The sequence below is a fragment of the Lissotriton vulgaris genome, chromosome 1_1 (genome assembly GCF_964263255.1).
Source record: "Lissotriton vulgaris chromosome 1_1, aLisVul1.2, whole genome shotgun sequence".
Taxonomy (NCBI): Eukaryota; Metazoa; Chordata; class Amphibia; order Caudata; family Salamandridae; genus Lissotriton; species Lissotriton vulgaris.
Window position 1 is genome coordinate 1458377748 of NC_141685.1, and position 279257 is coordinate 1458657004.

General features: G+C 45.2%; 1 protein-coding gene across 1 annotated transcript; it reads right to left on the bottom strand.

The window, feature by feature from the left end:
* Positions 1-3922: 3922 nt before the first annotated feature.
* Positions 3923-157098, bottom strand: LOC147750670 (uncharacterized). Its single transcript, XM_086930163.1, has 2 exons — positions 156025-157098; positions 3923-4060 (listed from the first exon to the last, which is right to left on the bottom strand). Exons 1-2 carry the CDS (start codon positions 157096-157098, stop codon positions 3923-3925), a joined length of 1212 nt encoding a protein of 403 aa, XP_086786289.1.
* Positions 157099-279257: the final 122159 nt, after the last annotated feature.

The window sequence follows — 279257 nt, forward strand, 5'->3', positions numbered from 1 at the left end:
CAAAAATCAATTGTAGTGGTGGCACTGCCAAGGTGCTTAAATGTAGGTTAAATGCCCTGTTGAGTTGCTGTCATGGAGAGACGTGAAGCCGGCCCCTGCCGGTACTGCGTCAGTAGCGAGGTGTGCATGCCTATTTTTTTAATAATGCAATCAAGGCTATGGTCTTATCTAGACTTGACTATGGCAGTGCTCCCTTGACCGTTGCAGCAAAATCATGCCTAACACCAATGAAGTTTCTGTATCGCTTTTGGCCACTACAGGTGTGGCAGGGTATACTCAGACATGAGTCCCTTGCTCACTGCACCACCAGGATTCAAGCAAGCCGGGCCGACGACGGCTGATATGCTAGAAACCGGTCCCCGGAAGCTTGTCTCCTCACCAGTGAAGAATTGGCTTGGTAGTTTGGCTTGCCCTGTTCCCATGAGGCACGGGGTCAGGCTAATTTGCATATAGCCAGGTTCTGAACTGGGGTGATGCAGAGAGCTAAAAAACGGTGATGGATTAAGCACTGATCTCTTGACTGGGTAAGAGTGGTCTGCTTAATTCAGACACTCTGTTCATCACCACCCCCTTTTTTGTATCGTTTTTGGCCACTACAGGTGTGGCAGGGTATACTCAGACATGAGTCCCATGCTCACTGCACCACCAGGATTCAAGCAAGCCGGGCCGACGACGGCTGAAATGCCATAAACCGGTCCCCGGAAGCTTGTCTCCTTACCAGTGAAGAATTGGCTTGGTAGTTTGGCTTGCCTTGTTCTCATGAGGCACGGGGTCAGGCTAATTTGCATATAGCCAGGTTCTGAACTGGGGTGATGCAGTGAGCTAAAAAACGGTGATGGATTAAGCCCTGATCTCTTGACTGAGTAAGAGGGGTCTGCTTAATTCAGACACTCTGTTCATCACCACCACCTTTTCTGTATCGTATTTGGCCACTACAGGTGTGGCAGGGTATACTCAAACATGAGTCCCTTGCTCACTGCACCACCAGGATTCAAGCAAGCCGGGCCGACGACGGCTGAAATGCCATAAACCGGTCCCCCGAAGCTTGTCTCCTTATCAGTGAAGAATTGGCTTGGTAGTTTGGCTTGCCCTGTTCCCATGAGGCACGGGGTCAGGCTAATTTGCATATAGCCAGGTTCTGAACTGGGGTGATGCAGTGAGCTAAAAAACTGTGATGGATTAAGCCCTGATCTCTTGACTGGGTAAGAGTGGTCTGCTTAATTCAGACACTCTGTTCATCACCACCCCCTTTTCTGTATCGTTTTTGGCCACTACAGGTGTGGCAGGGTATACTTAGACATGAGCCCCTTGCTCACTGAACCACCAGGATTCAAGCAAGCCGGGCCGACGACGGCTGAAATGCCAGAAACCGGTCCCCGGAAGCTTGTCTCCTTACCAGTGAAGAATTGGTTTGGTAGTTTGGCTTGCCCTGTTCCCATGAGGCATGGGGTCAGGCTAATTTGCATATAGCCAGGTTCTGAACTGGGGTGATGCAGTGAGCTAAAAAACGGTGATGGATTAAGCCCTGATCTCTTGACTGGGTAAGGGTGGTCTGCCTAATTCAGACACTCTGTTCATCACCACCCCCTTTTCTGTATCGTTTTTGGCCACTACAGGTGTGGCAGGGTATACTCAGACATGAGTCCCTTGCTCACTGACCACCAGGATTCAAGCAAGCCGGGCCAACGACGGCTGAAATGCCATAAACCGGTCCCCGGAAGCTTGTCTCCTTACCAGTGAAGAATTGGCTTGGTAGTTTGGCTTGCCCTGTTCCCATGAGGCACGGGGTCAGGCTAATTTGCATATAGCCAGGTTCTAAACTGGGGTGATGCAGTGAGCTAAAAAACGGTGATGGATTAAGCCCTGATCTCTTGACTGGGTAAGAGTGGTCTGCTTAATTCAGACACTCTGTTCATCACCACCCCCTTTTCTGTATCGTTTTTGGCCACTACAGGTGTGGCAGGGTATACTCAGACATGAGTCCCTTGCTCACTGCACCACCAGGATTCAAGCAAGCCGGGCCGATGACGGCTGAAATGCCAGAAACCGGCCCCCGGAAGCTTGTCTCCTTACCAGTGAAGAATTGGCTTGGTAGTTTGGCTTGCCCTGTTCCCATGAGGCACGGGGTCAGGTTAATTTGCATATAACCAGGTTCTGGACTGGGGTGATGCAGTGAGCTAAAAAACGGTGATAGATTAAGCCCTGATCTCTTGATTGGGTAAGAGTGGTCTGCTTAATTCAGACACTCTGTTCATCACCACCCCCTTTTCTGTATCGTTTTTGGCCACTACAGGTGTGGCAGGGTATACTCAGACATGAGTCCCTTCTTGCTCACTGCACCACCAGGATTCAAGCAAGCCGGGCCGATGACGGCTGAAATGCCAGAAACCGGCCCCCGGAAGCTTGTCTCCTTACCAGTGAAGAATTGGCTTGGTAGTTTGGCTTGCCCTATTCCCATGAGGCACGGGGTCAGGTTAATTTGCATATAGCCAGGTTCTGGACTGGGGTGATGCAGTGAGCTAAAAAACAGTGATGGATTAAGCCCTGATCTCTTGATTGGGTAAGAGTGGTCTGCTTAATTCAGACACTCTGTTCATCACCACCCCCTTTTCTGTAACACCAATGAAGGCCATCCTAAATGCAGCAGCTAGGCTAGTATCCGGAGCAAAGTGATTCAGACACATTACACCTGCTCTCGTCACTCTCAAGTGGCTCGCAATAGAAGCAAGGTGCTTCCCTCAAGGTAGACTGCACTACTCAAAGTCCTGCACTTCGGTACTCCAAACTACCTGGCCACAAACTCACTGTCTAGAGGCAACCACACCCTACTCAGTGCTGATTGGCAACTCCTGGAAGCTCAAAGAATGAAGAAACAAAAATCCTCCTTATTGGGCAGTACACCTAAAATTAGAATCTAACTACCGCCTACCTTCTTGGAGAGGAAAGTCAAATCTCTTCTCACTAAGGGCCATATGTATCAAGAAAACAATTTGCGATTCTGAATTAGCGATTATTACCGAATCGCTAATTCAGAATCGCAAATCGGGATGTAACAACGCAATCGCAAATTTTTAGCGATTCGGAGAAAATCGCTAAAAATTTGCGCAATGCAAATCGGCGATTCCTTAAACGTAAAAAATCTAAATTTAGCGAGTTCGAAACCAGTATTTCGCAAAATTGCGCGATCGCAGTCCGAAAATCGCTAAATTGCGATGTTCCCATGCGAAAAATCGCAATTTAGCGATTTTCTGGAAACATCCAATCGCAATCCTGATGCATAATGATGACATCACCATCCAGGAAGTGAGTGATTACCCAAGGTGCTTCCGGACAGAGACAGAGAGTGTGAGAGTGTTGTTTGGAAGTCAGGAGCAATGGCAGAAGGTGGAAACCAGGATGTCCCAGCAAGCCAGCAGGACCAGCAAGAAGGGGAAGCAGGCAGGAAGAGGAAACTAAATTTTTCAGAGGCTGAACTGGAGACCCTCATCACCGAAATGGTGCCACACCATGAGGCATTATTTGGGAGGAGTTCCCACAAGGTGCCAGAAGCCAGCAAAAGAAGGATTTCGGAGGGCATCCAAGCCAAAGTGAATGCCCTAGGCGTCCCGCACAGGACAGTGGAAATGTTTAGGAAGCGCTGGTAACACCTGAGACAACGCTCCAAGGAGAAGTTGGCTGCCAGGCTGGAGAAGTCCCAGGTCACCGGTGGGGGAACCTCCGACATCCCTGACTCTACACCACTAGAGGAGCTGGTAGAGGCCACACTGCCTCCACAGAGTGTTGCGGGCGTGTCAGTGCTCGACAGCTCAGCGCAACCAGCTGCAAGACCAGGTAAGAAGCATGCCTCCCCACCCTAAACCACCCCCAGCAACCCCCTGCAGCAACCTAGGGATGAGGGGAACCACATGGCAGGCTAGAGAAATTACACAGGCAGACACAGCAATGCATTATGGGAGTTGTAGTCACCATAGACTGCAATGTAGAAAGTAGCTACAGATTTTAACTTAATACAAATGTTCAGGTCAGGATAGGTGAATGACACAAGTAAAGTCAGGTAAGACTGTGAAAAATGTATTAGAACATCACATATAATGGAAAAAAATTAACGTATGCTGTTCTATCCACAGCACCTGCAAGTGGGAAGGCGACAGCAACTGCACCTGAAACAGGACCCCAAGCCTCTGGAGAAGGCAGACATGGCCATGAATCAGATGGGGAGGACAGTCCTTTCATCCGGCCACAGGGACAAAGTAGGAGGATCGATAGGCCACTCAGGATTATGGATTACGATGAGGATGAAAATGATAATGTGCAGTCTGATGCACCAGTACCCCAGCAGCAGGAGTCCAGACCATTGTCCATTGTCCAGACCATTGACCCCGCACGGCCATCAGCTCCAATGTCCAACAAGAGGAATCTGTGTTCGCAGGCCTGGAGATGCACATGCTGCAGGTTCACCGGTTGCAAGCGAAGCACATGAAGGCCATTCAGAGGGAGATCAGGGCAGGGAACAGAGAAATACGTGAGGAAATCAGGGGGGCTGTGCAGGAGCTGACTGCAGAGTTGAGAGCGGAACGCGCAGCCAGGCGCAAAGAAATGGCCCGCATGGACCACTACACGCGTGCTATTAATCGCCTGGCCTCCTCCACCAATATGCTGGCAAGGCGTGCCATAGAGACACAGCGTGAATTCTCCCATGGTATCCATGACATAGCCACTGTAGTGGTGCAGTCAACTGCCACCCTTGACGAGCTGCGTGCACTGCGCACTGCTGGAACCGGGGTGCTTACCCCCAGTGGGGAGGACTTACAGTCGGTGCGGAGCTCAAACACACCACCACCCACTGTTGAGAGGCGCCGTAGTGGCCGGAGCACCAGGTCTGCCACACTACAATAGGGACTGTATCGAAAAGCAAATACCACACAGGGGAGTTATGGGGCCAGCAACAGTGTAGCACTTGCTGCACTAATGACTGATTGAGTAGCACTGTGATGGAAACATGTGCTTTTGTTTTGGAGACTTCATCCATGTTTGTTTTGGATGTGTTACATTGTTGCAATTGGGTAGTAAACACGTTTGCAAAGCAAGAAGTTGTCAGTGTATCATTTTCACTCACCTAGAAGTAGTTTTGCATGATCTCATCACGCCTCTGTAGGCCAGCTGCAGCAGCAGCTATGCCAGCTTCCATGTGTATGGGTCCAGGTCCCTCCACGTCAGAGGATTCGGAGTCACTCAACTCCATAGGTGTCCCTTTCCTGGTTGCAATGTTGTGGAGCATGGCACAAGCTACAACAATTCTGCAGCACGTCTCAGGGCTGTATTTGAGGGCTCCTCCACTCTTGTGTATGCATCTGAATCTGCTCTTCAAAATCCCAAATGTTCTCTCGATGGTGCTTCTTGTGGAAATGTGTGCCCGGTTGTAGCACCGCTCCCCAGCAGTGGCAGGATGCAGGTAGGGTGTCTGGATGAAATCCCGGACTGCATAGGCACTGTCCCCTGTGGGTGGAAATGTGTAAAGGTCAGTCACTGTGATGCACATGCTGGCCATGTCAAATGTGGGCTGACAGTGTGTGCTGTTACCTAGTAGGTATCCCTCTCCAAATTCCCCTCTTGAGAGGCTACGGTATAGCCCACTGTGTCGGAATATGAAGGCGTCATGTGTGCTTCCAGGGTACTTTGCCACTATATCGGAGATAATGTTTTTGGCATCACACACCATCTGTAGGTTCAGTGAGTGGTAGCATTTCCTGTTCCGGAATACATACTGTAGAAAAAGGTAGGGCTAGGACCTTTCTCAAGTTTTGCCCGGCGCTAACCGCCCTTGTACCATTCAAAATTACCAAGCAATGAGGCAGGCGCCGGAGACCAGAAGGCAGGAAACAGAAGTTTATTCCGACGGAGCAGAACACATCAGATCAGACAACAAGGTATCGTCTCGAGGTGCTCTAACAGCCTCTCGGAGGCCTGGCCTCTTATACACTGGTTTATGGCATGTGACCTTCCTTTATTACAATCACAACTTTGTAAGGCAAGAAAAAGACATCCCCGTAATCCTCGTGTTAATCCCACCCCCATATACCTTCACAATGGAGGTCCTCAACCTGCTGATAAGAGAGAGGGTCATCACGCAGCTGAGTGTTTCGTCGAGTCTTAGGATGTGTGCGCCTGATCATATCACAGGGGGTGGGGAGGCCTGGATCAATAGAGGGTCCTTTGAAGGAGAGCGACCTCATACAATAAGGGCAGTAAATGATATCTCTCGGCTTAGGCAATGGCCTCGGACCTGTGTGGACAGTCGGACACGGGGTGAGGGGCCATCAATGGAGGGGTATTCATGCTGCGTGGACGATCCAGCGCAGAGGGGAGGTTTATCAACAGAGGGGCATTCATGGGAGGAGAGGAGGTGTTGGTCAGGCGCTGGCGTGACTCCCAAGGACAGGGTCATGCAGATGGGTCATGCTCATAAGGAGGAGGGAGGGGGAGCCAGGGTGCGCGGAGGATGCTTGCTGGGTCAGAGGGGCGCGCTGGCGATTGATCGTGGACAGGGAGACCATGATATCTAAAATGGCTGCCGTGCATGTAGTACATAGGTGACCTAAAATGGCTGCCGTGCACGTAGAGCATAGGTGACCTAAAATGGCTGCTGTGCACGTAGAGCATAGGTGGCAAGTTGGCGCAGATGATGTTCAGATCGCAAACTAAAATTCCACAGTACTCTATGTTTGAGGGGGGTGAAATGGCAACATGTGTTCCATCTATACATCCTATGACATGGGGAAATTGGGCTATGTTGTAAAATTCCTGCTTGGTCTGTGCTAGTTCCTGTGGGGTGCTGGGGAAGTGTATGTGATGTTGCATCCTATCTGTCATGGCATCGAGGAACACATGGAAAAAGCGCGACAGGGCACTTTGTGACACCCCTTCTTCAGAGTCTATGACCCCCTGGAAACTACCTGAGGCCAGCAGGTGTAGTGAACAGAGGACCTGGATGTGAGTGGGTATGGCTTGTGTCCTGCGGGTGGGGTGTTCTAGGTGGGGCCTGAGTTCCTCTATCAAATCAAGTATGCTGTCTTCCTCCAGTCTGTAATGGGTGTAGATATCCTCCTCAGTGCGTTGAAAGATGGTGGTGCGCAACCGGAATATCCTCTCCTGCCATCTCCTCCTCTGCGCCAGAGCTCTCACTCTTCGCCTCCTCACTATCATGTACAGGCCGGACATTGTGGTAGGGAGTGTTTTGCATTCTGGGCTTCAATTTATAGTTTGACCTGGTTACCACCTGCTCCCACTTGATGGTAATTGCGATTCCTTATTTTGCGATTTTGAGTATTTCGCTATTTGCGATTGTTTGATACATTCCATTGCGATTTCTAAATTGCGATTTCCACTTTAGCGATTTTCGCTAACAGGTTTCATCGCTAATTTGGAAATCGCTATTGTAATCGCTATTTAGCATTTTCGCTACGCTTGGGAATCGCTAATTTGCGATTCCTTATTTTGCGTGGGTTTTTAGCTTCATACAGTGCGATTAGCGATTTTTGAGTCGCAAACGCTACTTTTTACCGATTCGCAGCGGTTGCGACTCATTTTTGGCTTCATACATATGGCCCTAAGTAATTCCTGACAAACTACTCGATCCTCCTCATCTACCACCGGTCGAAATATGACATGGAATTCCCCGTTCTTGTGTTGGGTAAAATTGTTCTGTGTAACCTCATTAATGATACCTAGCTTGTCTTTGCACTGGCAGAATATGCCAAGTATATCTAGTTAAAATGAATTATAAACTTGTTGCTCTGTAAACACACAGCCTTGTCCTTCAGATTTGTAATTATCGTCTTGAATAGATATGTATGTGAAATTTGTACTGTACAAACGCTCTTCTTCGCGTTTTATAAAACCTCTGAATACACAAATGTAATATGTTATGTTATGTTATAAATGATTTTATAACGCGCTCTGTTACTAAGCTAGTATCCTGGCGTGGAGGGGGAAGTGGCAAGCAGAGTAGGGCCTCAGGAGAGAAAGGAAAGGGGGCAGGTAAATGGGCTTATTGAACAGATAGGTTTCAATATACTATTGAGACTTTTTTTCGGAAAAAGTTTTAAAAATGTGCATTTCTTTAAACAAGTTTTTACTTGAAATTATCTGTTTGACTGCCAGTCACCTTTGCATGAGAAATCAAGGGAAATGCGTGAGAATGGTAAATTAAAAAATATAGGACCGATCTTTGCATCCCACTTCACAACATACATTTTGTCAGCCGTTTATCACTCAGTGGCAAATTGCACTGGCCTAGAGTGTATGCAACTTAAAATTAGGGGTATCTCGACCAGGCCAGAGCATCTCATCACCCCGCAAGGAGCTGGAGGCTGAGACCCATGATCCTACAGCCAGCCCAAGTGTCACTGCTGCGGTAAGTAGGGGACTCGGGAGCAGACAGTGGGAAGACTGGGCTGTTACCGAGGCCCAATGAGAATATCACAGTACTGGTGAATCTGAAAACCTAACAGAGAGGCCTCCAAATGCTCGAAATTGGGACCACCCTATAACAGTCTTTTGAGACAAGAGGGTTGACGGGAATGCTGCAAATAAAGCAAACTTGGTCAGTGGATCAGAGCGAGAGAATATACAAAGCCCTCCCGGTCCCTTAAGGCGATTGCTTTTCCCACTCTGCCTACATCCCTGGTGGAATACAGGATATGCAGCACAGGATACAGGGTTCCCCACATACAGACGAATAGGGTGAGTGGTGGCTAATCAAAACAGCAGGCTCCTGTATACATCGGAACGACTAGGGCCCCACCCCCAAATTGCCTTACTAAGACGACACTTAGGAGACTACCACTGTTTGAAAACCCAGAGTCAGTACTGAAAACAAGGCTCGTTAAGACCATTGGAGTGGGGGTGTCAACCCCCCTACCCCCCACCCCTGTTGGTTGTTGTACATCAAAGAAAAAGCATACTGGCCATGACTGAGGCAGGAGGCCCAAACACAAGCAGAAGCAAGGGGGTTTGCAACCAGCCACAAGAGAACCCTCTCCAGTGCCTCAAGTGAAACACTGACTTGTGTGCATTGAGGAGGGAGGTCATGTCCTGCTGATTGAGAGTTAACCATAGCTGCCAAGGTTTCAGATTCCTATGTTTGACATTTTCATAATTTCAGTGTAATGATGAGTGACATTTCAATGACTATGAGTGACACTTTCTCATGAGCGAAATCAAGCAATGAAGTTGAGGGACATAGAAAAATATCAGAAATTACACTCATTTGAGCAACAAGAAACTCCAGGAACATCTTAAAACTGCTGCAAAGCACCAGAAATATTCTCTCTGTCCATGTGGGTCCCGACCCAACCGGAAGGATGTGTGAGGCCCCAACATGAACAAGTTACACACAGAGGCATCTCAGCTGGGTAAGTGCCACACTCTTAGTTGATTTGCGCACAGACAGGCTGCCGAGGACCATTTTGCATTATCCAGTCACCGGCTGAGGCCGGCGCAGTAATCTCTGATACAACATAGCGGACAGCTTATGATTATCAGAAACCTGCTTTAACCCCTTCCGTGCTCCCCAGTGCTGCAGTTGGCCAACGGCTGACGAAGCCCCGCCCACCTTTTAGAACGACCGCACAGCGGCAGAAAAACCGCTGCGGTTAACGTGATAATTTACCCCCAGCGGTTTTGAGAAATAAACCACAAACATAAAGGAACAGACAGAAACACACACCTGGTCACAGCTTTAACCACAGCTGTCAGACAGTTGCACAATAGCTATTCTCATTCTTTTAGCACTAAAGTCAGAAGGACAGTGACATTACGGACTATACTGTCCTGTTTTGAACATGCTGTAGATTACAGGCTGTTCATTAAGACATCACATGCCATTAACTGCGGACTACATCTATATACATTTGTAAAAGGTGGAGGGAGAGGGATGAGAAGGAAGAAGAGAAACAGGAGACGGGAGAAGAGAGAGAGGGAAGGAGGGAGACAATGGGAGTAGGGAGAGGGGTGAGAAGGGAGGAGGTAGACAAAAGGAGGAGAGAGATGAGAGAGGGAAAGTGATAGAAAAAGAAAGGGTATTGGTGATATTGTAGGAGGAAGAGAGATGGGCAAAAAGCTTAAATGGAAGTGGAAAAGCAAATATGAGGCACTTGACATGGCTATTGCAGAAAGTACATATAGCCAGAAGTGCGCTGGACAGCTTGGTTGATTTACAGAAAAGATCTCGGTTATGGGATGAAAAACTAATGTGCTCTGCTGTGAATAACTGTACTGTTGCCTGGAAGCTGGGCGAGCACCCTTCACCTTCTGATAAGTAGTGACTGTGGACCCCAAAATGTGGGTCATATAAAAAGTTTTCCATCTTTCCTGAAGGGACCCTGTCCCTATGGGCCCCACAGGTTCCACTGTGCATCCTAAACTATTTATGTAATTTCTGAGCTTCAGTAAGTTCTGTACATGAATGGCATCCACTGACTGCAGGCAGCTGCTGAACGCGCACTACCTGAAGTAAATCTTCAATCACACACAGTGTTTTGGCTGCATTTCACCACTTTCTCACTTACTTCTCTGCCAGTGATTCTTGCGGTCGCGGCAACTCTGCTCTGCGCAGTAAGCCCAGGCGGCAGGCCTCGATGCACCATGCAATTACTGTTTGCTGCCTGCCTACTCAGTCCTCCGAGCCAGGCCTGTTGGGTCCAGTGACTGTCCTGTCACTGCTGCTGCAACAGTCACTCCATTATGGCACTCTTTGCAATTTTAAATCACGGCGGGTGGCTGGGACTCAAATATTTACTGATGGTCTGACTGAGAAGCTGAGCCACACGGCGGCCGGTGGTGCCCACAGACAGCGCTGCTGCGCCATGACGTTTAGAAGCAAAGTAGCCCAGCCCCTCCCTCAAGTTAAATCATTGGCGCTTCGGGACTGCCACAGTAATGCGGTTGGCGATTACACGCAACGAAGGCACACAAAGTACAGAGGTCAGAGACAGTGCACTGCAGGGACTGTCACTGTGGCCTTCTGAGTTTGTTACTGACGGACGATTTTGCTAAAAATAAAATCGGCCCCCAGTAACAAAACCGGCCCCCTGTGACAAAACCGGCCCCCATTCCTTGCAGCCTACCGGGGGATTGCCCGGTGCCCGGCATCACCAATCCAGCCCTGGCTAACATTATTATTTAGGAAAAGAAAGAGCAGCACACCTGAAGCCATCTTGATTGAATCAAAGCTGTAAAGCCTTAAACAATTCCTTTAGAGACTAATGGGCATATTATCAAGAACAGTGTTAAATTTATCACCGGTTTAGCGGCAGAAAACTACAGCTAAAGTGGCAATAATGGGCTTGATAATATGCCCTGGAGAATTCCAATAGAAGCCCATGTTCACACCAGAACATGGACTTCTATTGGAATTCTCAAGGGCATATTATGAAGCCCATTTTCGTCGCTTTAACTGCAGTTTTCTGCCACTAAACCAGCGATACTTTTTAACGCCGTTCTTGATAATATGCCCCTAACAGAATGAAGGGGGGGGAGTCGTTCTGACCTTGAAAGTTTGTCTGGTCCTGTAGAAAGCAAAATGAGTGCACTTTTTCTATGAGTTCTCAAATATCTTCCTCATCCAACTCAAGTAAAACATCTGGCATGCAGATTGAAATATGCATTGTCAACACCAACAGCAACCTGTCAGTTAACTCCCTGGCGATCAACTGCAGCCTTGCCCTGGCCTTCTAATGAGCAACGTGAGGGCTAACTTTCTGTATTTATGAATAAAGTGTGGCCCATAAGAAGGCCACATTAATCAAAACTGTAAAACCGAAAGTATTTCCTTCAGAGGATACTGCAATAAATAAAAAAAGTGAAGGAGCTTGATAACAAAAAAGTCCCTCAAAATGGGTGCCTGTGAAACAGAACCCAAAGGTAGCTCACATTTTGGGCCTCATTATGATTGCGGTGAATACGCATACTCCGGGCCGGCGGAAGCCACCGCCGTCCCGGAGTATGCGGATTCACCGCTGAGCCACATAGAACACCCACCGCCAGATTAGGATGGCGGTGGGATTGCGGATGGACCAGCGGCGGACTGCAGGTCCGTCCGCCACTGATCCGCGGGGAGGGGAGGGCTATTTGGTGACGGTGTCTGCAAGACACCGTCAGCCAAATTAGGATTTGCACGGAGACATGCTTTTCCGCAGCGGCTTTTCCGCCGTGGAAAAGCATGTGGACTTTGGCTTTTGGGGGCCCGTTGCGGGCCCCCAGGGTGTCGGGGGTGGGGGGTGCACATGGGGGGTACCTATGGTACCCCCCAACATTTACATGCACAAAGCGGCAGGCACCGCGCGGTGCCTGCCTCTTTGTGCATGTAAATGTAATACATGCATTTTTAACATTGCGGCGGGTGCAGCTTGAAGCTGCACCCGCCGCAATGTTAAAAATAGAGGATGTGACCGCCACCCTGGCGGTCACATCCTAATCTGCATGGAGGGACCGCCGCTGCCCCTGCGGACGGTCCCTCCTTCTCTATGGTGGCGGACGGACTCAGGTCCGTCCGCCATCATAATCGGCCCCTTAGCCCAATGGTAGAAATGTTCAAACAGCTTAAACAACACATGCAACAAAAAATAAAGTGATCGATTGGTTAAAAACATCATAATAACAAATAATTTAAAAGCTCTTTGTCACTAATTGAGAAATATGCCCTCATTTCAGCTTTCTAGAACACTAACCATAATTCCTATAAGAAAAAGAATACCCTTATTCCATTCATTTCTAAAGGAAATGCTTAATGTTTTACAGTTTTGATTTCATCAAGATAATTGTGCCACATTCTTTCTGAAATGCAGAATGTTAGGCTCTAGTTACTTTTTGTAACATTGTATAGAGGGAGGGGGAGGATCACAGACTCAGATCACAGAGGGCCGAAAACCACTTTCTTTCTAATCAGCACAAGGGATCTGCGGAAAATCTGCAGATCGGCATTGCTGTTTAAAAATAAAATGTGGTGGCGTTCCGCCTTTGCTATAAACCCCCCTGGGTGAAGCAGGACTCGGGAGGGGCATAGATGTTTTCTCCTGGGGACAATATTTATATAAGAGGGAGAAGGGTTCAGGCCCTCATCTCCAAGCCTTACATAGGCTCTGAGTACCCCATCCTCCAGGCCAATAATTAATATTGATGGAAGGGGGCACGACCCATCTCCCCAAACCTTGGGCTGGCCCTGGGGACCCTCTACCCAGGGCCGATAAATCCAATAAGGGCAGATGGGCATACGGCCCCATCCACAAGGTGTTGATCTGTCCAGGGCACCCACAGATCCCGTGGCCTGATTTTGTTGCAGTGTCTCCTTTCCCCAGTATACTTTAGCTGCTTGCCACGAGAGGCAGGCATACCCAGCCCTCACTTTCCAGAGCAGGGAGAACAGAAATGCTCCTGTCCAGGCCGGAGAAGTAAAAAACGTTGCTCCAGCCTGGATAGGAACAACGTAATGGAGCTGGCTCCTGCCACTGACCAGTAATGTGTTCGTTGGCCAAGGAGCTGGCAGGGGGTGCAGGAATTTTGCTGCTCCCCACACAGACCCCAAAGAGGTAGATTTTGTTGGGGCCCTGGGTGGGAACCAGGTCACTCAGCAATAAAGTAAGTGGCCTGTTCCCTCCAGGCGTGCTGGCAGGAACCACAGGTCCCTGTGGCTCCCTTTGAGGCCCCCAACATGTTTGTGCATTTGGGGGCCCCGATTGGGCACAGAGACACCCACTTGAAAAAAAAGTGGCTGTCTTCCACCACAAAAATGGCTGGGGGAAAATAGTGTGGATGCCCCTGGTGGTCACAGGGACACTAACAAATTGAAAGAAATCTGTTAAAAAATGAATAATAAATTAACAGCAGGAGCCGCTCTTTTAGTATTCACTGCTAAGGCACAGAGGAGCCCCATAATGCACTATGGCAAGGACACCAGGAAACATTTTTTAAACGTTATGGGGTACTTCAGGGAAACAAGCAGCCCCGAACAACTTTAAAAGAAACACAGAAAGTCTCCTGGGTCATTGAATCCATGACCCCAGGAAAAATTACCATGTTTTAAAGCACCCCAAGCTGGAAATGTATGTTATTCAGTTGGAGTTCAGGGACAACTAGTGGTTGGTTGAATGGATGCACTTTGTGGACTGAAAAATATGAAAAATTACTTAACGATATGTTAATGTGTTCTTATAAAAGCTTTATTGCTAATATTTTAGCAGTCACTATTATTTAACATTGCAATGCACGTAATTGTTAAATATACATTTGTTATGATTATTGGTGATTTTTTGACAAACACAATAGGCCATATTTATTTGTGGTGATGTGCTGGCCCAATTGAAAAATGCCAATTGACACTGCCACTATTATTTAGGTATTTTGAGTCTTTGACAAGGTCAGTGGGTCTGACTTACCTAAAATGGCACCTTTTACATTGTTGAATAAGTGGGAAACATCCTTCAACTATTATTTTGGTATTTTGAGTCTTTAACAAAGCCAGTATGTCTGCCTTACTTAAAATGGCACCTTTTTTATGTTGTGCATAAGTAGGAAACATCTTTTAACCCGTAGTCTTAACAATGACTAACCTAAACAATGAAGTCAGTAGTACCCTGCATGTAATGTTCCCATGCATTAATTTACCCCTCCCGCAAGTCGTTACAAAGACTTGATGTACAGGACGCATTGTTGGACCGGTATTGGATTTTTATGTCCAAAACCTTCTCTACTGTTGCATAGCCTGGAGTTGGAATAGTAATTTATGCTATTCTAAAGTCCAACACCCCCTCAAGCAAGTAGTTGTAATGACTTGCGTGTTAAAGAAACCTGTGGTAACATCGCAGGTGGGGTGCTGACTGCATTATAAAGGTGTGCAGGGGGATGCCTGCGGGGGTTCCGTCACACAACCTTTAGAAGTTAGCCAGCCATGTGCAGCAGTGGAGGAGGGAGGTGTTGGTTGCTGGGCCTGGCCACTGTGGGCTCAACTCCACGTCATGCATGATGAATAAGACAGATTTTAATTGTAATGTTGTAAAGGACTATAGCTCCCAGCTGACATGATTTTGAAAGACAGAATTCCACCCAATAAAAGTTAGAACACTGGATCCCTATTTTTGCTAGGTGCCTTAGCTCAAAAAGACGATTAGAAATAAAGAGTAAATATTTTTTAAGGCTGAAGGGCCAAGTAGATGTGAGATATTGCTAATAATGCTAGCTATTCATTACCTACTGGCGGTCGCCAGTTGGTAGTTATAGTTAGAACCTAGTTTCCATAGGAATTTTTTTTTGATTTGCTAATAATTTTGGCGTCGTTTGACAAATCTTCCTGAAATTCTCCCCCAAAAAAGGTCTATTCAGGTCATCTCCTACCCTGAAAGATTGGGGATGATTCATGAAGCGGGGTTGAGAAAAAAGTTGTTTTCTGCATGGTAATTTCCATATGAAATTTTGGGACGAGCTACAGCTCGAACTGTTGAACGGAACAACCCCAAATTTGACAGAAATGTAGAGCTTGGTTCTGAAAGCAACCTTTATTTTAAATGGTGTTAATCCGTTCAGTAGTTCTTGAGAAATAAGAGTCAAAAAATAAATTTCCCATAGGAAACTTTGTGCAAGGCTACAGCCAAAACTACTGAATGGAAATACTCCAAATTTGGCATAAAGGTAGTGCTTGGATTAGAAAGCGACCTTTTTAAAAATGGGGTAAATCCATTCAGCAGTTGTTGAGAAATTAGAAAAATAAAAGTTTCAATATCTGGTCAGAACCTAAGTCCTGTGCGTGAACTTCACTGTGATTGACTGCCAGCACGCCAAACCTGGAAGTGTTGGCAGCCATCTTGTGGCTCGGAAGTACAGAGTCACCCAAAAATGGAGAAACAAAGGTATAAAATAGGAGATGGGGGCAGGGTAGGAACACCTTGACCCCCTAGGCCTGCTCAGGGGGTCCCAGAAGAACCCCCAGGGCCAAAAAAAGCATTTGCCGCAGAGGTCGCTGGTTACCGTGTTTATTTTAATGAGGCCCCTGGGTAGACTAGGTGTAGGGGGTATTTGTTAAAATAAATAATAGCTTGGGCTCGCTAAGGCACCCACAGTCTTGGGACTTCACTTATGTTGGGAGGGAGGTTCAGTAGGCTGTGGAAATAAGTCCCGGGGGTATTTGGTAAAAGAAAAAAAAGCATGTTCTGTTTCCTTAACTCCGAATAGTGGCTGCTCAATCCATGCACCAATATGCACACATAACAAACACATTTGTTCAGTATACCTAATGACCGTAACTATTTTGAAACCATAGTACACTTCATAACCCTTTTTTTAACTTTATTGAGACACACAGGAGGACATATTAGGTGGCATAATATACCGTTTTCAAAGACCAAACATGATTTAACACGCACTTTACGTATTCCCAATACTTTAAATACATACGGATTTAATCCGGCAGAAACCACATAGTTCACAGTCTTTTATTTTTTATTATTTATTTCTCAATACTCGAGCGTTGCTTAGCAACAGCTGCAACCCATTGTTAAAACTTCTGGAGCGTTATCCTTAGCGCTTCCGGTTCATGAGAGGAGTTCGCGGGAAGACACAAACATACCCGGTAAGCCCGTTTTTCGAGTGCTTAATCGCCTCAGTATTTAAACTAACAGCGTTCATATGTTTTTTGATCACAACTTGTTGAACAACCCAGAGTATTCTTTATACAGTTGTCAAAGATCGAAAAACAGTTCCGTAGAGCTAATTTAACTTTAACACAAAAACACAGACATGTACTGGAGAAGCCTGAGTCTTGAATCACATTCCTTTAATGTTTTTTAGTTTGTTTAGATTTTGGAGGACACACTGTTTAAATATTATGTTATGAGTTCAATGAATAACAACGCAGGTCGTTGACCAACACGTTTTACAATGATTTATTGTGTGCATGCAGTTTATGAAATTGACATTGAATGCTGCATTATTCTGTTTTGGTTTATAGAAATATCCCCTGGAAGAAGGCAGTTAACATGCTGAAATGCATTAGGAAAATCAAAATGTTAGCTGGGAAAGCTAAAAATGTTTGCTCATGAATGAATATGAACAAATATGAACTCCACATCCATGTGATGAAAACATGATGAAATAAAACGTTAAGTTTCAAACAATTAAATTAGTGCATGAACTTATTGAACCTTCCATAGAGGAGGATCGATTGGAGACCGGGGGACATACCCCAGATTTATGGGGTGCAACCATAAGAGTTATTTCAACACACTTGTGTCGGAGAGTGATACCTCGGAGCACCATACAACCACAAAAACGTTGGTGAATTGCGTAGTGCGCCCCCCCCAAACCCAAGGTCTCTTGAATTTAAACATATTTTAGGGCATGGATGGCATTGGATTGGGGTGATTTTTGTGTGTATTTCGATTTTTTTGGGTGTTGTTGGGGCTTTGTCCAGGGCCTGGCCATGTGGGTGGGGGCCATTTTGAGGCCTGGTCTAGGGCCTGGCCATGTGGGTAGGGGTTTAGGGGCCTTTTTGAAGGCAGGCAGTGTGCTTTGTGCCATAGGCCTGCACCCAGTCTGCCTTGCCTTCATATATTATTCCCAGTGGTACTCAGTGGTGCATAGACCAAGGCTTTCTGTGGGATCTCTTGAATTTAAACATCATTTAGGGCATGGATGGCATTGGATTGGGGTGATATTTGTATGTATTTTGATTTTTTGGGGTGTTGTTGGGCCTGGTACTGGGCCTGGCCATGTGGGTGGGGGGCATTTTGAGGCCTGGTCCAGGGCCTAGCCATGTGGGTGGGGGTCTACTCTAGGGGCCATTTCGAAGCCAGACAGTGTGCTTTGTGCCATAGGCCTGCACACCCAGTCTGCCTTGCTTTCATCCATTATGCCCAGGGGTACTCAGTGGTGCATGAAACAACTCTCTCTGTGTGGTCTCTCTTCTATAAATTTAAACAACCATTTTAGATTGGAATTGCAATTTTTTTATTTTGGGTCTTTCCATTTTTGGGTGTGTTGTGTTAATAATAATAAATGCCTAGTTGCAAATATTAATTGAAGCATGACATATGCAACATTTATTAAACTGATGTTCCTCTGGCTTCTTTGCATTTAGGTGCACAAAGACTGAGAACCAGGATTCATCCTCATCATCATCACTTGTTGTAGTGCCAGGAAGAAGTCCTGCTGCGGTGTGTGCACAACGTCACGTGATGTCACCCGTGGCCACAGACAACTCTGCAACTCGTGCAACTGCGTCCTGCTGTTCTGACATCTGAAGAAGACGGGCCCAAAGAAAGGTGGCCATAGCTCCTCTACCAAGAAAGTTGTCAGTGCCACTGCCAGTAAGAAGGAGCAGAAGAAGCAAGTGGCACCACTTACCAAGGAGACTGGTGTGCCGACAGACACTTTTTGGGGGGAAAAAACTACGCTTGCCACAGTGGGGACCAAGCTGGGAGCAGCACCTCCGCTTCATTGACCCAAGCCCATGACTGCCGTAGAGGCAGCCACTTTAATTGCTCTTTCACCATCGACCAGTGATGTTGGCGTTGACTCATCGCAAAGTATTGTCCAATCAAGGCATCGTGTAACTCATCTGACGAGTGTTCAACCACAGCCGCAAATACAACTACAGGTACAACAAGGAGAGGCGCAAGGAGAGGCGCAAGGAGAGGCGCAAGGAGAGGCGCAAGGAGAGGCTCAAAGAGAGGCGCAAGGAGAGGTGCATGGAGAGGTGCATGGAGAGGCACAAGGAGAGGCACAACTGCCCACAATGCTTGTTCCGCCAGAAGTAGGGGCACATCACAGATTTATCAAGGCGAAAACTTACAAACGCTCCTTCTCAGGGATGGCTCCCAGGATTTGGAACGCACTACCCCCAGAAACCAAACTTACCACATCTACTGCACTGTTCAAAAAGGAAGTAAAGGTGATCCTCATGGAAAAATTCACATGAGCCTCTCTGACATTCACGACCTATATAGATGCAAACAGACAATCTACATCGCATGTTGGCTCTCTCGGCCCGCACCTTTCTCTATATCTGAGTCAAGATTTAGCGCATCTTAGGATGCAGCTTTTGATCTACCTCTCTTGGCTGTTTTTATGCACACTTTATCCACACACGTCTGTATTTCTGTATTGTATACTGCCGTATTATGTTTTTATATCTCATTCTGCCTATTTATGCTATTGTATATTGTTTTTGTATAAATGTTTTCACTGCTTGTAAAGCGCTCTGATATCCGCAAGGATCTGGTTCGCGCTCTATAAAACTTTCACAATAAATAAATAAAAATAAACATCTGGAAATCGATATTCATGCTGAGGTATCAGCCAAGCAAGCCACTCCTCCTGATGATCCATTGTCTTCCAGATCCCCAGCAAGGAAAAGGTCAAGGAGGTCTAGTACAAGTTCTCCTTCAAGCCCGCTTCCTTCTGATGATCTAGATCTTGATTGGCACCCACCAATGCAGTCTGAGAGGAAGGCACGCCATGAGCCGACAAAGCTAGGTAAAAGGAAGGTTCCCGCAAGGCTTTCAGTTATGGGTGATGACGAAGAAGAAGTAGAAGTGGTGTATTCTGCTGCTGATGAACGGTCTGACGATGACGACCCAGTCATCACAGTCGTCTCTCTAGCCCCAGCGGGCATGCGGCAGACAGATATTTTTACCCTATCCCAAAACACAGGTAACTACTACACTAACACGACCTACAGCTTCCATATTTTCTCATCAGAAGGGCCGGCAGGGACCCCCATCCAGCTCGACCTCCATTTCCTCAAGTAGTGGTGCTGCAAGTGCACAACAGAGTCAAATTCCACCATGCCCATTCTCCACTTCATCTGGCATTGAAAGTAGCACCTCCACCACCACCAGAAATCTCAACTCCCCAGTTTGGGACTTCTTCAGTATTAGCAAAAAGGCGGCAAACCTAGTCATTCGTTCAATTTGTTACCAAGTAGTTAGTCTGGGTAAGCTTGGTACCAACTATGGTACTGGAGGCCTGAGAGGTCATCTCCAAAAACACCACATTATCCAGTGGGAGGCACACCTAAGTAACATCCGGAAAGCCAAAAGTACAAATCAAAATGTAGCCATTGATATTGCATCTGATGATGAGGAGCTGATTGTGCAGGGGGAGGTGAAGAACCAAGAGACATTTTTTTCTGGTAAACACAGTACCCCTGGCAGCAGTACTGCAGTGGTAGCGCCCACACCCTCCTCTACCCCAGCAACATCTAGGAGGCACAGTAAGAGTCTGGTAGAGACACCAATGCGAAAAAGTACATCAATGAGCCTAACTGGGTTAAAGAAGTCTGGATCCTCATCACATATGAAAATGGTCCAGACCACCATTAAAAGCATGTTTTGGTCGGAGGCGCCATTTGAACTTAACCACCCAACGGCACGTCTGTATAATGCAATGCTGGCTAAAATGTTAACACTGGACCTTCTCCCTTTTTCTTTTGTGGAAGGGGTGGGTTTTCTAGAATTTGTGGCAACAGTCTGCCCTAAATGGAAGGTTCCTAGCCGGTCCTATTTTGCCAGAGTTGCAGTTCCAGCACTACATTACGATGTGCTGGACGTGATTGGGGCAGCTTTTCAGAAGAGTGCTGTTCACACTATCCACCTGACAACAGACATGTGGACCAGTTGCCAAGCCGTTGATTACATGTGCATCACTGCACACTAGGTCTCTTTTGCCGGGGTTACAGAGAAGATAGCTGCAGGTGTTGACAGTGTCACAATTTTTCAAGCTACTCGGAAACATGCAACAGTAGCCATGTTTGCCATGGAGAAATCTCATACTGCAGTAAACATTTTGGTTGAGTTTAACAGTAAGGTCTTTGAATGGCTGCTGCTAAGAAAGCGCATGATTGGTTATGTTCCCACGGATAATGGCAGTAATATAGTTAAGGCCATGGCTGATGGTGGCTATTTCAGAGGGCTGTGTTTGGCGCACAGCATTAACATTATTGTTCAAGATTTTGTGAACAAAAGAAAACACAGTCAGCAAGTTACTGACCACCTGCCGAAGAATCTGCACACATTTCAGCCATTCTTTTAAGGCCCGGAAGCAGCTGAGGATCATTCAATGTGACCATAGAGTGCCAGTCAGAGGACTCATCCAGGAGGTGGCAACACGTTGGAACTCAACCTTCTACATGCTTGAGCGTCTGTTTGAGCAGTACTTGGTAATCAATGAGTATGTCTTTCACGCATGGGGTGCTTCTATGAAAGACATGAGGCTAGAAGTGGATGAATGAGACCTAGTTAAAAGCCTGACAGACATGCTTCGTCCTTTTGAGGAGTTCACGCGTGAAGTCAGCAGGGAGGAAGTTACTTTGGGCAAAGCTATCCCATTGTTGTGCATGCTAGAGTACCAACTGAAGGGGGTGTCTTTAACGTTCCGAGTTGATGCTTAAAAACAAGATGCATATCAGTTGGCGGAGAGCTTATTAAGCCACCTAGTTGACAATGCAAGGCTTAAAGCAATACATTCAGAACAACATTACATTTGTGCCACTATTCTGGATCTACGGTACAAAAAGGCACTGGCCAGCAATACATTCATGCCTTTTTATGAAGCAGATGTTTCCAAGTACAAACATTGGCTAGTTCTGTCAGCTACTCGGTTCGAAAAAGAGCGGCAGGAAATTGAAGGAACCACCACAAGTACTACTGAAGCAGCAGGCCATCCGGCGTCAAGGTCCACTACTGTGGCCAAAGGCAGTCACTTTCCCTCACAGCCGTTACCGACAGCAGCAACTGTATCATCATCATCACCTGCACCAGGCCCAGCCATAATATTGTCGGAAGCGGATTGGATAACTCATTATGGGTTTGCTCTTTCCAGTGTTGATGCAAAGGCAACAGATGGTACGCAAAGTGGAGCACCCATGGAGGACCTTGAGTGGGTGGTGCAGGCCTATCTGGATGACCCAACAGAGGTCTTCTTTGATCAGAACCCATTGGTGTATTGGTATGGGAAAAGGCCTCAATGGCCACTGATCACCAAGCTGGCTATAAATTATTTGGCTTGCCCACTTACCTGCGTGTCTTCTGAATGTGTTTTCAGTGCTGCTGGTGCTATTGTAACTTCAAAAAGGACCCGCCTCTTGCCCAAAAATGTGGAGAGCTTAACAATGATCAAGATGAATCAGCACTTCATACCACCTGATTACAAAATACGTGAATCCACGGAGGAAGAAGAGGACACCAACTTAGGTGAAGGAAGTTCTTCTCTGTTAGCTGACCTACTCCAGGTTCAATTCACAGAGTTTGAGGACGAGCTCTACTTCCCTGACACCTAGGCTTGAAATACTTACTTTTTTTTCATCCTTATTCACTTTTATTTCTGTGTGTCTTTCTTTGTTTTGCAACTTTTAGCACAACAAAACTCTAATCACAACAAATCCCTCAGCAGCACTGTGTTTGTCTTATTTCCATTTTGAGGGTGATGCTGTCTGCATTCCTGAAGTTCGCAAGTACACAACTCAGTCATGCTCCTCTATCCTCCTCCTCCAAACTCCCCCTATCCATTTGTTTCCCTCAAGGCAGATGGCCGGATTACGCAGAATCAAGAAACTGTCGCTATGCTGACTGTTACTTCTGAAATTGACACGAGAGGCTGCCCTGTGGCCCTTCACTTAAGAATAAGATGCTGACAAAAAGTGGAGCAGGTAATGAATAATGAGATGGCATGCAGTGGACAACACTGGCTGTCTGGCTCCGATGAAAGCAATTTCAGTTTGTTTGTTGTGCATGAAATTAATCCTATGTGTTCTGTTATTATTTGCTCTTTCACACACTAAATGTAACTCAAGTCTACTCTGTTTACCTTGGTTAATGCAAATTGAACTTCTACTGCAGGGGCCACTACGTTGAATTTTTTAATATGGAACATATCCTTGGACTCACTGTGTGTAGACTGTGACTGCATGAACAACATTCAGTTTGCCAACACCATGATGAAGATGAGTCATGATGACCAAAGTTACATAATATCTTTTCAGTCACTCACTGGGATGGATGGATCATCATCGTCAATTTACGGAAGAACTATGGCCATTTCGTGAGTGGCAAACAGGTAAACAAGTCAACAACAACCACAGCAGAAGTACATGTCTGTCTAGTTGTGGTATGGAGTGGTCGAGTCAGTGTAGTGTTATGCCAGAGTTCAGACAGCTGTTCATGTAAAATTGCGGCTATGTGGCTGGCTGTATAAAATTAGTTCTGCTTTGTCTGCCTGTGTCAAAGAGGTATGCTACATGGAGGTTGGTTCACTCAGTGCTGCCTGCCTTGACTGTCTGCATGGCACTGGCCTGCTGTGTGCTAATTATTATCCTGGAAACAGAGACTCAGATGAGGCACTTTAGAAATGATGCATGTATGTAATATTATACTTTCGCCTCGGAAAGTGAAAATTATTTTTGCACTACACACTATACCTTTTATTTTCCTCCGGGGTGTTTTACTATCCCTTTCTGTTTTTCCATCGACAATTACAGGCCGGCACTTACCCTGTGTGATGGGAAAAACATTAACTCAGGCTTAGCATAGCAATCCGCAATTCCGCATCCGCCAGGCAGGCAGTGAATAGTGTGGTCACCAAGATTGATCGACGGAGAGCCCAATGGAATGGAGGAGTACCGCGAATAAGAGGAATGGCTGGTTGCATGCAACTTCCCAATTTGACCAGGACAACTCCAACATACAGTTACAGTATCCACTGCACTTGTCCTTATCTTTTAAATAATGTTATTGTTGTGAACTTCTATGAGTGCGACTCTGTTCATTTGCTCTCTGCTTCAAATTCATCCCTACAGCTATTTAATAAGTTTCTTTGCTATTTTAAAAACTAATGTAATGTACTAATACGTGTTTATTCTCTCTGAGGGCAGATAGGCAAGTGAAATTGCATAATTAATGCAACCCTGTACTGTCTAATTGTTTAGCACAAGTAGTTGTAGTAAATACTACTTTTCAGTAACCTAACCATCACTTTAGCAAACAACTTCATGCATGCACTTCCTTTATGTCCCTTAAAAGATTTATGGATATCTTCATATCCAAAGATTTGTTTTTCTTCATTTGTTGTTTGTCCATGCTGTTTTTTTCTATCTCCAAAAAACTTTCCAGAAAACCCCCATTCCCATCCATTTTTCAAACCCTAACCCTCTTCCCCCGGGCTTTGTGGTTTTCATTGAGGTGTGACTATATAACACCAATAATTCCACACGCTTGCTGAGGAGGGTAAGGTCAAAAGCAAAAGAAAATCAATTTCAAGGCAGATCAAGAAATCCGAGGATATATTTCTATTGTGCTTGACACACAGCCATGAGTTTGTGCAAATCAATTCAGAATTTCATGTCCGACTCTGCCATCAAGTGGATTCATCAACAACAACATCCTTCTACATGTTACGAAAACTTACGCTGCTGTGTCCTTCAGTACTAGTTCTTGTAGTAGCCATAATCCACGCAACTACTAGTTAACATTTGAATGAATACTTTAGCATTGCTTAGGCTACAATTTATGACACTGTTCTTGTGTACTGTAGTATCGTACTGTTATAATGCTCCTCTCAGGCCACTCGATGTCTCATTTCCTTTTTTTTCATAAGCTGCTACTGCCAGTGTGTACCACTACTACCACCACAATGATGCAATTTCATCCATCCAGGATTCCACAGCGAAACTTAATCGCCATTTGCCATGCAGCCAGCCCTGTGCCTAGCCATATTCTCAAACACGAATCACAGGTAAGATAAGCATTTTGGGGAGGAAGAATAATGGAGTAGGAGGAGATGAGAGGCTTACGGTAGTACTAGTAAAGTAGTAGGACAATTGAATCCACTAATTCTGTCAGTGGCACTTTTGTGCATATTTGGGAGATTACTTAGACAATTTGAATCAAGCAGCCAGTTAAGTTTCAGGAAAACAAACATACACTTAACCCCCCCTGCCTCCCTCACAAAACATAAAAACATGTATGCTATGTTTAGGTAGAAAATAAATAATTATTTCGACCCTAACAAAAATAAACTATCTCGCAAGACCCGACCCACCCCCCTCCCTAACCCCAACCAATGTCCATGAAATGTCCCCAAAAGTCCAAAAACCCCAAAGCCCACTGCTCAATTAATTTAACTTTCACCCTGTCCTCCCCCTGACTACTACAAAAGGAAAATGAAGAAGATAATATGATCATCTATCCCTTCACAGGATATTTGCTTATATAAGGGATGACTTTAGGTGCTTTGTTTTATTGATTGAGTGAACACTGATAGGCCACACATGAATGACAGAGTTGAAAAAAAATTATTAACAGAGGTAGTGAGTGGTCCCCGTAATCGCCGGAGGAAGGCACTTGTGAGTTGTGACTTGACTTGATAATGTGAACTATACAATATAGATACACAATATATGCTGTGCTCGCAAACTACTGTTAGTCAAGGGAGTATTCTGAAAAATTACAACTTCTACTTTCCTCAGCTTTACTCCTCTGGCACAGACGTGCGGTGTTACATGCTGTTCAAAGTAAGACTCTTCATCCAGTGACCGTGTACTTCTGTCTACTCTACACACACCTATGCTATCTATGAGGAAGATACCATCCAGGCATCCATCTATTCAAAGTAAATGTCAATCATTCATCTTAATGTTTCAACTGGCCAAACCTTACTTTTTCTCACAGAAAAATACCCTTTTTATTTTATTTTGTAAACCGCCAGCCATGCATCCGTGCTTGACTTGCATTTGAATTTGAACCAAAGGATATATTGCGCACAGATACAGTTTCTGTTTCGCCCACCCAGGCAGTCCTCTTTTCTTTCTCCTTCCACCCATCCTTGCTTCAGCCTTCAACCGGGCATGCATCAGATTCCCAGCCACCTGTGCCTGCATTCAAAAACACGTATCATTCTTTGCCAGTCATTAATTTAACTTGCTCGTCCTTCCTTACACCCCTCTTTCCCTATCCGTTCATTCCATCCATCAAGTTCATCTCTGATCTGACTTGGCTTCTCGGTAAAACTTTCACAGCTGAGTTGAAGTCAAATTTAGAGGAGGCCATTGGTTACTCATCAACTGCCACCGCTAATGCTATTGCTAATGCGAAGCCAAGGGTGACGGTCTTCTACCTGGTTGACAATAACTTAGTTCTTAATTTGTATGTCTTCTTAACAGTAAAGTGTACTTGTACTGTACAACATATACACCCCTGCAGCAAGCCTACTCTGCAATCTCAATAAGTAAGGAATATAATAGCTTACCACTAGACTAGCTAGTCAGTAAGGAGTTCAACTTCTGTTATGACTGAGGTATGTGGAAACTAAAGTCTAACTGCGCCTATTATCACCAATGCCCTATCTCTTGTCCATAGTTCTGTATGTGCAGAATAGTCCCTGCAACAGTAGTAGTATGTCCTCCTATCCAATCAAAAAATAAACTAGTATCTTATTCTTGGTGGCTATTGACATTTTATTGTTGGGAATTGTCAAAGCATAAACATTAAGAAGACTTCAATAGACATTATGGACAACCCAGAGGACTGCATTCAGTGCCTAGAGCTATTGCTGAATAGGAGTTTTGTTTAACACCTTTTGCCAACTGTGCAAGCTCAGCTAGCTACACAGGCAGACTAATAAAATAGTAGTAGCACAGAGAGTCAAAGTAGAGGCAGGATAAACATTTAGAAACAGTCTACAAGAAGATCAAAGACGATTTAGGAAAAATAGAATTATGATGAATGCTTGGATTAAATAGGTGCTGTAAAAGTTAGGGAAGTATAATTATTAATATTAACAGGAAAACTTACTGGGGCCAGCAGAAGAGCCCTCGGCGGACCGATCCTGGTCTTCCTGCTCCGCCGGCGCCTCCACTGCCACCTCTGTCCTCTTTCCCCTGGGAGGAGCTGATGTACATGAAAGAAATACACAAACATGGATGATTGTTGTCAACGAAATCAAACATTTCAAAAGAACAATAACAAACTTTCGGGGAAAAAAACAACAATTGAACTAAATTTATTGACCTATCTGATGTGGTCAACCAGGATATTAGTATTGCTGGATTTGCAGACCGTCTACTTGGAAAGTTATGTTACTCACTAAACCAACTACAAAAAGGTTCTACTAGGACTGGCAGCACTCAGCAGCACATGAAGTGACAGACACAGTCCGTCATGATTGCAGACCACTAAAAAATGTCCTACTAAATAACAAGTCATAATAATATACTCAACCTATCAATCCACCACCACTGTCTCTTCTTAGTGGCAGGAGTACAAAGGAAGGACTGGACTTGACTCTCTAGTCTCTCTACCATTATGCAGTTCTTTAAAGTACACTCATACATAATCACTCAAGCCAATTAAGCACAAAATTGAAAACCAGTAAGCATAATAGCACCACCACTGACTGAGCAGGGGAGCACCTGCAATCACAGAAGCTTTTGAAAAATAATTTACCTGCAATGTAAGTAGCAGCATTCTTGCTCTTAGGAAAAAACTTATATTTGCAATATAACACAGAGCAGAAGAAAACAAAGTAGGTATTAAATAGGTACTAGTACTCACCAAGCCCAGGGATCTCGACGCCAAGCAGGTCGAGCAGGTCTTGTTCCCGGTCCAGGATATCGGACCACCGGTGCGTCACCTGGTTGTAGGTGCGCTGGACCCCAGACTCCCGATACATGGCCCGGCACACCTTACCCCATAGCTTGTGACGCTCCCGGGGGCCATACCTGGTACCGTGCCTGCCGCCTGCCGCAATGGTCTTGGGAAGGTGGCGCTGTACAAAGAAGTCCAGTGCGGCCACCTCCACCGTGCTAAAGATCTCCCTAGAACTTACTGACTCCCCCCTTAACCGCCCGCAAGGGAGCCGGCAACGGGGTGCAGGACTCTTTCCCCTGGACTTGCCGGCTCCCTTTGCCATGGTCCTGGGTCCTAGAAAGGAAAAATAGGAAAGAATAGGGGGAAAAAAGTAAAGAAAAGAAAGGAGAGAGCTAAAAAAAAAAGTAGTTATTAAAGTACCAAAAAGTTGAAAAAAACACAAATTATAGATGCAGAAAAATAGAGAGATAGATAATGAGTAAAAAAGATTTTAAAAAAGTGGATTACAAAGATTAAAGCTGGATAGAAAAAGCATTCCCAGAACCATAGCAATGAATGAAAAACAAGATGGCCGCGCCCATTGCAACCACGTGGGTAAGTTTGCACGATACTCCCCCGCTAGCACACAAAAACGGAAGCGAACACGCAATCGCAGCCCGCAAGTAGGAAATGCACAACGCGAGCAGGCAACTAGCGCCCGGAAACGGAAATACGCAACGCGAACAGTGAAAACAAGATGGCCACGCCCATGTACGACTGCATGAGTAACTTTACGGTAGCCACGCTGAAAAAAATCCTGAGAACACGCAAAAATAAAAAAACAGCAATCTCGCAAAATTTCACGATGTTGCGGACCGGGAGTACGCTTTCGTACTAATTTGTGTACCGCGAATTTGCAAAATTCACCCATACTTACTATTAACTTATAATGTGGTGTTTACTTTTCTGACCAGGAGGTGTGGTTGCGCAGCAAATATTTTAGTCTAGGTTTGAAACTGTTTTTATTTAGCAACAAATAAACTTTCTTCGGAAACTGACGCGGTATATATCAAAGGGGTGACAAATAAAAATGGAATTTAATAAAATATCAGTTAAGCGTGGCAACACCCTCCTTTTTTCTGCTATAGTTTGTAAAAGTGTTGCCCCATATTCTTGATAATATAAGAGGGCATCAGTTACTTTTAGATAAAGTAGAATAGAATTGCTACAACAAACACCCCCGCACTACATTATCTGAGGTCAGAAGAACAAGTAAAAAACAGTTAAGCACAACTGACTTCATATTAGATAGAAATGTATGCATTATCATTTTTTAAATTTCTATTTTGTAGAATTCTGGAACATTCTGTCATAGTGCTAAGAGGTCGCACACTGTTCCGCTAACAAATCACATACTCATTTAAGAATATATGGGATCGTACTGTTATAATATACCGTACTGGTCCTATATATTCTATAGGGAGAATGTGTATAGGAACTCTAACTGGGAAGAATAGAAATTAGAAAATAACATTCAGAAATATAGGGTTTATTAAATATTTAAAGTAACAAAGTATGTATGAAAGCTATATTTTTTTATACTGAAATTTCGTAAAATATGCTCACTGAAAACATATCTGATCAAGTACGTTATAATGTTTTGTAAGCTGTATTACAGATGGCACAGACAATTTTCCAATTCCTCTTATGTATCAATAGGACAGTCTATTACAATATAATGAATGACACCATTATTAAACAAAAAAGAAAAGGAAAATAAAGTTATCTGTAGAACAGAACATCCATAACGAATACTTTCGAGCTGTAATTATTTACTGAGCTTCTTTTCTCTGGGATGTCAAAAAGTTTAATCTTCGTGGCGACAGGTCATAAACTCCTCTGAGATCATTATACTGTGACCATTATAATATACTGGTTCACAGTATATGAACAAAAGGGGGGAACAGACTACAAACCAGAATCTGGTGACGTTGCTTATATATCTTTACTCTTTGCGCCAACGTGTGATGAACTCCTCTGAGATCACAATGACTGTTAATATTATAATATACATATTGACAGTATATTATCACCAGGGGAAAACAGATCAACAACTGGAAGGTGGTGACGTTTATTGTAAATGTTTGGGGTTTGCGCCGACGGGTCACCAACACCTCTGAGGTCAAGTACAGTGTCAATATTATAATACACATAGTCATAGTATATGAGCTCAAAGGAGCCAGAAAAGGAGCAATGTTTGCTGTTATCTCTGTTTCTGAAAACAAGTTGATGAAATTACGGAAAAAAAGGCAAAAACGTGGAATAACACTTTTTTCTACATATAAATGTTTAAATATTGACAAATAGCTACATATTATAAATATCTACTATGCCATAATCTAACAATTTACAACTGCAGAATATGTTTTGTTGACGCAAAACAAGAATCCAATGCTAAAAAAGGGAACCTGCATCAGAGAATGGGCACGGAGAAATAACTTGTGAAAACAAAACTAATCGCACAATGGGTGTGGTTTATATAGTTTTTGGTTATTGAGTAGTCTATGGAGGAAACTTGCGGCTCTGCCCATTTAGATGTCACGTTTTACAGTTTACATGTGCTCACGTTTTAACTGTTTAACTAGTGCACGTGTTGGAAAAAGTTACAAACTGTGAAGCTGTAACGGTTTTGATTTCCATTGTAACACGTAAAAGGTCCTTAATATCTACAAAAGTTGAGGAGTTTAAAAAGTGTTACCTTGTAAACTGTGTCATTTGCATTCTCATGATTAAAAACCTCTAAATAGAAGACATAAAAAAAATATTGTTCACAATAGAAGAAAAAAAACCTATGCTAATATTTGTTATCACTATGCTGTTAAATAAAAATAATGCCAGCATTTGTAAAGCGTAAAACTACCCCCGGAAAGGTGTACCGGCGCTGGAGAGCATTGGGAAGATTAAGCAAGGTGTTACCCACAGTGAGATAGTGGTGGGCTAAGATGCTGCTGGAGTCAGGAATTTAACTGTGAATGCTGTTGTTCGAAGTCAGGTGTTATAGGTGCTGCGTCATGCTTTTACCACACATGTTAATTATTGCTAATTAAGTTGAAAACATTGTTAAATTATAAGTAGGGCTCCTTGTTTTCCATTTTTACTGATATTTACAGATAAATACAGACAGAAAAGTATTTATTTTCCTCTCTGTATTTAGTTTAAAATATGGATAAAAACGGAAATTGGATTATTTTGGGAGCGGTTCTAAATGCTGTCAATGATGAGTACCAGGCCAATAGTTTCTCTAGTTCTAAAAGTAAAAGGCTTAAAACAATAAAAGCATTTTAGTAAATAGCCATACCCAGAGGTGCCCAACATGTGCATTCCAGTAGCGGTAAGCAGGGCTTTTACCACAGGGCACTTTTCAAGTCAGAGCACTACAAGGGCAGCCCAAGGTTCTGGAGACATGCCTTGTATTGTGAGGGGAGTGCTCAACACGTGCTAGTTTGAAGTGACTTGGGTGGAGCACCATGGCCAGTTCTGGGCAGTCATTAGTCTCAGGAGAACACTGGAGGACACAAAGCAGGGAGGCAGGCCAGCTCATCCAGGCAAGGTGCAAAAGTGATAGTTCCTACTGCCACTCAGCAATCAGCAGTCAGCAGGCCACCTCAGCAAAGCAGATTGCGGGGATGGTGCTTTCTCCTGGCAGTACATTAGTGTCTAGGTAGAACAGAGTCAGGCGAGCCACCAAGCAATTAGTAAGTAGCAAGGCAAGAAAAGAAAAGCAGTCCTTTAAGCAGTGCAGCAGTTCTTCTGAATGTAGGATTGTGCATCATCACTGAGATAGTGTGCATTCCTGTGCCCCAGTCATGAAAAGTGTTGCTGCTCTGCGACAAGACAGAGTTGCAACAGTTCTCATTACACCACCCCTTGCAACAGCATGGATGCGCGTTACTCACTATACAGTGCTCCATGATGCAATTAATGACAAATACATCAATAATCCAGTCGTATCTGTCTACACTAAAGTTACGCATTGCTGCAGTCGTGTCACAACCAGGAAGCAACTCCAGCAATGCATGGGGCCAGCCTATTCCTATGGCACTGCCCCACAATCATGCCTGCCATGAGGCAGGCGGAAGGTACTCGCGCAGTGCTATTCATGAGGGGTGCCCGAATGTTGGCGTTGTTGGAGATCCATTGGTGGGGCTGTGCGCTCGGGTGTCATCGTTGGAAGCATTGGTGGAGTGTCGTTGCGGAGGGAGTTGATGAGACGTTCTGCGGTGGCCTTGATCCAGCTGCAAGGGGGTGCGATGATGGCGCTGTTGTCCGGTGGGCAAGGTGAAGACATGATTCATCCAATGACGGTAGTGCCAGGAGAGTCCGGAGCCGTGTCTTTAGCGGAAGTTCCCACTGGCGTAGGCGAAGTGCTCAACCGTGTGACTTGCTTTGTGGCCTGTTGAGGTGCCTGGCTGCTTGCATCTGATGTCGGTGACCCTCCCCAGGAGAGGTGGTGTTGCGTGTTTATCTAGGTTCCTGATCGATACTGTGACCTTATGCCCCTATTCGGCTATAAATCTATTTATTCCCTATATTGGCATAACCGTTCAAGTGCGATTTTCTGAAAAGTCATCTCTGGCCTCACACGAACAGAGCCACATTCCAGCATGACTCTCTGCCACTTCCTTTGCGACCAATTAGTGCAATGACAGAGCAGTAGTCACTATCTGATATTCCTAGATAACACTCCGAGTTCTTCAACAAGATAAAAACTTAGCAAACCTGGAAATCCCCGCTTGCTATGTTTTGATTAGTAATGGAACTCTAATGAGCAACTGATAACTATCACTTCCTAGTAACATCTTTAATTGACGTCTTATGTCCAGCAAACTTGCGTCAAACCCGGCACCTGTCAGGTATAAATATTACCAACGTTGCCTTAAGCAATGCGAGCCTGTTGCCCGGTTAGGAGCTGTTGTGAGCTGCGAGCTACTGATGCTGGCTGCCTGCATGACCCTGTGTTGGTAAATCTAGCACTCTGTTGCTGCAGCCTGCTATCCTGTGGTGGTGAAGCTGCTGATTACCATTATCGCCGCTACAGCGCGAACTATGGTGCAGTACGCTTAAGGAGCTGAACAGACGTCCCTCTGCGAAGACATCCAGCAGATTCCAGCTGCCCGCGAACATTGTCCCCCATCCTTCCTCGACGCGCCACGGCGTTTCCGGTTTTGTGTTCTGGCACCTACCCTTTTTTTATTGTTTATTGACCAAGTGGTCAAATTTTTTAAGGATACCCCAACAGACGCCCCGATGCTTGCAGGTCAGCGTTTCCCGATGCTCATCTTCGCTGATGACACCCTTCTCCTTTCCCGGACACGCTCTGGTCTTCAGCGGGCATTGGATCGGTTTGGGGAGTTTTGTGCCATCAGCGACCTCAAGGTGAATGTCGGGAAAACCAAGTTCATGGTATTAACAAGGAATCGCCCTGTCCAGTGTACAGTTAATATGGGTGGTGTCAAACTGGACCAAGTGGAGAATATGGTGTATCTAGGGGTTACCCTAGACAGTCGTCTGGGATGGAAAGCACAAGTCGAAGCCCAACAACTAAAGCTTGCCCGCCTTACCGGCTGCCTATTAAGTGAACAAAAAAGATCTATCACTAAGCGGGTTTGTCCGGCCCTCAAGATCTATGATGCTAAAATCAACCCAGCAATTTTATATGGTGCAGATTTGTGGGGTTATATGGATCTTATGGTTCAAAATACAATGCAAATTCTTGCGTAACCTAGTGGGTTTGCCACAGTCAACCCCCTCTATCCCTCTCTGCTTGGATATGGGTTGCCCCCCGATTAATGAAATGGACAAATTTAGATTGGTTGCTTTTTGGAGGTGTTTGTGGACAACCCCTGAACTTACCCAATTTGCTAATGAGGTAGCCAAAGTTAGGTCACTCGGGGGTTCAGGTAAAATTAAATGGTTTAAAATGGTAAAATCTATCCTGACGGATATGGGGCTAGAGCAACTTTGGACATCCCCTTCTACCAGCACCTTTCCATCTAAATTAGCTTTTAAGGAACTGTACTGGGCCACGCTCCGTCAGAATAGAGTCAATGCCTCAAGCTCTACCAATCTTACGGGCAGGTTCCTGTCATTTAAGTTGGACTTGTCCCGTGAACTGTATTGGGACTCAATCTCCAAAACACTGGACAGGAAACTCTACCATCAGTTTCGGGTGGGTGCATTACCATTGAATATTTTCACTAATAGTTGGAAAAAGAGTACTGTGGACCATTGCAGATGGTGCCCAGGCCACAAGGAAACAATAGGACATTTCTTGTTTGCTTGCCCTAGATACCTAGCACCCAGAGCCAAATGGTTAAAGCCATTGTTTCAGCGTTTGCCCATAAGAAATCTGAAGAGGCTATTCATGTATTAACAACCAACACCTCTGAGTTCATTTCAGTGTGCCTGGCTAAATATCTGGGGTGGGCCTGGATACTGAGGTTGAAACCGTAATATAACTACTGCACTGACCATGATAATGCTCCCCTATGATGTACTGAGCTCTATCAAAACAGGCTGCTCATTTCTGCTTATGTTATCGAAAATTGTTTGGAATTTAATTGTAAACTTTTGTGCCTTTATTCCCGAGCTTAATCTTAGTAAGTTCTCCCAGGTTTGTCTTTTTTGTTATTTAATACTAGTTTTATGAATCTAAAGATTATGTATTTTTTAAAATAAGCTATGTATGTCAAATGTTTGTCAAATGTCTGTCTTTTATGATTTTTTTATGAATCGAAATAAAGACTTTAAAACCTGAAAACCTGACTGGGATATCGAGAGAGACCCCTGAAGGAGATACCAATCCTCCATCATTCTATTCAGAGGTATGGTGTTGACTAAACCCTTAGACGAGAATTCTTGAAACAAACCTTGGCAAAACCAACTTAACTTAAAGCTACTTACTTACTCCCCTTTCACGTGTTAGGCTTAGGTCAGGCACACTGGGGTAGGCTTAGTTAGAAGCACCAGTTGAGTATGTTAGCCTAATGTATATATGACTGTATATATGTTTTATTACTTTTAAACCATTGTATGGCTAAGAAACCATATCAATGCTTTTACAGTTCTATTTCGCAATACTTATCTTACTGTACGTACTTTTTATAATAACAATTATTGCAATTGTGGCAATACATTTCTCTTGTACGAGAAGAAAGACTGTTCAATAAATGTTAACCCTTTATTGATACACGCCCGTCTCTCTATTCTCTACATCTCGTGAAAGTAAACTGCACTAGACTGACTGAGTGAAATACATGTCTATTGTTTCACACGACCCTAGAGATTGACTCTTGATCTGAGGAGCAAAGTTGTCATGTTGCACGGTTGTTGGAAAACTGAATCCCTTCTTGTCTGTGGCAAGGAAGCTGATCACTCCCTATGCAGAGAAGAAAGTTTCCAGTGACCTCTGAGCTAGTTGGTAACACAACCCAATTAAGTTTAGCATAGTCAGTGGAGGCCTGGAATATAAGCAGTTCCACGTCGATACTACTGTTTATGTTATTCCAATGCGCAGGGCCTAGTGGGAAACTAGGAACTACACTACAGTGGTGCTCTGGTCACTTGGGTTGCCCAGGTGGAACTTGAGGTCACCAAGTTGGATGTCGTCTGTGGATGGGATGGGAGACCCTGGGGTGCAATAAGGTCTACAATGGAATTTAACCCCATGGCTGCTAGGCGTTTTCCCGTCCTGCGCTGGGTTTTATTGTTTTACATTATTTTATGACGAGCTGGCCTTGTCATCCGCGCACGGCAGGTAAGCGCCATGACGAGCCCAGCTCGTCATTAGCCTCGAAGGGGTTAAGAATGGGGGCCATGGCCCGGGGGGCCAACACATGAGGGTGCTGCAGAGGATGTTCTTGGGTCCGGTCCAGATCTTGGAGTTGCCGTAGTCCATGGTCACCCATGGGTCTTTAGAGTGTGTGGTCAGTCAGAGTGTGCTTCTGTAGATGATGACAATGCCTCCTCTCTGACAGTCGGGGTGCTCTTTGTGGGTGACACTGCAGCCGCCAGTGACGGTGGTGTCCGGAGCAGAGGTTGGTCCTGGCAGGCAAGGTGGCGTCCACAGTTGATGACGAGGAGGTTGCTGGTGTCATATCAGTGGAGTGTCCAAGAGGAATGATCATTGGTGCTGAGCGTGGTCCAGGGGCAGTCTGACCCAAACGGCATAGCCTAATGTTGCCTTTGGCTTGGGAGACGGCCATTACATCGCAGGTAGTACACATTAACAATGCAATTCTGACACCGCAGGTGCTGTTACATCGCATTTGAATACAATGCATTGTGAGGTCAGTAATGGTGTAATTTAAGTATTTTGGGTGGGTATGGATTTCAGATGTAAACATTTTAATTTCGGTTGTTTATTGGGGTAAATATGAAAAATGGGGTGTATTATGGGGTAAAATAAGAAAAATGGGGTGTGTATTAGTCTCAAATTAGATTTTTGGGGGTTTTGTGGGTGCTCAAAAAGGAATTCCAGGCATCACAGTTGGGTTTGTGGTGCAAAGGATAGTTTTGTGTTCATAAAGTCTCCGCTATGCAACACCTTCTCAACTGTTGCAATATGCCTAGTATTAGTATGCATTGGAATGGAATGCGATGTTATGGCATGTGTTGCAAGTACTATGTGCCTTTGGCACAATAGTGGTACGCCAGCTGTGCATGGGTGCACAGCAGCCACCATTGAGAATTGCGGGGGTGGACAGCTGTGAGGTGGTAAACACTGGATGGTGCATGGACACTGCGATGTGTATGTGAGCGGGTGTTGCAAAAAATATATTGAGGCAAGTCTTACCTCGAAGCCGTGTCCCATGTCTTCATAGCTTTTACTCTCCTGTGTCTGCTTCCAGGAAAATGAAGTAGGCAGCCAGGCTCCCTCCCCTAAGTCAATCACAACGCTGCAATGTGGCAGTGTGATTGGTAATTGGCAATGGGACAAGTCATGCAGCCAGGGGCCGGAGGGGTGGCCAGGTTCTCCATGCAGGCTGAAATGCAGCCTGCATTGCGAACAGGGAAGTGCGAATGACTGCTTTGGGCGTCATGAGTGGGCCGATCAAGCAGTATTTGTGCACTTGAGTGTGCATGCCAATCCGCCCATGCCCTGCTCCATGTTTGGAGCAGTCCTACCCACCCTACCACACTCTGAGGATACATGGCATGATCACATCAGTTAGCTATCCCTTGTTTTTCCCTTTTCATTCTGTATTTTTGTTTTCTCTGAGCCCGCACTTCCTGATTCCCGTGGCTGCTACCCCTGCGGCCCGAACCACTGTCATCTCATATTCCCGCATCCCAGTTGATCGTTCCTCCCCCCTCCCCAACTTAATGGCAACCACTGCGCAGTCGTGCAACAGACTCGCCCTGCTGGTGCGCTGAAGTCGCGCCTAAGGCAAGCCCAACTGTGTCCGTGCGTGTCCCGACCACGACCAGCGCCAGGTACCCTCAATTTCGAGCCGGCCACTGCTACAGCTGAGCCAACCTCCACGCACTCAACCACGGAAAAATCAGAGACTGACAACAGGCCTCGCCAAACAAAGCCCATGGCCTGTTCACCTACCTCCACTACCGCCAGATCTTAACCACCACCCCGGCCTCCAACACAGCTAACGCCAGCGTCGCAGCCAGTGAACTCCACACTTGGATCTCCTACTGCGCATACAAGCTCGCCCCGAAACGCAAGCCCGACAAACAGCACCCCGGGAAAGTCACTTGGTTCACCACTGATCTCCAAGAGGCAATATTCAACTGCAGATGCCTGGAGAAGAACTGAAGAAAAACCAAAATACCTGAAATCTACACCACCTAAAAGGACGCCATGACTGACTACCACAACTAAATCGTCAACAACTCCACCAACTCCAGGAAAGTCTTCAAGGTCATTTATGAATTCACCAACCCACACAGCAAAGCCACAGACATCACCCTGCCCCAACAACTCTGCAACGAGCGTGAAACCTAGTTCCACCTCAAGATCAAAAATACTTCCCAACAACTTTGCTGTCCATCCAACAGACACCACAGCCAGCCCTCGCCCACACAAAACACCAGCCAGCCCACCATCTCCTTCTGGACGCAGGCGTCATAGCCGAATACACTGCCTCTACTGTGGTATCGTGTTGGTGTTGTGCGCGTGTGTGTCTCGTGTTGTGTGCGTGTATGTGTTTGTATGCGCGTGTGTGCATGTGCTCGTGTGGAATGCGTGGAATGTATGCACGGGCGAATGCTGGGGTAGTCAGTTACTGGAAGGGAGGACGGAGGAAGTACTATCGTGTTGCTGTATCGCCATTACTTGAATACTAAATAAAGAACCATTGAAGAACCTACATTTCTACAGAATCCTTCTTACAATATCTACCATGGGAGGCATCCACTCAGGGGGCCCCACCGACCCCTGCCCCCTCACATCTAGCCAAGCACCGAAATCGCCCTAGTCGCCGCCACAGATAACACCCGCACCCTCCTGGACCAAGGCTACTCCTCAACCCTCATCATACTTGACCTTTCAGCGGCCTTCGACACTGTCTCCCACTGCGCACTAGTCGCCAGTCTACAAGAGGCCGGCATACAAGGAACAACCCTCGACTGGATCCATTAATTCCTCCCCGGAAGAGGCCAAAGGATCAGACTGACAACCTTCCTCTCCGATATGTAAATCACCTGCGGAGTCCCAAAGGGCTCATCTCTGAGCCCGACCCTCTTCAACATCTACATGGCAGCCTCAACGCCATTGTCCAACAACACAGCCTCAACATCGTATCCTATGCTGAGGACACCCAGCTGATCCTCTCCCTCAACAAAGACCCCACTACCGCAAGACTCTACTTCCAGAAAGGAATGCATGATGTCACAGTCTGGATGACCAACACCTGCCTGAAGCTTGAAGCTGAGAAGACAGAAGTCCTTGTCCTTGGAACCACCCCTTCAGCATGGGACAACACCTGTTGGCCTTTGCCCTCAGAAGCCCACCTACTCCCTCGGACCACACCAGAAACCTTGGCATGGTACTCAACCCATCCCTCACCATGTACAAACAGGTCTACGCCGTCACCTCCAGCTGCTTCAACACCCTCCGCATCCTCTGCAAGACCATCAAATGGATACTCGCAGAGTGAAGGAAGTCAGTCACCCATGCACTCATCACCAGCAGAATGGACTATGGAAATGCACTCTTCACCACCATTTACAAGCCCCTACTCCGCAAACTACTGACTTTACAGTACACCACCTCCAGACTCGTCCTCAGCATCCCCCAGCACTGACATATCAGCCAATGCCTACATAGACTCCACTGTCTCCCCATGGTGAAATGAGTCTCCTTCAAAATAATCACTCATGCCTACAAATCCCTGCACAACAACTTAATCAAATACCTCAAGGGCAGAATCAACTTCCACGTACACAGACGAGACATACAATCTTCCAACCTCAGACTATCAGAAACACTGCGCATCCACAGAGCCAGAGCAGGCGGGGGATCTTTTTCCCACATTGCATCCAATACCTGGAACGAGCTACCGGGAGACATCAGAGGTGCCCCTTCCCTGAACATCTTCAGGAAGACCTTCAAGACCTGGCTCTTCTCCTAGCAGATCTGTGCCCACCCCTCAGTGACCCGAGACCCTCACAGGTGAGTAGCATGCTTACAGTTCCCCTGAGTGACTGATTGATTGAGTTATCATCATGTGCTTATTGTTCCTCTTCTGCTCTGCTTGAGATGGTGCGGCAACACTCTTCCAACATAGCGGTGGAGCTGTAGGTGCGTCATCTACGTGTGATTGGCATGAGCGACTCCCCCCGGCCCTCCTGAACTACGCGTCTCACCTTCTCCTTACCTGGACATTGACCCTGTGGCATGGTCCACTGTACTTGCTCCAAATCTGTGACTCAGCCAGCAGGAGCCTGAGCCAGGTGTGCTTTCACTGGGCTGGGTACAGCAGTCACAGCTAAGTCTGCTGGTGGACCACCCGATGCCGTTGATGCAGCAGGGCTCCCTTAGATGTGTAATTGTAGCACTCAGAGCACACAAGTTTGGCGTAGCACAGGGACCTCACCCACCAGAGCCTCCAGCCACCCCAACATCATCCATCCTGTGATGCGGGGAGAGGGAACCCTCCATTGGTAATCCCCTCCGTACACCCCGGTGTAGTGGTGGATTATAGTATGTGGAGCAGACCTCACTACGTTGGTGCGCAGGATCACCTCTACCATTGACTGCACGAAGGTGCACAAGGCGGGCTTCTCACAAAGGTCAGATACGTGTCTCCATGCGACCTGCCAGACTTCACCACCAGGTACGGGCTATCAGCGCACATCAATGTCTCCCACCACGCCTCATCGACTCTACAGCTGTTCCTCATTCCACTCCAGGCCACAGACGCAGGTCCAGAGAGGGATCCAGGAACCAGACGCAGGTCCAGCGAGGGATCCAGGAACCAGAAGCAGGTCCAGCAAGGGATCCACAGACCAGACGCAGGTCCAGCAAGGGATCCAGGAATCAGACGCAGGTCCAGCGAGGGATCCAGGAACCAGACGCAGGACAAGGGAGGCATCCTGGTCAACCGGGATGTTAAGTAGCTTGAGGGGGTTGTTGATGTGTGCTGCCCTTGGCCCTGGCTGCTCAAATCTACATTTGTTCTTTTCTTTGTACATCTTGTATGTTGGAGGGGGACTCATAGGCTAAGTCCACACTTGCTGCTTAGCGTGTCTTTTTCTATTGCTAAAGGCTTTTTTCTGGATTCCGTCCACTATCGCCGGTTTCATTAATGCCATCACGCTAATGTTTGCAGCAGTTTTCCCTGAAGCTAACGCCTGTCAGCAACTCGTTGGTAATACGTCGCTAACAGGGCGCTAACTTGCAGGGTTCGACAGTGATAAAAAAACTATCGCTAACCTAGGTTAGCGATAGTTATTGCCATTTCTTGCTAATATGCCCCAACATGCGTGTAGCCATTACGATTGCCCTAACCCTGCTTCACTTTAGGAAAGAGCTGAAGACGCATCTCTTTAAGGGATAGTTAAAGACAAACAAAGTTCAACTTCTCCTTTATTTAATCATTGCTGTTCACCATATACAGTGACCCACTGTATTCTGGCTAGGTCTGTGCTCTACAACTACCACATGCACACATGTAAACATGCTTTTTGGTAAGTGACAAATAAATTGTATTTAATAAATAAACATTTTGAATCTGGGCTGTGTGATCGCAGATGCTCATTACTAGGTCTTTCGATGCATGCAGTGAGTTTGGTCACTGACGCTCAGAACAAGACTAATTTATGCATGGAGACTATGCAGCCACTTATTCTTTCCATTTATGAAGTATTTACTCCTCAAAGGCATACATTAGTGTAAGTCTCTCATACAGTGTCCTTTACACGAAGCATGAAAGTTAAAACACTCATTGACTGCAATCGAGGACTGATTAAATGTGTCACACAAGAAATTGGACTACTTAGCAGCCATGCAAATGGCACAACTTGATATTCCTACATTAAGCCCGATAATTGAAGCATCTGTCATTACAGCAATTGTAATCTAGACACACAAGTCAGACCCACTGGTTTTGCCAATTCCTGCTTATCCCATGACTGAAAGCTTCAAAGAAGACTTAAAAGAGAAAAAAGAATGCTTATGTTCAGTATTCTTTATCTTGAGTGCAAAAATTATTGCAAGCTTAATGTTTATTGTATTCTACCTACAAAAGTAGAAAAAAATCCTTGAACTTTGAACAAAAGATTTCTAAAACATGATCTGTAACTCGAAAAGGTGTTATTAAAACTCAATTTACACTGATATTTGTCCTATATTTGAAGTAGTAATGGAGGCAAAAAAATAAATGTGTGCTGACTCTACCAGTACAGAGTGTCCGAGTTCATTAGTTATAATCGAATATTTACCATTCAAGAGCATCAACACATCTGCTACTGTTGAATGAGTGCTCATTGATGGATTGGCCACCTGCCCATTTTATGTGACACTTCGGCTTAAGGGGTACTTCTTAATCATGCTGTCACAGCAGTACATGCTCTCAATCTCTTGCAGGACACCACTAACAAGGGGACGAGGCTCCGTATTCATAATACCGTGATTAGGAAGAATAGCTGAAAATGTAAATAAACAGAGTGGGCCAAATCCTCCATCCCCCTCTCCACTGAGAATGAAGCTGGTGAATAATAATGCAGGAGACAGGAGTAGAGGGTAACTTGTAAATGGAGGGTGCTTGAAAAGGAGGCCTTGATGCAAATATAATTGTGGCTTTACCGTAGATATATTAGAGTCAATTAATCTGGAATCTGCAAGTCAAGTTCAGCTCTTTCCTTTGACACTGCTCAGTGCTGGACTCACAATCCGCCTCAATCTGCTCTGCTATGAAGCCACTAAGTACATTTTAATAACGTGCTATTCATTGCAGAAACACTTATTTTAATAAATGGTTTATTTTTCAAAATGTAAAAATTCAACTGGAAGACTTTTTCATAAGAAATAACAGCTCTTCCATAAATAAAAATAAATTGAAAATATTGTTTTCAGCAATTTACTTCCCCATAATACCTACGAAATATAGAAAAAACATAGAGTTTTTTAGTGTCAGTACCACTGAAAAGGCTGGGGTGCTGATCAGTGGATGGCCATTTTTCAAAGCCAGAAGGGCGCAGTTGTTCTCTCCCCCATTCAGGGATAGTAAATCTATCAAGAAGTATCCCCTCCAGATCTTGGTTTAACAATGACCTCATCAATGAAAGGTGTTAAATTTACGCTCAGCTGAAAGATCCTGGAGACAGCAACCATCTGAATGCGATCTCTCGATCTTCCAGGCCGACCACCTTAAATATAAAAAACAAATCTTCAGAGAGAAATCCTGCTTTTTCTGACAACAATTGGATCAGTCAAAGAACAGGCCAAACAAATATTAAACATTATCAAGCAGCAATCATCATCTTTTCCTCAACACACAACCAACAATTCAACAAACAAATGTGAAAAATGTGCATGATTCTTCTCTCTTGAGCCTCTCACCTCCCTACCTTGCATCATAGATGTTCCTCGTGATATAGACACTCCGCCCAGACTACCTGTATGCCCCCCATGAACACAGCTACCCTAGCCCTTAATATATCCCTCCAAAACCAAATCCCTGTAACTGAAAAACATTGCAACCTGGTCTGAATTATACTCTGTCCATAAAGAAGATGTCAGCAAAATACTCGAAAAAATTTGAGACCTTCTTCCTGTGACTCTTGTAAACATGTTCAGCCACATCATCTCCCCCGTTTGGACATAAATCATCAATTCCTCCCAATCAAGTGAATTCATGCCAGCCCCCCTCAACCTCAGCCAAGTAAAGCTCGTCACCTAAAAAATAGACGCTGATCCAAATGACACGAATAACTTCAGACCCATAACTAACCTTCCTCTCCTTGCCAAGCCCATCGAAAAAAATATTTCTCAGTCAACTCAACACTTACATTGAAAAATACGACTTATATCATACATTTCAGTCCATTCTAAACATCGTAGATGATCTGCACAGACCACTCAACAATGGGTACAGATGCCTCCTAGTCCTCCCGGACCTATCATCTGATTTCGATACTATCAACCACAACATCCTGCTAAACACACTCTCAAAGAGAGAAGGCATCAAAAGAACTGTCCGGCAATGGCAAAGATGACGGTGGACTGTCGTTCCTGCACCTCTATACCAGTTTCATCTTCAGTGTTGATCCAGCGCAACAAACACAGACACCAGCTGTCCTATGGTGTCACTGTACTCCAGATCCTTAACAAATAATTAAATGGTATGCGCCGGATGAAAAGAGAGTCCAGCAAATGTCCGTATAATTTTCAAAAAGTTCTTTATTAATCAGATATGCCGAGAATCCCGGCATTATACTCGCAGAGCTGCGGCTCCTCAGGCCTTATTTTGGCCTTGGGTTACTTCCCTTCTTCACTCCAGAGTCACTGCCTGGAGCTTCTACTACGGTGTGTGTCAGCGCGATATTTACACAGATCCAACACACGCCTATATCATTAAAGAGCCTTTTAGGATGCTTTTTTATTGAGAATCCTTCTTTACCTTAATTTGATACAGATTACCAAGACTTCTTATCTCTCTACCCAGCCTTACTGGATGTTTTTCACTGAGAATTGGACCTTGATTACTATAGGGATAATATTGTTTCACATTTAGATTTATTACAATTCTACCTTTTGCATGAACCTCTTTCTGAGAATGGGACCCTGACAACTTTTTGAAGAACAAGTCAAGTCATTTTATTCCCACTCAGTGTAATTTGAATGCAAATTTTTTCACGAAGTCTGCAAATTTGTTACTTTTCCTTCAGAAGGGAGATTACCCTGAGAAGCCCTGATGAAGTTCTCCATGAGAACGAAACACGTTGGCTGATTCTTTGTCTTTGAATCAATCTACAAATCTGATTAATAAAGAACTTTTTGAAAATTCTACAGACATTTCCTGGACTCTTTTTTAATCCTGCGTACATCATTTAATTATTAACTGTCCTCCGATGGTTTGCCCCATTTCTAATCAAATTCAACAATAAAACCACTGAGGCATCTCCAGTCTCAGTAGGTGTCCCAAAAGGGTCAAACCTATCTCCGGCACAATTTAGATTCTAGTTGGAACCTCTTGCAATGATGATCTTGAACCAAGCTAGAATTGCCTACCACCTCTAAGCGGATGACACCCAATTCTACATAATAATCTCATCAGTCAGTGACATCCAACACCTAAACAACACTCTGCACATAGTTCCATCCTGGCTATTCAGAAACCACCTCGGACTCAACCCCAACAAAACAGGACTCCTCTTCATCCAAGCCAAAGCAAAACCTCTCCCCACAGCACAATGGCTCAATGACCTTACTGCACTAAACTGAAAACTGTGAATCTCTGACTCCGTTAAATCACTGGGAATCACACTTGATAGACACATAAGCATGAAGTAACATATCAACACCTCCGCAAAGAGTGCCCGCTATGCACTGAAGCACATAAAAAAGTCAAACCCTTGATACCCAGCAATGACCTAAGGGCTGTGGTGCAAGCCCTCGTCCTCCCCAAGTTGCCCTATGGCAACGCTACATTCATGGGCTCCCCAAAAGCATACGTAGCCCCTCTGAAAGCCACACTCCATGCGGCGGCCAGGCTACTATCAGGAGAGAGACACCAGGACCACATCACTCGCAAACAACTCAGTTGGCAAAAGCGATATATTCAAAACTGCTTGCATAACTCACAAGGCCCTACACATTTGATAAACCACTCTACCTCTCAAAATAACCGGACAAAAAGACTGCTCCAAATCTGGCACTCTGTGCCTCAAGACTTACGAGAATATCAATCCTTCCCCCACTTCAAGTTGAAATTGAAACTCCATCTCCTCAACAAATATCTAAAGCCTCATCCCTAAAGCTGGGCCACTCTGCCATCCTCTAAGTCAAGATCTAGGCCAGCACCATGATCCCTGGGAAATCTCTGTCCCACTCCCGCATTCCTCAAATGGGGCTCTTTCCTTGCTTCCCCTGAGCTACCTAGCCCTTCGAGTCGACAGAAGGCCAAAATCCAGTTTTCTTAATTGGCCCCATGTACGCTCACCTTTTTCCCCATGTGACACAGTGTAAATGTATCTATCCACTGCTAGAATGCTACTTATACATCTTTGAAGTTTATCTTCTTCAAAAATGTATCAGGTATTGATCCTAATGCCTCCTATTCTTTGTCTGCACTCTGTCATTGTGTCCGCGTGCCCTCCCCAATATTGCACTACTAACATTTGTGTTGTTAAAACAAGATGTATATCTGTAGGCTACCTCTAGAATCTATCCTTTCCATAGGACTATACACCCCAGCCCATGTTTGTTTGACCTTACACTGGCCTACTTTCTCGCAATGTAACCCTGTACCAATATAGCCATGCAATACTAGCAGGAATAATAGATGTGTGTTGTATCTACCTCAAAAATGTTTCAGATACTGATGCTAATGTTCTCCATACATGTCGTTCATGTACTGTCTCTACCTCAAAAACTGCGCCAGCTACTGATAACTGTTTCGGCATGTGTCTCGGTATGAACGGCTATTGTTTGGCTTCTATGTCCACCGAATCTGTAAACCTATAATTACTGCTAGGCAATGTTTGTGAAGCGCTCTGATGCCTTCAGGTCTAGTTCGCTCTATGTAAAACTCTATAAATACATAAATATACCAGACTGGTACATGCCCCCTTGATAAAAAAAATCATGGAGAGGGAAAGCAGATCAGCGCCAGCCTGAGGGGTGAAGGAGAAGCAGAAGCAAAGTGATCTGTGTAAAAAAGAAACATTGAAACCCCTCTCTGCTCGCCCTCCTCTTCATCAAGCTCTTAATTTCCGCCCCCAGAGCCCATCCCCTCACAGTGCTCAGTTCAAAATCCCCTCCCTTCCTGTAGGTGCAGAAAGAGAGATCCATCATTCTTCATTTTCTTGCTGGTAGAAGTCGTCTTGGAGGATACATGAAGGCCCAATCCTTCTATCTTTCCACTAGTATATCTAAACCTTTTTTTATTCTCAATAAAACTATCCACAAACCATGTGGTGTGGTTGATCAAATTGGTGTTATGTGAATATGATGGCAAATATATATTCCGTATTTCTTTTCCTTTTTAGCTTTTAATTGTCCATTTACTTTAATTCTGACAGATTTACAAACGTAAAACAGAAAAAACGTGTTTTGCCCACCAATACATTTTCAAGCTCTGACACTCTAGAGTCAGCATGAAGAGGTTAACAAGCCATTAAAGGTTTCATCTCAGAATAGTTCTGTACATCGTGACTGGTGACGAAGATTAGTAGTATTCAAAAAAAGTTGTAGATATGACACGGCAGCTTTGAAAGATGCATACAGCAGATACCAAGGTGCTGTGCTCAAGTTTTGGCGAGGTAAACCATTTGCTGATTTTTTCTGAGGGAGAAAAGCACACAATTTCTCTTAAAGGCTATTAGCCTCTTATCCCTGGATTAGAATATCTATAATTCAAGGGTTGCAAGCATTTGCATCGCTGAAAGATTAGTTGAAATATTCTTGCATTAATAAGAGATGTGGAGGGCAGTATGCATCCATATATACAATTTTGTACATTAGTGGTATTCCTATAGCACACACCTAACAAAAAGTGTTCAAAGGGTCAAAAACAAGCACAAAGGACTTTGGAGGGTGTTGGTTGTGATTCATGCTGTACCACATTGAGTGTGTCGATGAGTTACAGGAGTGTGTTTCTTGTTTGTGATCTTGGAAGTTGGTGTCGGCATGTCAGATGGATGATGTGGCAAGCAGATCTGAGAATTCATCAATGAATTCTTTTTTCTGCCCAGGAGGCCTGACGATGCTTTGTGGGATAAAAACCCTGACAAAAATATTGCATCATAAAAAAAATCACCCAAAAAATATCAAACATACAAATAAAGGCTTTATATACTTTCTATAAAAGTGCTACAATATAGAGAGCAAAAATATAGTAGACTAATTTATTGTCATTAAATATGTAAGTATGTTGAATTTGAAATATTAAACATTGAGTTAAATGTAAAACCAGTATTACCTTTCAAAATATTATGTAACAAACATCTAAATACATTTTATATCTTATAACATTAAATAAAAATAATGAATATAACAAGTATATACATAAAATGATTAAACAAAAATGAATTAGAGATTAAAACATACTAATAATATTGAATACTAATTAAATACACTATATAAGAAACAAAACTAAAAACATATACAATGGCATTATTAAAATAAAAATAAAAAAATGTAAAATGAGGTTCAACTATATTTTTGCAGGGAATGTGAAAGTCATGCACCCTGTAGAAGAAATTGAAATTGGAGGTCTGAGATGCACTGAGTGGGAATGAAAAGTCAGCATCTCCTTGGAATTGAGTGTTGTTTGCATACAGTGTAATACCAGTGAGAATCATGGATGGCAGAAAGGCTGCATCCCTTCTTTTGAACTCGGTCCGCACGAGGTAAACATCCTTTACAACGCAACTTTTAGCACGTAGTGCTTTTACATCGCAACTTTTACAACGCAAACCATTACAACGTATTGCGCTGGGGGGCGCTCTAGGATAGGGAATAGATTTCATTTACTATCCAACACCTTCCCTACTATCCACGGGGACTGGAGTTGGAATAGTAAATTAAACTATTCACTATCCAGCACCCCTCAACACTATGAGTTGCAAAGGCATGCGTTGTAAAACTTGCGATGTAATAGCATGCGTGGTAAAAGCATGCGTTGTGATGTCATACATCCCCGCACGGTGAATGCTATAACCTGTGCGAAGAAGGATATTTAGGATGTGCGAGGATTTGGGGACAAACAATTTACCAGGGATGAAGAGGACAATAAGCGTGTGATAGGTGATGTTGTCTGGGATGTGTGGAGTGCTGCAGAGAAGAGTGGATTGGGATGTGTGTTCCTACGTTGAGGGTGTGTGGTAGTTAGAGGGATGTGTATTAGCATAGGTCTATGTATTGTGCAAATTCTATGTGAATGCTAGAGTTGTCTAGATATAGGTGATGTGTGTGGACTGGTAGCATGGGCTGCTGGTAGAGGCACATGATTAGTAGCACAGGGGGGTTGACCCTAGTCCCTTCCTGTTCCTAACAGGCCCAACCAGGTAATGCCCTGATCTGTGCCCACCCTTTGATGTGAATATCTGGGCTATGGGACGCATGAGGAGTAGACTAGAATAGAGAGAAGGCAGGAAGTGATGTCTCTTCCTGTGTAGGTGGATGATGGGAAATACTGTGATGTAACTTTCTGTGGGGATGCATTATGGGGAATGAAATCCTCTTGCATCATGTCCTCTTTTAAATATGGTTTTAGTGAAGAAATCAGTGATGTCTCTTCTTGTGCAGCTAGAAGTACTGGTCACTTAACATTCACAATCTGCATACAATGGATACCTGCACCCATCCCTATACTAAATCAGAAAAACAACCTACCCAAGCACACTGGAGCTCATTCAAACTGCTTCAAATGAAATAGATTATCAACCTAATCAACAAATGAAACCAACGTCGTACTTTAATGGCTTTCTACCAGTAAAAGTGAGGGAAGCCGACTTCCACATCATTGTCCCTTGGTGGCACCTCCTCATCAATACATCATTACAACAAGGATTATTCCCTAGTAACCTCAAAGTTGTTCAAAACTTACCAATTAAAAAAAGGAAATGCTGACCCTGACATTTTGGAAAATTTTACACCAATCACCAAACTGTTCCTTGCTTCTCAATTCAATGATTTTTTTAAAAACAGTCAACTCATGGCACCCTTCCACTCAAAATTCAGGGTGGATCACTGCATGGAAACAGTCGTCATAAATGTTCTAGGTGATCTACTAAATGATGGATGATAAGGATTCCTGCCTATTGATTTTTCTTGTCCTATTGGCTGCGTTTGACACAGTCAACCACAAAATATTTTTAAAAATGTTTGAGAATGGGTTTAAAAGCAACAATTCAAACTGGTTTAAATCTTTTCCCAAGGATCACTGAGGCCTAGTTAACGTAGACGTCAATGCCTCCAGAGCGGAGAAAATGAAATGTTGCATCCTCCAAGGATCAATTCCCTTTCCTCTCAGTTTCATCCTTTATGTCAAAACTTTGAGCCTACTGCTGGAAATATCTGTGATCAATCTACACCAATATGCAGACAATACACAATTCAATTGAAAACTCTCCTCGCACAAGGATCAAATCAACCTTAAAGACGGCCTTGAAGCTGTCTTTAATTGGACATCTGCTAACTCCCTGAAACTGAACCCCTATAAACACTGAAATCTTACTGCTATGCTGCAAAACAACTGATAGACTTGATCCATGTTAGATCTGCCATCCTTAGGGTGGACTTTCCCCGACCTTTTCCAAAAAGAACAATTGATAAACAAAATTCAGAACAATGTCATACATTCACCCCATTACAGAGATCTGGGGCTAAATCCATCGGTTTTTTGCTAACCATGCCATTCCAGTTTGGACCCAGCCATATGCAAATCAGTCTTGACCCTGCACCCAATTGGAGCAGTCCAGCCCGAACTGTCAGGCCAGGTTTTCCCTGGACTGAAAACAAGCATCTTAGGACTGGTGTCGGGCTTTAAGTCCTCAGAAGCCATGATAGCTTGTCTCCAGTGGCATGGAGAGCACAGGACCCACGACTGGGCATACCCATCCCACTCGCGGTGACAAATGCAAAAAGAACAATTGATGTACAGAATGCAAAACAATGTCCTAAATTCACCCCAGTACAGATATCTGGGCCTAAATCCATCATTTTTTTGCTCACCATGCCATTCCAGTTTTGACCCAGCCGTATGCGAATCAGTCTTGACCCTAGACCCAATGGGAACAGTCCAACCCGAACTGCCAGGCCAGGTCCTCCTTGGACTGGAAACATGCATCCTAGGACTGGTTTCAGACTTTCAGTCCTCCTCAGCCAGGATAGCTTGACTCCAGTGGCATGGAGAGCACAGGACACAAGTCTGGCCATACCCGTCCCACTCGGGGTGACAAATGCAAAAAGAACAATTTATGAACAGAATGCAGAACAATGTCATAAATTCACCCCAGTACAGATATATGGCCTAAATCCATCTTTTCTTTTGCTCACCATGCCATTACAGTTTTGACTCAGCCTGATGCAAATCAGTCTTGACCCTGCACCCATTGGGAACAGTCCAGCCCGAACTGCCAGGCCAGGTCATCAATGGACTGGAAACAAACATTCTAGGACCGGTTTCGGGATTTCAGTCCTCATCAGCCAGGGTAGCTTAACTCCAGTGACATGAAACCGGTCCCAGGATGCTTGTTTCCGGTCCAGGGAATACCTGGCCGGGCAGTTCGGTCTGGACTGTTCCCATGGGGCACAGGGTCAAGACTGATCTTCATATGACTGGGTCCAAACTGGGATGGCGTAGTGGGCAATAGAACAATGGATTTAACCCACCATTTTGGCTGGGGAGAATGTTTGCAATGTCAGTATTCCGTCCATCATTTGTTTGCTGTAACACTTTTTGCCATAAGTGGCATGGGTATGCCCAGGCGTGGGTCCCTTGCTCACTGTGCCACTGGATTCAAGCCAGCCTGGCTGAAGAAGGGTGACATACCCTAAAACGGGGCCCAGGATGTTTGTTTCTGGTCCAGGGAAGACATGGCCTGGCAGGTCGATCCGGAGTGTTTCCTGGGGGCACAGGGTCAAGACTGATTTTCATATGGCTGGGTCCAAACTAGGGTGGCGTAGTGGGCAAAAGAACAATGGATTTAACCCAGATCCTTTTACTTGGGGAGAATGTTGCTTTGTCATCACTCTGTCCATAATTTGTTTGCTCTAACACTTTTCACTCTAAATAAGATGGGTATGACCAGACGTGGGTTCCTTGCTCACTGTGCTACTGGATTCAAGCTAGCCTGGCTGAAGAAGGGTGACATACCCTGAAACCGGTCCCAGGATTCTTGTTTCCGGTCCAGGGAGGACCTGGCCTGGCAGTTCGGTCTGGACTATTCTCATGGGGCACAGGGTCAAGACTGATTTGCATATGGCTGGGTCCAAACTGGGGTGGAGTAGTGGGCAAAAGAACAATGGATTTAAACCATGTTATGTTATGTTATGTTATGTTATGTTATGTTATGTTATGTTATGTTATGTTATGTTATACTGCATTTCTAAAGCGCTCAGCTACTCAGAGTATCCCGGCGCTGCTACCCTAAACCCCCATCACCAGCTGAACAGAAAAATGGGCTTAACAGAACAGAAAAATGGGCTTAAAATAGTAATGTTTTTAGGTTCTTTTTGAAGACAGCCGGATCCGCAATCCTCCTAAGAGCAAGAGGAAGCTCATTCCAAGCTTAATCAGCCTTACGGTGAAAGAGCAGCCCCGAAGCCTCTGGCGTAAAAAGCGCGGGTTCTGAATAAGAAGTTGGTCTGAAGACCGCAAGGAACCTAGAAGGAGTATAAAAAGAAAAGCGCTTCTGTAGATATAGTGGGCCCAGACCATACAAGGCCAGATGAACAATCACCAGCATTTTAAATTTCAAACAGGGCTCAACAGGGAGCCAATGAAGGTGACGGAGAAGGACCTGCACGCTCTGCCTTGGAAGAAAGACCATGTAGGAGACGTGCAGCCGCATTTTGGACTACCTGGAATTTTTTTATCAGATAGCCTGGGCATCCCACTAAAAGCGCATTGGAGTAGACCAGCTTGGAGAGGATCAATGCCCGGACTACAGTTTCTTTAGCCTCATCCTGGAGAAGGGGGAGGAATTTGTGCAGGGTTTTAAGTATGCCAAAACAGGTCCCTGTAAGTTTTTTGACATGAATCGCAAAATTAAAATTTTCCCCGAACCAGACACCCAAGTTTTTTGCAAGGCCCTTGTCTGATTGGGGAGATGGAAAGTCAGTAGGCCACAGTCAGGATCGGAAACCCGCAGGAAAAGCTCCAAAAAGGAGCACCTCCGACTTTTCCTCATTGCACTTAAGTTGTGCATTGGCCAACCAGCGAAACACCGCAGAGAGACAGCGCTGAGCCGTGTTGACCGAGTCCTTACCCCTTCTCCAGGTAAACAGTAACTGCGTGTCATCCACATAGGCCATCACCCTAGCCCCCAGTGACTCCGCCAGATAGACCAGGGGAGTCACAAAGATGTTAAACAAAAGGGGGCTAAGGGAGGAGCCCTGAGGGACACCAGTGGAGAGAGGGGAAGGGGACGAGGCAAACGAAGGAGCCAGACTTGCTGTGACCTATCCTCCAAAAAGGATTGCAGCCAGCTCCACGCCGAATCAGCAATGCCGATGTCAGTAAGTCGATCCAGGAGGAGGGAGTGGGGAACCGTGTCAAACGCCGCCGAGAGATCCAGCATCACCAGAGCTGCTCTCCCGCCGGCATCCAAACAGTCCCTGATAGACTCAGCCACCTCCAACAATGCCGACTCTGTACTGTGGGCGGCCCGGAACCCTGATTGCACGGGATGTAGCGCGCCCGACATAGTCACATAGTTGGTTAGCTGCAAGGTGACCGCCTTTTCACAGACCTTGGCCAGACTAGGTAAAAGCGAAATGGGTCTGTAATTACCGGGAAGCGAGGGGTCCAGGGTGGGCTTCTTAAGTAATGGAAGTAAAAGGGCCTGCTTCCAAGCAAGCGGGACGTATGCCTCGCAAAGCGACTGGTTGATCAGAATATTAACTTCCAGATTAACCGTGTCAGCTAGGTCAGCCAACAGCTGGGCCGCGCAAGGATCATTGGGGGAACCAGATTTCAAAGCCCCAAGGATTTTGCGAGAGGCCAAGAAGTCAATGGGGCAAAAGGCCAAGAAGGAATGATCTAGGTCCTTCACCCCACTAAGCCGCCGCTGGTGCCGGGGAGGCGTCGGGTTTTTTAGAAAAGAGTCTTGAATAGCCTTCCAAATTGACACCACAGGACTGCTGCTGCAGCCTGGGTAAGGTGGTGCATCCATATCTTTTGACTGGGGGAGAATGCTTGCATTGTAAGCATTCCATCCATCATTTGTTTGCTGTAACACTTTTTGTCGTAAGTGGGATGGGTATGCCAAGACGTGGGTCCCTTGCTCACTGTACCACTGGATTCAAGCTTGCTTGGCTGCAGAAGGGTGACACACCCTGAACCCGGTCCCAGGATGCTTGTTTCCAGTCCAGGGAGGACCTGGCCTGGCAGTTCGGTCTGGTCTGTTCCCATGGGGCACAGAGTCTAGACTGATTTTCATATGGCTGGGTCCAAACTGGGATGGCGTAGTGGGCAAAAGAATGATGGATTTAACCCAGATCTTTTGACTGGGGGAGAATGTTTGCATTGTCCGCATTCTGTCCATCATTTTTTTGCTGTAACACTTTTCGCCCTAAGTGTGTTGGGTATGCCCAGATGTGGGACCCTTGCTCACTGTGCCAAATGATTCAAGCTAGCCTGGCTGACAAAGGGTGACATACCCTGAAACCGGTCCCAGGATGCTTGTTTACGGTCAAGAGAGGGCCTGGCAGTTCGGTCTGGACTGTTCTGATGGGGCACAGGGTCATGACTGATTTGCTTTTGGCTGGGTCCAAACTAGCGGTGGCGTAGTGCGCAAAAGAAAAATGGATTTAACCCTGATCTTTTGACCGGGGAGAATGTCTGCATTGTCAGCATTCCATCTGTAGACAAGTAGGATCTGTTTACCATGGTTACCCCCACTTTTTGCTGGTGTCTTACTGTTTTTCGACTTTAGTCTGGGTGAGGCCCTGCTATCAAGGACCCCAGCCTAGCCGCTTCCCCTCTAAATTGATTGCATGTACTTTAGGTAAACTCCACTTTGGTTACTGGGGTGCCCTTGTGAGTCGCTAGTATATGGTACACTAGATACTAAGGGCATAGGTACCCCAGAGGCCTACCAGGGGCTGAAGCATGTATTATGCCACCCCTGGAAAGCCTTCCAAATTGACACCACATGACTGCTGCTGCAGCCTGGGTAAGGTGATGCATGCACCCCTTACTAAGATATAGGTTACCTATTTCTACCTTTAAATCACTGCACATAGAAACCTATCAGTGACCCCTATTGCAGGCTTTAACAATCCTGAAGGCAGGGTGCTTGGTTTTGTGTGAGAGGGTGCCCATGCACAAGCAGGACCTCTCTGCAGCCCTTCGTAATCTATTCTATGGGTCTATTCTGTGATGCAGCCAGACCATATACTCTTAAGTGCATTATAACCTCCCGGTATAATGGCTTTGTCACTTTGGAATGGCTGCATGGAAACATGTCGTGTTTGATGTCAAACACCTTGGTATCCTCCCGCCAGTCCTGGGGGCGGGGGTAGAATTCCACCCTTCTAGAGGGTGAGACATGCACACACTGGTCTAACTGGTAATAGTTTAAAAGAGCCCTGGCATCCTAAAATGGATGCTGCAGCCACAGACACAAGTCTGGCCTCCGGCTGCTGACCAAAACTCCACCAGAGGAGGCCTGGACTATAGGTTTCCTGTCACAGGGAGGTGTAACCACCTCCCAGACAGGCTTTAGTGTATTGGTGCTCGGTGGGTGCACTCTGAGAGTGCTTTGAAGTCTGAACTGGGGACACATTTGGTGTCCCTGTGCATAGTCCAGTTCAAACCGGTTGCAGGGGCTACCAGCCCCTGCTCTGGCACAAAACTGGACAAAGGAAATGGATGTTGCCACCCCTCTTTCCCGACCCACCCATAGGTGTGTCCCCAGAGTATGTCTAACCCCTTTCTTAGGTATAAGTAAGGAGCCACTGGCAACAGGACTTTAGATTACACCTGGACGAAACTCTGAAACTGAATCCTGGAACGTTGATGCTCTACTAAAGACTAGAGGACAGAAGAATCTCCCTTAGGGTCAAGGAGTGACTCCCCTGCTGGGCAGGCACCAACAAAGCATCTTGCCGGTCTACATTTCTGAAGCTCCAGCCGGACTCCAAAGTATTTGCAACACTGGAAGAGGATTTCCAGACTTCTCAGAGACCGACTCAAGTCCCCAGCTAAGCTGATACCCGCAGCCCTGGTGAGTGACATGGAACCCGAACTCCTGGACACCGTGCACATTTTTAAGTGCATTAACTTTTCGACGTCTCTTGAAGTTGTGCTTTGGGTTACTTGTAGCCCAAGCCCCGAGCACCATCTGCACTGAAGATTGTGGGCCTCCACTCCACGGGTGTTCCATGAGCCCGCTTCTTGCATTTCTGCTTGAGGCTCCTTTGCGATCTCTGGTCCATCAGAGTTGCTCCAGACGTGCCCTGACTCCCCACTGCATGGTGAGTTCTCAGACCTTGCTGTTCCACACAGAAGCATTTCTTTGATTTCTGTGTGGGTTGCTGTTGGCAACACTTGTTGGGTCCAATCCGGGCACCGACACCGCAGCACTCAACATCCTTCATGAGACAGCTCGATTACAGATCCTGGTTGTCATAGACACCTCCTGGACCTCGTGGCTGAAGAGTCAAGCTTTACCTCTTTCACCTGAAATCACCCTACATCAGTGGGCATTTGACTATCCTGCCCCTGGTCACTGGCTAGTGAACCAGACTCTGCCCCTCCGCTTTCAGGTTCTACTCATCTCCGATCCAGGCTTGGATCACACCAGACACTTTCCCCTTCTTCGGCAGCAGCGCTTTGCAGCAGATCACCCTTGAAAACGAGGACGATTCCCGACAACAAAAGACACCTATGCACCCGGCTTCCCCTGGTGAGGTAACTCGAGTACTCCAGTGCTCCAATGGGTGTTGGCCCTAGAACCCCTTAAGTCTAAAGGGGTTTGCTCAAAGTCCTCTCCTAAGTGCCCTTTATCTTTACATTTCCAACAGCAACTTTCCCCATAGAATTTAATTGTGATCCGCGGCTGTGTTTAGATGCTGCACACGTCCCCTGTGTCACTACCTTGGGTGGTTCCTTGTGGTCCCAGCACTTCTACAGGCTCTAGGCCTTGTGTCTAGTCATGTTGTGATTCTTATACCACTTTCATAATATATAGTTTGGTATGCCCCTAGGGCTCAACATATATTGTCCTAATTTACTGTGTGATATTAAGTTTACCATATGCACTTTTGACTCTAGGCTCATAAAGAGACTAGTTGGATGTGTTTAGAATAAATACATATATTTAATATATATATATATATACACAAGTAGCCTTTCATCATCAACAAACTTTATTAGTTTCATTTCAGATAAAACCATAAAAGTCATACAAACATCAATAAAGCTCCACATATATACAGAATAATGCAACAGCATGACTGTTTTGATATAATTTCTACAAGATAATAAAAACCCACTATCAGAATAAATCACAGCTTGAACTGGGCCTGTTCGTAGCCCTTAAAAAACAGAGGGGTATATTCACAAGAACGTGTGATAACTACCGTAAGAGTAACGTAACACAACTTTCAACATCGCAGCCTATCACGGGAAAATAACCCCGTGTCAACGTGGAATTCACAACAAGGCGGTAGCATGCGATAGACACCAGATAACTCATCATATGTCCGTGTGAAAATCAATGCCAGGCCACAAAATGCAATATGCAAATGTTAAAAAACGTGTGATGAGGCAAATCGCGGGACAAAAATCTGAGAAAACCAGCCACAGGCCTGCAAATCCCAAGCGTCTTGTGGGAAAATGCACTATAAAAGAAAGAAGAAAAAAAATGAACCAATTCTAACTGCGGGGCACCATGGATGCACCCGGACTGAGTGCAGAGGACATGCGGAACCCCACAAGCCCCACTGAGGATCAGCATGGAACCCGGTGTTCAGGGAAGGGCAAGGAGAAGAGGAAGAGGAAGACAGGGTTCAGTCCACAGGAAGACCGGATCATCATCACTGAGGCCATAGGTCACCATCAACAACTGTTCAGCACCTCCACTGCGGCACTGGCAACCCAAACGGAAATATGGCAGGCTATCGTCACCAACGTCAATGCAGTCGGGATGTTGAGAAGGTCACTGGAGGAGGTCAAGGGGCACTGGCATGAAGTGCACAGCCAAACCAAGGAAAAGCTCTCCGGCAACAGGAAGGCAGCAAGGGCGACTGGAAGTGGGAGTCCTGTGACATAGGAGGAGCTGGATCAGCTGGAGGAAATAGTGGCCACAGTCAGCAGTGTGGAGAGGGTGGCAGGAATTGGGGGCCTGGACACAGCACAATACGACCTGACCCAAGAGCAACAGAGTGAGTAACGACCAGGGATGGGGGGACAGGGGAGATGGGCACAATGGCACACATGCACAATTATGTGTAGCACACTGCACACCCGCAGTGATCATGGAACATGTCACTGACAGCCTTGGCACACTGCAGCACACATAGAAACACCAAGTAGACCCCCGTCCACAATGTGCGCAAAAGGGCCCCATCCAGATTACCAATATCATGCACATGTGCTGCATCCAGCAAAGATTGCGGCTCTGTGACCCACACTGACAATGTAAGTAACAATGCATGCCCAATAGCATGGCAGCATCCCAAAAACATGAGATGGCCCACAAATGAACATCGAGGTAGCCCAGTGCAGATGAAATCCATAAAGGAGCACGTCACTTTTTGATATGTACACCTTTACACACAACCCATGCCGAACAATACACGCAGCAGACAAAGTATGCACTAGGCCACAAAGTCTGTCTGAGAGCACATATGACCTAAGTCAAAACCAAATCAGGCAACGAACGGCACACAATGCAAAGGCACTCTGCCTCAAAGGGAGGAGGCTACACGAAATCAGAGCTGCAGGGGCAACTCCCCCACTATGCAGCACACACTCATAGCAATCACAGAACATCAGCAATGACGGCAATGTGGTACAAAGTGCAACACCAATAGCATAGGCCACGGCTCACAACAAGTCCTGCACTTGCGTAGTAACTGTCCACTCTCATCTGGCTTTGCATGACACTGTGTGATGATAATGCATGGGTACTACCACACATACGTCATGTAGACCAAAAACACACTGACTGCCATCAAATAGCCAGCTCCACCAAAACTGTGTCAATGTACGTTGGCATGCAGTCTGAATGTAAACATCTGCAAAACTCCAACATACGTGTGTTACTATGTTAACCTGCCTCTCACCATTCACATTGCAGAGGGACAAACAACACCTCCTGCAGGGCACACCAAACCACACATCATTGATGACGAAGAGGACAACATGCATATATGTTAAGATACCTTCCAAAGGATAATGGACAGCCTCCGGACCCCATCCCCAGGAGCAAGGCAGGCCAGCTGCAACCAGGTGAGCCCACCACCTGCACAGACCAAACAGCAGGAAACACACACCACCACGGCTGTCTTTCATTACCCCCGACCAATAGATGGAGTTCCAACAACGTGTGTGAAGTTGCCAGATAAAGTTGGCTGAACAGCTGCCAGTGGGTTTCAAACTTGTGACAGTCAAACTCAATGCAATACGTGGGTGTCTGAGTCCCATCAGGGACCACGTACAGTCCCTATCGGACACCACCAGTATGCACCATGCTCCTCCAAAGACATTGGCTGACCTCGCTTGGGCTATGAATCTACTAAAAGAACTGTCTGGTCACACAGAGTTGGTACAGATGCGGAGGCCAATGGAGACAATGGAGGAGATGCGGCTGGAAGTATGTCTCCCACGGCTGAACACCAGTGAGTAGTATCTGGGAACTTCAATGTCCTGTAGTACTTCATCTTGACATTGCTGCCACTGAGTCACTCCCAGATGACTGCAGCGGGAACATCAACACACTCAGTTCCAATCCCTGATGTGTCCATGGCACACAGTGATGCTGCCCCATCACCCTCGCAGTCTGTTGTGTCAGTGGCACACAGTGATGCAGCCATCACCCCACCGGACACAGCAGACCAAGAACCTGTATCAGGGGAGTAAGAAGGGGATGGGAATTAATGTGTGAGGAAGGAGGCAGTAGCATCAACCACCGCCATATGCCCTGTCCCTGCCTGGTGATGACCTATGCATCATGCCCTGGGAAACACCTACTACTGACCCCCGGAACACTCAGCGACATTCACCTGCACTCCAACAGGGCCTCCCATTTCATCACTGCTGGCCAATTACACAGCAATCCTGCTGCGGACTGCACCCTCCCACTTCCTAATCACTTCTCAATCCCCAAAGGACTGTGGTTTGCCAACCACTGGGCTTCCAAGTGATGTGGGCTTGGATGGCCATGCACAGCCCCAGCTCCGTCTATCACCTGAATATGAATAAAACATTTTGTATCACACAGATGTGTCATTAGTTTGTTCACTTACGTATGGAAGTTTGGCTGGATGTAGGGACAATGATTGCACATGAAGGTACACCATGGTAACTGACATCTATGCACATGTGTATCCCTAAGACACATGGCAAATTGGTTGACTGTGAAGGTGAGTACTAGCAGTGGGCCCATTGCACATCAGCAACAATCTCAAGAACCCCCAACATAGGCACAGGTCTATGTGTTGAATAGTGCTGTGTGTAAGAGTTACCAAATAGGTAGATGGCCATGTGTGGTGTCCTCTATCATATGTGACAAAAGACCTTCACAACGCATACATACTTACACACATCTGTGTGGACACATTCTTTGATGATATATGACATTGCTTCACATGGTCAGAAGTTGGACACCATACTCACATCGCTGAAGTCACGTAAGTGCACATGTCGGCCAGCACCTCTCCCAAAACAATGTCTGGCTCACAGAGGTTGAGCTTGCAAAAGAGACCCACCCCCATTACAAATGCATCAGTCAGTTCCTCCCTGTGTAGGGACGATGCTCATTGAGGCACACGAGTGGACAATCAAATCAACACACCTCAGAGTTAGACACCAGTGGGATGGCATAGACTTTATTGGGATGTGATTGTCAGGCAACGGCCTCAACAGTCAGGGACATGCTTAAGACACTTGAACACACAGCATGTGTACATGTCGAGGTTCAGGAAATGGTGGTGCAAAAATGTACAACAATCATCATGGATGGCAACTGTCCCAGCCCACCTTGCCTTGTTGGATGAGACATGTGTTGTTTGACGTCTTCATGTTGTCCTGTGTGAGGGGGCACAACTCATTGCCCATGGTATCTGCATAGTGCTCTGCCATTGAAGTGCTCCGATTGTCTGCTCTTCTGACAGTGTTCAGGTGAAAGGGTCCGCCAGGTTCACACGTCGTGCTACATTACCATGTGTGTGCTCTCCCCCAGCAGTGTATTCAAATTGGCAACATTGCCAAATGACGCTGTGTTGCTCCGATCATGGACCTGCATTACCTTACACTGGTGTATGTACACACATGTTGTGCCACGCACATACATCCAGAGTCCGGACGATGGCAGATGTGTCCGCTGTTGTAATGGAATACTTGAGCAATCCCCACGATGCAACAAGTTGTTAGGACATGTGCTGTGGGTAACAATTGGGTGTGTCTGCAGGGATGTAGTTACTCGTCCATGAATGCCCGCGCTGCTTCATGTGTAATGTGTTCCAATAGTACTTCGTTGTCGTGTTCAAAGAACACCAGGGTGAGCCAATCCATTAACTGGTCTGGGCAGGTGTGCTCAACCCACGGTTTCACCAATCCGCAATATAGCCCAGTTGGGGAGGGCCTCAAAGTGGTCACTGCACACGAGGAATTGTGCAATCTCCCATGCCCAACTGCAAATACATATGCAGTATGACAAGGCATCCCATGCACGGCTGTCTCGGTTACACTCCTGTTCGCATTCCAACAGGGGGTGCACACTCAAGTCATAGTCCAATTCATCTACGGTTGTGTTGGATAGGCAGACAACCATGGGACACTCAAATGTGCATGTTCAGCAGTGGATCCAGGGCTGGCCCTGGTCAAGTAGGTAATGCGGGAGCTGAGCCGGTAACTGATCCGCAGCGCTGCCCCTGGCACTGCATCCAGAAAATGCAGCATACGTGCACAGTACTGTTCCATGTGATTGGGGTTGCGCATGTGCCCGGTATGGCCTGCCATTGCCTTGGTGCGTTTTGTGGAATCAGCACTCTTCTGAACTGCGGCAGTTGTGTGGAGGTTATGCCACAGCTCTGAGCAATGATTCAAAAGTCGGTGCAATGTTGAGCTGAATGGGTTGCTGTTTCCGTGAGTGTCAAGGGCATCCCATACAGGGGTACCTCCGGCAGGGGCTTCTGTGTGTGGGGTGTGGATGAGTCGGATAGTTTATTTGTGCTACGCGTGGTGTGGGAGTTGTCCACATCGGCCATGGCATCTCTCTCAGGGAGTTCCAAGCGTGTTCTGGACCAAAGTCAGAGGTGCAGGTGTCCTCCCGCCTTGTACATTGGAACAATGGAGCTTTCATCCCCGATGTTTGTCTGACTTCTACTTGTGTTTTCGGAATGTGATGTGCCTTTAGCGCTGAGATTGGGACATGGCCTTGGGCTCATGGTGTATGGATGGAGATGCACACACACATGTTGGCATGTGGAGCCAGGTGCCCTGCAAGGCCTAGCGCTGTGTGTGCAATTTCAATCCATGTCTCTCCCTCTCTTTCCTTTGTTGGGCGTATGGCATACCTTCTTCTCTTGGATTTAGTGATCCAGGCTGTGTCCTACGGATTGTCCAGTGAGGACCCGCTAGGTCTTATCAGAATGGTTGTTTTGGCATTTGTTTGTATTGTGTTTTGTGCTGGTGATTGCATTGCTGTATGACTGCTTTTTCTGCCCACACATGTATGTTGATTTTTCTGCTTGTGCAACATCAGGCAGAATATTTCTTTTGGGATTCGTGGTGTTGGTGTGCAGTTTCTTGATCTGGGGTTGGGGGTATGCCGGGAGGGGTGTTGCGGGCCTGGGTATGGTATTGGTGGGTGTTGTGGGCCTCTTGGGAGTCCGTGCTGCATGTTCAGTTGCTCCATGGCATCTGTTTATCTTCAGGTGTGGCTGTGGGCTGTGCTTCCTTTTGTGGTGCAGGCTGTGGTCTGGCTTTACACCAGGTCAGAACAGGTTTAAAATTCCTGGTGCTAACGCACATTGTCGCGTGTTTTGTGTTCTTATTACCGATCCCGCTGGTCGTTGTGAATGTTGAGGTATTGTGTTGTCGCGGGATTTGGAATGGGAACGCCTACTCTGCATCTCATTAGCGATAGTTGCAAGGGTCCTCTGTAGCTATGTTTTTTGTGGATGCTATCGCGGGAAAACTGGTGCTGTGGGCTGTTAGCACCAGCTTGTGAATGAGGAGGTAAATTTATCACGACTTTGGCTACGATAAAGTGCATTTAATTCGGCGATAGCTCCTGGTGAATATGCCCCTAAGCGTATACAATACAGTATCATTTGAAAGAAGTTGTAAAAAAAAAAAGCTGGTCTTATCATCCTTAAAATCAGCCTTTTTAAGAGTAGGAATAATAAAAGACTTTCTGGGGACTTCGTAAGAACTATGAAACATTAAAAAGTGCATCATGTCTTGAGGCTCTATGGACACCATTTGGTTGGGCCAACAGGTAATGAAAAAGGTCAAGCCTAAATCTGGTGAGTAGAAAATGATCTTGATTGCTTTTGATCCCTAAAAGATATGATTTAATGGTTTGTACGTTTTTTAATCCAATGTACATACGCACACTGGACTTACTGCTTCTCTGTCACAACAGCGTCTACTAAAAACACTCTTTTGCCCAAGTAAGATCCTTCATGCATATGCACCCTGGGTTATTAAATAAATCCACTCTTCCCAGGCTTTGGAGGCCATCTCTTACATACTTTAGCCAGCGGATGCGAATAACATTGTCAAGGGACAGACAATCCTTGCCAAGAATATTTTCTTCCTTGGCCGAATCTTTAACCACAATGCTAGTGGACCGAACACCAGTTCTTCTGACAGAAAAGCCATCTGCAGGTCTTGATGTACACCATAGGACAAAGCACTCTGTGGTAAAGAGAGTACCCGGCTCAGGAATGTGTTTTCTGGCACTTGCCGGGCCTCCAGCCCGGCGTAGCATCCTATCTCGCTCTCATAGCTGGCATTTGCAATACATTTGGCTCTATACATTTTCTGAAGAGCCCCTATCTGTTTTGCCCCTTTCAAACCGATATCAGACCTGCCTTTGCAAGGCCTGTACGTGCAATTTACTGCCACTTTGACTCGGCATTAAAAACCCCTTGTCAAGCCTTAGACTATCCTTTTATTACACATCGGTTACTTGTAAGGTAGTCCCTAGACAGTGCTATGGGCAGGCTGCTGTGTAACTAAAAGTTAACATGAACGGGCGAAAGTGGTGCGGTCCATTCCGCACCCATCCGTCGCACTGCTGAGTATCGGGATTGTCCCTTTCATTAAGTTGAGCTTTGTTATCTTGTCAGTATACATCTTGTCAACCATTGTTAATCATCCGTCTTCATCCATATCCTAAACCATGTATTTAAGACCACTACAGAGACTGCATAGTTCCACTTGAATGTTATATTTATCATTTTCAAATGCCACCTGGCGTCATCTTGACTTTTACAAGCAGCACGTGTTCACAAAGCATCCATATAGAGCAGGTACTTTACAATCCACCCAATGCATTTCGAACCTTATCTGGTTCTTCGTCAGGGGTTACTTATATTTAAAAGCTGCGGCAGCTTCTTTAAAACTCCAAAAGGGGAGGTGTGCACTCGTGTACTTTCTAAATTGCTTTGTAACTAAAAGTTAAGACATGGGGTCAGATGTACAACCCTTACATTTTGCTACTCGTAAATTGCGCCGCTTTGTGAATGGAAATTTACAATTAGAAAAAATGCAATGTACAACAGTGTCACAGACCACCATGTCAGAGATTGCTTTTTAAATAAAGCAGTTTAAAAAAAAAAACATGCATCCCTTTTTCCTTAAAGGACAACGGGATGCATTTAAAAAGGGATAATTCAACTTTTCAGTTTCATTTTCTAAGGGCAGGCAGTGGTCCCTGCGACCACTGCCTATTACAAACAATATTTTCTCACACAATCACAAAGGGAAAGGGTTCCCCTGGGGACCCCTTCTTGTTTTTTTTTTCCGCAAATCGTATTGCAAAACAATAGTACATGGCTGTGAGTCTCGCTATTAGGAAGGGATGTCCCTTCCTAATAGCAAGAGTTGCAAACAATATTTTGTGAGTCAGTGACTCGCAAAATAGCGCTTGTACATGCCATGATACTTTTTTGCTGTTGCAAACGGCCAATCTCCCATTTGCGAGCACAAAAAAGGGTTGCACATCTGGCCCATGTACGTTTAGTGATAGCTAAATTCATTTTTCACTACAGTGAGGTCACTCCTCTCATAGGCTAGCATTGGGAATTCCTTAAATACTTTTAAGCTCTTTGGAATGGTAATGATAACTCCTCTTTAGTGATAAAGTTGGATTAGGCATTAAGATTTTAGAATTGCACCTTTTAGAAAGGGGAAATGTTTCTGCTCAAAACTGCCCTGTGTGCCTGCAGCCTGTTTCTAATTCATGTCTGGGTTGGGTGACAGCTACAGTTTGTGTATTCCTTCTAGATAACCCCATACACAGGAAGGTGGGACTCGTTAGCATTCTGAGAACTCATCTACATTTTGATGGGTCTGTCTGGGCAGGAAGGAATGGTAGGGGCTGACACACTTGAATAGGATTGTGTCCTGTCCACACACAAAGTACTGATTCACCCCCTGGCAGACAGGACTTGGTTGAAAGCAATGTTTGTGCACTTCAAAGGCCTCCTTTGAACCCACTCCCTACATCAAAGGCACTTTTGGGTATAAGTACTGGGGCTCTGACCCTACCAGATCAGTACACTATTGGACTCGGGAAGCATCTGCTGGGGTATAGACAGATGTGCTGTAAGGATTGCCACTTTGCCTTGACTGACTGTGCTGAGGAACTGCTTCTCTACTTTGCTAAGCTGTCCTGCTGCCTCCTGATCTCTGCCCTGCTGAGGTCAATGACTGGAACCATCTTAGTTGACCACAGAGTGGCTCCAAGGGCTTGCTGGCTTGCCTCCTTATTTCTGAAGTCTTAAGGACAGAAAAGACTTTCTGCAATCCTGCTGGTGCTCTTGGACTCATCAGGGATTCCTACCCATGCCTGAGGTGCCCCCTCCAGTACTGGGCTCCAGAAGTGGTTTCTGCAACTGATGTCTGCAAAAAACAACTCATAGTCTCGACTACGTGGCTTGATGGTGATGCAGTAGGCTTTCAATGTCAGTACTTGCTCCAGTAAAGGCATTTCTTCAGCAGGACATGTCTGTGTCTGTTGCCGGCCTGCCCTCCATAGTGGTCAGGCTGAACTTTGGTCCCTACCAACCTCAAGTTACCTTTTGACCACTAGTGACTTCTAGGCACTATTTTGGTTTATTCTTGAAAAATTCATATAACGACTTCTACTGATTGAATTTTTGTCATTCTGATCTTGTTCCCTCAGATAAATATTCTGTATTTTTCTAAACCTGCGTGGAGTTGTTTTGTAGAGTTTTCGTTGTGTTACTGTGTGTGTGTGCACAAATAGTTGAAACTTAAGTTAAGCTACATGCTCTGTACCAGGCTACCAGAGGGTGAGCACAGGATAATTTAAAGTGTTTATCTGTTCTACCCTGACTAGCATTGTGGTCCTTACTTGGACAGAGTGGAAACTGCTGCTGATTATTATGATGAAAAGTATGTTTTTCGTGGTGAGCGCAATAATTTAAAAAGCCCACCCCCCAACAACTGAAAACAGACGCAGGGCGTGGAGTGGTCAGAATAGTGTGGAAGAAAATGATCCTGGTGGAGAATTTTGGTGAACGAGAGAAAATCTAAAGTTAACACCCCTTGTATGTTAATGATGCATATCAGTAGTAAGGTGGGATTAATTCACAGGCCTTTTCCTTTCTGCATTTAAATATAAGACAGCACAAAGCTTGAAGGTAAATCAGTATGTAGAAACAACCAAAGTTCTCCTACTACTAGAACTTTGGTCATTGAGACATTCATGGTAAGGAACCTTGCTGAAATAATTGCATACATCTCTATGTTGTTCCCTTGGACATGTGAGTTTGAGTGTCATAGCTCATTGTTCCTCTGCTGAAATTAAACTCCCCAGCTGCAAGCAGGGGTCAGTAGCAAGGGAGAGGGCCATAAATGACTGGCTAATTCCTGTGCAAGGTAAGGTAGAAATATGTAGATGTGATAGAGGTAGAACCAGCTAGACAAGAGATGAGAGCTGGAGTCTATTGCACTACCATGAGATATGACTGTGAGAGGGCAGTGTAAGTGATGAAGGTAGTTGCATAAGTCAATGGAGGCATGGACCATGAGACTAAGATGTAGATATGACAGGGCCACAGTGAGACAATGTTCAACTTGTTACTGGTGACAAAGTGGATACATGTATGTCAGGGGTATAAACCAGTTGTGTAAGTTAGGGTGCTGTATTGTGAATTGTGAGGTGTAGTACAATTGATGTATGTTGTCTTTGAATATGTGGATGCAGTTGTCTGTGAAATGACTTTGAGTAGAAAAAAAAGCTGAGTTGGGTAAGTGAATGGTGAGATGCGAATGAATTAGGACAGATTCAGTGAGCAATGTAAGTGTCTGAGTGAGAGATGTGGTGAGGTGTTAAGTGTGAATGTCAAAGTTGGATGTGATCCTGCACATTGTGATAAAAGTGCTGTCTAATACATTAGTGAGGGTCCAAATGGTGAGGAAAGGTGTCTTTTTGACATGATACATTTAACATCTACTGAGGAGGTGATGAGTACAGTACATTGTGTACTTATCATGAATTGGAAAGGTGCTGTGTACATAGTGATGAAGAATGGTGCTGTGAATGTAGGTGTTGATGTAAGAAGGGCAGCACCAATATGTGAGACGGCGAGAGTGAGGCTGTAAGAGGTAGAGTACAAGGTCGGATCTTGGAGGGTAGAAATGGTTTTCCGGATAGCTGCACTAAAGTGTGATTCTGAGGAGCTTGTGTATGTAGGATATTTTGAAATATGGGCATTTACTTTGCGGTGGATGTGAGAGAGGTCATGCCCGCACAAGTAGAGATTATGCAGGCCAAAAGGTAATGTTGTAATGTACACATGTAGGGAATAGGTGGATGTAAGTATGCAAAAACATTTGCCAGATGGACATTGAGGATGTAGTATGTGTTTGCTCCAGTTTGCTGTATGCCACTGATTGTCCATGTCTGATTGCTGAAATGGCTGCTAGGAGACCACTGGCATATGCAAAACCTATTGGCATCACAGGACACTTTGCCTCGACCTAGCCTTGCCCTAGCTAAGTTGTGTGTAGCCATAAGTGCCAAGTTACTCTTTGTAGTTAGATGGTGTCACTGATTGCTCATTCTTTCACTTTGATACTGCCCTGTGATGGAGGTGTTGATTGCTCATATTGTGCTGTCATCATGAATAAACATTGGGTGGCAGTCCATTGCTTCGAGGACCATAGCTCCACAAGTGAAAAGTCAAGGATTTGTGTAGTTTGGCCACCTAAGGGCAGCATCGCACTTCCAAGTACACTACACACACATGGCAACTAAAGGCATTTTTACTTTGTATGTCAGAGGTATGGGGACACAAAGGGAGATAGACACATTGTAATGATATCTCTGGATGAAAAAACATTGCACTGTTCCAAGAGACACAATTGACAGCTGAACATTATATTCAGTTCCCTGAGTGTTTGCATTGTCAATTTGTTTTTTAACCTCTAATCGGGCTTGACAAAGGTAGCCCTTGTGTGGGTCCCTACAGGGTCCCATTTTTCCCCTTACACACTGCCACAGAGCCTGTGGGCAATATATGTATTTGTAGAAGGTCTCCTTGATGTTTTCAATGGTTTGGAGTCAATGTTTCAGTGCCTAGTGTTGACAAAGCAAACTTCATTCTGCACATATCCTTCATCCTCACAGGGTATACCAGATTGAGCCCCCCAGCATTCTCACCAGTGCTGGTGTTTTGTAAGTGGCAAGGGGAATCGGACAAATTGTGTCACGGCCTGCAATGTGACTTCCTATGATGTGAGATGTTGTGATCTTTGTATGTGTTTCAGATATTCTCCCCACCATTGTCAGACAGCATGGCCTCAGCGTAGGCAACACCCACCTCATCCTCTCCCTCACCTAGGAACCCACCACCACCAGATTCAACTTCCAGGAAGAAATGTAGACCGTCGCATCCTGGATGACCAATAGCTGCCTGAAGCTCAACTTGGAGAAGACAGAAGTCCTCATCCTCGGAACCTCCCTGTCAGCATGGAACAACACCTGGTGGCCCACTGCCCTCGGCAGCACCCCGACCCCCACAAAACACACCCGAAACCTCAGCATCATACTCAACTCCTTCCTCTCCTTGGACTGACAGGTCAACACCGTCGCCTTCAACTGTTTCCACACCCTTTGCGTCCTCCGGAAGACCTTCAAATGGATCCCTCCCGAGTCCAGGAAGACCGTCACCCACGCACTCACAACTAGCAGACTGGACTAAGGAAACACCCTCTACACCAGGATCAATACGTCTCTAGTCCGCAAGCCACTGACAATACAGAATACCACTGCCAGACATGTCCTTAGCATCCCTCAACACGGACACATCAGCCAACACTTATGGGAACTCCATTGGCTCCCAGTCGAGAAATAAGACACTCACCCACTCCTAAAAATGCCTCCACAGCACCAGACTCCAATACCTCAGTGAGGAAATCTCCTTCCACGTACCCAAAAGAAAACTCTGATCCACTAACCTTGCCCTCCTGGAAACCCAGCGCATCTGCAGAGCCAGAACAGAAAAAGAGCTTTCTCCTGCATCACAGCCAAGACCTGGAACGAGCTTTCGATCGACATCAGATGTGCCCCCTCCCTGAACATGTTCAGGAAAACTCTCAAGACCTGGCTCTTCAACTGAACGGAGCAGCTCACCTCCCCTTCCCCAGCCCTGCGCCTTATGACCCTCCCGGGCAAGTAGGGCACTTACAATTCCCCTGGTTGATAGATTGAGATATTAGGATTTAGCCCGTGGAACAGATGCATGTAGGTGCGGGCATGGTGCCAGTGAATATGTCTCTGTGGACATAATTTTGTGAGTACGTTAAAGTTCTGTTGCACTCTGTTTCATTTTATTTTGTGGTGGACTCATGCCTACACTTTAGGATACTTACCTATATGTGGCTGTGGCCATGCCTGTTCCAATATCAATGTGTGTTTCTCCTAGCTTTGAGTGGTCTGAATGTACCTACCTGATGATGGCATTCCCTCATTTGACATGCACTGCATGCTGCTTAATCAGGGTTGGATTGGTATCAAAATTGGGCTTGGGCACTCTAAAGGTGAGTGGCACAAATTCAGTGATCATTCCTTTCATTATAGTCTCTGTGCAGTCACCTAGCAAGGTAGGTGTCAAAAAGCACACTGCTGCTGATCAAGGGGGTGGGCAGTAGGTGAGAATGGGCAAATAAATCTTTCCTCCCTGCGAGGCCCATGCATACAACGCAACCTCCCTGCACCTCCCATCACCTAACAGTGATGGGCCAATGAGGAAGATAACACTGCTTCTGGCAAGGCACACGAGGCAGGGCGTCAAGGTGAGTATGTCCCAAAGGCTGCCCCCAACCTCAATTTACAGCATGGCAGGGGAGCAAACAAGATACTGGCCCCACATTGATGTGTCCTTGTGGGGACTGGGAAAGTATTCAGCCTCTTGATGTGGTTTACAGAGGCCCAAAAAACCAGCGCCAATGTGACCCTGGAGCACCGGCCCATCGACCAATTCCCAATTACCGGCCTCCACAATCTGAGCCAGTACAGAACACTTTCTAGTAGAACTCAACACCCATAGGGCTCAATGGACTTCAGTCCCCCCATAGTGTGTATGAGCCTGGGGTCAGACAGTTTCCCCATACACACACACACACAGTTCTTGAACTGCTGTGTCTGGCTGGTCTGTTGTGTTATCGCAGCAGCAACTGAGTATTTCACAGGTCTTTAAAAGCCCATTTACTTGATGACAGGGCTTGGCTGTTTTTTCACCCATTCCTATAGACCCTGCATCTCCACTCTGCCTATTCCTTGAAGTTGTCAATTCGTTTTGCTGCCACTAAGTGAGAATGCATTTCCTAAAAAGTAACCATAGACTTTGTTTTTTTGCAGTTTTATACAGCTCGTACTCCACCTGAAGGTATGTAAGCACTTTGCAAGAACACCAGTTACATTATTCATCCACCCCCAATTTAGCTCTACATTGCTGGAAGTATTAGCCCCCCCATTTAGCTATGCATTGCTGGAAGTATTACCCCTCCACCCGCATTTGGTTCTACATTGCTGGAAGTATTTCCCCCCTTTGGCTTTACAATGCTGGAAGTATCCCCCCCCTTTAGCTCTACATTGCTGGAAGTATTCCTCCCCATTTGGCTCTACATTGCTGGAAGTATTAGCACCCCCAGAATTTCGACACTACATTGCTGGAAGTATTCCCCCCACCAAATTTGGCTCTAGTTGCACCCCTGCTTTCTACTGTATTGTCTTTCATGGGTAGTTACATTATTCTGTAGGTGTCTAACTTACCATTTGCGATGACCGAGCCGGTTGGGGTTATAGTATTTATTGTAGATGTACAGTAGAGGGATGATATGCACGATGGAATGCATTGCTGCACAGTCTCAGTCACAGGAATCGTGTTGTTAATGAAATTCGGAATTGAAAAACTCCCCTTCCCACTGCTTTGATACGTTGGTTGGTCCAAGCGATTCAGCGCCTAGGAAGTACGCATTGTAATAGGGCAGTCAGATTCAGACTTTGATGTAGCTCCGAACCGCTCAATTTCTGCATTTCCAAAGGCTTCTCATTCAAAATGCCCAGTAACCGAGTAACTGAGTAAAAAACCAGCACCAAGGTGACCCTGGGGCACCCGCCCATCGACCAATTCCCAATTGCCTGCCTTCGCAATCTGAGCCAATACAGAACACTCTCTAGTAGCAATCAACACCCATAGGGCTCAATTGGCTTCAGCCCCCCATGGTGTGTATGAGCCTGGGCTCAGACAGTTTCCCCATACACACACAGACCGTTCTTGAACTGCTATGTCTGGCTGGTCTGTGGTGTTATCGCAGCAGCAACTGAGTATTTCACAGGTCTTTAAAAGTCATTTACTTGATGACAGGGGTCTACTGTTTTTTTTACCCATTCCTATAGACCCTGCATCTCCACTCTGCCTATTCCTTGAAGTTGTCAATTTATTTTGCTGCCACTAAGTGAGAATGCATTTTCTGAAAAGTAACTTTAGACTTTCTTTTTTTGCAGTTTTATACAGCTCGTACTCCACCCAAAGGTAGTGAAGCACTTTGCATGAGCAACAGTTACATTATTCATGGACACATTTCTGGAAGTATTACCCCCCCATTTGGCTCTACATTGCTGGAAGTGGTACACCCCCCATTTGGCTCTACATTGCTAGGAGTATTAATCCCCCCCATTTGGCTCAACATTGCAGGAAGTATTAGTCCCCCCAATTTGGCTCAACATTGCAGGAAGTATTAGTCCCCCCAATTTGGCTATACATTGCTGGAAGTATTATCCTACCACCCCCCATTTGACTCTTCATTGCTGGAAGTATTACCCCCCATCCCTTTGGCTCTACATTGCTAGAAGTATTACCCCCCCCCCATTTGGCTCAGCATTGCTGGAAGTATTACCCCTCCACCCCCATTTGGTTCTACATTGCCGGAAGTATCCCCCCCCCCCTTTAGCTCTACATTGCTGGAAGTATTCCTCCCCATTTGGCTCTACATTGCTGGAAGTATTAGCACCCCCCGAATTTCAACACTACATTGCTGGAAGTATTTCCCCCACCAAATGTGGCTCTAGTTGCACCCCTGCTTTCTACTGTATTGTCTTTCATGGGTAGTTACATTATTCTGTAGGTGTCTAACTTACCATCTGCGACGACCGAGCTGGTTGGGGTTATACTATTTATCGTAGATGTACAGTAGAGGGATGACATGCACGATGGAATGCATAGCGCACAGTCTCGGTCACAGGAATCGTGTTGTTACGAAATTCGGAATTGAAATACTGCCCTTCCGACTGCTCTGATGCGTTGGTTGGTCTGAGCGATTTAGCTCGTAGGAAGTACGCATTGTAATAGGGCAGTCAGATTCAGACTTGGATGTAGCTCCGAACAGCTCCATTTCTGCGTTTCCAAAGGCTTCTCATTCACAACTTCCAGTAACCGAGTAACTGAGTAACCGAGTCGGTCGGTAAGCCTTGGGTTTCAGCCATCATAATACGTTGATCGGGAACACCGAATCTGAGTACGAGTCGGTCGGAAGGTCCGACTCCAAAAGACTCTCCGATGCCCATCAAACCGACATCATAATCGGCCCCTTAGTGGTAAATTTTACAGCAAATTGCTCATAGTTACGTGAATTGGTGTAATGGCATAATTTCAGGAATTTTTCATAACAATTGCGACACAGAATGATGCAAATTAGGTCTGCCTAATTTAAATTTTGCCCAGGCATAGACAAAACCAGTTGTATGCGGAAGTATAGTTTTCAATAATTTATGACAAAATATATTTTTAAACGGCAAAAACAATTTAATTAGAGAGATACCTACATATGTCCATCAGCGTCAATCCTATATGTCATTTATTCCTCAACTTTAATGCATTGGAGCAGATTATTTAGAGGTACTGGAAGTAATTCACAGACAGATCCCAGATTTCATGCTAAAAGATTTGTGCTCCCATGATGAGACGCTCCTTTCAGTTGCTGTTTGGACATTTGATTTCTCTTTTAACTTCTCGCGCTTCCATTTGGCAGTAGTGGAATCCCCTTGCATGAATATGCACTGGGTTCCAACCATTTTTAATGTGAGTTAGCCTTAAAGAAAAATGAAAACATGCTTAAATAAAATATATATATATTAATCGTCTGTAAAAATACCATGCTCTGTATCTGATAAAAATCCGAATTCAAAGGAAAAAAAATAAAATAAAAAAATAACATATTGAATGAAGTATCAGTCTAAACCAGGCTGAACAATGAGAAAACTGTTTGAAAGGCATTTAAATCTGTCATTGACTACAACGTTTTTACAAACTGGAAATACTGTAAATAGTTAACACATATGTAATATATTAAAGAAATGTTTTTGGGACTCGTTTATTTCAGGAACTTGTAGTTGCAGGGATAAGAATGGTTTTCATCCACATTTCCATATGTCTGCAGAGGAAAGTCGGTGATTCCAAAAATGTCTTCTCCAGATGCATGTCTCACAAATTCTGTGAGTGAGATCACCATTCTAGTTCTTTATCAGAGCACTGTTATCTTTACATGCAGCTGTTATTGAAAGACAGTTTACTGATATATGGGTTGGGTTGATTCTGTACTGAGCCTTGTCTTGGATGATAGCTATAAATCGCCTTCTTAAATATCCCATGACTAAAAGTCAACATAAATGTGGCAGAATGATACAGAATATGTGTCACCTTGAATAAGTCAATATTGAGAAACAAGGTTGAGTAAGAGATGACAAGCCAACTGACGAAATTCAAAAAGTGATAGCTTGGAGGCACAGAAGACAAATTCAGTGTCCTCTAAGAACAGCTATGAAACTTCCAACCAGTCTTCAAGCCTGCATTCTACGCTGTTGGCTCGGATGTTCGGAGGCTAGAGTATCAAGGTGGCTTAATGTTAATCATTGAGGATGATGTGTTCCTTAGTCTAGTGACATATCTGACAATGTGATTGGGTTTGAACCACTCTTACAACTGACTGATTCTCTTGATTTCTAAAATTGTGTTGGCACTTGCAAGGATTGAAACTGATCAATAGAACAGCATGAGTTTTTAGAGTAGGGGACATGATCATGTATTCATAGCATGTTCAAGTTCAAGTTCAAGTTCAGAGATTTGTATAGCGCACTACTCACCCAGAGGGTCTCAAGGCGCTTGGGGGAGGGGAGGGGTACTTTACTTATCGAATATCCAAGTTTTTAGCTGCTTTCTGAAGGAGAGGTGGTTCTGTACAAGGCGGAGGTGGGTGGGGAGAGAATTCCAGGTTTTGGCTGCTAAGTAGGAGAAGGATCTTCCCCCCATGGTGGATCTATGGATGCGCGGAATTGCGGCGAGGGCTTGATTGGACGATCGTAGTTGGCGGGTGGGGGTGTAGAAGGACAGTCGCGTGTTGAGGCATTTGGGTCCTAGGTCGTAGAGGGCTTTGTGTGCGTGGGTGAGGAGACGGAACGTTATTCTTTTGTTGACGGGGAGCCAGTGGAGGTCTTTCAGGTGATCGGAAATTTGAGCTTGACGGGGGATGTCCAGTATGAGTCTAGCTGAGGCGTTTTGGATGCGTTGGAGTTTTTTCTGTAGTTTGGCTGTGGTTCCAGTGTAAAGGGTGTTTCCGTAATCCAGTCGGCTTGTGACCAGTGCATGGGTGACCGTCTTTCTCGTTTCGGTGGGGATCCAGCGGAAGATTTTTTTGAGCATGCGTAGGATGTTGAAGCATGAAGATGAGACGGTGTTGACTTGTCTGGTTATCAAGAGGGAGGAGTCCAGGATGAAGCCCAGGTTACGTGCGTTGTCCGTAGGTATGGGTGCAGTTCCCAGGGCCGATGGCCACCATGAGTCGTCCCAGGCGGAGGGGGATGATCCTAAGATGAGGACTTCCGTTTTGTCTGAGTTCAGTTTTAAACGGCTGTTCTTCATCCACTCGGCTACTTCTTTCATTCCTTCGTGTAAGTTGGTTTTGGCATTGTTTGGGTCTTTGGTGAGGGAGAGGATCAGCTGGGTGTCGTCTGCGTAGGAGATGATGTTGAGGTTGTGTTGGCGTGCGATGGATGCGAGGGGGCTCATGTATATGTTGAAGAGGGTGGGACTGAGTGATGATCCTTGTGGTACGCCGCAGATGTCTTCGGTGGCCTCTGATCTAAAAGGGGCGTACAGACCTGCTAAAGAGTGATGCCTTTAGAACATTTGTAACGTCAGAAGTAATTAAAGGGAAAAACTACTTCAAGGCATGTTGCTGCAAATAGTTAATAGCCTTAGAGGTTTATATTTTCTGTCCTGGCATTATCACATCATTCTTAGAGACAGATGTAAAGACAGTAAGAGTGTCATTACAATGTTAGTCGGAAAGTATTCAGACCGACTCTTTGTCGGAATGGTTTCGAACCAATTCAGATTCGGGGAGTCCGACCGACAAATTACGATGCTTCCGAACATCATTCGGTCGGACTTCTACTGAATTCAATGGGGGCCTGTGTTTAGACCGACAACACAGTGTCCCATTTCAAAATGGGGCGGTTGTGGAAAACTCTGTTGCGGGCACCCCATGATGCCTGCCACACCATGCATGGTTGTAAAGGGGGGACCCATGAGTACCCCCACGGACCCCAATCGGAGGCCTTTGGGTGAAGGGGGGCTGCTACGGGCCTCCCATGTCGGATTCCGACTGCCAATACATGTCAGACAGACCAAGTCGATAAGGCTGTCCGAATCTGACATCGTAATTGCTAGGTCGGAAGCGCGGTCAGAAGAGCCATACGAGTCAGCTCCAACCAACTCGGTCTCTTCGAATGCTGGTTAGAACCAAGTCGGAAGGACCGGATGGTTACCTAATATCATAATCGGTCTGTTGGAAATGTTTCTGAGTCGGTCGGAAACACAGGTTCCACAATGGATTCAGACAAGCCGAATGCCATTTTGAGCCTTTGCGACTGACATCACAATCGGCCCCTAAATGAAGATTAGAGGGTGAGTAGGCAGGAATGGTAAAAAGTCCCTGTTGTTCACAATTAATGTGAGATTATCTCAAATTCTGGCATCAAAGTAGCCCGGGAGGTCCTGCCAGGGTGATAGTTATGCAATTTAAAGTTCACTAACAACTTTATTTCAGTTCAAGGAACCATAAAAGTACATAATCACAGCATCTCAGCAAAATTTACATTACACGATGATTAAAAAAAACACAGTTCATTGCAGTATAAATAAAATGGGTAAAATGATGATACATCTACGTGCATTAATGCACAGAAAAGTACCTACACTTTGAGATGTTGACCCAAGAAAAACAAGTTTTTAAAGATAAGTTATAATCGCAAAGCATAAGTTTACAATAGGACACTTTGGAGTACCACTGTGCTATTAAAATATCCAGAGGGGGAAAAACCTCGGGAAAGAACCTAAAAATAATCTCTAAGAAGGTTCGCTATGCCAACTGTGGTATCTAGTAGTGCTCATTGTATCAGGGTGCTCAAAAACTATCTAATTAGGGTAAAGAAAAAGCACAGATACATGTAATAAACGGTCTGCAAAATTGTTAGGTCATTAGAGTTCGCCAATGCTGTGAGATGTCTGAACCAACCTTGGCTCCAATATGCCATTTGAGCGTAAAAAATTGGACACTGATTATACAATGGAGCACCTGTTGTCTGACTTGCAGATTCTCACTCTTTGTGTTGGTTATCAATCTCGAGAAGCTGACAGAGAGGCACAATCCAGTGACCATGCTGGCTTGCACATGCATGGCACACAAATAAAGCATGTAGTTCATTTGCAACAGATGGACAGCATATAGGACATTGTTTGGAATACCATTGTTTTTAATCCAAGAGGAAGTGCACAATGCAATTAGGATGGTCCCTAGTCTAAACTTAATACACAGGGCTCTAGTGGTTGGGGCAGTCACATAATCCATGAATTATTCAAATGTAGGTGCATATTTTTGGTACACGTATAAGTCAGTTAAACTGCGAGAGGGTCCAGTTGATAGTTTGTTACAAATAACAGCATTCCAAGATGATGATTTGATTGTTTCTCTGCACCTTCAGGTATAGAGTTGGGGGTCTTACCAATATTCAGTTAGCCCTAGCCTCGTCACCCAGCTTTTTACATGGGCGACTCAGGGACTCATGGAAGCAGAGCGATTGACCACTATCTCCTGGAGGTGATCGTTGTACAGGGCCAGACCCTCTGTTGTCCAGAGCGTATTCCAATGTAATAATGGTTTTAAAGAAGCTGTGTCTGTGGTTTGTCTGAGTTTTAGATGAAACCTCAGTGGTAATTGTGGTGTGCTTTTCAATAGCCTCAGCAAGGATTTGATTTTGTTAAGTTTAAATCTGTTTTTATCGACTTTTAGGCTACATATTCATGAAAGGCAACATACTCTGAGAGCTATCCATGCATCGGATCACTTATCAACAGTGGAAGCATACTACTGTTACATGACGTTTGAGCATGTCAAGTATACATATGGTACCTGTTACACCAGACCGTGTTTGACTCCAGTATTCAGCTCATTTCACAAATGATATAAGTTACAGTTCAGTGATAGCATTGTTCCATTAGTCCAACGTGTAAAGTTTTTCAGATTGATCAGTGTGGACTTCTGAACAGATGTTGTGCAGTTAAAACAATCAAAACCAACAACCACAGCTTGCGTAAGTATCCCCACCCCTCACCACCACTCGGCTCCCCCAACAAAGCATCACATTACGTCAGTCTGGCTGTTGCCCCCCTACATTGGCGTCGGCTGTGCTCACCCTTGGTGTGAATCAGAATATTCGTATACATGGAACACTAAGGCTGAACACGGACTACATCCCTCCCCTTGGTTGTCCCCCTGAGTATACTTTCTCAGTTTGCTGAAGTGCTTGGAGCAGTCCTTCCCACTGAGTAGTTATGGGCTCCTTCCTCAAACCCAGTGTCTCTTCCCGTTGGATGGCAATTCCCTCTGCCCTGGCCCATGCAGAGAGCGAATGCCTCCATGCTCGCGTAAGCAGTGGGTCCTGCGCCTTTCACCTCTTGGTGAGAAATCGCTTGGCGACCACTAGCCCCAGGTCAAGGAACCGGGATGTTACTTTTGTGGCCGAGGTTCTATGGAAATGGCATAGCAGATAAACAGTCCAGTCAAAGGGTATGTTGCATCCTGTGGTTACGCTCAGTAACTCGCTGATTGTGTGCCAATATATGTGTAGTTTGCAGCAACTCCACAGCATGTGGACTAGTCCAGCCCTGGGTTCAGCACACCTAGGGCACACTGCATCCATGAGGTGGAAATACCTATTGATCGTCTCAGGTGTAAGGTATGCCCTGTGCACAATGAACAATTGTATTTGTCGGAATCTCCTGTTTCTGGGTATATGCACTGGGCTCTTCAATACCCTTTCCCATTCCCTGTCCTCTAGTTGTCTCCCCAGGTCTAGCTCCCATTTGCATCAAAGGGGTTCTAGTGGAATCGCTGCATGTGTACGTAGTGACACTGCAAACCAACGGACCAGGTGTCTGCCTCGCCCCATGACGTGGATGCTTTGTATGGTAAGGTGCTGTCTAGGTCGTGTGAACATGTCCCCCTATTTAGCGGTCAGGGTCGCAATCAATGAGCGGTGCATTAGGAATTGATCCGGTGGTAGTCCCTAATCTTCAACCAGGGAGTCATAGGGGATAAGTGTGCCATCACGATACAAATCTCCCAGGGTCAGTATGTCCGCATCTCGCCAGCGCGTGAGTGCAAGAGAGGTGAGTGCCCCTGTACCGCTAGGGGAGCCTTCCAGCGGAATTTCTGTTGCGTAGGGGACCATAGCTATGGTGAGGTGTAGGCTCCTGGATTAACATTTGTACACCACCGCCAGAAGGAGTGCGTCGGTGTTGCAGTTTTGGTGGCTGGGTGGAAGAGTGTAAGTATCTCCTCTAGGGAGCATTGGGGCAGCGTGGACGCTGTGTCTTCCCGAACCTTATCCACAAGCCAGCGGGCTATCCAATGCAGTTGTGCAGCTAAATAGTAGTGTTCCAAGCAAGGCGCAGCTAGGCCCCCTTGGTCCCTAGGGAGGTAGAATTTTGTTAGTGCCATTCTGTGTCGGCTGCTCCCCAGATGAGGTCCCTGAGCAGTTTAGAGAGTGTGGCAAAAAAGGTGGAAGGGATACATATAGGCAAGTTAAAAAAGTAATACAGTAGCCTGGGGAGGATCACCATTTTGGATAGTGCCACCCTGCCAGTGACCATCAGCAGTAGTGTGCTCCAGAGGCGTACTTGCGACTTGATGGCCCTTCCCAAGTTACCTTCAAAAAGGTCTGCCGGCTGACAGTATATCTGGATTCCCAGGTATCTGAAGGTGTCCCCTTTCCATCTGTACCGTCGTACCATTTAGGGTGTATCCCGTATCTTGCCTCCCCTCTCCAAACGCTTAGAAACAGGACTTACTGGCATTCACCAGGAGTGCTGAGATGGCAGCAAAGTCTTGTAGAATGCAAGCCAATGGGGCCGGAATGTCGTCTATGTCTCTCACATATACCACCAGGTCGTCTGCATATAACAACACTTGGTGTACTGGAACTCCAGGGGGTATTCCATTCCCCAATGTTGCCTGCAATGCCGCCGCTAGGGGCTCGATCGCCAATGCGAACAGGAGTGGCGATAGTGGGCATCCCTCTCTGGTACCCCTGCATATTGGTATGACGTCAGATATGTAGGGACCCAGCCTTACCCGAACTGTGGGATTCTTGTATAAGAAGCCCAACATTTGCAGAAATTCCAGTCCCAGATCGTATTGTTGCTACAATGCCGACAAGTAATCTACTCCAAGCAAACAAATGCTTTTTCCAGGTCCAACATTAGGCATCCCGCTCTTGGCCACTCCTGTACACTGTCCGTCGCCAACCTGAAAAACCGCCGCAAGTTCAGCGACATGCTCCGCTTGGGCACAAATCCATCTTGCTCACTGTGGACCAGGTCAGGAACCACTGGTGCCAAACGCTCCGCTAGTACTTTGGCAAGTATCTTGTAATCCACGTTGAGGAGCGCCAGTGGCCTATAAGATCCTAAGGTTATGGGATCCTGGTCTGGTTTGAGCAGGTACACTACGTACACTGCTAGGTACTAGCTTTTGTGTAAAGCGCGTGTAAGTGTGGCACCAGAGACTCCCGGTAAGCTTTGTTGAATTATGTAGGTAGGCCATCTGGACCTGGTGTTTTCCCAGATGCCATGGATGAGATCGCCTCCTCAATCTCCTCCAGGGTGAGGGGGCAATTAAGCGTCTCCTGATGTGTTTCTGAAGCTATGGGTAGCTTGGTCTGCTCTAGAAACCTCTCCAGTAAATTCTTGATTGGTACAATCGTCTATAGTGATCTACCATGACCCTGTGAAACTCCCGTTGTGTGTACACTAGGTCTCCCTCTGGTGTGCGTATAGCTGCATTGGAGCGAGAATACTCTCCTGTTTTAGTAGCCAGGCGAGCAGGCGGCCCACCCTATCTGCTATGGCGTGTGTGCGAGCTGTGTGAGCTGCATAGTTATGACACCGCAAGCGCTCCAGGAGTCACGCATGTTGCGTACGAAGAGCTTCTAGACGGTTTGAGTGTCTGCCCCCTCCTTCCCCCTCACATTCATATTGTAGCAATTGGGATTCAAGGCGGGTGATTGATTGTGCTAGCGGCTTTCGTATATTCCATGTGGCCCCTAAACAGTGACCCCTGAGTGTTGTTTGAGGGTGTCCCATTCCACCAGTGCATTACTTGCTGTACCTTTGTTTGAGGTCAAAATATGTAAGGAAGGCTGTCCTTAGTGAGGAGCGGAATTCGGAGTCTTCCATCGCAGGTGGTTCGAGACGCCATGTGGGTGTGGGGGGCCGATCAGCTTCCTAGCTGAGCTGAAACCACAGGGGGTTATGATCAGAGTGTGTCCACCCTAGGTATTCTGATTTCTCAACTAATGGTATCAAAGACTGGGACCCTACCACCCTATCTAGTCGTACATGTAGGTCATGCGTCGCTGAATAATAGGAGTAAATACGTTCAGTGGGGTGGAGGACCCGCCATATATCTAACAATGCCCAGTGCAGGAGCCAGTCTGTGAGCGCCTGCGTATTTGACACAGCTGATGTTTGACGGAGTGGAGGGAAGATCTATCGACATGTACGTAAAGAACTGAATTGAAATCGCCACCCAGCAACCAGGGGAGCCCAGCACCAGCGACAACTGTGTTAGGATTGATGCCTGGTCGACATTCGGTGCATAGATCGAGGCCAGCAATATGGATTGACCATTAAGTGTTCCATGTACTAGAGTGTACCTGCCGTCAGGGTCTATTACCACGTCTGTGCTAACGAAAGGGAGGCCAGCTCTCACCCAGATAAGCGTGCCCCAAGCATGGGCCGAATACACAGTACCATACACCTACCCTCTACAGCGCCTGCGTAGTTTTTCTAGTTCCGGCTGTGTCATGTGTGTTTCCTGTAATAGGGCAATCCCGACACAGTGTCTCTGGAGATAAGCAAATATGGAGTATCGTCGTGTGGGAGAGTGCATGCCATGTGTGTTCCATGTGAGTATGTTAACTCATGCCATTGCTAGAGTGTGTAGTCATCTGGGAAGCCAGTGGTGGGGTATGTCTTGGTGAGCGTGGAATTTGGTCGGGTGTGGGTGCACCGGTCTGCTGCAACAATAACAACTTGTGAACTGTGAACAACATAACATCTGGGGCGAACTTTGCGTTATTGTCCATCCAAACTTCGGTGATCTGCTCTCACCCCTCGCAGAGCATTCACGGAACCTTATTACCAGAGTTAGGAAAGGTCTATAGCAAAGTGACAGACATTGATTAGATAATACAATTTACGGTTTTTTGTAAATAAAAACCTAGAATGAAACAGTATATTAAGTCCACTTGTGTACAGAAACCAATGAGCAAAATAATTTCTGATATTGCTTTATTGTTTATTGTTGTTGACTATTTTTCTTTTGTTTTCTACTGTTTTTTTTTTTTTAAATATATAGTTTTTATAAGTGATTATGTGTTTAAAATTGATATAGTCTTGAATTAAAAAATACAAAAGAGAAAATACAAAATCAATAGACATGAAACATATATACAGTGATGAAGGCAAAGCGGTAGACACCACTACGCGCGTTTTGGCTCTTGAGCCTTCTTCAGGTGACCGTCTATTGTTAGAGTTTCAAAGAGTCCAGGTCTCACAGTTAGGTGTGGCGTGGATATAAAAGGTCAGTCGGTAAAGGCAGCTTCTTAAGATCTTGAGATGTGGAACGATGTAGTCCTATAGCTTGTCATATGATGTTATGACATCAGAGAAAAGGAGGTGGTAGAACAGTATAGTGGAGGTAGCTTAGATTCAGATCGTTATTTGTGTTGACATTTGTAGAACCTCCACGAGGATAACTTCCAGTGAGTAGATGGTAAGATGAGAGCAATAGTGAAGGAAACGAGTATTTATCTCCACAAGTTGATAAAATATCCGGAGGCGAGCAATAATGATGTATAATTGTTAGCACGAATATTTTGTATCCACCTAAAGATAAAGTAGAAAAGATGTCCCAGGAGCGGAAAATACTATGGAGGATGATCTGGTCATAGCATCGCCCGTGAGGTTTGATGAAAATAGTGACGCTCCTGGTAGAAAAATACTGGTAGCAGTACTCGACCGCCAAAAGACCACACACCGGTATGCTAGAATGCATGCAGAACCTTATTACCAAACAGTGGACTATTTGTGTGGGTGGTCTGCCACAGAGTTCAGCACAATAGTGTTCTCATCCTAGGCTACCATCAGCAGTCTGCGGAGTGACCACCGGTAGGCAGAGGTCATCAGATATTTCAGTTGATGGTGACGACGAGCCGCTCCTCACCACCGTGGACTGCACATAGGATTCCAGGCAGTATTTAACGCTTGGGGTGCCAAGTGTTGTGACCGCTTTCAGTACATTTTGATGCTCCAGTTGCAATTTCTCCGGGCTTGGGGCTACTGTTCTTGATGCTGCCTCGCTTGGTGTCTTCGCCGTCTGTTCCTCTTGCCTGTTGAGGTACCTTCATCTGGCTCTGTCGGTCTTGTTCCCGTCCACAGCTTTGAATCTTCTACCAGTCCCATGTCTCCGCCGGAGAGTCAAAGAAGCGGACTTTACTCTTCACAACAACTCGCAAGCCTGGCAGGAAACAACAGTGAGTATTGTAACTCTAGTTTCCGGTGCTGGCGTTTCACCGCCATATAGTTGTTTCTAAAGTGTTGCACAAGAGTGGTATAGTCAGGGAAGAGCATAACACAGCCTCACTAGTCTCCCCAAAGGAATGGGAAGTGTATTTAGCAAACTTATACAAAATAAACGTGATGAAAGAAATCAAGATACGATCATCAGGCAAGATAGGGGTTACTACTCTTGATGAACCCGCCCCTTCACCATTTCAAATTGACCTTTATATAAGAAATGCAAGAACATCTGCAGCAATGGGCCCAGATCAAATTCCAATAAAGGTGAATCCAAAGGAGTGGTGTTTGTTTTTAGCCCCCCTCTTTTCTCATAGTTTTGCACTGGCAAAATTCCCAAATCTTGGAAAGGAAGTATAATTATCCCTATCTATAAGAAGGGCTCTCGACTGTCCCCTGGCAACTACCGTCAGATCGCCCTGCTCGATGTGACAGGAAAGATCTTTGTGGCCAGTGTATTGGAACATCTCAAAGAGTGGGCCTTCTCAACTGGATTTATTCCATTTAACCAAGCTGGGTTTTGCAAAAAAACATTCTGTAACTGATAAGATTGCGATGTTACAAACAATAATTGATAAATATGTGGTCTCGACTCAAAATCACAGGTCTTCTCCTCTGTCTTTGTCAATTTCTCAACAGCATTCGACAGAGTGGCAGACCAACACTTTGGTGCAAGCTAAAAAAATTGGGAATCCCAGATAACTTATTACATATAATTGTGTCACTCCACTCCGAAACTTGGTGCCAAGTATTATTGGGGAAAGAGAAGGGCCTTACATCCCCAATTAAAACATTGAATGGCCTAAGAAAAGAGTGTCTTTTAGCTCCTCTACTATTTTCTCTCTACCTTGGTGATCTCCCAGATTGTTTAATGCAGATAACTAATTTCCCTCCGAAAATATCACTACATAAACTTCATACCTTTATGTATGCAGATGATGTGATCTTACTCCATTCGGCATCCAAAGGAACTTGCATGCACTTGCGTCGTATGCAGAACAAAAGTTTTTGGTCCCTACCACAACAAAGACAAAAATAGTTCCTTTTCAAGGAAGTAAAAGATACGTAAACTATAAGTGGACCTTAGGAGGACAACCGTTAGAAATAGTGAATGATTACATCTATTTAGGTCGTATTTTTTCGCAAACCTTAAAAAATCTTTCCCATCTCCACCACCTGGCCTACAAAGCTGATGTTCACGCAGGGGCGCTCCAAAGATTGTACTCTTCCACGGGCATGGGCAGTTTTCAATCCTTTTACAGGTTTTTAGTATCAATATCCCTCCAGTTCTTTCATATGCTCTTGAGCATATTACTTTAAATCATTGGCATCCAATACAACTCAAAGAAAGCAAGATTCTTCAGAAATTAACCAAAATGTCTCAAGCTGTACCTGTGCAAGCCCTGTGCCTCGAGTTTTCTCTAACTAGTACATAGCTAGAGGAATCACTAGTATCATTCGATGGGTGTATAACATGTGGCATGCTGAACAAGGTTCTCTAAGAGCTCTAATAAAACTGGACATTTTTGATGAAGGATCCTCAAAATAAGTTTTTTATCGAAACTTGGGGGCACATTACGATGGCGGGCGGACTTTGTCCGCCCGCCATCCCAAAGCAAAAAGGGACCGCCCGCCATAAGGGCGGGGTTCCCGTGGGGTACATTAGGATGCGCCCGCCACAGTGGCGGGTGCATCCAGCATTCCTGTCATTGTGGCAGGCGGTGCAGTAAGCACCACCCGCCACAATGTCAGAAAGGCATGCTGTGCACTTCAATGCACAACATGGCAGACACCGCGTGGTGCCTGCCATATTGTGCATGGAACTGCTGGGGGGTACCATAGGCACCCCCCAGAACACCTGGGGGCCCTCTACGGGCCCCCAATGTTAAAAACCGCCTGCCTTTCCGTGGAGGCATTGCCGCCACGGAAAGGCACATCCCCGCCCTAATAGTAATATGGATGGCGGTGTCTACTAGACACCGCCACCATCTAAACTGCTTTTCCGCCCGGTAAGCAATCGGGCTGATTGCCTACCGGCGGAAAATCGGCAAACAGTCTTTACGTCCGCCGGGGTCCCCCCCGCCATGGTAATGTGGTGGAGGGGGGAATTAGAGGCGGCCGGTGGTTTTTGGTGGGCGGATCGCCACCGCCATATGGGCGGTGGCGATCCACCCATTATAATGGGCCCCTTAATGAAGTTGTCAGAATGTACAGTTGATCTGCTGAAAACCAGGACCCCGGCACATTTGAAACTCTTTTTAAAACACTTGACTCCAAGGATAAGCTACGATCTTGATTTCCAGCACTGTATAAAACTGCAATGTTATAAGGTATATGCTGAGTCAATTGAATTCAAACAAAGGCAACAATAACTTTCTTTCACTTTAAGACCCGGCGCTCCGCGTTGCATGATTTTAATTCAGTTTGAGATCCTTCCTCTCAAATCTTTGACCTGTAAATGGACAAATAACAATAATGCCAGAAGCTTATGTGACCTCTGTGAAGGAGGAGTTCAAGATGCATATTTGCATATTTTGTTTGTTTGTCCTAACTCAACAGTTGTTGTCGCCAGAAAGCAATTTTTAAAACCAATTCAAACAAAGTGTAACTCTACAAGTGTACAGAGTTTGATTTCCATTCTTAAATATCCTCCCAATGAATTTGTATGCTATAATCTGTTTACATTTTGAAAAACTTTTTTAAACTTGTATTAGGATAAGTGTTCACAATTTTGCTAATTATAAATTTATTTTTATTGTTTTATCATCTTATTTGTTGTTCTCAGTAGAGAACTAAATCAAAGAAATACATTTGAATTCGTGAGATTGTCTAGTTTCTGGGTCTCCCGTAGCACCGCATCCCTATCTCTGTAGTAGAAGTTTAAACAGGAATGGGCGCGGTCTGGCTCCCGGCTGAGGCCTCTGTGCTGGCACCCGATGGGCTCTTTCTACAGCAAACTGTTTCAACAGTGTTCCCTGGGGCATAAGGTCTCGCAGTCAGTCCTCGATATATTGTTCTGGGTTCCTACCCTCCTCTTCTTCTGGCAAGCCCACAGCTCGAATGTTGTTGCGTCGGGAACGTCCTTCCTCGCCCTCTGCTCTACTCTGTGAGTGACTGGTTGGAGTTCCTTGAGCGTTTGACCTTGGGTGGTAACTTTTTCAGCTAGTTTGCGATGATTCGCATGTGGGAGCTGAAGTCTGAAATAACCTTATCAATCCGGGTTTCCAGGGATGTCCTGGTATGATCTAGTGCAGCTCCCATTTTCTCCACTGCTGCAAGGACATATTCCATTTTGGCCGCCAGTGCAGTGGACATCGGCTCCATCTCACCCTTGTCATTCAAATGTGAAGGATCCAGGCTACCAGCACTCAGCAGCCCTTGCTGCATCTTGGCGCGCACATGGCCTATCACAAGTTGTTGCGCCGTGGGCATTTACAACCAGCATCTGGTGGGGCTAGTGAGTAAATGGTATGGCTGCGCCAGGAGCTCAGGATAGAGGTCGACCGACTCTTAGGCCTGTACTACTTGGACAATGTACTCAGGTTGAGGCACTGATTACGGACACACCATGCTTGGCTGCCCGGGCGCAAAGACAGGTGTCGGGGCCTTCGGTTCCCACAAGTAGCTGCTATTTAAAGTCTTGTGGCAGTGTGGAGACCTGAACCTCCAGTGGGTGACAGCCGGCAGCGACTCCCAGCACCAGGTCCCTAATCATGGTGGCCTTCCCAAACAATGTGTCAGCTGTAGAATGTTCCCTTCCCCACTATTATTTTGTTCCAGTGGAGGCACCTCTAGCTCTTCACCCGTGCCTATTGTCTCCTAGCTAGCTCGTTGTGCAATGAAAGACCAATGGTTTTCGGCAGTTGTGGGCACCTCCAGAGCTTCGTCCGTGTCTCTGGTCACTAAGGTGTCTGTGGATCTGTTTCTGTGCGTTTAGGATCCGGTGCCTGTTGAGGACTGTGAGGGATTCATCAGGCAAAGAGACGCCGCATAGAAGTAAGCAACATGCCTGGTGTGTTCCCAATTTGAGGGTCAGGGTGTGTGTCCCAGGCCTCACACCAAGTGTAGTGTTTCACATGGTGCGGCGACTTGTTCCCAAAGGCGGTTCACGTTGCAGCAGCTTTTATCAGCAGATCACTGGGGGAGGCCTCTGGAGCGAAGAATAAGGGGAGAACTTGCAGCGTGTTTAGCAGGAAGCCGACGAGTCTATTATGGGCGCCCCCGTTGCTAACAGGCAGTGTTGTCCTCATGACTTATGGGCTTCAGCGTCTTTGCAGGTGGGTTCCCTGCGACATTTGCTTTGTCCCAGCGTCTCCTCCGCTCTTCCCCACAGCGCTCAGTAGTTATCGGGACAGTACGGCTTTTGCACAAATTCAGTGTCGCCGGGGCTGCAACATGTGGCGCCGCATAGGCCTCAGAGTGTGCCTCTTCCTGTATGTTATGATGAAGCAGGCCTCCCCAAGCACCTCTCCCCCAGTGTAAGTCATCCGCCTGGCCAGTGCGATGGTAGTAGGATTCTATGGCCCACCCGCAGGTACACTCACTCACAAGCTCGCCGCTGCACTCTCATACACCTGGCAGTAGGCCCACGCATCCACAAGTCACCTCCAGCCTCAGCGATTGGTACAGTTCCGCTGGGGTTCTTCGCGCTGTATTTACTCCGGTGCTTTGTCCGCGGCTACGCAGCAGGCCACTGCCCCTCGACTCCTTGCTACGTCATTCGCCACAATACCTAACACCCTGGGGGTCTCCGGCGCAGGGCAGCATCAGCACAGGCTACGCGGCCAATTGGTGGGCCAGTCACTGCGCCGCAGTGCAGACTCGCACTTCTGAGACAGCTACTCTCCACCCGGGAGCCGCCCATGCTCCTCACTGGGTAGATGGCTACAGGGCTCGGCACTACAAGAGTCCAGCGGTCCTCGGGCTCCGCACCACTGCAATCCGACTCCACAGGCAGCTCCGTCGAGTAGTACCTCTCCTACAGCAGAGTGGCAGTTGTGCCCTCTTCACGTTAGGTCACGGGATTTGTGGGAGAAGCCCGTCGTGACCCACTCCGTTTGCTCTCTGTCACAGTGTAGTCCCAGTCTCAGTGTAGGTGATCTCCGCTGCGCGGCCTCACCGTGCGTAGGCCATGTCCATCTCCATGTCTGTAGCTATGGCCATGGCGGTGGAAACTGCTCAAGGAAGGGTTTCCTGGCTTCAGCAGCTCTCTTGTTATCTAGCTCCACATGCTGCTGATTTGGGTGGCACACTGCAAGGATAATTATGTCGGATTAGAGGGGATATCGGCCAGAGCACTAGGGACTAGTGTCCGCCATGATGGCTGGCTAGCCATGCCCCCTCAGCAAGGACTTGATAATGGCAATTTCAGTTCTATTAATCTGGTCAAGGATAGAGCAGCCCCACACTTCAGCCCCCTATAGAGCTGCCCCACATGTTTGGGCCCTGTACATCTCTAGAGTGGGAGAAATTAGATATACATCTGACCTGTTGGCAAATCTTACTATGGATCAGACTCTATGTGTAAGCGTCAGTGAGTTTCTTTTGCAATATGGGCCATCCAGTTATGAGAATTGTTGAGTCTCACACCAAGATAGTTAAATCTGTGACCCTTTCAAGGCAATCCCCTTCTAGGACTATCCTCCCCCTAATTTCCTTTCAATAGCTCAAAACCATCAATTTTGTTTTGCTGTTGTTTATTTTAAGGTCATGGTCCTTGCAGAATAGACTAAACTACCCCAAGAGGGAGTTTAAAACCTGCAGGATTTTGGAAAAGAGAAGAGTGTTATCTGCAAAGAGCAGACCTGGGACTTTCAATTCCATCATTATTGGGGAGTTGTCTGGCAGTCCGAGAGAAAGGCAATGCACCCATTGATAAATAACAAGAATAGCATTTCGCTTAATAGGGATGTGTCCAGTTGTTTCTCCACCTGGGTCTCTTCAAACCTTGGCAACATTTCCTATGTTTAGTTGCTGAGTCAGATGGAGTATACCAATGGGAACACCAGCTTTCCTAAGGAGGTCCCTAAATTTGATCCTATGGACAAGGTTGAATGCTGCACGTAGGTCTACAAATGTGGCAAATAGAGTCCCCCTTTCAATATCAACTGTTTTCCACTTTGTGATCAGGACCTGTAGAGCTTGGTCCACTGTGCATTTATGGGCTTTGAAACCTACTTGAAAGTGTGACAGTGCATTATTAATCCTAATCCAATGCCAAACCTTTATCCGGAGTTGTTTGCTCTACATTTTTTTAATATTGTGAATAAGACTTATATGGCAATAGTTACCTGGATATTGTCAAGCTCCGTTTATATATATGTAGATATAATTTCTGCCCTTTTCCATGAGTGGGGTATGAGGGCACCAACTGCTATTGCATTAGAGAAAACATGTATATAGGGGCCCCAGATAGGATGTTCTGCATGAAACATGTCAAAAGGGATTCTATTGAAACCAGGGGCTTTTCCCAATCTCTGAATGTGAAGCACATTGAGGATTTCTTGCATGGTGAATACACTAGCTAGGGTTCTGTTCCCATTGTTGGGCAGAGGATCACAGTGCTATCAGCATCCACTTAAGGCTCAGCATAGAGAGTTGAGAAGTGCTTGACCCACTCCCCCTCAGATAGATTAATGGTGAGTTATGCAATTCAATATGGAGAATTCATTCCTGAGTAAAGTTTGAACCAAAGGCAAACTCATCATTAAATGTTCATTGAAAAACTGTTATAGGCCTGATTTCATGGGGAGTTTAAAGAGAGCTATCTCCAGCATGCCTTCAAAGCCATTGGAAAGGAGCTGGGGTGAGATTTAATGCACGGGAGGACCCTTAGCAAACTAAAAAAGTAAACAACAGATTATAATATAAGGATTCGAGTTATTATGGAGGATGACCATGATCATTATGATGTTCAGGACCTCCCCACTTACTAAATCCCCTTAGAAATGTAAGGGCATGATCTCTGCTAAGAGTTCACCAGGGGTACAAAAGTGGGTACAATTGCAAGCAGATATAAGTAAATCAGCTCTTTAAAAGAAAAGGTAGCGTGTCCTTGCCTTTACTGAGCGAATGAAACTAAAGAGGGGAGAGAGACTGACATTCAAAAAAATAAAATGGGAGTCTAAGGAATATCAAATTGGAGGCTCCAACAATACAACTCTGTAGTCCTGCAGAGAGTAAAACAGTATGGTAATTGATAATAACAAAATAAAACATCCTATAAAGGTGTTTTGCTCCACATCCATAAAGGTATTTTGGAGGGCTGTGCGGTAGGTCAACTATATTATTGCATGTTTTTCTTCTTTATAACTTAGTGGTATGTGTGGTTTGAGAATGCACACTGAGTGGAGATTGAATAGAAAGACTAACCGCACAGTAAGTTACTTTATTTTAGCTTTAGATACAGAAAAGCATACTTTGTACTCATGAAAGAAGGGACGATGACATAGTTTGTCTTCAGAACAGTACTGGAGGCACTTTAAGAGAACATGAAGGGATTTTAGCAGTCATGGGAGGTGTTGTTTGTAAGTTACATTGATGTTCGTAATTGCTTGGATTATAGGGTAACACCATATGACGGGTTACACCATTTGATTGCTACTCTGAGTAATTGCCGCCCATTATTCCTCAAAGATTTTACATAACAGCTTTTACTGTGTGTCTTTTAAAGACTTTTCAAACTTTCACTTCACTCAACCTAGTATTTAAATGTTGTGTATGCCAGCATGTGCTCAAGCAGGCAGCTGCACTGCAATGTTAAAACGTACCTTTTCTGCGAACAGTGCAAGTGTGAGGATTACAGCTACGGTGGAAAAATGCTAATGCTAAAGGTTTGGAAGAATATCATCTGAAACTTGAGTAATGGGAAAAAGTAAATTGAATAAAAAGCAGAGAAGTTTAAAAACACTAATTTAATCAATTGTTCCTACATTATAATTAGAATTTCCCGTTCTATCATACTAAATATGGAACTCACATGGGGTAAGAGAGAGACTGTAATAAACCCACAAGAGGATAATCAAGCTTGAAGTTGCCACCAAGTGCAGAAATTAACCTGTAGTGCACTTTTTTGTCATTGTGTTTCTACTACAAAGTATAATGATATCAAAGAGCAATAAATCCATTAAATGTACACAGGTGAATTCATTCTAGCTCACCTCAATCTATTCAAGGATTGTAAATTGTAAACGGAATTCCTCCCCTTCGTTGTCAAAGATTCTTGCTTTGATCCCTGCTCCAGTAAATGTACCTAATTGGGTCTCTACAAATAAAACAAGCATTTACAATGCAACGGTCTCGCCTTTGCAAAAGTTACAGCTATTGGCATTGTAAATGACAACATTTTTATTTATGTGTTGGTTTTGAAAACAGATAAATTAATGGCATTGTCATTTACAATGCCAATAGCTTAATCTCTCGCAACTGCGAGACCTATTGCATTTGCAATGCAATAGGTCGCATATTTGCGCGAGTTCAAGCTAATGACATTGCAAATAACAATGCGTTTTATTTGTTTAAAAAACCAAAACATAATTAAAATGTCTCTCACACTGCTGTCTCTCTCACACTGCTGTATCTCCCTAGAACACACATATGCTGTCTCTCACACTGCTGCCTCTCTCACACACACTGCTGTTTCACACACTGTTGTCTTTCTTACAAACAATGCTGTCCCTCTCAAACTCCTGTCTCTCTCACACTGCTGTCTCTCTCCCACTGCTGCCTCTCCCTAGAACACACTCATGCTGTCTCTCACACTGCTGTCTCTCTTCTACACGCTGCTGTTTCTCACACACTGCTGTCTTTCTTACACACAATGCTGTCACTCAGATCACGAGAGCAAGTTGACAGGGTCGTACTGGAATCAAAAATCCAGTACATGCACTTACATGTAATGCCTGCACTTTAGGCACGACCAGATTGCTCTATAGCCCAGGCGTCTTGTGTTTACAATGAAAATTTATGATTCCCAAAAGGTGGTGTAAACGTCCCCAAGGCTCTCACTGGCCTGACTCTCCAATGAGACAGAAAGCTGTTGTTGTAGGACAAGCGTCAAATAACAGAAGTGTTGGGTGCACTCTTAAGTCACCCAGACCCCGCAGAGAAGGGCATGTTAAACATATGGGTAACGGTTTATCCCCTCACCCCCGCAGGTCAGACTCACCCCTTTTGTAGCTTCCCCAGGCGGTGGTACAGCTCACAGACAGATGACGTAGGCATCGAAGGAGAGACTGGTGAGTCAGCAGGACCGCTTCACGCACTGCGAAGGCATGAGCGAAAGCAAAAAAAAAAGCATTTGCAATGCAATTGGTCTCGCCTTTGGGACCTTATTTGTATTTAGCTATGCAGCACGTTAGCCTGGGTGCTGAAACATCTACTGTTCTTTAACAAGGAGGGTAAGTAAGCACCAAACTGCGTGACACAACAGGTATGGGAACACCCCCAGGATTTGTTGGGGCATATAATAGATCATTTTTGCTATTAACAACGTAGGTAGGGCTTTTCATTTAGATATTTCAAACATGTGCAGTTCCAAGTACAAAGAAAAAGTATATCCATTAAATACACATATCTGCAAATAGGGTAGTCCATCACCAGCACTGTGCTACTAAATGAACATATATTAAATACTAACAAGATCTGTCACCTATTAGTGCACAATTTTGGAGGAATTCAATATAGTACATTTATTGCAGGTCCCAAATATGTATACTTCTTTACATTTCACATAAACACTCAGAAATGGGATGATTATAAAAATGTCCATCCCAACAGATCGCTTCTCTCTCTCTCCCCAACCATGACAGCTTAGAACCAAAACTAAACACAAAATCTTAGATTGAACAACTCAGTGCAGTAGCCAGGTAGGCACACTATATCATAATTTACCATAATGGCACATGCAGAGCTCTTACACTTCACCATCCAACAAACTGCTATGCGCTGCGATCTATATTAGGATAGACACAAATCTGTGATTATTGTGCATAACATGAAAAAAAAACAATTTAAACAAAAACAACATACTTCCAATCAGAAACCCTACATACTGTATGTAGTGTGCTACTCATGTAGGGAAGAACTTTAGCACCCTGCATAAGGGTAGTAGGCACTATATATGAGCTGCGCTACAATATAAAACAATATGTAAGGGGCTGAATTGTACAATAGGTGACCAGGAAACTAGGGTTTAAAACCCAGCTTCTTCACTTATCAAATATTTCTACTTTATAGTGCCTATTTGTTTCAAGAGCACCAAGCTAGAGAGCACAATGAAGTCATTCAGCCAAGCATGAGTTCTACAAGAAATTCATTATGTATGGTATAGTAGGCAGCAATATTTCTTCACATATAGCAACTCTGCAGTTCCCATGACAAACTGATATCTTTTTTGGGTGACTCAGGACAACATTGTAACGGAGTAGAAGTATTCTCGAATATTCCTATCTTTAAGTTAAGAAACAATTACTTTCAACAAATTCCATTGAATACACTGATACAATCTATTGTATTTTACTAAAACACAAGCGTTTAAGAAATAATGTTTTATACAGAAAAGTTTATAAGAATTTACACATAATACCCTTTACTGCCCTGCATGCAGTGTGTGTCATATGATGTAGCTCTATCCCCAAACAAAATCAACCTAATATTTACATAGGTTTACAATGCCATTAGTGCTTAATCCAGTGTTTGTGGAGCAAGCAAACAATCTGTTTTCTTCACTTTTATGCATAATTTATAAGTCTCAAAAGCTGTGCGGGGGTCAATAGAACGTGCATCAGTGTAAATAATATGACCTTACTAGTAGCACCTTCATTATTCTTAGAGTGCAAAACATTGTAGGTAAATCTACAAAATGCAGAACAATAGTTGCTCAAAGCAGAACATTCATCATACGGGTCAAGGGTGGTGTAAAAGTTGCCATGTGTTGAAAGCATGCACTCCATTGGAGGTGAGAGGATCATATGCCTAAACAATAGCATTAGGTTACAGGAAAAACGCCTCTGGGATGAGCAACATGTTAATGGCAGTGTCTCAAGAAAGCGTGTTTTTGGTGTGCATTTTGATATACCACGAACTAGGCGAGCAAGGGTAGTGGAGGCCTTTACACAAACACCAGTTACATTGCTCTAGGGAAGATTTTTTTTATTTTTTTAGGGGTAGGAATATATAGGGCCAGATGTAGGTGGCCGTTTCAGGACATTTACCGACCGGTAATGGCCGATTTTGGCCGTTACCGATCGGTAAATGGGTGACAGGTATGTAGGGGGCATTTTTTTACCGATTCGGTAAAATTACAGATTCGGTAATTTTACCGAATCGGTAAAATAAAAATGTGGTAAATTTACCGAATCTGAGGCACCCAGATGTAGGTGGGACTCTTCTGAGTCCCAGAGGCCTTACCGAATCAGTATTTTACCATCAAATCCAATTTGATGGTAAAATACCGATTCCGGTGTGCATGCACATGTGTGCATGCACACCTATGCCATGTGACAGGCAGACCTGCCCTTAGGGCATGTATGCCTGCCACATGGCACCCTAGCCTGTTTTGGGGGTGCCAGAGGGTGTCAAAGTGACACCCCCTGCACCCTTGTGAAAATCGGTATTTACCGATTTGGTAAATACCGAATCGGTAATGCCCATTCATTCCTAAAGCCCATAGGAATGAATGGGCATTACCGATTCGGTATTTACCGAATCAGTAAATACCGGATTTTTCCGATTCGTTATTCCAGCACATCTGGAATACCTACATATCCACCCCTCAGATTTACCGATTCTTAATTACCGAATCGGTAAAATTTGGTACTTTTCGGTAATTGAGAATCAGTAAATCTATTTTACCTACATCTGGCCCTAAGTGATTTGCCCAAAAACACACGATTCTGAGTCCAAGCCGAGACTCGAACCTGGTTCCACGGGTTTCAAAGTGTGCACAGTAATGCAACATGAACAGATACACAAAGTGTATTCCTTTCAAACTAAAAAAGAAAGAGACATAGCATAATTAACCATATGTATGCTGCTGTGAACAAGGCGAATAAAGAAAGCCACTACAAATTAAAGGCGAAAACTCACCAATAGATGAAACAGAAAACCCAGTGTCTCTCAACAGATAAGACAAGCTAGGCTGATGTACTAATGACCAGATCCGTACGGCCTAAACGTAAAAGTATAACCACGTCTCTATGATACTGAGCACCGAACCGGCTCGGAAAATATTCCAATGACATGCAAATAAGCAAACAAATTATGTGAAGGCTTACTGGTGTATGGTCATAAACAGTGCCGGTATTTCAATCAGGAGTCAGAGCAAAAAACAAAATGCCACGCTTTTCCAAACCGCGTCAGTGCTCATTACATGCAAAGAGTGATTGTTAGCGTTAGCGCACTATCAGGATGTTAAATGACCGATGAGCTTTAAAGGCACAGTGAATCTATTGCGCAATGCTTCAAACGATGAGACGGAATAAAGTTACATGCACAGAGGTGACATTTCAACGACTATCAGGGACACTTTCTCTCGAGCAAAAATCATGCAATGAAGAGAAGGGAAACTTATAAATATCAGAAAATACAGCCATTTATCACCGATACCTCTGATGCGCTGCGAGGGCAGCCCTCAGTGTCCATAGTCCTGTTGGTGAGTGAATAACCTGTAGATAACGGCCTTCTAACATTTCTAATGCTGACAACATTACGAAGGAGGAACCTCACTGTCTCTGGAAACATGCATGATCAAAAACATTCCTGCTACCAACCACTGCATCAAAGGAGAGTCAGTCTACATCATGTTGTGAGAGATATTATACAACAAGAGGAGCAAGCCGTGAGCGTGCACTCTCCAGAACTTACGCTGTCGGGATGTGCACGCTCACGGTGGCCGTGGGGCGGGACTTCCGTCTTATGCGCCCACGGAGTGGCTGGCCGGCCCAGAGGAGCAGTGGCAGCAGAAGTCAGGAGTGACAGCTGAGGCTGCTGATACGGTACGTGGGGCTTAGTCGTGGGGGTGTGTGTCTGTGTGACTGTGTGTGTGTCTGTGTGCATGTGTGTGTGTGTGTTTGTGTGTGCGCGCGCGTGCATGTGCGTGCATGTGTGTGTGTGCTTCCGTGAGTGTGCGAGACCTAAACAGCCTTAGAAGCTGGTAGACAGTTGTGCAGCCCCCAAGCACGTTGGTACCCTGCTGAGGTAAATGGGCCACAGAAACGCTGAAGCACGCACACCGCAAGTCAGCCTGGAGCGCGCCTCAGAAGAGACGCGGGAGGACAGGAGCGTGCCGCCATGAGCGTACACGTTGGCGTTCCCGCGCGATCACAGACCTGAATCGGCTCATGCCCAGACCTGAATCGGCTCGTGCCCAGGTCTGTCTCCCTTGGGAGGAAACACAGCGACTATAAGTCTCGTTGGCGGTAGCGCTTCGCGCTGCAACGCCAGCGAGACCTAATGACACGTTATGTTTACACCCCAATAATATCTAACATGTCAAGCATTGCAACCAAGATAAAGCATTGCAGTCATATTTGTTTGTATTTGCTGAAAAAATATCAAATGTTATTTACATGAAGAACGGAGAGGTTTCCACTAATCCCAACCACTTGTTTTCAGACTGGTTAGCATTGCATCCATTTACATATTTGCATTGTGCCATTACAGACAGTTGCCAACTATAAGCATGCCTGTGTTTGCCTACCACAGAAGGACTAGTGCAACCCCAACTGCTGACCCACATCTCAATTACATGGGAACACAAGCAATATTAGACACGTTGCAGCAACTTTGGGGCAGATGTACAAGCCCCTATCGGCACCACAACGTCAGCTTTAGTGACATTGGAGATAGGGGCTGCGCCTTATGCAGAAGACAGCTTTAAGCCACTTAATGTGGCTTAACGCTGCCTTGTACATAAGGCTCCCTTTCACACTATGGTTAGCGAGAAAGGGGTGGGCAGTAGGCGCTGCGGTGGGCGTTCCACCACAACACCCATTCATTTTGACGCTGCCCCCTGTGTACAAGGGTGGCGTACATAGGAGGCAGTCCCGAAATTAAGACCAGGTAAAAACTGGTCCTAAGATGGCGAAACAAGGAGAAATGCATTATTTCTCCTCGTTTTTGCTTGTTCAATGTGTGCTGCCTTGTGCAGCACACATGGAAAAAGCAAATGCCATTGTTTGTTTATGTACAGGAAGGTGTCCCTACCGGTACATAAACAAATTATAAAAAAATGCAATTTTGTCACTTTCATGTGTGCTGCAGGAAGCAGCACGTATGAAAGTGACAACATGGTATTTCTAGCATTGTTTATGTGCAGGAAGGGACACCTTCCTACACATATACATCCTCCCCTGCACGCAGACACCCTTGCTCTCTGTTGCAAGTGTGCCTGCATTAGCGCTAAGTTGCTACACTTAGCGTCATTGCATGGGGCAACGCAAGCCTGCACCACATTCTTGTAAATATGGTGCATCCTTGTGTTTCAGAAGTGGAGGTGAGAGGCATTAAGCCAGGAAGGCTTACACTTCTCACCTCCACTTCCTAGTACATATCCCCTTTGAGTCTTACTAGCTAGATATAGTTTGTTTCCAGCGCACCACACCCTTGGATCATAAGGAAACCGATTGAGATAGATGTAAGCAAGTATTCACATTCAAATTATAATTTTAAGACCCTATTAACAAAGGTAAATATACACATGTAAATGTGCTTATGTGCAAATTTATTCTTACAGTTAGGTGGATATTTGCACATTTTTGCTGTTCACCTTTTCCAACTGTAGATTTTGACCATGGTGTAGATTCACATGTTTCTACCCCCTGTAACTTGGGATGGGAACATCTAAAACTGAATTTAGAGTGTAATGTTACCGCTAGTAAGTTTCAACTTGTAGGCGGCACACTCTGCCTCTGGGGAGGACACCTCCCTTTGGTAAAGTATCAGGAAAAATTATAAATATAATTAGTTCTTTTAAAAGTTTAAAATATTTTGATGCAAAATAAAAAGGGAAATTCACATAAAATAATACATATTAGGTAGAACTAATAAAAAAAAGCACAGCACATTAACCCATCAAATCAAATGTTGCTTAAATAATTTATTACTCAAAATATATTAATTTAATCTGTAAATATTATTTTTAAACATAATGTTTGAAATCCTATCTTCACTAGTATTGTAATAATGAATTGATGTTTAGTACATTTAAATAAAACAACTAAAAGTTAGTTGTTTCTTTGAATTTAATATTTTATGAAATGATAAAATATTTAAACTTGATATAACTTTTTGTCTCTAAATTCAAGTGTACATGTGTGTGTGTTTAAAAATCGAAATCGTAATTATTTTTACTTTATTTCCTATGCACTGATATTTTAAGTCCCTGCCTCCATGTTCTTCTATGAGAGTGTTTACTTTTAAGTGGCCATGTGTGGTGCTAGACCTACTCCAAGGCTCAGTGCTGGAGTACAGTTACTACTATCTTGTGTTGTTTTGGGCTGTAGTAACTTAAGAACTGCAGTTTGTAATAGCAATGATCTTACTCTTTTAAGGGTGGTGTTTGTATTATTCTGTTCCCCCCCAAACCCCTCCTTACGCCTTTCTGACCCCTTCCTATTTTGTAGTAAGTATTCCCCATTTTCCTTTCATTTCCTCCCGGTCCCTCCCACATTTACTAGTAAGTATTAAACTATAATTTGTGAAATTCATCCCATAGAAAAAATGGGAGAGGTGAAGATTAGGACTGGTAGGTTTGTGAATTGCAGACAAGCCCCAAAGTGATGTTATGTTGTTTTTTTCACCGTAAGTCCACTAACTTAAAACATTTAGAACTAGCTAGCTCAAAAGAAGATATCTTTCAAGAAATATTGACAATACTCAATTTAATTATAATGCTGCTCCATTTGTAAAAGTGGCATTCGGCAATGACATTATGAAAAAAACAAAGTGTCTTTTATAGAGACTTGTGGGGAGGCTCATGTGAGCTCATGCCTCTTTACTCATTCTGCATTGTTTAGTATTTGAAAGGTACTTACAATTGGCAGGAGCTTAGCTGCTATGCACAGCATAAACAATTAATCAAAAGCATAAAACAAATATATAACAAGGTTCATGACAGAGTCTTGCCTCACCCTGGATATCCTCTGGTGATTTTCAGTTATGGGAGAGGACCACTTCCTTTAAATTAGGATGATTGTTTTGGAGGCAGCCATAGACATTTCACCTGCATGGCACAAGCACCAAATTCAGACTTCTGTTTCAATAGTCCTAAGAGTATGTTGTATGCACATACCATATACCACGTGCTATCTGTCTTGAGCAAGTGATAGTGCCTCTGTTTCATAAGCACCTGTTAATGCTACTGATATGCTCCTGTTGCAGTCATGAAAAGGGAGACAATAAACATCATTGTATGCCTTTAAAATGGCTCTATATCCAGATACTGCCTCATCATTTATCAAGGTACTTTTATGTCTATGTCTAGGATTTTGTAGAGTGCATAGATACCCAAGACCGGGCCTATGAGTGCTAATAGGACCCTGTGAGACATAGACAATTTGAGTTAAACAGATGTGTTGTCAGCTGTTTCCTAAAGCGCAACAGATTTGTATTTGCTCTGGGACGAAGGAGGAGGGAATTCCATAATGTTGCAACCTGTTAAGCAAATGAATGACCTCCAACTCTTGCTCTACTGATTCTGGGAACTGGCAACAGGAAATGGATCTAAGCTCTCTGTCACCCTTGTAAGGGATAATAAGATGCTGAAGGATATTGGCACTGGTTGTATGTTTTAGCTTGTGAGCAATTCATAAAGCTTAAAATTGTGTTCTTTTGGCGATTGGCAGGCAGTAAATTTTAGCAAGATGAGATTTAGAAAGACCTAACAAGATATGAGCGACTTACCAGAAAAAGAGAAATCACATAGTCCAGGCATGATAAAATGAGCCCTTGGATGATTTTCCTTCTGGTCGACATGGGGAGCAACTTCATTGTTTCCCTAAGAGCTTTTACAAGGCCAAAGCAAGTTCCTGACACTTTCTGGGAGGCCATTTATAAATCTTTGTCCAAAATTACAGGTAGGCTTTTGACTTCTGGTTTAGGGAGGGTGCGCTGTCCTAGGTGTGATCGCCACAAAACCTGATCTCATAGCGATGGATTGTTTCCCACAACCATGACCTCTGTATTGTCCCCATTTAATATGAGGCAACTGTCCACCATCCACATAGAAACTTGGTCTAAGCATGTAGACAGTTTTCCTGATGATTAATTCAATGTCAGGTGACAAGGAGACCAGGATCTGGGTGTCTTCTGCATATGTCACCATGGTGAAACCTAAGGCGCAGATGATGTAAGCTAACAGACAGTCATACACGTTAAAAAGTGTGGGTTTAGGGAAGATCCCTGTGGCACTCCACACTTTAACTGATGTGTCTTAGATGAAAACAGCCCTTCTTTGACCTGAAAGCTTCTGTTTTCTCGAAATTATGGCAACCAGATAAGTGCCTTGCGGGTGATACCGACCTCTTCCATGCTCCGGCATAGAAGTGGATGGGCAACAGAATCGAAAGCTGCTCTGAAATGTAAATGAATAAGCACAGCTAAGTCTCCCTGATCAAATATCTTTTTGAGGTCTTCTGTAACTATTAATTTGGCTGTCTCTGTACTGCATCCAGGACAAAATCCGGCTTGTGCCTGGTGCGGTGAGCTATGAGTTTCCAGAAAGGTTGTGAGATGCCTGTGTATTACCTGTTACAATATTATACTCTCCCCTGGGAGTAATGACATTGGTCAGTAGTTTTCTGACTATTCAGGATCTAGTTAGGATTTCTTCAGCAGTGGATGGACGATAGCATTCTTCCAAGAAGCCAGAACATGACCACTTTCCTTTGTCTTATTGCAAATCGTCATTAAAGCTTAGACGATAACATCTACACTTTTCATCCAAATTTCTATGGAGCAGGATCCAGCAGGGAGCCAGACTTTATAGAACTGCACTTTTTAAAAATAGTGTCTGTGCTTAGTAGAGGAAAGGTAGAAAGTTCTGCTCCATTCAACCCTATAATTGCTCCATTTGTGGGATTGACCGAGGAATTGGAGGCCTCTAATAGTTACTCTTATATATGCCCAACATTTCTCAAAGAGTAGCTGGCCAGCTTTTCACATTGTACTTGAGAAAGGGGAACGGCCATTCCGGTAACCTGGGGTTTTATAATTTTCACTAGTGTGCTGGGAGGGGGAACAACCTTAATAACGCAACTTTTAGCACGCAGTGCTATTACAACGCAGACTTTAAAATGAAAACCATTACAACGCATTACACTGGGGGGCGCACTAGGATAAGGAATAGTTTTAATTTACTATCCAACACCTTCCCTAGTGTCCACGGGGACTGGTGTTGGAATAGTAAATTAAACTATTCACTATCCAGCACCCCCCAGTGTAATGCGTTGTAATGGAATGAGTTTTAAAACTTGCGTTGTTACAGCATGCGTGGTAAAAGCATGTGTTGTAACAACGTACATCCGCTGGGAGGAATTATTGAATCAATCTGCGAAGTTTGGAACCTCGCTTTGCAGATCGTATGAAGCTTTGCTGTAAATTGTTTTGCTATAATCGTCGTATTGACGTCTCCAGATCCTCTCATATCTCTTACAATCCTTTTTGAGTTTCTTTAGCTCTGAAGAGAATCATTTGGCACAAGTTCTGGCTTGGGGACACTTACCTACTTTCATGCGTATGAACTTGTCTAATATTGAATTTATCCACTCCTTGAAGGGAGAATAAGTGATGCAAACCTCGTCTTCCAGACTTGAGATAGTGTTGACAAGAGACATCTATCAGCTCTTAACATCACACTTAGACCATTGTCTGGGTGGATTTGTCAGAGCTGACTTTGAGTTGCTTAGTTTTTTCCAGGGAATGTAGAACTTCACCAATAGATGATCTGACCATATCACTGGCAAGGGAGTCTCCAAAATTCATGTTAGGCATGTTTTATTAGATAAGAGCCAATATATGACCTTTAACATGGGTGGGAGAGAGGACCAGTTGAGAAAGCTGTATTGGCAAAAGTTAACTTCCTGTGTGCATGAGGTGTGATCTCTGGGGTCAATTACAATGCCGTTCGAAAGGGCTCAGAATTGGATTTGGGTTTGCCAATTCGGATTCGGAAGCCCTGTTTCCGACTGATTCAGAAACCTTTCTGAACGACCTATTACAATGTTCGGACTTTCTGAATCGGTTCCGAATCTGAATTGGATGGTATCTGGAAAGTCATAGTCATGTAGAGCCATTGAGTGCATGTCGACGGGGCGTGTTTCCAAACGACTCGGAAGCTTTCCGACCAAGCGATTACGATGTCAGATTCGGACAGCCCTCCTGAATCGGTTGTTCAGATGTGGATTAACTGTCAGAATCTGACTTTGGGGGCCGGTAGCAGGCCCTCCTTCACCCTAGGCCTTCCAAATGGGGCCTGTGGGGGTACCCAAGGGACTCCCCTTTCCAACCATGCACAGGATGGCAGGCACCAAGGAGTGACGGCTACAGGGTGCACGATTTTCGTCAGCCACCCTTTTCTTCAATGGGAGTTTGTGTATTCCTTAGGCACACAGGCTCCAATTGAATTCAATGGGGTTCCGACCATCCGGATGCATCATAATCGGTTGGTTGGACTCCCCGGTTCCAAGTCGATTGGAAAGTATTCTGAGACCAATTTGGTCGGAATGCTTTCCGAACTGCATCGTAATCTACCTCTTAGTAAATTTTGTAGTCCCCCAGCACTGTGAAATTTGCTGACAGAAGGCTATATTTTGTGGCCATCTCTGGTATGAATGTGCTGAACAAAATCTACAGCAGACCCTGGTGGTCTATATAAGAGCAAGCTGGTTAAGGTAAATGAGTCTGATAACTTAATTGATAAAAGTAGGTTTTTGACTCAAACAATCTCCAATGGGGAAGCTTTGCACCTAATCTTTTTCCTAAAAACAGTAGCGAGTCCTCCACCTTTTTCCCAGCCCAGTCATTCCTCACCATAGCTTATCCGAGTGGGAATGCAAACGCTATATCTGGCCAACTGTCCTCTGATAACCAAGTTTCTGTCAGGAAGAGGACTTCAGGCTGCTTCTTCTTCAAGAGAATAAATATCTCCAGCTTATGCTTAGGGAGGGATCTACTGTTTAGTAATAGAATTTTGCAACAAACGGCTGGCTGAATAGGTGATATCTGTCCCTGAATAAAACATTCTATGTAAGTTTCAAAGCTGTTTTTAATTACATAATCTGTTCCAAGAATAGTCTCACATCAAGCACTTCTTTTGGATATTATCAGGGTCCAGAGAATGTTTACCCGCCATGTTGGGTGACTGATAAAGCTTATGCAGAGCCTCTGCAGAGTAGTACCCATGGTACTTCCCTACATTTACATGCACTAAATGGCAGGCACCGCATGGTGCCTGCCACGTAGTGCAGGTAAATGCACTACATGCATTTTTGGCATTGCGGTGGGTGCTGCAGCCAGCAGCACCCACCGCAATGTTGAATTGCTGGATGCAACCGCCATGGTGGTGGTCGCATTGTAATGTGGAGTACGGGACCGCCGCATGACAGGCGGGCGGTCCCACACGCCGCTATGATGGCGTAATCACCCCCTTAGTCATTAGGATTTTTTTACTTCATTTTTGAAGGAAGCAGTGGAAGAAATTTATGGTCTTCCGGTGGTAGATAGTTTCACATTTTTGGAGCAGCGCCTCAGAAGGATCAGTGACTCGTTCTCACTTTGTTGAAGAACTGTGGTTTCAAGAGCAATGAAACTTCTTGACTGTCTGCAACCTCCATGTAGTTATAATTTTTGAGCCAGATAAATGTGAGTCTTGAGATGTAGGGCTTTCTGGGTCATGTAGGCTATCTTTAACTGTGTTATTGCTTCATATGGCAGCCAGTTTAGTGATTTGAGGGTTGGATAGATGTGCTTGTTTCTTTTTGTATCTGTAATCAGCCTAGTTGCAGCAATAATGGAGGTTCTTAATGGGGCCAAGTTACAGTTGGGGACACGCTTACCGACTTCTAACAAACGCCGTGAGGGGAACGGCTGTCCTTGGGGTCTTCACCCCATGCCATGAGGGGAACGGCTTCTCGTAGGAGACCAGCGCCGTGAGGGGAACGGCTTCGCGGCTTGGGCATTGCCGCCTACATCCCCCAGCAGCCACCAGGGGAGTCACGTGAGCCCAGCGCCAGCCCTCAAAGCGAGCCCGCCCCCACGCATCTCAGGACGCGCTTACCGACTTCTAACAAACGCCGTGAGGGGAACGGCTGTCCTTGGGGTCTTCACCCCATGCCATGAGGGGAACGGCTTCTCGCAGGAGACCAGCGCCATGAGGGGAACGGCTTCGCGGCTTGGGCATTGCCGCCTACATCCCCCAGCAGCCACCAGGGGAGCCACATGAGCCCAGCGCCAGCCTTCAAAGTGCGCTGGCCCCACGCATCGCGGGACGCGTGCGGGCGGTGCCGAGCTAAGACCAGGCAAAGGGCGGGACGTCTGTGGCCATCAGGGGCCAGAAGAGGCCAGGCTGGGCCACCCCCCTAAAGTTTGCCACAAACTTTGTGAGTAACTGCATAGTACCTAGGACAGTTAATACATTTGTAAGGTACTGACTTGAAGACATTGCGTGGAAAATGCTAATCGCAGCTACTCAGCATTAAGTGAATAATTTGTACACTGTTTTATTTTATTTTTCCTGGTCGTAACATTATTCATTGTGTATCAGGCTACATTTATGTTTACATATTATCTTTGAATCAGAAATGGTTGTGTTGAGCTAAATAGGTGTTGTTAACATTACGGATACCATCTTTTAGGCTCACTCCTTAACTTTAGGTTAGCCCTCTGTTCTAACTAGGATACCCAGACTAACTAGCATCCTGCAATGGCACGATGGAAAGATGCATGTGTTTCAGGGATAGTTGGGACCTTAGATGCCTATTTGACTAGGGCTGAGTCAGCCGTTAACAAGGAAATATTTTTGACAGAACGTAGGCTCTCTATGGACCCCACATTTGGTAGATTATCAACTACTCCTGCCCCAATTAATAACCAGATACTCTCCCTCCTGGCCAAATAACGGTTGCCCAGATAGAGGACGACATCTACTCAGTAAGCGACAGTATGATTTCTGGGTCGCCAGAGCTTGCACCTAGCCCAGTAAAGTCTGAATTACGGGCTAGAGCATTGAAACAAAAGCTAGCTTCTAACTCTTAAAAAAAAAAACACAATTTTTTCAAAAAAAGTAGAGTAACTAAACAGAACCACACAGATGCAGGCTGTAAGGTGGTAACCATGGCGGAAATACATGACACTGGAAAAAAAGATGACAGAAGCACAACTGCCAATGTCCAGTGCGATGGATGATTATTGAACTGCAGTTATGGTGGGGGAGATTTTGGGGGGAAATTAGAAGGCATGATGCAAACCCTGTTGGAACCTATCATGTTAAAACTAAGCGGGGTAGAGTCAAGGCTTTTGCTCTTGGAGTCCTCAATGGTGAACTGCCTGAAAGTGACAGACACAGCACATATAATTGCAAAAAACACACCCCCTCCAAGCAGGAAGAATAGGACAGATGGTAATAGTACTAATGTGACTGATCCAGCACCAAGTAGCCTAAGCCCTATGGATATAGATGGTGCCAGTAATTCCAGTGGAAACACGAGAGGGAATGCCCCCACATTATATCCACCAAGTACAGGGAGAAAAACACCTATACCTGATTCTCATCAAAGGATTGATGAGGGACCTAGTGTGGCACAAAGAGCCATAGTTATTGATCTCCCTCCAGAAGCTACCCCATATGTGGTCATACTGGGCCATACTCCTGCTCTCCCTCCAGGAGAGACCGAGAGCTATGAACAATTACGGAATAAAACTACGTTTTGGCTCAGTCAAAATACCTCAGGTGGGATGAATAGCTCTAATAGTATAATAATGGGATGCAGGGTCAGATGAATAGGTAGATCAAACAAGACAGGTAACGGGGACGGTATCATTGTTAACTTTGATAACTCTTTCATCGCTGGTCGGCTATTATCAAGTGGTCAATGCCACCAGCGGTTGACAGGTACGGCAATTGAACTATTACCCGTAGGGTTTTTTTATAGGCCTTCAAGTGGGAAGGGTACGATAAGATCCAACCAGGGTGGAAACTGGCGTATGGCAGATCAGTTGAGGGTGAGATTTCACGCTGAATGTTTTCTCCCCAGGTTACAACAGAATACCTTCAGCGACCCAATTATGAATGGGCACGGACTTCCAGTTCATAACATATTTGAACTTCTGTCTGGCCTGGAAGCTTGCGATTGACTCAAAGTACCTGATGATCAGGAAGGAGGGAGGCTGAACGACCTGGGAGCCATGGAGGACAGACCACATAAGGAGAGTTCTAATAATGTTGTCTCCTGGAATATTGCAGGATTAGCTGCTAAGATAGACTATCCTAGCTGGATCACCTATATTAAGCAGTATCTGATAATTTGTTTGCAAGAAACATGGCCGGTTGAATGTAACCATCTCCTTGAAGGATACAAGGCATACTTTGTCCTAGCAACTGCCTCCATTAGGGGAAGACCAAAGGGGGGACTGGTTATTTATATTTCCGTAGTGTTGTCTTGCATAGTACGCACAGTGTCGTCTTCTAACCCAGGTATTCTTGCTTTCATTTTAAAGGGAGAGAATTGTATAGCTGGCCTGGTAAATATTTATAATTCATTGTCTTCATGCTCGAATCATAGTCATATATATGCTTTGAATGCTTTTATTAGTACATCTATGAGTCACAGTCTGCACAACCTCATGGTCATGGGTGACTTTAACATACAGCCTTGTGGTGATCCCCTACTCACATGCATCTCTGAACTGGGTTGCCCTCGAATTCATGGTTTGCACTTTGAGCATTCGGTTGAGGGGGAGTTGCTTAATGATGTGTTGAATGATTGTGATATGACACCCACCATGGCTCTGATGGACCCCTATACTAGGTTTGGGGTACACACTTTTAAGGACCACGGGAAGGGGACTTTTATTGATTATGTGTTGATCTCATCCCCTACGCAGATATTTGTTGATTCTTTTTTAGTTGAGGAGAGTGAATTTAGCAATCATAACCCTCTCTCTCTCTGTTTAACAGGACCCTGGACTGCAAAAGTGGGGTCAAATCCCCGACAGGGAATATTAAGCACAGCTGATGGAAAGCGCAGACTTAAATGGACCCAAGTTACTCCTGAATTATTTTATAAACATATTAAAACGCTTTGTGCAGATGAAATTGTTACCTGCACACAGGTGGGCACCAGCATATGAAGGTGCTATTGGCATTTCAGACGATCTCTGATAAGGTTACGGAGCTGTTGTCTGTGCCAATTAGAAAACAGACTAACGAGGACCCCAAGTGGTATGATCACCACTGCTCAAAAGCAGCTAAGAATTTAAGGGTAGCCTTAGCTTCGAAACCAAGAGTGCAGGATAATGTAAAAACATGTCGGAAGGATTATAAGACAGTGTTAGCCAAACGCAAGGAGACCTTAAGGGATGAGGCATGGAATGATTTACTAGACCATGAAACCCTTAAGAATAGCTCTAAGTTGTGGGGTACAATAAAAAAGCCATTTCTTGTCCAGCGGACTGGAGACGGCCTTGAATGCCACATACCTAAGGAGGACTGGGAAGTCCATTTTGAGCATTTGTATGCTTGCCCCCTGGAAAAAACTGATAGCTTGGCACCTGATTGTAGTGATAACAAAATTATAATTGAAAGGAGCGAAATCCTTGAAGGAATTTTAGGACTAACAACCGGGAAAGCACCTGGTCCAGAGGGATCCCCCCTGATTTATTTAAGTCTGAGCCTTCTTTTTGGGCCCCAATTCTGGAGTCCGTTTTCAATGTTGCAGTACATAGTGGATGCCCTCAATCTTGGGGGGTTTCCACAATTGTACCTGTTTTAAAAAAAGGGGATAAACATAGTGCACATTGTTACAGACCCATTTCACTCATAGACTCTATGTTGAAAGTAATAGGAAGGGTACTGTTGCAAAGACTTACAACCTGGAGTGAGGATAACAACATTATGTCTATCTCCCATACGTCTTCTGCAGTGGTCGTTCAACGACAACCCAATGCCTCAATCTTTTTGTAATATTAAGTAAATATACAGTGGCACATAGGGGAACCATACACCTCGCCTTCATGGACTTGTCCTCAGCCTTTGACTATGTGAACAGACGGAGGTTGTGGCAGTTCATAAGGGCGAAGGGGGTTGATGGTGGTATTGTAGACGTCTTAGTAGATCTACACAGCAATACCAGAGCGAATCTTAGATTTTCCCAAGATCTGAGTGTGACAAAGAATTTTAATATTAGAAGAGGAGTCCGACAAGGATGTATTCTGGCTCGTTTTCTTTTTAATTTTTATATTAATGACCTAGACAGCGCTCTTCAGGAGGTGGCGGCTGACTGTCCCAGAGTCGGACGCCGGGATATTCCGGTCCTATTATATGCAGACGATGCAGTCCTCATATCTAGGACTGAAAGAGGCCTCCAAGCACTTTTAACTGCTTTTATGTCCTTCATGACAGATAGAGATTTAACGATTAACAACTCTAAATCATTTATCATGCAGGTAGGTCAGCAACCCAGAAGGAACTTTTTATTCAAAGTGGGTGATGCAACAATCCCTATATCCAATACGTTCTCCTATCTTGGGGTCCTCTTCGACAATACATTAAACTGGGGCCCGCATGTTCTTAAAAAGAAAGGGGACATTGCTAGGGTGAATGCATCGATATTCAACTTTGCATCCAAACTGGGGAAAAAACCTACTGGTGCTATGCTGCAATTATAAAATGCCAAATCAGTGGCTACAGCAGTATATGGTAGTGAAATTTGGAGGTATATTGCGGGAGAGCAACTCCAGATTGTGGAGAACTCATTTTTGAAACGTCTTCTTTGTGTCCACCAGGGCACATCTAATTTAGCTGTCCATGAAGAACTGGGGACACAATATGTCAGTGATATTTTCTCTTTACGCCCACTGACCTGCTGGTTAAATATATGGCTAAATCCCTCTCTTACGCATTTAATTGTAAAAGACTGTTTGTCTCAGGATAATGCACTCGCTATACCATGGTTGAAATATCTGAAGACAAGCTTCCACAGATTAGGGCGTAGTGAGCTGTTTGAAACTCCTGACTGTATTACCAAGAGGGACCCGTAGGCAATAAAACTGGCCTTCCTCATGGAAAGAAAGATTCAGAGGGAAGCCACTGAGATTCAGAAACCGAGTGTCAGAAAATATGTTATGTTAAAAACATCTGCCTCTACTGAGCCTTATTTAATGGGCGCTCTGACCTCACATGAAAACTTTTTACTTACCAGGTTTCGGCTGAATCTATTTTATCATTTGCTTGTTAGGCCAAGAACTGCTATTTTTAGTAAAGTTGCAGCTCCCTGTGGCTGCGACTGAAAGTCTCCGCAGGACATGCTGCATTTTATGTTTTTACGTAGGTTTTATGAATATCCCTGTAAACCCTATCTGGTGTCACTTTTAAGAAAACTCAATTTTTGTCAGATCAGACCAGCTATGATGTATTTACAACTATTACACTGTGACAGTATTCTCCATGTACTTGAATTTTTAAAATCAACTGTTAAGTATAGAAAATGTCTGGACTTGCAATGACTTTTTATTCAAATTTTTCTGAGTTTGTATTTATTATATTTAGGAAAAATCATGTATTCTTTTTGATGTGATGTCCATTTTGTACTTTCTGTATCCTGATATGGTATACTTTTTAAAGAACAATGAATTATGTATTACTGCACCTGTACTTTTATGGTTTTCAAACAAAACCGAAATAAAGTTTTTATTGATTGATTGATAGTTGGGATGTCCACAGAGCGTGGAGCTATGATAGTTTAGCCTAGGCAGTACAAGAGCTGGTACCACCATCTTGAAGTCCTCCTGTGGAAGGAATGGTTTGAGGTTCCTTAGTATGTTCATCTGATGTTTTGCACCCTTGCCTACTTTGCTAATATGAATCTGAATGCTCAAGAGCTTATCTAGTGTGATTCCGAGGGATTTTGCAGAATCGATAATGAGAGGAGTGCAGTGGAAGGCCAGTAGGTATTTCAGCCAGTGGTCGATCTTGGGGGTTTGATTAGGCGGAGCGATGAGAAGGAATCTGTTTTGGAGGTGTTGAGCATTAGGTGGTTATCAGTTAGTCAGTTTTGAGTATTCATTAGGCATGGGCGGAAAATCCGTTCCGCAATCCGCGAGATTTGCGAATTTCCCGCAAAATCCGCAAATCCGCGAGCAGCGGATTTTGCTCGCACTGCTCGCACTGTTCGCGTGAGTTCGCGCCCCGCGAATAAGTGCAAAATTGCAGAAATACGATCTTAGCAAAACTGAAAGTAACTACTTACCAGGTTCAAAAGTTCAGGCTCATCATTAGTAGCCATTTCCTGTAGTGCTTCCTGAGGGGCCCCTCCAGAGTTCAGTTGCCAGTTGAAACTATTATGTGACCCTGCTCTGAACCTCAGAATAGTTACACATATGCCACAAAGGTCCTGAATTACAGCTAAGGGAGACAAGCAGGAGCCAGGCTGGAAGTTAAAATCCATTAATCAGCCCCTAATTCATTATTGTCAGTTGGGGCAGGGCAGGTGTTGTAACTAATTTTGCAACAATGAAAGCACTTAGCAAGTGCAAAAGATCACTAATCAGGGCGCACTAAGGAAGCAGGTGCCAGCTAAAAAAATATTCTGTGACACATTAATCAGCCCCAAATTAATTCAGGTCACTTGAGGCAGGGAAGGTGTGCTTTGCTTTGCCGAAAATAATGTACACTGGACAACCAGAGGGTGTGGTGATGAAACAGAGGGTGGCATGGGTGGGCCAGAGGGTGGCATGAGTAGTCAGAGAGTGGCAGTGGTGACAGAGAGTGGCAGTGATGAAGAAGAGTGTCCCAAACAGGCTGGACACGTAGAAACAACAAGTTCGCAAAACTTGCGACCCGACAGGTAAGTTCGCAAATTGCGAAATTGTAAAAACCCTCGCGAACTGGCAGAAACACGGGCGAACACAAAAAAAAAAATCCGCAAATTCGCGGGAATTCGCGGATTTTGCGGATTGCGAATCCGCAAATCCGCAAAATTTGCGAACGCGAGATCCGCAAAATTCGCTCATGCTTAGTATTCATCAGGGTAGAGTTGAGTGAGATGAATTCTTCAGGGGAAGTGATTTTTCAAATAAAGTTGAGTGTCATCCGCATACATATGGAAGAGAATGTTCGCGGAGTTCAGAGCATTTGCCAATGGTTTCAGGAATAAATTGAAGAGTATCGCTAATTGTGCAGACCCCTGTAGAACCCCAATAGAAACTGAGGAGGGCTGGTATAGGGATTGATTCACCTTGACTCTTTGTGAATACCGGACCTGAAAAGCCCATCATGTGTTCTAGGATGGATAAGAGATTGTGGTTGTTAACAGTGTCAAAAGCCGAAGAAAGGTCAAGGAGAATCAGGAGGCCTGAGTTGTTTTGGTTGAGCACTTTTAAAATTTCATTCATAGTGTGAGTGAAAGCAGAATCCGTGCTGTGACCACTCTGAAATCCAGATTGATGTTGGTCCAGAAGTTGGGAATACTCCATGTGTGCACCAAGTTGCATCTGAAAGCATTTTTCAAGCAGTTTAGCCAGCGTGGGGATGTTGGAGAAAGGACAGAAGTTATTACGATCTGTGCTGTCTGCATTAGGTTTTTTTAGAATGGGGAGATATGCGCTGCTTTTAGGCAGTTGGGGATTGTGCCTTGCAACAGCGAGGTATCGACAATCTTTGTCCATAGGGGAGGATGGTATTCTTGATTTCTTTAAAGATGGGCAGTGTTACTGTCACTGAAATGATTTGAAGAGTTGATCACCAGCAGAGTATTGTAAATAACTATTTCGCTGAGGTGAGTAAAGGAGTTCCAAATGGCGTTCTTCTTGGTGCTAACTCTGGAGGGAATGAGGCACTCATGGTGAGCTGGAGGAGCAGCCCTCCCGGAGGTTGGGAGAAGAGCCCTCTTTGCTTACAAGTTGTAGGAAAGTAGGTTCTGATTCTTATGGTTACCCCTACTTTTTGCTTCATGTTACACTGTTTTTGACTACTCTGACTGGGATCCTGCTAATCAGGACCCTAGTCTATCTGCTTTCTCCCTAAAATGGTATGTCATGTACTAGGGTACACTTGTCAGTCCCTAGTATATGGTACCCATGTACCCAGGGCATAGGTACCCCTGAAGCCTCCCAAGGGCTGGAGCATGTATTTTGCCACCCATGAGAGGTTATGCAAAATGGAACTACAGGCCTGCCAGTGCAGCCTGTGTAAGATGGTGCATGCACCTCTTACTTTAGATACAGGTTTCCTATATCTAATGGTCACTACACTTACAACCTATACGTCAACCCTATAGCAGGCCTTAACAATCCTGAAGGCAGGGTGCTTGGTTCTAAGTGAGAGGGTGCCTCTGCAGCCTACGGAGTCCATTCTCCCAAGTTGTCAGTGTATCAACCTATACGACATATAGAGTGGCATTATGCCACCGTGTAATGACCAACTCTAAAACGGCTGAAAGTAACCCTATTTTGTTTGGTATCAAACATTGTTGAATCATACCCCCACACCGGTAAGCGGTGTGGGAGGTATGATTCCACCACTCAGAAACGAGCTTTGCGAGGTCCCTTGTGTTTCCGTTACCAGCCTTCTAGCCCCGGGCAGCCCAAGAGGGTTGCTGGCGTCCAGAGACACATTCCTACCCTTCTGCTGCTGAGCCAAGCTCGAGCAGGGGATGGCATAACAATAGGCATCCTGTCACAGGTAGGTGTGACCACCTCCCAGACTGGATTTAAGGGCACATGCATCAAACCATTTTGCGATCGCAAACAGTGTGATTCGCAAAAATCAGCCATTTGTGATCGCAAAATGGCCTTTTGTAATTCAAGAAAGTTTGTGGGACCTGCAAGTTAGGTAATCACAATTTATTGCAATTTCCTAAATTGCGAATGCATATAAGGAATCGCAAAGTGTGATTCCTTAAATGCAATGCTAGAAGCTATTTAAAAATTGCAATTTTGCTCTTAGGGGTCGCAAATTACAGAAAAAAGAAGTAGTTGGCAATTTGCAAAAACTTGGGGTATGTGTGTGTGCAACATGGGTGCACATTACAATTTCAGGGGTGCAACAGGGTGTTCATTTGGCACCCTTGCACCCTTGAAATTGCACATGCAATTCCCATTCATTCCTATGGGCCTGTAGGCCCATAGGAATTAATCGGGAGCCATTCCTTAATTGTGACTCGCAATTTGCGAGTTGCAATTAAGGAATGTTTAGGAATCACTACTTTTTAGCAATTCCTACATGCATAGGCATTTGCGATTCCTTAATAAACGCAAGTAAGGAATCGCAAAATCATATCTTGTTGCTTGTGCCAGTTAGTGTATGAGGCTTGGGAGGGTGCGCTTGCTAGCAACCAAAAGTCTGCATGAAGGGCACATTTATTGTCCCTGCACATAGTCCAGTTCAAACCAGTCCTGGGAGCTGGTGGCTCAAGTTCTGGCGCAAAACTGGACAAAGGCCATGGGAGTAACCTCACCACTGTCCAGACCGACCCCTGGGAAGGTCCCCTGAATCTGTCCAACCCTCTCCTGTAGGTACAAAAGGGCTTATCTGGCTGTAGGACCCTAGTTTTGACGTAGACAAGATTCTGAGCCAGAAACCACTGAACTTCGACCGTCTGACACTCTGGATTTTGCTGGACTTCGTTTGGGCCTGACTTCGTCTTCCAATAACATCCAAAGCATTGTCTGTGCCCGTGCACCATACAGGCTCCGTGTAGGACCTGTGGAGCATCAAGGAAAACCAAAGACATCTCCCTTGGAGTGAAGGAGTCACTCCCTTGCAACCGCAGGCACTGTAATGCAACTGCATGGTATGCTGAGACTGACCTCCTGCAGACTCCTAAGGCTCCAGCTACACATGAGGTGGACTCCTCATCTCACGAGGTCTGAGCTGCCCTCTCACCAAGATTGAGGTCAGAATCCCTTGTGGGTGCTGCAATATCTCCTACCCATTTGCACCACGTACTTTTGCAAGTGCATATGCTTGTTGGTGTTCCCAAAACAAGTGCACTGGGCTTTGAGTAGCCCTAACTTCTGACACCATTTCCACCAAAGAATTTTGGCCTCCTTGCACTGAGTGCTCCGAGGGCTGTTGCTTTGCAATTCTGCATGAGGTCCCCTTGTGACTCCTGTGCCTCCAGCCTGTGGGCTTATTGAGGGTCAATACTGCTTTACATGAGCCCCCTTGATTGCTCCAGGCTTGCTCTGACTCCCCTGTGTTTTGTGAGTCTCTTGGACCTTGCTGGTCCGAACCGTAACCTTCCATGACCATCTTCATGGGTTGCCGCTGCCAAGGCTTGTTGGTGCTCCAGCCAGTCACTGACGACTCAGCATTCAACATCCTTTGTGGGACAGCTCGTATCTGGCTCCTTGTTGTCCTCAATGTCTCCTGATCCCGATGGCTGCAGAGTCAAGCACCCCCTCAATGCACCTGAAGCACCCGACATTGGTGGGCATTCGTCTACTGAGCCCATGGTCCCTCCTGAGTGACCCAGACTCTGTCTCCACTGCTTTTAGGAACTATTAAACATGAATCCACCTTTGGATTCCAACAGACACTTTTCTTCTTTCTCACAGTGATATTTCCTTGAAATCCGCCATTGAGATCGACTGCAGTTTCAGACTCCACTTCAGCCATATGCACCCAGCTTCCCTGGGGAAGGTAACTTTGGCACTAAGGTATCCATGGGTGCGATGGCTCGTCCTCTGTGAAGGTCCCTACTTACTCACCTTGAGTGGTTGATTGGGGTCCCAGTGATTCTGCATCCTCTACACACTGTCTTGACTCAAGTTCTGGTTCTTATACCACTATTTGGGTATATGGTTTGGTCTCCCCCTGGAGCCCAATCTGTATTAGTTCTACTTACATTTGTTTCCGTGCTACAGTATTGTGTGATTTGTGTTTATCTGGGTGTAGAAGATACTGTGAGGTATTTAGAATGTGTGGTTCTCCTTTCATTTAACCAATACAATAAAGTTGCATTCTGGTAAAACAAGCTGCTTAACATTCCTTCAAGACTAAGCCTGAAAGCTGCTCTTCACTGCTACCACTTGGATAGCTTCCTAAGGTTATCTTTGACCCCGTGTTCTGACCGACTTTTTCGGCCCTCCTTTGTGGAAGGATGATTGGAGGTGACTCCAGCCTATTATCATTATAGTGCAGGGATTAGAACTATAAACAGGGCCTATTCATAAGGCACAGTGACGCACTTTCGTACCCTTTTCCTTAGATCAGGGCCTATAAACTTAAGCTAGGGGATAGATTCATTAGTATTAGTGATAATCCATCCTTTTGTAAGAGTGTTAGTATACCTTCTATGGAGTTATGCTTATTTCGGGCCTTGTAGGCCTCAAACGGGAGAGACTCCATCTTGCTTTCTGCCCCGGCAGCTTGAGATGCTTCTAGGTCAAGTGTAATGTTTTAGTTTCGAAGTGTTGTTCGCTTGGAGAGAACGGGCTCAGGCTGGCCCTTATCGAAAGACTGTATTTTTCTCCATTCCGAAGACACAACATCAGGCTGGCCAGCTGGGAACGTGTCCTTGGTACGGGGAGGTACAAGAATTTGGTGGGCGGCAGGTTACTGGCCGTAACTTTCCATGAAAGGACAAGCTTCCATATTAGCGAAAGTGTTAGGCGGTGAGTCAGTCAGTCTGTAGGCGGCAGCTAGCTGTTAGCATCAATGCCATTAATTATTTCCAGGCAGACAGTCGCCATTTTGAAGTCCGAGAAATATCATGAAGCTGATACTCTCTGAGAAAGATTGAAGAAGAGGGAGAAGTAGCGCAGAGCGATCAGAGACAGAGAGAGACAGCAGCTAACAAAGAGGAACGTTCCAGTGACTTGGAGGAAAGTGGAGAAGACAGAGCATAGCGGTGCAGACGTGTACTCGTGACTGCTGAGGTGTGATTCCGAGACGAGCCAAGGCACAGACGAGAAGGGAACCTAGATGACTGCTGAACCCAGACTTCACATTACTAAGGTGACGTCGACCTTTTTCCCCATTGTGTGCACATCCTAACCTTTTACTTTTCTTTGCAGGATATATGTTATAGTATAGTGCTGTGTTTATAATCATTGTAATAAAATACCCCAGTTCTTAGTGAACCGACATGTGCCTTGTATTCTTGTTCAATCAGGGTAACCTGGTCTTCTAGTCAGACATAGTTTTCATGAACGGATGTAAATCCCGGTCAGGTAAGAGGTGACTGAATAATGAGGGAGAGAGGGACCATTTGATGCTGAGAGCAGAAGGTACATGATTCAATTTGGCAAGTTGTGCTAATTCCTGTTATTGTAGTATCACCCCGAGTAGCCAATGAGAGATTCCATCCAAAGGTAATAATAGGAGAGTGATCGTCGTTGGTAAGCGGCGTTAATGAGAACACCAGGTGGGAGACTGGTGTGTAGATCCGCCGGATTGCGGATCGGGCTGTGAGTGAGAGAACACTGGGGGGGATACCAGTGTCTAGGTCCGCCGGATTGTGGACCGGATTGGGAGGAAGAGAGCACTGGGGCTGCAGCCTAGTGTGTAAGGCACGCCGGATTGCGTGTCGAGTGAGCACTGATGGTGATCAGTGTGTAATGGTACATAATCAGAACTGCCCCAGGGTAGATTAGTCTGGGCCTAAGTTGCCGTGAGACTAGCTGGTATGAGTGGGATATTGTAGAAAACCTATGCGTGTGTATTGCTATTTTCCCCATCCTTAGGTACGAGATGTACATATATATATACATATACCTATTGTAAATACGTTCTAAAGAGGGAGGTGATTACGTTCCGACTGGGTTGGAGGTGCTCTAAGGAGCTGATCCCATCTGGTTCGAGAATTCGGTCGTTACACCCCGTTAATCACCATAACGGTTGTTTGGACTGGTGCAAGGTGCCCAGTTTAATTGGTTGACATCATATACCAGGTCAACCTCTCACACAGGTTCAAGACTGATGCTTTTTGTTTTCTCAGTGAAGAAGGCAACCAATTTGTCACATGATGGAAGATCATCACCAAGGTCTGAGCAGTTGGGTGTCTTGACCGATTGTTATTTAACAATTTTAAACAATTTCTTTGGGCAGTTTTTGAATGGTTGAGTTGTGTTCTGAAGAAGTCAGCTTTTTCTGTCTTGATTTTTTTGTTTTGGAGTTCCTCACAGTTTTACGGTGTATTAAAATTTCCCTTGAGGGTAATGATCTCCACGATCTTTTAGCTACCCTTAGGTTGCAGCGTAATGAGTTTAGGTTGTCGTTGAACTAATGTTTGGAGATTTTGGAGGAGGCTTTCTTCGTTGTAGAGGGGCTATTTCGTCCAGTATGCCAGAAATGGTGGAATTATAAAAATGCACATTTGTCATTACATGAAAGGAAATTGTAACAAAACTACAGAAATCATGGCCCCATATTCTGCCACCATATACCAGGTTGAGCCATGCTTTTCTCAAGATATAAGTGATGATGTGTGTTATATTGGATGCCATGCTTTGGCAAATTGTACATAATGATTTTGGATTACGGTATGTACTAAATTTGATTTTGGTTACATTACATAACAGGTTTTGCCATTTTGTATTTAAATGGTGATTTTGTGTTAACTTAGGACCTCATTATATCGGTTGGAAAGTTCCCACCTGACAAGGTCTCGGATTCAGGAACTGACCGAGTCACTGTCGGCGGTTCCACCCACCCAATTACAATGCAACGTGACACTGTTCCCTCATAGTCCCATTGTTCCCTATAGGAGCCCGAGTTCCTACTGACAACAGAGGTTCCTAAAGGGTGATGGGGTGTTTGTGTAAAACCCTGCACCCTGTGGCAGGCACCCCACGGTAACTGACAAACGCGACTAGGCCATTCCTAAAGAGAAGAAAGCAGTCAAGGGGATGATAGGGATAGTGCTCAGTGGAGGACTATCCTGGGTATCCAATTTGTTAGATATAAAGGCCTCACACACCCTTGCGAGTGTCATGCTTCATCATCGGCAGTGCTCCTCGTTGGGCAGGCGGTGCAATGCCCAACGGGCTCACCTCAAAGAGGGGCTCTTTGGCGGAGATCTTTTATCTAACTGCCTATGGGTGAAGTGTGGGTGAGGGGCCAGGAGAAAGAGGATAGTGTGAGTGAGGTTAAAATATGGCACAAGGTACAGGAGATCAATTTATTCTGGTGGTCCCCTGGCACAAGTAAAATCAGGATGTAGCCTGTAATCGCTGGAAATGTAGGATTTCACGTCACGATACAGGACTAAAGTGCATATCGTGTGGTCAACATGTTTCTCGCCTAAGCACAATGGCTGAGATTCTTCAGGACCTATTCAGTAACTACTATCACAAAAAAAACATGACCTAACAAAGTATCAGTTTATGTTATCAGATGTACTACCTGTATGGTACTGCTCTTGCCTAAAGGTCAAGGTGTGCAGGTGTCAACAGTACCCGATAGGTCTGACATCAAGGGGGAACCAAAGGGGTTAAGGTTCAATCTGCCTCTGTCAGCGCCCGTTGTGCCTACCCATCTCTACCGGGTCCGGATAGGCACCCCACGGTACCATCCACACAGTACAGCATTTTACAGGGGAGTTCCTAAGGTACCCCCTCTGTCCCCAACCAAAGGATGCAGGAAGAAGGGGGCCATGCTAGGGGCTCTCAAAGTCACTTTCTTACACATTATGGGCCTCATTATGATGTCGGGCGGAAGGCCTCCTACCGACAGTCGGAATTTCCTTCACCACGTCAGAATCCGTCGGACCGACTCAGTCAGTTTCACATTCCGACCTACTGATTACGATGTTCGTGGTCGGAACGTAAATCGTGTGGTCATTCCGAATCATTTCCGACCAGCTCTCGGAGTATCCGTGTCGGTCGGAACCCCATCGTACCTCTCATTGGACAGCCTAACCACCCTAGGGATTACAATCCCGATTTCAAACAGCCTATCCTTGTGGGCCCGTCCAACATGAAAAGGCTGCCAGAAAATGAATTTGGGGGCCCTGGCAGTTCCCCCTAGGCCCCACAGCATCTGATTGATGGCCGAGTGGGTCCCTAAGGGACTCCCATGTAAAACCCTGCACTGTGTGGCAGGCACTGTGGGGTGCCTATGACAGGGTGCAAGGTTTTCCACAAACACCCCATTTAACTGTGCCTGAGCCTGTGTTATGGCCGGTTGTCGGGTGGAACATGAGCTCCCATAAGGAAAATGGGACTCTGACTGAACAGTGTTCGGTCGCATCGAAATCTGTCAGTCAGAACCACCGACTTCAAGTCGGTTGTTCCAGATTCTGAGATGGTGTCGGGGGTTAGCTTTCTCCCTGACATAATAATGAGGCCGTCATTGTAATGTTTTGTCAGGTGTCAAACTATGGCAGTGCATTAAAATTGATCACATTTGTAGCTTAGATTAAATATGGGAACTCTTGGTCTCTTTAGATGACTTGTTTTGACCAGTTTATAAATAGATATTTTGAGTTATATTAGATGTTATGCTTTGCCCAAGTTGGAAATAAAGATGATGGCTACATTAGATTCAAGCCCTAAGGTTATGGCTGTCCTGTATTCAGCAATGGTATCTGAGTTCTAATAGTATAATACAACATGTTTGCACCCGATATAATTCTTTTAAATGCACAATGAAACACAGTAGTTACTTTTAGTGTCCATACACATTAGCAAATCTAGACACTGAAATCAGTTCAATAAAGATGAGATTTGAAGCAAAAGAAAGAAGCCTAAAAAGTCATGGAAAGAAACTGAATTAGTTTGCTTATTTAGAAGATTTAAAAAATTATGTAACAATGTCATGGTTTCATTCAACAATTAACAATAGCTATGTGGTATAGGACTGCATTGGGAATAAAAAAAAAAGTTGTGCTACCATCGGATTTGTACAAAATGGTCGCAAATTTCTAACCAACATTTTGCAAACCCTATTAGATTTTTCGAAGTGACCTATGTACTATTAAGTTAGTTTGCAACATCACCATTCAGAATGAGTTACAATCCGACCTACCTAATGAATATTAATGAAGTAGGCTGAAAATTGTGACTTACTTATATTGGATGCTGTTAGAAATTGGGTCTCTAGTTTGCAAAGCATTGCACCCTTTCCAAATAGGGACCACAATCCTAGTCAGGGTAAGTCAGATACACAACCTAAATTAACCTGTGCTCACCCTTTTGTAGCTTGGCACAGAGCAGTCAGGCTTAACTTATGAGGCAATGTGTAAAGCATGTGTGCAACAGTTTAACCTCTTGGCCGCTGCGCTAATTCCGCTGCGGCGCTGGGTGGGTGGGGGGTGAGCGCGGCGCCGCCTTGCTCGTGACGGAACCACGTTGTCATGAGTCATGGGCGAGCTGTGCTCATGACAGCATGGTTCCGTCACGACTTTCTGGCTGCAGCATGACAGAACCACACCGTCATGAGAACACGCTGCCCATGGCTCATGACAGGTGTGGTTTCGTCATGTGCAGGGAAGGGGTTAATTACAGTAACATAGTGAAAACACCACAAAATGACTCAACACCAATTTAGAAACATAGAGAAATTGTATCTGAGCAAAGCAAAACCAAAATTACAAAAATGCAATAGGGAAAACTTGAGATATGTTTTTTTAAAGATTAAATCCAAAATCAATGCGTAGAAGTCAATAGCTATAAAAGATTAGTTGAGGTTGTGTTAGAATATGGTAGATCCAAGGTTCCAGGCCAATCACAATGAAGGGCAGGTTGGCTACAGGACCCACACAGGGCCCACTGAAAAAAAAGCCTGGATGGAGCAATGGTCGACGTTGAAGACTTGAAGCACTGGTTTCGATTCACGCAGTCAGGTCAATGCATCAAAGTCAAGCCTTGCAGTGGTATCTAAATATTGGTGCTGCATCATCATTCAGCCTCCCAATCAGGACCTCAGATTGGTGCTTAGTCATTGGCGAACCTCGCAGTTGGGTCCTGTGTCATCGTTGAGCTGTGCAGGGATGTTCTCAGATCGGCACTTGGCACTCGGATGTTCTCAGATTCGAGTCGGAGTCGGTTACAAACCGCGCAGTGGTGATGATGCCTCTATATTAGAGCAGAATAGCTGCAGAACCCATTTCTGAGGGTGTTGAGACAAAATATACAGTTGGAAATATTGAGACAAAAATGTTGTGTCATGAAATCATTGTCAGCAACAATATTGTCAAGAATATCGATTTTAAGGTAAGTAATATTGATTTTTAAAATATCGAAGTCATAAATAGTGATTACAAAAATATAGTTGTTCATGATATATTTTTTAATTATTGTTATGTATTTTTATGTATATATTTTAAATGTATATGTAATTTTTTCATATAATTATTTGTTATGTTTTTTATGTATTTGTAAAATATTTAGTGATTATTAAATTTAATTTACATAATTTTTGTTTTTTTTTAGTACCATAGCAGGTTGTGGGTGTTTTATTGTGTGATTACAAATTGAGTTGTGTCCAAACTTTTGCATGATGAATGAGGTAATCCATAGACCTGATCTTCCTCTCCAGTGAAGACAGTGTTCAAAGTGTGTACTTTCACAAACACAGGCTCATTACTACCAGTGATCTGTTGGCAATATGCAACAAGTGCTGCTTGCACCTTATAGGCCCAATAAAACATTTCACACGCTCAAAGTCCAGATCGTTTCTTAGATGAGATGTTGGCTAGGTGAATCAGCAGCTTACAGACATTAAACCAAGCCAGGGTGGACTTAACAAGGTATGTTGATGGCATTACTGTGACAGTTTCACACATCACAAAGGGTATCCTGTGAGGCTAGTACATACATGGCACAAATACTCAATAAGCTGTAGTAATGTGTGGCATCAAGGAGTAGACTTGTCCAAACCACCTCAGTAAACATCCTCTCACTGACACACACAACAGGTCAGTCATGGTGGGATAAATGATAGTCTGGGGCCCATACCTTGAAACCAGTCTTATGGACTGTAGGACTAAAGTAAATGTGCCTGCCTTTACAGAAGGATGTCAAATTTTTCTTAAAGTTATGCAGCCTTCTAAAGACCACAAGGTTTTTCGGGTTTCATTGTAGCTCACATCACAGTACATGTAGCGCGCCCATGGGAAGCTTCATGTGAGTGGGGTACATTTGTGATTTAGGGACATGAACAGGGATAATGGTATTCAGCAGATTATTATGGAAGTGTGTATGGGATATTGATCTCAGCATGCATAATATACACATGTTGTGGCGTAATATACACATGGTGTGTGCCTACTATTGGTGTCAGCTTGTGGAAGATGTAATACACTTGTGTGACATCAAAACTTATCAACAATAACTTTCAGTTACAAAACATTTGCCTCCTCTCCAGAATCTATGCAGGTGATAGTTCATCAGAAGGCTGATCACAAAGAAGGTGCAAACCCTGGGGTCTACAGGCAAAGTAGCATCCATTGCTGCAAGAAGTTGGAGGATCTGAGATGCTGGACCCCGAAGATTGTGGAGGTCCAACTGGGCCTGTCCGGCCAATGTCTGCGAGGCACATGCCTCACCCTGACCCCCCCTTATGGCCCACATATTTACTGTGGCCCGGCCCCGGCATGATGGGCATTTGAAGACCCAACAGCAGCGATAAGGAGGCAAGTCGTGACCAGAATTGTACAAGTGGTGGTAACATTTGTTTCAGCTCACAAGGCATACATGTCACCATCTGAACTGAGGCAGACCCAAATTCAAATACACAAGAGGAATACACAAAAGTGTAGTTCTAGTGGCTAGATGAATAATGATGTCCTTTGCCTATTGTCTGTATCAACCATTTACACAGCACTGACAGTCATCTATCCATGCACCTGATATAGACTGCCACATATTTGGCTCGATTTATGCTTCATCTCATGCTGTTGTATAACCCAGCTGACCATTGCCCCAAACAGGCAAATAGTCTATATTGTGGATTGGGTGATGCTCACTCACGACATGACGTGTCATGTGATAGAAGGCCTCTCAGATGTGACATAGTATGACATGCACCTTTGATGATATAACAGGACAACATTTCCCATTGTTAAGTTGGTGTATGTACGATGACATAAGTGTTTCTACATCACTGGTGCAATCAGTAATAGGACCTACATGTTGGTCTGTGAACCTGTTCCAGTAGTTGTATCATCAACAATCATGTGTTCTACATGATGTGACTGTATTCTTAGGTTGATGTCTAACTCAATCAGACATATGTGTGTGTAGGCCACTGAGATTATTTTGTGAGTTGTGTAACTCAAACAGTCAATGTTTTACCACAACCAGCACTATGTAAAAATTGGTGAGTGTGTGAGTCATACCTTGATCCATTACTCATACTTCTATAAGAATTTCCAAATGGTGAAGGTATGAACAACATGATAAGTAGGCTTTTCCTATTGCGCCAATTTCTGATTTTACAAGGCATAGCTCTGAGATTGATAAGCAATGGGAGGTGCACATGCGTAGTAATTACTAGAGAGCCAACAAGGTAAATTTAAGAGCTGTATTCAGAAACTCCAAAATCCCACAGAGAGTGAGACAAAGGTCTGCATTCAATGTACGGCAGGACATCAACCTTCAAACCATAACTGTCAACATAATCTACCAAAGCATGCAGCATCACAGCGCAAGCTGGAGGCAGCGCAAGCCATGAAAATGACATAGAGTCTTCGCGCAAGAGCACGAGGGCAGACTACTACATATCTCTTTCCCTAAAAGGAAGACGAGGGAAAGGGTAGAGAGAAAAAGAGAGAGAAAAAGAATGAGAAAAACAGAGAAAGAGAGAGAAGAAGGAGAGAGAGAAAAAGATGGAGATAACCAGAGAGGTTATCTTAATCTAACAGGCAGTCTGAAGTCTCTGCAGCTCCTTCTAGGAGTACCAATGTAGGCGTTATCAGTGCCAGAGATACTGGATTTCGTAGACACTGGAATTCTTTCTCCAGTGTCCACATTTTGTTGGTAGTTGTCACGGACCTGGGCATAAACCCTCACAACCTTATTCATATTCCATTGGTTGCAATGATTCATGCGGACAGCACTCCCACAGATTTTGTCAATGATAACAGGTTGACTGAATTTAGTGTCACCTTTTTGTACAAATCCTGGTTTCTTTATTTTAACAACATCACCCACAGCAAATTTCTTTGAAGTTGGGTGTTTGGTTTTGTCAAAGTATACCTTTTACTTAGCTTGGGATGATTCGACTTTGTTTCTTACCATTACATCTAACTCTTGGGTAGAGAGTCTGTGTCTAAACCATTTAGACACCCATGCTGTCCTGAATTCAGAACATTCCATCCTCCATTTGAGCAATTCAAAAGGCGACACCCCAATGGAGGAATGCGGCGTGGTTCTGTAGAACCATAGCATCGTTCTGACAGCAATGGGTATGACTTTGTTGTGGGAGATTGTGAAAAGTTGGCGTGGCATATGCTGTCCACTATTCTAGTGGGCACCTTGCACCAGTTCAAACGACCCTTATTGATGGTAGGTTTAAAGACAACCTATATAGAAAGCTATCCTAGTGCTAGCTGTGGAGAGCAGCTGTCAGGCTAAGTCTTGAAGGAATGTAAAGCAGCTTGTTTTACTAGTCTATAATCTCATGAATGACCAAATGAAAGGAGAACCACACCAGGTATATATATAAAGTATTAGAATGTATTCTAAACACATCCCTCTAGTCTCTTTATGAGGCTAGATGCAAAAGAACATTCAGTAAACGTATTTAGCACACAGTAAATTAGCACAATATATACGTTGAGACTTAGGAGCGTACCAAACCATATATTTAGAAAGTAGTATAAGAACCACAACTGACATAGATACAAGGCCTAGAGCCTTTAGAACCGCTGGGGCCACCAGGAACCACCCAAGGCAGTGACACATGGGCCCCAGCAGGGAAGCATGCAGTATCTAAACACAGCCACGAATCACCATTAACTTCTATGGGGAAAGTCGCGGTTGGAATTTTAAAGATTAAGGATACTTAGAAGAGGACTTGGAACAAGCCCCTTTAGAACGAGGAGGTTCTAGAGTCAACACGCACAGGAGCACCGGAGTACTCTAATTACCTCACCCAGGTAAGCAGGGTGCATAGGTGTCTTTTTGTGTCGTGTTTCATCGTCGATTTCAATGGAGAGCTGCTGCAAAGTGGTGCTAGCGTCCTAGTGGAAAGTGTCAGGGTGGATCCAAGGGTGGTTTGGAGATGTGAAGAACCTGAAAGCAGAGGGGTACAATAGGGGGTGGTGCTGGACGGAGCATCTGAACCAATCAAACACTCACACCCAGTCAACAGATCTGGGTTTAATCCATCACCGTTCTTTAGCCCACTCTGCCACCCCAGTTCAGACATGGCCATATGCAAATCAGTCTGACCATGTGCCTCATGGGAACAATCCAGACCGAACTGCCAAGCCATGCCTTCCCTGGACCGGACACAAGCTTCCTAGGACCGGTTTCTGGCATTACAGCCGTCTTCAGCCAGGCTTCCTTGAATCCAGTGGCAAAGTGAGCAAGGGACTCCCGTCTGAGCATACCCTGCCAACTTATGGAGAACAAAGCGGTACAAAAGGGGGTGGTGATGGACGGAGCATCTGAACCGATCAAACACTCACACCCAGTCAACAGATCTGGGTTTAATCCATCACCGTTCTTACGCCCACTCTGCCACCCCAGTTCAGACATGGCCATATGCAAATCAGTCTGACAATGTGCCTCATGGAAACTGTCCAGCCCGAACTGCCAAGCCATGCCTTAACTGGACCGGAAACAAGCTTCCTAGGACCGGTTTCTGGCATTACAGCCGTCTTCAGCCAGGCTTGCTTGAATCCAGTGGCAAAGTGAGCAAGGGACTCACGTCTGAGCATACCCTGCCAAATTACGGCAAACAAAGCGGTACAAAAGGGGTGGTGATGGAAGGAGCATCTGAACCAATCAAACACTCACACTCAGTCAACAGATCTGGGTTTAATCCATCACCGTTCTTCAGCCAACTCTGTCACCCCAGCTCAGACCTGGCCATAGGCAAATCAGTCTGACCCTGTGCCTCATGGGAACAGTCCAGCCCGAACTGCTAAGCCATGACTTCCCTGGATCGGAAACAAGCTTCCTAGGACCGGTTTCTGGCATTACAGCCGTCTTCATCCAGGCTTGCTTGAATCCAGTGGCAAAGTGAGCAAGGGACTCACGTCTGAGCATACCCTGCCAACGTATGGCAAACAAAGCGGTACAAAAGGGAGTGGTAATGGACGGAGCATCTGAACCAAACAAACACTCACACCCAGTCAACAGATCTGGGTTTATAGAGATAGAAGGATGACCAATCTTGGTGGTATTGGCGCTTTACAATTGTAGGCTCTTCTTGCTATTCACACCACTAAGTGTATCTGTAATTGGGTGCCTAGGCATGGGTTGTCATCCGTACCCCAAAATAATCCTTAGATTAGGTATATAAATGTACAAAGCCTATCACACCAACAAGAATTATCAATAAAGAAATTTTTTTCAACAATATTTCAATCACATAAATATAATACAAATTCGATAGAGATTCAACTTCGTTTAATCTTTAGAGGTTTTCCTCCAGTCCAGCCAACACGTGTTTCGTCGATTGGGATGGAACCCACGACTTCATCAGGGCTGGGAAAAATACAATACAGAGGTTGTTCGGGTTATGAGATAATATCCCATCCACATTAATTATGCATGATGCATTGAGTTAATACAGTAGCAAGTGGGCAATTATTGTCACCATTTACGTCACTTAGCCACACGGGATCATGCATTAGGAGAGGAAGAAGTGCGACGGGAGTATCAGTACTCTCCCATGTTTAAGAAGAAGAGGCTCTCTCATTGTCGAGAGATGGTGCGGGTCCCCACAGTTCGTGACATACAAAATATCATAGTGCTATACTATATAGTAGATTGATTTACTGTGCTCATCCCAGTCTTATTGTGATAGCGTAGTGTGCTACCTCCCGTGAGGAGTTGTGTCAATTCTGAATAGTCAAATAGCCACAGTGTAATATTTGTGCTCTGTGAAACCTATTTGGGTTGCTGAGTATATAGTACTCAGGCTTACCTGCTATTCGAAGTTCATGCGCTTTGCGCCTAAAATATCAAGTATATGGAATATGTTCAAAATTCTCAGCTTGTCATGATATCACATTATCCAAGCTCCATACAGTCATCATTCAGGGATTAACAGTATGAATAGCGTACCTTCTGACTGGTGATAATTCCAACCCAGCCTTATGTGGCTTGGGTAGTAGTATGCTTATTGAATCTTGTGTTGGTCGAATCTATAATTTACAAAAGGATCTTGCTTAGTGCTATGTTTAAAATCTGAGGATATATATTCTCTTATACTACCAATATTTAGGTAATGGGCTTACCTTTACAAAATTATTGTATTCCGTTATTTATATCAATTCTTCCCTGGAATCCAGATCGTATTAAATCTGTTCTTAATCCCCAGTCAATTTGAAGCCAAGGTGCTCCCTGCTGTAGGAATTAGAAAAAGACGGTACTATTATACTGTCAAAGTATATATGGGACGAGCATTTCACTTCCTCTATCTTTTCCCCCAGATCGGGTCCTTCATTCGAGCTTACCTTCTTTTTTTCGAAGTCCAGGGGCTGCGAGAGTCAGCTATCCATAGCGCGGTCTTCCGTATTTTGGAAGTCCGCGTCTGTCACCCGGAAGTGGTTAATATACTTCCGGTTTCTGTTTAAACTCGCGCTCGAGTCTGTTTGGGCTCGCTCTCCAATCCATTCGTCTCTTATGTGCAGTACTGTGTTTGTTAGTCATGAATGCTAACAAACACAGTACTGCACATAAGAGACGAATAATTTATATGTTAATTTACCCTCTAATGATGTTCTTTGTCTCTTCTGCATGTTATATATGTCATCTTGATAATCTAAAACAATGTTCAATATGCCATATGAATGTAGAGATCAATATACCGGTCAATCATGACCTGCAATGATATTTTTACTCATAATCGAATCAATGCATATGTCAATGAATAATAATTGTCGTTATGTTTGATAACACATATTGATAGTTATGACTCGAGACCCCACAGTTCAAAATCACGAATTTTGAGATAAAATTCACTCTCTCGCACTATTAGACTCACTCACATAGTAGATTGCACGGAATATGGTTAATTTTAAGTGCACCACCGTACACGCTATCATTAGAGCAAGGGATTTGCATTTAGATAGTCACCACTTAATAATGGCGGCTGTCGCGACCTAAATAATTGGAGAGCGAGCCCAAACAGACTCGAGCGCGAGTTTAAACAGAAACCGGAAGTATATTAACCACTTCCGGGTGACAGACGCGGACTTCCAAAATACGGAAGACCGCGCTATGGATAGCTGACTCTCGCAGCCCCTGGACTTCGAAAAAAAGAAGGTAAGCTCGAATGAAGGACCCGATCTGGGGGAAAAGATAGAGGAAGTGAAATGCTCGTCCCATATATACTTTGACAGTATAATAGTACCGTCTTTTTCTAATTCCTACAGCAGGGAGCACCTTGGCTTCAAATTGACTGGGGATTAAGAACAGATTTAATACGATCTGGATTCCAGGGAAGAATTGATATAAATAACGGAATACAATAATTTTGTAAAGGTAAGCCCATTACCTAAATATTGGTAGTATAAGAGAATATATATCCTCAGATTTTAAACATAGCACTAAGCAAGATCCTTTTGTAAATTATAGATTCGACCAACACAAGATTCAATAAGCATACTACTACCCAAGCCACATAAGGCTGGGTTGGAATTATCACCAGTCAGAAGGTACGCTTTTCATACTGTTAATCCCTGAATGATGACTGTATGGAGCTTGGATAATGTGATATCATGACAAGCTGAGAATTTTGAACATATTCCATATACTTGATATTTTAGGCGCAAAGTGCATGAACTTCGAATAGCAGGTAAGCCTGAGTACTATATACTCAGCAACCCAAATAGGTTTCACAGAGCACAAATATTACACTGTGGCTATTTGACTATTCAGAATTGACACAACTCCTCACGGGAGGTAGCACACTACGCTATCACAATAAGACTGGGATGAGCACAGTAAATCAATCTACTATATAGTATAGCACTATGATATTTTGTATGTCACGAACTGTGGGGACCCGCACCATCTCTCGACAATGAGAGAGCCTCTTCTTCTTAAACATGGGAGAGTACTGATACTCCCGTCGCACTTCTTCCTCTCCTAATGCATGATCCCGTGTGGCTAAGTGACGTAAATGGTGACAATAATTGCCCACTTGCTACTGTATTAACTCAATGCATCATGCATAATTAATGTGGATGGGATATTATCTCATAACCCGAACAACCTCTGTATTGCATTTTTCCCAGCCCTGATGAAGTTGTGGGTTCCATCCCAATCGACGAAACACGTGTTGGCTGGACTGGAGGAAAACCTCTAAAGATTAAACGAAGTTGAATCTCTATCGAATTTGTATTATATTTATGTGATTGAAATATTGTTGAAAAAAATGTCTTTATTGATAATTCTTGTTGGTGTGATAGGCTTTGTACATTTATAGATCTGGGTTTAATCCATCACCAATCTTTAGCCCACTCTGCCACCCAAGTTCAGACATGGCCATTTGCAAATCAGTCTGAACCTATGCCTCATGGGAACAGTCCAGCCCGAACTGCCAAGCCATGCCTTCCCAGGACCGGAAACAAGCTTCCTCGGACCGGTTTGTGGCATTACAGCCGTCTTCAGCCAGGCATGCTTGAATCCAGTGGCAAAGTGAGCAAGGGACTCACGTCTGAGCATACCCTGCCAACTTATGGCAAACAAAGCGGTACAAAAGGGGGTGGTAATGGACGGAGCATCTGAACCAAACAAACACTCACACCCAGTCAACAGATCTGGGTTTAATCCATCATTAATCTTTAGCCCACTCTGCCACCCAAGTTCAGACATGGCCATTTGCAAATCAGTCTGAACCTATGGCTCATGGGAACAGTCCAGCCCAAACTGCCAAGCCATGCCTTCCCAGGACCGGAAACAAGCTTCCTAGGACCGGTTTCTGGCATTACAGCCGTCTTCAGCCAGGCTTGCTTGAATCCAGTGCCAAATTGAGCAAGGGACTCACGTCTGAGCATACTCTGCCAACTTATGGCGAAGAAAGCGGTACAAAAGGGGGTAGGGATGGACGGAGCATCTGAACCAATCAAACACACCCAGTCAACAGGTCTGGGTTTAATCCATCACCGTTCTTTAGCCCACTCTGCCACCCCTGTTCAGACATGGCCATATGCAAATCCGTCTGACCCTATGCCTCATGGGAACAGTCCAGCCCGAACTTCCAAGCCATGCCTTCCCTGGACCGGAAACAAGCTACCTAGGACTGGTTTCTGGTATTACAGCTGTCTTCAGCCAGGCTTGCTTGAATCCAGTGGCAAAGTGAGCAAGGGACTCAAGTCTGAGCATACCCTGCCAACTTATGGCGAACAAAGCGGTACAAAAGGGTGTGGTGATGGAAGGAGCATCTGAACCAATCAAACACTCACAACCAGTCAACAGATCTGGGTTTAATCCATCACCGTTCTACCGCCAACTCTGTCACCCCAGTTCAGACATGGCCATAGGCAAATCAGTCTGACCCTGTGCCTCATGGGAACAGTCCAGCCCGAACTGCCAAGCCATGACTTCCTTGGATCGGAAACAAGGTTCCTAGGACCGGTTTCGGGCATTACAGCCGTCTTTAGCCAGGCTTGCTTGAATCCAGTGGCAAAGTGAGTAAGGGAATCACGTCTGGGCATACCCTGCCAACTTATGGCAAACAAAGTGGTACAAAAGGGGGTGGTAATGGACGGAGCATCTGAACCAAACAAACACTCACACCCAGTCAATAGATCTGGGTTTAATCCATCACCAATCGTTAGCCCACTCTGCCACCCCAGTTCAGACATGGCCATTTGCAAATCAGTCTGAACCTATGCTTCATGGGAACAGTCCTGCCCGAACTGCCAAGCCATGCCTTCCCAGGACCGGAAACAAGCTTCCTAGGACCGGTTTATGGTATTACAGCTGTCTTCAGCCAGGCTTGCTTGAATCCAGTGGCAAAGTGAACAAGGGACTCAAGTCTGAGCATACCATGCCAACTTATGGCGAACAAAGCGGTACAAAAGGGGATGGTGATGAAGGGAGCATCTGAACCAATCAAACACTCACACCCAGTCAATAGATCTGGGTTTAATCCATCACCAATCGTTAGCCCACTCTGCCACCCCAGTTCAGACATGGCCATATGCAAATCCGTCTGACCCTATGCCTCATGGGAACAGTCCAGCCGAACTTCCAAGCCATGCCTACCCTGGACCGAAAACAATCTTCCTAGGACCTGTTTCTGGTATTACAGCTGTCTTCAGCCAGGCTTGCTTGAATCTAGTGGCAAAGTGAGCAAGGGACTCAAGTCTGAGCATACCCTGCCAACTTATGGCGAACAAAGCGGTACAAAAGGGGATGGTGATGAAGGGAGTATCTTAACCAAGCAAACACTCAAACCCAGTCAACAGATCTGGGTTTAATCCATCACCGTTCTTTAGCCCACTCTGCCACCCCAGTTCAGACATGGCCATATGCAAATCAGTCTGACCCTGTGCCTCATGGGAACAGTCCAGCCCGAACTGCCAAGCCATGCCTTCCCTGGCCAGAAACAAGCTTCCCAGGACAAGTTTCTAGCATTACAGCTGTCTTCAGCCAGGCTTACTTGAATCCAGTGGCAAAGTGAGCAAGGGACTCACATCTGAGCATACTCTGCCAACTTATGGCGAACAAAGCGATACAAAAGGGGGTGGTAATGGACGGAGCATCTGAACCCATCAAACACTCACACCCAGTCAACAGATCTGGGTTTATTCCATCACCGTTCTTTAGCCCACTCTGCCACCCCAGTTCAGACATGGCCATATGCAAATCAGTCTGACCCTGTGCCTCATGAGAACAGTCCAGCCCGAACTGCCAAGCCATGCCATCCCTGGACTGGAAACAAGCTTCCTACGACTGGCTTCTGGCATTACAGCCGTCTTCAGCCAGGCTTGCTTGAATCCAGTGGCAAAGTGAGCAAGGGACTCACGTCTGAGCATACCCTGCCAACTTATGGCGAACAAAGCGATACAAAAGGGGGTGGTAATGGACGGAGCATCTGAACCAATCAAACACTCACACCCAGTCAACAAATCTGCGTTTAATCGATTACCGTTCTTCAGCCCACTCTGTCACCCCAGTTCAGACATGGCCATATGCAAATAAGTCTGACCCTGTGCCTCTTGGGAACAGTTCAGCCCGAACTGCTAGTGCAAAGCCATGCCTTCCCTGGACTGGAAACAAGCTTCCTAGGAACGGTTTCTGGAATTACAACCGTCTTCAGCCAGGCTTGCATGACTCCAATGGCAAAGTGAGCAAGGGACTCACGTCTGAGCATACCCTGCCAACTTATGGCGAACAAAACGGTACAAAAGGGGGTGGTGATGTTTGGAGCATCTGAACCAATCAAACACTCACACCAAGTCAACATATCAGGGTTTTAATCCATCACCGTTCTTTAGCCCACTCTGCCACCCCAGTTCAGACATGGCCATATGCAAATCAGTCTGACCGTGTGCCTCATGGAAACTGTCCAGCCCAAACTGCCAAGCCATGCCTTCCCTGGACCGGAAACAAGCTTCCTAGGACCGGTTTCTGGCATTACAGCCGTCTTCAGCCAGGCTTGCTTGAATCCAGTGGCAAAGTGAGCAAGGGGCTCACGTCTGAGCATACCCTGCCATCTTATGGCGACCAAAGCGCTACAAAAGGGGGTGGTAATGGACTGAGCATCTGAACCAATCAAACACTCACACCCAGTCAACAGATCTGGGTTTAATCCATCACCAATCTTTAGCTCACCCTGCCACCCCAGTTCAGACATGGGCATTTGCAAATCAGTCTGAATCTATGCCTCATGGGAACAGTCCAGCCCGAACTGCCAAGCCGTGCCTTCCCAGGACCGGAAACAAGCTTCCTAGGACCGGTTTCTGGCAATACAGCCGTCTTCAGCCAGGCTTGCTTGTATCCAGTGGCAAATTGAGCGAGGGACTCACGTCTGAGCATACCCTGCCAACTTATGGCAAACAAAGCGGTACAAAAGGGGGTGGTGATGAACGGAGCATCTGAACCAATCAAACACTCACACCCAGTCAACAGGTCTGGGTTTAATCCATCACCGTTCTTTAGCCCACTCTGCCACCCCAGTTCAGACATGGCCATATGCAAATCCGTCTGACCCTGTGCCTCATGGGAACAGTCCAGCCCGAACTGCCAAGCAATGCCTTCCCTGGACTGGAAACAAGCTTCCTGGGACCGGTTTCTAGCATTACAGCCGTCTTCAGCCAGGCTTGCTTGAATCCAGTGGCAAAGTGAGCAAAGGACTCACGTCTGAGCATACCCTGCCAACTTATGGCGAACAAAGCGGTACAAAAGGGGGTGGTGATGGACGGAGCATCTGAACCAAACAAACACTCACACCCAGTCAACAGATCTGGGTTTATTCCATCACCAATCTTTAGCCCATTCTGCCACCCCAGTTTAGACTTGGCCATTTGCAAATCAGTCTGAACCTATGCCTCATGGGAACAGTCCAGCCCGAACTGCCAAGCCATGCCTTCCCAGGACCAGAAACAAGCTTCCTAGGACCGGTTTCTGGTATTACAGCTGTCTTCAGCCAGGCTTGCTTGAATCCAGTGGCAAAGTGAACAAAGGGCTCAAGTCTGAGCATACCCTGCCAACTTATGGCGAACAAAGCGGTACAAAAGGGGATGGTGATGAAGGGAGCATCTGAACCAATCAAACACTCAAACCCAGTCAACAGGTCTGGGTTTAATCAATCACCGTTCTTTAGCCCACTCTGCCACCCTAGTTCAGACATGTCCATATGCAAATCCGTCTGACCCTATGCCTCATGGGAACAGTCCGGCCCGAACTTCCAAGCCATGCCTTCCCTGGACCGGAAACAAGATCCTAGGACCGGTTTCTGGTATTACAGCTGTCTTCAGCCAGGCTTGCTTGAATCTAGTGGCAAAGTGAGCAAGGGACTCAAGTCTGAGCATACCCTGCCAACTTATGGCGAACAAAGCGGTACAAAAGGGGATGATGATGAAGGGAGCATCTGAACCAATCAAACACTCAAACCCAGTCAACAGATCTGGGTTTAATCCATCACCGTTCTTTAGCCCACTCTGCCACCCCAGTTCAGACATGGCCATATGGAAATAAGTCTGACCCTGTGATCTTGGGAACAGTCCAGCCCGAACTGCTGGTGCCAAGCTATGCCTTCCCTGGACTGGAAACAAGCTTCCTTGGAACGGTTTCTGGAATTACAACCGTCTTCAGCCAGGCTTGCATGACTCCAATGGCAAAGTGAGCAAGGGACTCACGTCTGAGCATACCCTGCCAACTTATGGCGAACAAAATGGTACAAAAGGGGGTGGTGATGTTCGGAGCATCTGAACCAATCAAACACTCACACCAAGTCAACATATCTGGGTTTTAATCCATCACCGTTCTTTAGCCCACTCTGCCACCCCAGTTCAGACATGGCCATATGCAAATCAGTCTGACCGTGTGCCTCATGGAAACTGTCCAGCCCAAACTGCCAAGCCATGCCTTCCCTGGACTGGCAACAAGCTTCCTAGGACCGGTTTCTGGCATTACAGCCGTCTTCAGCCAGGCTTGCTTGAATCCAGTGGCAAAGTGAGCAAGGGACTCACGTCTGAGCATACCCTGCCAATTTATGGCGAACAAAGCGGTACAAAAGGGGTGGTGATGGAAGGAGCATCTGAACCAATCAAACACTCACACCCAGTCAACAGATCTGGGTTTAATCCATCACTGTTCTTCAGCCCACTCTGTCACCCCAGTTCAGACATGGCCATAGGCAAATCAGTCCGACCTTGTGCCTCATGGGAACGGTCCAGCCCGAACTGCCAAACCATGCCTTCCCTGGACCGGAAACAAGCTTCCTAGAACCGGTTTCTGGCATTACAGCCGTCTTCAGCCAGGCTTGCTTGAATCCAGTGGCAAAGTGAGCAAGGGGCTCACGTCTGAGCATACCCTGCCATCTTATGGCGACCAAAGCGCTACAAAAGGGGGTGGTAATGGACTGAGCATCTGAACCAATCAAACACTCACACCCAGTCAACAGATCTGGGTTTAATCCATCACCAATCTTTAGCCCACTCTGCCACCCCAGTTCAGACATGGCCATTTGCAAATCAGTCTGAACCTATGCCTCATGGGAACAGTCCAGCCCGAACTGCCAAGCCATGCCTTCCCAGGACCGGAAACAAGCTTCCTAGGACCGGTTTCTGGCAATAGAGCCGTCTTCAGCCTGGCTTGCTTGTATCCAGTGGCAAATTGAGCAAGGGACTTACGTCTGAGCATACCCTGCCAACTTATGGCAAACAAAGCGGTACAAAAGGGGGTGGTAATGGACGGAGCATCTGAACCAATCAAACACTCACACCCAGTCAACAGATCTGGGTTTAATCCATCACCGTTCTTTAGCCCACTCTGCCACCCCAGTTCAGACATGGCCATATGCAAATCAGTCTGACCCTGTGCCTCATGGGAACAGTTCAGCCCGAACTGCCAAGCCATGCCTTCCCTGGACTGGAAACAAGCTTCCTACGACTGGTTTCTGGCATTACAGCCGTCTTCAGCCAGGCTTGCTTAAATCCAGTGGCAAAGTGAGCAAGGGACTCATGTCTGAGCATACCCTGCCAACTTATGGCGAACAAAGCGATACAAAAGGGGGTGGTAATGGACGGAGCATCTGAACCAATCAAACACTCACACCCAGTCAACAAATCTGGGTTTAATCGATTACCGTTCTTCAGCCCAATTTGCCACCCCAGTTCAGACATGGCCATATGCAAATAAGTCTGACCCTGTGCCTCTTGGGAACAGTCCAGCCCGAACTGCTAGTGCCAAGCCATGCCTTCCCTGGACTGCAAACAAGCTTCCTTGGAACGGTTTCTGGAATTACAACCGTCTTCAGCCAGGCTTGCATGACTCCAATGGCAAAGTGAGCAAGGGACTCACGTCTGAGCATACGCTGCCAACTTATGGCGAACAAAATGGTACAAAAGGGGGTGGTGATGTTCGGAGCATCTGAACCAATCAAACACTCACACCAAGTCAACATATCTGAGTTTTAATCCATCACCGTTCTTTAGCCCACTCTGCCACCCCAGTTCAGACATGACCATATGCAAATCAGTCTGACCGTGTGCCTCATTTAAACTGTCCAGCCCAAACTGCCAAGCCATGCCTTCCCTGGACCGGCAACAAGTTCCTAGGACCGGTTTCTGGCATTACAGCCGTCTTCAGCCAGGCTTGCTTGAATCCAGTGGCAAAGTGAGCAAAGGACTCACGTCTGAGCATACCCTGCCAACTTATGGTGAACAAAGCGGTACAAAAGGGGGTGGTGATGGACGGAGCATCTGAACCAAACAAACACTCACACCCAGTCAACAGATCTGGGTTTAATCCATCACCAATCTTTAGCCCACTCTGCCACCTCAGTTCAGACATGGCCATTTGCAAATCAGTCTGAACCTATGCCTCATGGGAACAGTCCAGCTCGAACTGCCAAGCCATGCCTTCCCAGGACCGGAAACAAGCTTCCTAGGACCGGTTTCTGGTATTACATCTGTCTTCAGCCAGGCTTGCTTGAATCCAGTGGCAAAGTGAACAAGGGACTCAAGTCTGAGCATACCCTGCCAACTTATGGCGAACAAAGCGGTACAAAAGGGGATGGTGATGAAGGGAGCATCTGAACCAATCAAACACTCAAACCCAGTCAACAGGTCTGGGTTTAATCAATCACCGTTCTTTAGCCCACTCTGACACCCAAGTTCAGACATGGCCATATGCAAATCGTCTGACCCTATGCCTCATGGGAACAGTCCAGCCCGAACTTCCATGCCATGCCTTCCCTGGACCGGAAACAAGCTTCCTAGGACTGGTTTCTGGTATTACAGCTGTCTTCAGCCAGGCTTGCTTGAATCTAGTGGCAAAGTGAGCAAGGGACTCAAGTCTGAGCATACCCTGCCAACTTATGGCGAACAAAGCGGTACAAAAGGGGATGGTGATGAAGGGAGCGTCTGAACCAATCAAACACTCAAACCCAGTCAACAGATCTGGGTTTAATCCATCACCGTTCTTTAACCCACTCTGCCACCCCAGTTCAGACATGGCCATATGCAAATCAGTCTGACCGTGTGCCTCATGGAAACTGTCCAGCCCAAACTGCCAAGCCATGCCTTCCCTGGACTGGCAACAAGCTTCCTAGGACCGGTTTCTGGCATTACAGCCGTCTTCAGCCAGGCTTGCTTGAATCCAGTGGCAAAGTGAGCAAGGGACTCACGTCTGAGCATACCCTGCCAATTTATGGCGAACAAAGCGGTACAAAAGGGGTGGTGATGGAAGGAGCATCTGAACCAATCAAACACTCACACCCAGTCAACAGATCTGGGTTTAATCCATCACTGTTCTTCAGCCCACTCTGTCACCCCAGTTCAGACATGGCCATAGGCAAATCAGTCCGACCTTGTGCCTCATGGGAACGGTCCAGCCCGAACTGCCAAACCATGCCTTCCCTGGACCGGAAACAAGCTTCCTAGAACCGGTTTCTGGCATTACAGCCGTCTTCAGCCAGGCTTGCTTGAATCCAGTGGCAAAGTGAGCAAGGGGCTCACGTCTGAGCATACCCTGCCATCTTATGGCGACCAAAGCGCTACAAAAGGGGGTGGTAATGGACTGAGCATCTGAACCAATCAAACACTCACACCCAGTCAACAGATCTGGGTTTAATCCATCACCAATCTTTAGCCCACTCTGCCACCCCAGTTCAGACATGGCCATTTGCAAATCAGTCTGAACCTATGCCTCATGGGAACAGTCCAGCCCGAACTGCCAAGCCATGCCTTCCCAGGACCTGAAACAAGCTTCCTAGGACCGGTTTCTGGCAATAGAGCCGTCTTCAGCCTGGCTTGCTTGTATCCAGTGGCAAATTGAGCAAGGGACTTACGTCTGAGCATACCCTGCCAACTTATGGCAAACAAAGCGGTACAAAAGGGGGTGGTAATGGACGGAGCATCTGAACCAATCAAACACTCACACCCAGTCAACAGATCTGGGTTTAATCCATCACCGTTCTTTAGCCCACTCTGCCACCCCAGTTCAGACATGGCCATATGCAAATCAGTCTGACCCTGTGCCTCATGGGAACAGTTCAGCCCGAACTGCCAAGCCATGCCTTCCCTGGACTGGAAACAAGCTTCCTACGACTGGTTTCTGGCATTACAGCCGTCTTCAGCCAGGCTTGCTTGAATCCAGTGGCAAAGTGAGCAAGGGACTCATGTCTGAGCATACCCTGCCAACTTATGGCGAACAAAGCGATACAAAAGGGGGTGGTAATGGACGGAGCATCTGAACCAATCAAACACTCACACCCAGTCAACAAATCTGGGTTTAATCGATTACCGTTCTTCAGCCCAATTTGCCACCCCAGTTCAGACATGGCCATATGCAAATAAGTCTGACCCTGTGCCTCTTGGGAACAGTCCAGCCCGAACTGCTAGTGCCAAGCCATGCCTTCCCTGGACTGCAAACAAGCTTCCTTGGAACGGTTTCTGGAATTACAACCGTCTTCAGCCAGGCTTGCATGACTCCAATGGCAAAGTGAGCAAGGGACTCACGTCTGAGCATACGCTGCCAACTTATGGCGAACAAAATGGTACAAAAGGGGGTGGTGATGTTCGGAGCATCTGAACCAATCAAACACTCACACCAAGTCAACATATCTGAGTTTTAATCCATCACCGTTCTTTAGCCCACTCTGCCACCCCAGTTCAGACATGACCATATGCAAATCAGTCTGACCGTGTGCCTCATTTAAACTGTCCAGCCCAAACTGCCAAGCCATGCCTTCCCTGGACCGGCAACAAGTTCCTAGGACCGGTTTCTGGCATTACAGCCGTCTTCAGCCAGGCTTGCTTGAATCCAGTGGCAAAGTGAGCAAAGGACTCACGTCTGAGCATACCCTGCCAACTTATGGTGAACAAAGCGGTACAAAAGGGGGTGGTGATGGACGGAGCATCTGAACCAAACAAACACTCACACCCAGTCAACAGATCTGGGTTTAATCCATCACCAATCTTTAGCCCACTCTGCCACCTCAGTTCAGACATGGCCATTTGCAAATCAGTCTGAACCTATGCCTCATGGGAACAGTCCAGCTCGAACTGCCAAGCCATGCCTTCCCAGGACCGGAAACAAGCTTCCTAGGACCGGTTTCTGGTATTACATCTGTCTTCAGCCAGGCTTGCTTGAATCCAGTGGCAAAGTGAACAAGGGACTCAAGTCTGAGCATACCCTGCCAACTTATGGCGAACAAAGCGGTACAAAAGGGGATGGTGATGAAGGGAGCATCTGAACCAATCAAACACTCAAACCCAGTCAACAGGTCTGGGTTTAATCAATCACCGTTCTTTAGCCCACTCTGACACCCAAGTTCAGACATGGCCATATGCAAATCGTCTGACCCTATGCCTCATGGGAACAGTCCAGCCCGAACTTCCATGCCATGCCTTCCCTGGACCGGAAACAAGCTTCCTAGGACTGGTTTCTGGTATTACAGCTGTCTTCAGCCAGGCTTGCTTGAATCTAGTGGCAAAGTGAGCAAGGGACTCAAGTCTGAGCATACCCTGCCAACTTATGGCGAACAAAGCGGTACAAAAGGGGATGGTGATGAAGGGAGCGTCTGAACCAATCAAACACTCAAACCCAGTCAACAGATCTGGGTTTAATCCATCACCGTTCTTTAACCCACTCTGCCACCCCAGTTCAGACATGGCCATATGCAAATCAGTCTGACCCTGTGCCTCATGGGAACAATCCAGCCCGAACTGCCAAGCCATGCCTTCCCTGGCCTGAAACAAGATTCCCAGGACCAGTTTCTGGCATTACAGCTGTCTTCAGCCAGGCTTACTTTAATCCAGTGGCAAAGTGAGCAAGGGACTCATTTCTGAGCATACCCTGCCAACTTATGGCGAACAAAGCGATACAAAAGGGGGTGGTAGGCGTGGCCAAGATGGCGGGGTACGCGGACGCTTCCTCCCGTAGCTCCCCCGGCCCAGCTCAGCTCGATCCCCGATTCCTGCGCTTCTCTCCCCCCGCGGCTGCACTGCGGGCGAGAGAACTGTGCCGGAGTTCTTGGAGCACATTTTGATACCACCTTGACTTCTGTTGCCCCGGGGGAAGTCCCCGAAAAGTTTGCTCAACGATCGCTCCAGGGAGCAGAGCCTGGGTCGCCCCGAGGAGAAGGGCCTGGAGGCGGAGCATATCGCGGCGCTGTCCGCGCGCCTCGGCTGGGCTGAGTGCTGAAAAGCTGGAGACCCCGGGGAGCGGACTAGACGGACTCCGCGGAGTGTGGAAGCTTCCTGGCCGGCGCCCTTGTGGCAAGAACCATCGCTGGACGACAGACCCCAGCCCGGCGACGGCGATCCACCCCCCGGCCATGGGTGTCGGTGTGTGACGCCTTGCGGACCCCGAGCTTGGAAGTGAAGGACGACGGAGTCTGAGCGGGGCCCGGCCCGGGCGTACTGGCCGGTGTTACTGGGAGGCATTGGTTTCGCTCCTTCCCGACCCATTGCTGTTTGAGGGTAGCCCATAGACTTGCTGGCCTAGGCTGCCCTCCCGGGTTCCGCCCTCCCGCCATCTTGTCTTTGTGGAGCTGAAACTGGTGGCCCTCGCCCGCGCCCTTATCATACGGGCGCCTTGGTTCCTCCTGGTGCCTACACATCTGCTGTCCTCCCTGGGAGCGCACAGCTGAAAGCCTCCGTTTTGAACATTGCTGACCGCCCTAACTGGCTCGATGGTCGTCTCGCCCTGACCCGGGCCGCCATTTTGTCGCCTGTGACGCACCACCCTTGTCCTCGGTGAGGCCTTCACATCTGGTGCCCTCGAGCAGTTGGGCACATCCACAGCAGCTGGCTCTAGGCCTCATCCACCGCGGAGGCCAAGATGACTGGGAGACGAGGCGCGGCACGGGGAGATCGCACTCTGCCGGAAATGCTTGGCAGGTCCCAGCAACTACGCGACAGGACGCAGCCGTCCCCGGGGTCCTCCCGGGCCTCAACGGACGCCACCGGAGGCGAACCACCAGTCACGAGGTCCTTTATGGAGGACTTATTCAGCTCCCTCAAGGAGGAATTCCAGACTCTCAAGACCGAGGTGGCCGGAGAGGTTCGTGAAGTGCGTAGGGAGGTCGAAGGCCTGGGCGAGCGGGTCGACACTGTGGAAACGGCGGCCCAGCGTCGCGACGAAGAGATAGTCCACCTCCAGCAGGACGTCCTCCGCCTACGGGAGCAGTGTGTTGAGCTCCAGGCCCACTCGGAGGACCTCGAGAACAGGTCCAGGCGGAATAACATCCGGGTGCGAGGCGTTCCGTCCGCGGATGAGGGTGCGGACCTAGTGGCCTATCTGCAGGACCTGTTCCGCGACATCTTGGAAGAAGGAGCGGACTTCCAGATCCGCATCGACAGAGCACATAGGGTGGGCCGCCAGCGCCAGTCATCGGCGCCCCCGCCTGATATCCTGGCATTCCTGCCGGATTTCCCCTTAAAGGGGCGCATCATGACGGAGGCCCGCAGGAAGCAACCGCTGTCCTTCCGAGAACGACCCGTGGCGCTCTATCAAGACCTGTCCGCCATCACACTGCAGAAGCGCAGGTCTTTCCGCATCGCCACGGACTTTCTACGGGAGCATGACACGGCCTATTCCTGGGGTCACCCCTTCCGTCTTATCTTTCGATGGAATGGGGTGCTACATCAGCTGCGCTCCCTACAGGATGTCTGTGGGGTGCTGGGACTCACAGCTACGGAGGAAGAAGGAGCTACGCCCGCATGGAGGCGCCCCGAGCGGCGAGGCCGACGGAGATCGAGGAGGCGCCAATCGTCGGCGACAGTGGGTCGTCCTGACTCCCCTACCATCAGGGCGGATATGGCGGAGGCCCTGAGGACTACGGCCAGGAACTTGCCTGAATCTAACGGCGTGGCCCAGACGGCCTAACTTTACTCCGGGGGGAGAGATTCTTAGCTTCTATGATGCTGGGATGGGGCTGGGGGTTGGGGGGGAGCGGTTGGAGGTGTGTGGCTGGACGTCCACTTGACTGTTTTCTGCAGACTCGCCCTCTTGGGCTGGACTGAGACAATGGGGTGTTTTTTCTTGTTTTTGGTTTTGGCTGGTTGCCATGGGTTGGTTTTGGGGGGGTTTAAGAACTGGTTTGGTGCTGGGGGGGTCCCGTCCGATACTGTCCGAACACTTGCGAAGCCGATCCTGGCCTTCCCTGCTCCGATGCCCCGCGTGCCCCTCCCGCTGATCCCTCGCTTGCTGCATAGCGCTTTGCTTCCCTGTGAGCGATGCCGCCCCTGAAAGTAGTGACCCTTAATGTTAAGGGTCTGAATAACCCTGTAAAGCGTAGGGCGATCCTTTCCCTGCTAGAGGGGTCGCAGGCGGATATTTGCCTCCTGCAGGAAACCCATTTACTCTCTAAAGACTGCCATAGGTTGCGCTCTGCCAAGTTCCCCACGCAACTCTTTTCCTCGGCTGCGACTAAGACTGCGGGGGTGGCCATTCTTCTAGCTAGCTCCTTCAGGGGTGAGGTGTTATATAAACATGCCGAGCAGAAGGGGAGGCTTCTAGTGTATCGCATGCGTCTGGGAGGTGTTGCCTTTACGGTTGGTTCCGTTTACAGCCCGAATGACCACCAGGATCGCTTCCTGGACTCTGTGTTAGTGGACGTTACTGCCTCGCCCGACCGCCATATTATCTTGGGGGGAGACCTGAACATGGTCTTCGACTCCACCCTGGATAGGTCTGCCCAGCGCTTTCCGCAGACGGGGGAGCTTTCTAGGGCGGTGCAAGACCAGATTGCTGAGATGGATCTACATGACCTCTGGCGAACCATGCATCCCGCCGACAGGGACTACTCATATTTTTCCCACGCACACCGCACTTATTCGCGGTTAGATTATCTCCTGGTGAGCGGCCCGCTTCGCTCGGCCGCCACGGCGGCGGACATCGGGGTCTTGTCCTTGTCCGATCATGCGCCGGTTTCCGGAGTTTTTGCTTAGCCGGCGGCCCCCCCCTCCAGAGGGATGTGGCGGCTTCGGGACACGCTTCTCCATAAGAAACTGGTGGTGAAGCGAATAGAGGAGGTCATCCGAGAGTACCTGACCCACAATGACAACTCCGATACGTCCCTGGCGTCGCAGTGGGCGGCTTTGAAAGCAGTCATCAGGGGGGAGTTTATCTCCATTTCCTCGGCGGAGAATAACGAGCGCCAACGCAAGAGGGAGGAACTAACGGCGTAGGTCAGGGAACTTGAACAGGTTCACCGCCGGACGGGGGCTCCTCGTGTTTGGAGGCAGCTGAAGGCGGCGTGGAAACTCCTCTCTGCGTTGGACCTGGACCGGGCGGAGTATGCGGCGTTACGCTTGAAGCATGCCTATTACACCGGCGGAGATAGGTGCGGTAAGCTCCTGGCCCATCGGCTCAGAGCTGCGCAGCAACGCAACGTGGTAAAAGAGCTAGTGGGAGTAGATGGGGTCCCGGTTTCCGGTGACGCGGAGGTGGCGGATTCCTTTCGTGGCTTTTACGAGGCGCTGTACGCTGCAGAGCCCTCCCCACCGGGAGAGGCTGAAGCCTATCTGGACTCCGTAACCCTCCCGACCCTGGATTCCGCCCAGGCGGACCACCTGGAGAGGGATATTCACGTGGAGGAAGTCATCTCCGCTATTGCTCGGCTCAAGCACGGCAAGGCTCCGGGCCCGGATGGCTATACGGCCTTGTTGTACAAGACCTTCTGTCCCACTGTCGCGCCTCTCCTGGCTCGCTTATTCAATTCCTTCTCCGACCCAGGAGCTATCCCGCCGGACCTTCTCTCGGCGACTGTGTCGGTTATCCCGAAACCGGGAAAGGACCGGACTATGTGCGGCTCGTACCGGCCCATCTCGCTTTTGAATGTGGACCTCAAGCTTTACACGGGGATCTTGGCGGCCAGGCTGGGTCTACACCTGCCAGGTTTGGTGGAGGCGGACCAGGCCGGTTTTGTACCCGGTAGGCAGACGGTCGACAACACCAAGAGGGTGACGCACGTGCTAGAAAAGGCCTCACGCGTCCCGGGGGAGCGGATGCTGCTATCGGTCGACGCGGAGAAGGCCTTTGATAGGGTTCATTGGCCGTACCTCGAGCTAGTCCTTGGGAAACTGGGGATCGGCGAGAAGTTCCGCAATATGGTCTTCAATTGTTATAGGAGACCGTCAGCATCTGTGCGTGTCAACGGACACAGCTCCAGCAGCTTCGCCATTGAACGCGGCACGAGGCAGGGTTGCCCCCTTTCGCCGCTCCTGTTTCCCCTCTATATGGAGCCGTTTGCCCAGAGGATTCGCGATAACCCGGACGCTATTGGGGTGAAGATGGGGCAATACACGCATACTGTCAGCTTATATGCGGATGATGTCTTGCTGACCCTGGATGACCCCAAACGGTCGCTCCCTGCCTGCGTCCAGGAGCTGGACTCCTTTGCCCGCGTGGCGGGCTTTAAAATGAATATGACTAAGTCGGCTGCCCTGGACGTGTCGCTCTCTGTCGACACCAGGCGGGACCTCCAGCGTCTTTTTCCTCTGCAGTGGTCCTCCTCCACGGTGCCTTACCTGGGTATTTTGCTTGCTCCCTCCCTGCCTGCAATGGTCGCCGCTAACTATTCCTCTCTGGGCAAAAAAGTCAAAGACGAACTCGGCCGATGGAACAAAGGCCTGCTCTCGTGGCTGGGCCGTATCGCAGCGGTGAGGATGACGATACTGCCTCAGATCCTGTATCTTTTTCGCGCTCTACCTCTCCAGCCTCCTGTAGGTTGGATACGGCAGACGCAGGCAGACATCTCCCGCTTTGTGTGGCAGGGTCGTAAGCCGCGGATGAAGCGGGTCCTCTCCATGCTTGCCCCGGAGGCGGGGGGTCTCGGGGTCCCGGACCTCCGGAAGTACTTTCAGGCGGCGCAACTTCGGTACTTGGTGGAATGGAGCCGGTGGGAATCGGACAAGCATTGGCTCTTTCAAGATCAGGCAGTTGCGGGCCGTACCCTCCAGGAAGTCCCGTTCCTGCGGCGCACTCACCGCCCGCCTAATCTCTACGCCTCTTTTATCACCCGGGTTCCACTGAGAGTGTGGGACGCGGTGTGTGAGCTTCGTGAACTCACCACTTTTCCATCGCCATTCACTCCCATTGCTGGCAATCCAGACTTCACTCCGGGTCTGGAACCGGGAGCCTTTTCCCACTGGGTGAGTGCGGGTTGCAGGGTGCTTTTCCAGATTTACGGGCCGGAGGGTGTGCTCCCCTTCCAGCAGCTCCGACAGGAGTTTGGCCTGACGGAGGGGGACAGACTGCGTTATATGCAAGTCCGCCACTGGGCTCTGCAACCCTCAGTACGCGACGTCGCTGCCCGTTCGATTACGCCCTATGAGCGATGGCTGGTAACCCGGGCCTCGGATGCCAAGCTTATCACCGACTTGTACAAGTTTCTCCAACCCCCGCCGTTTCATTACCATAACCCAGGGAGGGAGCGTTGGCACAGGGAATTGGGCAGGACCTTGAGCCACAAGGAGTGGGACTGGATTGCGTATCGGGCGAGGCACTCTGCGTACCACACTGGGCTGACGGAGACCTTTACTAAGGTATCCACCTATTGGTATTACACCCCGGAGAGGCTTTACGAGATGCGCAAAATCGGTGATAAAGGTTGCTGGTGCGGCTGCGGACAGGAGGGCACCCTCACGCATATTCTCTGGGAGTGCCCGGTGCTGTCGGCCTATTGGAAGGAGGTCCTGGATGAGGTAGATAAGCATTTTGAGATCGAGCTCCCGCGCTTCCCCGCGTATGTTTTGCTAGGCCTCCCCAATGACCTGATGTACCCGCTGAAGTCCCGTAGGGGTAGGCAGATTGCGATTGCGCTAGGTTCCGCGGTCCAAAACATCCTTGTACTCTGGCGCACCCCTACTGCCCCCTCCATCACTGGTTGGCTACACAGGCTCTGGCAGGTACTGGGCATGGAGAAGATGTCGCTCACGGTGGCTGGGAATGTTGACCAGTTTGAAGAGCTCTGGCACCCCTTTTTGGCACTGCTGTCCACGGAGTTTCGCGAACTCACATGTCCACGGTACCTGCGACTCCTTAGGCTGACACCGCCGGCGGCTACAGCGGAGTGAATGTGCGGGTTCGGGGGTCTGGGGCTGGGGGTGGGGCGCGGGGTCATATGCTTTTAATGCTGATTTTCGGACGGGGATGTTGGGGTATTGTTTTCTTTTTTTTCCTCCTTCGCTTCTCTTTTTTCTCCTTTTCTGGGGACGGGGGGTTGGAGGGATGGTGTGCTTTCTTTTTTACTGTAATGCGGGACGTTATTCCAGCTCTGCCTTGCTTAGGGAGTGGGGGTCTCCTGGGGGGTCATTCACAATACCTTATTGATTTATGACTTATGCCTTGTTGCCCTCTGGGGCCTCCTGCCTCCCTCCTTTTCTTCTGAACCGCTGCAACGTTCGGCTTCTTGTACTGTGTATTCGCTTGACCTCCTATTCCCTTCCCCATGCTCTTTTTGTACTTTAATAAAATCCTTTAAACCAAAAGGGGGTGGTAATGGACGGAGCATCTGAACCAATCAAACACTCACACCCAGTCAACAAATCTGGGTTGAATCGATTACCGTTCTTCAGCCCACTTTGCCATCTCAGTTCAGACATGGCCATATGCAAATAGGTCTGACCCTGTGCCTCTTGGGAACAGTCCAGCCCGAACTGCTAGTGCCAAACCATGCCTTCCCTGGACTGGAAACAAGCTTCCTTGGAACGGTTTCTGGAATTACAACCGTCTTCAGCCAGGCATGCATGACTCCAATGGCAAAGTGAGCAAGGGACTCACGTCTGAGCATACCCTGCAAACTTATGGCGAACAAAACGGTACAAAAGGGGGTGGTGATGTTCGGAGCATCTGAACCAATCAAACACTCACACCAAGTCAACATATCTGGGTTTTAATCCATCACCGTTCTTAAGCCCACTCTGCCACCCCAGTTCAGACATGGCCATATGCAAATCAGTCTGACCGTGTGCCTCATGGAAACTGTCCAGCCCAAACTGCCAAGCCATGCCTTCCCTGGACTGGAAACAAGCTTCCTATGACTGGTTTCTGGCATTACAGCCGTCTTCAGCCAGGCTTGCTTGAATCCAGTGGCAAAGTGAGCAAGGGACTCATGTCTGAGCATACCCTGCCAACTTATGGCGAACAAAGCAATACAAAAGGGGGTGGTAATGGACGGAGCATCTGAACCAATCAAACACTCACACCCAGTCAACAAATCTGGGTTTAATCGATTACCGTTCTTCAGCCCACTTTGCCACCCCAGTTCAGACATGGCCATATGCAAATAAGTCTGACCCTGTGCCTCTTGGGAACAGTCCAGCCCGAACTGCTAGTGCCAAGCCATGCCTTCCCTGGACGGCAAACAAGCTTCCTTGGAACGGTTTCTGGAATTACAACCGTCTTCAGCCAGGCTTGCATGACTCCAATGGCAAAGTGAGCAAGGGACTCACGTCTGAGCATACCCTGCCAACTTATGGCGAACAAAATGGTACAAAAGGGGGTGGTGATGTTTGGAGCATCTGAACCAATCAAACACTCACACCAAGTCAACATATCTGGGTTTTAATCCATCACCGTTCTTTAGCCCACTCTGCCACCCCAGTTCAGACATGACCATATGCAAATCAGTCTGACCGTGTGCCTCATTTAAACTGTCCAGCCCAAAGTGCCAAGCCATGCCTTCCCTGGACCGGCAACAAGCTTCCTAGGACCGGTTTCTGGGATTACAGCCGTCTTCAGCCAGGCTTGCTTGAATCCAGTGGCAAAGTGAGCAAAGGACTCACGTCTGAGCATACCCTGCCAATTTATGGCGAACAAAGCGGTACAAAAGGTGTGGTGATGGAAGGAGCATCTGAACCAATCAAACACTCACACCCAGTCAACATATCTGGGTTTAATCCATCACTGTTCTTCAGCCCACTCTGTCACCCCAGTTCAGACATGGCCATAGGCAAATCAGTCTGACCTTGTGCCTCATGGGAACGGTCCAGCCCGAACTGCCAAACCATGCCTTCCCTGGACCGGAAACAAGCTTCCTAGGACCGGTTTCTGGCATTACAGCCGTCTTCAGCCAGGCTTGCTTGAATCCAGTGGCAAAGTGAGCAAAGGACTCACGTCTGAGCATACCCTGCCAACTTATGGTGAACAAAGCGGTACAAAAGGGGGTGGTGATGGACGGAGCATCTGAACCAAACAAACAATCACACCCAGTCAACAGATCTGGGTTTAATCCATCACCAATCTTTAGCCCACTCTGCCACCCCAGTTCAGACATGGCCATTTGCAAATCAGTCTGAACCTATGCCTCATGGGAACAGTCCAGCCCGAACTGCCAAGCCATGCCTTCCCAGGACCGGAAACAAGCTTCCTAGGACCGGTTTCTGGTATTACATCTGTCTTCAGCCAGGCTTGCTTGAATCCAGTGGCAAAGTGAACAAGGGACTCAAGTCTGAGCATACCCTGCCAACTTATGACGAACAAAGCGGTACAAAAGGGGATGGTGATGAAGGGAGCATCTGAACCAATCAAACACTCAAACCCAGTCAACAGGTCTGGGTTTAATCCATCACCGTTCTTTAGCCCACTCTGCCACCCAAGTTCAGACATGGGCATATGCAAATCATCTGACCCTATGCCTCATGGGAACAGTCCAGCCCGAACTTCCAAGCCATGCCTTCCCTGGACCGGAAACAAGCTTCCTAGGACCGGTTTCTGGTATTACAGCTGTCTTCAGCCAGGCTTGCTTGAATCTAGTGGCAAAGTGAGCAAGGGACTCAAGTCTGAGCATACCCTGCCAACTTATGGCGAACAAAGCGGTACAAAAGGGGATGGTGATGAAGGGAGCATCTGAACCAATCAAACACTCACACCCAGTCAACAGATCTGGGTTTAATCCATCACCGTTCTTTAACCCACTCTGCCACCCCAGTTCAGACATGGCCATATGCAAATCAGTATGACCCTGTGCCTCGTGGGAACAGTCCAGCCCGAACTGCCAAGCCATGCCTTCCCTGGCCTGAAACAAGCTTCCCAGGACCAGTTTCTGGCATTACAGCTGTCTTCAGCCAGGCTTACTTTAATCCAGTGGCAAAGTGAGCAAGGGACTCACTTCTGAGCATACCCTGCCAATTTATGGCGAACAAAGCGATACAAAAGGGGGTGGTAATGGACGGAGCATCTGAACCAATCAAACACTCACACCCAGTCAACAGATCTGGGTTTAATCCATCACCGTTCTTTAGCCCACTCTGCCACCCCAGTTCAGACATGGCCATATGCAAATTAGTCTGACCCTGTGCCTCATGGGAACAGTCCAGCCCGAACTGCCAAGCCATGCCTTCCCTGGACTGGAAACAAGCTTCCTACGACTGGTGTCTGGCATTACAGCCGTCTTCAGCCAGGCTTGCTTGAATCCAGTGGCAAAGTGAGCAAGGGACTCACGTCTGAGCATACCCTGCCAACTTATGGCGAACAAAGCGATACAAAAGGGGGTGGTAATGGACGGAGCATCTGAACCAATCAAACACTCACACCCAGGCAACAAATCTGGGTTTAATCGATTACCGTTCTTCAGCCCACTTTTCCACCTCAGTTCAGACATGGCCATATGCAAATAAGTCTGACCCTGTGCCTCTTGGGAACAGTCCAGCCCGAACTGCTAGTGCCAAGCCATGCCTTCCCTGGACTGGAAACAAGCTTCCTTGGAACGGTTTCTGGAATTACAACCGTCTTCAGCCAGGCATGCATGACTCCAATGGCAAAGTGAGCAAGGGACTCAGGTCTGAGCATACCCTGCCAACTTATGGCGAACAAAACGGTACAAAAGGGGGTGGTGATGTTCGGAGCATCTGAACCAATCAAACACTCACACCAAGTCAACATATCTGGGTTTTAATCCATCACCGTTCTTTAGCCCACTCTGCCACCCCAGTTCAGACATGGCCATACTCAAATCAGTCTGACCGTGTGCCTCATGGAAACTGTCCAGCCCAAACTGCCAAGCCATGCCTTCCCTGGACCTGAAACAAGCTTCCTAGGACCGGTTTCTGGCTTTACAGCCGTCTTCAGCCATGCTTGCTTGAATGGCAAAGTGAGCAAGGGACTCACGTCTGAGCATACCCTGCCAATTTATGGCGAACAAAGCGGTACAAAAGGGGTGGTGATAGAAGGAGCATCTGAACCAATCAAACACTCACACCCAGTCAACAGATCTGGGTTTAATCCATCACCGTTCTTTAGCCCACTCTGCCACCCCAGTTCAGACATGGCCATATGCAAATCCATCTGACCCTGTGACTCATGGGAACAGTCCAGCCCGAACTGCCAAGCAATGCCTTCCCTGGACTGGAAACAAGCTTCCTAGGATCGGTTTCTAGCATTACAGCCGTCTTCAGCCAGGCTTGCTTGAATCCAGTGGCAAAGTGAGCAAAGGACTCACATCTGAGTATACCCTGCCAACTTATGGCGAACAAAGCGGTACAAAAGAGGTGGTGATGGACGGAGCATCTGAACCAATCAAACACTCACACCCAGTCAACAGATCTGGGTTTAATCCATCACCGTTCTTTAGCCCACTCTGCCACCCCAGTTCAGACATGGCCATATGCAAATCAGTCTGACCCTGTACCTCATGGGAACAGTCCAGCAGAGGGGACATAGTCTGGGTCACTTGCCAGTCACCAGGAAGGCAAGGAGAAGATGCCCATTGATGTTGGGTGATTTCAGGTGAAGAAGGTGAAGCTTGACTCCTCAGCCACGAGGACCAGGGGGTGTCAAGGACATCCAGGGGCTGAGTTCAAACTTTTTCATGAACGATGTCGAGTCCTGAGGTGGTGGTTTCCTGATTGGACCCAACAAGACTTGGCCACAGCAACCCACGCAGAAAGCATAGATTGTCTTCGGTGCAGACCAGCAAGGTCTGAGGGACTCACCCTTTGGAGGGGAGTCAGGGCACATCTAGAGCAATCAGGGAAGCCCAAGAAACAGAAGAGATACCTTTGAGGGGACCCACCAGTTGATGGACCAGGGATTGCGAAGGAGCCTCAAGCAGAAATGCTAGAAGTGGGCCCACTGAACACTCATTGAGTGTAGACCCACAATCTTCAGTGCAGAGGGTGCTCAGGGCTTTGCCTACAAGTAGCCCAATGCCCAACTTTGGGAAACCTCAGGAAGTTGATGCACTTGCAAATGTGCACGTTATCCAGGAGTTCCGGTCCCACATCTCTTGTGAGGGCTGCGGGTCTCAGCTTTGCTGGGATCTTGAGTCAGCCTCAGAGAAGTCTGGAAGTCTATGTCCTGAGTCGGAAATACTTCAGGGTCCAGCGGGAGCCTCGGAAATGCAGACCGGCAAGATGTTTTTTGGTGCCTGTTTGAACAGGGGAGTCACTCATTGACCCCAAGGGAGATTCTTCCATCTTCTAGTTGGGTAGAATGTTGAAGTTCCAGGATATATGTTGCAGAGTTTCATCCAGGTGTAATCTGAAGTCCTAAGGACTGGGGTCCCTTACTTATACTAAGCTAGGGGGTTGGAGATACTCTGGGCACCCACCTATGGGAGGATCCAGGGAAGGAGTGGTTACACCCCTTTCCCTTTGTCCAGTTTCATTCCAGAGCAGGGGCTGAGTGCCCCTGCAACCGTTTGGAACTGGGGTATGCACAAGGACACCAAATGTGCCCTCAGCACTGTCTGAAAAGCATTCTATGAATGCATCCACCCAGCCCCAATACACTAAAGCCTGTCTGGGAGGTGGTTACACCTCCCTGTGACAGGAAACCTATTTTCCAGGCCTCCCCTGATGGAGTTTCGTCCAGCAGCAGGCGCTCAGACCTGTGCCTGTGGCTGGGGCATCCATTTTGTGATGCCTGGGCTCTTTTAAACTATTACCGGTTAGGTAAGTGTGTACATGTCTTCTCCCTCTAGAAGGGTGGAATTCTACCCCCGCCAGTCCAGGACTGGCGGGGGTAAGATTCCAAAGTGCTTGACACCAAACACAACATGTTTCCGCGAGGTTATAATGCACTTAAGAGTATATGGTCTGGCTGCATCACAGAACAGCCTCAGAGAACATATTCCGAAAGCTGCAGAGGGGTCTTCCTCATGCATGGGCACCCTTTCACACAAAACCAATCACTTTGCCTTCAGGATTTATAAGGCCTGCCATAGGAGTGACTTATAGGTTTATATGTGTCAGTGATTAAAGGTAGATATAAGTAACCTATATCTTAGTAAGGGGTCCATGCATCACTTTACCCATGTTGCAGTAGCAGACATGTGGTGCCATTTTGGAAAGTTTTCCAGGGGTGGGATAATACATGCTTCAGCCCCTGGTAGACCTCTGGGGTACCTAAGCCCTTAGTATCTAAGGTACCATATACTAGGGACGCTCAAGGGTAACCCAGTAACCAATCTGGAGTGTACCTAAAGTACATGAAATCATTTTGGAGAGGAAGCAGCTAGGCTGGGGTCCTGAATAGCAGGGCCCCCCAGCCAGACTTAAGTAAAAAAACAGTGAAAAACCAGCAAAAAGTATGGGTACCCATAGTAAGCAGATCCTACTCTCATACAGAGATAGCCCATCGTATGCAGTCACCGATCATTCTGTTGAGCCTTTCTACCAAACCGTTGGTTTGGGGGTGAGAGAGAGAACACTTAAGGTGGGTAATAGAGGTTTCTTTGAGGAAATGCTCAACTTTGGATGACACAAATTGGACCCCATTGTCAGAAACCATGGTTTTTGGAAAGCCCTCCCGCATGAACACCTCTTTCATGAATTCCAAAAATTCATTAGAGTCAACCTTGGCGACAAATTTTACTTCAGGCCACTTAGAGTAGTAGTCCACCAAAACAATGGCGAAGCGACACTGGAGGGGCAAGGCATGGAAAAGACCGAGAACATCAATTTCTAATTTCACCCAGGGTTCATCGGGAAGAGGAATGGATGTGAGCGGTGGATTAGAGACCCGTAAGGTTTTGTCGCTACTAGCACAAATAGGACAGTCATGTACCATACTGTCAATGACTCTATCCATTTGGGGACACCAAAAATACTCACATACTCTGCGTTTGGTGAGAGTGGCACCTAGATGACCCTGATGTTCATCGAACATGAGAGTAGCCCTGAGGGCTAAGGGGCGTTGTCTTTATCTTGGCTGATTACAATATCATCCTCAACAGACAAATCCTCACATATTTTTACAAACGGTTGGATGTCCACACTCACACTTTTCTCCTTGGGCCAACCTTCTGCATTATACTTTTTTACACATTTTAGAGCCTCATCATTTTGCATAGTCACCATCCAATCACATTCATTTAACGTACAAATGTTTTGCAATTCTATTGCAGCAACTTAACAGTCTTCAAGCTCATACTCTTTTCCGAAGGCATCACCGGCAGCCATCCTTAGCCTGGTCCTACCTGGAGCCTCCTTTTATCGGATAAGTCCTTTACTGTGCATGCCTATTCAGCTACATATTTGGAACACTATCGCATATCTAGCTCTTGTTCCAGTTTCTTCGTAGAATCTCTTCCATCGCAAGAGGCTTTCCAGAATATCATATTACTGATTTTAACATTTAGCGGGAGCAGTTCGCTTTTCAAATATACCTACACAAGGCTTGTTTGATAACCAGACATCCGACTGTAGCAGGGTTTCCGTTCTCCCACAGAACTGTGCACAGAGATCTAGAACCTGGGTGAGTTAGGGTGACCCAAAACTCACCTTAGTTTCAGAAATCCCCTTACCAAGCTAGCTACAGTGTCTCATTGGCAGTAATAACTTCCCAATGACTTAGACAATCCAGAACATGAACTTAGGGTACCTCAGGTATCGTGGAACACATGAACACTCTTTCTTTACATAATCATTGCAAACCGAAACTGGGAGGCAAAGAACACACATGCAAGTTTGAAATGTTTATTTTTCAATGCAAAGTTCTCAAATGCAGTATCTTATATAATATCAACATACATATTATAAAAATCAGAGTTAGCAGCATAGTCACTAGTCCATAGTAAGCGAACGGTGATAGCATATTATAATGCAAAATCTATAGAAATCTGTATCACCTATATTTCGCGCACCCTAATTAGCATATTATATTATATCTAAGAAGGTCTCATTTGGGTTTTTAGCAGGGCGGGCCCATACCTCTAATGGTCAGTAGGAGCAGATCACATCAACAGCTACCAGCTCCCTGCATGCGAAGCATCAAGTGTGTTGATTCATTCCCTGTAACTCTATCTTAAACCCGAGTAGAGCCCAATGTTGGCAGCAACATTATTTGTGTTATGTCTAATGTGGTGCGAGGATCAGGCCTTCAGCAACCTTGTGTTAGGTTATTCTTAGAGGGTGCAGTTTTCAGTGTGCAGACATTTGTACCAAGTGTACCAAGCACGACTGATATCAGAGCAATAACATATTATTCTCAAATAAATCACATCTTTCGTCTAGGTTGAAAGCTACAATAACAATTAGGTGTCGTGTGCAAACTGAAGCCGAAGGAAAATATGGTGTTTAAACATTTAATAAACTCATGCTAACTTAACACAATATATAGAAATGCAGTAACCATATGACACCCCCCCAATGATCCGAGGACGGTCAAAAAAGGAAAAAATTAAGCCAATACTATAAGAAAGGCAAAACATGAAAGCAGAGTTCAACAATTTTGAGCCAAGCTAAATGTATGTAAATGTATATAAAAATCAATAATACAAAATATGTATGAATGCCTATAGTGGCCACACAAAAATATAAAAAAAATTGAACTTGAGGCCATTTATAAAATCATAGGCCCAGAACATATCAAAGTCCAATGTTCGTAATAGAAAAGGCACCATTCAGAATTACTAAAAAGTCACGTGCCATAATAGTGAAAGTCTCCAAAGCCACTCATGGGTGGATAGAATATGCAAAATAGGTAGCCACAGTTTCCAACATGAAATCACTGTCATCATCCGAAAACAGTTCAGCCATCCAATTAAGTAATGGGAAAGAACATACGTGCTCCTCCAGCACCGAATCCTCTAGCAACATCAGAGGACAACTCAGTGGGTTCTCGAGAACGCTATGTGCCAGAAAGTCATGCGCCGCTGCAGATATGTCCCACTGACCCATTAGTCCATGCATCGCTGCCACGGCCATAACCCTTTCGCCAGAACAAACCAACTCGTGAGCAACTACGGGGCTCATCAGCTGATCAAAATCGACGTCAGGAGAAGTCGGTAAGCAGAGACACAAATCAATGGCCCAGTCGAAATCACAGCTCAGGCAATGAAACACAGGCTGGACACATGTGAAATAGGAAAATCGAAACGATAATCCAAAAGCCGTGCTTAAAGTCGCAAGCGGCAAGGAGCCATAGTAATCAAGCATCCGGTTGCGAAACAGCATCAGTAGGGGCTGAGCGTTTTCTTGCGCAGGATGGGCATCCATGCTTTATAAAGCAAAATATCACCAGAACCCCTGCAGCCAAAGCCAGCAAAACAGGGAATCTGCCAAACAAGCTTGCGAATATAGAATGAAAAAACGTGGGGATAATACCAAATACTTTTTCAAACGTAGTCACAAGACAACTGCTAACCAATTTAAAAAAATGTGCTAGGCCAGACGTGGAGGAGGCATTAAAGATTTGATGAACCAGCTCGCAGAAATGAAACGGCAAATCAGTATTTAAAAGTGCCTGCACCTCTGTGCGTGTGTTAGCTATGTGAAGGACATAAGTTTCACGGGCAGAGCTCAGGGCCACTTCTTTTTGAGACAATAGGGCTCTTATTCGGCTCAAACCATTGAACTCCGCTCTCAAGGTTGGGATTCGCGGCCAAATGGAAACATCTGAATTCCCATTCGTGGGTGGATATAACACGTTCTTGCAACACACCACATGTTCTGATACAGTAACCACATAGGCGATACCGACCATTAACCCACAACACATTTCGTTGTTCAAAAGTAAATAACTACCGTTAGACAATAAAGTGAATGTGGGAACTATGGCAGGAACCGGTGTGCCTTTTAAAACACAGGCTAAATTTGGCCTGTCCTGATTACAAGAACCATGCAATTGGATGTGCCTGCATATCAGTGAACGGTCAGGCGACTGTGTGCATTTTTCACCATTCAGATTCACTTCCTTTCCTTCTTTCAGACATCTGTATGTATATGGTAAAGACCACGTCTGATGCAGGAAAGCACTTCCCAGTGGTTCATATTGCCCTATAGCAATATATCTCATACAATTTGTAAATTTATACAGAGCGAATGGTAAAGTAATAATACCATGGATAAGCCATGTAGCAGCAGCCGCCTCAGCCACAGAGAAGGGCAAAGATTCTAACTTCTCAATGTGTAACATAGAAAATGATGCATCTCGCATGGAAAGCATGCGCTGTTTGTCAGTCAAATTAAATGGGGCAGATAGTGATGAGACGTTCATATAACTCCAAGGCACTCGACCAGCCTTCAGAATCTGTAGTGTCCAAGCAAACTGCATAACAGAACGCAATTGATTTTGACCATGATATAATACGGTCACTTCATCATGCACAATGTCAACAACAGAAGAAACAATATTGTTTAATGTGTAAATTCGGGAAGAAAGCGTGTTAATACTGTTATCGACCACTGCAAGTACTTTTTCCAAATTTGCTTGGTCAATTGCCCTTAGGCGCTTAGCAGCCTCAATTTGAGACACTTTCCAAATTTCATTGTAAACAGCATAAATCCACCGTTTAGATCTACCCTTAGCTGGGCCTTTTATAAAATCATTCAAATCCACATTTTCAGTTAACTTAGACAGATGTAGTTTAACTGCAGCTAATGTGGAATGTTGTAACCAATTCTGACACAGTTTCCCTACAGAGTAAGTGGTGACAGTATAATCAGTTTGAAAACGGGGATCTGGTCGCACTTGTGTGAACCCTTCAGCCAACCCCAGAAATCGACGTTGGCAAGAATCAGAACTCTTTTGCCACAACAGCAAACCTTTTGGATCCAAGCTGGATACATTAAAGGACGAACTGTGTATTAGAGATTGTATCTCATGAATAGACAATTCAGAAAAATTACCCCAACCTGAATATTCTTCTAATTCGGGGATAATTGGTGTATTTAATTTTTTAGACGTAGCCAATCCAAAGCATGTTGTTTGGGAAATAGTAGAATTTAGAAACAACATGTGATTCGGGATGAGACATGCACGGTGCAAAGCCTCAGTGCCTTGTACCTGCCAATCTTTGGTACCCCAAACCGATTTAAGGTCAATAATTCCCTTCCAGAACTCGTAGCCATCTAAAGCCAATTTGTCTAGAAAGGACTTCGAATACAGCAACTTTGTATCGGTAAGTCTAACTTTGGACATGGACTTTTCTGTCATTCTGAAATAAAAGGACTCAGGATTTGATTGATTGAAATCTGTAAAATAACTGTATTTTTTCAGAAATGTACTGGAGCTTCCAATTAAAGGAGCTGGGCAGTGCTCCCACTGCGTGTAATTCACAGCAACCCTCCTGGAATTCGTCTTATGGAGAAAATGATTACCATAATGTTGGAAGCAAAACAAATCACCATAATTAATAGAATCTAAATATAAGTCTTCAGCATCAAAAGCCGCATAGTATTTCAAATCAGAAAATAATGCTTCTACGGCCTGAATATCCCAATCATCAGAACGTATATTTTGTTTAATCACATCTCCCATGTTTACTCTAAGCACATTCGGAACATTAATCACTTCAGTGGGCCCATGTATTTGAAATCTAACCGCATCCCACACAATCCCATCAAGGACAGGCCAAGCTGTAATGTTGACTGTATTCAAGTTTCGTTTCAGTCTGTGTGCTGAATGTGAAGAGGAAATAGGGGCCAATGTTCCATTAAGGTACCGAATTCCTGTTCTTTCTTTAACGTAGTGACCATCAATCAGGCGGAAAAAATAAAACACAAAACCAATTGACATAAAGAGGTAAAATGAAAATAGGATCAACCAAATGTATGTCCAAGGGGGAATTAAAAAATGTGGCATATTTCGCAATAGTTGAGGGTTTCTTTGAAAGTTCCGAAACAGAGTCAAAAGAGAATCTGGACTGGTCGGCCACACGAGTCTGCAAATCAGGCATCGATAAATCAGCAGGATAGGTGTAGTTCAGCTCATCAATGTTAGTAACAGGAATAGTATTTAATAAAGGACTGGATATGGCAGGCATCTCGAGGGACACCTCCTGTTCTGTACCAGATGTAATAGCCAGCACAGAGTGCCTCACCATGGAAGGACAGGATATAGCCGGTGTCATGCTATGAAGAATCGGCCACCCTGTGTGTTTTGACATTGTCAATAGAAATAAATCTTTTTTCCTTACGACCTGGAAGTGGTGGTAAAATGACTGTTCTTGTGCCCTTCACTCCAAGAACTCGAACCGGTGCACGATATGAGGGACCAAACTCTTTCTTGTTATCGATCTTCTCCCGAACCAGTTCTCCAACTTGGGGTAGCCAGCCAACTACCGGGATCTGCAACGCATCATCCGAAGTGGAGGGCAAATGTTCCTTTGCTAGACTGTCTCTGGTCTTTTGTAGATCCTGTAAAACATTGCAATGTTCATCTACGTCAAAGGCCGAGGCCTGGGCCTTGCAGTCTAAACCATCAAGGTCAGGGACGTACATCTTGATACCAAAGAGCATTTCGTATGGGGTCCGCCCACCCAGAGACCTTCTAGGGAGATTATTAAGCGCACGCTGCACGCCATTGAGGTGGGCTAACCAGTTTCTGCCAGTGCCTATAACTCGGGCAGTCAAAGATTGCTTTAAGTCACGGTTCATTCGTTCCACTACACTGTTACCCTCGGGTCTGTACGGACTTGAAAACTTGACTTGGACCCCCAACGAAACCATAGCATCCTTATACGCCTTAGAGGAGAAAGCCGGACCCTGAACCGAATGGAAGGTACCACAGGCAAAAATCCCTATAAAGACTCGCAAATCCTTGATGACAGTCCGTGAATCAGCGCTCCGATGTGGCCATACCCACACAAAGCGTGTGCATGAATCAACTGCTACCAAGATGTATGTGTATGCAGTATCAGAAGAAAATGGACCGCAGTGATCCAAATAAACGCATCCAAGCGGTTTATTAGAGATGTACAACTGTGTCTGAGGCGGACGCGCAGCAGTCGAAGGTTAAATCTGCTGGCAAATGTCACATTGAAGGACATAATCGCGCATCTGTTTGTACAGTCCCCGCCACCAGAACCTCTGTTGTAGCTGAGTTACAGTGGCTGAGACGCCCGCATGCGCAGACGCCACACCTTCATGAGCCGCTGTAATCAACGCAGCCCTGCGATCCGAGTTGGGAACTAGCCGTTCGCCAACATCAGGAATTTTCACATAAGGAACCTTATCGGGACTTAAGTGGTATGTGTACTTAGAAGGGAACCCCGCAGGATATTTACCACCCTTCTCGGTCGCAGCAACAGCTGCCAAGATGTCATCATCTATTTTGCTTTTGGACCTCGTGACTGCTGCAACTAAGTATTTCGATACCGCTGACTTCGCTGCTTCATCAGCAAGCGAATTGCCAACAGCGTGGACCCCAAAGCGCTGATGACCGAGAGTATGAATCACAAACACGAGTGGCAACTTCTCTTTAAGTTCCGCCACTCGGACCCAGATCATTTTATGTTTTATTGTGCTACCTTTGGAATCACGAAACTCATTCTGAATCCAAAAGAACAAGTTTTCATTGTAAGACTGGACACAGTAGTAAGAGTCACTTACGATCAAAGTCGTCACACTAGGATCGGCGTACTCTAATGCAAGCATCAGAGCACGAAGCTCTGCTAATTGCGCGGTGCAGTCCCCAAGCGTCTGCGTGTGCACGACACTGGACTTGAACTCATCGTTCACCATGGCACCGACCACAATGGCGCATGCGGAAACGTAGGCATGTTTAGAGCCATGCGCAACCTGCGCCGAACCATCAGTATAAATGATGCAATGGAAATCCTCCAACGGCCGCATTGCTAAAGAAGCAGGATGAACAAATTCATACTGTAAATACTCCTGCGACCGTAAAGTGGCGTCAAAAATAAACGTGACATCCTGGGATGTCAAGGATGCAGCCCACTGAATCCACCGAGGGTGCAAAGCTTTGGAATTAGGTACACTGGCTTTCATAACTGCATCCAAGGCAGGACACGGGGTAACAACCAACATGCGTTTTCCTTGTGACAGGGCACGTTCCTTAAGAATTGCCATCTGCACAGCCGTTAAAACTTTCTCCACAGTGGAAAAACACAATTCAGCCGAAGTGTACAAGTGTGACTTGTATTAATTTTGGAAAAGGTGATGGACAGAGTTTCTGAATGATGCAGAATACTCCTACCCAGTCAAGAGATCAGGGCTTGATCCATCACAGTTTTTTAGCTCACTGCACCATCCCAGCTCAGAACCTGGCTATATGCAAATTAGTCTGTTCCTGTCCCAGTGCATGATGGGAACAGGGCAAACCAAAAAACCAAGCCAATTCTTATACTGGGAAGGAAACAAGCTTCCAGGGACCGGTTTCTGGCATTTCAGCCGTCGTCGGCCCGGCTTGCTTGAATCCTGATGGTGCAATGAGCTAGGGACTCACGTCTGAGTATACCCTCCCACACTTAGTGTGGATAAAATCCATTTTTGAAAAAATGATGGACAGAGTTTCTGAATGATGCAGAATACTCCTACCCAGTCAAGAGATCAGGGCTTGATCCCTCACCGTTTTTTAGCTCACTACACCATCCCAGCTCAGAACCTGGCTATATGCAAATTAGTCTGTTCCTGTCCCAGTGCATGATGGGAACAGGGCAAACCAAACTACCAAGCCAATTCTTATACTGGGAAGGAAACAAGCTTCCGGGGACCGGTTTCTGGCATTTCAGCCGTCGTCGGCCCGGCTTGCTTGAATCCTGATAGTGCATTGAGCTAGGGACTCACGTCTGAGTATACCCTCCCACACTTAGTGTGGATAAAATCAATTTTGGAAAAGGTGATGGACAGAGTTTCTGAATGATGCAGAATACTCCTACCCAGTCAAGAGATCAGGGCTTGATCCATCATCGTTTTTTAGCTCACTGCACCATCCCAGCTCAGAACCTGGCTATATGCAAATTAGTCTGTTCCTGTCCCAGTGCATGATGGGAACAGGGCAAACCAAACTACCAAGCCAATTCTTATACTGGGAAGGAAACAAGCTTCCGGGGACCGGTTTCTGGCATTTCAGCCGTCGTCGGCCCGGCTTGCTTGAATCCTGATGGTGCAATGAGCTAGGGACTCACGTCTGAGTATACCCTCCCACACTTAGTGTGGATAAAATCAATTTAGGAAAGATATGGCTGTGTAGTTCAGACTGGACTGTTCCCATGGGGCACAGGGTCAGAGCTGATTTGCATAAAGCCATTATCTAACCCAGGGTGGTGTGGAGTGCAAAAAACGATGGATTTAGGCCCAGATCCTTGTACTGGGGTGAATGTAAGACATTGATCTACATTCTGTCCATCAAATTGTTTTTTGTAATTTTCTCCCTGAGTGTACTGGGGTAGCTCAGACATGGGTCCCAGAGCCTCCACACCACTGGAGTCAAGCTAGCCGGGCTGATGAGAGGTGTTACCTCGAAACCGGTCCGGTCCTCGGATGCTTGATTCCGGTCTGGGAAAGATATGGCTGTGTAGTTCGGACTGGACTGTTCCCATGGGGCACAGGGTCAGAGCTGATTTGCATAAAGCCATTATCTAACCCAGGGTGGTGTGGAGTGCAAAAAACAATGGATTTAGGCCCAGATCCTTGTACTGGGGTGAATGTAAGACGTTGATCTACATTCTGTCCATCAAATTGTTTTTTGTAATTTTCTCCCTGAGTGTACTGGGGTAGCTCAGACGTGGGTCCCAGAGCCTCCACACCACTGGAGTCAAGCTAGCCGGGCTGATGAGAGGTGTTACCTCGAAACCGGTCCGGTCCTCGGATGCTTGATTCCGGTCTGGGAAAGATATGGCTGTGTAGTTCGCACTGGACTGTTCCCATGGGGCACAGGGTCAGAGCTGATTTGCATAAAGCCATTATCTAACCCAGGGTGGTGTGGAGTGCAAAAAACGATGGATTTAGGCCCAGATCCTTGTACTGGGGTGAATGTAAGACATTGATCTACATTCTGTCCATCAAATTGTTTTTTTGTAATTTTCTCCCTGAGTGTACTGGGGTAGCTCAGACATGGGTCCCAGAGCCTCCACACCACTGGAGTCAAGCTAGCCGGGCTGATGAGAGGTGTTACCTCGAAACCGGTCCGGGTCTCGGATGCTTGATTCCGGTCTGGGAAAGATATGGCTGTGTAGTTCAGACTGGACTGTTCCCATGGGGCACAGGGTCAGAGCTGATTTGTATAAAGCCATTATCTAACCCAGGGTGGTGTGGAGTGCAAAAAACGATGGATTTAGGCCCAGATCCTTGTACTGGGGTGAATGTAAGACATTGATCTACATTCTGTCCATCAAATTGTTTTTTGTAATTTTCTCCCTGAGTGTACTGGGGTAGCTCAGACGTGGGTCCCAGAGCCTCCACACCACTGGAGTCAAGCTAGCCGGGCTGATGAGAGGTGTTACCTCGAAACCGGTCCGGTCCTCGGATACTTGATTCCGGTCTGGGAAAGATATGGCTGTGTAGTTCGGACTGTACTGTTCCCATGGGGCACAGGGTCAGAGCTGATTTACATAAAGCCATTATCTAACCCAGGGTGGTGTGGAGTGCAAAAAACGATGAATTTAGGCCCAGATCCTTGTACTGGGGTGAATGTAAGACATTGATCTACATTCTGTCCATCAAATTGTTTTTTGTAATTTTCTCCCTGAGTGTACTAGGGTAGCTCAGACGTGGGTCCCAGAGCCTCCACACCACTGGAGTCAAGCTAGCCGGGCTGATGAGAGGTGTTACCTCGAAACCGGTCCGGTCCTCGGATGCTTGATTCCGGTCTGGGAAAGATATGGCTGTGTAGTTCGGACTGGACTGTTCCCATGGGGCACAGGGTCAGAGCTGATTTGCATAAAGCCATTATCTAACCCAGGGTGGTGTGGAGTGCAAAAAACGATGGATTTAGGCCCAGATCCTTGTACTGGGGTGAATGTAAGACATTGATCTACATTCTGTCCATCAAATTGTTTTTTGTAATTTTCTCCCTGAGTGTACTGGGGTAGCTCAGACGTGGGTCCCAGAGCATCCACACCACTGGAGTCAAGCTAGCCGGGCTGATGAGAGGTGTTACCGCGAAACCGGTCCGGTCCTCGGATGCTTGATTTCAGTCCGGGAAAGATATGGCTGTGTAGTTCGGACTGGACTGTTCCTATGGGGCACAGGGTCAGAGCTGATTTGCATAAAGCCATTATCTAACCCAGGGTGGTGTGGAGTGCAAAAAACGATGGATTTAGGCCCAGATCCTTGTACTGGGGTGAATGTAAGACATTGATCTACATTCTGTCCATCAAATTGTTTTTTGTAATTTTCTCCCTGAGTGTACTGGGGTAGCTCAGACGTGGGTCCCAGAGCATCCACACCACTGGAGTCAAGCTAGCCGGGCTGATGAGAGGTGTTACCTCGAAACCGGTCCGGTCCTCGGATGCTTGATTCCGTCTGGGAAAGATATGGCTGTGTAGTTCGGACTGGACTGTTCCCATGGGGCACAGGGTCAGAGCTGATTTGCATAAAGCCATTATCTAACCCAAGGTGGTGTGGAGTGCAAAAAACGATGGATTTAGGCCCAGATCCTTGTACTGGGGTGAATGTAAGACATTGATCTACATTCTGTCCATCAAATTGTCTTTTGTAATGTTCTTCCTGAGTGTACTGGGGTAGCTCAGACGTGGGTCCCAGAGCCTCCACACCACTGGAGTCAAGCTAGCCGGGCTGATGAGAGGTGTTACCTCGAAACCGGTCCGGTCCTCGGATGCTTGATTCCGGTCTGGGAAAGATATGGCTGTGTAGTTCGGACTGGACTGTTCCTATGGGGCACAGGGTCAGAGCTGATTTGCATAAAGCCATTATCTAACCCAGGGTGGTGTGGAGTGCAAAAAACGATGGATTTAGGCCCAGATCCTTGTACTGGGGTGAATGTAAGACATTGATCTACATTCTGTCCATCAAATTGTTTTTTGTAATTTTCTCCCTGAGTGTACTGGGGTAGCTCAGACGTGGGTCCCAGAGCCTCCACAACACTGGAGTCAAGCTAGCCGGGCTGATGAGAGGTGTTACCTCGAAACCGGTCCGGTCCTCGGATGCTTGATTCCGGTCTGGGAAAGATATGGCTGTGTAGTTCGGACTGGACTGTTCCCATGGGGCACAGGGTCAGAGCTGATTTGCATAAAGCCATTATCTAACCCAGGGTGGTGTGGAGTGCAAAAAACGATGGATTTAGGCCCAGATCCTTGTACTGGGGTGAATGTAAGACGTTGATCTACATTCTGTCCATCAAATTGTTTTTTGTAATTTTCTCCCTGAGTGTACTGGGGTAGCTCAGACGTGGGTCCCAGAGCCTCCACACCACTGGAGTCAAGCTAGCCGGGCTGATGAGAGGTGTTACCTCGAAACCGGTCCGGTCCTCGGATGCTTGATTCCGGTCTGGGAAAGATATGGCTGTGTAGTTCGCACTGGACTGTTCCCATGGGGCACAGGGTCAGAGCTGATTTGCATAAAGCCATTATCTAACCCAGGGTGGTGTGGAGTGCAAAAAACGATGGATTTAGGCCCAGATCCTTGTACTGGGGTGAATGTAAGACATTGATCTACATTCTGTCCATCAAATTGTTTTTTGTAATTTTCTCCCTGAGTGTACTGGGGTAGCTCAGACATGGGTCCCAGAGCCTCCACACCACTGGAGTCAAGCTAGCCGGGCTGATGAGAGGTGTTACCTCGAAACCGGTCCGGTCCTCGGATGCTTGATTCCGGTCTGGGAAAGATATGGCTGTGTAGTTCGGACTGGACTGTTCCCATGGGGCACAGGGTCAGAGCTGATTTGTATAAAGCCATTATCTAACCCAGGGTGGTGTGGAGTGCAAAAAACGATGGATTTAGGCCCAGATCCTTGTACTGGGGTGAATGTAAGACATTGATCTACATTCTGTCCATCAAATTGTTTTTTGTAATTTTCTCCCTGAGTGTACTGGGGTAGCTCAGACGTGGGTCCCAGAGCCTCCACACCACTGGAGTCAAGCTAGCCGGGCTGATGAGAGGTGTTACCTCGAAACCGGTCCGGTCCTCGGATACTTGATTCCGGTCTGGGAAAGATATGGCTGTGTAGTTCGGACTGTACTGTTCCCATGGGGCACAGGGTCAGGGCTGATTTACATAAAGCCATTATCTAACCCAGGGTGGTGTGGAGTGCAAAAAACGATGGATTTAGGCCCAGATCCTTGTACTGGGGTGAATGTAAGACATTGATCTACATTCTGTCCATCAAATTGTTTTTTGTAATTTTCTCCCTGAGTGTACTAGGGTAGCTCAGACGTGGGTCCCAGAGCCTCCACACCACTGGAGTCAAGCTAGCCGGGCTGATGAGAGGTGTTACCTCGAAACCGGTCCGGTCCTCGGATGCTTGATTCCGGTCTGGGAAAGATATGGCTGGGTAGTTCGGACTGGACTGTTCCCATGGGGCACAGGGTCAGAGCTGATTTGCATAAAGCCATTATCTAACCCAGGGTGGTGTGGAGTGCAAAAAACGATGGATTTAGGCCCAGATCCTTGTACTGGGGTGAATGTAAGACATTGATCTACATTCTGTCCATCAAATTGTTTTTTGTAATTTTCTCCCTGAGTGTACTGGGGTAGCTCAGATGTGGGTCCCAGAGCCTCCACACCACTGGAGTCAAGCTAGCCGGGCTGATGAGAGGTGTTACCGCGAAACCGGTCCGGTCCTCGGATGCTTGATTCCGGTCCAGGAAAGATATGGCTGTGTAGTTCGGACTGGACTGTTCCTATGGGGCACAGGGTCAGAGCTGATTTGCATAAAGCCATTATCTAACCCAGGGTGGTGTGGAGTGCAAAAAACTATGGATTTAGGCCCAGATCCTTGTACTGGGGTGAATGTAAGACATTGATCTACATTCTGTCCATCAAATTGTTTTTTGTAATTTTCTCCCTGAGTGTACTGGGGTAGCTCAGACGTGGGTCCCAGAGCCTCCACACCACTGGAGTCAAGCTAGCCGGGCTGATGAGAGGTGTTACCTCGAAACCGGTCCGGTCCTCGGATGCTTGATTCCGTCTGGGAAAGATATGGCTGTGTAGTTCGGACTGGACTGTTCCCATGGGGCACATGGTCAGAGCTGATTTGCATAAAGCCAATATCTAACCCAGGGTGGTGTGGAGTGCAAAAAACAATGGATTTAGGCCCAGATCCTTGTACTGGGGTGAATGTAAGACATTGATCTACATTCTGTCCATCAAATTGTTTTTTGTAATTTTCTCCCTGAGTGTACTGGGGTAGCTCAGACGTGGGTCCCAGAGCCTCCACACCACTGGAGTCAAGCTAGCCGGGCTGATGAGAGGTGTTACCTCGAAACCGGTCCGGTCCTCGGATGCTTGATTCCGGTCTGGGAAAGATATGGCTGTGTAGTTCGGACTGGACTGTTCCCATGGGGCACAGGGTCAGAGCTGATTTGCATAAAGCCATTATCTAACCCAGGGTGGTGTGGAGTGCAAAAAACAATGGATTTAGGCCCAGATCCTTGTACTGGGGTGAATGTAAGACATTGATCTACATTCTGTCCATCAAATTGTTTTTTGTAATTTTCTCCCTGAGTGTACTGGGGGAGCTCAGACGTGGGTCCCAGAGCCTCCACATCACTGGAGTCAAGCTAGCCGGGCTGATGAGAGGTGTTACCTCGAAACCGGTCCGGTCCTCGGATGCTTGATTCCGGTCTGGGAAAGATATGGCTGTGTAGTTCGGACTGGACTGTTCCCATGGGGCACAGGGTCAGAGCTGATTTGCATAAAGCCATTATCTAACCCAGGGTGGTGTGGAGTGCAAACAACGATGGATTTAGGCCCAGATCCTTGTACTGGGGTGAATGTAAGACATTGATCTACATTCTGTCCATCAAATTGTTTTTTGTAATTTTCTCCATGAGTGTACTGGGGTAGCTCAGACGTGGGTCCCAGAGCCTCCACACCATTGGAGTCAAGCTAGCCGGGCTGATGAGAGGTGTTACCTCGAATCCGGTCCGGTCCTCGGATTCTTGATTCCGGTCTGGCAAAGATATGGCTGTGTAGTTCGGACTGGACTGTTCCCATGGGGCACAGGGTCAGAGCTGATTTGCATAAAGCCATTATCTAACCCAGGGTGGTGTGGGGTGCAAAAAACGATGGATTTAGGCCCAGATCCTTGTACTGGGGTGAATGTAAGACATTGATCTACATTCTGTCCATCAAATTGTTTTTTGTAATTTTCTCCCCAAGTGTGACTTGTAAGCAATAGGTACTGTATCTCCTTCATTAAAAGTCAGGTACGTGAAACCCACCACACCAGGGATAATTCTTATCACCAGGTTGGTCTGGTTATCACGAGTCTGTAAGTATTCAGAAGTGAGCAAATCAGCCTGCAAAGACTGCAGAATGGCTGAGTGCTCAGGCAGCCAGCATGATTTGGAAAAAGATGGTTGTATCAAAGCATACAAAGGCTTGATACGCTGGGCATATTCCGGAATGTAAGTTCTCCCGAAATTAAAAAAAAACAGCAAAGATTGTAATTTTTTCAGTGTTGTTGGAGAGCGCAACTGTTTGCATTTCTCCAGGAAGTGAGGCGCTAACCCCTTTCCCTCGTTGTTAAGCTCGTAGCCGAGAAACAACACTGTGTACTCTGCAATGTGCGACTTTGCAAAGTTAAACTTGTAACCTATGTCTGCAAAGTTACAAATTATGCTATTTACTCGACACAGATGCTCCCAAAGATCGTCGTCCATGAGATAAATGTCACCCACATACGAACAAGCAACTGGGTCGATGCCCTCCAGAAGAGAGACAATGCGGGCGGAGAATACCCCAGGACTATTCTTATAGCCCATTGGGAGACGCCGAAACATTTTTTGCACACCGCCGCATGTAAAACTGGTCCATTGGGAACTTAGACCATCTAATCTATGTACATAAAAACCATTGGAAATGTCAAGCGTGGTTTTGAACCGTTTACGCTCAAGACTATTCACTAAAGCAGAGCCATGAGTATTCTGTACTGCGCAGTTAGGGCAATGCGAGTTTCAAATGCCTATAACCCAAAACCAAACGATATGAGCCGTCCGGCTTGTTTACAGTAAAAAGGGGGTTATTCATCAGTGACACACACGTTTCAATTACACCTTGATATTCCAATTGATCAAGGATAGCTGTGACTGAAGCTTTGGCTTCACGCCGTATGGGATATTGAGGTTGAGGCTGCGGCTGAGACCGTAACGGAATCTAATGGCTTGGAGACAATTTATCCCAGCCACATTGATTGCGGTACACAGCCGGCGCAAGCGCCAGAGCCCACTCTTCTGCAAAATGCAGCGCTTCCACTCTCGATACAGTGTGCGCGAAACTGGGGAGGATCACCTCCTCCCCTCGCGGAGCTGCGAGAACAAAAGGTGGGGGCCAGTCAGCCTTCGAAAGCAAAATGTCATACGTAGACGAAAGATTTTCCCAAAATACCCCTTTTACAGTTCGCTGCATGTCACCTTCAATTAACAGGACAATTTCAAAAAGACGTTCGGGGGAGCAACATGCGTATCAGCAGTTTCAATCACAACATAGGTGTCAGTCGCTGTCACCTTTAACAGTAGACGGAGGGCCTCTCTCACTATGGTAATCTCTGCCGCGCTGTCCAGCAAGGTCACAGCCCATGTCAGATTCCGAAGCCGCGTTCTCACTATCTGGGGCATATCGATGCGCTGTCAGGGCGGCGACTTTCTTCGTGGCAAACTGTGGTCTCTTGGGCGTAGCGCCTTCCTGCTGCTCTCCACCGTTACGCGGGCGGGGCTGACCACGTCCTTGCTGGCCACCCCGGCCCCTGCCGCCCCCTCCACCACCGGTTGACGGAGCCGATGAGTCCTGAAAGGAACGAAGAGAGCGTTGGTCAGAAGCCTGAAACCTTTCAGGTGATTTAATCATCGCGCGATCGCGCAAATCATAAACTCGATCCGACTGCGCAGGCAACGGAGACGCAGGAGCAGAAACCTGTGTTTGTTGTTGTTGTTGCTTACCCTGATTCTGCTTTTTAGGCCAATTCTGTTTCTTGGACTTAGGTTGACCACTAGTATCCGAAGACTGACCCTGGGGCTGCTTTTTCTCCTTATCAGGAAAAGCTTTAAGCCCCTTTGCATTGCGGCCAACCGTTTTATAAGCAGCCACAATAATCCTTGCCAACCGACGGGGTCTCTCGGCCTCGGGAACCAACGCCAATGCGTTAGCAACCTGAAAGTTCACTGCATCCCCCTTGACATTCGCAAGGATTGTCGTAATTGGCCCGTTCGGATTAGCGATTAGCTGAACCTACACGTTGTCCTCCTTAACTTGGCTATATACGATAAACGCCATTTTGAATGTTGCAGCGGCCATCTTAGACCATGAGCGGCCTCGTGGCCGACGTGCCCTTTAGTCCTTTGTCCGTTCCACTGACCACTCTCATCTGCCCAGCAACAGGCTATTTTTAGTACTGGTCAAGCCACACATGCGCAGTTCTCACTGACCCGTAAACCTTCTGGAATGTGTTGCTAACTGACCAGTGGGTTTGAAACTCTCCAATGAGCTGGCAGTATTCCAAAACATGACCATATATGTCTCTAAAACTGTGTCTTAACTTGTGCCGCCTATCTTTTATTGCCCCAAAACTGTATATAAACGGGGTCACACCGGTGTTCGGTGTGATACCTCTTGCATTACCGAAGGGTGCTGTTTGAGTGTACCACCACCCCATGGGGTCTTAATAAACTTGTTCTTTGCATTTTACAGTTTCCGTGCCAACAGTTCTTGTGTAAGTGGGTAATCTCTGGAGCGTGTAGGCCTTGGGAACCCCGAAATACTTCAATTGGCGACCACGAAGGGACTCATCGGCGACTCGGATGCCCGAAGGAGAGGTCGTGACGAAGGCTTGGAAATCCGCCATGGGCGCGCGCTGCCACGAGTGACCCGAGTCTTGGCTGCCACGGTGTTTTTTCCTTTCCTTCCGATCTGACCTTCCAGGTGGCGCCGGTCTCCGACTGAGTTTTCGAAGTGTCCGCATCACTGAGAGAGTGCCGTTTGGCTGATTTGGCTTACAAGACCTTGGCAGTTGGAACCTGGACAGTTGAGTATTTGGTAAGCTTTGTGTTCGGTAAGGTAGTCTTCGGACGCTTACTGAAGTTCTACGAATTGTGTTCGGTAAGGTAGTCTTCGGACGCTTACTGAAAATCTGTGCTTTGTGATCGGTGAGGACGCTTGCCGAATTCTATGAACTTTGATTTGAGTTAGCTAACATTGTGAATTTGTGATCTTTGAACTTATATGTGTGGTGCACTTCACATAGGCAGGCATGTAGAGATGTTTCTCTAACTTTGTTTTTTTCCCTTGAGCGGCACAATCGTGTGGAGAACTGTAAGTGCCATTTTGTCTGGTGTCACGCTTTCGTGATACTTTTCGAACATGCCTGTTTTTAGCACACTTCGAGGAATGTGTTGTTTTGGAGAAGGTACCTCAATTAGGTTAGCGGAATCACAGCCGGCTCCCCCAGAGGGGACTCCAAATAGGGAAATGTATATCAAGTTTGGCCTCCCCCCTATTATGTACAGTAAATTGTGGCATAAGTACACTAAGGCCGATCCCGAATTGCAATGGCCCCTACACGGGTCATACGATTTGAGTAAAATCCAATTTGTGGAGCAATGTATGTTTCAGCGCAGGTCTAGACAAAACATGTTTGATTGTGTGCGAATGTGGGAGAAAGCGGCGCGTGAACGAATGAAGCGTGAGGTTGCCTTGGCGGACAAAGAGCAGAGCAAGGCTGCTCGGGATAAGGCTTTACAGCTTGAGGAAAAGGAGGCTCAGGAGAAGAAAGAAAGGGAGGAACGGGAGCGTAATTTGCAAACGACTGGTCAGTTTCCTATTCGCTGACCACTCTATCCTGTCCTTAATAATGAAATTGATGATTTTTCTTTGTTAGATCGGTCACCGCCTCCGTACGTTCTGCCGACGGCTCCGGCTGCGGATTCCGAGGATGATGGACAGGATAAGTCGAACCAAAAGGGTGTATCTGCTCTCAGGTTTACTGCGGATAGGTCCGCTCATTTACGTAGTTGGGCTCGTAAAGTGAATAAGCATTGTGTTACTCAGGAGCAGTTGTTAACAGAGAAGAAAGGGTGGTCGGATCTTGAATTAATGTATTTTCTGTCCAGTTTGGCGGATGAAGTTGTAAACGCACATCGTGAACTTTCTGATACGCTTGAGCCTAAAGTGTTGTCGGTGTATCGTGAGAATTTAGCTAAAGGTGATTTTGATCTTACAGATGTTGACGACCTGTTCAAGCAATTGATCAAGCTGCGGGATGAGACAACCCAATTGCGACAGGAACGAAAACGGAGGCAAAAGGAGTCCGAGCCGGGAAATAGCAGGGAGGCTAAGGAGTGTTCTCTTCGTGGTTCAGATAAGAATTCTGCGTTGCATGTTATGCCTATGCGTGAAGCTGCGCCTTCGTATGTTCCACCAAAAGGGGAAGGTACGGATGATGATAAGTTGTCGAAGGATGCGAAAGGGTATTTTGTGTATAATTGGGTATATACGCCATGGAATAGAGCAGATGTGATGGCCTTGAAAAATTCTTTACCTGATCTTCGGAAGAATCCGGCGGCATTTTATGAAGGGGTGGAGGGGGCTATATCGTCTTGTGTGATGACTCTTGTAGATATAGATTTGTTTTTTGGGCTAATTTTACCACCTGATATGTGGAGGCAAATTCGTAAAACTAATGACGAAACGATTTTGGGGGGGACATGGAAAGAGATAAATGCTGCAGATTTAGATAGAGAACCAGCATGTAAGCCTTGTCAGTTAATTCTAGATCTTCCGGCAGCTATTTTGCATAAATTGAAAACGCTTGTTCCTGCTAAAAAGATAGATTGGACCATGTTAACGTCGTGCAAGCAGAAACCCGATGAAACGGTCTCAGATTTCTTTACACGCTTCGAGGAGGCATTTCATGATTACAGTGGTCAATCTTTAACTGACGATACGGGTCGGCATTTGTTTGTAGACAAGTATGTGGCTAATCTCCTACCAGAGATTGCAAAGCGATTGAAGTCGAGTGAGAGTTCCTGGGCCACGGCGACCCCTGCGTCCTTGTTAACTATGGCTCAGTATTATGAGCGGCAGGAAGTGGAGGCTAAAGAAAGTGTAGAGAAAAAGACGAAGGAATTGAAAACGAAGGTGATGTTGGCGCAGGTTCGGGGAATACAGGGTAGAGGGAATGAGAGAGGTAGACGAGGTGGAGGTAACGCATCGTATGGTCGTACGGACATTGCGGAGGATCAGTGTGCTTATTGTAAGGAGTTTGGGCATTGGGCCGACGATTGTCCGGTACTTCGTGAGCAGCGTAGTCAGCGTGGTCGAGGTAGTGGAAGGTCAAGAGGAGGTTATACTGGAATGAAAGGTGGCGGAGGTGATCGTAGACAGGTTGAGGAGAGGGGCCGTGGCCTGGACGAACGAAATACGTTTGATAGACGGAATCAATATCAGATTTTGGAAGGAGAGAATGTGGAACATCAGGATTATGTGCATGCATAGGATTGCGTAGGATGGGGTAAGGAATCAGTTGAAGTGCCAGTAGATCAGCAAGGTCCATATGTAACAGCGGGTATTTTGGGTTCTACTGATCAGTTTCTAGTCGACACAGGAGCTACTCGTAGCGCTCTGTCGAAAAACTTGGTTCCGAGGGCTCCCTCGCGAAATGATTACGTGTGTAGGGTTTGATGGCACACCCTCCCCCAGCCCATTGTCCAAGCCCCTTGCTCTATGCATTGACAAATACTTTAGTTTTGGCCAATTTTTGTTATCGCCCCATACCCCAGATAATATCTTGGGCATTGACTTGCTTAAATATTTTCGAGCAACAATACGCTGCGCTCCAGAGGGAGTGCGGGTTATTCTGAATGACAACTACCCTGACCCTGATGATTGCCCTGACCCTGACAGATTTTGTGTCATTTTAGATATTCCCGCTTTGGCCTCTCTGCCGCACACGTTGTGGGCGACATCAGATACGGATGTGGGAGAGATGCGCATTCCACCAATACACATTACTGTTAAGGAGGGGGCCCCTCTACCACGAGTGCCACAGTATAAGATCTCGAAGGAAGGTGAAATTGCACTGACGCATATTGTTCAGGATTTGATTTCTGCAGGGGTGGTGGAGGAGGTCCCTTATAATGTTTGTAACAGCCCTATTCTACCGATTCTTAAGAGAGACTCAGATGGCAAGATCTATCGATTTATTATTGATTTGCGTGAAATAAATAAAATTGTCATTCCCCAATACCCAGTGGTGTCTGATATCACGACTTTGCTTACTTTGGTTCCACCGACAGCCACCACGTTTAGCGTTATTGACCTAAAGAATGCGTTCTTTTCTATCCCTGTTCACCCAGATAGCAGATATCTGTTTGGTTTTACGCTCAATAATAAATCGTATAGATTTTGTCGTGTTCCCCAAGGATATACTGAGAGCCCTAGCATCTACAGCCAGGCTTTGAAACGTCAACTAGATTCCTTTAAATTGCAGTCTGGTGTGGCGCTCATCCAGTACGTGGATGACCTTCTGCTCGCCGCCGACTCCTATGCACAATGTGAACAGAGTACGCTTGCGTTGCTTTCCTTTTTGGCACAAAACAATCACAAGGTTTCCAAGAAAAAGCTTCAATACTGTAGACCCCAGGTGACCTACCTCGGTCATCTGTTGTCTAAGGAGGGGCGGGCATTAACATCTGATCGAATTCAGGCAATTTTAGACACACCAGTCCCCCGCACGCAGAGAGATGTGCGTGCCTTTATAGGGTTGACATCTTTTTGTAGACAATGGATCATGGGTTTTTCACATATCATAAAACCTTTGCTAGCATTATTGTCCAAAACTACACCGATGCCTCTTGAGTGGACAGACGAATGTCAGAAAGCCTTTGAGCAGTTGAGACAGGCCCTTTGTTCTGCACCCGTGCTAGGAACACCAGATTACACGAAACTTTTCACATTGTACGTGCACGAGAATGATGGGTGCGCGTTGTCAGTGTTAGTGCAGTTACACGGGGATAAGCAGAGACCATGTGCATACTTCTCTGCCATTTTGGATCCTGTAGCACGAGGGTTGCCTGGGTGTTTTCGAGCAGTAGCGGCAACAGCAGTAGCCATACGACAGAGTGAGGGCATAGTGTTATCACACAAACTGTTGGTGTTAGTTCCTCACGCAGTAGATGCCCTGTTAAACCAAACAAAGACCCAATACCTCACGAGTGCACGACTTACAGGATATGAGCTGACACTTTTAGCGCCACACATAACATTGAAAAGATGCGCTACTTTGAACCCCGCGACTTTATTGCCCTATCCGGCCGAGGAGGGTCAGGAAGAAAAACATCATGACTGTGTTTTCCTGACTGAGGAACAGACAAAGGGTCGTGTTGACTTACAGGATGTGCCACTTCCTGATGTGGATGGGGAACTGTGGGTTGATGGATCGTGTTTGAGGCTACCAGATGGTACGACTTCCGCAGCATATGCGATCACGACTCTTAAGACGGTGGTTGAAACAGCTAGAATACCACAAAAATCGGCTCAGGCAGCAGAGCTGATAGCTTTAACAAGAGCCTGCGAATTGAGTGCTGGCCTATGTGTGAACATATACACAGACAGCCGGTATGCCTTTGAAGTGGCCCATGACTTCGGACTTCTCTGGAGGGAACGTGGGTTTCTGACATCACACGGGGAGCACATTATGCACGGAGAGTTAGTGCGTGATCTCCTAAACGCGTTGCTTTGCCCCAAGAAAGTAGCGATAGTGAAGTGCAGTGCCCATAAAAAGATCACGGATAAAGTGGGTCAAGGAAATGCCTTTGCAGACAGCATAGCAAGGCAGACGGCTATGTCCCAAACTAGCTCCCCTATGTACGTGGTACAATCACAGGCTGAGAGATGGAGTGATGCTAGAGCAGAGATACGGGATATTCAAAAATCAGCTACAGAATTTGAACTTGCGGCTTGGGCAGCAGATGGGGTGCTAGATGACGAAGGTTGTTGGAGAAGCAAAGACATGGAGAAGTGGAAATTGCCTGCGGCTGACTTACAGGCGATGGTCCAGATGACTCATGGACTGGCCCATGTCGGGGCTCTTGCAATAACTCGGCTTTTAACACGAGTTTGGGAACATCCTGAGATTGCAAATACTGCAAAGAGAGTAGTGCAGACCTGCCTGGTGTGTTTGCAACACAATCCTGGGAAGGGGGCCCATACTCCGAAAGGAGGGTTCGTTCCACCTTCTGCACCGTTTGAAGTGCTTCAAATGGATTACATCCAACTCGAGCGCTGCAATAACCTGAAGTACGTCCTAGTGGTGGTGTGTGCTTTTAGCAAATGGGTTGAGGCCTACCCCACGAAAGACAATACGGCTTTGACTACAGCTAAGGTGTTGCTTAAGGAATTCTTTCCTCGCTTTGGAGTCTGTAAATTTCTGTGGAGCGATAATGGGCCTCATTTTGTTGGAAAGATTGTGGAATATGTACTGAAGGGGTTAGGGATTCAACAAAAGTTCCACGCTGTATTCCACCCTCAGTCAGCAGGTTTGGTCGAGCGGTACAATGCCACCTTGAAGCTTAAGCTGGCCAAAATCGTGGCGTCTACGTCCTTGAAGTGGCCAGATGCATTGCCGCTAGCACTGCTCTCTCTTAGATCAGTACCCCACTCACGAACTGGCCTTACGCCCTATGAGGTGGTGTTTGGCCGCCCCATGAATATCTGGGGGGTGCCCAAGCCGCGATTAATACATGATGTGCCTTGTGTTATGATGAATGATTATTTGGCACGATTAACAAATGATTTGCTCTCTATTCATCAACAGGTTCGAGAAGCGCTCCCTGATAACTCCACTGGAGAAGGCCACGATCTTCGTCCTGGGGACCACGTGATGATCCGCTCGTTTGAGAGAGCAAGCAGTTTGGAGCCCAGGTGGAAAGGCCCCGAGCAGGTCCTCTTGGCAACCCGCACCGCAGTACGAGTGACGAACAGGAAGCGGTGGGTGCATTCGACTCATTGTCGCCGTGTCTCTCCGGACCTGGTGACTCCTGCTGTGCTGACTGACTATAAGGAGATCTTGGAGAAAGAAAAGAGTCCAGCTGTGACGTCGGCCGAAGTGGAGGGAGCCTTCCCGGACCAATCTGCGACCGGAAGAGAGCGCTACAATCTACGCCCGCGATAAGAAGATTTTTGTTCCTTTTTTTATGACTGGTTGGTTACCGCTCCAGGTTTGTGAAACGGAAACCGGGAATTCCAAGGGGGGGGGGATCAGTTCTGCCAGAGTAGCGACACCCGTCTTGGCCCGGAGAAAAAAACAACGGCTACCTCGGAGTTCAGCACCGCATTTTTTTTCTTTTTTTAGGTATACAAGCACGTGTATCTGGGACAATTTGTGAACAATTTGTGAACAATTCGTGCTACTTGAGACTCTGTACAATCTTTCTTGAACTATGGCATCAACGGCATCTCGTGACAAGAAAATATTGGGTGCCTTTCTCTTTGTTCTAACCATTGTGGTGATAGCTGTTATAGCCTGGGTAGTCGAACTTGTGGTGCCTGTACGAGAACATTTGCTGCCGACTACCCCGGCACCGTCTGAACATTTCCATTTTACATTGCCATTCCATGAAGAACGCCATCGCCAAACGTACTTAAATAACAGCTTCATTCAGATTCTTCACCACACGCATAATATGACCAATACCTCTAACTGCTGGGTGTGTGGAATGTTGCCTGGGCACCAGAAGAGAGGGGGCACCCCACTTATTCCACTCCCGTTTTCGCACAATGGGTCATGCAATGCCTGGTACACCCTCCTCTTTACTTTGAGATGGCCAACCAAAGGGGGGGTGCTTTTCCGTTTGAAGAAAGTATGTTCCCATGACAAGGATGGGTTTCCCCGGGCTGAGGGTACACGTTTCGAGTGGGAAGAATACAGGCCTGATAATGTATCTGCTCCACGAATATATAGCAATCAGCGAAATGTGAATGTATCCAGTGCTCATGTCATAAATGTTATTGCCACAAAAGCCGATTTATGTATCCGAAACAAGGGCACGATTGCAGTGGGGAAAAGCGAATGTAATATTACTCTCACGTTTGATAGCCCGAATGGCATTTCATTTGTTGCATCTCGAAACACCTACTTCATCTGTGGAACGAAGGGGTACCATCAGCTTCCAGTGGGGTGGTTGGGCACATGTTATGTATCGTTTGTGCTACCTCCTGTATTCATTGCCCCTCCGATGTATCACAACGACTACACTCTGTACCACGATTTTGTTTTGAACAGAGTTAAGCGAACTGTTGCTCTAGAGGACATTTATCAAACGGACACTGCATTACAACAGTATGTGGATTTCAATCTGGGACTATTCTCCTTTGTGGGGGCTGCATTGAACAGCCGGAAAATCAGACGGCTGACTCGCGTTGTTGAGGCTGTTGCGAATGACACTGCTATTGCCCTGGGGAATATTACCGAAGAACTGCAGATTTCCAGAATTGTCACCCTCCAAAACCGGATGGTGCTGGACGTTGTTTTGGCTGATCGTGGGGGGGCATGTAGAATCATCGGAAGCAGCTGTTGTGTTTACGTCCCTGATAATTCTCCATCTGTGTATGATGCGATTTCCAAGCTGCATAAAATAGCTGCCGAAATACACCCTGACAATGGAACTTGGACACTTTCTGGATGGTTTTGGTCCATGATTGTAACTTGGGGCTGGAAACTGTTGACAATTCTCTGCATACTTGTGGGAGCAATGTTCTTTATATGCTTGTGTATCCAATGTGGCCCTGCCTTATGTTCAATGTGTCTATCAGCTTGCTTACCATCGAGGCGAGCTCTTGCCCATGACAAAATGATGCTACACAAAGAGGTGACACAAATTATGTTAATAGACATCGAGGACGAACATCCAGACTATGTTCATTATGAGGTAGATTCAGCTAAACGCTAAAAGGGTCGTCTGTCGTAATTGGCCCGTTCGGATTAGCGATTAGCTGAACCTACACGTTGTCCTCCTTAACTTGGCTATATACGATAAACGCCATTTTGAATGTTGCAGCGGCCATCTTAGACCATGAGCGGCCTCGTGGCCGACGTGCCCTTTAGTCCTTTGTCCGTTCCACTGACCACTCTCATCTGCCCAGCAACAGGCTATTTTTAGTACTGGTCAAGCCACACATGCGCAGTTCTCACTGACCCGTAAACCTTCTGGAATGTGTCGCTAACTGACCAGTGGGTTTGAAACTCTCCAATGAGCTGGCAGTATTCCAAAACATGACCATATATGTCTCTAAAACTGTGTCTTAACTTGTGCCGCCTATCTTTTATTGCCCCAAAACTGTATATAAACGGGGTCACACCGGTGTTCGGTGTGATACCTCTTGCATTACCGAAGGGTGCTGTTTGAGTGTACCACCACCCCATGGGGTCTTAATAAACTTGTTCTTTGCATTTTACAGTTTCCGTGCCAACAGTTCTTGTGTAAGTGGGTAATCTCTGGAGCGTGTAGGCCTTGGGAACCCCGAAATACTTCAGGATCAGATCGCAAACTACATCAAAGGTGCCACACAGGCGCATACCCAATTCAACCGCCGACTCCGGTCTGTGTTCATCCTGAACACGTTTAAGGACCGCACCCAGATTGGTCACAGACGGGGTGCCATAGCACCTCGAATAGACCGCTGCAAAAGTCTTACCCCAGGTCTCACAGTCAACCAGTTCAGGTGCCAAATATTTCGGTAAACTTAGTGTAAGAATCCTGTGTTTATCACCAGGACTCGTGTTGGGAAACACAGCTTCCAGCTGGCCGAATTTCTCAGCAAGCCAGAACGGAAAATCATCCTTGTCCTGGGGCTTTTTGCCCATCACGGAATTCACCATGACAGGATTGATTTTCAAACCAGCTTGTTCTGCACGAAGCTGTGCACCCCTAGGGGCTACGTCCTGAACATTACGGCTAGTGTAATGAACAAGCGCTCTAATCACTGCCACTGCGACTTCATGAAGCCGCCACAGATCAGCCATGTTACAAGTGGCGCGATTAGGGTGAGGAGTGAATCCAGCCAAAGCGGACCAAGGTGTGCCCGGAATGGACAAAGGACCTAACCTCGGAGCGGTTAAAGCGTGTGGTAGGGCGCCACCAAACAAAACTCCATGCTGCCAAGCATCAATAGGAACTTCCAGTGCCCTGTACGGAGCATACGCAACCGGTACAGCTGAAGCAGTGTATGAATGGAACACTCCAGAATTAGCGTCCACCGCCGGAAATGTCACCCACGAATAAAACAGTTTGTAAGGGTAAGCATGTTCCGCACTCACCACCAGAACCACAGCCAAGCCGTCCACAGGGACATTATAAGCCCGCAAATGGTCTCTCACCGCAATGCGACTATGCTGCGGGATGTCCACGGCTTGTGCCATGTCAGCACAGGAAAGTGACAAAACAAAGATTACTTTGTAGCACAACTGGGTAGTAATTCAAGGAAACCGTTTTTAGATAGATTCAAGCTTGAAAAAGACATATTTCAAAAATAGGTAGGTTTTTCCGACACTGCCGTTTTCCGGAAACGGGAATGAAGGGGTTAAGGTTTGAATGATATACTACTCGAGTGTCATGATATAAGGCCAACAACTTATGGGCGCCATGTAGCAGGGTTTCCGTTCTCCCACAGAACTGTGCACAGAGATCTAGAACCTGGGTGAGTTAGGGTGACCCAAAACTCACCTTAGTTTCAGAAATCCCCTTACCAAGCTAGCTACAGTGTCTCATTGGCAGTAATAACTTCCCAATGACTTAGACAATCCAGAACATGAACTTAGGGTACCTCAGGTATCGTGGAACACATGAACACTCTTTCGTTATATAATCATTGCAAACCAAAACTGGGAGGCAAAGAACACACGTGCAAGTTTGAAATGTTTATTTTTCTATGCAAAGTTCTCAAACACAGTATCTTATATAATATCAACATGCATATTATAAAAATCAGAGTTAGCAGCATAGTCACTAGTCCATAGTAAGCGAACGGTGATAGCATATTATAATGCAAAATCTATAGAAATCTGTATCACCTATATTTCACGCACCCTAATTAGCATATTATATTATATCTAAGAAGGTCTCATTTGGGTTTTTAGCAGGGCGGGCCCATACCTCTAATGGTCAGTAGGAGCAGATCACATCAACAGCTACCAGCTCTCTGCATGCGAAGCATCAAGTGTGTTGATTCATTCCCTGTAACTCTATCTTAAACCCGAGTAGAGCCCAATGTTGGCAGCAACATTATTTGTGTTATGTCTAATGTGGTGCGAGGATCAGGCCTTCAGCAACCTTGTGTTCGGTTATTCTTAGAGGGTGCAGTTCTCAGTGTGCAGACATTTGTACCAAGTGTACCAAGCACGACTGATATCAGAGCAATAACATATTATTCTCAAATAAATCACATCTTTCGTCTAGGTTGAAAGCTACAATAACAATTAGGTGTCGTGTGCAAACTGAAGCCAAAGGAAAATATGGTGTTTAAACATTTAATAAACTCATGCTAACTTAACACAATATATAGAAACGCAGTAACCATATGACACGACCTTTTCATGATATTGTTTATTTTAAAATTAATAAGACATCACTACATATTTGGTGCACCGCATTTTTATCAGCCATTTATTAGAATCAAGAACATCCACCAACTATGGAGTTTCAGGTTTTAATCACAAGGAACTAATCACATTGAAACAGGATCTATAATTGTGTGGCTTTCCTGAAGAAGGCGTTGTATACACCGAAACGCGAGTCGAGTTAATAAAGACATTTCCACTTTTTAATCCTTTATTTATAAATATTGATTAAATGTGATGTGTTACATATTGGGTTTCATTTTTTAAATGTTTTGTATAAATATAATATGAGAAGAAATTATTAAAACGGTAACAACTTTGAATATATTTTTTCTGTCTCCCTTGGTTTTCTTAATGTTATAGATACTGTGTATATTTGCTTTATTGACATTGCCTAGGAGTTTTTGTCACTACCATTCAAGCTCATCTTCACCATTATGTTTCTCAAGACAGGTTGTGATGCTGCTTGGAACAAGAAACCGTGACAGAGCATCTGCTTGTATATTCCTACCCCAGGTATGTGTTCAACATTGAATTGGAATTGGAGTAGCCTTGAGGAAAGTCTTGCTATGCGTGGTGTGCTGTTACGGAAATTGGTACTTCCTAGGATGGACACAAGGGGCTAGTGTTGAGTTTGAAGTGTGAATTTCCTTCCCCAGAGATAGCATTTGAATTTTTCAATAGCCCACCAGCATGCCAATAATTCTTTTTCAATGACGGAGTAGTGGATTTCCGTCTCCATCAGAACTCTTGGGGCAAATCCTATGGTGTGTTCAAGTTTGCCACTAATATGGGTTAACACTGCCCCTAACCCATGATTACTTGCATCCACAGTTAATGTGCAGGGTAGCGCTGCATGATGTGATTTCAAAGCTTTGAAATGACTGAGTTGAGTCATTCATTGTCCCATAAAAAGTCTGTTTCTTTTTTTAAAAGGTTAGATATTGGTCGTACTTTAGTGGCATAATCCGGGATTAAGCGTGAGTAGAATTAGCTTAATCCTAGGATAGACTTGATCTCAGATTTGTCAGAAGGAGGAGGTGCCTCTACAATGGCTTGCACTAACCCAGGTCTTTGTGTGTCACACCTGCACTTGAGATAATGTGGCCCAGATGTTCAATCAAATTCTTGGAGAATTCACACTTTTCTCGCTTGAGCACAACGCATTGTTGTTGAAAAATAGACAACACCTTATGAAGCAGTTTGTCATGTGTAGTCTCGTCAGAGGTATGTATAAGTATGTCCTCCTGGAAAATGGCAACAATTTTTAAATCCTTGAGTAGGTTAACCATAAGACGCTGAAATACTGTTGCCGTGGACGTTATTCCATAAGGCATGCAGCAGAATTAAAAAATACCAGATGGAGAAGTGAACGCAGTGAGATTACGTGACTCTTTATCCAACGTCACTTGGTGGTACGTTGAAGCAAGATAAAGTTTGGTGAAGTCCTTGGCACATGAGACCATGGCTAACACTTCAGTGATGTTAGGAAGTGGGTGTGAGTCAACCCATATCTCTATGTTTAAACTGTGCAAGTCTATGCAAATTCTGAATTCATTGTTCCATTTCTGAGTGACGACCAAAGGGGATAACTAGTCCAAAGATTCTATGGGCTTGATCACACCTCTACGGCATAGCACTGCAAGTTCTTTCTCAAGGTCCTCTCTGATAGAGAACGTAACACTCCTTAATTTGTGTTTAACAGGGACAAATACCTCTTTTACTTTAATCCAGTGTCTGAAACCTTTATTTTCCCAAGGTCACCCGCGAATACTTTGGGATAATTGTTCAATAGCTCCTCAACCTGTGGAACATCACTTATGGCTAACACTTGTTCATGTGCACCTGGATATAGCATCATTTCATAAAGCTTCTGATGAAACCCTCCTAGAATGTTTAGACATTTGATGGCTACATTGATTTTACCATGGATCTATCAGCCCTTAAATTCCATTATGTCCTCAAAATATCCCAAGAGATCAATTTTACGACCTTCATAAGATACTGGTGCTCCATTGGAAGGCATTAAGTGCCTCTCACCCCAACTTTCAGTGAATAAAGTTTGGGTAATCATAGTGATATGCGCACCAGAATCTAAAAGAAGGCGTATATTTTTCTCCCCCACACAGATGTTGGCATAGGGATCCACACAATCTGCTGGTTCACCTGTTCTGACATCATTATCACTGACCACTAAAACCATTTCTTTCATTTCTGACATAAGGTTCTTTTGTATCACTGTCACTGTTTTCCTTGACACAACTCAACCTGACCTGCTCTTTTCTTTTTCCCTGGCATACTTTAGAGAAATGCCCCCTCTTACCACACAAATTCCATAAAGCATTTCTTGCGGGACAAGGTCTCCCATTTTTGTTGTGGCTAGGGAAACCACAACACAAACAGATGTCTGTCCTTTTGAAAAAACTATTCTGAGGGCCTTCCTTGTTTCATTTTGAAAATTAACACGTACAGGTGTGACATTCTCTACAGCCTTGTTTTTTAACTCTTTCACAGCTACCATAGCAGTTTCAATATTCTTTTTGATGCCGATGACCTCTTCAAGGGTAGGGTTCCCTAATGACAAGCGTTTTTGCTGAATGTTTTTATCACTGCAATGACTAATAAACTGATCACGAATCAACATACAGAATGATTTCTTATGTTTTGTGTTCCATATACCAGGGAAAACTACCATTTGTATTTTACGTGTGGTTAGGTTTATAACTTATGATGTATTGTTGCTTATGCCACAGAATCTAGAGAGAAAATTGCAAAAAACACAGTTGATGGACAGAATGTAGAACAATGTCATACATTCACCCCAGTACAAGGATCTGAGCCTAAATCCATCGTTTTTTTGCACTCCACACCACCCTGGGTTAGACACTGGCTATATGCAAATCAGCTCTGACCCTGTGCCTCATGGGAACAGTCCAGTCCGAACTACCAAGCCATGTCTTTCCCAGACCGGAATCAAGCATCCAAGGACCGGTTTCTGGCTATCAGCCTTCATCAGCCTGGATAGCTTGACTCCAGTGGTGTGGAGAGCCTGGGACTCACGTCTGAGTATCCCAGCACACTCGGGGTGAAAATTGCAAAAAACACATTTGATGGACAGAATGTAGAACAATGTCATACATTCACCCCAGTACAATGATCTGGAACTAAATCCATCGTTTTTTTGCACTCCACACCACCCTGGGTTAGACAAGACACTGGCTATATGCAAATCAGCCCTGACCCTGTACCTCATGGGAACAGTCCAGCCCGAACTACCGTGCCATGTCTTTCTCAGACCGGAATCAAGCATCCAAGGACCGGTTTCTGGTTATCAGCCTTCATCAGCCTGGATAGCTTGACTCCAGTGGTGTGGAGAGCCTGGGACTCACGTCTGAGTATACCCAGCACACTCGGGGTGAAAATTGCAAAAAACCCAGTTGATGGACAGAATGTAGAACAATGTCATACATTCACCCCAGTACAAGGATCTGGGCCTAAATCCATCGTTTCTTTTGCACTCCACACCACCCTGGGTTAGACACTGGCTATATGCAAATCAGCTCTGACCCTGTGCCTCATGGGAACAGTCCAATCCGAACTACCAAGCCATATCTTTCCCAGACCAGAATCAAGCATCCAAGGACCGGTTTCTGGCTATCATCCTTCATCAGCCTGGATAGCTTGACTCCAGTGGTGTGGAGAGCCTGGGACTCACGTCTGAGTATACCCAGCACACTCGGGTGAAAATTGCAAACAACACAGTTGATGGACAGAATGTAGAACAATGTCATACATTCACCCCAGTACAAGGATCTGGGCCTAAATCCATCATTTTTGTGCACTCCACACCACCCTGGGTTAGACACTGGCTATATGCAAATCAGCTTTGACCCTGTGCCTCATGGGAACAGTCCAGTCCTGACATCCTTGGCATGGTGTCCCCCCAAATCTTTTTACCTTCACTCCCTCTATTTTGCTGAATGTATTTTTATTGGCATTAGGACTCTGTGCATTTTAACACTGATACCCAGTGCTAAGTGGTTATGCTAACTCCCTAAAACATGATAACATTGGCTTACACCTAATTGGCACATTTAGCTTATTTGTAAGTCACTAGTATGTAACACTACATGTACCCCAGTAAATGCTACTAGTTGGCCTGCAGCATTGATTATGCCACCCATTAAAGTAGCTCTTTAAAACATAACTTAGACCTGCCACTGCAGCCTGTAATAATGTTTTGAAATGCCATTTCAACATGGCAAAGCAAACATTTTGCCAGGCATAATACTTTTTTTTTAAACACACAGGTCCTCCTTAAGGTAGGCCCTAAAGGCTCATTGGCCAGGGTGCATTGTACTTAAAATGTAGGACAAGAGTGTTTAAGTTTTCCATGTCCTCGCAGTGAAAAACCTCTGAAGTTGTTCTGCTGTACTGCAAGGCTTATCTCTTCCTTATTGTATTTAATAAGTGATAACCTTGGATTGGGAGCCAATAGAGCTATGCTTTTTAGACTCAAATGAATTGTAATTTAAAATCCCCTTAAATTGAAAAGTAAAAGTTTTTATTCACAATTCTGAAAATAGTACTTTAGAAAATGTTTTCTTTTCCTAACCATATGGTGTTGCCTAAGAGTATCCTGGGTCATATGACAGTGAATAGCTCTGCTGTTGGGGTTTGTGCATTCCTATCAGTCAGTGACCCAAAAAGGACGTAGGTGCCTACAGGATGGGCCATCCTGCAAGGATGGCGGGGGCAGAACTGTCCCCTGCGTCACCTACACTGCAAATGGCTTGCCTCCTTGACGACCATCTGCAGCACTCTTTCTGGTCCTCGCAGCCACCACCAACACGAGCAGTACTCTTTGTGCCATACTTTGAGATGGTAACTTTTTCAGCAGGACAAACCCGACCCGCACTCCATTGTAGTTAAAGAAGCATTTGAAAAATATCAAGAAAAACGTTGATTGAAATGCAAAGCTAATGAAATTGAAAACACAAATTTAATGCAAAAATGTTACTAGGCAAACATACTCAAGTGTGCTAGGCCTAATACGCTGAGACACCGCCGTAATAAAGTCAACAAGAGCTAAGAAACTGTAAAATCAAGCTATTAAACTTGAGCTTGACCTTTTTAACACACTTGTTGTTTTTCCAATAAAGGGTTGCTGTGGAAAATGTTTTTATTTGCTTACAGAGATGTTTCAACATCTACATCAGGGGCGGCTCTAGGCTCATGGTGGCCCTGGGCAGGGAGCGTAGGTAGGGGGCCCTGGAAGAGGGGGTCCGGCCAGGGCAGAGCCCCCCGGAGCTCAGGAAGGTGTTTTAATAAAACATTCAGAAAAGGCGTTAGATGACCAGTACCTGCGGCTGCTCCTACCCTTCCGAATTTGTCCCAGAACGATAACATTTAGGAGGAGGAGCCAGATTGCTCCTTCCTGTGATGCTACGAAAGCCTGCTGAGCCGCCTTTCTCTTTCGTTTTGAATAACCAGATTTGTGTACTCGAATTCTCTTCATATTGCTTGCAATGTTATATACGCCTGCACCAGCGGGCCAGCAGTGGGTAGGGAAAAAAAAGAAGCCAATCAGGAACCAGGAGAAACGCAGGCGCGGAGGTCAGTGAAGAGGGCGGAGGGTCAGGGTGTTTGGAAGTGGAACAGAGCCGGAGGCTGCAAAATCCCTGCAAGGGGCCGCCACGCAAATATGTATCCATCCTCAGAGGCTTATTATATTAAGGATATATATTGGCGTGGTGGCCCCTGTGGTTTGGAGGCCATGTGCAGGTGCACAGCTTGCACATGCCTAAGGCCACCCCAGTCTACATAGACCATTGTTAACAAAATAAGTTATACTAATAATGCAAATAAGAAATTATAAATTATGAATAATAACAATAATGAATTTGCAATGTATACACTGACTTCTGCTAAATACTTTGGTATTTTGCGAACATAGGTTTGTTAACAAAATCCTGAAATGTACTGGGCTACAATTCAACCTACCTTATTAACATGAGTTTGTTAGGTCACAATTTGTGACCCACTACGATTAGCTAGAGTCACAGGCAAAGTAACGTGATGGGGTCAGCAGAACACAATGTTTGCTTTTGAATAAAGCAGACTTTTTTTGTAATGCTGTCCATTTTCATAAAAAGAAACCAGAAGGTGTTTTGAAATGTTCCCACTATTTTGTAGGAGTAGGAACAACTGCCTGTTCCAAAAATGTTTTTGTCCACATTCACAAGGGGAAGGGGTCCATTAGAGACCCCATCCTGTTTGTGAATGGTTACCACATCTTTGACTTGGGGTAAAATATTAGGGGCAGATTTACAAGCCCCTTGCGCCTCTTTTAGGCTGCCGTTGCGTCACTTTTGAGACGCAGCGGCGGCGCAAAATATGCATTATGGTGCGGGGTATTTACAACGTGATGCATCTGGGAGATGCGTCACGTTGTAAAGCCCTGCACCATAAGGAGGCGTTCCGGCGCACGGGGGGGGGGGGCATTCCGGCGCAGGAACGCCTCTTAAAAGTGGCTGAGTGAAATCTACATGATTTCACTCAGTCACTTTTAGGCCAATGCTGCGTCAAAACCCTGTGCCTGCTTGAAGCAGGCGTAAGTCTTCACACAGCATTGGACAGATAGGGCCCCCCAGAGAATTGCTGGAGCTGCGTCGCGCTTGCTACACAGCTCCAGCAATGCGCCACTTTTACGGCACAGATGCGAGACGCATCTGTGCCATTTTTTCCCCATGGTGCGCCGCATTGTAAATGCGGCGCACCATGGGTGGCGGAGCTGCGGCGCACAATAACTGGCGCATCCCTGGGGATGCGCCAGTTATTGTAAATCTGCCCTTAATGTTTTGCGACCGTCACAAACCATTAATTAATAACTTAAGCAATCAGTATTTGGAAGGGAAGCCATTTACACCTCCCTTCAAAATACTGTTTCGGTATTTACTCACAAATCTAAATTGTAATTTAGTACGTGTTACTGAATTACATTTTGAAGATTTAAAATGCCATTTGGTGGTCACAAAGACTCCAACTTGGCCTTTGGGACCATAAAGTAGTTGCGTACAAGACCCCTTGGCTGTAAATGTGCTTTTGCTACAGTTAAAGTTTGTATGGCTCAACTGATGATCTTCTTTATCATTCGTCTGAAGTGTAGCGTCTTTCAAGGTCTCTAATCCAATCTAACAAAAATAAATTGCTTTAGAAGTTTTTGAAGTCCATTAAATGTGGAAACAGTCCTAAAACATGCTAAATTGTTTCTGTAGAATTTTTGAACAACAACACTCCTCCCAATCGCAGTAAGTAACAATTTGTGACCTTGATAATTTGCGGTTTCTTTTTATTTTATAACAAACGCATTTAGACTGAAAAACATGTTTATTTACCCTTAACAACCTTTACCTTAAAACATATCACATTAAAACCATTATTTTGAAATATAAACAAAGTAGAAAGAGTAATTTTCTTCAACTCCCTACATTCAATGTTGATATTGTAAAAGAAGAAATTGGCTATCGGTCATTAGGCAGATTCACTACACTGAGGGGATGAAGTTATGGACTATTTATATATTGAAACATTTAATTTATCTAAGAATATGTGAAAAACTGTAAGTCAGTCTGGTTCATATTTGTAAGGGGATGTGACTAGAGATCTTGAAGAGGCAAATGGACCGTTTCTAATGTCAGAACGAAAAGTGGGGGGTGGGGACAAGGATGCTAGGCCGTTTGAAATGTATCCATCTATACTACTATAATAAAGGAAGAACTTTGAGGCTTTGAGGCGGGTAAACTCGAGAACCACAGCGCCAATCCTCACACCCGATACACCGTTGTAATCGTCAGGGTGTGCAGATGGTTATAGGCTATATAATTTAAAAAAAAACGTTATTTAAAAAATGTACATAAAAAAAGTAGTCCCTCCGAAGTAGCGCCGGCCGCGACGTGCGTGCTCATGTCAGGAGCGCGACGAGGAGCGGCGGACATGGCGCGGGGGAGGAGCGGTGACGTGAGGAGCAGCTTACAGGCCGGAGGAGGGGTGACCATCGGCGGTGAGGTGACGAGCAGCGGACAAGCGTGAGGAGCGGTGACCAGCTTCGGGAGGTGACGAGCAGCGGACAGGCGGAAGGAGTGGTGACCAGCGGCGGTGAGGAACGAGGAGCGGCAGAGCGGTAAACTGAGGAGTGCGGGAAGGAGCGGCGGCTGAGGTAAGGGGACCCACGGACAATGTCGGGCCGGGCGGGGGCCCGGGCTTCTGGACAATGTCGGGGCGGGCGGGGGTCGGGGAAGCCTGATTGCTCCCGGACAAGGTCGGGCGGCCTGCTAGTTTTGCAATAAAGGAAATTTTATGAAAGTGCACCAAACTGATTTCTTAAAGCGATGTCAGGAACTGCAGTTCAGGAGTTTTCCTGTAAATGCTTTTTTGTAGTTTGGTGCTGGGCTCCATCAACATGGCAGAGCCCAGACCAAACTTTTTTCTTTTTTCTTTTAAAAAAAAATGCAGATGTGGCATTTTCTTTTTGAAAATACAAAATAAAATGCTCCCATCACTATGGGGATCTTTTTCCATTGCCAAGGGGAGCATATAGCAGTTTTCACTGCCATAGCTGCCGGAATTTAACTGGTGGTAATGGGCAGTGAAAACTGTCCTCTATTTTAACCCATCTAATAAGGTGCTCATTAGGATGGCGGACGGACCTGCGTCCGTCTGCCACCCCAGAGGAGGAGGGACTGTCCGCAGGGGCAGCGGCAGCGGCGGTCCCTCCAGTGCAATTAGGATGTGACCGCCATATTGAAGCAGCACCCGCCACAAGGTCAAATATGCATGCTTCGCATTTTCATTCACAAAGTGGCAGGCACCGCGCAGTGCCTGCCGCTTCGTGCATGCAAATGCAGGGGGGTACCATAGGTACCCCCCATGTGCACCCCACACCCCCATCACCCTGGGGGACCACAACGGGCCCCCAAAGAAATCACTATATGCCTTTCCACGGCGGAGAAGCCGCCGCGGAAAGGCATCTGTTTACCCACATCCTAATATGGCTGGCGGTGTCTGTTAGACACCGCCTCCATATTAGAGCTTTTCCGCTGCGGTCGCCTTACGTCCACGGCGGAAAAGTGGCAGACGGTCTTCCTGACCCCCCAGCCATCCTAATCTGGCGAGGTCTGTGAAGGCTCCGCAGCGGTTTTTACGAATCCTCCGGGCCGGAGGACACTTCCGCCGGCCCGGAGGTTGCGGAAAAACCGCAATCCTAATCGGGCCCTAAATTAGGTCAGCATAACTAAAGGTCTGCTATTGACTGCCCTTACTCTGCAGGGTTCTTGGAGGTGTTTAATTACAGCACAGCCCATACCTAACTTTGGCGGGCCAAACATTATGTTGTCGGTGTGTATATACATACAGTTAACATATAAATTAGGCCCTAAATGATTATTTAAATATGGGGCTAATGCATGTTCAGCTGACTGGTGTACTCTTAGGCATGATCAGTATACCTGTGCTCTTTTTATTCATGTCATAAAGGATACAATTACCCCCTGGCTTATACATTATAAGGATATTGCAAGTTACTGGGGAGGTCCATATCTATATAGAGGAAAAAAAAACAAAGGGTGAGTTCCTTTATACGTTTATGGAATTCCAAGGTGACTTGCAAAATCCTTATTGTGTACACCAAGGGGGTACTTTAGCCCATGTAATACATGCTTACTCTATCACATTTCCCCCACAACAACTAAAAACCTTGGTGCCAAGCTCTTGCTTATAAAAGAATTCGCATGTTTGCAAACATGAAGAATATAAATAAAACGTCTAGGGCAAAATTAAAAACATCAAGAACCTGTTAGAAATTCTTTGCAAACAGATATTAGAAACAGTTGAATATTAGTCTGCTTTAAAAAAACTGCAATAGCTAAGAACATGTTGAAACATGCATAAAGACTCTAGTTTTCCTATATCTTAGGAGTGCAAAAATAAACACATTCTCTCTGCTAGTCATTATAAGCTATTAAAACAGAGCAGCAGAAAGAAAACCAACTTATTTATAAGTGCTTTAAAGAGCTGATTCAATTATACTCTGTGACATGACATTCCTCTCACCTTGCCTGCTGGCTCTGGCAGCAGGCATTGTGTGACCTCAGTCTCACTGTAATAACCCTGTCCAAGTCTCCATCAGTGACTGCTGTTTATACAGGGATTACAGAATCACATGTATTATACAAGTATTAATTAGTATGCATGTTGTAACTCTTCAAACGCACAATAGCTGTATTTCTTACAATGATTTTAACATTCTGCACATTTTAGCATTATTAAAACTGTCAAACCTCTAAAACTTATGGCAGTGTTGTACTAAATTACATGATTCTGTGCAGTATTAATGAAAGGCAGCCATTTCTTCGGGAACTATTATTAGAGGAAAACATTACCAATTCCATTTTATCACCCTAAACATGTTACTATGTAACCCTCTAAGTGTTCTCAATAAATCATGACTTTTACATAAAAAGGGAAGGCTTTCAAAATAAATTAAAGACCTTAATGTTTTTAGCCTGTTGCTCTGCATCAGCTAAACAGTGAGCCATATGTCTCAGAAACTTTTCCAGGATTTTAAAACATGAAACACTCTTTGCATATTGATTTCTCCCTCCTCTAATAGTTCGACCAATATATGGCTATGCAACTCTCTAGTATAGAGGCTAGAGACCGAGAACGAACATATAAATTGTAATGCAAGTTAAACATATAAAATGGCTGGTCATACAAATCATTTGAAATACTTTTGCTCAAAAAAGAAAACATAATTCTCCTTAATTAGGAAGCAATAGTTCAAAGGAAAAGAATTCAACTTCATAAATAGTTGAATCCTCTCAAACATATGAAACAATTATTAGCTATAGGAATTGTGTTTCTGCAAACCTGTAAACAATGAACACTTGGGGGCATATTATCAAGAAAGCTTGATACATTATCGCCGCTTTTATCGGCAAGAAACTGCTGATAAAGCGGCGATAATAGGCTTGATAATATGGTCTATGGATTTCCAATCGAAGCCCATGTTAGATGATTCACATCTAACATGGGCTCCGATTAGAATTCCATAGAGCATATTATCAAGCCCATTATCGCCGCTTTATCAGTAGTTTCCTGCCAATAAAAACTGTGATAATGTATCGAACTTTCTTGATCATTTATGAAAAAATGAGAGTGACACAACACTCCCACTAGCAAAGCTTGAAGTTATTAACTGCCCATAAAATGCGTGACAATCAAAGTGACCTTTCTCAATAGTAACATCAATTGATAAAAAAAGTTGTTGTTTGATTAGATTTTTTTTATTTTGATTAGATATTTCCTATTTTCTTTTTATAAATATATTGCATCTTTTAAATAATTCATTGTTACATATACATACATTCCATACATTGATATATATATACAATTGACGGTAAAGTCTTTCCGTGCAAAACGCCGGGGGTCCGCAACGATCAGGATCGCAGATAACACTATTCCCTATACAAGGACGTGATCGTTACAGACCAGATATTAATTATTCAAGATTTTAAATATAAATACCTCAATATTTTGTGTTTTTTTGTCAATGACGGTCACCTGACGAAGGCTACTGGCCGAAACGCGCGTAGTTGCTATATTCCACCGCTTTGCCTACTTCACTGCTACATCGACCGGAGATTTTGTGTTTGGTTTTGTATAGTGTATTTTTGTATAGAATATTGTATATATATATCAATGTATGGAATGTATGTATATGTAACAATGAATTATTTAAAAGATGCAATATATTTATAAAAAGAAAATAGGAAATATCTAATCAAAATAAAAAAAATCTAATCAAACAACAACTTTTTTTATCAATTGATGTTACTATTGAGAAAGGTCACTTTGATTGTCACGCATTTTATGGGCAGTTAATAACTTCAAGCTTTGCTAGTGGGAGTGTTGTGTCACTCTCATTTTTTCATAAATGTTCACAGTTCCCTACAACTAGCAAACGTAGTTTAAGTAGGGGTCCCCTGTTTTTTAAAAAATCGAACTTTCTTGATAACATGCCCCCTAGCTTTTAATTTTTAAGGTACAGGCACCAGTGACTTGATTATGATCAGCCCATGGCGGATAAGAGATCTATAATGTAATTTGAACATCGCTGACACCCGATGTGTTCAGAATTTATAAATATTGCATAATCTGGGTTGATGGGGAATAACGTGTGACTTTTGCTAAGCCAAACACTATAGTTCATGATAAATACTGTACACTTTTCTCCTTTCAAATTTCAGCAGTTTATCACCTAGTGCAGTTCATACCACACAACTTGGACTTCCACCCCCTACTGAAATAGGGGTTTGATTAGTTGACAAACACAATCTGGCTCACTCATAATCTGACTCAACACAAGAGACATGTAAAAACAGAAAGAAAATCCTATTCCATAGCTAATTGTCGGGAAGAAAATATGTCATGGACCTTCCAACTGCTATTCAGAAATAGAATAAACTAAAATGTGGTGATAATTGTAATGTTTTTTTTTGGGGGGGGGGGTAAAAGCCCTCACTATACCTCATCCTATATTGTAGACCAGACTACAATGCTAATCAATCCACATTTGCTTTACCCTTTTGCATAATAGATTTTTAGTACTCTCTACTACCCATTTATATGAATCACTTCTGTTGTATAAGTTTAGTCAAGCAAAGAATCAAATCTTACAGCCGTTTCGCCTACAACCTCGTAGGCTGGGTGTCAATAGTAAAACAATAGTAAAACAAATCATCCTCCCTAAACATAACCCTTTCACGCCCTCCTCTACTCATACATGCGATTGAAACATTTAAGGTGGTGACATGTAGTTTACAAAGGTGTGAGCCCGTCTCAATGTTCCCTCACTCACAACTCACCTTCATCCTGCTCATCAACAGTGACCCCATTGGGTCACTTGCACCAAGGTGAAAGGATGTCTGCATGGTCAGCAGGATTGTTTTTGTGCAGGAAGATATCCATGGAGGCTTTTTCCTCTTTCTATGTGTGCTGCAGAATGCAGAACACATAGAAAGAGGAAAATAATAGAAGAAAAAAAGATACATTTATCTTTATGCGTCCCCTGGTGGGTTGCACGGTTTTGATGCATTCCCAGGTCTACAGATCCAATTAAATCTGCGATTGTGACAACACCGATGGGTGCTGTGTGGGAAAACCCCTCTGCAACGCACATGGAACTCCCCCCTGATGAGGTGTAAAGCAACACAGCAACTTGCGCTGCATTGCTTCACCCCATCTCTATGAGGACATGAAAAGCCACGCAAAGTGGCTTTGCGTGGCCTTGTAGATATGGGTCTGCACTCTGCACCAGCAGAGCATCATAAAAAGTGAAGCATAAGTGGTGCAAAGGGCTTGTAGATAAGCTCCAAAGTCTATATCAATCAGAATTTTCTGCCTGGATTGTGTTAATTTGGGGCAGGTCCATAGTTGGTACTCCAGAGTGCATGTATGTATCTGGTATTTGTAAAGCGTGAACTAATCACCCCTAGGGGTCTCAAGGCTCTGAGGGACATTTGGGAGATTAAGTGAGCTATTGCCCAGAGTCACAGGGTGCTGAGTTGAGCTGCCACTGGCAATGGAACTGTGAGCCCTGGGCTTTGGAGTCAGCCGCTCTGGCCGCTGCACCACACCTCTCCCATCTGACCCCCTTCAGCACTCTTTACTGAGATCTGGGTACCATTGGTGTATTCTGGGAGGAGTCCAATACTAATATGAAACAATCTTAACTACTGTTTCAATGCTTGACATGTTGAGTGCTGTGAGCTGTGCTCTATAGAATATGCCCTCCCACTCTTTGTGTGTTAGGGATTGCCCTATCTCACCTCCGAGCGCACCTGGCCAGCACTCTTGGGCTAAAGACGGGTTTGGCCCAGGAGACAGTACAGTTGTGAAATCAGGCAATCGTCATTATCTTTTAATAAAAGTAATTTCGCGAATGGTGTTACTTGGTGGTTTCTTGTGTGATAGCATGTTGGTGTTTCGGAGGTTTCAGCACAGTCCCGACACCCATTTCCTTCACTTGAAATGTAGAGGGCTCCTTGATCTGCAATACTTGTTTAGCTATTTGTAGAGATTGAACTGGGTTTTTCCACTCTTTGGCACGTTTCCCGATGCAGATATTTCTGCAGGTCCTTGTTGATACCACATACATGACGCCCAAAATTCCTGGTGCTGTTCTGTCTCGGATCGCAATTAGACACACCGGGGATACCCCGTGGGCTTTGTGCTTTATGTTGTGTGCTTTTGTCACATGTGTCTTTTGTGTGTGATATGATGTACACACGATTGGGGCACACTATGATGCATCAAGGTGGACTGATGCACATAACATGTATAATATCTTGTCTTTCTCTTCTAGATTTCCTCAGGAGTGGCTTCTACCATTAACCACACTGTAGGATAAACAGTAGTTTGGCCCACCCTGACCAACGCTGAGGGTATCTGTTTTTATACTTATTTTAATCGTGCACATCACTAACCTTTCTGGTTTTTAGTCCTTATGAAGCCAATGACCCTTGTGGCAGGCTAGGCGCGAAACATGTCAACTTATTACATCGGTGGTAGATTAAACCCAGATCAGTTGACTGGGGGTGATTGTTTGTATTGTCAACGCTCCGTCCATCATCACCTTTGTTTTTTTTTTAACTTATTACATCCAGACACATTGTGCCGGTTGGGGTAATACTTTACCCACAGGGGTTAATTTGAATTTACTTTCTTACAAACAACCTCTGGACATTTCTAATTCACGCTGCACGCATTTCTCTCAACCCCATTAATAGGACCCACACACCCGCAGGCACCATCTGGCATTTGTTGAAAAGAAGTCCGATAAAGTGATTCTTCGGGGGACCCGCGGGGGATTGCAGCGCTGGCCCTGCGAGGAGCAAATGCCCATATGATGAAGCATGACATCCCTGGGGATGTGTGAGGGCAACAGGAGGCAATACTTGTTCTTCTCCCCCACCAGTGGGCCCTCTTAAACCTAGGTGGTTCTTTTTCTCTTCTTTTCTTTTCTTCTCTTCTCTTTTGTAAGGCGTGTGGGTAATCTCCGGACCCTGTCCTAGGAACACTGTCCTTGTTGTGGTTTGATGTTACTTGGGGGTGGGTATGTGGTTTGACAGAGGGATAGAACACTCAGGGCCTCCTTACAATCCAACTGCCAGCACAGCAGGATGGAGATGGATATGAAACATGCTTTTTACTCTTGCGGCTTGTGCTTTGCCACAGAAAAGGGCCGCAACACAAGCCACAGTAGTAAAATGCATGTTTGCAAACATCCATGCACCGTGTGCCAGGCATCATCTGGTGCCTTGCACATGGTGTATGGATGTTTGGGGACACCACATAAGCCCCCCATGTCACATAGCAGAGGCCCATCGGGGATGGGGGCAAGAAGCTCCCAAATTCCTTTCCCACAGCCTCTCCATGGCAGTGAAACCAGCACAAAAAGGCTGTGGGAAATGGACATCGTAATTCCTATAGCAGTGCCTGTGCTGGCGCTGACTTCGATTGTAAGAATAATGTCCAAACGCTGCTCCAACCAACTGCTTAAGCATGTTGGAGGTGGTGGTCTTTCCCAATGCTTCGACCATGGGTATTTTAATCCGGCGTTTGAATCAATGCCCTAGATGTCGGGTGGACTACAACCAGTGGCCTGTCAATGGCGGTCCAACCAACATCATAATGATGGCCTCAGCGTCCAACTTGCAGATATTGCATGCAGCTCAACCACATTAGATTAAAATCTTTTGTTAGTGTGTCGAAGGGAATAATCCCAGCGGTGTTGAAGTGGTCGCCAATCCGTTTACACCCTGCGGTTCATGGTTTGCCATCACCGTAAGCACATTCCCGGATGTCCAGGGAGAATTTTTTGATTAGCAAAGGGTGGAGTAATAGGTGAGGGTACTATTGTTAGTCCATTCTGCTCCACCACTTTGTCCCATACCGCCAAGGTGAGATTCAAATTATGGGATTTCCGCAAGGGGTTTTAGTATTCAGAATTGGTTAGCGCACATCAGGTAGCGGTGAAAGTGGAAAGGTACGCAAATAATGAGAACGGTGCTACTTGGTCAGGGGGAATCCAAAAACCCCTGCGAAAGAGTGGGCTAAGACCCACCCCATTAATTATAAACACAAGGTCCAGAGCACACGTAAAGAGTCTTTTGAAATGTAATTACACAAGTGAACGAAACAAGATCGACTATCAATATTTAGTGTTTTTTTCCAAAATTGATTTTATCCACACTATGTGTGGGAGGGTATACTCAGACGTGAGTCCCTAGCTCATTGCACCATCAGGATTCAAGCAAGCCGGGCCGATGACGGCTGAAATTCCAGAAACCGGTCCCCGGTAGCTTGTCTCCTTTCTGGTGAAGAATTGGCTTGGTAGTTTGGTCTGCCCTGTTCCCATCATGCACTGGGACAGGAACAGACTAATTTGCATGTAGCCAGGTTCTGAGCTGGGATGGTGCAGTGAGCTAAAAAACGGTGATGGATCAAGCCCTGATCTCTTGACTGGGTAGGAGTATTCTGCATCATTCAGAAGCTCTGTCCATCACCTTTTCCAAAATTGTCCCAGGAAAAGCTGGCCAGGACTGTGGCATCATGAGAATGGTGAGTGGCATGTTGCCCAGCCTGGCTTGCGCTGATGTGAATGTGACCTGGACTGTGCTCCTGCTGTACAATGCCCCCACCCTGCAACATACCCTGTGGCCCCACCTGAAGTCGGGGGGCCTTGGTTGGATGGCTGGTGCTTTCTGTCTGTGGCTATGTCCCTAGACCGTGTTGCTGACCGTGCATTGATGACATTGCAGAGGAGGCTGTGGTGACTCTGGCACCCGCTCTCTGGAGCCGCCTGAGAGAGACAGGTGGCACAGGGTGGTGCACACTGGCCAGTGCCCTCCGAGGCTGCACCGTCAGGGTGAGTCAGACTTGGTTGCCCCCCTTGCTTCTAGTTTTACACTCCCTCCCTGAAGGATGGGAGGGCGGTAGAGTTCATGCCTATCAGACTTATAACCCAGTCCAATTGCTGATGAATCTGCTCAGGGTGCAGGACCATGAGTGCCTACTAATGGGGGCCTGAGGCACCGGGGGCAGTGAAACAGTTCTTCATCATGTTGGGAATGCAGGCACAGCTTTTGCTGAAGCTACCAGCCTTGGCTGTTCATGCTGTCCACAAGGGTAAGCTGGCAATGGAACATTCACCTTCCACCTCTCCACACTCTGTTACCATGGGGGGGAGATAGACCCCCTTCACAGCACAGACAAAGAAGGACCAATACATGACAATGGCCTCTGTCTATATGGGTGCTACCAGCAACCATTTGGCATTACAGTGGGCCCTGGAACTATCTGAGCTTGTCACAGTTCTTTGAGCCACTCAGGTCGAGGCTAAGGTGGGCGAAGTCAAGATCTCCAAAATGTCAAAAACCAGGTCACAGAGGATGAGAGCTGGGTATCCTCTGTGGAAGATGATGTAGTCACTCTTAAAAAAACAGGTCTACAAATTGCTATCCACAACGGCGGTACTAACTTGAGGAATGTGCAGAAGATGTTGAAGACAGCTCATGCAGGTACAACCTTTGGTTTGTTGGATTCCCAGAGGGTTCCAAGCCCTCCGCTACATAGGAGTTCTTGTAATGCTGGTTGTGGTACTGGGTCCCTGAAGACAAACTGTTGTTGTGGTTTGTGGTGGAACAGGGCCACAGGTCTCTGGCCCAGGGACCTTATCCTGGGACCCCAATGTGCACACTAATCGTCCGGATTTGTGACGATCCACAATGATCCTCAGGAGCAGTACCCTCAAGAGGCCCACCTTCTGGCAGCTCCGACTCTGATATGAAATTCACAGAGTATCAGAATGGCCAGATGGGGGGAAGGAAAATTCGTGAGGGTACTGTGGGGAGGGAGACCTAAAAAGAAAATGAACAAGGTCAAACTTATACCGGCTAATATTCTTTACTAATGTATAATTATTCTGGAAACTGTTATGCTCTCTAGTTACCTGTGAAGAAAAATTTGTGATGCACAAAATAAAGCTTCTATGGTTTTCGTGCAGGATATGTTAATCAAGATCAAAGGTGTTCTTCAATTCAGTTCAATAAAGTTTTGGTTGAAATTTGTCCAGTGTACTTGTTCAATAAAGTTCCACTTTAACAACTCTAATTTAATGTTAATAAAATTCTGGATGAAATGTCTCCTTTTAACAAGATGCTAAAACAATGCCATTCACTTTTATTAATGATTATATTCTCATGTTAAAATGATGGATGGTCGCATTTGCACCAAGGTCTCAGGATCTCAAAAAGTCACTTTTCACTTATATCCTGATTTGCCATGCAGTTCACAAAAACAAAGTCTTGTTATCCCAGATAACAGGGATTAGCTCTCGACTATTATTGAACTTTGCATTACGCATTGGTAGGACGCTGGAATTGGATCCGTTATACGGAGAGTGTTACTGAGTGACACGAAGTGCGGGGAGGAGGCCCAGGTGTCCCACTGAAGTTACAGTGTGCCAGCGATCTGCCTTAATAAGCACTGTACTCTCGCAAAGAGAGCCTTGAGTATGTTTACCTTGTCCTAGATGCATATCTTTGCACATGGGGGGCATTGTTGTTCCATATACCCTAGCCCTGATGAGACCCAGATGAAAAAAGGGCTGAAACATGTTGACTGTTGGTGCATTGAGGAATCCATTAAACAAAAGATTATTGTGTTAAAATCGGATAGACACATTGTAAAATGGTTTCAGAGATGTACACTGTACCTCATGTGTGTATAGGAATACCTCGCAGTGGTGCGCTGTTAGTTAGAGTGCAAACACGCAAACTGTAAATTGGGGGGTTGGAAACAACATTCGACAAAGTGCATAAGTAAGTGTTTGTGTAATTTTTATGTATTATTTTGTATTTGTATTACTTTGAGAAAAATTGAAAGAAGATATATTTGTTTCACTCAGGAATGAATCTTGGTATGTGGTTTATTAACATAAAAGTAAATAGAATGTACCATTGAATAGGGTGATTTGATGTACACTATTAATACTATGAATATATCTGTTCCTCTTCATCATTATTTTGCATAGTGTTATATTACTATCCCCAGACAATGGAGGGGTATTAGAAAAACCACAGTGATTCCTTACAAGTGCAGGGATGGACATGGGATGATGAACCCAAAGAAAGGATCACCTTATATACAGACTTTCTAACCAATCCGCAGTCCTCAGGTCCTTGCTGTCTGGAGCTATAGACATATACGAAGAGGCCTCAAGCCTCTGAGTGAACAAAGCAAAGTCACTGCTTGTTCAGATAAGGGAAGACTCAAGCGCCTGCCCCAGGCAGTCCGCAATCCTTGTGCGTTGCTTGACTAGCCTTCCAGTATTTGGGAACCTCTTTGTTTACAGAATTGATATAAGCCTTGATTTGACACCCTTAGTGACTAAAATGATAAAGGATCTTCAGAGATGGGCCCACCCCCCTCTCCACATCCTCTGGTGAGGTGCAATCTTCAAGATGATGGTGCTACTTCGTTTTCTCTATGTCTTTCAAAATTGCTCACTTCCCATTCATGCTTTGTGGTTTATGACCCTTAACTCCATCATCGTCCTTTCCTCTGGGCTGGTGTCCACCCCTGGACAGCTTTTGTTAACAGTCAGGAACTCCCCCTCCCCTATGATGGCAGAATGTGCATGGCTGACTTATATTGCTATTACACCACCTCTCAGGTGACCGTGATCAATGACTGGCTCAGTGTGGATGGGGCAACTTGACCAACAAAGTGTAGCTGACACTGCTGGGACTCGATATAATCATAGGTATCCTCTATCGCACTTCGATCCCTCAACTCTTCCCCAAATCCGCCTGGGTGGTTTTACTGTGCTGGAGGGTGTCGCTCCATCTTATGAGATGGGCCACAGACTAATGCACATAACTCCTCTCTGGCAAAGGTCATGGCATAAATCGAGGGGGAGGGGTTTGCGAAGTGGGACAAGATATGAATTTCCCAATTAGCTGACATTTGGTTGGGGAATCACATTAAGACATTTTATCAATTTCAGGAACAGTATCAGCTGTCCTGTGCACAATTCCACAAGTACCTCCAGTTACGTAACAGCCTCGCCGCCGATATCCCCATGGACACTGACATCTGGGAGTTCAGTCCTCTTGAGGCTAAACTACTTACTGGGAAGATCACGAAAGGTGCATTTTCCCAAGTATACCGCTCCCTGGTTATCAACACCACAGACCGGTTCCAGAGTCTGCAACAGAGGTGAGAGGCATGGGTGGTGAAGCTGGATGACACAGACTGGAAAGCGAGGATGGCCCCACGAATGTTAGCTATCTCCATATGCCTCAGCCTGGTCTAACCAAAATGCCTGCATCATTCCCCAGGATTACTGATTGTGGTGTGCCTTGCGGGACCCAGATTTTTCCACATGGTGTTTGCTAGAACTGGCGGTCTCCAGTTGGCAGAGGAGGTACCACTGTCCAAATAGGGAGCCTTGCTTCTAGTCAGTGTAAGGAGGAAACACTCTTTAAATAACCTCTTTTCACCCCCTTGGTAGCTTGGCACAAGCAGTCGGGCTTATACAAAAGCAATGTGTAAAGTATTTGTACCAAAACTCACAGTAACACAGTGACAACATCAAAAACTGACTCCACAACAGTTTAGAAAAATAAAGATATTTAATCTAAACTACAGAAGACCAAAACAAACACAGTTCAAGAATATGGTTGCAAAAGAGTTCTTAAGGTTGCAATAAAATAATCCACAGCTGCGTGAAAAGTTCACAATTTATTCACGTTTAGCCTACAGTACCTTTTAAATGCAACAAAGTTCCAAAGAAGAAGCTGGTGCGGTGGAAAACAATCAATGTGTTGCTCCTGAGACCCTGGGGAGGCTATGCCACAACCCCGCTGCAGCAGCGGGCGTGTTGCGACGAATCCGGTCTGTATGGGGAGGAAGGCGAACTTGTATGGATTCCGGTGCGCAGGTTCCATAGGAAGTTTTCTCTTGCAAAGGCTCGATGTGATGATCTTTGGAGTTGCGACGATCTCCGGGGCGAAGATGCTCGGACCAGCGGTGATCTCTCTCTCGCAGCTCCTCGATGCGATGGCTTATGCGACGGCACTAGCAGTGATGTGATGCGGTCCGCAAGCATGCGGTGCGGCAATCCCACCCAGCAACGACAGGCTCTGCGACGATGCTCACAGCGATGGTAATCTTCCCGCACCGGTCTGGTGCGTCCCTCAAACGAAGGATGCAAGAGCTCTGGCAGAGGCAACAGGCGCTGCGACGATTTCGGCCTCCATAGCTCCGGGAATTTCCTCGCACTGTCGGGGATGCGCTCCGCAAGCGAGCGATGCGACAAAACTTGCAGAAAGTCTTTAAAAGCTTGGTTTTCAGCTCCCTAACACTGGTACAACTTCCAGAGGCACCAGACATGGGCCCGTACTCCAGGAAGGAAGGAACTCTCTCAGTAGAGTTAAGGGAAGCTGGGGGTGAAGTCCTTTTGTTCCTGGGACTTCAGAACAGGGAGCCAACTCTTCTCAGGCCCTTGGAGATACCTTCAAACAGGGGACACAGCACAAAGCAAAGTCCTTCCCCTCTCCTTGGCAGCAAAGCAACAGCAGGTCAGTCCAGCAGAGCAACAGCAGGACAGTCTTCCTTCTACAGTTTCAGCTTTCTCCTGCAAGAGGTTCCTTCTTGATTCCAGGATGAGCTAATTTTCTGTTGTCAGGGGTCCTGTACTTATACCCCTAAAAGTCTTTGTTCTCTTTGTGCAAGTGGGCCCTGAGCCAGGTCTGAACCAGTTCTGGGTGTTCCTTGAGCACATTGTTTTCGTGGCTTCTCCTTTCCTTTCAGAGTGAGGGGCAGGGTCGTCAGTCACCCAGCAGGCTGTGGAGCCAGCATTGTGGAAGGCCGAGATGCTATCTCCTCCCACCACTCAAGTTGCAAATGCAGTCATTCAGCCTAGGGCTGACTCAGCTAGCCTCCTGGGGAATCCCCAGCCCCTGTCACTCTCAAACCAGGCAGTCAATTCACAAACAGGCCAAGGCACACAGAATGGTCAGACAAGAAAACAGCAACTTTCTAAAAGTGCTGTTCTCAAACACAGGATTTAAAAACAACCTTTCCATAAGATGTGTTATTAAATTATGAGTTCAGGGATACTAGACTTGTATGTCATATCTTGTTCCTATGGAAAGAGAGGCTGGTAGCCACTGTAGCCAGCATCCCCCATGATAGCCTATAAAGCAAGATAGCCTTGCAGCAGTGAAAAACGAAAATGGCTGTAATTAACTACCAGAGCATGTCACCTGCACAAGTACATGCTCTACCTTTCCCATACACTGCACCCTGCCCAAGGGGGTACCTTGGGCCTTCCATAGGGGTGACCAATGTGCACAGAAAGAGAAGGGTTAGGCCTGGTCAGTGGGGACACTGACCAGGAGGACATGGCAGTTTACAGACTGCACACAGGCACTGCGGTGGCAGGCCTGAGACACCATTTTAGGGCTACTCATGTGGGTGGCGCAATCAGTGCTTCAGGCCCACTAGCAGCATTTGTCATCACCAGCCCTGGCACACCCAGTGCGCTTTACATGGGTCTTCTTCATGATACAAATATGCCAATCATGTATATCCAATCATAATAACAATTTTCACAGGGAGCACTTACACTCTGACACTGATCAGCAGTGGCAGAGTGTCCAAAGCATCTAAACCAGCAAAAACCAAATCCAGCACAGTATCAAAAATACAGGAGGTAGAGACAAAAAGATTGGGGGAAACCCCACCAATGATGCCAGGTCTAACAGTCTTGTGCTGTCCTGTGGTGGCACTGTATTGGGAAATGATTGAAAGAGAGCTCTGTTTGGTCCTAGACTAGCCCCTAGAGTACCTCCAGTTACGTAACTGAACTGCCTCGCAGCCAATATCCCCATGGACACTAACATCTGGGAGTTCAGGCCTCTTGAGGCTAAACTACTTACTGGGAAGATCACCAAAGGTGAATTTTCTCAAGTATACCGCTCCCTGGTTATCAGCACCACAGACCGGTTCCAGAGTCTGCAACAGAGATGGGAGGCGTGGGTGGTGAAGCTGGATGACAGAGACTGGAAAGCGAGGATAGCCCCACGAATGTTAGCTATCTCCATATGCCTCAGTCTGGTCTAACCTAAATGCCTGCATCTCACCTATATGACCTCACAACGACTTGACCTGGCGTGCAGCATTACCCATGATTACTGATTGTGGGGTGCCGTTGCCAACCCTGATTTTTTCCACATGGGTTTGTGCTGTCCTGTGGTGGCACTGTATTGTCAAATGATTGAAAGAGAGCTCTCTTTGGTCCTAGGCCAGCCCCTAGAGTTCTCCTCAAACGATACCCACCTTGGCCTACTGGAGGACTTGGGAGGATAAAGGCTGGAATGTATGTTCATTAGGGTCACTATTGTGATTGGCAAGTAAGTCATTTTCTAAGGCAGAAATTCCAAGAACCCCATTCTGTGGCTGTGTGAAGGTTGGGAGTGGACTGGTGTGCTAAACAAGAATACATTTCTTTTTACAGCCAGGCTGTGGAGCCAGCATTGTGGAAGGCCGAGATGCTATCTCCTCCCACCACTCAAGTTGCAAATGCAGTCATTCAGCCTAGGGCTGACTCAGCTAGCCTCCTGGGGAATCCCCAGCCCCTGTCACTCTCAAACCAGGCAGTCAATTCACAAACAGGCCAAGGCACACAGAATGGTCAGACAAGAAAACAGCAACTTTCTAAAAGTGCTGTTCTCAAACACAGGATTTAAAAACAACCTTTCCTAAAAGATGTGTTATTAAATTATGAGTTCAGGGATACTAGACTTGTATGTCATATCTTGTTCCTATGGAAAGAGAGGCTGGTAGCCACTGTAGCCAGCATCCCCCATGATAGCCTATAAAGCAAGATAGCCTTGCAGCAGTGAAAAACGAAAATGGCTGTAATTAACTACCAGAGCATGTCACCTGCACAAGTACATGCTCTACCTTTCCCATACACTGCACCCTGCCCAAGGGGGTACCTTGGGCCTTCCATAGGGGTGACCAATGTGCACAGAAAGAGAAGGGTTAGGCCTGGTCAGTGGGGACACTGACCAGGAGGACATGGCAGTTTACAGACTGCACACAGGCACTGCGGTGGCAGGCCTGAGACACCATTTTAGGGCTACTCATGTGGGTGGCGCAATCAGTGCTTCAGGCCCACTAGCAGCATTTGTCATCACCAGCCCTGGCACACCCATTGCGCTTTACATGGGTCTTCTTCATGATACAAATATGCCAATCATGTATATCCAATCATAATAACAATTTTCACAGGGAGCACTTACACTCTGACACTGATCAGCAGTGGCAGAGTGTCCAAAGCATCTAAACCAGCAAAAACCAAATCCAGCACAGTATCAAAAATACAGGAGGTAGAGACAAAAAGATTGGGGGAAACCCCACCAATGATGCCAGGTCTAACAGTCTTGTGCTGTCCTGTGGTGGCACTGTATTGGGAAATGATTGAAAGAGAGCTCTGTTTGGTCCTAGACTAGCCCCTAGAGTACCTCCAGTTACGTAACTGAACTGCCTCGCAGCCAATATCCCCATGGACACTAACATCTGGGAGTTCAGGCCTCTTGAGGCTAAACTACTTACTGGGAAGATCACCAAAGGTGAATTTTCTCAAGTATACCGCTCCCTGGTTATCAACACCACAGACCGGTTCCAGAGTCTGCAACAGAGATGGGAGGCGTGGGTGGTGAAGCTGGATGACAGAGACTGGAAAGCGAGGATAGCCCCACGAATGTTAGCTATCTCCATATGCCTCAGTCTGGTCTAACCTAAATGCCTGCATCTCACCTATATGACCTCACAACGACTTGACCTGGCGTGCAGCATTACCCATGATTACTGATTGTGGGGTGCCGTTGCCAACCCTGATTTTTTCCACATGGGTTTGTGCTGTCCTGTGGTGGCACTGTATTGTCAAATGATTGAAAGAGAGCTCTCTTTGGTCCTAGGCCAGCCCCTAGAGTTCTCCTCAAACGATACCCACCTTGGCCTACTGGAGGACTTGGGAGGATAAAGGCTGGAATGTATGTTCATTAGGGTCACTATTGTGATTGGCAAGTAAGTCATTTTCTAAGGCAGAAATTCCAAGAACCCCATTCTGTGGCTGTGTGAAGGTTGGGAGTGGACTGGTGTGCTAAACAAGAATACATTTCTTTTTACAGCCAGGGGCTACCTGCAAAAGCATGGTAAAATCTGTGACAAATGAAGAGAGTATTACAGCCTGGGTCTAGTCATCTGATCAATCTATATTCGTATGGGGTAGAGATGTCTGTGACCTGGTTGGTTTGACTGTATTGTCATTTGTATCTTGCAAAAAAAATAAAATTGTTTGTAAAAGAAATGATGAGGAATAGTGTCACACCCATTGATCAGACCTCTTTTTCTCCTAATTATGTTTTTGCCATATAAATACATCTACCTACTTATGTATATTCCATCTAAAAGCTCAATGTCTAAACACGGGTGCACAGCAATGCTTGATAAAACTGGTATCCTATTTCACACTATAAACCTTTTAAATATAAATGACTCTTAAAGTCAATAATTTAAATTTTTTAATTAAATTAAACTTTATGCTTAGGGGTAACATATGGGTTTGAAAACTGATTGCTGTTATGTTACCATGCCTCTAGCAAGTGAATTTTTGATAATGTCTCCTAGCATTACACAGAAGATAGATCACAGGACGTCATAACGAGTGGTACATTATTCGGTACAGGGATAATAGGGAAAGGAATCTGCAATTTTCTTCCAGTATTTCCACACAAAATAATGGACCTTCCAAGATATTCCACCTGTAATTTTGACTAACATGCATGTCTATACAATAGTCCCCATACTGAGCTGAATAACAGGCCCTTTTCGGTTTCTATTAACTTTGAGGTGTTTGCATGAAGAGAGAACCTGTTTGTTTTTTTAAATCACACAGGATCACTGGAATAGCGTTGTCGAGGAGAGTTGTGGTTGTGAAGGCAGTTCACTGGTGGTTCAGCTCTACACGCTAAGTTGCTCTTGTGTCCCTAAGACAGATGAATATGGTTTAATGTGAACGCTTGTTTTGAACAAGTTTCGTTCTTGATACAATATGTTTTCATTATGATGGTCCGTCCCACCTGGGTTCATCTTCCTGTGTTTTCCCAGACATGTCTGCTGCGGCCCCGCACTTGGAGACCGATCAGGATAGAGGGAGCAGAACTGATGGTGGCTGTTTCTTGACTCCCTGAATAATGACGAGAATCTAAACTATGATTGCGGTAAATAACTAACGAAGAATCAAATCCCAACAAGACTAAGACAGTGAGTCTCCTAGACTAACGGAGGCAACCTAATGATTGTCGGAAATAGTCGACAGATGATTCATAAAAAACAAGGAAACGCCTAGGTCAACAGGATTGAATCATTATAGAGGCAGATGTCTGTTCTCATTTGATTAAACAGCACAGAAGAGGAGACCCTAACCAGCACAACTCCAAGGTGTCCAACCCATGAGGGGACCCAGGCTGGTGCCAAAATATCCGGTGCAATATCACTCTCCCCCGTCCTGAAGAAGACCCGCCAGAGACCCTCAACCGAGGCGTCTATAGGGTCGAAACGTCGACAAAATACCATAAGGACCAATCAACCGAGTCCAGCATAACATAGCTAACTAATATAGCGTGTTGGATTTGAGAATTACTAAACCAGAGATTGGCTTTCTCACTTCTTTCCCCTTCAATACTTCCCATTCACATGTATATAGGTCACTAATTGTTATATCACTCAGTCACAATTTTTCACTTTATGTCACAACTTTCACTGATTTGAATTGATGCGCCGTATTTGTAAATTATCTTTATGCATATCTTAAGGAGTCAGTTGAAAACTAAAAGATAAAACATGAATGAAAAATAATTCACTGATTAAAAAACATGTCCTGACCCTTCCTCTTATTTGGTTTGCACTTAATGATTTATTCTAGATGTCGTAATAAGTAATACTATTATGCCATAAATATGTTTTGAGATACGTACAGTATTTGAAGCAATTTTGTTCTTACCCGACAGGACCATTGTTGATAATATCATTGTATTGCCCAGGTTCTGAGGGACACTGGGTTACCCCTTAGGAAATTTTCCTCACCCTCTGAGAGCAGATCAGCCCTCAGAGAAACCCAAATCTAAAAATTCTGACTCAAGGCCGAATGACTGTAAAACTGTCAAGTGGTCCCTCTCTGTGTGTGAAGCAATCGAATCATATCCAACCGTGCGTACTCTTTCAGACACAAAATGTGCTGTCCCCTCGAAATTGTGCCTGCCTGGAGGACAGCACAGCATTGGAGTAGTGATATAAACCCATCAGTTTGTTTTTTTAATACAGAAGGTTTAACAGGACTTTAAGAAGCAGAAAAGGATCCATTGCCGGTGAGTGCAGCGTGCGACTGCACCCATTTCTGGGAAGGATGCTCCAGAGGTCCCTGTGACCTCAGAGCGTCCTCCCAGGTCGCATTCTCAGAAATGCAGTAACTTTTCATCACTTTCTAGTAAGTGCACAGCCAGTGTATCTCTTAGGAGCACATTCACAGATGTCACTAATACAGAGTACACAGTGTGATGCAGCAGCAAATGTGTTCCTTATTTGTATGTGCCTATGCCCCAATGTAAATGGGGCACTTTCCCCTCCAGGCCAAAGGGGCCACAAAAGTGTGCTTGTTAGATTTGGGGGGCTCTAGTTGGCACAGGTTGGAACTTGTGACAAATAGGGACACTTGTCTCTAGTCAGGGTAAGGGGGTACACTCCTAAAATAACCCCTGCTCACCCCCTTGGTAGCTTGGCATGAACAGACAGGCTTATCTCAGAGGCAGTGTGTAAAGCATTTGTGAACACATACAGTAATCCAGTGACAACACTACAGATGGACACCACACCATTGTATATTAAAAATAAGTATTCTTTATATAGATTTAACACAAGACCACACACAACAAAAATCCATAATTCTGTACTTAAAACGGTTGACCTACCTTAGTTCTCTTTAGATCTTAAAATGCAACAATTTGAGTCAATGAACCTTAAGATGTGACACGCAGAGCAACAAAAGTGTTGCAAGGATGGTGATGCGTTGATTCCTTACTGTGTTTCCAGGGCGATGCGGCAGGCAAAGCCGCGATGCGATTAAATTTTGGTGCAAAGAAATAAAGACATTTTCTTCTTGATGCGGCATGATGAGTCAGCTGCAGCGGCGACACCCTTGTTCCATGATGCGATGGCAGCGGCTTTAGCGGTGACACGCTTCTCTGTGGATGCGAGACGCTTCTCTTGATGCGGTGCAATGCAACAGCTACAGCGGCAACATCCACGATGCGACGGCAGCGGCTGCAACGGCGACACGCTTCTTCTTCATTGCAAGACTCTTCTCTTGATGTGGTGCGATGCAACAGCTACAGCGGCGACATCCACGATGCGACGGCAGCGGCTGTGATGGTGACTCGCTTCTTCTTCGTTGCCAGACGCTTCCAGCTCCTTGCGACACGGAGTCCCTCAGAAGGCCCAAAACAGCAGCAGGCACTTCAAAAGAACTCCTGGGGAGCTGGGGGTTGAAGTCTGTTGTCCCTGAGACTTCAGAAGGAGGCATGCTCTTCTCTCAAGCCCTTGGATATCCTTTACGAGTTGAATAAAGCACACAAAGTTCCTTTCCTTTTCTTTGGCAGTCAGGCAACCACTGCAGGCTAATCCCCCAAGCAGCACTTCAGCTTAGGGATAGTCTCTTCTCAGTTTCTTCTTCTCTCCTCAGCAAAGGTTTCTTCATGTTGTCCAAAAGTGATCTAAATTCTTGGGATCAGGGTCCCACTATTTATTCACCAAAATCCCTAGTCTTCTGAGGGCAGAGGGGCCTTTGCCTAATCAAACCAGTTCTGGTCAGTCCTGGAGCACTCTGTTTACATGACTCCTTCTTTCCTTTCACAGTGCAGGGCAGAAACATCAGACGTCCCACAGGAGGTGGAGCTAGCATTGTCGAGGGAGGACACAGCCCAGTAGCACTCTGTTGACATGACTCTTTTGTTCATTTGACAGTGTGGGCCAGGGACATCAGATGCACCACAGGGGGTGGAGCTGCCATTGTGGAAGGCAGACACAGCCATATTCAGGTCCCAGGTGCAACTCCTCCCACCCATCTAGATGTAGATCTCTCTTTTCAGCACTGAGTTGACTCACCCTGTCTCCTGGAATCCCCCAGTCCATGTCACTCAAACTCCAGACAAGCAATACACAACCTAGCAGAGGCAGGCTTGGACAGTTAGACAACAAAATACCTACTTTCTAAAAGTGGTATTTTCAAACACAGAATGTTAAAACCAACTTCACTAACATATGTATTTTATCATTCTGAGTTCAGGCATACAAAACTCGAATTTCTACCTAGTTCCCTGAGTCAGTTAGGATTATAAAATGTAATAATCTAACCGCCCATTCTGGTCTATGGGGAATAGGTAGCCTTGCAATAGTTACCAACGAAAATGGCTGTAATTCACTATTAGGACATGCCACACACATCAGGGCTTGTCCTACCTTATACCTACAATGCACCCTGCCCTTGGGCCTTCCATAGGGGTGTCTGATATGAAGAAAAGGGAAGGTTTAGGGACTGGCAAGTGGGTGCACTTGTCCAGTCAGCATGGCAGTACCAGACTGCACAAAGGCTGTGCAATGACAGGCCTTAGACCAGGGGTCTTCAAACTATGGGGCGCAACCCCCAGGGGGGCCATGGAGTGATGTGAAGGGAGTCGCGCATTCACAGTTACACTTCTGCCCTAGCCTACAGGGCTTCAGCTTACCTCCTCCCCTGTCCTGTGCCTCAGCCCGGGCTGCTGCAGTGCAGTTCATGCTGCCGGGGGCTCGGCTGGGCAGTGTCTGGAGTCTTATCTTCTGCAGTTTTTCACAGGTCTTTAATGACCATTTGCATATTTACATACCTTTGTTAACTGGTTACCAAGGCTTAGTTTTTTTATGGTTCCAGTACCCCCTGGGCCCCAACTCTGCCTATTCCTTAAATTTGTATTTTTACAGGTACTGCTGTAGAGTGGGAATGCATTTAATGAAAAGAAATATAAAGTTGGGTTGCCGAAAGAAAAATGCCTTCGGTGTGTTGTTTAAAGAGCCTGCAGAGACCTGCTCTTGACACTAAATAGAGTTATAAATAAAAAAGTATGTATTAATTAGTTATGTGACTTTTCTGTCTTTGTTCTCTTTAATTATCAGTCATCGATCATTGAGGCAGCCCTAGATCACAATTAAAAGAGCTTTCTATTTATATTTGCTGTTCTAAGTATTCACAGATAAGTGCTAAAATACAGCTTTAGGTGACTCCTTATTTCTGGGCCATCAAAATAATGAGCTGGTAACCCTAATCATAAAACTGGAAGTTTGTTGCAGGATCAGCACATTATTTATTTCCTCCACCTGCCATACCTGATTAATGCCATTAATGCAAAATAGTTTAACTTATATCTGAAACCCTAGGCTTCAAGTTTCTGGGAATGCACCCAGCATTCAGACAACTCACTCCTCATTCTCGCCTTCACTTTCACGCTCACCCTGCACTCACAGTAGTCACAATGCACTCACACTGATCACAATGCACTCACACTGATCGCCATGCTTTCACAGCGATCGCCATGCACTCACAGCGATCGCCATGCACTCACAGCGATCACAATGTACTCACAGAGATCACAATGCACTCACACTGATCACAATGCACTCACACTGATCACCATGCACTCACAGCAATCACAATGCACTCACACTGATCACCATGCACTCACACCATTCATCCGTTCACCCTGCTCTCTCACTGATCACCTCACACTGATCACCATGCACTCACGCTGATCACCATGCACTCACACCATTCACCCGCTCACCCTGCACTCACAGTGATCACAATGCATTCACATTGATCACCATGCACTTACACCATTCACCTGCTTACCCTGCACTCACACTGATCATCATACACTCACACTGATCACCATGCACTCACACCATTCACCCGCTCACCCTGCACTCGCTGTGATCACAATGCACTCACACTGATCACCATGCACTCACAACATTCACCCGATCACCCTGCACTCACAGTGATCACTCTGCACTAACAATGCGCTTGCAGTCACACTAGCACACTACTCACCCTGCACTCATGTGACACTTCACTCACCTGTCCCCCCTCACTGCTCAAACTGTAGCTCACTCAAACAAGGCCATCACTAACCATGCATTAATTTGTCCCACTCTGCACTTACAGCTAAACCCAAATTCATATGGTCACCTCACTCACCCTGCATTCACTCCTTTTACCCTACTCTCACACTTTTGCATCGCTCGAATCTATGACAAAATCTCGAATACACAAATATCGACATACAAAATTATCCCAACAAAAATATTGATGGCAAAAATATCGGGATCCTATACCTAACAAGGTAAGTACAAAAATATTGAAGAAAAAAATATAGAATGTCAAAAATATCGTTTTTTGTAAAATATCGTTTTCTTTTATTAAAATAAAAATGTAATATTAACAAAATAATACTTATAAATGTAATAAACATATTTAAAAATATATTATAATATTTAAAATTAATACATAATGTAATACAAATTAATAATAATAAAGATTTAATACATAGTATATTTTTCATTAACAATTACTCTAAAAGAGGAGGAGCTATTATGGCAAACAAGATGGCTGCCTAGGTTCCCGGCTCCGCCGATCTCCTGTACAATATCCTGACCTTACGCCCAGCCTCTGCTTGTATGAAGTGTTCCTCACTCCGATGGCGAAATCCCGACGTTTTTATCTGCTGATTTAACGAACTTACACCGTGTTGAAGATTGTGGCCTGTTCCGACGGTGAAGCCGGGGCCTCGAGTATCCGCAAGGCTGGGCTGCGGTGCAACAACATCGGCTGGGGACCTTGGCAGGGTCCGGACGATCGCCGTGGAAACTTCATTTATGCCTGAATTTGGTGGCGATTGTTTTCCTATCCCAGCATCGAGAGAGAGGTGACCTGCTTGCTGACTGAAGGTGGGGATCCCCGTCCCGCAAACCCGGCATAGATTTCTGCAGGGTCTCGGCAGGTCGGGACCCCGGCCCGCGATGTTCCGCCGAGTCACCGCGGCTGTGGATAACGGTGGGTCACCGTTTACGCCTGCCCTCTCGTGATCCTGTTCGCCCCTCCTGGAAATGCCAGATTTCACCCTGGGAGCTGATTGAGACTGGTGCCGAACTTGATAAAATGGATCAAACGACGTCAGGGCTAACGTTAAGATCGATACTGTCGGAACTTTGGCTGTTTCACTCGCAAATGGATGTGTCCTTGACTAAAATGGATGCATGCCTAACAGGGATTCTGCTCGAGGCCCCGGACCCTGCCTTACGGTTGAATCAGCAATCTACAGCCGTTCAGGTAGCGGCCATTTTGCCTTTGTGTGAGGACCCCTTGAAGGAACGAGTACAGAGGCGAATATTAGAACCAACGGATGGAGCTCTGGAAGATTGTGCCCCCGAGGCCGTGAGTGTGTCACTGTACCTTACATCGTCATTGACTTTGGACGTATCGTGTGGCGTTCCCCCCGGAGACCTGTGCCATAGACACTCCCCTCATCGTGTGGTGGTCTCTTCCTCCTTTGGATATTCTATGATCCCGGGACAAGAAACATCGAGACGGTCCAGCGCAGGGAAGGACACTTTCAGTGCTTGAACTTTTAGTAGAGCTATCAGCTACAAGTGGTAATGGCTTGACTTTCTTTGGCTCCCGTCTCATTTATGACATGTATGTGTGCTCATGGGTCTCGCTGGGGAAGTTCCGTGTGCTGGTTCGGAAGGGTCAGGGTTAAGTTCATTACATTGGGATGATTTGGAACTACTGTTATTGGTGCCTGAACTGCAATTGTTTGATTAATGAGGCTGGGAGGTGTATCACGGTACCCCCTGTGGTCCTTTGTAGGAGTAGCTCGACATCCGTCCTTTGCGACAGGGGGGGATCTGTGTTGGGCGGGGGGACTAAGGGGTCGGAAACAGCGTATGAATATGCCCTCCTCCACTCTTCCTTTTCTTTTCCCTTCTTTTAGGGTTTAGGTTAGTGGGCGACAGGCACGCTGCTAGTGGGGTTAGGCTATAGCCATCGGCAGGGGTGCAGGGTGGGGGGTTGGAGTTTTTTTTATTTATTTTGACTTTCTTATTTTCTATGGCCTTTCTTTTCTCCCTTCCCATTATTCCTTTGGATCAGTATGGTTTGTGCTTTATTTTGACTTATCGAGATCTGGTATTAAGTGCCCTTGATTTACATTCAGTCGAACCTTGGGTGAGCAGGCCCTGAGTACTAGCGTCTACGGAAATGTATATTTCACTGTTGTGTTCTCTGAATCGTAAGTCTTAATGCCAGAGTCCCATGAATGGTTCTTTTATCTGCATATCCTGATTTCCTGGCCTGTCCCCCGTGTCCTATTGTTCATATTGTAGGGCACCTGATCCGCTCATTTAAATAATATAAAATAAACCTTTATTATCTCCTGTAATGTATCAATGCGTTCTAGTACAAGATCCATTCTGAATCGCTGCCGTTCCTCAGGGTTGTCTGCTGAGGAGCTGTGTTAAATTCTGATAAATCAGGTTCACTTCTGTTTAGCGGCCGCCCCTCGTGGTTGTAGGCCCATACTTGTACCTTATGAATGCTACAATAAAGGTTTTAAAAAAAAAATTAAAAATTAAAATTAAAAAAAAAGTATGTCAAAATTAATTATTTTAATAATTTATAAATAAATAAAAATATAAATAATTACAAATACATTTATATACATACAGTAATAATATAAATAACAATAACAACATAAAACTAATAAAAATAAATAAATACATTTTAGATAGCGTATGAGTAAAAATTACAATTCCAGAGAGTGCCACAGTAGGGAAAGTGTTGGATAGCGTAGGGGTAACAATTACTAATCCCACTCCAGAGAGTGCAACAGTAGGGAAAGTGTTGGATAGCGTAAGGGTAACAATTACTATTCCCACTCCAGAGAGTGCAACAGTAGGGAAAGTGTTGGATAGCATAGGGGTAAAAATTACTATTCCCACTCCAGAGAGTGCAACAGTAGGGAAAGTGTTGGATAGCGTAGGGGTAACAATTACTATTCCCACTCCAGAGAGTGCAACAGTTGGAGAAAGTGTTGGATGGCATAGGGGTAAAAATTATTATTCCCACTCCAGAGAGTGCAACAGTAGGGAAAATGTTGGATAGCGTAGGGGTAACAATTACTATTCCCACTCCAGAGAGTGCAACAGTAGGGAAAGTGTTGGATAGCGTAAGGGTAACAATTACTATTCCCACTCCAGAGAGTGCAACAGTAGGGAAAGTGTTGGATAGCATAGGGGTAAAAATTACTATTCCCACTCCAGAGAGTGCAACAGTAGGGAAAGTGTTGGATAGCGTAGGGGTAACAATTACTATTCCCACTCCAGAGAGTGCAACAGTTGGAGAAAGTGTTGGATGGCGTAGGGGTAAAAATTATTATTCCCACTCCAGAGAGTGCAACAGTAGGGAAAATGTTGGATAGCGTAGGGGTAACAATTACTATTCCCACTCCAGTGAGTGCAACAGTAGGGAAACTGTTGGATAGCGTAAGGGTAACAATTACTATTCCCACTCCATAGAGTGCAACAGTAGGGAAAGTGTTGGATAGCGTAGGAGTAAAAATTACTATTCCCACTCCAGAGAGTGCAACAGTAGGGAAAGTGTTGGATAGCGTAGGGGTAACAATTACTATTCCCACTCCAGAGAGTGCAACAGTAGGTAAAGTGTTGGACAGCGTAGGGGTAAAAATTACTATTCCCACTCCAGAGAGTGCATGTCATGAAGCGTAGATCCTCTTCTCTAAGGATCTCTAGACCCCTTCTAAAAAACCCACCCCTTTCCCGTGCACCCAGCACGCTACAAAAGTCAGTGTGATTGTGTACTGTAACTTAGATTTATTTCTGTAATTCTTGATATGATATTCCTTTGCCTTTAATTGCTTTTATGTTGCCTTTATTTTTCATGTATCCCGAGAGGTTGGAAGGATCTTCGTTAAAGAATAATCACTGAGAGCCTTTGCCTCTGCCCAGCTTGTGAGTGCAATGTCAGCCACCATACAGGTAAGGGGGCTCTGAGTTTAAGTCCCAGCTTGGTACACGACGCACGCACGTTGCATGTGCGCGGCTGGGAGCGGCAGGGTGTGCGCGACTGGGTGCAGCTGGGTGCGGTTCCCTATTAAAACTGCACCTGATCTTCCAGAAGTCGCTTTGCCTTCCGCCTTGCATCGAGGGAAGATGCGTTTGGAGCCTCACGCTTGGAGTCTCGCAAAAGAACTTGATAGCTCAGATGGAAACCCGGCAATCAATAATCACCAGAGCGATTCAACTTCAAGGGGAAAGCTAAGTACAGTTCTTTTTAATTTCTTTCAAGGCGCCCTTCGCAAGAAAGATCAAGAATAATTTTTGGACAACATTTTCCCAGAAAAAACACAGAAGGTTATTTTGGGATCAAAGGACAGTGAACCAGTCGAGTATCAAAGACTTTCTTGTAGTATAAAAGTTATTGTGACATTTAGTTTTGCAAATGTTTAGCGCTTCATGTATCTTTGGTCTATGGTCTTCATTTATGAAAAAGTGCAAACCTCATTTTAGATTTTTGGTGATGTGAAAGAAAGATACCTTTTTGGAGTGTTTTCAGTGTCTAGAATTAATCATCTTCAATCCCTAAAAAAGAGAAGCCCTAATTGGAAGGAGAGAAATAAAAAGTCAAACAGTAAGTGAATGTCAGGGAGCTTTTGTTTTAAGGAAAGATATTTTGAGAATATTCTCTAATTTAGTTTCCCTTGTTTCTAACCCACTAAGGTAATCTCCCAAAAAAGGACAGCGCTAGACAGACAACAAAGGGTATCTGACGCCTTGACCACCACGACAAGACAAGACAAAGAAATACTGGACGAAGACAAGACAACACTGATCGCAGGTAGGCGCTTAGGAAAACAACACATTCTCGCTTACAACAGTGGGAGAGGGTAGGTTAGGACATAGAGTAGCTAAGAGATATTAGGGTTAGCAACTGAGTAATATCTTGGTGCTTGTTGTTTCGCAGGTCGACAGCAAGAACCAAAACCAACCACTCAATGTCCAGTACCGGCCCTCCTCCCTAATTTCTAGTTTAAATCTTGCTGTGAATAGTTGTTCAGTAAGGTTTTAGTTAGTAGTTTGGAATGTTGGTCCCTTGCGTCTCTGCGAAATCTTCTACGTCATCCAAGAGGCTTCCGCTTCAAGACAAGGTAAGGGACGACGTTGGCAGTCTTGACAGTGCAACAGTAGAGAAAGGGTTGGATAGCGTAGGGGTAACAGTTATTATTCCCACTCCAGAGAATGCAACAGTTGGGGAAAGTGTTGGATAGCGTAGGGGTAAAAATTACTATTCCCACTCCAGAGAGTGCAATAGTAGGGAAAGTGTTGGATAGCGAAGGGGTAACAATTACTATTCCCACTCCAGAGAGTGCAACAGTAGGGAAAGTGTTGGATAGCGTAGGGGTAACTATTACTATTCCCACTCCAGAGAGTGCAACAGTAGGGAAAGTGTTGGATAGTGTAGGGGTAACTATTACTATTCCCACTCCAAAGAGTGCAACAGTAGGGAAAGTGTTGGATAGCGTAGGGGTAACAATTACCATTCCCACTCCAGAGAGTGCAACAGTAGGGAAAGTGTTGGATAGCGTAGAGGTAAAAACCTACTATTCCCACTCCAGAGAGTGCAACAGTAGGGAAAGTGTTGGATAGCGTAGGGGTTAAAATGATATAATTATAAATAAATGCTTTTTTTGTAATAATAAAAATATGAACAATTAAATAAATATAAACCATTTACAATGCCTATACATAATTATTGAAAACATGATTAGCAAAATATATTTAACCAAACAAAATGATTAAAAAATACAATTTTATAATATTTAATTACCAATTAATAATTAATTTACAATTATATAATTAACAAATCAATTAATTTAAAAACATTATTACTTCATTACATTTAAATTACTTCCCACCATATTCCCCTATAAACCCACAACCCGCAACAGAACACATTTATCAATTAATGATTTAATTAAAATTAATTAACAATTAATTACAATTATTTACCAATTAATTAAAATTAATTCATAATTCCTACTAATTAATAATTAATTAAACATAATAAAATTACTTCCCACCCTATTCCCCTATAAACCCACAACACGCTACAAAACATATTTATCAATTAATCAATTAATTAAAATGATTTACCAATTAATTAAATTTAATTACCAATTATTTAACACTAATTAATAATAACTACTAATTAATAATTAATTTTACATAATTACATTACTTCCCACCCTAGTCCCTTATAAAGCCATAACCCACTACAGAACATATTTATCAATTAATCAATTAATTAAAAGTAATTATAAATATTTACTAATTAATTAAAATTAATTAATTATTCCTACTAATTAATAATTAATTTAACATAATTAAAATACTTCCCACCCTATTCCCCTATAAACCCACAACCCGCTACAGAACATATTTATCAATTAATCAATTAATTATAATGATTTACCAATTAAGTAAATTTAATTACCAATTATTTAACAATAATTAATAATAACTAGTAATTAATAATTAATTTTACATAATTACATTACTTCCCACCCTATTCCCCTATAAACCCATAACCCGCTACAGAACATATTTTTCAAGTAATCAATTAATTAAAAGTAATTATAAATAATTACTAATTAATTTAAATTAATTAATTATTCCTACTAATTAATAATTAATTTAACATAATTTAATTACTTCCCACCCTATTCCCCTATAAACCCACAACCCGCTACAGTACTAAAATACAAAATTAAATTAAATTACATGAAAAAAATTAAAAACATAATAAATACAATAAAATATACACAAAAACTATTAAAAACTGATATTAGTAATATTGAAATTATTTACATCGATATTACTGACATCGATATTTAAAGCTTCGATATTACATATATCGATATTAAGAGTGTCGATATAACTTACCTTCGATATTATGTCCCTTCGATATTTAAACTTCGATATAATTGTATATCGAAATTTAAATCTCAATATTTTGTCTGTGCACCCATCGCTCACCGTGCAGTCACTTGGGCACTCTTGTCACCCACACAGTGCAGGAGGTTAAAGCACCAGGTACAAAGAACATGTGCCATGCACATCACAGAATTGAGTGTGAGTAAACTATGAGTAGCGCTATAAAAAAAGTGAAATGTTTGTCAGAAAGGTGCTATAGAGAGATGGGGTGTATTGTTGGTGATTGGTAGTAAGGGAATTCATGGAGAAGGTGGAAAGACTGTTGCACTGTGTGCGACCAGTGCTAGGGCCAGCCCTGGCTGGGAGTGTTAGCCCCCTCTCCCCCCCCGAAATTCAGGCCTAGTGGATCCCCTGCTTCTGCCTATTATTATTTACGTTTGTAGTGCGCTACCATTACCAAAAGGTGTCCTGGGGCTAATAACCATCTGCGAGAAACAAACAGAAGGGGGGAGAACCAGCCAAAAGGGGTGACCTACAGAGCATGGAGACAGGTTTTTATATCTTCCTAAAGAATAATAGATTCTTGGTGGAGCGAAGCAAAGGAGGGTGCAAGTTCCATAACTTCGGGCCTGACCCAAAACAGCAAGACAGACAATTCATGCCTTCCTGAATTAGGGAACAATAAGCAGAGTGGCACAGGGTGAGAGGAGCATACGGGTCGGACCCGTATGCTCCATGAGGAGAGATGAGAGAGCAGCAAGGGAGTGGGAAAGTTCGATTGAAGAGGTCAGGGATGAGGTGAAATGTTAAGTTCTGAAGAGAAATTCAGACACGCAAGAAGTGAGTGTAAGTAAAAGATGAGGGCTACTGTTAAACTGTAAGATAAGATAGCTGAGAGATGATGGGTGACCTAAAAACATAATTTGATGCGACATGTGTAAGGGACAGCAGCGATAGGGGAAGAGAGGGAGTATTGGAGAGTGTGCTGAGCAGTGATTAATTTGTGATACAACATATGCCAGGGCCCTCACCAATAGGCCACTGCAACTTTAACCACCCACCATTGCCTGGCCTGTGCGGCAACTGACAATACCTATGCAACGACCAACCATAACACTCGTTCAAGTGCGACTATTCAAACTATTTCAAGCCGCAAAAGCTATAAAGAATGGCATGGGTGTCAGGAGGTTATCATATTTAGTGTATATTGAATTAATAAACAGCTGTTTTGCTCATCTCTAAATTACACAGACAGAGCCACTATCATAGTGCCAGTGTGCATAATTAGGTGCCACTGCGGAGCACTGGAAACCACCTGCTCAAATTAGGCACTGGTGCTGAGGTAACAGGGGAGAGGGACTTTGGTTCAAGAAGGTGTGGAAGACAAATGGGAGATGTGAAAGATGAATGGGGGGACTGGAGAGGTGTAAGATACAAATAGACAATAATTTGAATGGAGAGACTTGAGGTGAATGAGAAGTGCTGAGGTGCAGAGGAGGTGACGGGGCCAGAGAGGCCATGAGATATATGCAAAACACTGTTAGAGATGAGTGCAGTGAAAAGACAGAATGGCAAGAGGTGATTAAAGGTGAAGTGAGAGGTTGAATCGGGGGAGTTCAGAAGTTGTAAAAAGGGGTGAAAGAAAATGGCCTGCAATGTGAGAGAGGGATCCGGGTTTGGGAGAGGAGCGAAGAGAGGGATGGAAGGAAGGGGGTGAGAGGAAAGGGGCATGGGTAAACTGCTCAACTCTGCACAAGACCGCCAGGGTTGAGCTTCTAATGTGGCAGTGCGTATTCCTGCGGAGTGCGAAGCCCTTCACAAAGGTTGACTAGACATCTTTCAGATGTTAATTGCTGTATTTTAGTTATGAACTGGTACTGATGGGGTGAAATCTTTCCTCAGTGTTACTGTGTTTAAAAAATGTCGAATAATAAAGCATTGCTATCCCAAAATACGCAGCATCACAGAACATTATTTACATTTTTTACCCACACACTTTAGTAAAGCCTGTTGCATAATTTGATCCTCACCTGCCTCATAATTCCAGTAGCCCTGCCTACAGGTTTAGACATTTTTGTCAGGAGGGGGTCTCTTCGCCTGAAAATATTGACAGGGGGGTCTCAGCATCCAAAAGTTTGAAGACCTCTGCCTTAGACACACTTTTACAGGCTGCTGCTGTGGGTGGCACAACCAGTGCTGCAATCCCACTAGCAGCATTTGAATTACCACCCCTGGGCACTGTACTAGGGTCTGACTGGTAAACCAACCCAGCCAATCATGGAATCACTAATTATTGCATTAATTTATAATAGGGAGAGCATATGCACTTTTGCACTGATCAGCAGTGGTAAAGTGCCCAGAGTCATAAAACCAACAAAAAAAGGTCATACAAAATTACAGGAGGAAGGCAAAAAGTTCAGGGATGACCCTGCAAAAAGGGCCAAGTCCAACAGTGCTCATGTAATGAGGTTCCATATCAGGCTTCCCTAAGCACCTGCTTAATTTAGCCTTCAATCTCCCAAATCTCAAACATATGAGTTTTCGTTTGTGCAGGAATGGAATGCTGTCGTCAACTTAGACGTTAGTGCTATGAAGTCTCTATCTGCCACAAGTAAACGCTTTTCCAAACAAATAAATAAGGACCCAAATATTTTCAAATGCCGGAAATCGTGAAAAGGTCAGAAAAATAGTCTAAGTTAGGCTGTGAGGTTTTTAATAGTTCAGAGCACACCCTGTCCTTGTTGGCTTTAGAGACAGACCAGAGGCATCAGCACACAAACAAATTTAATTATACTGAGATGACATCCTTCTATATATCACCCATCCACTCACAAATATCTAGAGGGTGTTCCAAACATTCAAAACATATGGTGCACACACAGGTTATAGGATCAATTGGAACAAGTCAAGCCTATACCCAGTGGGCGGACATTTAGATATAGGGCACCTCCCGGGTAATCTACATATTGTGAATGAGGGATTTAAATATTTAGGCCTCTACATGACTATGAATGTAAAGGTTAGCCTCAAATGCAATATCCAAAGGATAATAGTAGAATTTCATAACAACGTAGAAAGATGGAGAGCACTGCCCGTAACAATTCTAGGTAGAGCTATGATGTAAAATATGTCAGTATTGCCCAAACGCCTTTATATCCTTCAAACACATGCCACAAAAATTCTGGGTGCTATCTTTGCAACAATTGAAGGACAACTCTCCTATGGGATGAGGGCCATTGGAGAGTGGCACTACAGACACTTCAGAGAAACGAATACAATGGGGGCATTGAACACCCAGCGTTACGTTCTTACTATCGAGTAGTACATTTAATAGTGAATAAAGACTTGGAGCACTTACCTTGAGACCATCCGACTTATGCCATAGAAAGATGCCAGATTCAATCAACTTATACTTGCACTTCCTCTATGGAGGCAAGGGGTTAATTCACCTCCTGTTAGCAACCCAGAGGACTATCGAGGCAAGCAAAAGCGCTGAAAGTCAGATGGGATGGCATAAATGAATTACTCGACAAACCCGCTATGGGACGGAATGCGTCTAACTGAGATTGGAAACCTAAGAGGATTCCGAACTTGGGATATGATAGGGATTTCGAGAATAGGCGATCTCCTCAAAGAAGGAGACTTAATCCCCTTCAGCTCCCTCCAGCAAGACTACCAACTGATTGCCACCCAACACTTCAAATACCTACATCTCAAATTAGCATGGAGGGCAGAAAATGTAGACCCAGACAATATCCCTGATTAGAGGGGCAACTGCTCAAAGGGGAAATCGGGGAGAAAGCAATCTTATGGTCCTACAGAATGTTAATAATTAATATGCCTGACTCACTAACAAAGCTGAGGTCACAATGGGAAACTACGGTAGGCCGCCTGAACTGCACCGACTGGGAAGTGGCTCGAATGCACCTGAGAGAATTAGCCATGAAATCTAGATTAAGATTGATCCAGATGTAGATCCTGCATAGGATATAGTATGATAGGGCCTGCCTGCACAAATTTGGTAAGGCAGACTCCCCCACCTGCTTGCATTGCAGTATGGACACGGACTCAAACATACATACACTGTTGGAGTGCCCTAAAATATACTCATAATAGGAAAACTCTTTAAGATATTAGGGGAAGACATACCCATACACCTCAGGTTTGTATTCTGGGAATACCCACAGAGGTGGGCATCCCACAAACCAAACTCATCTTTTAGAGCTTGGGCCTAGTGGTCACCAAGAGGGATATGGCCAAACACTGGGGGGCCCGAGCACCTCCTATCCTCAAAGAATGGAAAACTGTGATGTACCTATATATGGGGGCTGAAAAAGTTACATATAAAGCAAGAGGTTGCCCCAAAAAATTCCACCTGGTTTGGGGCCCCTGGAGTAAATACTATGGCATGGAACTGGAGAGAATGCGTGGCTGGTCCCCAGTTTGATATACAAGGGAAATTGATAGATTCTCATCTGTAAGTTCTGTGCCTGATAATAATGATGATTTGCTGCAACGTTGGCTGTTTGATGGATTTAGTGTCACTCCTATGTGTTTATGGTTCTTGATGCTTTGTTCGGCATCGTGCATTGCCACCTCAAAAATTCAATAAAAAAATGTATTTTTTAAATTGTTGGGAGACTTCTGAATACCACTCATAGGAATCCCATATACAATAGTTTGTGCGCTGTTGTGAGTCAGCAAGCGGTCTTCGAGTGGGTGGCTTTATGTCCAAGCCCATGTACACCAATTTTACTCAGACTCTTTCTTTATGGTCTGATGCACATTACATACAGCGGGAAGGCTCCAATGTTCAGAGGGAAGACATGTAACAAGAATATAGAATGTCTTATAGCAATTCACCAAAAAGTCTATTAATTTAGGTTAAAAAAATGGAGGACATTAAATATGAACCAGCCAATAAAAAGAAGGACCATATAAGAATAGTGGAATAGTGCATAGAAAGTTTCTTTCTTTCAAATAATATTTTGACACTCAGTTATGTGAATTTTCGTAAATCATATTCTACAAAAAATGTTCTAAATTCTACTAGGAATTGTAGCCATTTAATTTTGTAGCTTGCATTTCCAGATATGAAATCCCTGATCGCTTGCCTGTCTTCCTGCACAGTGCCAGTACTATTCCCTGATTATGTGATTGACAGCACAACATTGAAATGTCATCCAACAGATTCGCTGCAGAGTTTAGGAATTAGAAAAAACATTATTTTTTATTCAATCTGGGATTCGAACATTTAGATTGGGAGAGTTATTGAATGCCATGGGGTATACAAAATCGTTTTACCAGATGGACTCAAGAGGTTTGGATTTTATAACACAATCCTTTTAAAGACTAGAATCCTGAGAAGGAACAGTGAATCTGCAGGAAGTAAACCACCTGCCGATAAGAGCTCTGATATTTGCAAGCTCATACGTATGTGTTAGAAATGTTAGGAAATATGCACAGTATACTTCAGGGGCCTGCTGCTTAAAACTATGATGCTTGCAACCAAAAAACCTGATTGCAACTTATTGAGGGTGCAAGTCAAAAGTACAAAGGTACAACGACATGCACCCAATATTTGTTTAGCTAAATCTGCAGAAGGTGTTAACCTCTTAGCTGAGGATGCTTCACCCCAGTGCTGAGTCCTTTTTTGATGTTTAGGCAACATAGTGCATGTTAGGTCCTAAAAATCGCATTAACAAAATATTTGCTTTGCTAAGATTTCCAAGTAATAGCTTTCAAGAACCAGCAGAGCAGTACAGGAAAAAAAAATTGTTTACCACAGTTTTAGATTTTGGGTAACCAGTAGTCCATTTTTCCTATTTTTGTAGTCTCAACTTGCTTTCCGTTTGTGGTGAAAACTGGTGTGACACCCATTGGTGAACCCAGAATGCCATACATTTCTCAAATTTAGATGAAATCCCAAATTTAGCAAGGGGTTATTTTTGTATACTTCAAATACTTTTCATAAGGAAACTAAGGGCCATATGTACGAAAGTGTCTGTTTGCGATTTCCAAATAGTGATTTAGGGGCATATGTATTATGCGTTTTTTTAGTCGCAAACGCTGCGATTCGCAAAAAAGTTGCGTTTGTGACAAAAAAAATGAAAATGCGATGTATGATTGAAATCGCATCGCAAAATTAAGGAATCGCAAAATTTGTGATTCCATAATTTTGCGTCAGCATTTAAGGAATCGAAAATTGCGATTCCTTAAATGCTATGTGTGAAGCACCCAAGTTGTGAGATTTCTAATTAAGAAACCGCAAATTACCACCAACTTGAAGTTGGTGGTAGTTTGCGATTTCTTTCACAAATGCACTTTTTGCCCTTTGTGAAGGTGCCATGTGGCACACATACATGACCTTAGGGCATGTATGTACGCCATATGCGCACACAAGTACATTTCAGGGGTGCATCAGGGTGTCCTTATGACACCCTTGCACCATTGAAATTATTCTCAATTTGCGATTCGCAAATTGCGAATCGCAAATTGAGAATAACTTCCCATTCATTCCTATGGGCCTCCTGGCCCATAGAAATGAATGGGAAAGTATTCCTTAATTGCGATTTCGCAATTTGCGAATCGCAATTAGGGAAAACTAAGAAATCGCTAAAGAATTGCGATTTTTTACATACATCTCACTTTGCAATTCTCAAAAAGCGATTCTAAAAAAATCATTATTTAAGAATCGCAAACACAGATGTTGATACTTCTGCCACTTAATGAAAATCGCATAGCGAAATATATGAATGTCATTATTCAACTATTAGCGATTCTGTCAAATTTGCAGTTCAATTGGGAAATTTCTTATTTGGAAATCGCACTGATGCGATTTCCAAATGGAAAATGGCAAAGTCACATTTTGGATGCAGATCTATAATGGAAGAACCAGAAAATTTTGAAATTCAGGTTGTGACCACAACACAGAAGCCTAGCAAGGTGCTGGAAGGAAGGTGTGCTCCTGTGTGATTACTGGCAGTGACATTTATATTTGCCTACAGCACAATGTCTAAGGATGATGGGGATAAGGACCTTGCCAGCAGGAAGAGGACATTGAATTTTTCAACACTCAACTTCCAAAACACATCATCCGAGTTCCTAAAGGATATGCTATTTATTTATCAACTGTACAATTAATTAAAATCATTACGGTAAAAACACTTAAAAAGAGAAAAGTAGTGGAGCTTCAGATGGGATTTGGTTGATATGCTGTCCCCCCTCCCTCCGCGCCCACTCAGTCAGCCTGCGCCTGTGGTCATTGTCATGTGTCCTTGCTCAGGTTTCTGGGGCCCCCAATGCACCATGGGAATTATCTACTTCCCACAGTCTGTAAGCCGTTCTCCTTGGCCCTTCAGTTAAAAAACATAATATAGTATAGTCTCAATGGGATGGGTAAGAGGGTGCAAGGCCTTGGTGCTTTGTTGGAGGCCAGGCTGCTTTCTCCCCCTGGCTTTGCCATGCTCGTCACCATGGTTTGATTGTGTTCATTAGTGACCTTTAGCGCGATCCTAATCTGGTGTGTGAATTTCCCCAGTCTCGCTAGGGTCACCGTGGTTGTTGTGGAAAAGCACAAGGCTGACGCTTCACTACATGTCTTGGTTTTCTCTGTGATACAGATGGGGCGAAGCAGTCGCGGAAGTACGTTTATGAGGTCGGGGCAGCAGCATAGGGGATGCAACCAAGATTTCCTCATGTAGGAACACATCTTCACTTTGTGGATTCCCCCCTGCGAACCCATGCAGGGGATGATTCCTAGTATGCATAGTCTCATGAACAGAATTTTGGTTCAGGATTGTGGTGTGAGGGCCTTGATTAGGTAGGGTTGTGCCTTGCCCACGATATAGGAGCTGTTTAACAGGTCTAAAAATGGGAGTAGAGCAAAGGGATTTAACATCAAGTTCAAATGATGTTTCGCGCACTTGTCTATTTTTAGATTTTTTCCAGGCGTTCAATGAAATTTCCAGCGGCAGTATACTCTCTTTTTCGATCTTCAGTGTGCTGAGCGCCTTGCCAAAACTTGTGTGTCATGCCGAGCGGTGGCCCCTCAAAGTTAGCTTTCAATTGTTGTCTTAGAGAATTGGCTGAGGCCCTTAGAATACCTAAGTATAGTTTTATGATCTCCCCTTGGCACATGCAGTCTGGCTTACCAGACCTAGGGGCCAGATGTAGGTCGGTCGGTAACGGCCGAAAATCGGTATTTTCGGCCGTTACTGATCGGTAAATAGGTGATAGGTATGTAGGGGGCATTATTTTACCAAATCAGTAAAATTACTGATTCGGTAATTTTACCGATTCGGTAATTTTACCGATTCGGTAAAATAAAAAAACGGTAAATTTACTGAATCTGAGCCACCCAGATGTAGGTGGGACTCTTCAGAGTCCCAGAGGCCTTACCGAATCGGTATTTTACCATCAAATCCAATTTGATGGTAAAATACCGATTCCGGTGTGCATGCACACCTATGCCATGTGACAGGCAGACCTGCCCTTAGGGCATGTATGCCTGCCACATGGCACCGAGCCTGTTTTGGGGGAGCCAGAGGGTGTCAAAGTGACACCCCCTGCACCCTTGTGAAAATCGGTATTTACCGATTTGGTAAATACCAAATCGGTAATGCCCATTCATTCCTATGGGCTTCAAAGCCCATAGGAATGAATGGGCATTACCGATTCGGTATTTACAGAATCGGTAAATACAGAAATCATCCGAATTGGTATTCCAGCACATCTGGAATACCTACATGTCCACCCCATAGATTTACCGATTTTTTATTACCGAATCGGTAAAATTCGGTAATTAAAAATCGGTAAATCTATTTCACCTACATCTGGCCCCTAGTTCCAGTGTTAGCCTTGACTTCCTTGCTGACCTTGGGATGAGGCAAACTGATTTATTTGCTTTGGCTTGGGCTGAGATGAGAGGGGCATCCTGTGACCATGGGAAGCCCAGGTGGCCATAGCTGACGGCTGGCAACAATTTTGTTTAAAGGCAGCCAGTATTGGTCTGGCAGTGGGGCAGATCAAATGTAGACACAATTGCTTTAACAGGTGTTTAACCTTATTGGCCTTTCAAGACTGATGTTTCAGGTGGACGTTCGCATTGGACTGTTCCGTGAACCAAACCCCTAGATAGTTATATGATACCGCTGTGTTGATTTGCAGGTCTCCCATTAGCCACTGTGCTTTCTCTTTCAGATGGTAGCTCCCAAAGATGACAACCTTGGTTTTCCCCTGGTTGACTGTAAGGTTATTATCGTTGTTAAAGTGATTCAGTGCGTTTCGGGGTATTTGTAGGCCCACCCTCATGTGGTCCATTATAGCTGTGTCATCAGTGTATTGTAGCACCGGCAGACTCATGCTTCCTAGTCTTGGTGCTACTAGGCTGGCTCCTTTCGTGGCATTCCCAGTTCACAAAGGACATTCCCTCTCATGCATAGCCATGGCACCTGACATGACCATAAAGACATCCAAGATCATTCATGCTCTTGAAGAACTAGTAAACAATAAATCCCCTGGACTTGACGGGTTACCCCTCGAATACTATGTGCAGTTCTTCACGCTTCTTGCCCCCAGTGTCCACTAAATATTTGAAGCAGCACTCTAATTTCCTCACACTCTCCGAGAGCCCCCCTTGGTCATGATCCTTACACCTGACAAAGACCCCACTCACCTAGGTCCTACCGCCCAATTATCATTCTCGAAGCAGAATATAAAATCCTGCAAAGGTCCTCTCAGCCAGATATACTCAGATCCTTTTGGAGCTGATCCACACAGACCAGAATGGGCTTTTTCTGGGGAGGAGTGCTTTCCAAAATATGTGGTGCCTTTTCCACATTTAGGTTGTGTTCAAGGCCGCTGTCCACGAACAGACTGTCTTTTACTAGATTTGGAGAAGGCGTTTTAAATGCTATCCTAGGAGTTTCTTTTGCAGGTGCTAAACCACATGGGTAATAGGACAAAGAATGCTGGCATACAGTAAACTATTTTGCACTAACTCATCCTCCCAGATTCACCTAGGAAGCCTCATTGCAGCTTCTTTTCAGGTCAAGCGTGTCACCCAGCAGGGATGCTCTCTCTCCCCGCTATTATTTGCAATGGCAATGGAACCCCTAGCTATACAGCTAGCAGACAGGGTTGGGATTGGGTCATACCCCTGGCAGACAGAATGCACGCTGTATCCTTATATGCAGACAATATCCTACTTTACCTCTAAGATGTAACTGCTGACCTCTCCCACATTCATGAAAAACACCGCTTTTGCCGCTGCAGAAGGACTCCATGTCAACTGGATAAAATATACCATCTTTCTCCTTATCATCCCCCACGTGCAATATGCTTTGGGGAAACCCAACTTGTTATGAGGTAGTCTGTTATTTAGTGGTCCACCTCCATCACGCCCCATCCGATCTCTATGAGGGAAATCATGGCCTTGACGGGAATCAATTTGTTGGTGCGCTTCTGGCAACCTTTGCAATTGGCCCGATTGTAAAAATTGCACTGGCAAAAATGGTCTTTCTTTCCTGCCTCATACTTCTTTCCAAAATTACCTGTGATACCTCCGGGGGCGTTTTTTTACAGAACTTGACTCTCTCTTGAACATGATCATATGGAGCAGTGGGTGATGTTGCATTGCCCTCAAAAAGCTCCAACTTCCAGTGGGGCATGGAGTGCCCCTTTTGAGCTTGTTTTCCAGCTGCGCAGCTACAATGGCTCTCTTGCTGGACAGTGCAGAGACACATGTACGAGGTCACCAATGAACATGAACCTAAGGCTGTATTCCTGGCTGTTACAGGCAGTGGTAGCACACTACTGTATGCTTTGCATACATCATCTAATGACTGAAACTCTTTTCATATACACTGTCAATGCCCCTTGCCTGTCTCCCTTATTTCCCTGGTTATTACACAACTGGAGCTCTGCAGCACTGCACTGACCACTCGGAAACTACGGTGGGTGCCCTGTACCTGGAGGGCAACATATTCACCTTTGAGCAGCTGACCACAAACTATGGCCTCCCCGGGACACTTTCCAACCCATTGCCAGCTCCATGACACCTTTTTGAGTTCCATGGGGCTCGCCTGACTCTGAACTGTCCACCCACTCAGTATTACATTCAATACTCCTAATGGGCGATGGCTGTTACCAAATAACGTGGCGCTATAAAGACATCCATGAGCTTGTGAACGTCCCACTGGCTACACTGTGACACAAATAGGAGGAGGACTTCGGAAGGATCTTCATGATAAAGAGTGGACGCAAGTGCTAGAACACCCGTAACAGGTTTTGCGTAACTCCTGAATCAAAAACATTCAATTCTTTATACTGCACAGAGCATATTGTTTCCTGCCCAACCTAATCGCTATTACCTGAATGCACAGGTATAATGCCCCTGATGTCACACTCCTGATGCAAATCTTATACATATGCTGTAGTTATGTCCTGCCTTGCAACTTTACTGATGAGAAGTACATGACCCTTTGCAGTACTACTGGATCTCTGTACCTGCAGGCACCACCCTGGGTATCTTCAGATGCCAAAGGCAATATAAAATGTGTGTCCGATTCGCTGTGTTTTGCACTCCTCCTCACCAAGAATACCCTTACGCTTTACTGGTGATCGTCGACGGCCCCGTCGGTGATTGCCAGGCATGGGGCACTGAGCTAATGGGGGTAAGGGGGAGAAGATGCACTTTGCTATGAGGAGTTACGGCATGTCTGCAAATGTTTCATCTCTACAAAATGGGCCTCAATATACACTCAACTCCTCCAAATAGTCAAACAATATGAAACCTCACATACCAAACAATTATTGCTTCCCCACCCAGGACACAACAGATACTCCAGACACTGCATAACAACCTCAATGAACTAGTCCGCCATCCACCTTATATTTCACTTTTCACCTAGTGTAGGATCAGACATTTACGACCCAGCCCACCCTCCTACCTTATCACCTGGCCTACCTGATTATCGGAAACCATGCTCTCAAAAACATCCCATGCCACTTCCTTGCAACCACATACTTGCTGCTGCCAACCCTTGCATACACTCCCTTCCATCCTCAGTTCATGTTACCCCTGTTGCTAATTTTGTGACAGAATACACACAGCAACAAGCTTTCTCCTTCAATACCTTTCACTCAGTTCTTCCTGCCAATAGGTTAACTGATGACTACATGAGACTTTATTTGTATTCTAGATTAAAATATTGTGTTCCTTTCTGATACATCGTTTCACTCCCATTTAGTACTGCAGTGATCTGTTCTGTTATGTGTACTGTTTCCAATCAAAAAACCTAACAGAAATATATTTTAAAAAAAGGCTGGATCTGTTGACTGAGGAACGTCCAGCACACACATAGTAGGTGTTTGAAAAATCATCTTTTTCTGTACCCGAGGCCCAGAAAACTCAAATATGGAACAGCATCCTCGAGAAAGTGAATTCTCTTGGTGTCACTCAGAGGATCATACCAGAAATAAGGAAACACTGGTATGACCCAAGATTCTAAACAAAGGTGAAGGTGGCCAGCAGGATGTCTCCTCCCACTCCAATGGAATCACTTACCAGGGTACACTTGAACCCTAAAGTATGGCAGGGGTGTCACACATTGACACCTCAAATTCTGTTGGGCCCAGCCAAGGCCATTTTTTTTTAAATAAAAATTTCCCACAAATATTGTTTGCCTTCAATTACAACATGTTAACTACATAAACTCTATTAAAGTGTGTGCTGTAATTTGGCAGTGCATTATGGGATTTGTAGTACAACCAAGATATATGGCGTAGTGTGTGTGTCAATGCATGAACTACATATAGCTATATATAATCTTCCTGTTTAGCATACATAAATCACAATGTTTACTATGTTACACAAACTTAGTATCTATTTATATACTATAACTATACACATGTAATTCCACAGATCATAGCCAGATCATAGACAGGGTGTTTCTGAAAACACTGAGCCTAATGAAGCAATTGACACACAAGTGGAAATTGATGACAGCACAATTGCTACTCCTACACCCATAATTCAAACTCCCACTATTAGGAGATTGTAGTAAATGAAGTGAAGACCACAGATACAGCAATAAGGGTTTATTGCAGAGAAGCAGAAAGAAGCAACCTCAACACAAGCTGGCCAGGCACAAACTGTCACCAACTAGAACACTAGAAGGAGACAGAGCCATGTACATTCTGGAATGGATGACACAGGTAAGAATTATAGTGGAGCATGGAAATGGAGGAAGAATAAATATACAACACATCTCCTCTCGTAGAATAAACAAAAGATAAAAGAAAACTTAACACAAAAGGTAAGCATGTCATGGAAAGGAAACTTAACACAAGACTAAAGAGAGCTCTTGAAGTAAAGGAAACTTAACACAAGGCAGCGTCAAAAACGTCATGAAATAAATAAGCATTGAAAGGGACACACGTCACCCCTCTGAAAGGCCTAATCGCAACAAAAGTCATTCAAATAGGCAGGAGGTCGGTGGCACCTTTGAGGTCTAGTTGCAGGCAAAGAGAGACTTGGATTGGAATCAGGGATGGGAATAGGATTGGGAACAGACACAACGGGATCAGGAGCATCCCCCCCACCATCACCCCTAGACAAGACACTCACAGAAGCAGGAACGACAAGAGGAGGATCCTGAGAAGGAACAAACATGAACCCCGAAGAGGGAAGGTCTTGGACAGGAGCAGGAGAAAGAGCAGGACCAGGACCAACAGCAGAACCAACACCAGCTTTCTGATAGAGAGCAACCCTCCTTAAATTCCATTTTTCCCCATTAGAGAGGACAAAATAGTGAGGATAGACCATCTTGACGAGGAATGGACCACGGAACTTGGACAAACCACCTGAGACACGACCAGATTTTACCTTGACAAGATCACCTTTAGCAAGTTTACCAGCAACCTGACTAGAGGACTTACAGCCTACAAGGGGTTTGCAAGAAGGGACCTTAGAACTCCTACCTGAAGAACACTTGCCAGGCGAACCCACAGGGCCCTTACCGGGAGACTTGGGAGCAACCCTGGAGGCATCACCCAAAAGGGACTGACAGACCAGGTCCTTGAGCCAAGAGGGAATGAGTTTGGTGCTGGGAACCCTACCCCTCATCATCTCAAAAGGAGAAGTGGTGAGAGAACCGTGAAGGGTGGTACAGTACGCATAAACCATTTCACTAACAAGGGAGGAGACAGAAGAACCACTAGAGAGAGCCATTTGAACGGTACCTTTCACCAATCTGTTAAGACGCTCACAAAGGCCATTCCCCTGGGGGTTGTAGAGGGAAGTCCTATGGTGGGAAATACCACAATCAGACAAAAAGGTTTGCATATCATGCGAAACTAACTGTGTGCCATTGTCAGTTATAAGAACACTAGGAAAACCCTCTCTAAAAAACAAAGACTTAAGATGTTTAATGGTAGTAGCCGTAGTAACATCCTTAAGAAACTCCACACACAACCACTTCGAATGGCAGTCGACAACGACAACAGCAAATCTCTGAGGAGGAGGTAGTTCAGCCATGGGACCTATGAAATCCAAACAGATGGTGTGCCATGGAATTTCGGGAAACTGCAGCGCGCCCATCTCAGACCCCACAGAAACTTTGAGCCTCTTCTCACCCACCTTGCAGGTATGGCAATCCTCAACCCATGAGGAAATCATGGAGTCCATACCAGGCCACCAGAAGTTCAACTTGAGACGCTGTTGCGTCAGTGTTTGGCCAAGGTGACCCTCGTGCGCCAAAGAAATGAGCTTTGATCTCAAGTCAGCGGGAGGCACGAATTTGTCACCACGCATTATGACTTGTCATTACAAACAGACAAATCATCAATGACTTTAAGAAAAGGACGGACAGAAACATGAAGACAGCTCTCCCTGCGGGAACCCAACTTGATGAGCTGGATAACTTCTTGTAATACACTATCCCTGGACATGGCATCCACCCACTCAGAACGAGAAAAGGAGCTTTCAGATAGTAGAAGAACATCATCAATCCAGGCAACATTTTCATCATGACCCTCCAGACTGAAACCAACATCTGCGCCAGGAGGAACAGCTAACCTAGACAGACAGTCAGCCTGAAAGTTCCTCCACCCAGAAATGTGGGAAATGTCAAAATGGTATCCCTGGAGTTTCGAGGCCAACCTTGCCAACCTTGGAGAACCAAATGCCCCTCCCCCAGGAGAGAGGATGCGGATGAGGGGTTTATGGTCAGTCTTAAGGTTTAAACGGGTGCCCCATAGGTATGGTCGAAAATGATGAGCACCCCACGCAGCAGCCAAAGCCTCTTTCTCGATAACAGAATAGTTCTGTTCGCATTTTGAAAGAGTGCGTGAGGCAAAAGCAACCGGCCTGTCGCCGTCCTTATGGGATTGGAGCAAGACCGCACCAAGACCACAGGCACTGGCATCTACTAACAAAGTGGAGGACTTGGCAGTATCGAAGGGTGCCAGGACCTTAGCATTACAGATAGCCTCCTTAATTCCATTGAAGCAAGCTTCCATTTCGGATCCCCAAGAGAACTTACAACCCTTCTTCAACAAGGTCCTCAGAGGCAAAGTCTTCTCTGAGAATCTCTCCACAAACTTGGAGTAGTATTCGATCAAGCCCATGAATGACCGTAACTGGTCCTTGTCAGACGGGCAAGGGGCTAGGCGTATTGCATCAAGAAGATTCGCCGGGCTCGGCCTGCTGAGTTTGGATGACGTCAGCGCTGGTTGCGCTCGAGCTGCACTCCTCAAAGAAGATCAAATTGAGTAAATTACCGCAACAGGTGTCTTCTTTGAAAACGGAAGGAGACCAAAAGGATGTCGACGAGACCAGCACGCTGTAGGTTAGTTTCTCGTTGAGGAAACTCCGCTAAAATCTGTTCTCCATCACAAATCTTGAAACTAGACATCAAGATGAGGTCTTCAGTGGTACTGGCCAGCAAGTAACGTCGCCAAAAATTGTAGTAAATGAAGTGAAGACCACAGATACAGCGATAAGGGTTTATTGCAGAGAAGCAGAAAGAAGCAACCTCAACACAAGCTGGCCAGGCACAAACTGTCACCAACTAGAACACTAGAAGGAGACAGAGCCATGTACATTCTGGAATGGATGACACAGGTAAGAATTATAGTGGAGCATGGAAATGGAGGAAGAATAAATATACAACAGAGATCAAATGTGGCAAGATTACCAGACTTTGGAAAGGTGATGAAGAGCAAGCACAAGCTTCATCTGGGTGCAGGACACATAGACAATGTAGAATCCATAAATGTACAGTTCATAATGATGATGTCTCTGATGACGTCAGACAATTGTTTTGTGGGCTTGAGAAATCAATTGTCAAAGTATAGCGCCTGCACTCTGCCATCCTATTGGCAAGCTGTAAATCTGGATTCCCACTAGATACATGCCCCCAGAGATCCTCAAAATGGCTTCACCAATAATTAACACCAATTTTCATATTACTTTGCTGGAGGCAGCAATAGTTCCACTGGCTGAAAGCAGGTTTTACTGAAGAAAGATAATGAGGGACCCAAGGTACATTGCAATTTTAGGCCTATCTCCCTGCATTTCAGATGTTGTCAAAATGTTAAAGAAGGGGGTCAACTAATAAATCTCCAATTTTTGAGAAACAGTTGGGATTCCGTGCAGGCTATAGCACGGAATCCGCTCTTTTGGAGGTCGCTATATTCATTAAGGTCAATCTTGACAGGGCTCTGTAGCCATGTTTGTCCTTCTTGACTTGTCATCTGTCTTTGACACAGCCTTTGTCACTGTCTTCCACTGTATTCTCCTGGACAGATTATGGGATGCTGATATCCAAGGTCCAGCTTTGGCTTGGTTCATTTCATTGTTCAATATATGCTTTATTCAGGTAATATAGCCATAAAAGGTGCCACAATACAACATACAATCAAAAATACAGATAATACAAAAGGTACAGCCGGAAAACAATATACAGTTCAATAAAAACCTACTAAAACATACAGTGGAAGCAGTGCCACTCTGTAACAAATAGCTCTAAATTCATAACCAAGTGAAAGAAGAATCACATATACATAGAGGTGTGGCACCGCGGCTAGGGCGACTGGCTAGGGAATTTGGGGATCCCCGGCACCGGCTGCAGATTAGCCCAGCACCATGTGACTCTGGGCAATAGCTTGCTTAATCTTCCCGACGGCCCCCAGTGCCTAGAGACCCTTACGGGTGATTGTGCGCTTTATAAATGTGGATTGTTATTATTATAAAAAGTACATTTCTGCATGCATACCGGCTTCCAGAGCTCCAAAACGTCCTCAAAGAGCGGATAGAGTCACATTTCTGCCCAATATGCCATTTTAGATTATATCACCAATTCTTTCAAGGACTCCTGTATAGCAGTTAAAAATCTTCCTTTTGCACATACATTTAAAAATCTCATATTTATCAACAGAGCTTTGTCCCTAATATTAATTTCATAAATATTAAAAAGAGGTTTTATAAATGTCTTGCGTTCTTCTTGAAACCACAAACAGTCCTGAAAGATACGTGGGTGACTGCAAGTCTTCTTCTCAAGCCTTTGTGTTAATAATAGCACCTGTTTGGGGATCTGCTGCCCTAGTTTCCATTGTTCTGGTTCTGGAGAAACTTCAACACACATCTTATCTAGCATATGTCTAACATGAGACGCCCAATTAAGTTCACTATCCTCTATTCCTCTCTTACAAAGGTGTGATATTTTGGGGGTGCCTTTTCTATTTAATCTCTGCCAGAAGTTCAATGTAGCTAGCAATGCCTGGAAGTTCCAGGCCGTAACTTGGCATTCTACTCTCTCTGCCTGGATCATAGTTGATAGTGAGAGAGTAAGGAATTGTTTCACACATTTACCCTCCTGTAATTTGCAGTCCAATTTACCACCTAAAGATAGAATCTCTACTCCATATTGGAATTTTGGGTGCACCATTGCATTGAAGGCTGATAGAATTGGCCACAGAGAAGGGCCTCCATACTTTCGCTTGAATTGTTTAAGGCCCCATACCAAGGAAAGCCTTTGTTTTAGTGATTGTATGTGGTCCTTCCAGTTTAGCTTGCTATCGAACCGCATACCCAAATATTTATATTTGTCCACCAACTCAACTCTGACTTCTCTCAATTGCCAGTTAAAGGAACCCTTTATTTTTCCCAACACTTGAGCTTGGTTGAAGTATTATTTGAAGTATCATTCACAAAGGTTGTTTTCCCTCCCTTCACTTCCACAGCTAAACCACATGATTGCAGGGCACCTCGAGCTCCGCCCTGAGCATAACACTTTTAATATTTACTTGGCCCCTTTGGATAAGCTAGTGGAGGCATAGGGCATAAGGATAATTTCTTATGCAGATGATACACAGTTGATGCTCTTGTTCCAGGAGAAGAAGATGGGTGGACTGACTACGTTCAAGGGTTGCTTGAGGGCTGTTGTTGAATGGATGAATGCGAGCAGTCTCAAGTTAAACTCTGTAAAAATGGAGATGGCAGTGATCGTCATCCAGAAACCTATAATTGGTGACCCCCAGAGCTCGGCTCCCCTGCAGTGGTGGTGGGAAACCTTTGGTTCAAATTTGAATCCAATCTATCCTTTCAACCTCAGGTTATATATTTGACTACAGTTGTCTTACGCTGAAAATGGTTAGGATGATGATTCACTTGATCCCGGAGAAGAGTCGTAAATCTGTAATTCACGCTCTGGTAACATAAAAAATTAGAATTTGCGAATATCCTCTACTTAGGTTTAACATCCTATCTGCTCCACTGCCTGCAGATCGTTCAGAATGCAGCAACCCGGCTGTTCTTGCAGTTTCCTGCTTGCGCTTCTGTCACTGCTCCCTTGAGCAGTCTTCATTGGCTGCCCTATGTTAGCTGCATCAACTTTAAAGCCCTAACACTCACCTACGGAGCATGTGAGCATAAAGGCCCCCGCTATCTGAGAAAAAGATTGCTTTCTTACCATTAGGAGGTAACACTTTGCTCCAATGGATAAAAACCTTTAAATGCCCCCAGGGCCAGTAAGGTAAGAAGAGGTGGTCTTCCCTTTTCCTATATTGGTGCCAAACATTAGATGTCTTTGCCTTCAACTATCCTCTTTGCACCCTCTGAATCAGTTTTCGATTAACTCTTGAAAATATACCTGTTTGATATTTAGGCACCGCACATTGGTTGTGATTCAATTGTTTAGTGCGCTGAAAACCGCTATCGCTGGGACGCAAATTCAGAGGCAACCGAGAGTTTTATAAATCCTATTGTATTGTATTATGACGACACTTCCTCATGGCAATGTTGCAAAGACTAGCACATGTGGCAATGATTTTGCAACAGGTCTTTGGTCCATAGAGTAGTGCTCCATCAGTCTTGTGTAGGAATCTAAAACGTGATTCAGTATTCCAAAAGTCAATGCAATTATTTATTGTATTGTTTTAGGTGCCCTGTTGTACTGCCTTTCACTTTCTGGTTCTTGGATTCAAGTATGGAGTTAGTATCAAGGGTGCAAGGCTCTTGCGCTGTCTCCTTAAATAGCATGAAAAGGAGAAACAATTAGAATATTTCATTAAAATGCTATTTATCACTGTATGAGTTTGCAATCCTCTTTCCATGTAGAACATTTCATCAAAATCACCCTGAGACAGACAGGTATTACTCCACTGTGGTGGAACATAGAGAAGTCATTTGTGCGGCCTGTAAATCTGGCTACAAGGTCATCACGCATTACCTGAACTCTGAGGGAATGGGTGCTTTTCCTGTTTCTATAAATTAATTCATTTCCAGAGGGGAGACATATGGCAATATGTGTACTACAAATACAACCAATACAGTTTGGAAATCGTGCTACCCAATACAACATTTGTTTTGCATGTTTTATATCTTGGAAGGGTTTCATAAGAAAAACAAATTGGTTCAATTTGCCAATCATGATGTCCAAAAATCTATACCAAATTAGAAAATGCACTTTGTGACACTCCCCTCCCACTGCTATAACGACCTGGTAACTGCCAGAAGCTTACAGTGTCTCACAACACCTGCACATGTGTTGGAATTGCATTGCTTCTGACTGTTGGAGTTTGTAGCTGAGGATGTAACTCAGCAATTAAATCTAATATAACCTCACTACACAGTCTATACTTCTCATAAATCTCCTCATCAGTCTGTTCAAACAGGGTGACCATCACCCTAAATCCTACTCTGCCTACCAGCCAAAATCGTCATCCTCCTCACCAAGACATACAGAGCCACCATTCTAAAGAGAGCCTGATGCATTTTAGGTGACTTTTTATAGTTTGCATCTGATTACACCTGAAATACATTGATATTGATGTTGAATAGTTTTATATATACCGTGAATGCACAAGGACATCCAGGCGCTGGTATCTGCTAAACAAAAACACCGAGGCAAGAACATATAACAGAGCATATTAACATGGGTGAGAAAACAACCAAGTCTTAAGGTGTTTCCTTAAATTGAACAGGTTAGCTTGACCTCTACGATGTGCTGGTAGATTGTTCCAAAGTTTCCACATGGTGTGGACGAAACCTCTATCACCTTATGTCATTCTCTTAAATTTTAGGAACATTGACTGTTCTGGAGGTGGCTTAACGTGAGGGGCTATAGCAGGAAAAATACTTCTTTAGGTAGTCAAGGAATCTGCCATGCAGAGCCTTGTGTGCCAAACAAAGTGCCTCAAAAGCAGTTCTAGTTCTATACAGGCAGCCAGTGGCTCTCCACCAGAACTCTGACACCGACTCGGGGATCTTCCTAAGGAGTTGGGCTGCTGCATTATGCAAAGTCTGAAGTTTCTTCAGTGCTCGTTAATGAATTGCTCTATGTAGGGCATTACAATAATCCATAATTCATGTTTTTTTGCATTTCCTAAATGGACATTTTGTGACTAATCACAATTAAGAAACCCTTTGTACATAGTCTTAGCGACTCACTATTTGGCAAAAACAATTTGCGAATTCCAATTGCAAAATGCGAAAAATTGGATTTTGCCATAATGGAAATTGCAAATTGCGCAATTAAAAATGCTTTTCGGAGCTACAAACACACCATTTTGCATTTTAAAATGGCCTGTAATAGCGATTCACACCATTAGTAAATGCAAAATGGCTTTGTACATATGGCCCTATTTGTTGACATCAAACAATAATGAAACTAAATACGTAGAAATAACTATTGGAGCAATTTTTCACTTGCAAATTTTTGCCCCAATTACCAATTTCCATTAGTAACATACTGTGACATCCATCAGACTATTCTGATAACAGGGATATATAGAGCCTGATTCACAAAGGTAAACTAAAATTTGTGTGAAAGTTTACTACTATTTGGTATTCACAAACTACGTGTGGAGTTATGTGACTCCACACTCTGTATACTTATGTGTGTGGAGTATTCTGCAGCTGGACACTCCACTGTTAGGGCGCAAAACTCTGCACACATGAGTATAGGGAGTGTGGAGTCGCAAGACTGCACATAGTTTGTAAGTTTACCTTTGTGAATCAGGCATATTTTGTTTGTTGGTTGTCCAAAAATACATGCTGCCCACTGCCAACAACTGAGCTGCAGCTTATAATGATTTTTCAGTGTACTAACCATGCAGCAATTCATATGGTAACCTTAACGAATGAGGGAAAAATAGTTTTGAAGGAAACCTATGTACTTTATAAATGTGCACAATATACTGAGTTTAGGAACACCTTTGAATATGAGGATCACTACACTGTCATGTGATACAGAGGGCATTTTGCCCAATGTGTTCATTCTTGCACACTGGCTTACATTTCGAAGCCAAATATTGAGAAATATCCGATCGGTAATAACACATTCTCCTATGTGTGTTTCTACACTTTTCCCAATAAAAATGGTTCCCCTACACCAATCAATCAAAAATAGTGTTTATTCAGTCAAATGCTATAAAGATACAATAAAACATAATTCATGCAGTATAAAAATAAATAGGTACACATTAATAAAAACATATATAAATATATAAAAAGGATCAGGAAAGTAGGATACCCTGACTGATACTAAAAATTCTTTAAAAAAGCTAGACATCACTGCACTATTCACAATTGGTAAGAAAATAAGGGCAGGTCTAACCTGGGTGAAATTAATTACTTGAGATAGGTTAACAAGTAGCAACAAAGATCAACACAATAAAAAGAACAAAATACAATGTTGTGCAGAGAACATTGTTTAAACAAGCAACAGCATACCACTTGTGTGGGTGGGTCTATTGCCCACAACATGAAAGAACCCAAAATGCAATGTGGCGATGTCAAATTTTAGGCATGAAAAACAATCATTTTTGGCAATGTGGGTACCTGAGAAAGCAGGGCTTGGGCTGGGCTGCTACCCAAGGAAACTCAGACATTTCTTAAAACTAGACACCCTGGGGTGTCCAGTGTGATGTGACGTACAAGAATACTACTACATGACACATATCACACTAAGAAACAGCTCCAAATGACAATGTTACATTTCACCTATTTGTACATAATTTTGCCAAAATGTTGCATGATTACACGAAAACAAATTATACAAAATGTGTTGTTTAGCCATGTTTTCCCTGGTGTCTAGTGAGTTTCTTGCCCCCTAGGAGGGCAGATTGGTGGTAAATCCTCTAATCTGTCCCAGCGGGGCTGAAAGCCCGTTGCACCCTTCCGGGGTAGGAGCATGGGCTGATGCCTGGGTGAGCCACCGCAACACTTTTTTAACTTACCCTAATTTTCCCCTGGGGTCTAGTAGACTTTCTGCATCTTGAGTAAGCAGATCAGTGTAAAACCCCCAATCCGCCCTATAGGGGCATAAATGCTCTTGTGCTCATTCTGCGATAGGTATTTACAACAAGGGGTGGTGAGGGACAGAGTCTCTGAATTAAACAGAATACTCTCACCCAGTCAAGAGATCAGGGCTAGATCCCACACCGTTTTTTAGCTCACTGCACCATCCCAGTTTCAGAACCTGGCTGTATGCAAATTAGTCTGTTCCTGTCCCAGTGCATGATGGGAACAGGGCAAACCAAACTACAAAAGCCAATTCTTACACTGGGAAGGAAACAAGCTACCGGGGACCGGTTTCTGGCATTTCAGCCTCTTCGGCCCGGCTTGCTTGAATCCTGATGGTGCAATGAGCAAGGGACTCACATCTGAGTATACCCTTCCACGCTTAGGGTGGACAAAAATATTTACAACAAGGGGTGGTGAGGGACAGAGTCTCTGAATTAAACAGAATACTCTCACCCAGTCAAGAGATCAGGGCTAGATCCCACACCGTTTTTTAGCTCACTGCACCATCCCAGTTTCAGAACCTGGCTGTATGCAAATTAGTCTGTTCCTGTCCCAGTGCATGATGGGAACAGGGCAAACCAAACTACAAAAGCCAATTCTTACACTGGGAAGGAAACAAGCTACCGGGGACCGGTTTCTGGCATTTCAGCCTCTTCGGCCCGGCTTGCTTGAATCCTGATGGTGCAATGAGCAAGGGACTCACATCTGAGTATACCCTTCCACGCTTAGGGTGGACAAAAATATTTACAACAAGGGGTGGTGAGGGACAGAGTCTCTGAATTAAACAGAATACTCTCACCCAGTCAAGAGATCAGGGCTAGATCCCACACCGTTTTTTAGCTCACTGCACCATCCCAGTTTCAGAACCTGGCTGTATGCAAATTAGTCTGTTCCTGTCCCAGTGCATGATGGGAACAGGGCAAACCAAACTACAAAAGCCAATTCTTACACTGGGAAGGAAACAAGCTACCGGGGACCGGTTTCTGGCATTTCAGCCTCTTCGGCCCGGCTTGCTTGAATCCTGATGGTGCAATGAGCAAGGGACTCACATCTGAGTATACCCTTCCACGCTTAGGGTGGACAAAAATATTTACAACAAGGGGTGGTGAGGGACAGAGTCTCTGAATTAAACAGAATACTCTCACCCAGTCAAGAGATCAGGGCTAGATCCCACACCGTTTTTTAGCTCACTGCACCATCCCAGTTTCAGAACCTGGCTGTATGCAAATTAGTCTGTTCCTGTCCCAGTGCATGATGGGAACAGGGCAAACCAAACTACAAAAGCCAATTCTTACACTGGGAAGGAAACAAGCTACCGGGGACCGGTTTCTGGCATTTCAGCCTCTTCGGCCCGGCTTGCTTGAATCCTGATGGTGCAATGAGCAAGGGACTCACATCTGAGTATACCCTTCCACGCTTAGGGTGGACAAAAATATTTACAACAAGGGGTGGTGAGGGACAGAGTCTCTGAATTAAACAGAATACTCTCACCCAGTCAAGAGATCAGGGCTAGATCCCACACCGTTTTTTAGCTCACTGCACCATCCCAGTTTCAGAACCTGGCTGTATGCAAATTAGTCTGTTCCTGTCCCAGTGCATGATGGGAACAGGGCAAACCAAACTACAAAAGCCAATTCTTACACTGGGAAGGAAACAAGCTACCGGGGACCGGTTTCTGGCATTTCAGCCTCTTCGGCCCGGCTTGCTTGAATCCTGATGGTGCAATGAGCAAGGGACTCACATCTGAGTATACCCTTCCACGCTTAGGGTGGACAAAAATATTTACAACAAGGGGTGGTGAGGGACAGAGTCTCTGAATTAAACAGAATACTCTCACCCAGTCAAGAGATCAGGGCTAGATCCCACACCGTTTTTTAGCTCACTGCACCATCCCAGTTTCAGAACCTGGCTGTATGCAAATTAGTCTGTTCCTGTCCCAGTGCATGATGGGAACAGGGCAAACCAAACTACAAAAGCCAATTCTTACACTGGGAAGGAAACAAGCTACCGGGGACCGGTTTCTGGCATTTCAGCCTCTTCGGCCCGGCTTGCTTGAATCCTGATGGTGCAATGAGCAAGGGACTCACATCTGAGTATACCCTTCCACGCTTAGGGTGGACAAAAATATTTACAACAAGGGGTGGTGAGGGACAGAGTCTCTGAATTAAACAGAATACTCTCACCCAGTCAAGAGATCAGGGCTAGATCCCACACCGTTTTTTAGCTCACTGCACCATCCCAGTTTCAGAACCTGGCTGTATGCAAATTAGTCTGTTCCTGTCCCAGTGCATGATGGGAACAGGGCAAACCAAACTACAAAAGCCAATTCTTACACTGGGAAGGAAACAAGCTACCGGGGACCGGTTTCTGGCATTTCAGCCTCTTCGGCCCGGCTTGCTTGAATCCTGATGGTGCAATGAGCAAGGGACTCACATCTGAGTATACCCTTCCACGCTTAGGGTGGACAAAAATATTTACAACAAGGGGTGGTGAGGGACAGAGTCTCTGAATTAAACAGAATACTCTCACCCAGTCAAGAGATCAGGGCTAGATCCCACACCGTTTTTTAGCTCACTGCACCATCCCAGTTTCAGAACCTGGCTGTATGCAAATTAGTCTGTTCCTGTCCCAGTGCATGATGGGAACAGGGCAAACCAAACTACAAAAGCCAATTCTTACACTGGGAAGGAAACAAGCTACCGGGGACCGGTTTCTGGCATTTCAGCCTCTTCGGCCCGGCTTGCTTGAATCCTGATGGTGCAATGAGCAAGGGACTCACATCTGAGTATACCCTTCCACGCTTAGGGTGGACAAAAATATTTACAACAAGGGGTGGTGAGGGACAGAGTCTCTGAATTAAACAGAATACTCTCACCCAGTCAAGAGATCAGGGCTAGATCCCACACCGTTTTTTAGCTCACTGCACCATCCCAGTTTCAGAACCTGGCTGTATGCAAATTAGTCTGTTCCTGTCCCAGTGCATGATGGGAACAGGGCAAACCAAACTACAAAAGCCAATTCTTACACTGGGAAGGAAACAAGCTACCGGGGACCGGTTTCTGGCATTTCAGCCTCTTCGGCCCGGCTTGCTTGAATCCTGATGGTGCAATGAGCAAGGGACTCACATCTGAGTATAGATCTTTGGACTGGGTAAGAGTGGTCTGTTTAACTCAGACACTCTGTTCATCACCACCCCCTTTTTGTAAATCGTTTTTGGCCACTATAGGTGTGGCAGGGTATACTCAGACATGAGTCCCTTTCTCACTGCTCCATCAGGATTCAAGCAAGCCGGGCCGAAGAAGGCTGAAATGCCAGAAACCGGTCCCCGGTAGCTTGTCTCCTTTCTGGTAAAGAATTGGCTTGGTAGTTTAGTCTGCCCTGTTCCCATGATGCACTGGGCCAGGGACAGACTGATTTGCATATAGCCAGGTTCTGAGCTGGGATGGGGCAGTGAGATAAATAACGGTGATGGATCAAGCCCTGATCTTTGGACTGGGTAAGAGTGGTCTGTTTAACTCAGACACTCTGTTCATCACCACCCCCTTTTTGTAAATCGTTTTTGGCCACTATAGGTGTGGCAGGGTATACTCAGACATGAGTCCCTTTCTCACTGCTCCATCAGGATTCAAGCAAGCCGGGCCGAAGAAGGCTGAAATGCCAGAAACCGGTCCCCGGTAGCTTGTCTCCTTTCTGGTAAAGAATTGGCTTGGTAGTTTAGTCTGCCCTGTTCCCATGATGCACTGGGCCAGGGACAGACTGATTTGCATATAGCCAGGTTCTGAGCTGGGATGGGGCAGTGAGATAAATAACGGTGATGGATCAAGCCCTGATCTTTGGACTGGGTAAGAGTGGTCTGTTTAACTCAGACACTCTGTTCATCACCACCCCCTTTTTGTAAATCGTTTTTGGCCACTATAGGTGTGGCAGGGTATACTCAGACATGAGTCCCTTTCTCACTGCTCCATCAGGATTCAAGCAAGCTGGGCCGAAGAAGGCTGAAATGCCAGAAACCGGTCCCCGGTAGCTTGTCTCCTTTCTGGTAAAGAATTGGCTTGGTAGTTTAGTCTGCCCTGTTCCCATGATGCACTGGGCCAGGGACAGACTGATTTGCATATAGCCAGGTTCTGAGCTGGGATGGGGCAGTGAGATAAATAACGGTGATGGATCAAGCCCTGATCTTTGGACTGGGTAAGAGTGGTCTGTTTAACTCAGACACTCTGTTCATCACCACCCCCTTTTTGTAAATCGTTTTTGGCCACTATAGGTGTGGCAGGGTATACTCAGACATGAGTCCCTTTCTCACTGCTCCATCAGGATTCAAGCAAGCCGGGCCGAAGAAGGCTGAAATGCCAGAAACCGGTCCCCGGTAGCTTGTCTCCTTTCTGGTAAAGAATTGGCTTGGTAGTTTAGTCTGCCCTGTTCCCATGATGCACTGGGCCAGGGACAGACTGATTTGCATATAGCCAGGTTCTGAGCTGGGATGGGGCAGTGAGATAAATAACGGTGATGGATCAAGCCCTGATCTTTGGACTGGGTAAGAGTGGTCTGTTTAACTCAGACACTCTGTTCATCACCACCCCCTTTTTGTAAATCGTTTTTGGCCACTATAGGTGTGGCAGGGTATACTCAGACATGAGTCCCTTTCTCACTGCTCCATCAGGATTCAAGCAAGCCGGGCCGAAGAAGGCTGAAATGCCAGAAACCGGTCCCCGGTAGCTTGTCTCCTTTCTGGTAAAGAATTGGCTTGGTAGTTTAGTCTGCCCTGTTCCCATGATGCACTGGGCCAGGGACAGACTGATTTGCATATAGCCAGGTTCTGAGCTGGGATGGGGCAGTGAGATAAATAACGGTGATGGATCAAGCCCTGATCTTTGGACTGGGTAAGAGTGGTCTGTTTAACTCAGACACTCTGTTCATCACCACCCCCTTTTTGTAAATCGTTTTTGGCCACTATAGGTGTGGCAGGGTATACTCAGACATGAGTCCCTTTCTCACTGCTCCATCAGGATTCAAGCAAGCCGGGCCGAAGAAGGCTGAAATGCCAGAAACCGGTCCCCGGTAGCTTGTCTCCTTTCTGGTAAAGAATTGGCTTGGTAGTTTAGTCTGCCCTGTTCCCATGATGCACTGGGCCAGGGACAGACTGATTTGCATATAGCCAGGTTCTGAGCTGGGATGGGGCAGTGAGATAAATAACGGTGATGGATCAAGCCCTGATCTTTGGACTGGGTAAGAGTGGTCTGTTTACCTCAGACACTCTGTTCATCACCACCCCCTTTTTGTAAATCATTCTGCGATAGGGGCATGGCCCAATGTCTGGGTAGGCCACCAGTTGCCCCTTATTTTTCTGGCCTGTAATGGTCTGCTGCCCCAACCGCATGGTCTGATTTGGGCTAAACCTCCCAATCTACCCCTGGAAGGGCAAAAAGATCACTCTGCCAGTTCTGGGGGTAGGCTTGGGCCAATGGCTGGGTGGGCACCCGAAATTTCTTTTTAGTTACTATTTTTCTTAGGTGCCTAGTGAGCAAAACGCACTATTAATCCAAGGGACAGTAGAACGGTTATTGTGCCCACTTAGTGCTGGGAGAACAGCATGATGCCTGAGTGAAATGCCCCAGACCTTCTCTTAGTTCAGCCTAAAATTCCCTGTGTCTATGGGGCTTTCTGCTCCTCCAGAAGAGAAAATTGTAAGTAAATAAACCCAATCACCCCTTGGGGGCAAATAGACTGCTGCTCCTCTTCTTGGGCGGAACATGTCAGTAGGCCACTTCTACCACTTCTTTTTTCTTGCCTTTTTTCCTGATTTTTAGTGAGCTTACATCCCCTTGGGGCACAGATTGTGATAAAATTCCATATCTTCCGATCAGGGGCCCGTTCTGGAGTGGGTACGCTGCCTGATGCCTAGACAGGATTTACCCACCCCTTTCTGTTTGTTTGTGCATTGTGTGTAGTGGTCTTTCTGGCTCCCAGGGGGAGAATGGGGCACCTATGCAACACAGACTGTGGGTAGATTGGAGATAAACCTTGTAATGTACCCATTCGGGGTGGGAGAAGGACTGCTGCACCCATTTTGGAGTTAGGGCACAGCTCGATGCTTGGGTGGTCTGCTCTCACCCCTGTTTGATCTTGTCTATTTTACCTGGTGTCTTGTGGGGTTCTGTCTCTGGGGGAGCAGACTGGGATAACAATACTAATCCACACAGAGTGGAAGCAAAAATACTGTTCTGCTTATTCTGAGGTGGGAGCTCGGACCAATGCCTGAGGTGCCCACCCCTGCATTCTTTTTTGGTTTAATATTCCCTGGCATCTACTGGGCTTTCTGCCACCTGGGACAGCAGATAAATTCTGTCCCCAGTAGGAAGAAAAACTGTAATGTTTATTCTGGGGTAGGACCCTTGCCCAGTGCCAGGGTGTGCCACCCTGACTCCCATTTGGTACACTCTTATGTTTGGTTGTCTTTCTGCTCCCTCGGAAGGACTGACTGGAGGTAAGCTTCACTTACTCACACCCAGGTTGCAGAACAGCTGTGTTGCCTGGTCTGGGGTAGGGACATAGCCCAATGTTAGAGTGGGCTGCCCACAAATATTCATTTTTTTTACACTTTTTTTCTGTGACAGCTAGTGGGTTTCCACACAGGTAAAGACCCCTTATCCACACCCTTGGGGGCAGAAAACTGTGTGACTACTCTGAAACGAGGTCATGGCCTGATGCCTGCAAGAGCACACTCTGAGCCTTCTTTATTATTTTGTCTTACACTTCTCTGATCTCTAGTAAGCCCCCCCCCCCCCCACCCTGCTCCTCCCCTGCCCTGCCTCACCGCCCCACATCACTCCCACCACTGGCCGCTACTGCAGAGGCATATGCCTTGGGGGTCTATTCCCTCTTCATGACTTTCTACCTGGTCTAATGGAGAGGATCCTTGCTTGGCGACCGCATAATTGGTGCAATCGCCAACAGCAAACCTTTAGGGAGAGTCAGCGCCGGAAATGAAACAATGCCCCCTCTCCAATATTTGCTCTGGCATGTTAATCAGTGCTCTGTGGGCAGAATTAAGCCCCCGGCACCGATCAAAATTGAAATACGGGGTCTGCTTTCGCTTTTGTTTTCATTTGACATCAGCGTGCTGTGCAAACTTACATTACAGAAAAAATCGAATTCAATACACGACAGAAGGAATTCTTTTGCATTCTGACTTTGATTTCAGAAAAATAATGAATCTCGTGTCTTTAGCAGAAACATTTTATTTTCGAGTACAGAGAACAACCTGTTGCCATCCTCTGCACTTGAGGTATTAGGAAACCTGTATTTTGAAAGGAAATGCACTATTTCAAAATAATCAAATGCCACATATTTTGAAATATGTTCAACTAAGTGGCCATGAACACAAAGTAAAAGATATTGCAAAAGATGAGCATATGAAGTGCTTGTAAGAAACTGAGCAGCAGTATCAACATTAAATAAACATCCAAAATACATAAATACATGACTGTCAATTAATAAAGGAAAAACTGTTAATATTACTATCAACACTGGTGCCAATGTGCAAAGTTGTATTTGGTATAAAAATATGCTATGACCAAATTTACCTTACTTACACCTGCAGGAATTTACAAAGGGAATCTTAGTAGGTGTTGAATAATACAATAATTACTGTATTATCTGTAGTTTTGTATAGTGTGAATGTAAGAAATCAAGCTATTGATTGAGGGCGTGAAAACCCTACTCAAGCAACAACCACAATCCTTGTCAGGGTGAACAAAAATAGACACTAAATTAACTTGTGCTTAACGTTCCCGTAGCTTGTCACAAAAGCAGGATTCAAAATTATAACCGAATTTGATTTTGTTTAAAATCATAAAAGCATTCGAAAAATGCAGTAACAATACATTGAAAATGCAACATAGTAATTTTACACAAGATTAAAAAAGGCAAAAATAATGCATTAATAATACAGCGTAACAACCTTGCACAAGGAAGTTTAAAATACACTAATGTAAACCATGTACTGAGTAATACGCAAGGTCCACATTTTTCCTAGTATAAATTAAGGACAACCAATAGCTAGATACATTACAAAAAATTTGTAAAAATATCAGTTGCAAAAGTAATAAATCTGGGTAGCGCTGATTACATTTGTAATCTCTTGTGCAAAAAAACGGTACATGCAAAGTGCTTTGATCGGATAGGCAATTACTCGGATATTTAGTTGAAGTTTCAAAGCAATCATTGACTTTAGGAAAAGTTATATGTTTATGGACAATACTGAGTCTGAATCATGTCAGGACAAACGTATGTTGTTGCTTTTAAACATGTTCAAGATGGGTTGCATACCCTCAGCCGCTTTTCAAACTCCCTCCTACTGAAATGATGTAAAGAGTCATGGTTATTACAATATTGCAGTTGGCCTAATTCCAGGCAAATATGTCTTATTTATTTCAACTATGGAGTTTGTAGAGGCAACGCCGACTTAAGGCTGACATTGGCAATCGTTCTATTGAGGGCGGTATCCTCAAAATTACGGATTCTATGAACAAAAGCAGTCAGGCTTAAGTTAGAAGTAAAGTGCTAAGTAGATTTATGCTTTGTTAAATTAAGGAGTTAGGTCCTGGGACATGCAGTTGGTTGGACCATCAAATTCTCAACTTGAGAAGTAGATTTATGCAGCACACAAACTGCAATAAAGTGAAAACACAACACAAGAAAAATCCAAAACAAATTTAGAAAAATAGAGTACATTTATTGAATAAAATGATACTAGAATGACAAACATCCAATAACTTGAACTGAAGTTATATTGAATTGAAGGATTGTAGGTAAATGTAGCTCCTAAAAGCACAAAACACAGCTCTCAGTCATCTGGTCATGCTAGACTTGGGGAAAGTCAGAGATTCAGGCCGACTGCGATGGAGCGTGGGTCAGATACAGGGATTGGGTTTGTCCCACTGAAAAAGTTACCTTCTCAAAGTCCTGCGTGAAGAGTCCAGAACCTTAGGATTTCTCCTTTTCTTGTAGAGTTCATTATGATGCCAGCCAAGGATCCAAGATTTGAGGATGCACCTCTTGTGAATCAGGGACTCACTCTAGCAGAGGCTAGTAGGGCTCAGGCAGGTCCCGTTGTAGGTTCCCACAGGGCCAGTTGCAGCTGCACAGCTTGGCATTTGGGAGGCCTCTGAAGCTTCTTGTGTCATTGTTGCTCAGAACAGGAATTCAGTCAACTGATCTTTGGAGTCATTCATGCAGCCTGGGAATAAAGGAGCCAGATCAATCTTTCTTCCCAGAGAGCAAAGCAGGCTTCAAGCATCAGGGCCGTCCTTTGGGCAACAAGCCAGTCCTTCTCTTGTAATGCTCGCAGGTCTAGGATTATAATGAAGAGTGACACAGGAGGTCCAATATTTATACCTGGTGTCATCCTTTGAATGAATGGAGCATTTCTTAAGGGCACAGTCACTCGCAGATGAGCATCCTGGTGCTGTACTGTGTTGCACTGCAAACTGCCAGGGGAATTTTCTATGCGCCCCCACATCTGGTTCTGGAAAGTTCTTCCCTTCCCCGGCCAAGGCTCCAAGAAGTCTCGGGTGACAAAAGTCTAATGTCACAATCTGTTGTGTATGTTGGAGGTAAACCCTTAGAAATGTAAGTCATGCAGGGAACTGCTCTGCCTCCAACCATCCTGGCAGGATGGCCCATCCTGCCCACATAAAGTTCCCCATTGTTCACTGTCTGGGTCAATATGCATTCTTAATGGGGGAGCCATTAACAGGCTCAGGCAGCTGGAAATTCCTTGAAGGTCTTAGATGATTTTGCCCAGAAAAATAACAACTATCTAAAAGTGTCATTTTCATAACTGTAATCTAAAATTCAACTTTCTGATTAAAGAGGAACTTGAATTACAATTAATTTAAGTCCAGGTATGATATTTCTACCAGCTCCCAATCTAATGTTAGAAGTTATTAAATGCAATAGTATTACCCAATTTTATTCTAAAGTAGGGATAAGCCTTACAATAGTGAAACACTAATTTAGGATTTGTTCACTACCAGGCCATGTACAACTTTAAAAAAAAACACATGTCCTATTTTTAATACAATGCACTATGCCCTATAGGTATTTAGGACCTAACGTAGGGGTGATTTATGTGTATTGAAAAGGAAAGTAGACCTGGAAAAAGGTTTATTTTGCCAGGTTGATATGAAGTTTTAAAACGGCACTAAAGGCTGCAATGGCTGGCTTGGAGTCAAGTTTAAAACTGCCACTAGTTGGTGGCACAAATCACACAGTAGATTCACTAGTAGTATTTCTTTTACAGGACCTGGGTACATGCAGTTCCACTTCACTAGGAACTTACCAGTAAATAAATGTGCCGATCAGGTGTAAGCCAATGTTACCATGATTTAAATAGAAAGCGCATGCACTTTAGCACTAGTTCACAGTGATAAAACGCACAGATCCCTAATGCCAACACAAGCAAATTCAGAAAACAGGAGGAGTGAAGACAAAATGTTTGGTGGTGACCATTCAGATAGGTTCATGACGAACAGTTAAATAGACCCAACAGGGTATCAGAACACTTTACATTTACTAGTTACTGGTACCAATTCAGAACAATAGGTTGAGTTCCATGAAGAGTGCTAAAAGGTACAGAGATCAAGTCAAGAAAAAATGTGCTTATATACCAGGCATGAATCTGTGCAAGGAAAGAATTCAGTGTCAACTCAAGACAATGAGGTGGAAGTCTCTAGAAATTCATAATTATAGGTGGGGACTTGGACCCAGCATCAAGTCCATGCATTTGGAAGTGGTGCTAGAAAAGCTAGAGTATACATTCAGGGGCTATTCCTTAGTTGCAGTGAAAGGGAATTCCAGATCCTCAGACTACTTTGGAGAATGTCTGATTTAGCATTTTAATTTTCTTGAAATGTGGTTTTTCACAGAAGAAGAAGGTTGTGTTGCACATGGAGGGCGAGGCTTCTGAGACGACTAATTTCTCTTCTACATAGGTGGAGTGACATCATGAAGGAACGTATTGATAATGCAGACCAGTTTGAAGGAGCTCTTCATTTCATTGTGAAGCCAATATAGAGAGAGATAGGAATAGGGATAATTTGATTTGTTCCCCTAGTACCAGATATTAGCCACACAGTTACATTAATACCTGCTCTTAAGGGGGCTAGGTATGAGCTTGGTATCCACTACAAGAGGAAGATGCCATAGTGCAGTCTTGAAAGGGTTCTAATTTGGATAAAACGAAAACATTTACGATGCATACCTTTACAATGCAGTTTTTAAATCGCAACACCCATTACAATGCATGATTTTACATTGCATGCCATCTTAATGCGTTTTAAGAAACTACATTAACAACACATTCCATTACAATGCATACCATTATAATGCATACCATTACAGGTTATATTACTTTTAGGGAACAGTAGGGTAAGTGTTGGATAGTGTAGGGGGAAAATTACTATTCTCACTCCAGTGAGTGCAACAGTAGGGTAAGTTTTGGATAGTGTAGGGGTATAATTACTAATCCCACTGCAGTGTGTTGGACAGTTCAGGGGTAAAAATTACTATTCCCCATTACTTACCTTATATTGCGTTGTAATGGCATGTGTTGTAGTGACATGTGTTGTAATGACATGCGTTGTAGTGACATGCGATGTAATGGCTGTGTTGTAATGGTATGCAATGTAAAGGATGTTCCATTGTAATTACTGCAGTGTAACGGTAGTGCAATGTGAAGACTGCATTTTAAAGGTTGTTTCGCCACTAATTCGGACCACAGATTGGAGCTACTCAGCACAGATGAGGGATTAAATCTCAGAAAGGTGTCTGCTTTTGAACTGGACATTTTTTTGTTAATATGAGCTTGCAAGGTGACATGCGATGTAATGGCTGTGTTGTAATGGCATGCAATGTAAAGGATATTCCATTGTATTTACTGCAGTGTAAAGGTAGTGCAATGTGAAGACTGCATTTTGAAGGTTGTTTCGCCACTAATTCGGACCCCAGATTGGAGCTACTCAGCACAGATGAGGGATTAAATCTCAGAAAGGTGTCTGCTTTTGAACTGGACATTTTTTTGTTAATATGAGCTTGCAAGGTGCAAGGAGATGTTGTCGAATGTGAGGAGTAGGAATTTGGTGCTGCTAACAGTAGCTTGTTTACAGTCAAGCAGCTTAGAAGCATTGATCCAGGTTGAAATGGAGTGGAGCAGTTAGGGGTATAGATTAGGAGGAACTCTGTTTTCAAAGGGTTAATCTTCAAGCAAGGTTGGGACATTCAGGACATGGGGGTATTGGGAGTGGTTGACGGGGCTCTAATGTCTTCCAGAGAAGGGACTTTGCGACACAGCTGTGTATATCCTGTGCATCAGTGGAAGGTTAGATGTTGGTTTGCCTATTGATGGTGCTATGAGGCTCGATTCATACATCAATAAGCTTAGATAACAGATTGGATCACTCTGGGACTCCTTGAATTAAAGGAGAGGAAATCAAAACAGAGTTAACAAGTTTTATCTGATGGAAGCTATTGCATAAGTAGGATTCAAACCATCTCAGGATAATATTTCAGGTTCCCATCCATAGTTCAAGGGCTTTCAGGAGTGTCACACTTTTTTTTGTTAGGCTCTTTTAAATTTTGTAAGTTGCACTGCACATTGAAATCACATAAATCCTGTCGGGCACCAAGCATGCATTGCTGATTCTTGGTACAACAGTTCAACACTATCTCCTGAGGTAAACATAAGACCACACTATCTGCATTTTCTGTTGCATCAAACAGCTGAACAAGGACACTGAGACAGGAGTTTAAGTAAGGATTTATATTTAGCATGGCAAGGTGAACCCACAATGGAGGCTATTTGTCCTTAGAACCAGATTCTTTTGGTATTAGATTTGTCAATATATACACTATATAATTGCAATAATTTAACACATTAATCAAGTCCTTAAGGATTTGTGGGCTGAACAGCACTGTCCCAATGTATCACAACTCTTCTTTTATCCATAGGTAATACCATGGCAGTTTACCTCATTATTTATGTTGGGGTCTGTACACAATATGTCTTACACAATAACGCCTTCAAGGGTGAGCTGTCCAGCTGCTGACTATTCATCTGTTCCATAACCCCAAGTATCTTTACCTAGCAAAATTTCCATTGCATATCAAATAATATTAAAGCAAGGTCTGCTTCTCATACCCGCCCTGTTGTACTTGGTGTAAGGATGCAGTTGCTTTTTTCTGCTTATCTAGTCTGGAGACTATATTGCGCAGGCTAGGGGATTGCAGTGTTTTAATTAAAGCAGGAAAATCCTTCAGCTCATCTGGGAAAGTGCAGAGGACAACTGTTAGGATGCTATGTAATCTTTAATATAAAAATGTATTTAGTAATTTTACTGGTGTGTCCTCTCCTCATAATAGTGCCAAGCCTTTGAGTTCCCCATTTAGGAGCAGGTCGCTCAGAACTAGGTTATATAATATTAAAACATGAACACACAAATCCAGAGAGTCTCATCATTGTCATTGACAAAATGAGACCTGCTAGGTAGACTAGAAGTCTATTCCATCTAGCAATGCTTTGGCCAAACAGATCCACAGAGACCCCATAATTATAGTTGAACACCACTGCATGATCATGATGAACCATGATTCCTAGATACCTCACTGGATTGTCAATCAATTTTAGGGGAAATGATGGGATAATATGTGGCATTCTTTTCTTTATGGACCCAGTTTATGTTTAGGCCAGAGAAGGTGTCTCCCTGGTGCACAACAGCTGATTTCAGCGCAGCCACTAGGGAGAGGGGAGGAGAGTGCCTTAGTTTAGTAAATATGGCGCTCTCCTCTTCTCTTCTTTTCATGCAGTACAGTATTTATTGCTGCGGCGCTGTGCCTTGTGAAAAAGTAGTAAATCTCCCCTCTGTCTATAGACTGTAAACTAATATATAGTTAAAACCACAACAGAAGATGTGAAAGACTGATGCTCTTCTGGAAGTAGCTAGTCTACCAACTTTAGTTCAAGAACATAAGCTTTTACCATCAATAGAAATAACTAATTAAAAAGTTGAGCTCACAATTAAGCTACTTAAATGTGGTAAAACACCCAGATTGTATAGCTATCCAACTAAATTTTATTGAAAATTTAATATGGAAGTGTGACAGCTTCTTGCAAAAGTCCATAACAAAATGTAACTAAAAGGTTGTAAGCTGACCACCGTGGAATCTACTGTCCTAAATGAAATTATTGAATCTGCTAAAGATCTAACCATGTATTCCAGTTATAGACATATTCTTCTACATAATGTATATTTTTAGATTCTTTACTGCATTCGAACATTAAGAAAGGAAAACTAGTACATCAAAGTCAGACCAGTTTTATTAAAAGGATGCTTTGGCATACAAGCCTATAAACACTCCTTAATGTACTGCATATGTGTAATAACTTGGAAGTCTCAAAATTTGTATCAGAAGTGTTAAAGCATTCAACTGGGAATGATAGTCCTGTATGTTCAATACTATTAGACATGTCAGATTTCTGAAAAAAACCTCATATCAATTTTTACTATATTGAATACTGAAACTAAGGTGCAGATTCTGACTGTTAGATTTGGGGGTCTCTAGTTGGCAGAGGTAGGTACCTTTGTCCAAATAGGGACCCTTGAGTCTAGTCAGGGTAAGGGGGTACACTCCTAAAATAACCCCTGCTTACACCCTTGGTAGCTTGGCACGAGCAGACAGGCTTATCTCAGAGGCAGTGTGTAAAGCATTTGTGAACACATACAGTAACCCAGTGACAACACTACAGATGGACACACCACACAAGTTGTAGTATAAAAATAAGTATTTTTGTATAGACTTAACACAAGACCACAAACGACAAAAATCGACAATACTGTACTTTAAAAATGGTGGAATTAGCTTAGGTCTCTTAAGACTTTAAGTGAGATACTTTGAGTTCAATGTACCTTAGGATGGGTAACGCTATACAACGAAAGTGTTGCAGGGAAGGTGATGCGTTGGTTCCTTACACGCAAGAACGGTGATGCATTGGGTCCTTACTGATGCATATGGGATGCGTTGGTTCTTCTCTGCGAGGGGAGGTGATGCGTTGGTTTCTTACTGCGCTTCCATGGCAATGCAGCCTGCAACGCTGTGATGCAATGAAGATCTGGTGCAATGAAACAAAGAAAGATGTCGTCTTCTCTTGGATGCGACAAGGTGCGTGCACGCCCAATGGCCGTGCGGCGACTCAACGATTCTTCTGAGCCACAACAGGTCCTGCAACACGCTTCCCGGTGATGCGGCAGCATCTGATGCGAAGTCGATCCTCTTGTCCGGCGATGCGAGGAGCTTCGGCAACGATACAACAGCTTGCAGCCGTGACGCGCTTTCCCAGCGATCCGACGACAGCGGCTGCAGCTGCTACACGCTTCTCCAATGATGCAGGGCGTATGATGTGACGCCGATCCTCTTCTCCGGCGATGCAAGGTGCTTTCACATTGTAAAGCAACTGCGGCAGTTCGGCAACACACTTCTCCTTCGTGAGTCGCGCTTCCAGCTCCTTGCGGCACGCAGTCCCTCTAAAAGCTTAACACAACTGCAGGCACTTCCAAAGAACTCTTAGGGAGCTGGTGGGTGAAGTCTGTTGTCCCTGAGACTTCAGCAGGAGGCAAGCTCTTTCTCAAGCCCTTGGAGATCCTTCACAAGTTGATGAAAATACACACGTTCCTCTCTCCTTTTGTTTGGCAGTCAGGCAACCATTGCAGGCCAATCCCCCAAGCAGCACTTCAGCTTAGGGATAGTTTCTCCTCAGTCTCTACGGTTCCTCTGCTCAGCAAAGGTTTCTTTTTGTTTCCCAAATGTGATCTTACATTCTGGGGTCTGGGTCTCTTCTTTTATACACAGTTTCTCTTTGTTCTCTGAAGGCAGAGAGGTCTTTGCCTAGACCAAACCAGTTCTGGTCAGTCCTGGAGCACTCTGTTTACATAACTCCTTCATTCTTTTCACAGCGCAGGGCAGGGACATCAGACGCACCACAGGAGGTGGAGTTAGCATTGTGGAGGGAAGGCACAGCCCTGTGCAGGTCCCAAGTGCAACTTCTCCCTCCAATCTGCATGCAAATCTCTCTATTCAGTCCTGTGCTGGCTCTCCCTGTCTCATGGAATCACTCAGCCCCTGCCACTCAAACTCCAGACAAGGAATACACAACCTAGTAGAGTCACGCTAGGATAGTTAGACAAGAAAATACCTACTTTCTAAAAGTGGTATATTCAAACACAGAATGTGAAAACCAACTTCTCTAAAATATGTATTTTATCATTCTGAGTTCAGGCATACTAAACTTGATGTAATAATCAAACTGCCCATCCTGGCTTACGGGGAACAGGTAGCCTTGCAATAGTGAAAAACCAAAATGTCTGTAATTCACTATTAGGACATGCCACACATCAGGGCTTGTCCTACCTTTTACCTACAATGCACCTTGCCCTTGGGCCTGCCGTAGGGGTGACTAATATGCAGAAAAGGCAAGGTTTAGGGATTGGCAAGTGGGTGCACTTGCCCAGTCAACATGGCAGTATCAGACTGCACACAGGCTCTGCTATGACAGACCTGGGACACACTTTTACAGTCTGCTTCTTTGGGTGGCATAATCAGTGCTGCAAGCCCACCAACAGCATTTTGTTTACAAGACCTGTGCACACTCAGTACACTGTACTATGGTCTAACAAGTAAACCAAACCAACCCATCATGGAATCACTAATCCATACATCAATTTACAAAAGGGAGAGCATATGCACTTTAGCACTGCTCAGCAGTGGTAACATGCCTAGAGTCATAAAACCAACAAAAACAGGCCAGAAAAAATACAGCAGGAAGGCAAACAGTTCAGGGATGACCCTGCAAAAAGAACCAAGTCCAACACTGACCAAAAGAATTATTAGTACTAAAGCTTTTATTTAGAGACAGCAACTCATCATGAATGTGTCAGAAAGTGGGAGCACTGTTGCCTGAACTCAACGGGAATGAAGAAGCATTACACACTTTTCGATATTCACAGTGAAACATACACATTAAAAATATGTTGGTTAAACGCAGACCTAAAGGAAGGAGATAGGAATAACAGGAAAAGAGAGACTCGACATTGCCACACTAACTCATTAATTTGCTGGCACGGAATGTATATCTGTTGTCGGTGACATCTAAAGAATAGTGAATTATCTTTAGTAGTCAAATTGTGATTGTTAATCATATACTACTTAATATGGAAATAATATGCCTTCAGAATATCTCTACATCACAGTCTCTCTGAGTTTGAATGGATTAGTGTTCCTGAATAAATAATACTTACATAATTAGAGTTAAACAAATCTTTGATGGGCGTCGCTTACCTTATCTGCAACGTGGCTGCTCCCTAGAGCGGCTCCATCGGCTGAATGCCAAATCACACAAAAAACTACTAAAGATTGGGCTACCCATGACATAAACAAGCCCACACAGAGACAGAGATCACTTGGGAGCCCACTGGCCACAGTTTGTTTTCACCTATCAGCTACTGGGTCCCTCGGCAGTGAGGTGAGAGCTGCCTCCTGCTGGAACCGGGAGGAACACTTCAAACACACAAGATGATTTACGGAATGTTGCACATTGACAAAACATTCACCCCGTCACAAATCTGGGTTTAATCCATTGTTATTTTGCTCACCACGCAACCCCACTTCAGACATGGCCATATGCAAATCAGTCTTGACCTTGTGCCTCATGGGAACAGTCCAGCCCGAACTGCAAAGCCATGTATTCCCTGGACCGGAATAAAGTATCCTAGGACCAGTTTCTGGCTATCAGCCGTCATCAGCCAGGATATCTTGACTCCAGTGGCGTAGTGAGCATTGGACCCACGTCTGGGCATCCCCTTCCCAAATAGGGCGAACAGCAAAACACACAAGATGATGGACGGAATATTGCACATTGGTAAAACATTCACCCCCAGTCACTTATCTGGGTTTGATCCATCGTTATTTTGCTCACCGCGCCACACCAGTTCAGGCATGGCATAGTGAGCACGGGACCCACGTCTGGGCATACCCTTCCCACATAGGGCGAACAGCAAAACACACAATATGATGGACTGAATGTTGTACATTGGCAAAACATTCACCTCCAGTCAGTCAGTGTCTTTTGCTGTTCGCCCTATGTGGAAAGGGTTTGCCCAGACGTGGGTCCCGAGCTCACCAAGTCACTGGAGTCAAGCTATCCTGGCTGATGACGGCTGATAGCCAAAAACCGGTCCTAGGATGCTTGATTCTGGTCCAGGGAAGACATGGCTTGGCAGTTCGGGCTGGACTATCCCATGAGGCACAGGGTCAAGACTGATTTGCATATGGCCATGTCTGAAGTGGGGTGGCATGGTGAGCAAAATAACGATGAATTAAACCCAGATCTGTGACTGGAGGTGAATGTTTTGCCATTGTGCAACATTCCGTCCATCATCTTGTGTGTTTTGCTGTTCGCCCTATGTGGGAAGGGAATGCCCAGACACTGGTCCTGTGCTCACTACGCCACTGGAGTCAAGCTATCCTGGCTGATGACGGCTGATAGCCAGAAACCGGTCCTAGGATGCTTGATTCTGGTCCAGGGAAGACAATGTTTGGCAGTTCGGGCTGAACTGATCCCATGAGCCACATGGTCAAGACTGATTTGCAAATGGCCATGTCTGAAATGGGGTGGCATGGTGAGCAAAATAACGATGGATTAAACCCAGATCTGTGACTTGGGGGTGAATGTTTTTCCATTGTGCAACATTCTGTCCATCATCTTGTGTGTTTTGCTGTTCGCCCTATGTGGAAAGGGTATGCCCATACTTGGGTCTCTTGCTCACTACGCCACTGGAGTCAAGCTATCCTGGCTGATGACGGCTGATAGCCAGAAAACAGTCCTAGGATGCTTGATTCCGGTCCAGGGAAGACATGCCTTGGCAGTTTGGGCTGGACTGTTCCCCTGAGGCACAGGGTCAAGACTGATTTGCATATGGCCATGTCTGAACTGGGGTGGCGTGGTGAGCAAAATTATGATGGCTTAAACCCAGATCTGTGACTGGAAGTGAATATTTTGCCATTGTTCAACATTCCGTCCATCATCTTGTGTGTTTTACTGGGGCGAACACTGTCATAGCACACTCCCTCTCTCCCACCACATTCGAGTTCACCTGGTTTTGAGCACTGTATCACTCAACTTCGTATATACTCCCTGACTGGTGAGGCCACATGCTGCTTCTTGTACTGGACATGCCTGGGGTGCTTAGCTTTCTGCATTGTGCCTCGCTGAGGGAGCATCACTAACTGTTGTTGGTCCCCAATCCCACTCATCATCATCAAAACATCGGACTAAGAGGCACTTAGTGGACTGTCTTCTCTCAGAGCCTGTTCGTGCCACCAGGCATGGAGGTCGATGAGGGTGAGGTGGGGCCCTGTGGATTCGGCATTTCAGGCCACAGCACTATGCCTCCTACATCCCTGAGGTTGGTGCGCTGTGGTTGCGCTAATTTCACCAGCTTTACCTCAGCTACCTTCCCTAGCTGCCCACCAGGAGATCTACACCCAGGGCGAAGCCATTGGCCCCCCAGATCATGGGAAAGCATGATGCAAAACAGCATTGGCTCTTGTTTGAGGGCAGGCGCCTCACCAGGCAGGTGGATCCGGACACACATTTCTGAGACTCATGAACTTCGCCCGATGATGACACCCAACAAAAATCTAATCTCAGGGAGCTCCTCATTGTTGTCAAGACAAGCCTAAAGGCTATTGATGCCAAATTAGATCTATTTACCAGCCGATTGCTCAATGTCAACCAACGAGTCGATAAATATGATGACAGACTGGATCACCTTGAAAACTGTGTCACAGATATCACCGACGTGCAAATAGAGTCCAAAGAACCCTTACTATGCATGTACAAGACCCTAGAATTCAACAACTTTCGGATTACAGGAATCCCTGAATCTTCAGCAATCTATGAAATGGAGAACTTTGTTAAGGATTTGCTTAAAGAACTCTTCAGTGATGGATTATCCAAGGTCTTCATCATGGAGTCTGCTCACTGCTCTCTGGCCTTGTGGCCACCCCATGGTGAGCCGGCTATGCCTATAATCGCTCAATTATTCAATTTCTGCGATCAAGATGCGATCCTGAGACTGGCTCAGGAGCAAGGCTCCATAAAACATCAACGGGACAAATTCTGCTCTTATCCGAATTTTACACTACCCTTGAATTCCTGCCCACTAAATTAATTCTCCAGAAAGCTGACAGACCCTTCTCCACCCAGCAAAATTGCAACTCGCCATTGAAGGGAAATCACACTTCTTCACAGGTACCTTCTCAGCCTTGAAATTTACAAAGCATGCCTCCAGGGGAAGAGGATCTTGAGGAGCACCCCACATGCCACAGAGAATACCTGACTTAGTGACAACGATTTACATATAGCTACACTAAATGTCTGGAACTCATGCACCATTCTCCGGTTGTACACCTCATTGCAACTGGTCGAACTGTACATTAACTCTGTGGGGTGTTCCACATATACATGCTGCAGTGTTCATATTTCTTTTTCCCCAGGTTTGTGCTATACGCTCAAATCAATTGCAATGGGTTGCTCTCAATATTGTCGTTCAGCTTCCCCATTGATCTGGCAGGGTAGTATGCTTAGCTTTCCCTCGCCTACTAGGATGATTCCCAGGCACTTGTTGTGGAAGGCACTTGACCGACAGGTACTACCGACTAACATCTTAGAGCAGCTAAAAAGACTACACCATAATAATTTTGCCAAGGTGAGGTGAGGTCCAGGAGGCGAACTAACCAGATCTATCCCTATAAAAAGGGGAGTTTGCCAAGGTTGCGTCCTGGCACCAACTCTTTTCTCCCTGTTTGTCAATGATATCCCTACCTTTCTAAGCAAGTGAAGAAATGATTCACCAAAATTGGGGGGTGAGGCAGTTTCGGCCCTATTGTTTGCGGACGATACTATTTTAATTTCCCAAACTGCCAAAGGCTTACAATGCTTGCTTAATACTTTTCATTTATACTGTAGCGAAAAAGGTCTAGAGATAAACACCAGCAAAACAAAATATATGGCAATAAATCCCCATAGTTCGTTTAAGGGAAACTTGGTCTTAGAAAATCAAAAATTGGAACATGTACAAATTTTTAGTTACCTGGGCGTTTCACTTGACTCTAAAATGCAGTGGAAATCGCAAAGTGAAAAAAGTAAGCTGCTGTTTATACAGAATAGTCGCCCAATATTAAAAAGGCATGGGGATAGCCGGAATAAAGCAGTGCTACCAGCACTTGAGGTGTTCCGGGCCAAAGCTTAAGCGGCGGCCTTATATGGGGCAGAATTGTGGGGCCCGACCTGTAAAAAGACATTTGAGGTGAAAGAGAATATATTTGATAGAACTCTATTAAAAGTACCTGTGCGCACTCCTACAATTCCGATGATGCTTGATCTTAATATGCGGCGCACAGTTCATTATGCAATACTTAGGCCTTTAATGTTTTGGGTCAGGATTTGGACCACATCTGAGCCCCTTCACTGTAGAGCAGCCCTAGTGGAGATAAAAGACCTGGATGTTTCCAATTGCATTACATGGTTTAAACATATTAGAGCATGGTTCGAGACTGTTGGAGTATCACATTTTTGGAAAAGTCCTACTGCATTGACTTCTTGTTCGAAAAAGATCTTAAAAGTCACTTTTTGGGCTTACATGAATGAACATAGAACCAATGATATAGCAAATGGCTCCCTAACTAAAGAATTTCTTGCGTTCAAAGCAGACCCTTACATTGAATCCTTCTTGAATGAAGTAAACCCACCTTTAGCTAAAACACTATATCTAAAATTCAGATATGGAACACTGATGTTAAAAAGCTGTTTAGCAAGGTGGAGCAAAAATGGCGATGACAAATGCACTATGTGTAGCGAGGAAGTGAGGGAGGACATTATGCATGTTTTGCCTTTTTGTCCAGCTTATGTGGTTCCAAGGAAAAAACGGATCAAACCCCTCTGTATAAATATTGGCGTGCAGATGTATAGAGTAGTGGAAAAAATTTTAATAACCGATACGTGCCAGGTTTTAGTATTTGGTATTAGTAGGTTCCCGCTTGCAGTATCTTTTCTAAGGAAAAAGGCGGGAGAAAAATTCTGAAAAATTATCAATCTAGCAAAGATTGGTGAAATCGACTGTGTTTTAAGGAATTGATTTTATTGTGCCTTTTTAAATTATTTAAGCATGTTTAAAATATGATTATCTCTCCCCTCCGAGACATACTAAATGTCCGTATTTATGGCTACCTATAGTTTTGCACGATGAAATGTTTTTTTAGATTTTTGAAATACTTGTCTTGTTATTGTAACTTTTATGATACCTAGTATCGAAATAAAGATTAATTGAATTGCAATGGGTTGCCCTCAATATTGTCGTTCAGCTGCCCCACTGATCTGGCAGGGTAGTATGCTTAGCTTTCCCTAGTCTCCGAGGATGATTCCCAATCTTGTCACAAAAGTTTTGTTGGGGTATTTGGGGAGTGGGGTGGGTCAGATCGTCTCACCCAAATTCAGGGTTTGGAGTTAGTAGAGAGTGATTTGGGTTATGTGTTTCATCTTTTTGTTCTATACTTTGTTTCATCTTGCCTCATCAGGTACAGCCACAACACATCATGTTCTTTGCTCTCCCAAGCACCTTACATAATATACCACACACCTCCCCGAACGCATCCTCCCCAGCTCTTTACCAATATGAATGACACAACATGGCTTCCCTGCAACATTCAGGGCCTTAATGATCACAGAAAGGCATGCTTAGTACACACCTATGGCAATCAACACAAAATAGACATATGCTTCCTTCATGAGACTTACCTCCTTGGTGCATCTGCTCCGGACTTCGCGCTACATGGTGTGGAGAAACCCACTCTTCCGTCTACTCCAATTATGCCTGAGAAGTAACCATACTGTTGCACAGAGGACTTCTTTGACAGCTATCCCAATCGCTCACTGACCCGGAAGGGCGTTATATAATCCTCAGACAGCTGGTGGTACTGGCTGCCATTTATGGTTCAAACACTTATGAAACCTACATTTTCTCAGGGGTATCGAGGCCGATCTCCGCCCTTGGACAGAGAACCATCATATGGGGTGGTGATTTTAATGTTGTACTGAAGGATCGATTATCAATTGAAGGCCACCTGCCGGGCAGTACACAATACTTTCCCATCCCCCCCATCTATCCCATCATCACTGGAACAAACACTTACTTCTCCAACACCACGCAAAAGTATTACTCGCCTATATAATTAGATGCAATTATCCTCGCCCATTATATCCCCTAAAGCGCTTGAACTGTAGATCTACCTCTAACCAACAAACAACAGACTTTCTGTTGAAGTCAGCTGACACGCCTTCCCCCTAATTACATACTGTGTCTCATCCACCTTAGATACATACACCTACTTTATCACACACCATTGTAACTCTTCAGAATGTGGCTTATTACTGATCCATACTGCCTGCACTGTGGCTCACGGCAGCCTACATTTTCACATCTTGCATGGCAGTGCCCAATCGTGTCTTCATTTTGGGAAGAGGTGTATGAAATCATACATGCATTCACTGATTACTCATCCCCTTTCATTGTTCTGGTGGGATTGTTGGGGAATCAACCATTACAACGAACTACCTTTAAAACGTAGTCATTACAACGCAGCTGCCTTTACATCACATGCCATTACAATGCATGCCATCACAATGTATGTCACTACAATGCATGCCATTACATTGAATACAATTACAATGCATGCTATTACAATGCATTATAAGGTGAGTAATGGGGATTTTTTAGTTTTAGGGTGGGTATGGGTTTGGAGTACATGGGGATAGTATTTTACCCCTACACTATCCAACACTTATCCTACTGTTACACTCACTGGAGTGGGAATAGTAATTTTTACCCTTACACTATCCAACACTTACCCTACTGTTACACTCACTGGAGTGGGAATAGTAATGTTTACCCCTACACTATCCAACACTTCCCCAACTCTTGCCCAAAAAGTGTTATGTGCTGTAATGGAATGTGTTGTAAATGTAGTTCCAAAAAATGAGTGGTGATGGCATGCGTTGTAAAATCATGCATTGTAATGGATGCTGCGATGTAAAAACCAGATTGTAATGCATTGCATTGTAATTGTTTGCGTTGTAACGTCATATATTCTATTTGTTGGGCTATGCTGAGTACTTACCTACAGCCTACCTTCAATTTACGGCTATTCTACTTCTCCTAGCCTAACATAGAGTGTCCATACACTGGGGAAGAAAACCAGCCCCCAATATCAAAGCTTGGTTCACAGATGCAGCATAATGTCAGGACCAATTAACCAATGGTTGGGAACTCATGCCAGTTCGATCTCATCCTAAAGACATTTGGGAACCTTTAACCTCTTAATTGCACCATAGAGACTCAACACTGTCGGAGCTTGACACCTTTAGTGGTGGTGAGACCCCGGGACATGCTATCTAGTTGCTACCAGATGCAGTGCTCCTAGCCCCATAGTTACCTCACTGCTGCAATCCCTATCTGTGTCATGTACTATCGGTCCTAATTATTTATCATTTATCCCACACTTCATGTATATGGTGGCGTAAGGCAAATTGATTTTGTTTTTCTTTAGATAACTGGAGAACTGTTCTTTCTAGCCAACTCGATTATGAGAAATGTGCTAATATGGAAATTATACTGCATCTGTTATATATTGACAGTATGTGGGTTCTATGCGGCTAATGTTTCATTCATCATGGCTGTTGTTTTTACCTGGTTGGTTATGACAAAATCACATAAAAAATACTAATTACAAATAAAAAAAATCTTTGAGTGAAAGCTTATTGCCTTCCTCTAAGAAGGAAACGACCTTCTACTTTAAAAAATGTTTTAACCTGATAAGGAATGCTTTCAAGTGAGTGATTTCTTGTGAAATTGCAATGTATTAAACATGAATTCGTTACATTGCTCACACTAATACTAAATATAAAGTCATCAGTTCTCTTAGTACCCACCACAACCTTAAATACAGAACAACTGCTTTGTGAATAATAATACATTATTTGAAGTGAAACAGGTAGTCTCTATTCTATCATGGTACAATTAGAGAAATTAGTGATGGCAATATAGTTCTATAATGCTTCAAGGTAATTCAGACCCATTACTTCCAACTATCAAATATTACTTTCAAACATGCATGAAACCCTTATATTAATTATCTTTATTCTGTGCATATCTTCCAAACTCACTTTCAAAGAAAAATAAACGACCTCCAAGGTTTTCGTAACTTTCGTAGAATGTCCTGGTTGGTAGCGTGTATATAGCTTGTCTAGCAGAGATGTTGAGGACTACTTGAAATTTAAAAATTGTTCTTACCATTTCCAAACAACTTGAGAGTTTATCAAACTCATGGAAAATGTGTTTTTTCGTTTTGTGCATCGATCCATAGTGCATCCTTCACAGACATGTAGATCTTCACCAAGTGATGCTGATATTCTGCAAGGAGGGGTGATTCCCCAAACAACCTTCCTATTTAGACCAGTATCACACACAGAAATTGATTAATATTAGCCAAGCCGCCAACACCTTCTAAAACAATTCCTTACTATTTAGCAATGCCCCCAATCACTTTTGTGGAATTTTTCATTACAGGACATGCTACCAAACACCAGATCGTACAGTTGCACATACAATGGTGGAGCTTTTTGAGAGAAATTGAGCTATAGAAAAATGCTAAGGGATCGATCAAAACAAAAGGCTAAACGTGCCTAAAAAGATGTATAATCTATTTGACTTTATTTCTGAGCTCTCTTTGGCAATGTTGAAACATACATATATGGTCAGTGGGCACTTATCACCCCACCATCTCTGGGATCAGCATGTTTCGACTAGAATATAACGCCCAAACGGTTCAACAAACTTCATCAGGACTTACAGTTCCCTATTGTCTCCAATCATTGGATACTGTCTCTAATTTGATATGTTGGTAATGTAAACAAAACATATGTTTTGCTTTACTTCCAATTTCAGATGATGGATTACTCTTTTGTGAGGACAACAATATATGCATATTACCATATGAAGCTGTGATTTTAAACTCAAGTGGCATGCTGTGAATATCATAATGTCCACTGTTTTAGTTATAATATCGTTTGTTTTCGTACTATTTAATATTTTGTGCAAATGTGAGAACAATGCAAACATGTGCCACACAAAGTGAGTGAACAATATACACGGTGATTGTTGGCTCCTAAACTACGATCTGCATTATGATTGCGTTTTATTAGATGATCTTCTAATCCGGGTTGGGCATGTGGGCTAGCCGCCTTGCACCGTTGTGACAAAAAGTGATTAAAATTGGCAGACACACTCTTATCGCAATCACTTTATTATTCACTAAGTATGACTTGTCAAGTTAAAAATAGGCTGGTTGCTATCCATGCATACCAATACCAGAAGCCAACATGTTTCTGTGGCACGAAATTTTCCACAAATTCTTCAAGGCCAGACACTTCGCCACAGTACCAGTGTTGGACACACCATTCAGGTTGACCTCAATCAGCCTCTTTCTCTCATACCAGCTTTTGAGGTAAAAGTATAGTAGACAAACTCCTTATGTGAGTCCTCCTATCTAATTGACCCTTCAGTCGTTGTGTCAATCAATTGGGGCCTCACAGAATGTATCACCTCCATCCTTATACGCATACGTTTTTACTTGTAAAAGGTTTGCCTCAGAGACCGGGTCTTGGTGTGTATATGCTTATTTACAAGTCCCCTTACACCTCCAGTATGACACTGTTTTCCATTTTAAAAGTGACGCACGGCGCAAGGCGCTTGTAAATAGGCCCCATTTTCTATTACCAAGAGCCAAACCGCATAATGAAGCCTTCCACAATGAGTGGATTAGTGCATGGACCTATTTATTTGTGTTTACTGTTTCCACACTTCTTTCCATATAGAAATGACGAATTCAGTGGATTTTTTCTAACCAGATTTGAGTACATTTTGTCCTTAGTTCGTAATTGAGGCTTTGATACTAATCTGTATGTTCAGCAGATGTTGAGAAGATGCACGTTAGCATCGCTAATTTGTTTTGACTCTTCGCGTGTTCTTGAATCCCACGAGGCAATAAACAGGCCATGTGATCTGATGGGGTTATATTAGGACAGATTAGCACTGCTGGGGAGTAGCCTCTATTGGCGTGTGAGTGGGGAGAGAATAGAGCATCAAAAGGAACAGCAGCTTCTGTGGGAGGTTAACGGTCAATATTTACATAAAGTATGACATTGTCATAGATTTGTGCTTTTTTCATTAAAATAGCTTTTTGTATGAAGCTACATTTACAAATGATTTCTATTGATTTTGCATTTAATGACTGCGACATTTGTCATCTTCTCAGTGTGTACCATGTCTCAGACAGACAGAAAGAAGAGGATAGGCCAAATTGATAAACGTATGCTGATTCAATCTAAATAAAGGTCATCCTTATTTTAGCACTGAGGGCAGCGTCGGATTGGTAACGGGGGCATTCGGGCAATGCCCGAGGGGCCGGGGGCTGAGTTCCACCTGAGGGCTGCTTTTAAGCAGCTTGGGAGCTTATTTGGGCGGTGTCTCAATTGTTCGATGCCGCCAGCGGCCCAGTGGGTGTCTAAGTAGGCCTTTCTGGAGGGAGAAGGGCGCTCATTACCTCCCGTATAGCAGCAACAGGTAGAGGTGTCACCCCTTTTCTCTTGCTGGTCCTCCCATTAATGTAGGCATACTGAGCAGGACAGGGGAACTGTGCAGAAGTGGCCTCACTTGTTTTCAGGGGTGTTTCGCTAGTGTAAACTGATGCGTGCATATTCCCCCTCCCCTCCCCCCCTTTTTTATGTAAAATTACGCCGAAGCAGTGATTTGAGGGAAGTCATTATTCAAATGTGGGCCAATTTTCTTATGCGTGCCCGGGACGAATTTTAATCCCAATCCAACACTGACTGAGGGCCATATTGATGTACGGGTTGTGTCACTTTTACACCATGCAACGTGGTGCATGCAGGATGCAACCAAAAATGCTATTTATCAAGACACGCAAGGCTACATTGTGTGGCCCTGAGTAGCTTGATAAATCCAGAGTACCCAATGCTGTGCAAATCACTGCATTGCATTACTCAGCCCCAGGGATGCATTCCAATGGTTGTTATGTCAGTTTCCACACACATCATCAATGAATTTCGATGCATTCCCAGATTTAAAATTACTGATAGAACTGTGAATGCGTCAAAGTGCTATGCCTTTCCAGAGGAGGTGTAACAAGGAGAAATATCTTTATTTTTCTTTGTTACTTCATTTTTCTGTGTGTGTTGCAATCTGCAGCACACATAGAACCTCTATGGATACTCACACTTACAGTCTACATCAACTTGCTCAGGTACAATTGATAGTATTTGTAAAGAAGGAACTCAATTCATAATACACCCGTGAAACAGGCTACAACGCAGTTCTTAAGTTTCCATTTTGAATGATGTGCCATCACAAATTCAGCCACTTGTGAGTGTGGAAGATGACTTTTTATAGCCATCAAGGATAGTTATGTTCTAAGCTTGTTATGTAGCTCCATGATGTTTTGTGTACTACTATTCTGCAGGTCAACTTCACACATCATTTGAATATTGAGGGTGGGCTACACCTTGCATGCTCATCCCACTGGTCCACTTGATGGCCATGGAGGAAGTCTACTGAAATTGTATATTGCAGCTTTACTATAATTACTCAATGGCCTTTTGGAAGCACCTGCAGGTATATTGGAACTGAATACTTCAGTTTCTGTAGACTTGCCCCGTGGCCTATGGAGGCATAGGTGAGATGAGTATGCAACCTATTGTCCATAAAACGTCTGGGAAACTGGCTGTGGCTAGCCTTCACTGCATTTACTGCCTGTGGAATATATGATGTGTTAGGAAACGCATTCAAAAATGAATTCATGACCTGGGTTAGTATTTTTAATAAGGTGGGGTTAGATCACATAACGTAACATAACGAAACATAATGTAGCATAATGTATTGTAGCGTGATGTGACATGATCTGACATGACATAACATAAAGTGTATTTGTGGAGCAAACATTCACCTTAGGAAGTCTCTGGGTGCTACTGACTGATTATTGTTGTTTTTTGTGCACATCTCTATGGTGCTCATTTTATAGATCACAAAATGGTGAAAAACTGAGTGGACCCTCGAGCAGTGAGTGGCTTTTGGGTCGAAAACAGATCCTTGGAGTGGATGCATTAGTCAGCACATTAAGGAATGTATCATGCTCATTGATTGCTATATGCAATTTAGTGGGTGGAATATGACAATCTGTATTACAATGTTTTACTCAAGCACCTTTCCAGTGGCATACGTGGTCAGCTGCATGGTCTCCATGTTGAGAGGATACATTGTTCCATCATGATGAGGATTGTGCTTGTTTATTGGGACTGTTTATAGACTTTTTAGTTAATTGTTGTCACCTGGTTTGGATTGTGTGCATTATGGTATTTAGGTTTTTAGTTTGTTGGAGTAGTGGAACTGTTGTGAGAGAATCATTACATTTCTTTTATTTTTATTTGTTTAGTTTATTGTTTGCAAATATTGATATTCACTGCCCAAGAATTGAAATTTGTGTTGAGTGTTCTGGTTTTTCATGGTTTACTAAATGCATTTTGGCAGATGAGTCTTTTAGGGAAATTCTTTCTGTTCAGATGAAGGCTTTGAAGCTTGTAATTGGTTGGATATTGTTCATGTGATTAACTGCATGTGGTTTTGTCATCCGCTAAAATCACATTCATAAAACAGCATGGGATAAAAACACACGAAGAAAGAAATGCACCCACTATTTCCTGATTACTTATAATGTAACCCAGCGGTTCTTCTGACAGACATTTCTGTTGCTATACAGTATGGCAACACCTCTAAATTAGTAAGGAGCATGTCACAGTTTTCTGCACCAAAGCCAGCTGGCATCCGCACACATCTGAATGTATATTACCAGAATATCATAACCAAAATATTGTCTGATCAAATTATGGTATTCTGAATATCGTATACAAAAATAGCACCCTCCGGGAGTTTATTATAACTCATTTACACCCAATGGGACAATATTATTTTTAATCTATGACACCATATTCCTATCAGAAATATTTTTCTATAATATTGTGACATCAAACCCATCTGACCCACCTCAAAAACTCTTTTTCATTTGTCAAGATCAGTATCTCAGCAACAGTCTCCAGCACAACTTGTAAATGATGGTCCAAGATATTAAACACATGTCACAAATCGGGTGAAGGAGAAACTCTAAAATAAATCAATAGCTTGTTGCAGTGACAGGCCAATAAGATACCACCATGCTAATTCACCTGGTCGGATTTAAATGTCTGTGTGAAATTGATGCGACTGCAGCACTGGCAGCGTAGCATGTACATTCGGAAGATATTGAGCGAAGAGATCAGGTTAAGGCGGCATAGATAGTAACAGTTGGCCATTGACGAGATGGTCTTTTAGCTTCAAGGGAAATGTCAGAAAGTGTCAGGTTCAAAGTGGGACAGAAAATAGGCCCAGACATGAGAATAAAAGTGGGCCACATTAGCGAATCAGCCTATACTTGCAGAAAAGGGTAATATGAACCGTGTAAAGGCAAGTTCTATAGATATTTTGCAAGGTATGAGAAACTGTATGCAGTGGTGCTTGCTGCAGGCAATGTTTGCAGTAATATCAGATAAATCAACAGCTAACGACACCATAAGGTAGGTTCACAATCAGCAGCAGTATCCTATGCTGATGATACCCAAATTGTGGTCTTAGTGACCCTGTAGACACGGCCACACGTTTCCTCTATTGCATGCTTCAGATTGCAAAACAGATGTTCCACAAATGCCTGAAGCTAAATTCCGGTAAAACTGAGGATCTGCTTTTCAGAAGGAATATATCCTTTTGGTTCCATATGTGGTGGCTTCCAGACTCAGGACACTTCCGACCCTAGTCACAAAGGTAAAACATATTGGAGTTGTTTTTGACAATAAACTATACTTTGAGGGCCACATCAATTTCACCAACTCAGCCTCCCTATTTACAATGAAACTTCTCAGCAAATCGTACCCTTTATCCTAAGGGACTTACAAAAAAACATGATATCATCCCTTATTCTTTCTAGAACTGATCATTGCAATGCCCTATTTGTCAACATCCAGAAAAAATGCTTGAATAAATTGCAGATCCTGCAAAATGTGTCTGCTTCATGACTTCTGGGCATTCCCATATATGAATCTATTTCCTCCACCATTACTCACCTCTACTGGCTCCCCATCATAAAGCATATCAGTTTTTAGGTCCTCTGTATTGCCTTCAGGGTGCTTCACGGTAGTGGACCCACTTGCTTCAGGCAATTTGTTTGCTGGTAGATCCCTCTGAGATAACTCTGCATTGCTGCGGCCCACAACCTGGCTGTCCCTAAATTTTAAAAAAGCTCAATATACTGGAAGGAGCTTTGTGGACAGCACATCATGACCCCGGAACTCCATACTCCCTGAACTGAAAAAACAGATCTGCTAGCTTTCAGGACAGCCCTCAAGACTTAGCTTTTTAAACAGTAACTTTCTCTTGCGCAACCTGCCTCAATTCAGCCGGCTATCTTTTTCAATTTTTTTATAAAGAACAAGGGAACCCACTAGGTAACCAAGGACCTTGGGTATCAATTAACCTGTGTAACCAAGGACCTTGGGTATCAATTAACCTGCTAATCACCTAGACACCCCAGGGCATTAGGGTGCTCTATATATTTTATTTTAGTTTAATTTCATTTTCAAAAAGTGAACCCATACAGTAACAAATTAGATCAGCCCTTCTGGCACTACCAGATTGCCAAAAGGCTAAGCCGACCCTAGAAGTTGCACCATCTTATCTCTAACTTTAGCTGGTTTGCTGTTTTACTGACTGTTGTGAATTATGCACTAGCTTGGCATCTAATAATATACACAGAGTTTCCTTTTCAATTTTCTTTATTATTAGATATTTGCACAAGGCAGCTATCATAAGCATATGTGCACATTAGCTTCAGAATACTCTTTTTGTTAATCCATATGATCATATTTTGCTTCACCAATAAGCCCTGGATTGCACTCCTGTGGACTTATATAAAGAAAACAGCTCATTATGGGCTCCTCTGATTACAAATGTTATCAGGGCTACATTAGTAGTACAAATGTTATTAAGGCTGCCATAGTGTAGGGTATTTAGTACAATCATGGAAGGAGGCAGTGACAATATCTATATTTAAAAAAGGGAACAGGAACCTCCCAATATGCTATCGTCCAATATCCCTCTTAGACAGCTCATTTCAAATAATGGGCATAATCCTAGTCTTTAAATAGGAAGCTTATGGTGGAGGAAAGTCAGATTTTGTCCAGGGTACAGTTTGGATTTCAGCCAGATGTTGGCACAGTACTGCCGTCCCTTAACCTTTAATTAATAACTAGCAGCCCGTCCCGACGTTGTCCCGGTTTGAATTGCTGCCGGCCAGTAGTATATCCTTTTGTAGGATTTCGTAGCATTTCTTATCTGTGACAGGCCTGTGAAACGCTCCGTTTCACAGTGCACTGCTGATGCACTTAAGAGTGCGTTTTCAAAAGTGTGTGAACTGGAGTTACCCTACTTTATTTTTCCTTGCAATATTATATAGCGCAAACTCGACAACATGGCATGAGCACAATTTACTTTACAGAAGAACACATTCATTTGTGGTAGGCTTGGGGAGACAAAGCGATTTGCCTGGAATCACAGGATGTTGAGCTGATGCTGAGATTCGAACGTAGCTCCCCAGCTGTAAAGTTCGCAATTCTAGAACTTGTGGCGGGAGGTGTGTCTAAAAGTGTATGTCGGTGCTGGCTATCAATGAGAGAGACCTGTGCATTTTTCAAATGGGTGGCGAAAAAATATGAGTATGTTGCTGGAGATGTGGGCTGCCGTGCCACCAATGTACTTACCGGGGGAGGGTAAACACCCATTATTCCGCAACTTTCTTTCCGCATACCATCACTCCCCATACTTTCATTACAAAAGTAGCATGACTCCGCAATGCCATTATAACGCATGGCATTACATTTTATATGCTTTTACCACGCATACATTTACAACAAAATTCGTTGTAAATGCATGAATGGTAAAAGCATGGTTTTTTAAAAATGTTTAAATAAGGTAAGTATGGGTATAGGGGTATATGTTTTGGGGTACTGAGGTATATATTTTTGGGTGTTTGGGTATTGTAAGGATCAGATATAGTTTTGTGTTATGGGGTACAGGGGTAGTTTTAAGGGTTCAGGGATAGGTATGGGTTTTGGGGTACAGGACTATTTTTAGGGTTCAGGGCTAGGTGTGGGTTTTGGCGTACAGGGGTATTTTAGGGTTCAGGGGTAGGTTTGGGTTTTGGGGTACAGGGTTATTTTTAGGGTTCAGGGCTAGGTGTGGGTTTTGGGGTACAGGGGTATTTTAAGGGTTCAGGGGTAGGTTTGGGTTTTGGGGTACAGGGGTATTTTAAGGGTTTAGGGCTAGGTTTGGGTTTTGGGGTACAGGTGTATTTTAGGGTTCAGGGTAGGTTTGGGTTTTGGGGTACAGTGGTATTTTAAGCGTTCAGGGCTAGGTTTGGGTTTTGGGGTACAGGGGTATTTTTAGGGTTCAGGGCTAGGTGTGGGTTTTGGGGTACAGGGGTATTTTAGGGTTCAGGGGTAGGTTTGGGTTTTGGGGTACAGGGTTATTTTTAGGGTTCAGGGCTAGGTGTGGGTTTTGGGGTACAGGGGTATTTTGAGGGTTAAGGGGTAGGTTTGGGTTTTGGGGTACAGGGGTATTTTAAGGGTTTAGGGCTAGGTTTGGGTTTTGGGGTACAGGTGTATTTTAGGGTTCAGGGTAGGTTTGGGTTTTGGGGTACAGTGGTATTTTTAGGGTTCAGGGCTAGGTTTGGGTTTTGAGGTATTTAAAGGGAGCAGGGTGGGATTAGCACACGATATGTGACATGGCATGAAGGGCGGACCATACCACACGCCCGAGCGTTTGTCACGCCCCCAGCACACGCCCACAGCACAACGCAGACACACCCACAAGGGACTACTTTGCTGGCGCGGTTCTTTTACTATGTGTTGTGTCAGTTGAGTATTGATATGTTTCTCCAAAATTTTGGAGAAAGCCGGAAGCAGAGATCGATAAGGACGCCTTTAGATGTGGCAGAGAGCTGACAAAGGATGTTAATAGGCAAAGGATCAAGAGGAGACCCAGATTTAATACTGTTTAAACACTTTTGGAAAGATGCCTCTTCAAATGGGTGCCAGGAAGAAATCTTGGCTATGTGTTCACAATTACTGTGATATGTAGGGTCAAATGCAGAAGCCATACTACACAAGGAAGGGGAAGGAGCAGAGAGTGACTTGTAAATAAGTTCAAACTTCTGGATAAAGAAGTCAGCAATGTTGTTACATTGATTTTCATCAAGGACAGGAGGAGGAGGGATGGTATCAGAGCCAGCTAACTTCTTCACTACTGAAAATAGAGCCAGAGGACGATTAGATGCCTTAGTTATTGTGTTAGCAACGTAAAAAATGAGTGCCTCTTTACACGCTGAATGATAACTTTTAAGAGCAGCTTTGTAAGCATCTTTACAAGTTAAAGAGTATTATCTCCTCCATCTTCTTTCTAGTGCTTTACATTTAGACTTAATAACTTTAAGATCGTTGTAAACCATGGGGCAGGGGGGTGATGAGTAAAGCTGCGTTTGGGTACAGGGGCAGACAGATGTCAATGGCATTGGTTAGTCAGTCCGAGACAGCAGTATTTAATGAAAGCAAAGGTAAAGTGACATCAGATATGCTAGTAGACAGAATAGTATTAAAAGACTCCATATTCAACTTGCCCCAAGATCTGAGACTACCTGAGCTAGTAGGAGGGGCCACTACCATAGATGTGGAAGGCTGCAGGTTGAATGGAATTATAAAAAGGTCGGACCAGTCTAAGTGAGGCGCAGGAGTACTACAGTCATAGCAAAGATTGGAAAAATTGGATCCAGAAGGTGTCCCGCCTTATGAGTTGGGCCCTGATTGCATAACCGTAAGCTTAGAGCCTCCAAATCAGATAACAAATTGAGGCAGATGTTATTCTGATAATAATCTAGGTGATGGTTCAAGTCACCTAGAATTGTAAATTTCACTGCCTTTTTAAAATATAGGGAGCGATAAGGTCAGGGAAAGTGGAGACCCAGGGGCCGGGCTTCCCCGGAGGGTGATAAATTAAAATGCCAGACAAAGTCAGCTGAGCGGATACAGAGAGTTTTAACAAAGCCGCTTCACACTCTGTGAGGGAAATAGCTTCAAACTTACAGAAATTAGTAGATTTATAAATTATAGCAATCCCCCCGCCTTTGCCTGTGTCTCAACCTTTCCTGGCGATGACATATCCAGGAGGAAGAGCAGTGGCAATGTTGGGGCCCGAACTGGCATGAAACCATGTTTCGGTCAGAAAGAGTGCATCTGGATGTTCAGTACTAAGAAGGTCGAAAATATGCTGCTTATTCTTGACCAGAGAACGACAGTTAAGGCTTAAAAAGTACAAATTCTGGCGACATGCCATTTTCGCAGAGGTGGTGCTGTGACAGACCTGAAGGCCAGTTCTGGAAATGGTGTTTATAAGACACATAGGACCCAATGTAAAATTGCATTGAATGCAAGTAAAGCCGCGATAAGGAGGAGTACATACAGCGCACTTAGGAGAAATATATTTACTAAGTCTGTGAAGTTGCGCAGCTGAGTAAGAAATTCTCTTACTTACAATAATCCCATTTTGGCCATAATTTCTGGCCGCTGGGCGTGTCAAGGCGCGGACGGGCGCAGACGGGCTTGCCTCTGGCGCACCATCGGCGCGCTTGCTGCTGCTTGCGCGCGCTGCGCGCTTGCATCTGTCCACTAAAATAGAGTCAAGGACCATAGTGTGCGGCTAGAATGTTGCTCGAAATTATACCATTTAGAGGTGTCTGTGTGGCTAGAGAGGCTGAAAGTCAGGGGGCGGCCATACCATAGAGTATGGGATCATGCAGAGCCAGGCAAACAACTACCACAGGTACAAATTTAAAACGATTTTAAAACAAGAGCATTCCAAATGAAATACAACAGAAAAGTATATATAGAACTAAGTTCTATGTGAATTAAAGTTTTAGTGTGCAAGTATGTGAAAATGCAGTCCTTTTTAAAAGAGAAAAACACAAAACTAAGTTCTATGTGAATTAAAGTTTTGGGGCCAGATGTAGGTAATTTATTTTTACCGATTCTAAAATACCGACTCATACCGAATCGGTATTTCAGAATCGGAAAATGAGATGTAGGTAATAAATCGGTAAAAATTACCGATTCGGATTCACTCAGAATCTGAAATCGGTATTCACCGAATCGGTATTTCCCGACTCGGTAAATTCCGATACGGTAAAACCCATACATTCCAACGAGCCCATGGCCCATAGGAATGAATGGGTATTACCGAATCGGAATACACCGAGTCGGTAAATA

Bases quoted from the DNA above. Each gene is read 5' to 3' on its own strand.
- LOC147750670 (XM_086930163.1), bottom strand. From the start codon at position 157,098: ATGCAGTTTGCTTGGACACTACAGATTCTGAAGGCTGGTCGAGTGCCT. The intron at 4,061-156,024 runs GCAAGAAAACGC...CATTTTTCACAG, and splicing joins AGCATGGATGCCCATCCTGC to TCTTACCTGACTTTACTTGT.